General features: G+C 44.5%; 3 protein-coding genes across 9 annotated transcripts; all 3 read left to right on the forward strand.

Moving 5' to 3' along the window:
• The first annotated feature begins 16,959 nt into the window (after positions 1–16,959).
• On the forward strand, positions 16,960–19,215 carry LOC127049576 (uncharacterized). The gene is made up of 2 exons (XM_050950489.1): positions 16,960–17,573; positions 18,722–19,215. The coding sequence occupies exons 1-2, from the start codon at positions 17,018–17,020 to the stop codon at positions 19,213–19,215; spliced, it is 1,050 nt and encodes a 349-aa protein (XP_050806446.1). The 5' UTR covers positions 16,960–17,017.
• Positions 19,216–23,299: 4,084 nt separating this feature from the next.
• ACYP2 (acylphosphatase 2) lies at positions 23,300–162,003 on the forward strand. 6 transcript variants are annotated; one of them, XM_050951969.1, is made up of 5 exons: positions 23,826–24,363; positions 32,640–32,656; positions 35,439–35,548; positions 95,824–95,903; positions 120,776–120,812. In XM_050951969.1, the coding sequence occupies exons 1-5, from the start codon at positions 24,294–24,296 to the stop codon at positions 120,796–120,798; spliced, it is 300 nt and encodes a 99-aa protein (XP_050807926.1). In that variant the 5' UTR covers positions 23,826–24,293; the 3' UTR covers positions 120,799–120,812. The 6 variants fall into 6 exon arrangements, with proteins under 6 accessions (XP_050807929.1, XP_050807926.1, XP_050807927.1 ...); XM_050951970.1 differs by lacking the exon at positions 120,776–120,812 and adding an exon at positions 161,338–161,439 and having other exon boundaries at positions 23,827–24,363; XM_050951972.1 differs by lacking the exons at positions 23,826–24,363; positions 95,824–95,903; positions 120,776–120,812 and adding exons at positions 23,300–23,727; positions 161,338–162,003.
• A 30,572-nt stretch (positions 162,004–192,575) lies between these two features.
• On the forward strand, positions 192,576–226,350 carry C4H2orf73 (chromosome 4 C2orf73 homolog). 2 transcript variants are annotated; one of them, XM_050951923.1, is made up of 6 exons: positions 192,576–192,640; positions 194,816–194,879; positions 200,500–200,731; positions 202,461–202,614; positions 223,813–223,928; positions 224,993–226,350. In XM_050951923.1, exons 2-6 carry the CDS (start codon positions 194,821–194,823, stop codon positions 225,392–225,394), a joined length of 963 nt encoding a protein of 320 aa, XP_050807880.1. In that variant the 5' UTR covers positions 192,576–192,640; positions 194,816–194,820; the 3' UTR covers positions 225,395–226,350. The 2 variants fall into 2 exon arrangements, with proteins under 2 accessions (XP_050807880.1, XP_050807879.1); XM_050951922.1 differs by lacking the exon at positions 192,576–192,640 and having other exon boundaries at positions 194,428–194,879.
• The last annotated feature ends 53,642 nt before the right edge of the window (positions 226,351–279,992 follow it).

Genomic DNA, 279,992 nt, shown 5'->3' on the forward strand with positions numbered 1-279,992 from the left:
GAGGCACTGGTGAGGGAAAGAGTTTACTTTCCTTGTGTTAAGATCCAGGGGTTCTGGGTCTTGGGGGTCCCCAGGGAAGGTTTTGGGGGGACCAGAGTGTATCAGGCACTCCAAGTCCTGATTGGTGGCAGCTATCAGATCTAAGCTGGTAATTAAGCTTAGGGGAATTCATGCTGGTACCCCATCTTTGGGACTCTAAGGTTCAGATTGGGGATAGAATACCATGACATTGGTGCAGAATTCCCTCAGGAGTAGTAGGTGAGGCAACTCATCAGGGTTAGTAGCCCTGTGCCAGGTGTGGCAAGGCAGGCTCAGCATGGCAGGATCCAAGTGTATGGGGGCTTAATGTGGAAGGATCCAGGTGTGGGGTGAGAGGTTCTAGGGGGAGGGGCAATCTGGGTGCAGGCAGCTCAGTGGGAGGACTCTGCATGCACAGGAGCTCATTGGGGGTGGGGTTCTGGCCTGGGTGCAGGGGTAATGGGGCACTGCAGAGAGGTCCAGATGAAGGTGGTTGGGGCTTGGGGGGAGGTGTCTGGGTGTGGGAGGATGGGGCTTGGTAGGGGAGTCTGGGTGGCTCAGCGAGTGGGTCTGGGTGTGGGAGAGTGGGGCTTGGAAGGTGGGGGTCCAGGTGCCACTGTTTGGGGCTCAGTGAGGTGGGGGACGGGGTGGGGAGCTCTTGGGGTGGTCCAGGTACATATGTGGTGAGGCCTATCAGGATGGGGGTTCAAGCATGGGGGCTCAGCAGAGGGTGATCTGGGTGGAGAGGTGGAGCAGTTAGGGTCTGGATGCAGAGCATGGAGCTCGGAGGGAGTGGCCTGGGCATTGGGGGGGTCCAAATGCACAGGGGTTGGCCAGATGGGGGAGCAGCTCCCTGCACAGTGACCACCGCCCCTGTGGCTGAGGAGCAATGGGGGAACGAAGCAAGGGGGAGGGTGCAGAGCTGGGGGAGGTTTCTGGGAGTGGGTCTGACCTGGATCCAGCCCCGGCTGCTCCATGCAAGAGAAGTGTACTTTCCCCCCACCCCCAGCCCAGTTGGGACTAGCCCCTGAGCCTGGCCTAGGGTAGGAGCCACCAACCAGGGTGAGACTGGGGAGGGCCGGAGGTGGGGGCGAGGTGGGACTCAGTGGGGTGTCTAGAGGTGGGAGTGCTCGAGATGCAGGGGGTGAGGCTCAGCAGGGTTGGGGTTCAGGTGCAGGGAGCCTGGTGAAGTGGATTCTGGGGTGTGAAGCTCGGTGGGGGATCCAATGCATGGGGGTTGGGTGGACAGGGGGTGGGGAGGGTCGGACCCAGCACTGGCTGGGGTGTCCCCACCCCCACCCTGCCACAGTGATTTACCTCTCTGCCAGCTGCTCCAAGCCCCTGAAAATGACATGCTCACACTGCTGGGGAGGGGTGTGTGACCACTCTTGTGGCTTCCCTTTGCTTCCCTGTCAAAATCTATGCAGGACGTTAATTCTGCACGTGCACAGTGGTGCAGAATCCCCTTGGGAGCAGTATATTTCTATGAGTCTGAAAAGCCTTAAAACACTGCAGCACTTCAGTGAAGATGCTGCTTACGCTGACGGGAGGGGTTCTCCCATTGGCACAGGAAGGTAATCTACCTCTTGAGAGGCAGTAGCGAAGTCGACAGGAGAATTTTCCCATTGACCAAGCACTCTCTACCCTGGAGGTTAGGTCAGTTTAACAGCATCGCTCAGGTGTGTGGATTTTTCACACTCCTGGCTGACGCAGTTATACCGACCTAATTTCTTAGACCAGGCCTAAGTAGCTTTGGAGGAGGAGATGGATGTGGTACTATGCCCCCATATTCTTCATAGAGATATGGGTATGATATGATTATGGCATAACTAAGATGTATTTTATGCAAGATGGGTCATGTGAGAGATCATTTGAAAGGTTATGAATATGATTATCCTATTTATATGCATGTATCATTTTTGTATCTGAAGTTAGGAATATTGTTTATGCATATATTACAAATGTGTTTACACCTGGGGAATGCCCACTAGACAGATGCAATCAGTCTGGATGGCCAATTAGGAAGGGCATTAGGGAAAACAATAGGTCTTTGAAAATGCTAATCTCCCACCAGGAAGTCTTTCTGAGCCTCTGAGTTATGGCTACAGGGTCATGTGACCAAGTCAACTGGTACTGGACTCCATGATAATACTCATATTTTTCCACTAACTGGGGGTGGGAATCACACTGGGGGACAAAGGATTCCCACCATATCCCAAACTATTTAAGGCAGGGGAATGACATTGTGGTTGGTTCTTCATTGACTCCCTGCCCAAGAAAGAGGACAGCTGGAAACACCTGAGAACTAAAAGACTGAACTAGAGAAGGACTGAGTCCAGGCTAGAAGGTTGTCTAGCCTGTGAATGGAATATCTGAAGTTTTAAGTTGCAAGCAAAGGCAGCTTTCTTTCAAGAATCTCTGCAATCTGCCTAAAATAACATTTAGGGTGACAATTTGCTACTTAGTATATTAAGAATATTTAATTACTAAATTATACTTTAGTATATTAAGCTTAGATTGTCTGTCTGTTTTATTTGCTAGGTAACCTGCTTTGATCTGTTTGCTATCCCTTATAATTAAGGCTACGTTTTAGTCCTGGGTATTTTTAGTAAAAAGTCATGGACAGGTCACAGGCAGTAAACAAAAATTCATGGCATGTGACATGTCCATAACTTACTAAAACTTGGGCGGTGGGCCATGGGTGCTTTGGGGAGGGGAGTGGTTGGGGATGCCGTAGGTGCTGGTTGGGGATGCTGCAGTGGCCCAAGACCCTGCTGGTGCTGGGGGGGGAGGGCGGATCCAGGCTCTGGTGCATGGCCTGGGACCCCTGCTGGTGCTGGTGAGATGAAGGCTGGTGAGGCTGGCAGGGGCTCCCTACCCAGCTACACATCCCTGCAGCTCTTAGGCGGCATAGGGGCCAGGGGACTCGTCTGTGTGTTGCTCCCATCCCACTACAAGCACCGGCTGCGCAGCTCCCATTGGCCAGGAACTGCAGCCAATGGGAGTTGCGGGGGCGAGGCCTCCACTCCTGGCCCTACTGACGCCTAGGAGCTGCAGGGCCATGCTGGGGCCACTCCCCAACCTGAGATAAGCATCCCCACGCACCTTCGAATCCCCATGCCCCTAGCCCCCTTCAACACACCCAAACTTCTGCTGCTGGACCAGGGACAGCCCCTGGGCCAGCACCAGCCACTGCAGAAGTCACAGAGATCATGGAAAGTCATGGAATCCGTGACTTCTGTGACAGACTCACAGCCTTACTTATGATAACTTAAAATCTTTTGTAGTTTATAAACTTGTTTCATTTTGTCTAAAACCAGTCTGTGAGGAAATCATAACTTGGGGCAGAAAGATGTGTATATCCCTCTTCACACTGAGGAAGGTGGCGAATTTCATGAGCTTATGCTGTACAGTTCTCTGTGCAGTGCAGGGCAGTGCAATTTGGGGTTTTCCCTCTAGAGGGGGGTGTGCAATTGAGTACTGGGCAATTCCTTTGCTGAGCCATCCCATGCAAGCTGATCTCAGCATCTGTGTGTATAGCTGCAGCTGGATGTGTCCCTACTGTATGTGTGCTGGTAAAGTTCAATCTGAAGCCAGAAGGAGGGCTTGGCTGGCCTGCGTCAGCAATCGAGTGTAAAGGGGGCCCAGGCTGGTACATCAGGCAGGCTCAGTGATAGCCCGGTTCCAAGTGGTACCCTGAAGGGAGAGGGGACCCATCACAATGGAACTGACTGCTGGTGTACAGAGGAAGAAAACTTTATTGTGGAGCCACAGTAGCAGCTCCAAGATTAAAACAGTTCTATTCTGAAAACAGAGTATCTCAAAATGGTACGTTCTTAACAGATGGGATCCTCATGTATGCAGAGTCATAGCTGATTACAGCAGTGACAAAAATAGGTTCTTTGAGGTGGCCACTTGGAGAATGTGACCTCCACAGCCTGCAATTCTGCTGAGCTTTGGAAATGTCTGTGTCCATTGGCACCATGTGCATGCCCTCTCACTCTCATAGCACCAAAAACTGGGAACCGTAGTTATAAGAGGCCATGCAGTCTCCTCAATCCCTTTTGTTCCATGGGTAACTGTATGTGTGTGTATGATTGTTCACCCCATTCACAGAGATTGTCTTGTGTTTTTTTTTATACTAGATTTCTTGTTTGCTTGTTATAGTTCTAGTTTTTGATAGTGTGGATAGTTTAAACAATTCAAGTAATTTTCAGTAGTCTATGCACACTGCACCAGAAGATGGACCTGCAGCGTTGATCCCCAGTAAGTGTAGACATACTCTTAGTGTAGTAAGGCCCTAAAGTAAAGGTAAAGATAGCTCAAAACAGGTACCACAGGAGGAGCACAATTGTCCTTGTTGTGTACCAAAAGGGGCATGGCCTGAATAAGTGGGCATGACTAAGTGATTTGTAAATTTCACTATGCGGAGATACTTCAGAGCTGTAAAATTAGTATAGGGTAATCTGCTCTCTCAAATTGAAGTTGGTCTTAGGCTGCTTTAAATTTTCCATAAATCAGACACATAGGTGGTATACCAGGAGAGTGATACCCTGGCAGCTGTTCTTTGGTTCTTGCTTGCTGAAACAGTAACAAATCAGGTACATATTGCTTAAAAAAAAGAAAAAAGAATGTAGTCATTTCAAAACACCCTCCAAATTGCCTAAAGTTATTGCTATAAGGAATGCTGTCTTCATAAGACAGATGGTTCAGAGAATGACCTGACAATGGTTTGAAGAGAGGGGCTGTAAATTTTTGTGAGAACAACATTAATGTCTCATGATGGAGATGTTCAGGCACCAGAGGAAACACATGGAACACTGTAGTGAGGCGGTGTGGCTCCCTTCCTCCTCAGGAGGGTCGAGCCCCGCCAGGGTCGGGGCCACAGGGCACTGGACCCGCCCCTCAGAGGATCAGGATGCGACCCGGGAGCATAAAAGCTGGCCGGCGGCGCTCAGTTGGAGCCCAGCTGCTGTCAGGAGCAGATCTGCCAGAAGGTGCTTGTGATTGGGAGGCTGCTGAGGCCCAGGGCAGTTGCCCTGACTGGCTGGAGCTTCCCCGTGCCCGCTACGACGAGGAGCTGCCGGAGCTTCCCCGCGCCCGCTACAACAAGGAGCTGCCGGAGCTTCCCCATGTCCACTACGAGGAGGGACTGCCGGAGTTGCCCCGTCCCTGCTGTTACCCCAAGGAACCCCCAGAGCAAGCCTGGCCAGACTTCCCAGAGGTACTGCCGGATCTACCACCCAGCCCCAACCGGGAGGGGCCCATGCTACTGGACTTCCCAGGGCCTGACACCACAGAGCAGGTAGACCCAGAGGGGGAGATTGGAAGTAGCCCGGGGGCAGCCGACCCCAGTCAGACTGCAAGTGTACTTGAATCCATGTCAGTGTGTTGCGGTCAGGAACCCCACTGACCGTTAGCGGTGATAGCCGCTACTAGGGCCCCGGGCTGGAACGCAGTGGAGTGGGTGGGCCTGCGTTCCCCCTGCCACCCATACCCGGGTGGCAGAATCCCCCTCTCCCCGGCCTAAGAAGGCCATCAAGTCTAGTGATTGACTGCTCAACACTGAGCCACGAAGGTCTGAGCCTTTGTAACGGTGTGTTTGGTGCCCCGCCCGAACCAAGGGCTGGGCCCCTTCAACTGTGCCACTGCTCGGTCCTGCCCCAAAGGGATCAAGCTGCCAGAACTATTGACTGCTCAACCCTGAGCCACGAGGGTCTGAGCCTTTGTAACGGTGTGTTTGGTGCCCCGCCCGCACCAAGGGCTGGGCCCCTTCAACTGTGCCACTGCTCGGTCCTGCCCCAAAGGGCTTGAGCTGCCTGAACTATTGTTGCTCAGCCCTGAGCCAGGAGGATCTGAGCCTCTATAACCTTGTGTTTGTTGCCCCACCCTATAGCAGAAGGCCAGGGCCCCAGGTGACTGCAGCGTTGCTCAGCCCTGAAGAAAGGGGCTGACGTAGACGACGTGTATCGAGGCCTGTGTGGCTCCCCTCCTCCTCAGGAAGGGTCGAGCCCCGGCCGTGCACCTTTACAAACACACCTTTCATAAACTTCCTACAGTAGACTAAGTGAAGAGTGTCAATCCATGCGTTGCATGAAGGAAAGCTGATGAGGCCAATGGAGCTTAAAAGAAGTCAGACATTTTGACCAAAGTGTAGGAGATAATTCTAGATAAAGGTGAAGAATGACCATCTACTCCCTTTTGAGCTTCCCACCTGGAAAATACCTCCCACTTCATTAAACATTTATCTAGTTGAAGGCTTTCTGCTTTCTAATAGGATATTTGACTTCAACATAATGCTTGCTCTGGTGTTCCCAGCAAATCAGAATCAAAGCCATCAGCCTAAAAGACTTTGAATCTGGAGAAGATGAGAATGGAGCATGTGTTTCCAGCTAATCAGCCAGATCTCACACATTCTCTTCTGTTACTGACTCCCCTCGGATAGAGATGATAGCAGTGGGGAAGCCAAGGTGATAGCAGTAGGTAGGAGGACAGTAGTCCACAAAGTCTCCATGAATCAGGAAGGCTTCAGGAACAATGCATGAATGGAATAGATGCTGGGTCAGTGGAAGAAGTAGTCAAAAGAGCAGGAGAAGGCGGCCTTACTGAGTCAGGTTACCAAGAAAACGCTACACAGGCATCAAGATCCATCCTGAAAAGAACAAGACTGTTACAGCTGGCACCAGGGTCCTTGGGCTCTGAGGTCTAACTTTACTCAGAGGGTGATTTGGTACCAAAGCCTGGGACACAGTACTTCAGCTTCTATTTAATGTATTCATACAGTTGTTCTAAAACTATCTCTATCCTGTCTTGCACTGAATTGTTGGTAGATGGCAGCAAATGACTGAGATTTTCGAACTGTGCTGTATCAGGCTCTCCTTTTATATGACTGCAGAGTCTTTGGTTCTCAAAACAAAATGGTGCTACCCTTGCATTAGCAAGAGATCTGAAATTGTAAATGGTAAGGTTTCAAATATGAAATACAACTCTTTAAATGTTTTATTCTTCTAGTGATTGCTCATGTGTGTTCCACAACAGGTGTGTGTGCTCGTCACATGCACTTGTGCCGGAAGTTTTCCCTAGCAGTATCCGTTGGGGAATGCTCCAGCAACCCCTGGAGAGGTGCCTCCGTGGTGCGGTATAAGGAGCGCTGCGTGCTCCCCCCAGCCTCAGTTCCTTCTTACCACTAGTGAAGGTGCTTCGGAACTGCTCTACTCCAGCTTTGCTGTAGCTGGTCACTGAAACTGCTTGTTCATTCAGTCTATGGCACCAGTAGTTAGTTAGTTAGTTAGTTTAGTTTAGCTAGAGCGCCCGGGCCATGGCATGCCCCACGTCCCCAGTTTTAAGTCATGCGACACTTGTAGGTGATCTATGCCACTGAGTGATCCGCACACGGACTGTCTATGCTGTTTGGGGGAAACCATCTCAGCAATCACTGCAAGAATTGCAAGTTGTTTAAGCCTTGGACCAAGAGAGAAAGGGACATTAGGCTCCGGGATATCCTGAAGGAGTCGGTGCTGACCCTGGCTCCAGCGCGCTGCTCTGAGTTGGCACTGGGCACCGTGGTGTCGGTGCGTGGCGACCCTCCGACGCCACTGACTGTCAGCACTGCTCCACCGGGCACACCAAGGCGGCTAGGAAGAGGCCTTCTTTGCCGCGACACCAGAGTAAACCTGAGACAGAGACTAGACCCGCGTCGAGCAGTCCTCGATCCCCACCAGCCTCTAGGCCTCTGACTCAAGTCGAGCGGAGTAGCCTGGCCCATTCGGAGCAGGCCTCCCCAGATGTCCCGATGCCCTCCACATCGGAGGCCCTACAGGCGGCCCAGGATGTTATGTCCATGCTGATACCAGGAGCACCACTGATGTCAGCCCTGCACTCCAGAGGCAAGCCGCTGCTGGGATCTCTGCAGTCGACTCCGGCTCGGTACTGGTCTCAGTCAAGGGAATGTTCCCGACGCCGTTCACTGCCCAGTGACCTTTCAGGGCAAAGTCCATGTGGATCGCCCTCAACGCCCACCAGGCTGTCTAGTTGGGTTCCATCTGACTGAGACTCTCGGCACCGCTCTGCCTTGAGGAGCGAACACCAATGGGACCAAGGCAGACATCGCCAAAGGTCCTTGTCTCAGAGGGGCTATCACAGCTGGTCACGGCATGGACGTCGATGTCGTCCCTGTTCAGTGTCCCACTCCGAGACCCCGCCATGGCACTGCCTCCACTGCCCCGGGCATTGATCGCCGGCATCTTCCCATCGCAAGTCCACCCGCTGGAGCTGATGTGGACTGACGGTACCAGTTCTCCACATCGGGATCACGGTCCCATGGTTGGCATCACTCCCGGCGCCACCGCTTCTCCCGGTCCAGGGACAGCGGCAGGTTGTATGTCAGCCAGGACTCCCTTCATAGTTGTCTATCAATGGGCCAGGCCAGCCAGGCCAAACCGCCAGCTCCGCTGGTGCCACAGCAGGTGCAGTATCAATGGGCCCTGTGGCTGGCCCAGTGGTACCAGTGGGCACCATGGCCCCCAACGCAGCCCCCGGAGTGGGCTTACTCAGTGTCTGGAACCTCAGAAGGACCATCGGCCTCCCTCTCCAGACCTCCAAGGAAGGAGTCAGTGGGACATACATCCTTGGCACCGTGCCTGGAGACCGACCAGCTGGTGGACCCTCCAATGCTGGTGGACACCCAAAGTACCACACTGGCCTCCTCACCCTCCCTGGATGAGATGATTATGGCCCCTCCTCCCTCCGTCTCACAGGAGGACTTTATGGCCCACCAAGAACTCTTAAAAAGGGTGGCATCAAGCCTCAACCTCGAAGCAGAGGAGATGGAGGAGCCCTCAGACTCCGTTTAATGTGCTATCCTCTGCGACACCGGGCAGGGTGGCCTTGCCTCTCCATGAAGGGGCGGCAAAAATTTCAAATGCCCTGTAGTAAACCCCGGCCTCATTGGCCCCCATCTCTAAGAGAGCAGAATGCAAGTGTTTTGTGCATGAATACTTATACACCCACCCTGCTCCTAACTCCCTGGTGGTCGAGTCGGTCAATCACAGGGAACGGCAGGGCCAGCCAGCCCCACCCCGAAAAATAAAGATTCAAGGAGGCTGGACCCTTTTGGAAGGAAAATCTATTCATCCTCGAGCTTCCAGTTATGGGTGGCAAACCACCAGGCTCTTCTGGGCTGGTATGAGTTTAATCTGTGGGGCTCCCTGCCCAAGTTCAAGGACTTTCTTCAGGAGTGTGACAGCAAGGATTTCAAGCTGGTGGAAGTGGGTACAGTGGCTGCAAGGGCAACCCTGCAGGCAACTTCAGATGTAGCTCAGACAGCCACGCAGTACCTGGTCTCTGCAGTGTCCCTGAGAAGGGTGTCGTGGCTCTTGCTCTCTGGGCTGTCCAGCAAGGTGCAGACCTCTCTGCAGTACCTCCCTTTTGACGGCAAAGCTCTGTTTGCAGAACAAACAGGTACAAAGCTGCATGGCCTGAAAGACTCCAGCACGACTCTCCAGACTCTGGGTCTCTATGTTCCTGCTCCAGCTAAACCTAAGTTCAAGCCGCAGCAGACTCCCACTCAGGCCACCTACCCAAAATACGAGACCGCTTATAAGAAATCGTGGGACTATACGAGGGGCCCACAGAGGCAGTCTCGGCCAGCCCCTCAGCCTGGGTCCTCCAAGGGCAAGCAAGCGGGGAAAAGGGGGTTTTGATGGGATACCCAGGGGCGCCCTGCCAGTTCTCATCAAGATCAACCCTCAATAAAGCTTCCTTTCTCCAATCAGTTGCGTGCTTTCCTCCCGGAGTGGTCACGGCTGACCTCGGACCGATGGGTCCTCAAACCATCTCCCGGGGCTACAACCTACAGTTTACTTCCTCCACGCCCAATCACCCCCCGTCCTTCCTGGGGGACCCCTCACATAAGGCTCTGCTCAAGCAGGAGGTGGAGCAGCTCCTGGGCCTAGGAGTGGTGGAAGCAGTACCTGGGGAGTTCAAGCGCAAGGGGTACTACTCCCGCTATTTCCTTATCCCAAGGGCCTGAGCCCCACTTTGGCCTATCTTGAACCTGCAAGGCCTCAACCAATACATGGTGAAGCTCAAGTTCCGCATGGTCTCCGTGGTCTCCATCATCCCCTCCCTGGATCCCAGGGATTGGTACGCTGCCCTCGATCTGCAGGACACATACTTCCATATTCATATATTCAAGGGGCACAGACACATCCTCTGTTTCATGGTGGGGTAGGAACACTACCAATTTACGGTCTTCCTATTTGGCCTGTCCACTGCCCCCAGGGTATTCATGAAATGTATGTCGCTGGTGGCGGCCTACCTCAGTCACCAAGGGGTCCAGATCTTCCCCTATCCGGATGACTGGTTGGTCAAGGGCAGCTCCGGGTCGCAGGTGCAGGAGATCTTGTGGCACTCCTTCTCTCCACATGCACCACTTTGGGTCTGTTGATAAACAACACCAAGTCCACATTAGTCCCAGTTCAATGCATCGAGTTTATCAAAGCACTCTTGGACACCTCGTCGGCCAGAGCCTCCCTCCTACCGGACAGGTCTGAGACCCTGAAGAGGCTCATTGACACGGTCACAAGGTTTCCAGTGACAACAACCAGAGTGTATCTCCAGCTCTTGGGTTACATGTTGGCGTGCACATATGTGGTCTGTCACCCCAGACTCAGGATGAGGCCCCTCCAGCTCTAGTTGGCCTCGGAGCTCTCCCAGGCCAGGGACAGGATGGACAAAGTCGTCATGGTACCTGAGCCAGTGATCACCTCCCTACGGTGGTGGTCCTCTCTGAGAAACATGCTCCAAGGGGTCCCATTCGGGGCAGGGTCCCGTTGCTGGAGCTGGTGTCTGACGCATTGGACCTGGGATGGGGGACCCATGTGGGGAATGTTCAGACCAAAGGTCTGTGGTCGGCTCAGAATCTGACCCTCCACATAAACGTCAAATAGCTCAGGGCAGTATGGCTGGTGTGCATGGCCTTCCGCTTGCACCTGGAGGGCCAGGTGGTCAGGGTCCTCATGGACAACATGGCCTTGATGTTCTACATCAACAGGCAAGGCGGATCCTCTGCCCTCTGCCGCAAAGCCCTCAGGCTGTGGGATTTTTGTATAGCCCACGACATCTGCCTGCAGACCTTTCATCTGCCCGGCATCCGGAATGCGCGGGTGGATTGCTTGAGCAGGGACTTCTCCTCTTAGTACGAGTGGTCTCTCCACCCAGGGGTGGTGCACAGACTTTTCCAAGTGTAGGGAACTCTCCAGGAGGACCTGTTCGAGACTTGACAGAACCTGGTTCTGCCCTGGGGCGCTTGGACGGGGCTCTATCTCCAATGCCTTTCTCCTGACCTGGTCAGGCTGGTTTCTCTATGCCTTTCCCCCATTCCCACTAATTGGCAAGGTCCTGGAAAAGATAAAGATGGACAAGGCCCGGGTCCTTCTGATTGCCCCGGCATGGCCCAGGCAGCAGTGGTATGGGACCCTCATGGGCCTGGCGGTTGCCCAACCATGGCCATTGCCATCCTGCCCAGACCTGCTCTCCCAAAACCACGGCTGCCTTCTCCGCCCCAACCTAGCGGGACTCCACCTCACGGTGTGGCTGCTCAATGGTTAAGTCAGAAGAAAAGGATGTGCTTAGAAGGGGTTCAGCACATCCTCCTAGAAAGCAGGTGGCCTTCCACGTGCTGAGCCTACTTGGCAAAGTGGTCTCGGCTTTCCAGATGGGCGGACAAGCAGGGCGTTTTCCCGGTGGCCGCCTTGATCCAGTTTATTCTGGACTACCTCCTTCAATTTAGAGTCCAGAGCCTTGCAACTCGTCAGTCAAGGTGCACCTGGCAGCCATATCGGCTTTCCATTCACCAGTGCAGGGCCATACGGTATTCTCCCATGCTATGACTGGCCGATTCCTTAAGAGGTTGGATTGTCTCTTCCCATAGGTTAGGCCCCTTGTTCCAGAGTGCGACCTAAACCTGGTGTTGGCACGTCTCACAGGGCCCCCGTTTGAGCCGCTAGCCACGTGCTCCTGGTCACACCTCTCGTGGAAGGTGGCCTTCCTGGCTGCAATCACGTCAGTTAGGCTGGTCTCAGAGCTCAGGGCCCTGATCTCTGTGCCCCCATACACAGTGTTTCATAAAGATAAGGTCCAGCACTGCCCACACCCTTCGTTTTTCCCGAAGGTGATCTCTGCCTATCATATGGGTCAGGACATTTTTCTGCCGGTCCTCTGCCCCAAGACCCATGCGTTCAGTGAGGAGCGCCGCCTCCACACGCTGGATGTGAGACTGGCTCTGGCTTTCTACTTGGAGCAGACTATGCCATTTAGAAAGGCCTCTCAACTGTTCATCGCCTCGTCCGAGCGCATAAAGAGTTGGCTGATCTCCATTCAGCAGTTCTCCAACTGGATCACCTCATGCATCTGTACCTGTTATGACCTGGCGGGAATCCTCCGCCACCAATTGTGAAGGCGCACTTGACTTGGGCGCAGGTCTTGTCAGTTGCCTTTTTGGCTCATGTCCCCATTCAGGACATTTGTAGCGCTGCCACATAGTCTTCAGTTCACATGTTCACCTCGCACTATGCGATTGTCTCCCAGACAAGGGATGATGCTGGGTTCAGCAGGGCTGTGCTCCGTCCTGAGAATTTGTGAACTCCTACATAACTGCAACAGATATAGCTTGGAATCACCTATTGTGGAATACACATGAGCATCACTCGAAGAAGAAAAGAGAGTTACCTTTTCTGTAACTGGTGTTCTTCGAGATGTGTTGCTCATGTCTATTCCACATCCTGCCCTCCTTTCTGTCTGTTGGAGTTGTCTGGCAAGAAGGAACTGAGGGTGGGAGGAGTACGCAGCACCCCTTATACCGCACCATGGAGGCGCCACTCCAGGGGTCGCTGGGGTGCTCCCCCATGGGTACTGCTAAGGGAAAAACTTCTGGCACCAGTGTACGTGGCAAGCATGCACACCTATTTGGAACAGACATGAGCAACACATCTCAAAGAACACCAGTTACAGAAAAGGTAACTCTCTTTTCTTCACGAATTTTAAGTAGCCACTCCTGGCTCTTCCCAACAAACTGCTTGACTAGGGCTGGATTTGTGGTAATGCTGGTGGTTTAGGAACAGCTACACCAGCTCTCCATCAGCTGATAATTCTCCAACACTAGTGGAATTCTCAGAGGACCAGATCTGGCTGCTTTCCAACCACTTCCTGATACCAGAGTGATACTAAATTATTGGAACACAGGAGAATCTGACCTATAGGATGTATAGTTATACACTTATTGAACAATGAGTATCGTTCACAATCATGTTACTTACAAAAATTGTTGCACAGTCAGGGAAAACAATAATTTTTACTATAACACAATGGTATATAAGGCACAAATAAAAACGTAGGCAAATTGATTGCATGGGTATCTAGAAGGATTGGCAGAAAGTAATCAAACTTCACTCTGTTAAGGTGGGATTCACCATCTGGTACGATTACATACAGTCTTAAGAATATATTTTTTATCATGCAATCAACATACAGTCTTTAAAGAAGTTCTTGTATTGTTATTAGTTTTGTGATATACTGTTTTTTGGGGGGAGCTATGGCAAATAGCAAGGGAATTTGCTCTCTGCTTTAATCTCTCTAAATGTTACACCAATAGAATAAAAACCAGCAGATCTTATTAAGAGGGTAAGGCAAAGATGCCACATTTATTGTAAATATAATAATAAATCAAAAGATAAAAGTAAACAATGTTGTTTAACTATTTATTCCTATCACTACTTATTCCTTATGGACACACACAATATATATATAAGTTGCTCATGCCAAGTTACTGTCCATGTATCTTGGTCATGAGGATGGAGCCGAGTCTGTGTCAGATGCACCTGATGCTCCTGGAGGCAGGGCCAGCTCTAGCCATTTTGCTGCCCCAAGCACGGTGGCACGCCGCGGGGGGCACTCTGCTGCTCGCCGGTCCCGCAGCTCTGGTGGACCTCCGGCAGACGTGCCTGCGGAAGCTCCACCGGAGCCGCGGAACGAGCGGACCCTCCGCAGGGACGCCTGCGGGAGGTCCACCGGAGCCGCCTGCCGCCCTCCCGGCAACCAGCAGAGCGCCCCCCGCAGCATGCCGCCCCAAGCACGCGCTTAGCGCGCTGGGGCCTGGAGCCAGTCCTGCCTGGAGGTTAGCAGCAGAACCAGAGACTCAAAGTCCTCAGTCTTTAGAGTCCATTCTCATGGGAATTAATTCCTATGTTAGTCTATGGGAACTGTTTCATCTTGCTGTTGCTGACTCAGTCAGCAGATGGCACATTCCTGGTGGCTCCACACTGTCCAAAGTTTGTGTTTCTCATCCTTCCAGATGTTGGGGTGGATCCCAGTTTGCCGTCCGGGGGTTGTCTGGTGGTCCACTTGACACATTCTTTCATCGACGGATACTCCCTTTCTAGGCTGGCACCTCCCTAACCATTCATGTACATCAAGCATTCATCAACATATAATCCATATCTTAACCATATTTTAATTTACTGTCTCCATCACTTTTGGAGTATGTGCTAATTCATTTGAGACTCCTGGCCCTTTAATCACAGAGTGTGGGGGTCTGTTCCTAGGAGCCGTTGCTGTTACAATGAAGTGAAAGTCACTTAACCGCTTATAGCATTTGTTTACATTGTATCAATTACAGCTTAACGCTCACAGCATTCACTTCAAGAACAAAGTCAATTAACTTGTTTGTAAGTTTTACATAGTAATAGAGTATCTTTCACAGAATAGATACAATCAATGGTTTCTGCAGACAGTAGCTTACAAGTTTTAACAGAAGACCGAAGAGATTTTTGTACTTGGTGAAACTGTTGGATTTTTAAAGTGTGGGGGACAAATTATGGGGGGTCACTTTCACTTGGGGGAATCACTGTTAGTACCTTCTTTAATATCCCTACCTAACTCACTGATGAGCAACTTGAGGCCCGCGGGCGGCCCATCAGGGTATCTGATTGCGGGCCATGAGACCTTTCGCTGACGTTGACCGTCTGCAGGCATGGCCCCCCACAGCTCCCAGTGGCTGCAGTTCACTGTTCCCAGCCAATGGGAGCTGTGGGAAGCGGCAGCCAGTACATCTCTGCAGCCCACCGCTTCCCGCAACTTCCATTGGCTGAGAATGGTGAACTGCGGCCACTGGGAGCTGTGGAGGAACGTGCCTGCGGACAGTCAACGTCAGCAAAATGTCTTGTGGCCCGCAATCAGATTATCCTGATAGGCCACATGTGGCCTGTGGGCTGCAGGTTGCCACCACTGCTCTAACTAGAGTCACTTCTTGAGGGAGAGAAACCAGCCGGTTGTGTTTGAACTGAGCTCCATGAAAGAGGGGAGTGTATGCAAGCAGTTTGTGACTAATTCTGTTCAAGGGCTGCTGTATATAGTGTAAAATAAGGAAGCTGCACTAAGAATATGCCTAGACAGCACATCACTGATTTCTCCTCCCACAACAGGGCCCTGACATCTAGTGCTACATCGTAGAGATGTAACAATACTGTGGCCTGTGGATCTCTGGGGTTCTGTAGAGAGATGGTTATTCATAAGGTGCTAGCTCTTCTTTCTACCTGCTAAATTGCATTAAAGAGAAAAGGTGGGTGAAGTAACATCTATTATTGTACTAACTTATGTTGGTGAATGAGACAAGCTTTCTGTGTAAACTCAAAAGTTTGTCTCACTCACTGGCAGAAGTTGGTCCAATACAAGATATTACCACATCCACCTTGTCTCTCTAATATCCTGGGACTGACACACAACTACATCAACATTGCATATAAATTGCATTACAGATAGATATAAATACAGTAGAACCTCAATTATGAACACATTGGAAATGGACGTTCGTAACTCTGAAATGTTCATAATTCTGAACAAAATGTTATGGTTGTTGTTTCAAAAGTTTACAACTGAACAGTGACTTAATACAGCTTTTAAACTTTACTATGCAGAAGAAAAATGCTGCTTTTAACCATCTTAATTTAAATGAAACAAGCACAGAAAGTTTCCTTACCTCGTCAAATTAAAAAAAAAATTTTTTTAGTAGTGTACATTTAACACAGTACTGTACTGTACTTGCCTCTTTCTTTTTTTGGTCTCTGATGCTACCTGATTGCATACTTCCGGTTCCAAATGAGGCGTGTAGTTGACTGGTCAGTAGGGCTGTCAATTAATTGCAGTTAACTCACGCAATTAACTAGAAAAATTAATGGTGATTAAAAATTAATCGCAATTAATCACACTTATAACAATAGAATACTACTAATTGAAATTTATTAAATATTTTTGGATGTTTTTCTCCATTTTCAATATTGAATCCAATTACAACACAAAATACAAAGTGCACAGTGCTCACTTTATATTATTATTTTTATTACAAATATATGCACTGTAAAAACGATAAACAGAAGAAATAGTATTTTTCAAATCACCTCATACAAATACTGAATTGTTACTGTGAAAGTGTAACTTACAAATGCAGATTAATTTTTTTTGGTTACATAACTACACTCAAAAACAAAACTGTGTAAAACTTTAGTGTCTACAAGTCCACTCAGTCCTACTTCTTATTCTGCTAATCACTAAGGCCTCGTCCAGACTAGGGGAGGAAAATCGATCTTAGGCCAGGTCCAGACTAGAGCTTTAAATCGATTTTAAGAGCTCTAAATCGATTTAAAGCTGTAACCGTCCACACTACAGAGTGCATAAAATCGATTTTAAGGGTCCCTAAAATCGATTTTGGAACTTCATCAAAACGAGAGGAGTAACCCCAAAATCGATTTTTTAAAATCGATTTTATGATAGTGTGGACGGCCATCGACGTTAATGGCCTCCGGGACGTATCCCACAGTGCTCTAGTGGCCGCTCTGGACAGGTAAAGGTACTCTTCTGCTGGCCAGGTAAACAGGAAAAGCCCCGGGAAGTTTGAAATTCCATTTCCTGCTTGCACAGCGTGGAGCTCTCAGCAGCAGAGAGAAGAATGCAGTCTCCTGAAAATAGGAAAAGAGCTCCAGCATGGAGCACACAGGAGTTACTCGATCTGATAGCTGTATGGGGAGAAGAGTCAGTGCTTTCAGAACTGCACTCCAGCAGACGAAATGAGAAAACCTTTGAAAAAATTTCTAATGCCATGCGGGAGAGGGGACATACCAGGGACTCGTTACAGTGCCGAGTGAAAGTGAAAGAGCTCAGACAGGCGTATCAGAAGACCAAAGCAGCAAAGGGCAGGTCAGGCTCTGCCCCCAAAACATGCCGGTTCTACGACGAGCTTAACGCAATATTGGGGAACAGCGCAACGACGAACCGCCCCTTGTCTGTTGATTCAGAGGTGGGCGTCGTGATTCCTGCAACTACGGAAGATTTATTTGATGGCGATGATCAGTATGATGAGGACCAAGAGGAGGAGGCTCCAGCAGAGAGGACAGAGCATTTTATCCCCCCAAACAGCCAGGATCTTTTCCTCACCCTTACTGAGGTTCCCTGCCAGCCATCTCAAGGCAGTACTCCAGAAAATGAAGCTGAGGGACCGTCCTCTGGTGAGTGTAATTTTTTTTACTAAAAGCTTCGGTTTAATGTAAGCCTTTTTTACTGGGTGCTTCAAATCACTACCTGTACTTAGAGTCACTGACCAAGTAGATTAAAAACCTTTCCTAAAACAGTGACCCATGAGGTGGTTTTTAGAAAAGTCTCCATTGTAACAGGGCGGATTCATCCTGCTTGTTGGGGGAACGCGAGAGCAAACCGGGGAAAGGAGACCAGCTTCGCCGCGGTTTGCTCTCGCGTTCCCCGAACCACCCAGCAAACCGCAGGGAAGGAGACCTGCTTGTTGGGGGAACGCGAGAGCAAACCGGGGAAGGAGAGTAGCTTTGCCGCGGTTTGCTCTCGCGTTCCCTGAACCACCCAGCAAACCGCAGGGAAGGAGACCTGCTTGTTGGGGGAACGCGAGAGCAAACCGGGGAAGGAGAGTAGCTTCCCCGCGGTTTGCTCTCGCATTCCCCGAACCACCCAGCAAACCGCAGGGAAGGAGACCTGCTTGTTGGGGGAACGCGAGAGCAAACCGGGGAAGGAGAGTAGCTTCGCCGCGGTTTGCTCTCGCGTTCCCCGAACCACCCAGCAAACCGTAGGGAAGGAGACCTGCTTGTTCGGGGAACGCGAGAGCAAACCGGGGAAAGGAGACCAGCTTCGCCGCGGTTTGCTCTCGCGTTCCCCGAACCACCCAGCAAACCGTAGGGAAGGAGACCTGCTTGTTCGGGGAACGCGAGAGCAAACCGGGGAAAGGAGACCAGCTTCGCCGCGGTTTGCTCTCGCGTTCCCCGAACCACCCAGCAAACCGCAGGGAAGGAGACCTGCTTGTTGGGGGAACGCGAGAGCAAACCAGGGAAGGAGACTAGCTTGATTACCAGTACAATCTACTACAGGGATTACTAGCCATTATTAACTTACCATTTTCTCCGGACACGGTCTGTGTGCTCCCCTGACCTGCGTCTGAGCAGAACTCTCTGTCCTCTGCCACAAGCAATAAGTATTAAAGGAATCCTAAGGCGACCTTGTGGTAAAGTAACATGTTCAAGGTTCGGTAACAGGCACAGGTCAGTGAGGAGAAAGACTGTATGCATTGTTGTGTGAAATGTGTCTCTTATGATTCTTTTATCATTCTTTCCAATCCCCACCCCCCCACACACAGCTGCACATTTCTCCAGCCTCCCTCTCGCTTCTCCTCTACGTGGGGGGGGTATCATAAGAAGACTGAGGAAAAGGAGGACGCGTGAGGACATGTTCACCGAAATTATGGCAGTAACCCGTACAGAGAGAGCTCAGCAGGGGGACTGGAAACAATTGGTCGCAAAGTACAGGGAGGCTGCCAGTCAACGCGAAGACAGGAGGGACCAACGCGAAGACAGGAGGGATGCCAAAAATGATGTCAGGTGGCAGGAAGATCAGCGCTGGCGAGCAGCAACTCTGGATCTTCTTCGTGATCAGACTGACATCCTCCGCGATATGCTGCAAGAGCTCCGTGGTTTCAGAATGCCCCTACAGCCCGTGTATAACCTCCCTCAGTACTCACCCTGTCCCACACCTTCCAGAACCAGGCGTGTAAGAACGCGTGGGGGAAGGCTCTCTGCACCAGCCCCCTCCACCGCTGTGGACACTCCAAGCAGAAGGCTTTCATTAAATTGAAAAGCCCTTTGTGTCCTGTTTTTTTCCCTCCTCTAATGATCCAAACTTCTCCCATGGCACCTTTGCCTATTTTTACTCTCAGGTCATGCTATTAAGGCAGTGTGACTGTAGTTTGGTAATGAAGTAAAGCAAGCAGCTTTGGAAAGCTGCACGGAAGCTAGTTATCAGCATCAGGATTTGACAATTGGGGATATGGGTAATAAAGGGAAAACAAAGAAAGCAGCCATACCGTAACCTGGTCCATGAGAATTCTTGCTCTGTCTTCTCTGATGCACTTTCTTCTTTCAAACCTCCCTCCCCCTTCCTCCAAACCTCCCTCGCTCCGTCCCCCATAGAACGCTGAGTTATGAAATTTCATGCACAGTATTGTAACAACAAGCATGATGCTTGATTGATGAAAGGGTCTGATTTTAAATAAAGAACACAATTCTTGTAACAAATAGTAGTAACTTTATTTTCAATAAAAAAGCAGTTAAGGAAGGTTGCAGGTACTGTGCCTAGCAGCAGACGGAAGCAGCTAATGGTGGAGGTAGGTAATAATTGGGAAATACAGAATTATATGTTTTCCAATGGACAGTTCTCGCAAGTAACCTAAGCAAGCAATTGAGGAATGCTGCAGGCAAAGTATCTTGCAGCAGCAACACCGCATAGACGGGGAGGGCAGCAATAAATTGAAAGGAAAATCAGCATTCAAACTGTACCCTGGCCCATGAGGAAGCTACTTTTCAGTGCTTCTCTGATGCGCACAGCATCCTGGTGAGATCTTCTAATTGCCCTGGTGTCTGGCTGTGCATAATCAGTGGCCAGGTGGTTTACCTCAGTCTCCCACCCCGCTATAAAGGCCTCCCCCTTGCTCTCACAGAGATTGTGGAGCACACAGCAAGCAGCAATGACAAAGGGGATATTGGTTTGGCTAAGATCTGAGCGAGTAAGAAGCGTTCGCCATCTCGCCTTAAGCCTGCCAAATGCACATTCTACCACCATTCTGCACTTGCTCAGCCTGTAATTAAACAACTCCTGAGCACTGTCAAGGCTGCCTGTGTATGGCTTCATTAGCCAGGGCATCAAGGGGTAGGCTGGGTCCCCAAGGATAACTATAGGCATTTGGACATCTCCAACTGTTATTCTCTGATCAGGGAAGTAGGTCCCTTGCTGCAGCCGTTTAAACAGTGTAGTGCTCCTGAAGACACGTGCGTCGTGAACCCTTCCTGGCCATCCCACGTGGATGTTGGTGAAACGTCCCTTGTGATCCACCAGGGCTTGCAGAACCATCGAAAAGTACCCCTTGCGGTTTATGTACTGGGCACCCTGGTGTTCCGGTGCCAAAATAGGGATATGGGTTCCATCTATGGCCCCCCCACAGTTAGGGAATCCCATTGCAGCAAAGCCATCCACAATGGCCTGCACGTTTCCCAGAGTCACAACCTTTCGAAGCAGCAGCTTAATGATTGCTTTGGATACTTCCAGCACAGCAGCCCCCACAGTAGATTTGCCCACTCCAAATTGATTACCGACTGACCGGTAGCTGTCTGGCGTTGCAAGCTTCCATATGGCTATTGCCACTCGCTTTTCCACTGTGAGGGCTGGTCTCATCCTGGTATTATGCCGCTTCAGGACAGGAGAAAGCGAGTCACAAAGTTCAAAGAAAGTGCTCTTACGCATGCGAAAGTTCCGCAGCCACTGCGAATCGTCCCACACCTGCAGGACTATGCGGTCCCACCAGTCAGTGCTTGTTTCCCGTGCCCAAAAGCGGCACGGAACGGGTAGAACCTCACCCATAACCGTCAGGAGCTCCAACGTGCAGGGGCCCGGGGTGTCAGAAAACTCGTTCTCCAGTTCGTCATCGCTGTCGTCCCCGCATTCAAGCATTCTCTCTTGCATTTCTGCATCATGGGTCAGCAGTGATAGAACGAGAATGCGTGAATTATTTACAGTATTCGCGATCAAGGACAAGAGCAGACCTGGATCCATGCTTGCTGCAAAATGGCGTTTCCCTCACTGCAGCCAGTAAAAACAGCGCGAACTGACTGTGTGCCTTTTACAGGAAGGGGGGGGGGAGCTGTACCCAGAACCACCCAGGACGGGGACTTTGATCCCATCATGCACTGGGCTAGTAACCCATAATTCCAAAGGGCAGGGACCCGTGCAGGAACTGTGGGATAGGTACCCAGAGTGCAACGCTCAAGCAAAAGATGGACGCCAGGGAAAATGGACGCTCAACATCGATGTAAGTACCTCTAGTGTGGATGCACAAAATCGATTTTATAAAACCTGCTTTATAAAATCGATTTTAAGTACATCGATTTTAGGCTGTAGTCTGGACGTGGGCTTAGATACGCAACTTCAGCTACGTGAATAACGTAGCTGAAGTCGAATATCTAAGATCGAATTACTCACCCGTCCAGACGGCGCGGGATCGATGTCCGCGGCTCTCCGTGTCGATTCCGGAACTCCGTTCGGGTTGATGGAGTTCCGGAATCGATGTAAGCGCGCTCAGGGATCGATATATCGCGTCCAGACTAGACGCGATATATCGATCCCCGAGCAATCGATTTTAACCCGCCGATATGGCGGGGTAGTCTGGACGTGGGCTAAGACAAACAAGTTTGTTTATATTGACGGGAGATACTGCTGTCTGCTTCTTATTTACAGTGTCACCTAAAAGTGAGAACAGGTGTTTGCATGGCACTTTTGTAGCCGGCACTGCAAGGTATTTACATGCGAGATATGTTAAACATTCATACGCCTCTTCCATGCTTTGGCTACCATTCCAGAGGACATGCTTCCATGCTGATGATGCCCATTAAAAAAATGTGTCAAATATATTTGTGACTGTACTCCTTGGGGGGAGAACTGTATGTCTCCTGCTCTGTTTTACCTGCATTCTGCACTCATTTCATGTTACAGCAGTTTGGGATGATGACTCAGCACATGTTCCTTTTAAGGCTTTCACAGCAGATTTGACAAAATGCAAAGAAGGTACTAATGTAAGATTTCTAAAAATAGCTACAGCACTAGACCCTAGGTTTAAGAATCTGAAGTGCTATCCAAAATCTGAGAGGGACAAGGTGTGGAGCATGCTTTTAGAAGCCTTAAAAGAGCAACAGTCTGATGCAGAAACTGCAGAACCCAAACCACCATAAATGAAAATCAACCATCTGCTGGTGGCATCTGACTCAGATGATGAAATATAGTATGTGTCAGTCCCCACTGCTTTGGATTGTTATCAAGCAGAACCCATCATCAGCATGGAAGCATGTCCTCTGGAATAGTGGTTGAAGCATGGACATAAGAATCTTTAGAGCATCTGGCACGTAAATATCTTGCAACGCCAGCTACAACAGTGCCATGCGAACATCTGTTTTCACTTTCAGGTCACATTGTAAACACGAATCAGGCAGCATTATCTCCTGCAAATTGTAACCAACCTTGTTTGTCTGAGTGATGGCTGACCAAGAAGTAGGACTGAGTGGACTTGTAGTCTCTAAAGTTTTACACAGTTTTATTTTTGAATGAAGTTTTTGTGTGTGTACATAATTGTACATTTGTAAGTTCAACTTTCATTATAAAGAGATTATAGTACAGCACTTGTATGAGGTGAACTGAAATTTGTTTTTTTTTACAGTACAAATATTTGTAAGAAAGTGAGCATTATACACTTTGTATTGTGTTGTAATTGAAATTAATATATTTGAAAATGTAGTAAACATCCAAAAATATTTACAATAAATGGTATTCTATTGTTAACGGCACAATTATTCACGATTAATTTTTTTAATCGCTTGACAGCCCTACTAACAGGTCAGTTAGTAGCTCTGGTGTTCATAATGCTCTCTAAGGTTCTGCTGTACCTTAAATACCTTCCTAAAGTTATTTTTCAATGTTAGCACTTGACACGTTACCTGATCACAAATGGAAAAGGACATGTCCCGCATGATTAGGAAGGTGATCCATGAGACTCTATAAAGGTGTGGTCCATCCAATGAGGAACAGTTGAAGAGGCTGCCCCAAGTCTCCTTATTCATTGGAGAAGTTGGAAGGGGTCTTTGCCCCAAGCGCCCTTGCTTCCTGGAGAGGCCAGGAAAGGGAGAGACTCTTCTATACAGGCCCTAGTCCAAATCCCCTAACACAGGGCGTGCCCCGACACTCCTCACTTTTTGCAGGTGGTGACAAGTTCTTCAGTGGGGGTGGGGGTTAACACTATGTCATGTTGGGGGAGGGGACTTCCTGGGAGGGTCAGTGGGTCTCTCCCACTCCTGGAGGCAGGCCGGGGGGCAGCAAGTGGGGCAATTTGCCCCAGACCCCGCAGGGGCCCCATAAGCCCTGGCTAAAGGCACCCTTTTAACTTTTACTCACCCGGCAGCAGTCCGGGTCGTCAGCAGGCCCTTCACTCGCTCTGGGTCTTCAGCGGGGGGTCCTTCAGTGCCACCGAAGACACGGAGCGAGTGAGGGACGCCCCGCTGTGGAGCGAGTGAGGGACTCGCCACCCCTGCAGACTCAGAAGGCTGCCCGGTGAGTACAAGTGCCACAGCGGGTGGCACCTTTTTTCATGTCTGCTCCCCTGCTTTGCCCCAGGCCCCCTGAATCCTCTGGGCGGCTCTGCCTGGAGGTCCTTATGGGGGCCTCTCTCCCCCACTGGGGGCTGTCTCTGGGTTCAGCAGCCGGGGAGAGGCCCTCAGGCCGGTGTGGGGGAGGGCTCAATATTTGGAGCTCTCGCCCCTGCCTGGGGGTCCCAGCAGTTAGGCGCCTCCCCCAGGCCGGTGAGCGGTCCAGCCGCCCTCCCCGGGGGTCTCAGTGGGCCCCAGTAGGCGGTCAGGAGCGGGCGGCCGGGGCGCTGTGCGGCAGGTGCCGCGAGACCGTTCTCACAGCTCCCACCAGCGGGCCTGGGCAGGGCGCTTCGGGCCCGACACAGGTTCAGCCTGGCGGGCGGCCGCTTTTCCAAGAAACTTGAGCCCCGCGCGCTGCCGTCCCGGCCCCTCCAAACGAGCCCAGGCGGCTCTCGCGGCGCGCCCGGCTCCGTAGGTCCCGGGCATTCCCGCGGCGGATCCTCGAGCAGGCCGGCGCCTGCACCCCCCACCATGTCCGCCCTCGCCAAGGCCTCCGGCGTCCTCAAATCAGTGGACTATGAAGTGTTTGGCCGGGTGCAGGGTAAGTGCGGGGCGGACCGGGTGCGTGACGCGGTGGGTGCGCATGCGCGGAGCTGCAAGTTCGTTCCCTGCGCGAAAGCTGGTAGAGGGCTGCGGCCTCAGGGCCCTGCAGCGGCGAGTTCCGCGCCCGGGGACCAGGGGCTGGGTAGGGGACCCCACTCTCCCCGCCCTTCTCCGTGAGGGAGCTGGAGGGTAGGCCCCTAGTCTTTTCCTTATGACTTGCAGGACTGGCCTCAGCTGGGCAAACGTGTTAAAGTTCAGCATGTATCTGAGGTCTGGCTGCGGTCAATGTGTACAATAAAGGGCTTGTAGAGGTCCTGTTAGTGCCCGTCAAATGTAATCTTGCCCCTCCCATCCATATAATTTTTCCAGAGGGTTGCATAAATGGGAAGTGACTGCCTGCGCAGGAGTACTGCCGAAAGGGATCTGCGGCTCGTAGTGGCCCACAAGCTAAATATGAGTCAAGAGTGTAACATTCTTGTGAAAAAAAGCAAACATCATTCAGGGATGTATTAGCAGGAGTGTTGTAAGCAAGACACGAGAAGTAATTCTTCTCTACTGCACTGATTAGGTGTCCACTGGAGTACTGTGTCCAGTTCTGGGTGCCACATTTCAGGAAAAATATGGACAAATTGGAGAAAGGCCAGAGAAGAGCAACAAAAATGATTAAAGGTCTAGAAAACATGATCTATGAGGGAAGATTGAAAAAAACTGGGTTTGTTTAGTCTGGAGAAGAGAAGACTGAGGGGGACATGATAACACTTTTCAAGCGTGTGAAAGGTTGTTATAAGGAGGAGGGAGAAAAATTGTTTTTCTTAATCTCTGAGGATAGGACAAAAGCAATGGGCTTCAATTGCAGCAAGGGAGGTTTAGGTTGGACATTAGGAAAAACTTCCTAGTTGTCAGGATGGTTAAGCACTGGAATAAATTGCCTAGGGAGGTTATGGAATCTCCATCATTGGAGATTTTTAAGAGCAGCTTAAACAAACACCTCTCAGGAGTGTCTAGATCAGGGGTTCTCAAACTGAGGGTTGGGGCCCCTCAGGGGGTCATGAGGTTATTACGTGAGGGGTTGTGAGCTGTCAGATTCCACCACAAACCCTGCTTTACTCCAACATTTATAGTGGTGTTAAATATATAAAAAAGTGTTTTTAATTTATGCGGGGGGGTCGCACTCAGAGGCTTGCTATGTGGAAGGGGTCACCAGTACAAAAGTTTGAGAACCACCGGTCTAGATAATATTTAGTCCTGCTGTGAGTGCAGGGGACTGGACTAGATGGGGTCCCTCCAGTTCTATGATTCTATAAAAGCTTCAAACTCTCTCCGAGCTATAACTTTAAAATATGAGTGCTTGAGTTTCACAGCCATATGCTGCTGAATGAGGAGGCTGGATTGTGTGTGAAGAACAGAAGCTTTCCCAGAGATGTGCAATAATAGTATCTCTTTACAATGAACTTGGAGGCAGTGAAATTTCATGTGTAATGATGCACCTTGTAAGCCTCTTATTGATCGAAGCACCTTTTGCAAATTATTGCTCCACCAATGGAGTAACGTTGTTTGAGGGGGAGGAGCGAGGAGGCTTTATACTAAAAGAGGTCCACAGCATTAGTAATTAGGTGAACCGGCATAATAAACAGAAAAGTTTAAAGATGTTAAAAATTGATAATTAGAAGCGCACCAGGCCCTCCTTAACGGGTGGGTGAAAACTTAAAGCTCCAGGTTGAGGAGGATGCAGAGGAAGCTGATGACCTCTTTGGCGTCATTTCAGCTGCTTCCCCTGCTCGGATCGCAGTGTCCCTCCAACTGGGGGGGTCCTTAAAATTGCCAAGTCACTGTGGCAAACCCCCTCTTCATTTCCACGACCCCTAAGAAGATGGAAAAGAAATACTATATCCCTGCAAGGGGGTTTGAATATCTCTATAAACATCCCCCTGCAGAATCACTGGTCGTGTCTGCAGTGAACAAAAGGCACAGACAAAGTCAAGTTAGCAGCACACCGAAGAACAAAGAGGCCAAAAGACTTGATTTGTTTGGCAGAAAAGTTTATTCAATGAGTAGCCTACAATTCAAGGTCTCTAGTCACCAGGCCTTCTGGGATGCTATCGTTTCAATCTGTGGGATTTCCTGAATAAATTCAAAGAGACCCTCCCCCAAGATCATGTCCAGGAGTTTGCTGCGCTGCTGGACAAAGGCACGTCAGTCACCAGGGGTGGTCCTCCAAATGGCCTGGGATGCTGCTGACTCAGTGGCCAGGGTGGTCACATCTGTGGTGGCCATGAGATGCAGCAGTCCTTTGGGTTGTCCCAAGAGATGCAAGCCACGATCCAAGACCTCCCTTTCGAGGGTACTCTGAGCTCACGGAATCAAGGCTCCATCACCTTAAAGACTCCTGAGCCACCCTCCGTTCCCTGGGCCTTCATACCCCGCAACAGTCCAGGAAGCCTTTCTGTCCTCTGCCTCCTCCCCCTCAGCAGTCCAGGTCCTGGGGAACTCCCAGAGCAGGCTCCTACAGGAGAAAGGATAAAGACAAAGGGCATAAATGGCGATATCTGTCGTCTTCCTGCCTGGCTTCACAACCTGACCATCCCTGAGGCCAGGGAGGCTAAAAACAGTTGTTTTGAGGATGCTCCTGAGCCAATCTGTAGGATCCATCCTTCTCCTTCCTTGACTGCCTCCACCCTTTCTGGTCGGCCTGGTCCTGTATCACCTTGGGTGCTCAATACAGTTTAGTTAGGCTATACCCTTTATAGGTTTATCTCAATCCATCCCTTCCACCCCTCTTCCCTGTCCCTCTTCAGGGACCCTTCTCACAAGGAGCTCCTCGTTCAGGAGGTCGACAGCCTCCTGCATCTGGGGGCAGTGGAGAAGGTCCCTCAGAACATGGAAGGAAAGGGGTTCTACTCCTGTAACTTCCTAATTCCGAAGGCAAAAGATGGCCGCAGACCCATTTTGGGCCTATGTTGCCTCAACAGTTCTCTCAAGAAGTTAAAGTTTCACATGGTCTCCCTGGCCTCTGTCATCCCCTCCCTGGTATATCACCCTCGATTTAAAGGATGTTTACTTCCATATTTCCATTTTTCTGGGGGCACCAGCACTTCCCCCATTTCGTGCTAGGCCACTGTCATTTCCAGTTCATGGTGATGTCCTTTTGCCTCTGTTCAGCTCCAAGGGTGTTCACAAAGTGCATAGCGATGGTGGCCACTTACCTGCAACATTGGGGATTTCAAATGTATCCGTACCTCAACAACTGCCTAATAAGGGGCCAGTCCTGAAACTAAGTGTGGAGGCATCTTGGACTGGTCTGTACCACCTGTTGTGACCTGGGGCTGATAATAAATAAAGAAAAAGTCAACCTTAACTCCAGCAGTGCAATGCATAGAATTCATTGGAGTGGTTCTCAACTCCATTCGGGCCAGGGCCTTCCTCCCTGAGACTCCGTTCCAAGCCAAGGTGGACTTCATCTTGTGTATGCGAGCCCATCCGCTCACTACCACCCACACGTCCCTGATACTGTTGAGACACATGGCAGCCTGCACATACATGGTCTGGTATGCGCGGCTTCGCCTCAGGCCCCTACAGGCTTATGGATTATGTCCCCAAGCAGCACAGCCTGGATCGGGTGGTCAGGATTCCGGACAGTGTACTGTCATCTCTCACCTGTGGCAAGATTCGACGCCACTATTGAAAGAAGTCCCCTTTGTGGCTCCTGCCACATTGATGACCCTCATCTCCGATGCTTCAGATCTGGGGTGGGGAGCCCATCTGGGTGATTTCAGAACGCAAGGTTGTTGGTCCAGTTATGATTGCTACTTGCACATCAATGCCAGGGAACTCAGGGCAGTTTGCTTAGCCTGCCATGCCTTCCCACCTCATATCCAGGGCAAAGTGGTTCAGGTACTTACGGACAATACGGCAACCATGTTCTATGTCGACAAGCAAGGCAGAGCCACGTCAACGGCCTTCTGTCAAGAAGCCCTCAGACTCTGAGACCTCTGTCTGCAGTACGGTAACATCTCATTGCAGCGCACCTTCCAGGGGCCAAGAACACCTTGGCAGATCGCCTCAGCAAGACCTTCTTGTCTCACCACAAGTGGTCCCTCCATCCAGAGGTGGTGAGTTTCATCTTCTGCAAGTGGGAAACTCCCCAGTTAGACCTGTTTGCATCCAGACAGAACAGGAAATGCCACATCTTTTGCTCAATGAGAGGCTTGAACAGGGGGTCCCTGTCAGATGCTTTTCTACTCCCGTGGTTGAGGGCTCTGATATACACCTTTCCTCCAGTGCCGTTACTCCCCAGGGTCCTCGCAAAAATAAGGCAGGACAGATCAAGGGCGATCCTCATAGCACCGGCCTGGCTGCACCAGCACTGGTACAGCATGCTGCTGGACCTTTTCTCTCAGGCCAGACTTCTGTCCCAAAACCATGGCAGTCTTCTGCACCCTAATCTGGCGGCACTGCACCTGACAGGTTGGCTGCTGCATGGTTGAACAAGCAGGAGCAGCAGTGCTCAGCAAATGTTCAGCAGATCTTGTTGGGAAGTAGAAAGCCCTCTACCAGTGCAACCTACCTGGCCAAGTGGACGTCACTTGTTGAACGTCGGAGAAAGGTGTCTAGTCTGAACAGGCCTTGTTGCAGCTCATTCTGGAATACCTTCTGCATCTCAAGCTCCAGGGTTTGTCCCTTTCATTGATCAAGGTCCACCTGGTGGCCATCTCAGCACTCCATCTGCCACTTGAGGGCAGGTCGGTCTTCACCCAGGACATTCTTCTAGGGCCTTGAGCACTTTTACCCACATGTAAAGGATCCTGTTTCTCTGTGGGACTTGAAGCTGGTGCTGTTGTGGCTCACAGGTCCCCTTTTGAGCCTTTGGCTTCCTGTTCTCTCCTTCTCTTGTCCTGTAAGGTTGCGTTCCTAGTCGCGGTGACTTTGGCCTGTCAGGTCTTGGAAATTTGGATGCTCACCTCGGAGCCACTTTATACAGTTTTCGACAAGGTACAGCTGAGACCTCACCTGGCTTTTCTGCCCAAGGTGGGCTCTCAGTTTCATTCAAGCGAGGACATTTACTTACCTTCTTTCCTAAGCTGCATAAGTCAGAGGAGGAGTGTAGACTGCATGCCTTGAACATTAGAAGGGCTCTAGTCTTCTACATTGACATGACCAAGCCATTCCCTAAGTCTACGCAATTGTTCGTCACTGTGGCTGACAAGATGAAAGGGCACCCTGTATCCTCCCAAAGAAGTGCCTCTTGAATCACCACCTGCATTCGCTTCTGCTGTGATCAAGTGAAGGTGCTGCCCCCTGCGATTGTCACTGCCCACTCAACCAGAGTGCAGGTCTCTTTGGCAGCTTTTCTGTTCCAGGTGCCTATCCAGGACATCTGCAGGGTGACCACCAGGGTCATGCATCCATATGTTTACGTCCCACTACCCGTTGACTCAGCAGGCCCGGGATGATGCCGGCTTTGCTCGGGCAGTACTGCAAGCATGAAACTGTGAACTCCAAGCCTACCTCCGTAGATACTGCTTATGAGTCATGTAGAATGGAATTGACATGAGGAAGCACTCAAAGAAAAAAATGTTACTTTGCATAATAGTTCTTCTTTGAGATGTGTTGCTATGTCCATTCCATTACCCGCCCTCCTACCCCTCTGTTAGAGTTGCAGGCAAGAAGGAACTGAGAGGGCGGAAAGTCGGCAGTGCCTAATATACCGATGCATGAGCATGGCACTCAAGGGGGTGCCACAGCCAACCTTATGGATACAGTTAAGGCAAAAGTTTCCGACAACTGTGCACATGGGCATGCCCATATCTACAAAGGAATGGACATGAGCAACACATCTTGAACAACAGTTACGAAAGGTAACTGTTTTTCTACATAATTTAACTAAGACAGTTTGAATAGAGAGGAATGTTGGCAATAATACAAGGCAAACAACAAGGGCATTGTTTAAATTACATGAATATCTTTGGACAGAGAAGATGGGTGAGGTAATATATTTTAGTTGACCAACTTCTGTTGGTGAACAAGATAAGCTTTCAAGCTTACACAGATCTCTTCTTCAGGTCTGGGAAAGGTACTCAGAATGCCACAGTTCAATTGATCCAATAAAAGATATTACCTCATCCACCTTGTACCTCTTAATACCTTGGGACAAACATGGCTATAGCAACACAGCAAACATGAGTATCTTTTGTAAGTTATCTGACAAGTGCAGGTCTTCTGTTTGGTTCTGTTATATTGTAACTACATTTAAAGTACATTGTTGTTAGCTGAAAGTATTGACAACTTGCTCAGAGTGTCAGAATATGCATCACAGATAAATCAGCAATAAAGGATCAGCAAAACATTATTTAGTTCTGTGTTTAAATTTAAATTATAAAAATCACAAACCATATTATCTGGCAGCTGATGGATCAAATTTACCATGGTAAAAAATGGGTATAGCACCACTTACTTTGATGGAATATGCCAGTGCTAAAGTTAGCCTGATATCTCTTTTGATCATGCTTGAGTGGATGGTGTGAAGGGAGGCTATGGATCATATAGGTGTAAACAGGAATAAAAATACAAACCTCATAAACTGAATGAGAGAGAGCCATGTTACTACTTGTTTATACAATGTCTAGCTCAATGGGGGCTGATATTGGCAGGGGCATTAAACACTACTGTAATGTAAGTACATAATAATGGAATTCTTGTTTTTGTTTGTTTAATGCATCATGTGACTTTTATCTATCCTTCATAACTAAGGACTCAGTACTTTCTCCATGAAGGTATAAACTGTCTCTCTTCAGATAGTATTGTGTAGTTTTCTAAAAACAAATGCATGAAAGATTATATATATATTCTACTTATATATATATTCTCATACATAAATTTAGCAACCTTAATTTTTTGGTGGGAGTAGTCCACCAATTGGGTAACTAAAAGCTTGGAAATATGTTTTTATAATATAACATTTATTTCGTACTTGGAGACTGTTGACATTCTGCATTCTTTAAAGATACTATCTGTGCAGGATATTGACTACAGGTCTTATCTCCTTAGCAGAAGATGATGGAATTCTCCTAGTTTGTGAGTCTTGAGGGCAGCAGTAGTGGGATAGAGTGCAAGACATATCCCCTACTTGTCCTTGTGAGCCTTCTGAACATTCCACTCAGTTTCTTAATTGCATGGTAGGCAAAGTTCCCAGAAAGAAAGTGCCAGTTCTGGATGTTCAACATGAAGTGTTTAAAAAAAAAAAAAAGGGGGGGGGTGCTCCTGGGATGCCTGCAGAAAAATTTAAGTACATGATGCAAGAATCAAGGGGGCCTGGCTTATCTTCTACCTTCCTATGGTTGTTCTCAAGGATTAAAACCTGAAGCTCTAGGAATGTTCTTTCGCTGTATTGCTAAGAAGTTAAGGCTAGGGACAGAGAATCCTTCAAAAGGATATATTCAGAGAAGCAAAATTACAAGTAAGATATTTTCTCTGTCATTATTTGTCCTAAGGAAGACCATAATAAGTAAGGCCGTACCAAATTCATGGCCATGAAGAATGTGTCATGGACCATGAAATCTGGTCTTATGTGTGCTTTTACCTTGTACTCTACAAATTTCATGGGGGAGACCAGTGTTTCTCAAATTGGGGGTCCAGACCCAAAAGAGAGTTGCAGGGGGGTTACAAGGTTATTTTAGGGGCATCACGGTATTGCCACCCTTACTTCTGTGCTACCTTCAGAGCTGTGTGGCAGAGAGCAGTGGCTGCTGGCCAGGAGCCCAGCTCTGAAAGCAGTGCCCCGCCAGCAGCAGCACAGAAGTAAGGGTGTCAGTATCCTACAACGCCATCCTTACTTCAGCAGCGCAGAAGTAAGGGTAGCAGTAACTCAGCCTCCCTCTACAATAACCTTGCAACAACCCCCCCACCCCGAACTCCTTTTTGGGTCAGGACCTCTACAATTACAACTCTGAAATTTCAGCTTTAAATAGCTGAAATAATGAAATTTACAATTTTTAAAATCCTATGACCTTGAAATTGACTAAAATGTACCATGATTTTGGTAGGGCCCTAATAACGTCAAAACATATGTATGTATGTATAAACCTGACTCCTAAGTAGCTATCCATATTTTAGAAGTGTGATGAATAGATATAACTGTTCTTTAAAGTTTCATAGAAAATGACTAGAACAAACCTCTAGTACTTAGTTTAGTTTACAGAGACAAAAATTAGGTAAAATTGTTAGCAATAGCATTAATTCTGTCAAATTAATCTCTCTTTTCTTTTCCTTTTTTTCTAGGTGTTTGTTTCAGAATGGTAAGGCAGCATGCATTATGCCCATTTTACATTACAACAGTTTTATATTTCCAATGCTAAAAATATTGTAGGAGGCCTATAGTAGAGTATAAAGGCATTCAGCTGACGTTTTCAGTCCTTAGCTGGACAGTTAAGTATTTTGTGTTTTTGTTGTTTTTTTTAATCTTGGGTTCTTTTTATAGTAGATACATGGATTAGAATAATCCTACTGTTAAAACAGAATTTCTTTTAAGAGTTTATTCATATTGATGTTATTTAATTTGTTTGTATCATAGTAATATCCAGAAGCTTCAATCACTGAAGGCCTAACAATGTGTTGAATGGAAAATGTTAGTTTTAATCTACTGAAGCAATGTGTATTCTCTTTTTATTTTTCTTCATGAAAATGAAAGTGCAGTGCTAATTCTTCAGAGAATTAAAGAAATTAATCTACAGTGCTTATAATTTTTTTTCTGACAGATGATATCTAATAATCACATGATGTGAAAGTTTGGTCTCTGCAGCTCAGAACCCAGCCAAGCTTCTCCACCAGTTCTGAACCTGCAGCAGGAGCATTACAATTCAAAAGAAAGGCAGAAGCTCAGAAAACAAGAGGACACAAGTTGCACAGAGTCGAAATAGCTAGGATACTGTATTTTCTGAAAATATTGACTGTTTACTATTAAATATAAAGCTTTTTCAGTATATGGTTATACACTTTTGCCCCGATATAACACTGTCCTTGGGAACCAAAATATCTTACTGCGTTATAGGTGGAACCGCGTTATATAGAACTTACTTTGATCCACTGAGGTGCGCAGCCCCGCCCCCCAGAGCACTGTTTTACCACATTATATCCGACTTCGTGTTATATCGGGTTGTGTTATATCGAGGTAGAGGTGTACTTGTGAAACAGCTGAAAAATGAAATTGCTGAAGGACTTAGGGTATAACATATGTCTTGAATTTAGTGACATCATTCATTCTACTCAGTCAGCTCAGGTCTATCCCAGGTACTTAGGGCTCCTATGCTGAGTTGCCGCTCTATCAGATATGTGGTTCATTGTTTTGTGCTAAGTTACTGTTAACTTGGAAGTGCGAATCTATGTCTGTGTGTGATTGAAAGTCATGACATCATCCCATGCCTGCTTTATATTTAAGTGGAGGGACGTGAGCATTGAGTGTTTTGTGTGAGGAAACAACGAGCCTATGCCTCTCTTATATTTTGATGCCTTATCAGCAGGCAAATGTAACCAAATAAACAATTTAAAAATTCTCTTTGTTGCTGCTTAACAGATGCAACAGAAGACCGTAAAACACTGAAATTGTGCTGATAGTGTCTAAACAGGAACAGTTCTCTAGTGAACTAATCAATAATGACTATTCATTAATAGCAGCCTAGGCCAACCCAGTTGAGTGTATGTGAAGTATACTAAAATGTAGTCCCCAGAGGCTGTTAGCCAAATCTGAGTGCAGTATATGCAGCTGGATAAAGATAGATAGATAGATATAAAAGAGAGAGTCTCTGTGCATACTCTGGTATATTATTGTATTATTGAGCAAAATTTGAAACAGAGAGTGGAAAACTCCCAACTGTATCTTTGAACTGCATTAAAGTTTACAATTGTGGTGAGTCTGATTGTACTCTGCAGTGCAGCATATAAACATGAGATGCATGCTTGCACACAGATTGTTTTGTCTTGATTGAGTTAGAAAAGATGTAGATAGTTAAAATACCTGTGACATCTATATTTATGTAACTGATGTATGAGAAGTAGAAGAACATGTGTTGACTAATATTAATTGACTTACTCTTTGTTCTTTGGGTGGAATAATTCTTTGCTGGATTTCTGAGAGATAGACTTCCTATTCTGTGCAGTTTTGTGATTTTAAAACATGTATATTAAAGATACACATATGTTACTTAGGTATGAGAAAGACAGATAATATAGAATGGCAAAACTTAAAAAAAGGTGGAGATAAACTGAGGTGGCTGAAGTCAGTTCAGGAAGTGAGTAAGTGAAATCAGCATAAGTTCACAATAATAATATATTGCAAAAAGAGCCATATTAACAACCCAAACATTTAACTGGACTTCAATCTTTATTGCTAACCCCAATTCCCTCTTCTTCAAGTGTTTTGTTCTTCTTCATTTACTTCTCAAGGAAAGTTGCTAATTATTTTGACAGTTTGCTTGAAGATGGGATATCATAGCTCCTTAAGGAAGTATAGCAAATTCAGAAGTGCTTCAACAAAAGATCAAGTTTTTACAGCCTTCTGTTTTTTGCTATCAGTGTTATTTCTTCGAAGTGGCAGTTGTGGGGTGATGTGGAAGACGCTTGACCTCTGCACAAGAAGATAAGATATATGTTGAAAATTCTTAAAATGGAGAGTGTCGATTTTTTGTCTTCTCCCTCAAATGGAACCATCAGTAGGTTCTGACATATCATGAGAAAACTGTCCCAAAGAAGCTATACTGCTACTTGCTTATTGCCTGCAGTGTAACTTGAAAGTGGAGCCAAGGGATGATGTTATGATAAACACTGATAAGCACAAGTAGGATAAGGCTTACTTTCTTGTTGAAAAATTGGCTGCTTCTGCTGCAAGTCCAGAACCGGCAGGAAAAATCCAGGTGTTTGGGTAGGTGCTTTAATATCTACAGATACTTTTTAGGAAGAGTAGATTTTAAGAAAGTTGTGGAAATGTAACTGTGGCTTTAAGATTACTGACGCACAATCTGTGTGTGTCATAACTGCTGGTACTGAATATATTGTATGTATTTTTTGTTTTATTTTCCAAATCAGTACACAGAAGATGAAGCTAGGAAAATGGGAGTAGTTGGCTGGGTTAAAAATACCAGACAAGGGACTGTTACTGGCCAAGTTCAGGGCCCAGAAGATAAAGTAAATGCGATGTAAGTACTTTTGTGTCAATGTGTGTTAGCCTCATTGACCTGTCAATTTTGTTAAAATGATTCTGAAGAGAATGTAAAATTAGATTTAGAGATCAGTGACTTACTGTAACAATAACAAATCAAGGTTGTAAGAAACATGCCATCTTGACTCCTGAGCAATAGTTATTCTTCTGGTGTATCGGAGAGCTGGGAAGAGGAGCCAAAAGGAATATTGAAAACCAAAAAAACGAAAAAGAGACTGTTAAGTGAAAAAACACAAAATTAGGAGGAGGAAAACAGAATAGACAAATTAATAGGATTAGAAAGAAGGAAATGGACAATATAAAGAAAAGACCATCAATTGTGCCAGGACATAGGATAAGGGAAAATGTGTGGTGATGGGAGGAATGTGTGTGCCTGCCTGTCCACTGTAAATAGGGGCTTCCCCTCCAACAAGAACAAAAAAGACTTGGAACCACTGCTGCAATGTAATAGTATTTTCCATTGGTCTTCTGTGAGCTGGTACCCTAAATGATACAGTTTTTACCAAGATGTCTGCCTATAGCATTAAGCTTTGAGATACTATTTTAAATTTAAAACTTTAAAAAAAAATTAGAACTGTTTGTTCTTGGTGACAAGTGCTAATCCTGTCAGCTTTTATACTGCTTGGCTGAGTAAAATAGACTTACTTTTCCTTTGATTCTTAAATCATAAATTATTATGAACAGAGTAGTAGATACCCTTATATGGAGGTTGCCTAATCTCAGTATACAAACGTTTCTGACCTGTTTTTCAAGGGCTCTAGCGTCTCTGTAAGTTGTAGCAGAACTTCAAGATTTTGCAGGATAGTCCTCGTGTCAGAGACTTGCCTTTTATTGTCCACGTGGAAATCCATTCAGATCTGATTGAATTATAAAATGTCAGATTTGCCATTTCCAATCTGTATTATGCCCAGCAGAGGTTGCTGGAGGCTCTCTGCTAAAACTTTTCAAGATACCACATATACTGGGCATGCTCCCCAGTGTCTCTTTTTAGCATGGCACATATGTATCTCCTGATGGGAATCAGACAAAGTAGATCCTCCTCCTTGTCCCACTTGCCCTATCAAAATACACGTTGGGCTAGGGGCATTTGCACCAGACTAGGATCAATGAGGCCTTACACTCATGTTTTCTAACTGCTGTTGGTAATTCAGTTCCTTTCACAATATTTGTTACTGAGCAAGGCCTCATACCACCCTGAGAAGCAACAGAAGCTGGAAATAGAATATGGCAAACAAAAGTCTTATTTCATTAGCCACACTGCCTCTTTTTAAGAACCTCCCAAATCTATGTGTCTGATTATACTGTAGGTAAAATGAGGCTACTCATACATATGTAATCGTTGTTTCTGTATGTTGTGCATTCCTTAATAGGTAGTCCACAAATGATTACAGCCTACTCCTGCTGCCCATTACTGGAGTTACTCTTTTCACTGTAGTGAGTGCCGACTATGCTGCAGTGCTGGAGGTCCAAAGTTCAAACCCTGATGATGATGCATTATGGGTGGATGAGTTACAGTTGCACATAGTAGAATTTGCTTACCTCACCCAGTTAAGTGACACTATTATATTTTGGTATTACAATAGTACTTACTGCCCTCCACTGCGATTGGGTTCCTGTTGTGATGGGCACTCTACAAAAACATAATAAGAGAGATTCCCTATCCAGAAGAGTTTACAATCAAAATAAGACAGACAGATGAAGTAACTTGCCTAAGATCTTATAGCAGATAAGTGACAAAATCCAGATCTTCTGAGTCCTGCACCCTATCTCCTGGACCACACTAACATTGCAACAGTTTTGTGGGGTTTTGGAGTGTTTTCACTTTTATGTACGTGTCAAATGTGAGACGTGACAGATGATACTGGTGTTGAGTTTAGTGATGGAAGACAAACCAAAAGAAGTTGTAGGTAGGTAGGGGTGTGTATGTGTGTGAGAGAGAGAGACAGATGGCAGTTGCTTGGTATAAAGAAAAAGGAAAGGTGTGTTAGGCAAGGACAATGAGTTAACAAAAGGCACAATCGTGAATGGGATAAAAAAGACTGTTCAGAAACTTGTTCATTATTGATGTTCAAAATTTTCTCAGGATGTTCTGGCATTTAAAACTAAACTGAAGAACACGTGTTTGCTGCAGCTCAGCAGAAATGACTTGCTCTCAACTCCTGTGTGGCAGGGCAATGTCTCGCTGGCACAGCACCTCCTGCTGGTTGTCTCAGGAACTAGCTCTCCAGCATCCAATGTGCCCTCTGCACACCAGTGTTGCGCCTGCCGCTGGCCCCGTGTCCCTCCTGGACCTCAGTGCCCCTCTACATCAGGGTTCTGTCCCGGGCAGTAACCCACAATCTGGGTCTCCCTACCCTGGGGAACCCCCCACCCTCTATCCCCACCTTGCCTCAGTGGCTACTGCCAGTCACCATCTAGCCCCCACTCCCTGGGGCAGACTGCAGTCTATAAACCACTCCTCATCAGCAAGGGGGTTTGGACCAGCTGCCTCTGCCTGTTCCTGGGCTACACTTCTGCAATCATAGTATCTGCTTGTGGGCCCTTAACTTGGCCTGCAGCCTGGGGCTTTGCTAGGCTGGAGCTCCCCAGCTCCCTCTGCCCTTCCCCAGCACAGCTCCACTTCAGATACCTTCCTTAGCTTCCCAGGGAGCCAGGTCCTTCTCTCTCAGGAGCGGGAGAGAGAATGTCTGTCTTAGCCTCTGGCCCTCAGCCCTCTTATAGGGCCAGCTGTGGCCTGATTGGGGCGTGGCTGCTTACCCTAATTACCCTGGTTTTTCCCCACTGCAGCCCTCCCTTAGAGCTGTTTTATGCCCTCCAGGGCAGCAGCGGGGTAATCACCCCACTACACCCTGGTTTAGGCAAGATCTAAAGGAACAGGATTTTAAAAAGAAAGATAATTTCTGTGGCAAAAAAGCTGTCTCTTCTGTCATATGTTCTTTTTAATTCAGACACACCCTTGCTTCTCAAACAAGATTACCTTCCCCAAAGAGAAGCAGGTGATAACTCTGAAATTGAAAGATAAGGAAACTGGACAAAGTGACTCCAAAAAGTGTTTGCTAGCTTACTGCAGAGTACTACCTACTGTAGATGTGTTTCATAGGAAACAATCAGGTGGGTGGCAAGCTTCACATTTTCCAGGTCTGTGTGACAGTATGTCACAAAATATTGCTAGTCCATCGCATATTTTGGATAGGCAATTTCCATTCCAGTGTTTTAACTCATACTTGCTATTGTGAAACATTTAAAAGAAAACTGCCTATTTTGCTCATTCCAGAAATGTGAAGTTCTTAAAGATTTAGCCAAATTATTTGTCATAGTTATTACTTAATTTATTCCACTTTCAGAGGCTTTCCTGACATACATAGTCAACATCTACTTTCTGATATCTGTCCCTTTATGCAAGACAGTGTCATGCCAGTGGAGCTGAAATTTTGTGTGGAAACTGCTATAATATACTTAACAACAATGATATGATGCAGCTCTGACTGTGTCATAAGAGCTTCCGAGGTAAAGCTTATTACAGTAACTGTAGTTTGATTTAGTTGTGAGGCATTACAAAAGTCTAATAGCAGTATATGATTGTACATACTTTATTTGCTGTAGCGCCAAATCAACATAGGCAAAGTTGAAGACATAGAGCTTGCCTACACACAAAAGTTGTACCACATAGAGGGAGAATAAGCTATACTAATGTAAGTCACCTTTATGTTGTTAAAACTGCATCCAGACTAGAGATTTTACTGGTATAATTTCAGTAAAAAAATCTCACACACACACACACACACACACACACACACACACACACACACACACACACACACACACACACACACACTAGCTAGCTATGGCTGAAAAACTGTGTAGGTCTGGCCATAGCTTGAATCATAATTGTACAGAAGCACAGACATTTCAAATTTAGGTTTTATGTGCATTTCATTGTTAGTAGTATTTTTTAATGGCAGGAGTATCACAACCCAAAAAGTAGATACTTCCATAAATCATGGACTGTTGTGGGTTTTAGTAGATTGTGATTGTGCGCTTTAGGAAATATTTTGCATGGCTTTATGACACTATAGCGTAGAACAACCATTTTTTCATTGGAAAGATTTGTGTAAAGATTTGTGTAAGATAGTGTACTCTAGCTTGGGTGCATTATAGTGTAATGTTACTTATTAGGTAATTTGTAAAAAAGTAACTATACTGTATATATGCAGTAGTAGTTCTATCTGGTACTTATATTTTTAAGTACTTTAATTAAATTAGGAGTATGTAGTGTAAGTAAATTTTATATATATATATATATATATATATATATATATATATATATATATATATATATATATATATACTAACATATTACATAGCCATATTGGACTTGGTATTTAAGTCACAGATGTATACAAGGAACTTTGCCCTTTTGTTGTTTTTTAAACGACTGTATCTTGACCTTATTTTCCTTTGATTAATTATTCAAATTACTAGTCAATGTTATGGAATAACAAGGTTACATTTCTTGTTTTATCTTGGACCTTTTTGAGGTACAAAGATAAAAAAACATTTTTTATTTGGTAAGCTGATAGTTGTGGAGGTGTGTTCACTTCCTATAATTTAAAACCTTTGTACTTTTCCTAAACTTTAAAAAAAATAACGTATAGGCTCAGCCTATATCAATTTTTAGCCTAAAGCAATTGGTTAAAATTTTATATGTCCGTGATATTTTAAAAATGAAACATTGGCAAACCCTAATCTGTTGTAAATGTATTTTTTAATTCTTGTCAAATAGTTCTGTGAAGAAATTGGCTGAGGAACTTTTTAGGTTGCTTTTTGAACTCATATTTTTTAAAAATGGTTTTCATACAATATATATGATAAGAAATCGAAACGTATAAATCTAGATTTCAAAAAAGGCCTGCAACCTCCACCATCAGGAAATGAAAACTTCAAATGCTGCAATGTCTTTAAAAACATGGGTGTGGTTTTCCTTAAAGTTATGGAAATCTGGAATACAGCAGTGGCCGTCATCGTTAGGAGGGCTGCCTGGAAGCACAGAAGTCCATTTCAGTTGTTCCCAGGCCGGCTTTCAGGGTAATTTTGCATGTGGGTTGGGTCTTCTTTTTCTCCTTCATTGCCTCATTCTTGTAATAAGGATGATTGACGGTGAAAGCTTTCTTTTGCAACTTTCGTTACATGTAGCCAATTTAGAATGCAGTTTCTGACATTTTCTTTTATATGAATAGTTTCAGAACTATTGTTTTGTTAAAGTTAAATCTACTTTTTGCAAAGTAAAAGAAAATGGAAAAAAAATGTTGCATTTCCCGATAAACCATTTAAAAGTTGAATCTTTAGGGATTTATGTGTGATTAACTAATATGACTGCATTATGCACAGTAACTGTGGTCTTTGTCTTGGTGATTTAATGTCAAGTTGATTTTTTGGGGTTGCAAGATAAATTAACAAAACCAGACAGGAATTGTCCACACCCATATTAGAAATCTGACAGACAAACTTTGTGCTTATTTTCAGATAAACTGATGTAAACTTGGAGTATCTCCGCTGAAGTCAGTAGAAATTTACACACTGGTGTAACTGCAAGCGTAATTTGCCCCTTGATTATCATCTATCCTATCAGCTGCTAGTGGTCCTGGGAATGCAGTTGGGAGAGAGAATGCTCTGTGTCACCTAATGTCATCGTGCCTCAGTAGGTTACAGTTGAGAATACCAGATTCAGGACAAACTGCTGAGAAATAGGGCAGATTCACCTCCAAACTGGTGGTTATTCTAACATCAGATATACCAAGCCAGTAACAAAAGTAAACTTCTGTCTCAATACATGGTTAACAAGAAATTAAAAATGCAGTTATTCCAGCCTTCGTTTCATCACTCAGACACTAGACTCTATGATGAGTGGTTATTGAAAACCAATTTCATCACTTATAGGGTCCTCTAATCCCAAGAGATCAGACACATAGCCAGGTCAATATATAACTCAGATCATACCCAATAATCATGCTGTTGTCCATTCTTTAGTATCTCAGGGCACGTGTACACTTGCAAAGTTACAGTGTCGCTCAGAGAGTGCAGAAGGGAAACTGCTGTTGTGTGTTCACACTGACAGCTGCCTGCACAATAGCATGTTCAGACTTCCGGCACTTGCAGCGCTATACAGAGTGGTATACTCTGGGCAGCTATCCAACAGAGCACCTCTTTCTCTTTTGCCGCCAAGGCTTGTGAGAAGGCGGAGGGGGTTGCAGGGCATTCTGGGTCCAGTCCCAATGTCCCATGATGCATTGCTTTGCATCCCAGCAATCCCTGTAGTTCCATCTGCATTTGGCGCCATGTTTCAACAGTTTGTGTACTGCGCGCCGTGCCTCTTTCGGGCTGCAGGAATGGATCCCGAACTGTTAACTAGTATGCTGCTCGCTCTGACCAACACATCACGAGTGGCAATGGAGTTATTCCTTAAATTACAAAGGCAAGAAGAGTGCGGCATTGATCTCACCATGCGTAGTAGCTACGATACGAAATTGCTTGTGGCGTTCACGGAGGTGGAACCACAGTAGAATGCCGCTTTTGGGCTCAGGAAACAAGCACTGAGCAGTGGGATCACATCGTGATGTACGTCTAGGATGACAAACAATGGCTGCAGAACTTTCGCATGAGGAAAGCCAGATTCATGGGACTGTGTGATGAGCTCGCTCCAGCCCTGCAGGGCAAGGACACGAGAATGAGAGCTGCCCTGTGTCACGGCATCCCCGGGCAATGCTCTGGAACTGCTCCCCACACAGCCAGTCAGGATTCTGGGGAGCCTCCTCTTCCTTGGAGCAGAGTTTTTCAGGGCAAGAAGCTCACATGTCTTCACCTCCTGGGTCTCTCCTTGGAGAATTCAGCATCCTCTGCCCCTCCGTGCGCTTCCCAGAGCGAGCCCGCCGCAGCGGGGTCCTGGGGAAGCCACAGGGTCCTGCACCCCCACTTCACAGTCAGACGTGACTCTCAGCCAGCCAGTAAAACAGAGGTTTATTTGATGACAGGAACACGGTCTAAAACAGAGCTTGTAGGTCCCATGAACCAGATCCCTCGGCTGGGTCCATTTTGGGGGGCAGTGAGCCAGACCCCCAGATCTGCACTTCACTCCTCATCCCCAGCCAGCTCCAGACTGAAAACCCCTCCAGCTCCTCCTCCTCTGCTCTGTTCCTTTCCCGGGCCAGAAGGTCACCTGACCTCTTTGTCTCCAACACCTTCAGCTGGCACCTTTGCAGAGAAGGGGCCCAGGCCATAAGTTGCTAGGAGACAGAGTGCCAGGCATTTGTGTGCACTGGCCCTTTGCTCTGCAGCAATCAGACACCCTGATCCCACCACCTAGATACTTAAGAACTGCATAGGGGACACTGAAGCCCCCCCCCACAGTATTCAGAGAAAGCATTAAGAACATTCCCAGTTTGCCACACCTTGTCACTGGAGAAGTGCATGGCAATAGCACTGTGGAAGCTGGCTACTCCAGACTGCTATTGATCGTTCGCTAACCAGTTCAGAGTGGGAAAGTTGATCTTTGGAGTCGTGTTGATGGAACTGTGCAGGGCCATTAATCGCATCCTGCTTCGAAAGACCGTGACTCTGGGCAACGTGCTTGACATTGTGAATGGCTTTGCACAAATGGGCTTCCCTAACTGTGGAGGGGCGATAGATGGCACGCACATTCCAATTCTGGCACCAGGCCACCTAGCCACCGAGTATATTAATTGCAAAGAGTGTTTCTCAGTGGTTCTTCAGGCACTTGTGGATCATCATGGGCATTTTATAGACATTAACGCAGGATGGTCTGGAAAGGTGCATGATGCACACATCTTTCGGAACACTGGTCTGTTCAGGAAGCTGCAATCAGGGACTTTCTTCCCGGACCAGAAGATCACCATAGGGGAAGTCGAAATGCCCATTGTGATCCTGGGAGACCCTGCCTGCCCCTTAATGCCGTGGCTCATGAAGCTATACGTGGGACAACTTGACAGCAGCAAGTAGGGATTCAACAACAGGCTGAGCAAGTGCAGAATGACTGTGGAGTGTGCATCTGGCCATTTAAAAGCCCACTGGCGCTGCCTCTGTGGGAAGCTGGAGCTTGCCGATGACAATATTCCTATGCTTATGTATGCTCCGTAATATTTGTAAAGGGAAGGGTGAAAGCTTCACTCAGGGCTGGACTGAAGAGGCTCAGCGTCTGGAGGCTGACTTTGAACAGCCAGAGATTAGGGCTATTAGAGAGGCACAGCGCAGGGCCATAAAGATCAGGCAGCAATTTAAAGCTGAAAGCCACTAATACTTGTTGCTATGCTCGGAATTGCAGTGCTAGGAGGTGATTGGTGCACATGATGCAAGAGGGTCCTTAACATTATTGTATGTTGCTTTGCAGTGCTCTTTTTACTTTCACTTAATAGAATAAAGATTGCTTCCAAACAAACACAATTCTTTTATTAAAAGACAACAACCGGAGGAGAGAGTCAAACGAAAAAATTCATCAGCAGGGAGGGGGAGGAGATATGGGGGAAAGGAAGTTCTCAAGAGGAGATCAGCTACAGATTTGTGTATGTCCAGGGATCATACCCAACCTTCTCCTTTGGAGTATAATGTAGCGGGTGCTGTACTTCAGCAGGGCCAAACTGCAGATGGATGGGTGTTGAGTGTAGTGGGAAGTGAGAGTCCACATTGCTGGACTCTGGGGAGGGAGGAGTGGAGTGCTGCGAGTAGAGAGTGGAGCCAACAGTTTGATAACAGTGTGTTGGCAGTGTATGTGGGGTGCATGGGAAAGAGTTTTGCGACAGTGGCTGCAGGGGAGGGTGGCCACGGAGCTGCTCAGTTTGAAGAGCTAGTATCACCTGAAGGGTGTCCACTTGGCGCTCCATAACTGTTAGGAGCTGCTCCGTGGCTTCATTCTGGCATGCTGCGTTCTCCTTTTGGTCCTTCTTCTAGCTGTCCCACCACTCCTTCAATTCCTGTTTCTTAGCGGCCGTTTCTTAGCCTTCAATTCCTGTTTCTCAGCAGAAAGTCCTCCTTAGTTCTTCTTGGATGCTTGCTAATTCTGCACAGCTATTCTGCAGCCAATAAGGGAGGCTGGCTTCCCAAGGTCATCTCTGTGAAGTTTAAATGCAACATTTTACAGAAGCAGTATTGTTTGCAACACTGACAACAATGATTCAGTGCTTTAAAACACAGCCAGTACTCACATGCCTGTCACTAACTGGTTGACCCCAGGCAAGCATACATGAGCCACAAGATCCCCAAAATGGTGAGTAGCCACAGGGGCAGGGTAAATCACTCTTCCCGGACCCTGCTGTACACTTGGCACGTGGTTCTTTGGGAGAGCTAGCACTGCAGGGTGGGCCTGATAATTTCTGTCCCCACACTGCCCACAGGAGGTGATCATTATGGAAGGTATCTCGCTGCTGAGAGTGAGCAGGGAATCAAAGGAGGGTCTTCTCCAGCCCTGCAGCTTCCACCCTAACGCCTTTGCAGCTAGCCTGTGTGCAGCAGTGGTGTCCCCCCTTCCCCTGTCACTGCAAAATGGCGTGGGAAAGTTACCGTTAATGGGGCAAGAAACAAAGCAGCTCTGCCGAGGAACCTGCAGCAGCAGATTGCCCAGTATCTCCATGAGAGTTCCTGGAGATCTCTGAGGGAGATTTTTGTGAAGTGAGGGAATCTATCAACAGCTTGTTCCGCTGCTCAGACTAGACATGCGGTGGGAGACAAGCCTGCTTCCTGCAACCCTCCTGCCCCTAGCCACACCCATGCCACTCTAGAACTTGAACCTAGTATTATGCTGCCTCACTGGGCCTCTGTTCGAACCCTTAGCGACATGTTCTCTGACACACCTATCAATGAAGGTAGCATTCTTAATGGCAATCACATCAGCCTGTCATGTGGTTGAGCTAGGGGCCCTCATGGCACACCCACCCTATACCAACTTTTTCAAGGACAAGGTCACCTAAAACCTCATCCAAAATTCCGACCTAAAATATCTCTTCCTTCCACATAAATCAGCCAATCCATCTCCCCTCATTCTTTCCCAAACTACACAAGAGTACACAAGATTCAGTACTACGCATTCTTGACGTCAGGCGCGCTAGCATTTTACCTCTCTGAGGCTTTTCATTTCCACTGCAGAACATTCTAAAGGCTCCACTATCTCCACACAAAGACTATCAAAATGGATCTCTGGGTGCATTCACCTCTGCTATCAACAAAAGAACGTAAAACCCTCATTGGGGATCAGAACTCACTCTACCTGATCCTTTTCAACTTCAGGTTTCAGAGTAGCAGCTGTGTTAGTCTCTATCCGCAAAAAGAACAGGAGTACTTGTGGCACCTTAGAGACTAACAAATTTATTTGAGCATAAGCTTTCGTGGGCTACAGCCCCACTTCATTGGATGCATGTAGTGGAAAATACAGTAGGAAGATATATACACAGAGAACATGAAACAATGGGCGTTACCATGCACACTATAAGGAAAGTGATGAGTTAAGGTGAGCTATTATCAGCTGGAGAGAAAAAGAACTGTTTGTAGTGATAATGAAAATGGCCCATTTCCAGCAATTGACAAGGAGATATAAGGAACTGAGGGGGAGGGGGCTGGGGGGGGGATAAGCATGGGGAAATAGTTTTACTTTGTGTAATGGGCCAATCACTCCCAGTCTTTATTCAAGCCTAGTTTGATGGTGTCCAATTTGCAAATTAAATTGAATTAAATTGAATTAATTTGCAAATTAGACACCATCAAACTAGGCTTGAATAAAGACTGGAGTGGATGGGTCATTACACAAAGTAAAACTATTTCCCCATGCTTATCTCCCCCACCCCCAGTTCCTTACATCTCCTTGTCAATTGCTGGAAATGGGCCATTTTCATTACCATCACTGAAGTGGAGCACCCAAAGGGACATCACTTGAAGAAGAAGAGGTTACTCACCCTGTGCAATAACTGAGTTTCTTAGAGATATGTGTCCCTGTGGGTGCTCCACTATCCACCCTCCTCCTCCCTACATGGAGTTCAATTTTCAGACTCTCCAGTAGAGAAGGAACTGGGGGGAGGGGTCAGGTTGTGCATGCTGAATAAGGTCCCAGTGGTGCCGCGAGACAGGGAGAGCATATGCATGACCCAAACGGACACTGCTGCTAAAATTCTCAGATCAAAGGTGTAGGGTAGCACCATCAACTGAAGTGGAGCACCCAGGGGAACGCACATCTCGAAGAACCTCAGTTACTGCACAGGGTGAGGAACCTTCTTTTCTGCAGTGGTTAGTGCATGTGGTAGATCAAACGTAAACACAATATTTCTATAGTAAGGACACTAAATAATGGAAATAGGAGTAATTCCAGCAACAGATTATTCATGAAACTTGAATAATTTAGTAATTTTTCAGTTCTATATTTAGTATTTTCAGAGTGCTGTATGTTTACTTGACACTTCCTCAAAATTCATAAAAAGAGAAGGTCTTTGTGCTCAGAAATTATAATATACTTCAAAGAGAATATATTGGTTAATATAATAGCAAGAAGGCGCAAAAGAGGCATTTTAAAGCAGTCTACCTAATTGGTGGTATTATGGTCCACATTTACGTACTTCATAGATTGAAAAAATGTATAGTCTCATTATAAACCTTTTCATAATTCTTAGTTCTATTACCTCAGCCCAACATTTTAAAACATAGGTGCTTAAAGTTATGTTTTGGCTCTTAAATAAGTGGCCTGATTTTTTCAGAGGTGCAGCACCTGTAGCTTTCATTCCATAAAATTTTTCAGACTTAAAATTGGTGAAATATTTGCTTTACTATTTCTTGTTTGTTTGTCTGGTTTTGCTGCTACTGTGTTTTCTCCCAACTTCTTACTGTTTCTGTCTCTTATATTTTGCAACTCTGAGGGTTTGTGCCTCAGTCTTTCAGGGGTATAATTAAAGGTTTCAAAAGAGCGCCACTGAGCCACCAGTAGGACTGCTGAGCATACTTCATTACAAGTGACCTTGTAAGGTGAGGCAAACTGATAGGGCTGGATCACAGAGGCTTGTGGGCCAACTAGAACACTGTGCTCAACATATGCCCTGTGGCTTAGATCAGCTTGCTAGGAGAAACATTGGCTAGATTCTGTGTCAGTGACTGGCCCTCACAGCTGCCCTGCTTTCACTTTCTTCTTAGAGCAGTGGTTAAGTGCATTTGAATAGCCATATTTGCTCTTGGTTGGCTGTCAGAGAACTGAAAGTTCTAAAAATATGTGTGGTGTACAATATTTGTGCTCACTTACAGATTTCACTTAAACAACTACCTCTATGCTTTGATCATGCCATCTTCCTACAGTGTCCTTCGCACACTCTTTTCTCCCTCCTCTGTTTTAACTATTGCTTAGCTAATTGTAGAAATAGATGATTGCTCATATGATGAGCACTCAGTTCTCGGCACTGTGTGAATGTCTCCTTGTACAAATGCTGGCAAACACTTTCTCCATGCTTCTTTCAGCAATGTTCAACAGCGTTCAGGATTGAGTCTTTGCTGCCTAGTATAAATAATTGTCAGTTTTGTGGATCACAGTATTTCAAAGAGCATAAACTGTCTTGCTACATTTTATTGGAAAAGTTTTGTTTCAGGGCATTCTCTGTCTCCTCCCTGTTAAACAGTCTTTACAGCATTGCATTTCCCCTTTTCCTTGGCAAAAGGAGGCAGACCAGATCTTTGCTCTGAGCCTGGGTTTAGCCCCACCCTCCTCAGTAAGGCCTCTTCAGAATTCTCTGCCTCAAATTCTGTGCAGATGGAAGATTCTGCATGTCCCTTTTTAATGGAGCCTTTCACTAAATTTTTTTTCTAATGTTCTTCATTGGCTTTAAGGTTTTTTTCTTCTAATTCCTGTTACCTTCAGAAACTTTTTTTTGGATTTCTGAAGAAGGTACATGGTGCAGTACCCTCTTTCCCCCTCTTTCTCTTCAGAAATGGCAGGCAGAGACAGCCTGAAGTGGAAAGGCAAGAAATATGTCCTCTTCCTCCCCATCAGCCGTTCCTGACTGTCATATAAACAAAGTTTACATCAGGATGGCTGAGCAGGCTGCAGAGATGCTCCCCTCAGCAAGGCCAGGTTGAGAAATACTAGGGTAACCCGACAGCAAATGTGAAAAATTGGGACAGGGAGTGGGGGATAATAGGAGCCTATATAAGAAAAAGACCCAAAAATCAGGACTGTCCTTATAAAATTGGGACATCTGGTCACCCTAAGAAATACTAGCATGGCTCCTCTGCCATTTTATCCCCACAAGGCTTTTGACCCAAAATACTGAATCTGCATTTCTTGCCTATTATACAAATGTCATACATTTGCTTTCTGATTTAATCACTTTTTGCTTTAAACATTATGTTAATCTTTAGCCCAATGTTTATCCTTCAATATTGACCCTTATTGATCCAGTAGAGTTAACTCTTTAAATAAGTGTCTTTTATAACTGCTATAATTTTTTTTATTAGATATAGTTTAAGGTCATGATCCAAAGCCCATGGAGGTCAAAGGAAATATTCCCATTGACTTCAGTGGGCTTTGGATCAGGCCCAAAATCTTTAATTCCTCCATACAGTAATACAGGAGGAGGAATGTAATTACTTACACAGTCACTTTTATAGATAATGACCTTCTGTGTAGTTCATTCAGCCTAATATAAGTAGACTTATTTTTTCCTTGTTTTATTTTGTTATACTGTTCATTACTTTCCCATAGAGACTCAAGTGAATTACAATGACTAGATTGTACCATCAGTATGAGTCCTAGTAGAATGAGTTTTTTGTGATTTCCCTCTGAATATGAAATTTAATATTTTTGGAACTCTGTTCTCCAATATACTATCTTCCATTTAATTCATATGTCGATCTAGGACAGGAAGTGAAGGAAATTGCTGTTGACTGATGAAACTTTATTAAATTTTACAAGGAGCTCTGGTTTCTGATTTCCCCAGGAGAATGAGATAGGAGTGCTCCACAAGCCTTATGCTCAGTCCTTGTAGGGATGGAGCATCTTGCAGTTCTCTTTAGCTTTCTCTGGTGAAATTTAGGTTGTGTCTCTGAATATTTCATTTCAGCCTCCCAACCTGGAAAAAATTATTAGGTTTTTTAGAACTCTACAGGCCCCCAGAGGATCTAGTCATAGGAATAAATCTTTCTTTATGCACATCCTCCCTCAATCATAGTTACAGTTAATTGTAGTTCAGCAGAGATGTATACATCTAAGAAAAACATTAAAATGCAAACATCAGTAAGTAGAAAGGTATGACAGTATATGGCACAAGGAGGAGGTTTGGGAGTTGTCATAAGTGTTAGAATCTTTATTCCAGTCTGTTGCTGCGAATGAAGTAGACAGAATGCTGAGTAACATTGCTTTGGGAAATGAAGTACAATAAATTAAACAAAGTATAATTGCTGTTGTACAAGACTGATCAGAAACACAATTCTTTGGTAAAAAGGTTAGATTTCTACCAAATCCATTTAAATTATGTAATATTTTTATATAAATTATGATCCATCTCTTATAAATCCTAATCTCTGAAACAATCTGTTTTTGGGGTGTTAGTCTCTTCCTTTAAGTGCTCTGCTCTCTTTGAAGCATATGAGCAGAATAGGTAAGAGAACCAGCAGCATAAGCAATGTTCCTAACCCGTAGTGCAGAGGATGAAATTGTGATAACAGAGAGAAAGGAAAATGAAGGGAAGGCACCTCAGAGAAATCTCTTTATGTGAGTGAAGACTAAGCAGAAAAGAAAGGGAGAATAGTAGGAACACAGTGTGTTGAGGAAATAATTGATGGTCAGACAGCAAAAGGCAGAAAGAAATGAGAAGAGGAGACTGAATAAGAAGACAGGGAGTCAGGAGGAAAATGTGGCACATGAAAAAGAAGATAGAGAAAGCAAGATGAAATGAGTGAAAAGAGAAGAGAATGGGATGAGAGCTCAGACAAGAGACCAAGTGAAAGAAGATAAACAGGGAAGAAAGCAAAAAGGGCCCGAGGTGAGGGAGTTCAACCAGGCAAGCCGAGAACTTGACAATTAGGGCTAGTCTACACTGGCAACACTAAAGCGCTGCCGCCGCAGCGCTTTAACATGGCTTGTGTGGGCATGGCACAGCTCTCCCAGCACTCTAAAAAAACAGAACAGGAAAGTTCATATAAAGAAACAAACTTTGAGACCAATGTGACAAATGGTTGCTCCTGCACAATGGCACTTCTCTTGGGTGTAACTGCTTGCAGGATCAGGCCCTTTAATAGAATTAAGTGAAAATAATTAACTGGTTTTTTAGGTCCCCATTACTACAAATACTTATGCATGTGCTTAATTTTAAGCATGTGAGAAGACCCAGGGTATTCAGTTGGACTATTCATTTGCTTAAAGTTTAATATGTGTGTAAATCTTAGCAGGATTAGGGCTTTAGGGCTAAAATCCTCCCTGTTTTATACCCTGTGGGTGAAATCCTGGCCTTATTGAAATCAGTGGTGAAATTCCCAGGATTTTGCCCTGCATATCTTCGCTGAAATCTGTAGGATTAGCAGGGTGTGAATGAGAGCAGGATTTTACCCTTCATGCATTATTGTAGTCTAATCATCTGTGTTTATTTTCTGAGAATTAAGTTTTAAAAAATTCTCAGAAGAAAAGGATTAAGTAATTTCTATATTGCAGAGTAGTCTTTAAAAATGTATGTATTTTTAAAATATATTTTAATTTAAGTGGAAAATCTTATGAACCATTTCCAGATGGTAATATACCAAAACGTTATATCATTGGGTTAAATATTTGTGCAAAGTATCCTTGAAAATAAATATTTTTATTGATACTTATTATTAGATAACAGCATTTGGTATTATATAAAAGGCATCTTTGTTAACACTAGCATTTATTGTAGCTATAAGTGCATTGGCAGTTTTACAGGAGTCTTGTACATAAGACCCTGCTAATAGTATGTTGTTCTTTTATTTAATAAGGCCTACTTTTTAAACTCTAGGTGGAGCTGTTTGTTTTGTAGATATTTGTACTTTTCAACTGTTCATGCCTCATATGAAATCATGTAAGGCTATTTTTAGACTATTCTGTAGAATCCCTTCCATTAGTTAGGGGCTTTTTCCTCCACGGTATTTTATAATCCTATTTCCCCATGTTATTACATGTGCATATGGACAGCATACCATTACCCTTAGTCACAAAAAGCTTGATTTCACAGTTTTCACCTGTCATTGAGCCTGTGAATCAAGCATAGTAAGGTCACTTTCAAAGCCAAGTTAGACCTATAGCAGTGAATAACTGAGACATAATGTTACGCAGTTTTAAAATAGATTGAAGGATTTCCTACCAGTCCAAAATATGTTATTTTAAAAAATGAAATAAAAACGTCTATTGTTCCCTTTGCATAAAAGAGAACTGTATAAACACAATATGTTTTCTTACAGTATCTTGTGATCTTTCTCCTTTATTCATAAAATGAAGCTAAAATCTTTATAGACATTGTAGTTGTTGCCATAGCAACTTACAGCGACAGAATAGTTATTCTTTTTCTTAGTGGATATTTTCAGGTTTGAATTATAACATTACTCATTTGCAATTATTAATTTACAAAAAGGAGTAAAGATAAGCGTATGTGGATGGCTAAACTTAGAATTTATTAAAAATTATGATGCCTTGTTAAAATAGGTTAAAAGAATTGACATACTCCTAAGAAATAATAGCTGATGTACATTGTTAAATAGCAACTACCATTAGTAAATAAGAATGGTATTTACATATTTTTCCTTCTTTTGGAGAGGGGAGAGTGTTGTATTTAGTATAATATTCCCTGTCCTGGAACAATTGATTTTTTTAATAGATAAAAATGGTGTAAACTGAATTCACAATTATTTTTAATATTTGAAGTTTTCGGTAAAAATACCAATGACTACTAAGAAGAGAGAAAATCGGGTATACACATAGTACAAACAACACCAGAGCTACTTAGGTAAAATTTCAGTATGTGCCCTTATCAAGAGTGTCTAGATTTTTTTACTTTTCAATAACAAAAATGGGGAAGGAGGGTTCAGGGGAAGATAAGTATGTTTGTTCCCATTCTGCCTGTATTTAGCGAGATATGAGTTAGTCAACTTAGATGTCAGATGTTTGGAGTTCAGGGAAGTATTGGAATGTTGACAGTATTCCATAGATCCATTCCACAGATGCCAGGTAACAAAGTGCTATTCATCATTTTGTCATTTAGAGTAAATCCTTTCTTCCAAAAAATAACGGACTTTTGATATCCTGAAAACCATACCTTGAAAAGTAGGCGTGTTTTTACTGTATTAACATTTTGAATACATTCCCAAACAATAGCCAGAGTAGTCTGAAATAGATCTGACTGTTGGTTGAAAGCCATTGGTTATGGTTTTTATTAAGTGCCATATTTAAGCCATGAATGAGTTCCATCACCGTGTGCAAAATATTGAGTAAATGGTTGAAATCTAATCTCCAAATTTATGTAATATTAATTTTCCTAAGTAAGAAAAGATCTCTGGTATTAATTCAGACTCCTATTCCTCATTTGTTTTAATTGGAGGTGTGAAATAAAGTGAATGGAAATTCCAATTTATATTTTGAGGACATTTAGGGCATGGCTACACTTGCAGATGTAGAGTGCTTTGAGATAAACTAGCCTTCAGAGAGCGCAGTAGGGAAAGTGCTGCAGTCTGTCCACACTGACAGCTGCAAGCGCACTGGCGTGGCCACATTTGTGGCACTTGCAATGGCATTGGGAGCGGTGCATTTTGCGCAGCTATCCCACAGAGCACCTCTTTCCATTCTGGCTCTGTGGCTTGTGGGAAGGGGGCAAGGGGTGCAGGGCATTCTGGGTCCTGTCCCAATGGTCCGTGATGCATCGGTTCACATGCCAGCACTCCCTGTGCTTCCGTCCATATTTGGCGCCATCTTTCAATGTTTTTTGTACTGTGCGTTCTGTCTTCCCTTTCGCTCTGCAGGAATGGAACCCGAACTGCTGAGGAATAGGCTGACAGATCTCGCCAGCACATCATGTTTGGCAGTCGAGTTACTCCTTAAGATCCAAACTGACAGTGAGGACTCCAATGACGATATCAACTCAAGTAACGCATACGACACGAGATTGCTTGTGGCATTCACAGACATGCTTACCACCATGGAAAGCTGCTTTTGGGCTCAGGAAACAAGCACTAAGTGGTGGGATCACAGAGCTGCAGAACTTTCGGATGAAAAAAGCCACTTTCATGGGACTGTGTGATGAGTTCGCCCCCACCCTGTGGCATAAGGACATGAGATTGAGAGCTGCCCTGATGGTGGAGAAGTGGGTGGCTATTGCAGTCTGAAAGCTGGCAACTCCAGACAGCTACCGATCAGTCGCTAACCAATTTGGAGTAGGAAAGTCAACTGTTGGATTCGTGTTGGTACAAGTTTGCAGGGCCATTAATCGCATCCTACTCAGAAGAATTGTGACTCTGGGTAACATGCATGATATTGTGGCTGGCTTTGCACAAATGGGTTTCCCTAACTGCGGAGGGGAGATAGATGGGATGCATATTCCAATTCTGGAACTAGCCCACTTAGCCTCCGAGTACATTAATTGGAAAGGGTATTTCTCTGTGGTTCTCCAGGCGCTTGTGGATCACCGTGGACATTTCATTGACATTAACGCAGGCTGGCCCAGAAAGGTGCATGATGTATGCATCTTTTAGAACACTGGCCTGTTCAGAAAGCTGCAAGCTGGGACTTTTTTCCCAGACCAGAAGATCACCGTAGGGGAAGTCAAAATTCCCATTGTGATCCTTGGAGACCCTGCCTACCCCTTAATGCCATGGCTTATGAAACTTTACACAGGGAGCCTTGACAGCAGCAAGGAGCAGTTTAAGAACAGACTGAGCTGGTGCAGAATGACTGTGGAGTGTGCTTTTGGCTGTTTAAAGGGCCGCTGATGCTCTCTGTATGGGAAGCTGGACCTGGCCAATGACAGCATCCCTGCAGTTATATCCATGTGCTGTAACCTCTATAACATTTGTGAAGTGAAGGGTGAAAGATTCACTCAGGCATGGAACTCAGAGTTTCAACACCTGGAGGCTGAACTTTAACAGCCAGAGAGCAGGACTATTAGAGGGGCCCAGCACAGGGCTGCAAGGATTAGGGATACCTTGTGGGAGCAATTTGAGGCTGAAAGCCACCAGTAATGTTTGGTGCCCTGCACAGGAGTGTAATGCAGTGGTTCCAGTGTTAGTAGAAATCTGTGTTTTCTATGCTGACTTGCAGTGCCTGTTGCTTTCCTTTTACTTTATGCAATAATAAAGAATGTTTTCAAAGCCAAAAATCCATTTATTGAAAAGAAAATTCATTTATTGGCAAGAAACACAACTGCTTGGGAAACAGAAAGGGCAAGGGGGTGGTGTGGGGAACGGTACAATCACAGAGTTGTGTATCATACTCAGCCTTCCTGTCTGGAGTGCTGTGCAATGAGTGCTTCACTTCAGGATGGCTATACTGCATAGCGATGGGGGTTGAGTGCAGTGAATAAGGGTCATAGTTTTCAGGGCTGAGTGGTGAAGCTACAGGTGTTGGAGGCAGCTGGTGGCAATAAGAACCCGGATGCTGGGGAAAGCGGGTTGGAGGTGACATGGGGCACAAGGGAAAGAGTTTTGGGTCAAGGGCTGTAGGATGGGGCAGGCGTGGTAGTTCTCCACCTGAATGGCTATGAGCACCTGGACTGAGTCCGCTTGGCACTCCATGATGCTCATCAGCCGATCCGTGCTTTGCTACCAGAGCTCTGCGCTTTTGTTCCGGCACTCCTCGTTCTGCTGGTGGATCCTCCTTTCACTCTCCCTCCACTCCTGCGCTTTTAGATTCTCATTAAGTGACTGCTGCATTACTCATGTAGCATGTTTTCTTTGTTTCTAAATGTTCTTTTCCTAATTCTTTGCAGTCTTTCGGCTGGTGATAACACGACAAGGTTGCATCTGTAAAGGCAAAATGCAACACTTAACAGAGGCAACATTGTTCACACCAGACAAAGCAATGATTCCCCCGTACTTAAGGGCAAGCATAGTCTACACAATAGTATAATTTGCCCATCCCAAAGCGAGTGCACATAACCCAGAGGAGCCCCAAAATGATGAGTAGGCACAGGGTCAAGGGGGACTGATTGTTTCATGGCTGTATTGTCCTCTGGGTTTGGAGGAGACCCTTGTGGAGAACCAACAGCTGCAGGGGGCCCCTATACTGAACACTGTCCCCACATTTTCTACAGGAGTTTGTCCTGGAAGATATCTCGCTGCTGAGGGTGACCTGGGAAGCAAGGGAGGGTCTTCTACTACAATGATACTTCCGCCCTGGCCCATATGCAGCTTGCCTGTGTGCAGCAGTGGCCCCCCGCCCCTCATGGCACAGTGGCATGGACATGTTAGCCTGATTCGGACAAGGACCACAGTGGCTCTCCCACTGCAGAAGCACATTGCCCAAGTTCTGGATGAGACCTTTGAAGAGATCACTGAGGCTGATTATCGCAATGTGAGAGAGCACATCAGTGCCTTGTTCTGCATCTAGGCATGCATACAGCCCTAACCCTCCTCACCCCAAGAGCCCACACCAAATAACTTTCTTCCCAAAATAAAAGCCGTTTACTGGGCACCTCCTCTGGTGTTTGTCCTTCCCCAAGCACCGGCCGCCGTGACTGGAAGTACTGACTTGAGAACAGCTCCTGGCTGCATGCATGTAGGGATGTTAGAGTGTCTTCTTCGTCCTCAGCCCCCTCACTCCCACTTTCCTCCTCCTCCTCCTCCTCCTCCTGCCTTGTTGAACTGGGCTCTGAAGTGTCCATGGTGGTACTTGGAGCGGAGGTGGGGTCATCCCCAAGTATCAAGTCCAGCTCTTTGTAGAAATGGCAGGTTGCGGGCAGGGACAGCACCAGAGCGGCAGTTTGCCTCACGGGCTTTGTGGTAAGCAATCCGAAGCTCCTTCACTTTACCCTTACACTGCAGTGCATCCCAGTCATGGCCCCTTTCCATCACGTCCCTTGATATCTGCCCGAAAGTATCATAATTCCTATGACTGGAGTGCAGCTCCTGGACAGCTTCCTCCCCCCAAACACTGATGAGGTTCAGCACCTCACCATTGCTCCATACTGGGGATTGCCTGGCACGTGGAGCATGATCACTGGGAAAGATTCACTGAGTGCACTCCACGCCTGGCTGAGCAAACAGGAAGGGGATTTTCAAAATTCCCAGAGAATTTAAAGCACGGGTCTGACGGTTGGTCACCTGAGGGCAGGGCAGTACAGTTCAAAGTGATGACCAGAGTGGCTAGAACAGGCATTGTAGGACACTTCTGGAGGCCGATCAGAGCGCGTTAACAGACCAGGGCATCCACACTGGCACCGCGGTGCTCCAGCGGGGGCGCATCAAATGTTATTCCACTTGCTGAGGTGGAATACTAGGAGCGCTCTAGCCGCAGAGTCTCTGCGTGCCTTGCCAGTGTGGATGCATCATGAGTTAGAGCACACGGAGCTGCTTTATTGCACTCTAACTCGCAAGTGTAGCCATGTCCTTAGACATTTTTTCTTCGTTTTAGAATGGCTATTTTTATCTTGAGCTCAGTTTAAGAACAGATAGATTATGGGAAGAGGACCAGTACTAAGGTATTTTATACACATCAGTTAAGTTTGCTATAGGCCTGAAGGCAGAAATGGGACTTTAAGAGTAATTTGTGTGGACAGGGGAGATACTGAGATGAGTATAGGAAGGTTGTATCTTACATAGAGGAGGACATGAAAGAAAACTCAGAGGTGATTGTTGAAAAGCTGACAAAAGAGTGAATGAAGGTGGGAATGTAAATAGAATAGAGGGAGAATGAGGGCCAGGGGTGCAAAGCAATTTGGGCTTGACTAGGGAGGATAAATAGGGCAATGTGATAATGGATGGAAAACTACTGGATTCAAAGAGGGGAGTGAGTGACACAATCAAAACAACAGGCAAGGTAGAAGATTTTAGTGGCTATAATTTGTGTGGACTGAAGGGGTGCAAATGTGTGTTTCTAGAAGGTAAGAAAGGAGGCTATTTCAGTAAAGATGTGATATAGAAAGGAACAGAGTGATAGATTTGGTTCTGAGGTTGGAAAGAAAAGGGTGGATTTTGAAAATGTTGAGGAAGAGAATCAGGGTCTGGAAATAGCCTGGCTATGTGGGCAAAGGAGGAGAGGGAAGGAGTAAAAATAATTTCCCAATTGTGAGCTTGAATGACAAGGAAGACAGCAGTGGTATCAACAGAGATGACAGAAAAAGGAGGAGTGGCGGTGATGGAGGAGGAGGAGATGTTGCAGAAAGAGATGTTCAAGGAATGGTTGGAGAGACAGGAGAATTGGGAGGGGAGATATCTCATAAGCTCAGCGAGGATAACCTGTCAAAAAGGAAAGGATGATCTATAGTGTCAAATGTAGCAAAGAGGCTTTGGCAAGGAAAAGATTATATCGTCTTTGTGTAAGTACTTTTAAAGGACATTTTCAAGCAGATTGTGAGAAGCAATCTTATAGTTTTGCAAAACTATATGTAATTGTCTTTAAAATAGCCTTAGAGTTTACAGGTGTGTGTATCGTTTATCAAAATTATACTTTAAAAAATTGGAAAAATACACCACAAATGATTTATTGAACACCTGTGCGGTTTACTATACCCCACTATACCCTGTGAACCTGCAAACAAGTGAGCATCTTTCTCCTGTATTTTATACCCAAGTCAGAAAGGAATGGACTGAGATGAAAATAGGAGATATCTGTAGTTGAGTGCAGAAGCATACAGGCATGAAAGAGAAGTTGCAAGTTATACTTGGTTTTCAGTTAAAATAATTCCCATATTAATGTCTGCTGTTTATCACATGAAGTATAGGGAATGTGTTCATTGCATTTACCATTGATACTGAAAACTCATCTTGTTTTTACAGATTTTACAGGGTAATAAATATTTCCTGTACACACATTTTCCATAATGTTATCATAGTTTATTTACGAGCTTGTAGTGCACTGGACTATTATTTCATTATGTTTCAACTATATCTGGCTTGATAAGGAGTCACATTCTCAGGGCCATCTTGCGCCCCCCCGCTAACTCCACCCCCCGCGGCAGCTAACCGAGCCCCCGACCTGGGGACCCCACCCCGCCCCCGCCTGGGGAGCCCCCCCCCGCAGCAGCTACCCCCCCCGCAGCTAACCCCACCGGGGGAGACCCCCCCCGCAGAAGCTAACCCCACCCAGGGAGCCCGCCTCCACGGCAGCTAACCCCACCTGGGGAGCCCTCCTCTGCAGCAGCTAACCCTGCCTGGGGAGACCTCCCCCCCCTGCAGCAGTTAACCCCACCTGGGGAGACCCTCCCCTGCGGCAGCTAACCTCGCCTGGGGAGCCCGCCCCAGCTCACCTCGGCTCCGCCTCCTCCACTGAGCACGCTGGCGTTGCTCTAATTCTCCTCCCCTCCCAGGCTTGCGGCGCTGATTGGAGGAGACTTAGAGCGGGGGCTGTGTTCTCAGCAGAGGAGGCAGAGTGGAGGTGATCTGGGGTGGGGAGCGGTTCCCCTGTGCCCTCCCCCACCTGTTACTGCGGGCAGCCCTCCCCATGCCTCCCCCACCCCAGCTGACCTCCACTCCACCTCCTCGCCTGAGGGGACTTTTAGGTGCCCCCAACCACTAGGCGCCCTAGGCGGCCACCTGGTTTGCCTAAATGGTTGCACCAGCCCTGCACATTCTATAGTAGCATACAACAGATCTTGTTCCAGAATAACTTGGAAATACTCATTATATGGGCTGAAGGAAGTGATGTTTTGGAAGGAAAAGGAAGGTGGAGGTTGAATGCATAGTCTTCAAGCTTTCTTCATTTTGGCCCACACACCCCTTTCACGCAGGAAATTTGGGGGCCCCCACATGAGTGCTGGAATCTGGTTAGCAGTGGGAGGTCCACTGGCACCAGAACTGTGGCCATGCTCCTCCTCTTCCCCCTGGGGCCCTGCCCTCTGGCCAGGCCAAAAGCCAGAGCTAGGCGTGGTAAGAGCTGCCCAGGGAGACTGGGCTGCTGTGGGGAGCCCCAGACCCTCCACCTGCCCAGGGTGGAGGCTAGGGTGCCCAAGATCAGCTCCCATGCTGTATTCCCATCCCCCAGGGCATGCCACTGCTGGTGGGACCTATGGGTAGAGGCTCTGGTTCGGACTCCTGTACTCTCCCTGGGGCCTGCAGAAATGCTCTGCAGGGAGAGGAGGCCCTGGGAGGAATTTGGGAGCCCCGGGAAGGTCACAGGCCACGAAGAGCCAAGAAGGAAGGGCTCCTCCCGTGCTTACTGGCCCATCCTCAGTGGCTGCCGCACTCCACCTAGGCTCACTCAGTGCCTAGTTCTGGCTCCTGCTACCAGGCTGCCCTGCTGGGTCTCACTGTTGCCAGGCTGCCCCTGCAGAAACCATGTGAGACACTGTTCCTCCTGTCACCTTTGGCTTGAGACTTGCAGTTGGGAGGGGGCCACAACGCCCTCCAACTCCCAAACTACACCCATACCGCTGCTGTTCTGCCCAAGGCTACTATGCCCATGTTAAAAAGTAAGCAGGCATGACCCTCCCTGCCCTCCCCCCCCTGGTTCTGGCCCCCCTGGGCTCCGAGGGTGTCGAGGACCCAAATATTCTTTGTGCCCAGGGCACCAATAAATCTTAATCCGCCTCTGCTGTCATGCCCCACATAAGGACCAGCATTTTCCAGCTGAGGATCACAAAGCATTTTGCAACAAACAATCTAAATCCGGGTTCTGTTCCAAGCTCTACAAGACTTTGGTTCTGTGGTCTTGGGCAAGTCATTTAGCCTTTGTGCTTCAGTTTGAATGGAGTTAAAATGGAGATAATACTTACCTTATAGGGATGTTGCAAGAGTTAATTAATTTTGTAAAGTGGTCCTCAGCTGAGAATGCTTTAGAATTGTGAACTATTATTTTTTAGTAGTAGTTACCAGCTGAACAAATAACATTTAGACCACCCCATTTCTATTTCAGAGGTAAAAACAATTTGTACTGTAAGGCTGAATCAGACTGTCTTGTAAACAGTAGATAACACAGCTGTTCATCTGGAAACTGGATTTAGAAAATTTCTTAGCTAACTAGAAGGGGTAAATATTTTTTCTTTAACCCACGTTGAACATCTTAAGATACTAATTTCAACAGTTAATAAATCTCTAACCCCCATTAACTAGTTTAAAGTTGAGAACTCCCTTACATTTTGAGAATGAAGTATTTATATAAAGCTTTTGCTGAACTTTCCAGTGGCAAATTTATAAGGCACAAATGTCAATCAGGCTTCTAACTTCCACTGAAAGCCATTTGTGCATTTGAAAAATCTTCCTTACAGTTGATGCGTTGCTGGGACCCAATGTAATGCTTCTGGGTCATGTTTTCAAAATATTCTGGAAGCAGTCTGAAGATGTTCTGTTAGCACTCATACAGTAGAATGTAGACCAGTTCAAGGCCCTTACTGCTGCTGCTTGCAGGACAAAGATTGTCTCTGAAATATTTTGTGCAACAGATACACTCCTTGCATAAGTAGTAGTGAGCAACAGTTCAGTCTAAAATGTTGTTTATAAAGGAGTGATTCTTAACCAAATTTCTTACGCAATAGTTGGATTCTGACAGTAGTTAGGATAGTTCTACCGTTGGAAAAAGAGTAGGACTGAGAAGTGTAAGTTACCTGCTTGGAACATGCTATAGATCCTGTCTTTGACCAAGCTGCATGGGCATATAAAGTACCACATAAATAGAGTAGCTTTTAATGTGAACATTCTAAATATGTTTGATCAAATGTGCATTACTTAATTGTCTAGATCACTGAGTTACTTGCTGAGAAACCTGTTACACTGACTGAGACATAGGTATGAATAAGGTTAAGCACTCACTATATATATCAAAACCAAATATATGGAAACCCCCTCCACAGCCTGCCTGGATCAATCTGCAAAGTTTAAAAACCAGAACAATAAAAAGCAATTAAGTTGTGCTGCTCTTGCAGTGTTTCAGAAATATACCTACTTTCCATGTTGCTTTTGTGGTATAAGCTTAATGTTTTCTTTCTGAAGTCTGTAGGGTTTCTCCCCAAAGGTGCAGATTTAGGGATTCTTTGATTTTACCATAACTGCTTGAAGTTAGTCTAGAGCTAGAAACATAGGAAGATTGTGATAGCGATACTGGTTCACTATTTGGAGTTCAGCCTAGGAAGACACATCAAAACGAGAGTTTGGGGTCTCTGACTCATTGACAATGATAAATGATACAGAAAAGAAAGCAGACAAGGATTCCCACATTCAGGTTGGAGTTTCTAGCCAATCCTTGTCTCTGAAGGGCATAAAGAATGAGAATTAGCAAATGCTCCAATGTGCTAGAGAGAGAACCAGTGGCAATTTCCTGAGGCAACCATGTCCAGATGAAAATTTGATGGTAAAATGTCTACTTAGATGTAGGTGTAACTAAGTAGTACTGTTAACTTTAAGCTGTTAGGTTATACGCACTTGTGTATACTGTATTATGTTATTGTTTGACTGTGTTCTGCTCTTGTTTTATAATCCTCCCATGTTTCTTGTACATAACTCATGAATAATCGACCTAATTTTTTTGGTGTTCATATCCCCTTTCTTGGTATCTGTTGTTTTATGTTTTTTTAGGACCAGTAATTAAATAGGGAGGGAACATGTCTCTGATGACCACTTCTGAATTCTGATCCTTAGCCAGGGATCAGACAATATTAAGATGGAGTTAAAGTTGAGTAACATAAGGAGAAAATTCCCAAGAATGTTATCATTATTCCAAAAACAAGCTGTATGAACTCAGGAAATTCAGAATTAAGGTTAAATTGGTATAATTGATACTGGAGTCCATGCATCTTGTATGAGACCAGGTGGAAACTTCTATCATTCAAAGTTGTTATATTTATTATGGATATAGTGACATAGATATGCATTTGTCTTTCTAGAAATACAGAGATCTTACAATTAAAATAAACAACATACAGAAAAAGGGCGAGAGGGAGGAAGGTATATCACTTAACATGAGACCTTGTTGTATTTGTTCCTGTTTGCATGGATGTATTTAGTCATTTAACCCTTAGACTTTTTATAGATTTGAGACATTAGCTCCAGCAGAGGGGGCATTATATCCCTTCTCTGCAGAGGAGTTACAGCACCTCCTAGGGCTAACAACGGTCAATTTCTTTCTGATACAATCTGTGTTTAATGCTAAGACATTCAGTTTTACTGGGCAATTTTTGATTATCTCACTCTTGACAGACTTGGTTATTTTTATATTCCCCCCCATAACTCCAGCCAGATCAAGAATTCTGACTGGCAGTTGCATAAAGTTCAGAGATCCTGGAATACTAGAGATGGAAACATCAATGCTTTAATACACACAATCCATTGTAAAGGGGAAAAAACCCTCTGAATCAGTCCATCAAGACTTAGGTACGAATGCAAGAATTTTATGTTATGTGTCTGAGAAAACATCAATAAATGCAAAAAAGTAAATATTAAATGACTATCCCAGTTTGGAGCTTTTGTTCAGACTGAAGTGCTAGTCCACAAGGCTTACACGTTTCCACATTTTTGTTGTACTGAGAAGTGGATCTCTCATGAGACTAGAAGATTTGTCTAGAAGAGCGGGAGGAAGCCCACCCCAGAAAAGTGTGTGGCTCCAAACAGCTTTTTGTTGCAGAGAACAAACTAGAATCTTTAAAATCTTGGTAGCTGTGTTGTCATAGGAAAGCCTGCTGATAAAGATTATTTGTAAGGCTTAAAAGATAAAATAAATATAATTCAGAACAGTATATTCCACAACATTTACTTTAAAAAATAAATAAAGCTTGATGTTTAAAAGTGTAAAAATGTATTTTCTAATGTAAAGAAGTCAGGCAGAATCACAGAGTCACAGGCATTATTATTTGCCAGAAGAGTAGCATGGAATTCCTTAACCTTTTATATATATAGCCTTTTGATTGATTAATACTTATGGAGGAATATAAGAAAATGATAAATATTTATTTTATGATTTCTACAGAGATCTGTAGTTTTCTAATAGCTGCAAGATGTAACATATTTCATCTGCTCTTAAGAATGTTTGTTGGATTGCTGGTTAACATTACCCACTCATGAGGAGTAACATATGGTACTATGATTCTTAGTGTTTGTCGATATTTTTACCTGAATGAAAATCATTGTTCTTAATTTGAGAGAATTTGCCTCCAAAAAGAAGCTTTGTTTTTTTTCTAAATTATATTAGTGGCATCTTTTCCAGGATCACAAAGCTGGTCTTGGTTATGTATTTTATATAAAACTTATTGTATGTTGCCAAATCATAGAATGCTTTTTAAACAAAATGACTATAAAGTGATAAAGTATGTTTCCATACCAAAGAGTTACAGTATGTTAAAAATACCTAACTAGTCAATATTTAATTTTCATTTAAAAAGCAAAAAAGGCAACAATTGTGAAGATGTACTGGTCAAGGTAGTAGCATGAGAATCAAACTCCTATAGTCAATCACATATTTATTGCAAGATTTACCTTATACAACTTTATGGATTTTGACTCTTCTGGAAGTATGTTTCCATAGACATAATGGAAATGTCACCCTCCCAAAACCTCTTAAAAAACAAGCAAGCAAACAAATAAAACCCAAGTACACTCAAAGAAATCTCGTTTCACAGCAAGAGTTTAATGAAGACGGGGACTAATATCTGCAACTCCTCTCTGCTAAAGAGCTATCTTTAATTAAAGCACTCTGAGTCTAATCCAAAGCCCACTGAAGTCACTGGAAAGACACTAGTTGTCTTCAGCAGGCTTTGGATCGGGCCCTGTGGGCCTGCTCTAAACCTCCATCAGCTGATAACGGTTTCCAAGGGACTGTCTGTCAGCTAGGGATTGCTAGAGCACAGCACATTCCTGCCATGCCCTCTGTCCCTGGTACAGTCCCTAACTGGGTTTGAAGGCAGAGGAAAATGTGGCAGAGGAGCCAGTTATACTGGTCCACATCCAAGTGAAACAAAGGGAGCAGAACAGGCCAAAGAATCTGAATCTTTTACCTTTTTTCACCAGTGCACAATTACTATATTGTTAAAACTGTCAGGCTGGAAATCATATATATTGTTTAAAAATATATTCTTATCTGTGCTACAAATACCTCCTTAAGCATATTAAACTTGAAGGATGGTAAAAATCTTACTTGCTGTTCCACATTTATGATATTTGTTTTTATATTTAATTCAGCTTCACCAATAGAAACATGCCAGCCATTTTCACTTATTTTTCTTGGTTTCACTTTCTACTTTATTTTCATGCATTAGCACTGTGCTGCAGGTGAGTATCTAAATCATGACATAGAAACAAAACATAGGACTGTTTAATTTAGAGAGGAAATGAATAAACAGGAATACAATAGAGGTATATAAAATTATGAATGGTGTTCTCAGGGAAAATAAATCAGATGTTCTCAGTTTACCCTTTCTCATAATACAGGACTGTGGGAATAGTCAATCGGATTGAAAGGCAACAAAATAAGTGATAGAAGGAAATTTCACACAATTTTTCACACTATGTTTAATTAATCTGTGGAAATAAGGGCCACCAGGTATTTTTGAAGCCAAGAGTTTAACAGGATTCAAAACAAAGATTAGACATTTATATGGATAATAAGAGCATCACAGTTACATAAGATAGGATAAAAATGTTCAATTATGACAACTATTTATGCTTTAGGTTGTAAGCAAACCACTGTCTGTCTGGTGTTAGGAAGGAACGTCTATGGTTGATCTATGGAGATTTTCTCTAGTATCTAGGCCTGGCCACTGTCAGAGAGAGGATTCTGGACTAGATGAAACTCTATTCTTAGCTGATATGGCAATTTCTGTGTTTTTAAATCTTAACAATAGTTTTCATTGGAAGAAAGAGCATTTCATGTATTGCTTAGTTGTGTAAAAAAAAATTAAATACAAAAGTTAAATTTTGTGTGAAAGATTTTCCTTCTCTCTTTAACGTATTTCTCAGTTCTCTTCAGTTTGGGCCCAGTCCTGCAAGGTACTGAGCTGAGCCATTGGGAGCTAAGGGTCCTTCACAGAGATGGACCCTTAATACTGAATCTTGTGACATATTACTAGGATTCATTCCTGATTACCATTTACCACCCAGTTAGCATTTCTCAGAGAGAAGTGCTTTCTAAATCCTGGTGCCTTAATCTCTTAATATTAGGACACCATTCTTTTCATATATATTAACTGAAGAAAGCTTTGATTATCTAAATTCTATCCTCTATCAGAGAAATACAGTTCTTCCAGATGGAAAACTCCATTTTTATAGGACTAATAATACTCCTTTCATATCCAACAGAAAGGACTGTTGTTTGCTGGGATTTATGAACAGCTGTAATGTGCAAGAGCAAAAGCTGGATTGCCTTAAGGAGGCACTACTGAAAGGAATGTGATGGATGACAGCACTTTTCGGAACTTGGGGTAAAATGAAAGCTGCTTGGCCTGTGAAAGTTGTCATCAAATTCACTTCCTCTCTGGAAATGAAACTCTTTATGCTGTTTTATCAACCGCCATCCATCCGCACCTCCACCCTCACCCTACTCATACTAGGAATAGAGAGGTTTTTTTATCCTGCTGTTGAGGGAAGCTCCACCATCCATGCCACTCCTTAATCAGCCAGAGGGATAGCTCCCGAGCAATGCTGTTAAACTTCAGAGATAGCAAAACACATGCTCACTGTTTCCTATTGTTTGTCCCAGACAGGCGTTCATGTGTTAAGTCTGTTTATCATAAAACCCGTTGTCTAAACTAGATATGTTCAGTTTTTTAAAGAACTGTATGCAAATAGGGTTCCAGTGAGCCTGTGCAACAAACTGCATTACAGTTGGCTGCTTTTCCAGATCTCTCTCTTATAGTATGACTTGTCATATTATCATATTATCCCAATGCCCTCAGAAAATCTCAGTAGTAATCCTCACAACATGTTGTGGGAGCAAAGCTGATCAAATGCAGTAGTCCCAGTGATGAACTCTGCTAACTCAGTCATTATTATTCCAGTCGTTGTTTCCAGTAGCTTTAATGAACTGTTTCTCCCTCTCACCTAGGAAAAAGACTGAATATTGGCATGAGTGAAATGAGGAAACTCACTGCTCAATATTAAGAGCAAAGCAGTTAGCATGCTAAGAGTGTCAGGTCATGAATTAAGGTCCTCTTAGTCTATTCGTCTACCTCCTACCCCAGCACATTTTCTTTGTTTAAAGTGCCTTTGTGATCATTAGCAAAGTGTCACAGAATGGAAGTCTGGATTCTGCCCTTTAAGGCTAGAAAAATGTATATTTTAAAAGAATAATACATATTCCTACTAAATAATAAACACAGATTTGCTTGGCTGGTTATAAAGACAGAGTTCACTTGCCTTCCATATGGTTTTTCTGCAGGATTTGACAGAAGAGACATGAAGGAAACAGAAATTGAAGAACAGTTGTAAGTCTGTAGTTCTTCAAGCTTGATTAAACTCTCTGATGTAGCTGTTTTGGATTTGTGGAAGAACAGAGTGCAGACCCATCATATGTAGTGGTCTCTGGCAGATTAATAATTAAATTAATTGTCTGTCTCTCCTGCCCTTTAGATCACATAATTAATAAATGCTTTAGAGGAATCAGTAGAGGAAAGAGGAAGGGAATTTAAAAGGGAAAAATGATAGCACAAAATTAAAAATTATTACTAAAAACAAAGTGTAGCTTAAATCTATGTCCCCACTCAAAGAGTGTAGGAGAGAGATGCCTTTCTGAGTAAGTTGAGTGATAAAATGGTTTATTTCAAATTCCTTTAGAGGAATTTGATTAACTGGTATAAGTGGCTCTTGTAGCTATATCAAGTGAGTGACCCTATAAGGATAGCTCCTCTGGTGTATGCTGACTGCTGGTTTAAACTATTACTGACTGGAATCTAATCTTGCAAACCCTTTTTATGTGGGTGGAGTTTTTTAAGTAATTTCAGAATTCAAATGCTGTATCCAAACTTTCCTTAAATGCACTAGCAGTATTACTGGAAAATCATTCATAAAAACATGATGAACTGTATTTTATGATCCAGGTTCTGCAAGCTGACCCATGCATGTGATCTCTTACCCAGGCATATTACCCATTTTCTAGACGGAGAAACTGAGACACAGAGGGGTTCATTATTTGAATTGCTAATATGACACAGCAGATTTGGGGCAGGAGTAGAACAAGGAACTCCTGACTTCCAATCCCATGCTCTAATCACTAAACCACAACTCCTTCCTTAGCTACAGAGCCGGCTCCAGACACCAGCTTATCAAGCAGGTGCTTGGGGCAGCAACCGGGAGCGGGGCGGCACTTTCAGGTATTCGGCGGCAACTCGGCGGAGGGTCCCTCACTCCCGCTGGGAGCGAAGGACCTCCCGCTGAATTGCTGCAGATTGTGATCGTGGCTTCTTTTTTTTTTTTTTTTTTTTGGCTTCTTGGGGTGGCAAAACCCCTGGAACCGGCCCTGCTTAGCTACTTCATAGGGTTGTGAGGATTGGTAAGCTAATGTTGGTAAAACACTTTGAAAATTAAAAAAAATCTCTAGAAGTCCTAAATATTACTACTACTATTAAAAATATATTGATTTAAGTTACAGGATAGGACAACGTGTTTACTCATCTGAAGCTTTCAGTAGTACATTTGCGTATCTGTATCAAATTAAATGATCATCTTTGCATTATTATATTAGCAGTGTATTGTCTGGGTTATTTTGAGTAATGATAAGTTTGGTGTTTTGGTACATTTGGTACAAGTAAGAAAACTGTTTAGCAAAATACTATTTTCATGTGAAAGTGGGGGAGATAGACATGCGTGTGCTCTAGTTCAGATATACCAGAATGCCCCAACACTATTAGTTTCTCATAGTCCTCGTGATATGTCTTATTAATTTGTATTACATTTAGTGCTTAAAGGCCCAACCAAAATCAGGGTATCATAATGCTAGGCACTGTACGAACTCATAAGAGACAGCCCCTGCCTCAAAAAGATTATAATCTAAATAGACAAGACAGACAAGGAGTGGGAGGTATAAGTCTCATTTTACAGAGGGGGAACTGAAGCACAGAGAGATGAAATTAGTTGGTCAAGGTCACATAACAAGTCTGTTGCATGCATGTGAACTCAACCCATATCTCTTGAATCCCAGTCCAGTTCCTTAACCAGAGGATCATCCTTCCTCTCTTTGCACCTTTCCTCAATTATAGTAGAAAATATAAGCATTTATCTGTATTTGAATATCTATCCCCAAATAACTGAATGCCTTTTTAATGATCTTACATTTATAGTAAGTAACAGATATAAAGCAGTTATGAACTGTATTAAGGGGGACTTGTGGCACCTGAGAGACTAACAAATTTATCTGAGCATAAGCTTTCGTGGGCTACAGCCCACTTCTTCGGATGCAGCCTACGAAAGCTTATGGTCAAATAAATGTGTTAGTCTCTAAGGTGCCACAAGTACTCCTGTTGTTTTTGCGGATACAGACTAACATGGCTGCTACTCTGAAATCTGTATAAAGGGGTTATTTTTTATGTATGCCAGCTGGCAAATTTTCTGTTTTCCTTGTTATCAAACACTAACCATTCATAATAACAAATCTGATATTTGCATAGAGAATTTCATTTGGCTGATAGTGATGTGGACAGTATAGGAAGTAAATTCTGAACCACAGCCATTTAGAATGGCACATATGAGCAATTAATCATTTCAGTGAGCACTTGTAAACAGGGTCAGCTCAGCAGGCATTCAGGAGATCTCTTATGAAATGTGATAGTGTCTTCATTATCCTTTTTAAAGGGTCTTGGTGTAGAACCCACACAGCAGACAGGATTTATCTCTGCTGTGCTGTTGTCTGTACAGCAGTTTTCTCACCATTGGAAATCCCTATATAATCAGGGCCAGCCCTAGGCACCAGCAAACCAAGCACTTTTTTTCCCCCCCTTCGGGTGGCAAAAGCCTAGAGCCAGCCCTGGCAGTAGCAGCGCATTGTGCGCAGGGGGCACCCTGGAGCCACTGCGGTTTGGGGAGCAGCGCCTGCACCTTGTGGCTGGGCCGGGCAGGCTCCAAGCGAGGGACACTCGGGCTGGGGCTGCCCCGCAGGGCACGCAGAGCCTCCTTCAGGTGCCGCAGGGTGGCCGCCCCCCCAGCACCCCAGCCGGGATTGAGCGAAGCGACCCGAGCCTCCCAGGGACTGCAGCAGGGAGGCCAGAGGCAGCAGCAGCAGCGGGGTCATAGAAGGTGGGGCTCTGCCATGCGGGGCCCATGTCCCGCCCTCTGGGGTTCTGCTCCCTCTGGGGCTACCCTGCCCCGGCTCTTCAACCCCCTGCTGGGGCAGTCCCATGGATCTGCCCTTCCACGTCCTGGCCAGTCCTGGAGGCAGGAGCCCTGGCTGGAGGGACCCTGGGTTGAGGCGCAGTCCGGCAGCCCCTCCGAACCAGCTGGAGGTGAGGAGGGAGCAGGCAGAGTCAGCACTGGTCATGGGGGGGATCCCAGAGCAGGGGCCATACGGGGTGCAGGTGGGGGATGGCACTGGTGGGGGGGGGGTGAGAGCCCAGGGCTGGGGTGAGGGGCAGCCAAAAAAATTTTTGCTTGGGGCATCAAAAAGCCTAGAGCCGGCCCTGCCTATATAAGTTACCAACATTTAAAAAAAACAAAACTCTGATCCTTTCCTGGCATTTTGAATGATGCCTTATACTCTTATCAGTTATCCTTGTGCCTGAATTTAGGGTCAGCTTTTCACCATATTTATGTTAATGAAAAGTCTGTTAAAATAATATTCAAGTGCATTTTCAGATGGAGTTTAGCTATTGGCCCTAGTCAAGTAGACCCCAAGAGAAGGATCAGGCCCTAAATGATGAATCATACAGGTTTTGAAAAGCTGAAAGTACGTCACAGGCTTTGCCTCTTCCTTTAGGGGTGTGCTATGTAGATAAAGTTACACATTATCTATCACTTAAAATTTTTTCCAGCTGTCAGGGATGAATACCATGCCTGCTGGACCCAGCTTGACATCATGAAGCAGGGCATACTGTACTCCTCCTATGGTAATCATGCTGCTATTGGTTGCCTCTCCATGCCTGTAGACCCCTGTTCCATATGGGATAGAAGGTGTGGAGGCATTAGTGATTTTAGAGTGAAGTCCTGCATGGAAATGTGTCTGGTCCACAGGGGAACACTCCACAGAGAACATCTACTTCCTGCAGAAAGCTGTAAAAGAGGGGCAATGCTACAGCAGGGTTTAAAAACAGATCTTACTACAATGGTTTAAATACTGTTTCCTGGCTAATATGGATACTGCATACTATGACCCTAATCCTGCAATGAGATCTGCATGGGTGGATCCTTACACCAGTGTGACATCGAGTTAACTTCAGTGAGATTCAGCACAGGCAAAAGGGCCCCATCCATGTGATACCTGTTGTAAGATCAGAGCATTTGTTTTCATGAACCATTGTAAAACTGTATACATAAAAACTGAAGATATTTGCCTTAATCTGTTCATACTTGCTGTTCAAACCCAGTGCCATGGGAATGGAGAGATGTGTGGTGTGGGATATTGTACCTAAGACAAACTTTCCCATTCTTTATGGTCATTCTGTGTGATGGACCATCTGACCCAATTAAAAGAAATGAAACAGAATTCTCGGAACACAGAAGACAAGAAATACCAACTCGCTGTGATTAATGTGAGCCAGTGTTTCAAAGGCTGCGAGCAGTTGCACAGAGTATTATTTGTTTGCAGCAGCAATTTCCCCTGGTAGGCAGCCAGTTGGTGGTTGTTTCTGGCCCCAGGAATAGGCTGAAAGGACAGAGTCAGGAAGGACAGAGAATTAGTAGTGCTTTCAGTAATGCACTGATGTCAATAAAATAGTTTAGCCATATCTGATAGGAAGCAAGTGTTAATTTTAAACAGCTGCCTTTAGGTGGTAATAAGTTCTCTCATCTGCAGCGCCTAAAATGCAATCCAGAATAGTTATGTTCAGCAGGTCACAAGATTAGTTTAGGCAAATCCTCAAGTGAAACTTAGGAACAGTGAAATAAACACGAATAAAGGTGACAGAGCCTAGCCTGGGGGTGGAACACACAGTCCTTTCCAAGTTCAGGTTAATGCTGGTCATTTAAAGCATAGTGGTCAGTACCCCTTACCCCCTCTCTCAACCACTCCTTTTCTCTCAAAGTGAATCAATACTAACGTATCAGTAGCTTTTGGAATCAGTCTCAAGGTCACATCTAAATGCAAGACTCCAAAATGGCAGGGCTATCTACCATCTATTCCCAGTGATCAGGGGAGGCACTGTATACCATGGTTCAAGTTTATGGAATAATGTTTCCATTTTAACACCCTTAGCCGTAGGGCCAATAACAGCATGTTGCTCTTGCCACATATTTCAAGAGAGCCAAGAGATATGCCTGGCAAGGTAATTTGTGACTCTTACCTGGGTTTAAAATGCGTAAATTTAATACTCCTGAGGGCATTTTGCACCAAAAAAGTTAAAAATTCTGCATATCGTATTTTAAAATTCTGCAAATGTTATTTGTCAAATAAATGTGGAGGCTCCAGCATGGCATTGGGGAGCATAGGCCACTGACTGCACAGGGGTGGGAGATCACTGTGCAGCTTCCTCCCCCGCCCCAGGACATAGATTCAGTGGTGAGGCTGCACCCAACCCTGACACAGCACAAGAACTGGGTCTGCCCCCGAAACTCTGCCCCTCCATGCCAGCTGCACCAGATGTGGACAGGCAGGTTCAGCAAGACAGGATCCAAGTGTGAAGCACCTTAGTGTGGGGGATCCAGGTGTGGGTTGAGAGGGTTCTGCGTGGGGCAATCTGGGTGTGGATGGCTCAGTGGGGGATCTTGGTGTTGGGGGGATCTGCATGCAGAGGGGCTTGTTAAGGGGTTCTGGGTGCAATGGTAATGGGACTCTGCAGTGGGGTCCAGGTGAAGGTGGTTGGGGTGCAGCGGGGGAGGTGTCTTGGTGTGTGTGTGGGGCAGGGGATGTTGCTCAGTAGGGGGGTCATCATCATCCAAAAGATTCTTCTATGCAGAGGAAATCCTTCCATGGCAAATGAGGCCAGGATTATGTCTGCTTTATGCCACCAGAATGGGACCAGATGACCAGAGGCCACTAGGAAATCAGGCTGTATGAATTCAAACTATTTAGGCATGTACTGTATCTTTTAAAATAATTATAGCAAATTAATAGTTTTCCAATCAGCATAATCTCATTAAAAGTGTTTGTTTTAGAAGAGACAGAAAGGGACATAAAAAAACAATTTGTATCAGTTCCTGTTTTTTATTCCCCACAATGTTGTAGAATAAGGTGTGTGCCAGTATTCTGAGTGCCTGCCAGTGTGTGGGGGATACACGTAAGAGCAGAATCTAACCCAGGGATAGGCAACCTAATGCAAGTGTGCTGACGGTGGCACGCAAGCTGATTTTCAGTGGCACTCACACTGCCTGGGTCCTGGCCACCAGTCTGAGGGCTCTGCATTTTAATTTAATTTCAAATGAAGCTTCTTAAACATTTTTAAAACCTTATTTACTTCACATACAATAGTTTAGTTATATATTATAGACTTGGAGAAAGAGACTGTCCAAAAACATTAAGATGTACTACCGGCACATGAAACCTTAAATTAGAGTGAATAAATAAAGACTCAGCACACCACTTCTGAAAGGTTGCCGACCCCTGATCTAACCTTTCATTTTTTTAAAAAATCAAGTTTCCAGCCATCATGGTTGCAAAAATCACCATCCAAATATGGACCAAGGCAGTGCTGTCTTCATAAGTCTGCGGAGAGCATGAAACAGTAACTCTGAGAGGCATTTACTCTTCTACCCGCATCTAATCTAATTGGGATGTTTAGTCTAAAGTGTGCTGGTGACATTTTAAATATCAGGACTATTTTAAAGTGCCTTGGGCTTCAGTGAGTTAAAGCTGCTAAAGAAATATCAGATATGATTAATAGTAATAAATGCAGCAAAATTATAACTACACTAAATGTCTGCATAATAAGAAGCAAAATACCAACATTTGTAATTTGATTAGTAAACTGTTCCATTTATTACTTATCATTTTGCAGAAAGACTGGTCTCTGGCCAGAACAGCTAACACTATAGATATGAGTTGATGGGTGAGGCTAATAACAATAGAGAGGGGAGAAAATGTCATGGGTACCAATAGGCATGTGCATGTCTTTGTGTACTTACTCTCTCTCTCTCTCTCTCTCTCTCTCTCTGTGTATAATTTATATCATAATTATTGACTCATTTGGGACCATTGCAGAAGATGTGAGTGCAAAGAAAGGACTTGGATGAAGAGAGGATAGTAGCTTGATAGAACATCATTGGGAGTGTGTTCTAGGAGTTAGGAGGCAGTCTGGAAAAAAAGCACAGAGATGGTTTTAGGAGGCAAATGACCTCAATTATTCCATTTCCCCTCTTATTCTCAAGGGGTGTGTGGGGGCTGAGGGGGAATACGGGTGGGCATGGGATCAGAAGGAAATAGAGAAGTATATTTATCTCTGGAGTGAGAGGGGCATAACTGAAGAAATAGTATGTGTAATAGTGTACTGGAGCCAGATTGTGTAGTTCTGCTTTGAGTGCTTGCTAATGTTGATTTCATTCTAGGTGTTTGTGCATCCATGTGCACAGATGTCAGTATTTTTTGCCTTAGTTGTATCTGTAGGACCAGCTATGGCACCCTCTGGAGTACTGCGCTTGTGTGCTGGTATATGAGCCGCTGCCGGCCCTATGCCCTCTCAGTTCCTTCTTACTGCCCATAATGGTGTGTCAGATCACCTTCCCCTTGCCTTAAAAATGGATAGCGGTTTTTCCAGCACCTATTGACTTATTTTTGTACATAGTTGCTGATAGTAGTTAATTAGCAATTAGGTGCTGAGTTGTTAGTGTTAGTTTAGCACGCTAGAGCTCCTGAGTTTCAAGCCTTGGTCAGCTTGCAACAGTCCTATGCCTGTCAGGACCTCCCATAGCAGCTGTTTAAAGTGCTTGGAAGAGTTGCACGTAAAAGATGTGTCAAATTTGTGAAAACTTTCGTCCCAGGACTCAAAAGGAGCGGGACGTTTGTTTAAGGGCCCTCCTCATGGAGGCTGCACTTTGTCTGGCTTTGGAGCCTTCCCACTCCAGTTCTACGCCTAGCACCTCAGGGTTGGTCAGAAGCCCACCGCTGGCACCAAGCTCTTGCCGGCACCGCTCCCCTTCACCAGTGCCTAAGATGCGCCTGAAAAAGTGGTGTTCTCTGGCACCAACAGGTGTTGGGCGAAGGACCCAGTTTGGGCCACTCGCCCACCCTGGAGGTTCAAGGGGTTACCTCTCCAGCTGGCCACCACAGCTCCCCCAGGGATCTGACTCTGACTCCTGGGAGGGGTAGGAGACCGCAGCACCTAGTTGTGCCTTTGACACCCAAGCCCCTCCAGGCGGCTAGGGACCTGAGAGCCCTTCCAGTACCATCAGCACCATGTACAGTGCTTGTTACAACTAAGGTGCCCCAGCCAAAGGCAAGGCAGCCAGAGGACCACCTCAGATAGCGGTGAAATGCCATTGGTCCCGTTAGCAGAGGCATTGTTCTCTGACTCTGCAACTGAGATCCCCGACTCAACAACCCTGGTCTCTGGCTAGACAGCCCAGGACGCCGGCACCGTGCTGTTGGTCTCCATCAACGTGGTGCAGGTCACCTGCGGCGAGGCACCAATTTCCATACACCTGGCACCGATCCTCTGTAATAACCTTAGTCCCAGATTTGGACCTTAGCGTCCAAAATATGGGGGTTAGCATGAAAACCTCCAAGCTTAGCTACCAGCTTGGACCTGGTACCTGCTGCCACCACCCAAAAAATTAGAGTGTTTTGGGGCACTCTGGTCCCTCTGAAAAACCTTCCCTGGGGACCCCAAGACCCAAATCCCTTGAGTCTCACAACAAAGGGAAATAATCCTTTTTCCCTTCCCCCCTCCAGGTGCTCCTGGAGAGATACACAGACACAAGCTCTGTGAATCCAAACAGAGTGAATCTCCCTCTCTGTTCCCAATCCTGGAAACAAAAAGTACTTTCCTATTCCCCCAGAGGGAATGCAACATCAGGCTAGCAATCCAACACACAGATCTCCCCTTGATTTCTTCCTCCCACCAATTCCCTGGTGAGTACAGACTCAATTTCCCTGAAGTAAAGAAAAACTCCAACAGGTCTTAAAAGAAAGCTTTATATAAAAAGAAAGAAAAATAAGTACAAATGTTCTCTCTGTATTAAGATGATACAACACAGGGTCAATTGCTTAAAAGAATATTGAATAAACAGCCTTATTCCAAAAGAATACAAATCAAAGCACTCCAGCACTTATATTCATGCAAATACCAAAGAAAAGAAACCATATAACTTACTATCTGATCTCTTTGTCCTTACACTTGGAAACAGAAGACTAGAAAGTAGAACTACTTCTCCAAAGCTCAGAGAAAGCAGGCAGGCAGAAAACAAAAGACCTTAGACACTCAATTCCCTCCACCCAAAGTTGAAAAAATCCGGTTTCCTGATTGGTCCTCTGGTCAGGTGCTTCAGGTGAAAGAGACATTAACCCTTAGCTATCTGTTTATGACACGCCCCCCAAATTGCAGACAGTGGGGAAGCTCACTGGCGGCGATTTCCTTCTAGAACTTGAAAATAAACAGATTAATACAACACATACACCTTTACATATACTCCTAAGTATATAACTAACAGACTTCTACATTTTAAGAACACTTTTTAACTACTGAATTCTGGGAAACTCTCACGGGAGAGTGCATCAGCAACTTTATTAGAAGCTCCTGTGATGTGTTGAATTTCAAAATCAAAATCTTGGAGAGCTAAACTCCAACGAAGAAGTTTCTTGTTGTTCCCCTTGGCAGTATGAAGCCACTTTAGTGCAGCATGGTCAGTTTGTAGTTGGAACCGCCGTCCCCAAACATATGGGCGTAGCTTTTTCAGGGCGTACACAATGGCATAGCATTTCTTTTCACTGACTGACCAGTGACTTTCCCTCTCAGACAGTTTCTTGCTGAGAAACACGACAGGATGGAAGTTGTGATCTGTTGCTTCCTGCATGAGCACTGCTCCTATACCACGCTCAGATGCATCTGTGGTTACTAGGAATGGCTTGTCAAAATCCGGGGCCCTGAGCACAGGGTCAGACATGAGCGTTGCCTTAAGTTGGGTAAAGGCCTTTTGACACTCATCAGTCCACTTAACTGCATTTGGCTGGGTCTTTTTGGTCAGGTCGGTCAGTGGGGCAGCGATTTGGCTGTAGTGTGGTACAAATCGCCTGTAGTATCCGGCCAAGCCTAAGAAGGATTGGACCTGTTTCTTTGACCTTGGGACAGGCCACTTTTGGATAGCATCCACCTTGGCCTGTAGGGGGTTTATGGTTCCTCGACCCACCTGGTGCCCCAGGTAAGTCACTCTGTTTTGGCCTATTTGACACTTTTTGGCCTTAACAGTTAGTCCGGCCTGCCTGATGCGCTCAAAGACCTTTTCCAGGTGTAGTAGGTGTTCGGGCCAGGAGTCTGAAAAAATGGCCACATCATCGAGGTAGGCAACTGCAAATTCTCCCAGTCCAGCTAGTAGACCATCTACCAGCCTCTGGAAGGTGGCGGGTGCATTTCGAAGGCCGAAAGGAAGGACATTGAATTCATACACCCCCGCATGGGTGACGAATGCTGACCTCTCCTTGGCAGGTTCATCTAGCGGTACTTGCCAGTACCCCTTGGTTAAGTCTATTGTAGAGATGAACTGGGCACGTCCCAACTTTTTCAATAGCTCATCGGTACGTGGCATTGGATAGTTGTCCGGACGAGTTACAGCATTTAGCTTACGGTAGTCCACGCAAAAGCGTATTTCCCCATCTGGTTTGGGTACCAGAACCACTGGAGATGCCCATGCACTGGTAGATGAGCGGATTATACCCATCTGTAGCATGTTTTGGATCTCCCGTTCTATAGCAGCTTGGGCATGAGGAGACACTCGGTAGGGTGGGGTTCTGATTGGGTGAGCATTACCTGTATCAATGGAGTGGTATGCCCGTTCAGTCCGTCCTGGGGTGGCTGAGAACAATGGGGCGAAGCTAGTGCACAGCTCCTTGATTTGTTGCCGCTGCAGACGTTCCAGGGTGGTTGAGAGGTTCACCTCTTCCACGCCACCGTCTTTTTTCCCGTCGTAGTAGACACCGTCAGGCCACTCAGCATCCTCTCCCTGGACTGTAAACTGACAAACCTGTAAGTCTCTGGAATAGAAAGGCTTGAGAGAATTAACATGGTACACTTTAGGCTTTAGTGAGGAATTGGGAAATGCTATGAGGTAGTTTACAGCTCCCAGGCGCTCTTGGACCGTGAATGGCCCTTCCCATGATGCTTCCATCTTATGGGCCTGTTGCGCCTTCAAGACCATAACCTGGTCTCCTACCTTGAAGGACCGATCTCTGGCATGTCTGTCATACCAGGCCTTTTGCTCTTTTTGAGCATCCTTTAGGTTCTCTCTAGCAAGGGCTAAAGAGTGTCGGAGGGTGCTTTGTAGGTTGCTTACAAAGTCCAGAATGTTAGTTCCTGGAGAAGGCGTAAACCCCTCCCATTGCTGCTTTACCAACTGTAATGGCCCCTTAACCTCGTGACCATACACAAGTTCAAATGGTGAAAACCCTAAACTGGGATGTGGTACAGCCCTGTAGGCAAACAGCAACTGCTGCAACACTAGATCCCAATTATTGGAGAATTCGTTGATGAATTTTCGTATCATGGCCCCCAAAGTTCCATTGAACCTTTCCACCAGGCCATTGGTTTGATGGTGGTACGGGGTGGCAACCAAGTGATTCACCCCATGAGTTTCCCACAGTTTTTCCATGGTCCCTGCCAGGAAATTAGACCCTGAATCTGTAAGGATGTCGCAGGGCCAACCTACCCTGGCAAAGATGTCTGTTAGGGCCAGGCACACAGTGTTAGCCCTGGTGTTGCCTAGAGCGACTGCTTCTGGCCATCGGGTAGCAAAGTCCACTAAAGTCAGTACGTACTGCTTTTCTTTGGGCGTCTTTTTTGGGAAAGGGCCCAGAATATCCACAGCTACTCGCTGAAATGGGACCTCAATTATGGGGAGTGGCTGGAGAGGGGCCTTGACCTGGTCTTGAGGCTTACCCACTCTTTGGCATACCTCACAAGACCGGACATACTTGGCAACGTCCTTGCCCATCCCCTCCCAGTGGAAGGACTTCCCCAACCGGTCCTTGGTTCTGTTTACCCCAGCATGGCCACTGGGATGATCATGGGCTAAGCTTAAGAGCTTCCCCCGGTACTTAGTTGGAACCACCAACTGTTTTTGCGGCTGCCATTCTTCCCGGTGTCCACCAGAAAGAATTTCCTTGTACAAAAGTCCTTGGTCTATAACAAACCGGGATCGATTAGAAGAGCTGAGAGGCGGTGGGGTGCTCCGTGCCGCCGCCCAAGCTTTTTGAAGGCTGTCATCCGCTTCCTGCTCAGCCTGGAACTGTTCCCTTGAGGCTGGGGTCACCAGTTCTTCCTCAGACTGTGGACTTGGGCTTGGTCCCTCTGGAAGCGATGTAGGTGATGGGGTTGTTTCCGTTGCTGGTGAACCGCTCTCCGCTGGTGCACCTGAGGGTATTTCAGGCTCTGGCTGAGCCTTTTGGGTATGGCTGTCTGTTGCTTCTGCCAGTTTTGGCTCGCTGGCGCCCTCTGGCGTTGAGTTTGAAGATGTAGTTGCACTTGCTGGTGCTGGTTGCTGTTCCAGTTCCGGGCCTGGGACTGGAGATGCTGTGGCTGTTTCAGTGGTAGGCATGGAATCCGGGTCCTCTACCTCTGTCTGGGTCTCTGGTAACACAGACGGGGCCTCTGTGGACGGTTCAGGAACAGGAATGGGTCTGGAAGCTTGCCTGGTTTGGCTACGTGTAACCATTCCCACTCTCTTGGCCCGCCTCACCTGGTTGGCTAAGTCTTCCCCCAGTAGCATGGGGATAGGATAATTGTCATAGACTGCAAAAGTCCACATTCCTGACCAGCCTTTGTACTGGACAGGCAGTTGAGCTGTAGGCAAGTCTACAGCTTGTGACATGAAGGGGTAAATTGTAACTTTGGCCTTTGGGTTGATGAATTTGGGGTCAACGAAGGATTGGTGGATAGCTGACACTTGTGCCCCCGTGTCTCTCCACGCAGTAACCTTTTTTCCGCCCACTCTCAAATTTTCCCTTCGCTCCAAGGGTATTTGAGAGGCATCCGGGCCTGGGGATCTTTGGTGTGATGGTGGTGTAATGAATTGCACTCGCATGGTGTTCTTGGGACACTTGGCCTTGATATGTCCCAGTTCATTACACTTAAAGCATCTTCCATCTGATGGGTCACTGGGCCGAGGTGAGTTACTGGAGACTGGTGAGGTTGAAGGGTAGGGTATCTGTGGCTTTACTTGGGTGGTATGTGGGGTCTTTGGCTGTCCTCGGTTGTAGGGTTTATGGTCTGTGTGCCCCCTGGGGTAATCGTTCCCCTTGACAGTAGCTTTCTTGCTTTCTGCCAGTTCCATCCATTTGGCTCCAATCTCCCCCGCCTCAGCGATATTCTTGGGGTTTCCATCTTGTATGTACCGCGTGATGTCTTCAGGAACACCATCCAAGAACTGCTCCATTTGTATGAGGAGGTTCAGTTCTTCCAAGGTTTGAATGTTGTTTCCTGTTAGCCAGGCCTCATAGTTTTTTGCAATGTAGTAGGCGTGTTTGGGAAATGACACCTCTGGTTTCCACTTTTGGGTTCTGAAGCGCCGACGGGCATGATCTGGGGTTATCCCCATCCTGTATCTGGCCTTGGTTAGAAAAAGTTTATAGTCATTCATTTGGTGCTTAGGCATTTCAGCTGCCACCTCTGCTAAAGGTCCACTGAGCTGTGACCTCAATTCTACCATGTACTGGTCTTCGGGAATGCTGTACCCAAGACAGGCTCTTTCAAAATTTTCCAAGAAGGCCTCGGTGTCATCACCTGCCTTGTAGGTGGGAAATTTCCTGTGCTGTGGAGCAATAATTGGCGCCGGGTTGTTAGGGTTGGCTGGCACAGGCAGCCCAGCTTTTGCCAACTCCAGTTCATGTTTTCTCTGTTTTTCCTTCTCTTCATTCTCTTTTGTTGTTTTTCCATTTCTCGGTGGTGGGCCGCCTCCTCTTCTTCTTGCTTCCTTCTGTGGGCCAACTCATCTTCTGCTTGTTTCCTTCGGTAGGCCATCTCTTCTTCTTCTAGTTTTCTTTTGTGTGCTGCCTCTTTGATCTGTTCTTCTCTTTCTTTCATCTCCATCTCTTTTTGTTTTATTTCCAGTTGTCGCCTGTGTTCAGCTTCTTTGATTTGTTCTTCGGCCTCAATTTTTGCCTTAGAAGTCATGGTTCCTGTTTTCTTGTGTTGGGGTGCCCTCCGGTGTTTATCTTCTGAACTGCAGGTTCTCTGTTGCCTCCTGAAGTCTGCCTAGCAACAGTGCCTTTAGTTAATTTTCCTTTTCTCTCTCTAGCTAATGTTCAATGAAGGGAAACCAGAAAAACCACTTTATTTGCATGCATATAAGTGCCGGTACTTGCCTCCTAATGGGAGGGCTATTGCATGACAAAAGACCCTTAACATGCAAGCCACAAACTGCGAGAGAGAGCAGAAAAAAAAATTCTCTCTGGTTCCCTTTTAAAACCAACTGCTTCTCTCTGCTAAAAAGCCCTTAGCAGAGAAAAGAAAAATATAATATTTCTACTGGCTTCTGGGTTCTGTCTATCTCCCACCAGCTGCCACTCATGTAATAACCTTAGTCCCAGATTTGGACCTTAGCGTCCAAAATATGGGGGTTAGCATGAAAACCTCCAAGCTTAGCTACCAGCTTGGACCTGGTACCTGCTGCCACCACCCAAAAAATTAGAGTGTTTTGGGGCACTCTGGTCCCTCTGAAAAACCTTCCCTGGGGACCCCAAGACCCAAATCCCTTGAGTCTCACAACAAAGGGAAATAATCCTTTTTCCCTTCCCCCCTCCAGGTGCTCCTGGAGAGATACACAGACACAAGCTCTGTGAATCCAAACAGAGTGAATCTCCCTCTCTGTTCCCAATCCTGGAAACAAAAAGTACTTTCCTATTCCCCCAGAGGGAATGCAACATCAGGCTAGCAATCCAACACACAGATCTCCCCTTGATTTCTTCCTCCCACCAATTCCCTGGTGAGTACAGACTCAATTTCCCTGAAGTAAAGAAAAACTCCAACAGGTCTTAAAAGAAAGCTTTATATAAAAAGAAAGAAAAATAAGTACAAATGTTCTCTCTGTATTAAGATGATACAACACAGGGTCAATTGCTTAAAAGAATATTGAATAAACAGCCTTATTCCAAAAGAATACAAATCAAAGCACTCCAGCACTTATATTCATGCAAATACCAAAGAAAAGAAACCATATAACTTACTATCTGATCTCTTTGTCCTTACACTTGGAAACAGAAGACTAGAAAGTAGAACTACTTCTCCAAAGCTCAGAGAAAGCAGGCAGGCAGAAAACAAAAGACCTTAGACACTCAATTCCCTCCACCCAAAGTTGAAAAAATCCGGTTTCCTGATTGGTCCTCTGGTCAGGTGCTTCAGGTGAAAGAGACATTAACCCTTAGCTATCTGTTTATGACACCCTGGTCTCTGGCTAGACAGCCCAGGACGCCGGCACCGTGCTGTTGGTCTCCATCAACGTGGTGCAGGTCACCTGCGGCGAGGCACCAATTTCCATACACCTGGCACCGATCCTCCTCTTTCCAGCTGACCCCCGGAGACAGGTTTCCATCAGTGCATAGATCCCAGCTGGTGCAGGACTGCTTTCCACCACGGTACCGATCCCCACGTCCCTGGCACCAGTCTACGGAGAGGCATCCATCTCCACACTCAAGGCACCGGTCCCTCGCACCTAGGGTCATCCGCCAGATGCAAGTGTCCATGACCCCACTTTGGTCACCGGAAAAGGAGTCATTGGGTTTGGAACAGGAGTTTAGCTCCTCGCCCTGGCAGCAGTAAACATCATGGGCACCAGAGTCGGGCTCAGCTCCTGTGCTGGCTGCATGGCAGCAGAGCCAGTAGCCAGCCCAGTGACCCTATTGGAATGCATGGGGCATGCCAATGATGCCATTGCCCTTCTTGCACCATTTCTGCCAGGTCACTTTGGAGAAGCAACCCCCAGACCATTGGCTCTGGACTCACTGCACATCACAGACTCTGACACTGGGGTAGAGGTGTGGGTACCCACTCCGAGGGAGCCCTCCCCTGTGGGGGACAGTGCCCCATGTCCCACCCCCCGTGGTGCAGTCCTCATTTTCATGGCCTGAAGAGGTGGTAGTGGTACCCTCACATGCCAGCCCGCCTGATGACTTTAAGGAGCACCAAGCCCTGCTTAGAAGGGTGGCATCTAACTTGAGCTTGGAGGTGGAGGAACTGGCAGAACAGTTGGACAACCAGTTCGACGTCCTAACTGCAGCAACCCCATCACATGTGGTGCTGCCTGTCCCTGAGGGGGTATTAAAAATAGCCAAAGCCCTGTGGCAAACTCCTTCCTCTATTCCTCCCACCTCTAAACGGCCAGAGTCACTAGTCATGGCGGTGGCAAATGAGAGGGACAGGCAAGGGCAAGTAAGTTGCACACCAAAGAACAAAAATGCTGGGAAGCTGGATCTTTTTGGACGTAAAATTTATTTGACAGCCAGCCTTCAGTTTCAAGTACTGAACAAAATAGCCTTGTTAGGGAGATACAATTTTAATGTGTGGAACTCCCTTAAAAAATTTAAGGACTCCTTGCCTCCGGACATGTGCCAGGAGTTCACTACCATCCTGGAGGAGGGCACTACTGTAGCAAGGGGCTCTCTCCGGATGGCCTGGGACGCAGCCGATTCTGTGGCTAGGGTTGTCACCTTGGCCGTAGTAATGAGAAGCATCCTGGCTCCAGTCCTTGGGTCTGTTCCAAGAAATGCAGTCCTCCATCCAGGATCTTCTGTTCGAGGATAATGGGCTCTTTTTTGAACAGACGGATGCGAGGCTGCACGGAATCAAGGATTCTTGAGCAACACTCTGCTTTCAGAGCCTTCATATGCTGCAGACAGCGAGGAAACAGTTCCGGCCACCCCCGGCTCCTAGTTTTTGGCCTTCTTGGAAAGGCTCCTTTAGGAGAAAAGATAGAGACAGAGCAGTATTGCAAGCCCCATGAATGTGAACTGCAAGTTCACCTCCAGGGATACTACTTGTGAATCACCTAGAATGGAATCAACATGAGCAAACACGTGAAGAAGAAAAAATGGTTATCTACCTTTTCACAGCTGTTGTTCTTCTAGATGTGTTGCTCATGTTCATTCTATTACCCACCTTCCTACCCCTCTGTTGGAGTTGCCGGCAAGAAGGAACTGAGAGGGCATAGAGGCGGTGGCGCCTAATATACCAGCGCATGAGTGTGGCACTCCAGAGGGTGCCACAGCCAGCCCTATGGATACCATTAAGGCAAAAAAATTCTGACAACTTTGCACATGGACACACGCACGCCTAGAATGGAATGAGTATGAGCTACACATCTCAAAGAACAGTTACAAAAAGGTAGGTAACCATTTTTATGACGCTTTATAGCTGGGGAATATCTAGAAAGTAAATAGAAAGATGTACCAGGGTGTGGTCTGCTCCTGCCTTCTAGCACCACAGAAACTGGCCTAGACTGCATTGGCTATGTATCCACTGTGCCATTTATTTGAATTTTGTCCACTAACAGCCTTACAGTCCCCTGCAATAGAACTATTTGCAACATCCTTTATACTTCTGGTCCTCTGCTAAGGGCCTGAGAGGCCCAGAGATTTTCCTTCCCTGTGGGCTCTAAGAGACTGAGTTCAGCCAACCCTGTTCCTCTATCCTGTGGCACTTGCTTCCCGAGCTGCTTTATCAGCCTTGAGCTAATGGGCTAATTTGCTTATCCAGCCCAACATCCTGGTTAGCTAATTACCTGTAATTACCTCAGGCAGCTTTCTGTGGGGGAACTAAAGAGTGTCAGAGTGATCAGAGTGCAGGCTTACCTGTTAACTCCCTGCACTCTGCAATAAAAGGGAATTTACTTTTAGGTGAGTAATTATAAGGACGTAATTGATTAAAAAATCTGCTGGTGTCATAAGGATCCTTAATGGCCACTCTTCAGACATTTTTGCATTTTTATTGATCTGATATCTCTATTTCAAACACATTCCAGAAATTGTATACAATTTGTATATTTCTTCCCCAAACACCAAAACATAAAATGTTTTTTATTATTTCTATTTGTTTGATATTTTTTATAAAGAGCTCCTCTTTATGCTAGTTATTTGTACAAAAGGTAAAACAACAATGAAAGTAGAAAATGTTGGGCTCAGATTAGAAGGCCAGATTCTCATGTCTCTACTTGTGTTGAATAGTACTTTTTTTTTTAACTCAATGGGTAGAATAAGGGGCTACTCAGTAAGAGTAAGTGTACTGGAATCTGGCTCTTAGTGAATAATAATACACATGGTATATTTGACTTAACAGGACTGTACTGTATCACCTACCCATTTTAAATCAAGCTGAATGCATTTTTATGTGCTGGTAAGACATGCAATAAACAATACATCATATAGGGTTTTCCTTTTAGATGTAAATTAATATTTGCAACTAAAGGTCTGCCAGATAGAAAGCAAACTTTGTAGTACAAATTAAATCTGTTTAAATCCAATTAAATATTTCTCACAGGGGTCCTGGTTTCCATGTCAGCCCACCCACTGGGCTCCTATTTCAACTACTATATACAGTATTGTAGCCAAGTTGATCCCAGCGTATCAGAGAGACAAGGTGGAGGTGGTAATATATTTTATTGGGCCAGCTTCGGTTAGTGAGAGGGACAAACTTTCAAGCTACATAGAGCTCTGAAGAAGACGACAGCCCATAAAAGATATTATCTCACCCATGTTGTCTCACATTACTACTCGTCAATTTCTCATTTCAGTGTGGACTTTCTGTGGGTGGCATAAGAAATAAATAGCCTTTTAAAACTTCACAGCCAGTTCCTGTAAACCTTACCCAAGCAAAACTACTAGTGAAATCAGACTATTTCTAGTGTGGGTCCTTAGAATATTAATTTAATTTTTTTTGCTGGCCATTAATAAAAATAAAGCTTAAATCCAAGTCCATAGTTTGTAATTTGCTTGACCATATTCATTCTTTTCAACTAGTTGTGAAACAAGATCCTTAGTATCCTTGTAGAGGGGAAAATACCAAAAAACCTGATCACAGTAACATTTAATTTTAAAAAAAGGAACTACACAAGAATGAGAACGTTAGATGGAAATTAAAAAGAGCAGTCACAAGGGTAAAATATCTATAAGTAGCATGGAGATTTCTTAAAAACACCATAATATAGGTTCTATACCCGAACTCAAAAAAGACAAAGAGGACCAAAAGAATGCCACTATGGCTAAATAGCAGAGCGATGGAGGCTGTTAGAGGCAAAAAGGCAGCCTTTAAAATTTGGAAGTCAAATCCTAAAACTTCCACCCAACATGCAGCAGAAATTCAAAAGGCTAACAGTATGTAAGGGACTATTAGAAAAGTGATAGAAAATAGAAAAGAAAATATTATAATTCCATTATATTAATCTATTCTGTGGCCAGTTCTGGTCACCCCATCTAAAAAAGGATATAGTAGAAGTAGAAAAGGTTCAGAGAAGGGCAACTAAGATGATCCAGAGTATGGAATGGCTGCCATAAGAGGAGAGACTATAAAGATTAGGGCAGTTCAACTCAGAAGAGAGATGACTACAGGGGATATGATAGAGGGCTATAAAATTATAAATGGTTTGGAAATAGCAAATAGAGAAGAACCAGGTGTCACCTGATGAAATAATAGGCAGCAGGTTTAATACAAAGAACAGGAAGTCCTTTGTCACACAATGCACATCTAACCTGTGGAATACATTTCCAGTGGATGTTGTGATGGCCAAAAGTATACTTGGATTGAAAAAAAAACTGGATAAATTCATGGAGGATAGGTCCATCAGTGACCACTAGCCAAGATGGTCAGGGATGCAACCCCATGCTCAAAGTGACCCTAAACCTCTGACTACTGGAAGCTCAGAGTGGAAGACAGCAGTGTATCCCTCCATAATTGCTTTGTTCCCTACGCTTTGCCTGAAACTCTGGTAAGAACCACTGTTGGAGACAGGATATTGGGTAGAGTGGACCATGGTCTGACCCAACATGGCAGGTCTTATATTTTTATGTTAATTTTTTTTGGAATCAGGAAATATCTTTTCATGCATAAAAATAAAAATAATTTCCATCACTTTCAATAGGCATTCAAGTAATCTCTGTATTATTTATTAGTATGTTTTTTAAAAAAATTGTGGCTACAAAGTAGGCAGTTTATTAACTGTGTATCCATTACTGGTTTTGTGGATTGTGTGTGGGCTTTTTAGGCATATACTATCAGCCTTTAATTTGGTGAAAAGCATCTGCTTTCTGATTTTCCCAACGAATCTCGAATCTAAAAATTCTAATTGTGTTTACATAGTGTTCAGTCACACTGCAGAAAATATCAGCCAAACAGGGCTCTCAGACATGAGTGGGGACTCAAATAAAGGAGTAGTCAGCCGTCCTTTCAGAAAGTCAGTATACTTAATCCAAACTGGCTTTAGGAGAAAATGTAAAGGCTACAGAGCCAAATCTTAGTATTAAAACTGTTAAAAAGACATCACATGAATCATAAGCAGGTTGAGAGTTGTAATACTACTGCACCTTGGTCAGTTAGCCATTAAAAGAAATCCTAAGACTTTGGGAATTATTTCCTGTGAAAATTACTCACGTCTAATTGAATCTCCCCTCAGTGTGCTTGAGTTAACTTCCAAATAGACAGGAATTCGTTATAATATCATTATTCCTCAACTTGCAGTTTAAAAAGTCCCAGACTACATATAAAGTGCTAAATGAGAGTAGCAAGTGTTCAGCACCTTTCAACATTTGGGCCAGCTTTGCATTGATATAGTAAAATCCTTCATCCCAAGTATATGCAAAGAAACTGTAATTATACTGAAAGACCCCCTCCAAATCATAGTTTTTAATATTTAGTGCAGATAAAACAAAGACAAAACTATTAGAAAATCCACAGTCCTTGAGGACATTGAAAGTTCTAAGAGTAAAACTTCTGGAAGTTTTTCCAGTTTTCTGATTATATTTGCAGTTTTATTCTGCCAATTACTGAGGACTCCTCACCCCGCGGTTTATTAAATTATTTGGCAGACATTTGATTCTGTTTTGACAATGTTGTTAACAGCCTTATTCATTCTAGGATGTATACATCCTGGATACAAAAGTGTAAAATGCACTACGTTTAATTTCTCTAAGAAAGGCCATTCACAGAATTTTACTCTTTTGACCAGGTTGTTGCTAAGATGTGGTCAAAGATCTGTCATGAGAGCTGAAATTTAGTTACTAAATTGTATGCTACTGTCAATAAAAAGAAACAATGGGAAAAATAAGTATAATTAAGCTGTATTTAAATGCTAAAAAAGATAAAGATAGTGAGTCATTAACGTATTACCCTTTTGTTTCATCTGCTTTAATCCATAATCACAAAATAGAGTAAAACAGCCAAAAACTCATTACTGGGCCTTAAATCAAGGTTAGTAATTCTTCAGATCACAGTAGTCAACACTAATCACAAATCACCTTTCATGTGCTCTGACAGTTTAGGCCCAAAACATTGATAGTTTTCTCCTCCTCTCTCAGCAAAAAACACAACTACTATTTTTTGTGTGTGACGGTCCTAGAGTTATGCACACAGGCATACTCCTTTCCAAAGCCTCAGATCTAGTATTCCTGAATCCAAAGTTGAGGTTTTAAAAGCTCAGTTTATAAGATGTCATTGATTTAATGGGGGAACAGCACTGTCAAAAATACCTCAGAATTGTTTTATTGCCCTTGGTAGCTATATAACTACTAGTTCCAAATAGGGTGACCAGATGTCCCAATTTTATAGGGACAGTCCCAATTTTTGGGTCTTTTTCTTATATAGGCTCCTATTACTCCCCTACCCCCTGTCCTGATTTTTCACACTTGCTTTCTGGTCACCCTAGTTCCAAACAATCATACCTGCTGTGCTTGTCATATCCTTTCTGCTAAGTGCCCATTTGCAAGTACAGTTCCTTTTGAGTGCACATATGTGGGATATGTGAGTACATCTGTTGAGCACATTTTTTGGAAATTTGTCCCTTATCTGTCTGGGACTCAAAATGACTGTAAAGTGAGTTTTTTACATGATGTCATTGAAGGAGTAGTCAGACCTGCTGAGCATGCTGCTTCTCTGTCCTTTTTACCACTTATATCCTAAATGTGATGAAATGCTTGCAAATCAAATGTATCAGTGCTTAACAAGGAAAAATACTTCTTTCTGACGTGACTGAAAACAAATGGAAAATTCAGGAAAAAATCAGAGGGGGGGTGTGGGGGAAGAAAGAAAGAAACCAGTTCTGCAAACTTTCACACACACAGGTGGGAAAATCAGAATCAAAAGTATCAGAATCAAGAATCAAGATGGCCAGGAAAATCTCTGCCAGATTGACAATAGTGTTGGACATTATACTGGAAAAAATGGAAAGTAGTATTGAAAAAATGGGTGAGAAATTGTCAGTTTATTAATGAAAGACATTGCAGTCATGGAATAAAGTGTCTCAGACTTAAAGCATGTGTCAAACTGAAGTTATAAAATGGTGTCAAAATTACACATCTGTTTTACTGTTAGTTTACAAAAGCAAAAAAATAGGAATGATTAAATCTATACAATGAAAAATACCGAGAGAGACAATTTTGTCATGGAAGTTTCTAAGATATAAACAGGAGGAAAGACTTACGGACTGATATAGAAGAGGAAAACATACAACAGCTGTGTAGATTGTAGTATCACAGAGATTGGATTTAAAAAAAAATCAAGGACTCATTACTCAGAGGAACAGGAGTACTTGTGCTATATGGAGCTTTGGATCTGTAATAAGAAACCTCTAATCATCCCACAAAGCAAAGAAAAATCCAGGCACTCTTCCAAGAGACTAACTTGTCTCCACAAGTAAACATCTAATTACAAAATTACAAAAAACTCTTTCAATGGGAAAAAAGCCCAGTGATGCAGATGTGATCCACAGTGGTTTAAAAGGGCAAGTTAACAAAATACTACTAACTCCTTGGAGAAACGTAGAGAGGAAAATAGCAGTTACAAAATACGCACCAAAGGACATTGAAAGTAAACCCTGTGTTCACTTATCCTTGCATAGATAGCCTCCTTCAATCATGGGGATATGTGTGCTGAGGAGCATACGAGCTGTGTGCAGGGATTTCTTATAGCTTCTCAGATCCCTTTCCCACACATAAACCAAATGAACTCAAGATTCTTAGTATTGGTAAATAATTCAGATAAAAATAATAGAGACCCTCTGTCCTGAGAGGAATCCTGCAAGTGGCACAGAAGTGTCAGTATGGTGAAAAGAAAGGAAAATACACAAGTTGTTAGTAACAGGTTACTAATTATTAATTATAATAGAAGTGCCAACAGTGTGCTTGACACTGTAGAAGGCACAAAATAAAACATGATTCCTGCCCTGAGAGAGATTTTGCCTGGCTCCTGTGCATATGGGGAAAAAAGGGAACAGTATCCTCTTCTCTCTTTGTATCCCCTGTACACTGGCTTGGTACATGGGCAGTCTTTGCCACATATGAAGGCTGTGCAGATTTAGCTCTCTGGTTATCACTCGTCTCTGTAAAATGGGTGGGAAGTAGGAAAGATATGGCCAAGCTCTTCCCTTCTCCATTGGCTATGAAATGGATGGATGTGGAGGGCAGTATACACTGTACCTTCTGGAGCTCTGGGATGCAGAGTGCCTCTCCAAAGCAGGGTCGATGGTATCATATACATCAGTGAGGGGTTAGGATGTAAGAACCTGTATTCTGGAGCTCACTCTGGGGCATAGGAGCTCTTGGCCAACCACAGAATTGTGCTTAATATCACAACTTAGGGCTAAGTTATAAAAGGAGTTTTCTGTCTAAATCAGTGTCTCATCTGTGAACATAAAACAATACAAATACAGTATATTATTATTGCTGCGCTGCTGTAATGCTAAATTGTCATAATCCACAACTTAAAACTGAGGCCTATACAACAGAGACAATGCTACATACATATATAATTTCGAATTTTGTTAGAATATAATTGTAAGCCTGCGTAGTCATCCCTTCGCATCCACGCTTTCTCGCAGTCTGGTCTGCTGGAATACTCTCAAAAACAAAGAAAGAGGGAATTAGGGGATGAGCCCAGCAGATATGAGCACCAAGCACAGTCTAAGGGGCTAGGTTTGCCAACTTTCTAATTGCAGAAAACCGAACACCCTTGCCCTGCCCCTCCCCTGTTCTGAGGCCCCACCCCTGCCCTGCTCCTTCTCCAAGGCCCTGCTCTCACTCACTCAATCCCCGCTCCCTCTGTTGCTCGCTCTCCCCCACCCTCACTCACTTTCACCAGACTGGGACAAGGGGTTGGGATGCAGGAGGGGGTGAGGGCTCCAGCTGGGGGAGCAGGCTCTGGGGTGGAGCTGAGGGATTTAGGGTGCAGGAGAGGGCTCTGGGCTGTGGTCAAGAGCTTCAGAGTGTGGGAGGGGACTCAGGGCTGGGGCAGGCGGTTGGGGTGCAGGAGAGGGTGTGGAGTGCAGGCTCTGGTCGGCACTTACCTGAGGCGGCTCCCAGAAACAGCTGGCCAGCCAATGGGAGCTACAGAGCCAGTACTCAGGGTGGGGGCAGTGCGCAGAGGTCCCATGGTCACCCCTGTACCTAGGAGCCAGACATGCTGGCTACTTCCAGGAGCCACGTGGAACCAGGGCAGACGGAGCCTGCCTTAGCCCCGCTGCGCCATCGACTAGACTTTTAGCAGCCCAGTCAGCAATGCTGACCGGAGCTACCAGGGTCCCTGTTCAACTGGACATTCCGGTTGAAAACCAGATGCCTGGCAACCCTATATGGGGCTCCGGCAGGGGTGCCTGAGGAGCACAGGCCTCCTGGCCTAAGTAGGGGGAGTACTGCCACCCTTGAGGGAGTGGCAGGGGTAGGGAGATGTGGACCCACCCAACTCCACCACATCCCAGCCCATGGTCCTAACACCCGAGGGGGAGTTGTCCTCAGTCTTTCATCCTCAGTCTCTCTGGGATACACTGCCAAGGGTAGCAGTAGCAGCTCCTCAGCATCGGGAGTGGCAGGGCTCTCTGGAACCTCATGCAGGTCCTCGGGGCAGCAGCAGTTTTCCTTGGTGTCCTACTCAAGCAGCAGGGAAGAAGCATCTGTCTCCTTCGGCAGGTCCCTCTCAACTGAGCGGCTGGGATGACTGGTGTACTTCCTCTTCCTGTCCTGCCCCTCTGCTTCTGGCATGCAGGTCATGGCCCTCCTAGTTCCACCCACAAAGCGGCTTGCAGCATTCTCTCTGCATCCGCCTCTGAGAAATACCACACCTCCTCTCTACGCTCCCTAACAGTACCTCATTTTATATGCAAATGGCTGTGGGTAAAAGCCTGGCCCCATTAAAGTTAATTGAAAAACTCTGACTGACTACAGTGGATTCGGGATTTCACCTTGTGCACACAAATTAGGCAGTGTGAAAGTGTAACATTTGGCTTATACTAAAATTGTGTGTGTAAAATTACAGATGACTCCTGTGTTTAAAAAAACAACAAAACAAAACCAAAAAAATGCTAAAAGTGTTAAGCAATGGAGTTGTATATTTACATTCCTTGGTCTTGATGTAAGTAACGATTGTTGTATTTGAGGGGTGGCCAACCCCCTCCAGAGCCACATGCGGCTCTTCAGAAGTTAATATGCAGCTTCTTGTATAGGCACCGACTCCAGGGCTGGAACTATAGACACCAACTTTCCAATAGGCCAGGGGGTGCTCACTGCTCAACCCCTGGCTCTGCCGCTGGCCCTTCCCACACTCCACCCCTTTGTCTGAGCCTGCCATGCCCTCGCTCCTCCCACTCCTCCCCTGCCAGAGCCTCCTGCACGCCACGGAACAGCTGATCCAGGCGAGTTACAAAAGACTAGTGATATTTGTGTGTGTTGCTACGTGGTAAGTCATTATTGTAGCTTTGCTAGAGAGAGATTCTCTGCAAAATATGCCAGACACTTAAAAAAAAAAACAGAAGGAAGGGGAGGAAACACACAAATACAGTTGATTTAAAACTGCATATTATCAAATCTACTATCCTGAATTTTGTCTTAATTTTACAGATGTGAAAGATTTCTTTTAAACATTTTCAGCACGTGAGATGTATGGTATCAACAGACAATTCAATAAATATAGTGTGGTGGCATATGTGAACATATGTTGGATGATGTAATTATATATGACAGAATCAGGCATAACATGACAGAAACCTAGTAAAAGTTCTGAGAGGACTACTTGATGCTAATGTATTAATCAGCTAGGATAGTTATCAATTTGATGCAATTGTGAGCATATGAACCGTTGCGTGCACTTGGAGTAATGTTGATTTTTATAGTCATTATAGTCACTAATATTTTCACCAGCTGCTTGCAGATTCTCTGAATATCTGTTCGATATCCCAACTGAACATCACGCCAAATAGTTTGTGTACAGGCAAGGTAGCCATTTTCCCATTTTAAGGAAGTATATAAGACTCTGACTCATCTCTGCTGCATGGGGACTTAAGTAAGAATCTTCTTGGCCATAATATTTAGGGTTCCTTGTAATCATTTCTAAAAAAACAGAGTTGAAACATGGGGGAATGTCTCTCTTTATCTATGTTTTAAAGGGCTATAATTTTTAAACTAATGTTGTAATCATCCTACTTTGTTTGCTGTATAGAATGCACAGTTCTCTGTTTTCACACTAGATGTCAATCTGCTTGCTTATGTAGCAGGTAATGTATATATATTTTGTGCATTCTGGATTTTTCTTTCACCCAGTGAACTTTCTGCTATTTCCACCCTAATTTGGAAAGGGATTTAGATCACTATACAGAGCAAGGGCTGAATCAGAGTTTCAAATATGCATCATTTGTGGCTAATATTGAATATGATGTCACTTTTTAGCAAGATAGCTGTCACCAGCAGTTGATTCAGAATTGCCAAATGTAATTAAAGTACTTTCAGTAAAGTTGGTTGGAGAATTCTGATTGAAAAATAAATTTCAGCATCAAATGGAACTTACATTTTGAAATTTTTTTAGTGAATTTATTTTTCCATTTTCTGACCAGCTGTAATTTTCAATTTCATGTTGAAATCTGTTCCTAATAACCTCTTCTTGCTATGTGAACATAAAGAATGATAAACTGAGCAAAATGGATAAATCTCTATTAACAGTGTATTATTAGTCTCAGAAAATCTTGGGTTTTTAAGAACAAATTCCAGATTCTCATAAGAAAGTAAGACTGGCCATGCTGGGTCAGACCAATGGTCCATCTAACCCAGTATCCATCTTCCAATAGTGGCCAGTGCCAGGTGCTTCAGAAGGAATGAACAGAATGGGCAATTATCAAGTGATCCATTCCCCATTGTTCAATCCCAGCTTCTGGCAGTCAGAGGTTTAGGGACACCCAGAACATGGGGTTGCATTCCTGACCATCTTGGCTAATACCATTGATGGACTTATTCTCCATGAACTTATCTAATTCTTTTTTTAACCCAGTTATACTTTTGGTTTTTCACAACATAATCTGGCAATGAGTTCCACAGTTTGACTGTGCATTGTGTAAAGAAGCGTTTCCTTATGTTTGTTTTAAACCTGCTACCTATTGATTTCATTTGTGACTTCTGGTCATCTACACACAAAAAATAAGGTTTAGTATTTGTTACAAGACTGCAGTGCAATTCAAATCGATATAGTGCATTGGTAACCAAACTTTTGAGGGTCGCACCCCCACTTACCCTTGTCCATGCCCTTCTGCCCCCCAGGAGCCACGGCCAGGATCAGGGCCACGACTTGGGAGGTGGATGCTGATGGGGTAAAGGGGATGAGACTGGGATACAGCTGGGGGTGGGACTGGGGCCAGGAGCAGAACCGAGGCTGGGGGCGGGGAGAGGGGAGCAGAGCCACAGCTGGGCTCGCAGCAGGTGCAGCTCTGCCCTTGGCCTTGCCCCAGCCTCAGCCCTGGGCCAAGGCTGGGGGGTGGCGTGGGGCCGGGAGTGGAGCCACACTGAGGCTGGGGACCAGGCCAGGCTTGGGGCTGGCAGCCGGGGACGCAGCTGGGGGTGGGACCAGAGCAGCACTGGGGGCAGGGAGGGACTGGGCAGCACTCCCTCCCTGTCCCATGGGAGCTGGCCTGAGCCCCACTGTGCCGCCCAGATGTTCCTCCACGCCCCCCTAGAGGATTGAGCCCCACACTTTGAGGACCTCTGATATAGTACCTTTCATTTCAACACTGGCAAATGTCTACCAAGAGCATTTTAAATTAGCAAAACAAGTCAAAACATTAACCAGTAAAATTAATGAATTTACTGTAAGAATGGCATGGCATGGTGTATTCCCACCTTCACTTCTGCGCTGCTGCTGGTGGTGCAGCTGTCAGGAGCACCCGGAGAGTGCGGCTGCACCCAGCTCCTGACCCAGAGACTGCCTCTAGCCCCCCCCCCCAGCCTGCCTTCCCAGCCAGGAAATGCCCCCAGCCATGACCTAACCCCCTGAGACTGTTCCCCAGGCACTGGCTGCATCCCCGCCCCCATGCCCCAGTCCCCTGTACCTCCCTTCCTGCGCCTGCTGGTCTTCTACCTTGCCTGTATGTAGCTCAGCCATGCAGCCTGCCCTGTCTGCCAGCCACTGCAATCCTAGAGCTGGGGAGCCTGCTCCAGCCAGGGTTACTGGATGGACCTGCAATCCTGTGCGGTGAAGGAGATGCTAAGCACCCTGGCCTACCCCTGATGCTGCTGGGCCCAATCCTGCTGGTGCTTGGGACAGCCAATGGAGAGGGGCGGCATGTCTGGCTCTTTGGTGGCAATTTGGCGGCGGGTCCCTCACTCCCTCTTGGAGCGAAGGACCAGTTGCCTAATTACTGCCAAAGACTGAAGTGGTGCTGGTAGAGCTGATCGCAATCGCATTTTTTTCTTTCTGCTTGGGGCAGCAAAAACCCTAGAGCCGGCGCTGGAAGGAGGGAAGATAAAGGGAGAGGAAAAGAGAAGAATAAAACTCAAGGGATGTACAGTTAGTTCTTTAAATTATTTTATAGGAAATATATGTAACATGATGAAGCTTTAAGCTCCTTTGCACCAATTTTTGGAAAAAATTCTAAGTATTTTCTGGGGGAGCATTTGCCCAATTACCTTAAAATTCATGATTTTTCAAATTCTTCTTTGAATAGTCTTGCATATTCCACTGTGTATTAGGGTACCTACCTACCCATTGGCTGATGTCACAAACTTCCATTGCCATGGTTCATTGCTAGCTGAAGTCTACTCCTTCCCCCGGCTCCAAAACAAAAATAATAGATGAAGTCCAACCTGTGTATTTCAAAAAGGACACCAGGGATTTAAAGTCTTGAAACAGCATTGTTTATCTAGTCATTAATATGCAAAACCTTTATTGCCGTTACCAGAGCTATGACAATCAGTGTTCAGACACCCCAAGGGGAGAACAGGCACTTTAACCCCCAAAAAATAAACCGTTAAAGCAACTGATTGCAAACTGTATTATCATACTGTAAAAGTATATTGAGTAAGGTCTTTTATTAAAGTTCATAATATTCTGAACTCAATGGTCTTTATGAGATAAGTACACAGACAGTGGTTATGAATTTATGTATTTGTGTATACAGAATGCTTATAATTTGTGGTACAGTCAGGCAGGGTGGGGCTGCCTCCCCAAAGAGATGAGCCTAGCTCCAACCACCTAGCCATCTACAACCCAGGAAAAGACGAATGATGAGCCATTAGAGTTAATGGGAAGACACTGAGACACCCTAGCTAGAATTTTCCCACCCTGAATAACCATGAGTCACCAGTCCAGAAGTGGGATGCGGGGGGAAGAAAAGGAAAAAGCCCTTTTAAAAATGAGACTTGAAACTGAAATCTGCATTCAGAAACTGAGGGACAGTTACTTGGTGAGTGCTGTCCGTGACATGCTGGATCCTTGCTATGGCTAGGGGTACGCTGGGAAACTGCAAAGGAAATAGGTAACTTTTGTTAGAAAAGGGATTTTATCTAATGTGGAAGAGTAAAGCCTGCGTCTTTGTTTATTTTCTGTCTAACTTGTATATGTTTGCTTTCCCTGCTCATTCATGTTTGAACCTGTGGTTTTTCTATGAAATAAACCTGTTGTTTATTTTTACCCCAAGTGGTCTCTGTTGTGCAAATTCTGTGGAGTGTAGGTTCCAAAGTGAGTTGGTAACCAGGGGCTGGTTTCATGCCTCTGACGATGATGAACCAGAGGAGAATGGTCAGAGTGTCTGATATTTAAGAATTCAGGGAGGACAGATTTGGTGAGACTCTGTTGGTGTCACCCTGCATGGAGTAAGTAGGCTGGTGTAAGTAGGTGAGAGCATGTGCTTGTGGGCAGGTTTCTGGTGTCCGGGATCCAAGCCAGAGCGACACAGCATTAAGGCACCCCAAGGTTGCAGGGCAGGCAGTGACAGAACCCTTTACTGATCTGGGTGATCCCCAAAATGTCACAATAGCTACTCAACCTGGCAAAGCAAATGAACAGAGTAACTTTCAAAAGACTGTAAAGCATCTCAACACATAAAGGAAAAGGAAGTTGTCATTATGTAACATTTCTGTTGCAATAACATCCAGAAGCTCCAATGAGGACTTGGGCCGCTTGTGCTAGGCACTGTACAAACATATGCAAAGATCCTCTCCCAAGAAGCTTACAGTATTTAAAACATGCACACACAATGTCTGCCCCATAGGTTTCAATATAAATATTATTAAATTGTGATTTGCAAACAAAATTTTCAGGCACTTCAAAGTGATTAAGCATCACAAAGTTTGTGGACCTGATTCTTATTTACACTAAGTCCCCTTTACCCATCTCTGGCAGTGCAAAGGGACCTTAAACTGACTGCATAGTACATTTGCAATCACTTTTAAGGCCTCTTCAGAGTGTCAGTGTACGAAGTTACCTTAGTTCAGTTGGGCCCTATATAGCTAAAAGATAGATATAAATATATACAGGTAACCAAACTGTCAAAGGCCATGTTCTCCCACTCTTACTTACCTTTTGTATTCCCTCCATGAATAGTTTCTTTGAAATCAGTGGAACTATTTAAGGGGTAAGATACTGTTCAGTGCAAGTTATAGTTTCAGTTTCTGGTCCAACATTAATAATGGTGATCTTATTAATGTGACTCTTGTCCTTCCTCACTCTTCATTCCCTCCTTTTTGTTTGGTACCCTCATTTATTGTGTCGTGTCTAAAATTAGTTTGCAAGCTCCCTTGGGCATCTGCTTGTTTGGAATAGCACCTGAAGTACTTTTGAGCACTGTAAAAAAAGATAGTTTAGTGGGCTAATAGTTTACCTAATTCTTTTGACACAAATAAATATAGCACGGTAGGGAACTACTGTTAATATCATATGCAAAAAGTTGTTGGCTCAAGCTGGCCTGGTAAGCTAGTACTGTAGTACTGCACAACAGTTACAGGCCAGATTTTCAGAAAAACTCAGCTCTATTTGGGCACCAGAATAAGCACAGTAAAAGCTTTGTTATCCGGCATGTTGGGGAAATGGGGTCAAAAGTTCTGGTTAACTAAGAGTGGTACTTACCAATGGAATACCAATTTTCAAAGAATTACAATATAATAAAATGAATAAAGTATAAAATAGTATATAGGTACTCACCAATCCAGTGGCAGTACTGCACTGCAGAGTGGTTGGTTTCTTGAAGCACTTAGGTGTATACAAGTAAAGTTTTCTATAAAGTAGGCTATCTTATGACACTACATATCACTATGGGCACATATGGCATACACCCAGATCACTAAAAATATGCTTAACACTAAAACTAGACTGAACACAATTTAATCTTTGTTTGATGATTCAGAAGGCACTTCAGGGCCTTGAGTGCCTCAGGGTCATCATTATCAACATCAATTATCATTGTAGATGTAGAAGGTGTAGGTAGGGTTGTCAAGTGTCCAGTTTTCTACCAGAACGCCCGGTCAAAAAGTGAGCCTGGTGGCTCTGGTCTGCACCGCTGACCAGACCATTAAAAGTCCAGTTGGTGGCGCAATGGGACTAAGGCAGGCTCCCTGCCATGGCTTCGTGTGGCTCCCAGAAGTGGCGTCATGTCCTCCCTCTGGCTCCTAGGCATACGAGCAGCCAGAGGACTCTGCACGCTGCCCCCACCCTAAGCACCAGCTCTGCAACTCCCACTGGTCATGGTTCTCGGCCAATGGGAGCTGCGGGGTCGTCACCTGCGGATGGGGTAGCACGCAGAGCCACTTCTGGCCATGCCTCCACATAGGAGCCAAAGGGGCACATGCTGCTGCTTCCGGGAGCTGCCTGAGGTAAGTGCCACCCGGAACCTGCACCCGTGACCCCTACCCTGCTCCAACCCCCTTCCCCAGCCCTGATCCCCCTCACACATTTGGAACCTCTCAATCCCAGTGTTGCACCCGCCTGCACCCAAAACCCCTCATCCCCAGCCCCACCCCAGAGCCTGCACCCCCAGCCAGAGCCCTCACCCCCCCGCACCCCAACTCCCTGCCCCAACCCTGATCCCCCTCCCATCCTCCAAACCCCTGGGTCCCAGCCCAGAGCACCCTCCTGCACCCCAAACCCCTCATACTCAGCCCCAACCCAGAGCCCGCACCACCAGATGGAGACCTCACACTCCCATGCCCCAATCCCTTGCCCCAGCCCTGATCCCCTCCTGCCCTCTGAACTCCTCAGTTCCTGCCCAGGACACCCTCCTACACCTCAAACACCTCATCCCTGGCCCCACCCCAGAGCCCACACCTCCAGCCGGAGCCCTCACCCCCTCCCACACCCCAGGTCTTGAGCTAGCCTGGTGAAAAAGAGCGAGTGAGTGAGGGTGGGGAGAGCAAGCAACAGAGAGAGGGGAGGGATTGCTCAGGAGGTTAAGCATTGGCCTGCTAAACCTAGGGTTGTGAGCTCAATCCTTGAGGGGGCATTAGGGTTCTAGGGCAAAAATCTGTCTGGGGATTGGTCCTGCTTTGAGCAGCAGGTTGAACTAGATGACCTCCTGAGGTCCCTTTCATCCCTGATATTCTGTGAGATGGACTTAGGAGGCCAGGGCAAGGGTGTTCAGTTTTGTGCAAGTAGAAAGTTGGTACCCTAGGTGTAGGAGATTGGGCTGAACCTGTAATGCCCCTATGACACATCCTGAAAGGTGCTTTTTTGAATAAATCCTGGATATCAGCTTCCTTACTTGTCTTCTGGCTCTTTTGCATAAAAGTACCATGAAGAATGTGCAATGCATAACCTCCTGGTCAGAATACTAGTCCCAGTTACTAGATTGAAGATTTGTACTGAGAGATATCAAGAATGCCAGTTAATAGAGCTTTCTGGCTGATAAAGTGCCAGATAACATGGCTTTTACTGTAGTGAGATTTTTCACAAGAACTGGGGTGAGATTCTGTGCTGTGTCATTAACACAACACAGAACTCACAGTGTAGGAGCCGGGGGGTACTAAAGTAACTCTAAGCTATCATTTGTGCCCTCATGACCCTGGGTAGCTGAAGGCTGTGAAAGTTTGGATATGGGTACTTACTTATTCAGACTCTGCACCTTGAGCCTATCTCTGCTGTGACCCAACGCTCACTGCCAGAATGACGGTGGCTGCACTGCATGTTAAATCTGGTACAGAGGCTATATATCAGAGTAAAATGGAGTAATCTACAGGCCTCTCACAGAGATGCATAGACTCTAATTCTTGGAAGGGGAAAAAAAGAAGAATGTAAATGTCATTTAAGCATTATCATTTTTCTCTCTTGTCTGAGAGTGACAGATTAGTCCTTCCTACAAATGCACTATTTAGTATCTTAACAGGATGGTAGATTGCACATCCTAAAATGGATTGAACTATTCTCAGAGCTTTTCATTCACTACCTCCACCAGAGAGTGTGTGTGCGCTTATTAGAGAAGAGAAGCAAGAGTCAGAATTCATTAAAGAAAGATGATACTACTCAAAATCCTGCTTACAAAGTTCATTTTCTCACCAAGAATTTTTAAACCTTTATTTTTTGCCAAATGCTGATTGTAATAGGTTAGCTTTCGTTAAAAGGTTAAGGAGTGTGGCATCTGAGAAGATCTTTGGAAGTAACAAAACAGTCATTTGTGTCAAGGTTTCAGTAAAAACATTGCATTTTCCAGTGTATTTTGTTTAAATGAGGCAGTAAGTTTCTTGTACAAGTTTGGAGATTCAGATGTAATCTAAATAACAATATTTGCTTGTCTGTCTGACTTAAGCCACTAAGCCTTTTGAGGTTTGCTCATTAGTGTGTCTCCACAATAAAAAATGTAGAATTACATTTCAGTGTCAGGACTTTAAAAACTGTTCATTATTCCAGCTTGCATCTGAAATTCAGTCTCTGCTCTCACCTGTAAATAGTATTTATCATGAAATTAGCAATAAAAGTGACATCAAATCCCACTATGAAAATTCAGTACCTTATAATTATGCTTTAATTATGTACATTTGAGGTACACAAACAACCTTAACTTTGCCCTGTAGTGAGGCCATATTATGATTTAAATATGATTTAACCATATAATAATTAAGGCATTTTAGTGCTGTTGTTTCAGGATAGACACAACTAATTTTGAAGACACAATAGATTTTGTTCTTTTTTTTATGCCTTTCCATATCTCAATATATTTTAATTTCTTTTAAATGTAATCTTGACTCTGAATTTCCTGGTGTACAAGGGTTGGCCAGGGCTCGACCCTCTCCGGAGTGGTGGGGAGCCACACCGGCTCACTACCCACAGTTGATCCCGAGGAATTAGTCCGACCATGGGGTCTCCCTTGGTAGTCCTTGCTGTAGCCGGCAGAAACCCGGTCAGCCCGGCCCTGGCTCAGGGTGGGACAACAATGCTAAGTCAGGGTCCTGGCCCTCAGTCAGGGTGGAGCAATAGTAGTATACCAGTATTAAGCCCAGGTCCTAGATCAGGGTGAGGCAACAAACGCTGAGTCAGGAACTCAGGCCCTCAGGCAGGACTAAGCAATAACAAGGCTCAGCTCCTCAGGCCAGGGAGAGGGGGAGTCTGCCACCCAGGAGTTGGGTGGCAGGGGGGACGCAGGCCCTCCCACTCCACTGCATCCCAGCCTGGGGCCCTAGCAGCAGCGGAAGACCTGCTGCTTAGTCAGTGGGATCCTGGCCGCAACACACCGACATGAGCTCTGGCAGTGCTCCAGCCAGACTAGGGTCAGCTGCCCCCGGGTTACTTCCTCACTCCCCCTTGGGCCATACTTGGGCCCTGGTGTTGGCCTCTGGGGGATCCAGGACCATGGGTTCTTCGGGGCAGGGGTTGATCGGCAGGCCCGGCAAGTCCTCCGGATTTTGGGCACAGAGCAGGTCCGGCAACTCCTCCAGATAGCGGGCGCAGGGCAGGTCCGGCAACTCCTCCAGATAGCGGCTGCAGGGCAGGTCCGGCAACTCCTCCGGATAGCGGGCGCAGGGCAGGCCCAGCCAGTCAGGGCGGCCACCTTGGGCCGCAGGGGTTTCCCAGTCACAGGCTCGGCTAGAGACGTCTGTTCTCTCCGGTGGCTGGGCTCCTACTGAGCTCTGAGGGCCAGCCTTTATAGTTCTGGGTCACCGCCTTACCCTCTGAGGGATGGGCTCAGAGCTCCCTAGCTCCGCCCATTCTGGCCTCCAGACGGGTTCTTCTCCCTCCAGGGTGGCAGGGAGCCACACCGCCTCACTACACCTGGGTTTATAATGATTAGATTTGGATTTATTACAACATCCTTGTAATATATTTATTCTTAAATTACTATTTACCCTCAGCCTTATCAGTATCTTAATATAACTTTTTGTCTAAGAATTTCCTTGGCTTTTTAATAGTTATTAAAAATGCCACATATATCTATTGATTTGAAGATATGTTGTATCAACCTTAAATAAGGTAAACAGATTTTTTACAAGCAAATTTACTGGTATACCACAGCAGTTCAAAGCAAGCAGAGTGTACTGGTGAATGTGACTCTTAACTTCAAATTTACTTATTGGTTTAGTGGATTGTGTAATAGAAATTGGCACTATGTAAAGGCTTATGTCTCTGCACTTTAAGGGCTCCTACTTAACTATGCTCCCATCTCAGCTCCCCTGGCAATGCTACCTCAGTGCACAGCAGAGCCTAGGCAGTGTGACATTGGATTCCTTCCAGCCACTGATGCCCAAGTTAATGTGCACACAGAATATTTAAAGTGCAGTGACATAGGCCAATTATTCTACCAGTAAGAACTTTTGTCAAATGTGTCCAGTCTCTCTCATAACACTAGCTCATTACCGTGGATGGGATAGTTGCATGCAAATAAGCTGTAGAAAAAGGTTGATGATTGTAACCTCAGAGATTAGGACCAATGTCCTTAATTACTTGAGCTGCTGATCTGACACTATCTGTCGCCTCTATAATCATAACACTTAGATACAACAACAGTTAATAACTTAACTTGATTATGACCTACATTCTTCAACTATAACCTGTGCACAAGATTTCAAAGAATTATAACTCTGTAGAAAGCTTGAAGAGTCTGTGTTACTCAATTATTAAAATAATTCGAGATTAAAGAAAGACCAACATGGATACTAAATTTCTTAAAGAATTCCATTTTAAATAACTTTAACTCATCAACTTATTAATGGATTTGCTTGTAAATGCTCAGAAAATTCATTCTATGCTCAGAGAGAAAGTGCTTTAAATTTGGAAAGGATATATTATTATTTTTCATACATAACAGAGGTTTAATTCCCACTTTAAATGTAAAGTGGAACTCAGCTATGGAGTACCCCTTGCAAGCACCTGTTGAGTGTTCCACTCTATTGGGAAACAATTGTGTTTATATTTTGAGGAAATTACTGTTTGTATAATGGCTAATATGTCGGGTTTGTTGGGCCCCAGTCCTGCAGCCTCTAGCTCAGGGGCGGCAGCCGCTGCCAATGATTGGGCAGAAGCATTGGGGCATATATTGGAAAAGATTATGTGGGCCTATGCTACGTCAAACGCTTGTCGTAAGTTAAGATTATTTCTTGGGGAAGAGGAGTTTGAACCCTGGTTGGAGCATACCACTGAAATGCTGCGGGAGTGGGCCGTACCTGATGTAGAAAAGCGAAGATGTCTAATAGAGAGCCTTAGTGGCCCAGCATTAGATGTAATTCGCACCCTGAAGCTCAGTGTGAAGGACTGCCTACAGGCCCTTGATAATACCTTTGGGAGCGTGGAGGGCCCTGAAGACAGTTACTGTAAATTCCTTAATTCCCGACAGCAAAGTGGTGAGAAAATTTCAGCCTATATACAGAGGCTGGAGAAACTGCTTTAGAGAGCTGTTATGAGGGGAGCAGTGACTGCTGAGGAGATGGATCAGACCAGACTGGCTCAAGTTGTAAGAGGGACTCAGTATCAGAACCCGATCCTACTTCATCTCCGACTAAGAGAACGGCAGGAACATCCCCCAAGTTACTCCCAGCTGATAAAGGCTTCCAGCAAGTGTTGAGAAACCCAAACATTGGAACCAGCCAGCACAACGCCACTGCAAATGGCCAGTGTACTGATGGTGAGCACCACAGAGGAACTTGCCCAGCAGATGCAGGTCCTGACGGAATGGATAGCTGAGCTGCCAAGCACCATTGACCGAGCTAAGATTTCCAGAAATAAGGCGCCTCAGACTGTGACAATGGAGAAGTCTGTATCTAGAGTCACCGTCCCACCCCAGCAAAGGGAGAAAGGACAATTCTTTTGCTACCGGTGTGGTCAGGATGGGCACAGTGCTGCTAACTGCCATAAGGAAGAGAACCCCTCCTTAGTGTATGAAAAGCTGAGGATCAGTTGGGAGAGATCCTGTAGCTGCCAGAAGGTCTGGAGACGGAGACCACCTAGGCCTACAGGATTTGGAGATTCCCCCGGAAGATATCGTCCAGCTGGGATCCCTGCAGGATTGATAGGGCCTCGAGCAGAGGTCATGGTGAGGATTGAAGTGGAGGAGTGTAAAGCCATGCTTGACACTGGATCTCAAGTGACTATTATATTTCAATCATTTTACCAACAGATGCTTAGGCACCTGCCTATACAACTACTGACTGGCATTGGTCTGTGTGGCCTCAGCATGGATGAATACCCCTATCAAGAGTATATCATAGTGCACCTGGAATTCCCAGAGTAGGTTGCTGGGGTAAGGGAAGAGGTAGACATAGCTGCCTTAATATGCCCTGACCCTAAAGGGACCTCTGATGTGTCTGTGCTGATAGGGACCAACTCCAGTCTCTTCAAGGTGCTCGCGGATTACTGCAAACGACGGGCTGGGGACCAGTACCTGAGTACCCTGATGATCCATATGCTTTGTGCTGAAGCCTACAGGAAGATTGAGAATAAGGGGTCTTCCATGCGAGACACTATGGCCCCTTCAAACCCTTTGGGCCACGGTGGGATGAGAGATGTGAAAGGGCTTTTCGAGAAATCATTACTTGCCCAACTCATGCCCCAGTCCTAGTCTTTGCTGACCCAAGCAAGCCATTTATCCTGCATACTGATGCCAGTTTGGAGAGTCTGGGAGCAGTACTGTACCAGGAGGTGGAAGGCAAGCGTAAACCTGTAGCCTTTGCCAGCCGAGGACTGTCTGATAGTGAAACCCCCTATCCCACCCACAAGCTGGAGTTCTTGGCCTTGAAATGGGCCATCACTGAGAAATTTTGAGACTACTTGTAAGGGGCTCAGTTCCAGGTGTGGACAGACAACAACCCACTGACTTATGTGTTAACAAGTGCTAAGCTGGATGCTACAGGGCAAAGATGGATGGCCGCTTTGGCTAGCTATGACTTCAGCGTTCAATACCAATCAGGGGGAAGCGATGTAGATGCAGATGCATTGTCCAGGCGTCCACAGGCACCCGGAGTTGCTGTGATACCCACGGATGGTGTGAGAGCTATTTGTAGCATTAGTCGCTGAGAGTCAGATGCTCATGAGAGCCTTCATGGATGTGTTGCTGAAGCTTTGGGCCTGCCCCCTGAATGCGTGCCTTCTGCTTCAGTGAACTATATCACTTTGGACCAATCTCCCTTGCCCATGCTCAATGCAGCTGACTGGCAGGAATCCCAGCTGCAAGATATTGACATTCGTGATACACTACTTGCCAAAAGGGAGGGGCGAAGCCCAGCTGCGGTCGTCCCACTTTACCCGGAGGGTAAACTACCATTGAGGGAATGGACCAAACTAAAACTGATTCAGGGAGTGCTACACCGCACGACCACAGACCCTCTACAACAGCAACAGAACCAACTAGTGCTGCCGAAAGAGTACAGGGCCCTGGCCATGAGGGCCCTGCATGGTGACTTTGGACATTTAGGGATGGAGAGGACCCTGGAACTTATTCGCAGTAGGTTCTATTGGCCCCGGATGGCTGAAGATGTTCGCAGGAAATGAGAGACCTGCGCTCCATGTGTTCAAAGGAAAACTCTGCCCACAAGGGCTGCATATCTGAAGAACATCACCGGCAACAAACCTCTGGAGCTGGTTTGCATTGATTTCTTGTCTTTAGAAATAGACAAGAGGAATATTGGGAACATTCTAGCCGTGACCGACCATTATACGCAATATGCGCAGGCACATCCCACATGTGATCAGAGGGCCACCACTTCGCTCAAGTACTGTGGGAAAAATATTTCTCAATTTATGGATTCCCAGCCCAGATACACTCGAATCAGGGACGAGACTTTAAGAGTCACCTTCTGAAGGAGGTGCTGAGGATAGCAGGAATTAAAAAGTTGAGGACAACACCTTATCACCTGCAAGGTGACCCTCAGCCAGAGAGGTTCAACCGAACCCTATTAGATATGTTAGGGACTTTGCAGCCAGAGAAGAAGGCAACCTGGAGCCAACATGTTGCATTTCTGGTGCACGCTTACAACTCCACAAAGAACAATGCTATGGGAGTCACCCCATATCTCTTGATGTTTGGGCAAGAACCAAGATTACCCATAGACCTGTGCTTTGGTGTATCAGAGGATGGCGATAGCTATGGAACCCCTCAGCAATATGTATCCCGACTACGAGAAAAGCTGCGAGATGCTTATCACTTAGCTACATCCGCAGCTCAGAAGAACGCAGACCGCAACAAACATCAATATGATGCTAGGGTACGTCTGCAAGAGCCCCAACCAGGGGACAGAGTCCTGCTGTGAAATTTGGGTATCGCTGGCAAAGACAAGATAGCTGACAGATGGAAGGCAATACCTTACTTGGTGATAGAAAAGCTAGGAGACCTGCCGGTCTACAAGATCAAACTTGAAGACTGTCCAGGGCAGACAAAGACCGTGCATAGAAACCTTTTGCTCCCTGTGGGGGAATTGGTAGGCACCCCTTATGAGATGGGCCGCAACAGGGCAACTGGGCAGAATGAAGGTGCTGTACCAAAGCCGCCTTCCAACATGGACAGCTGGCCTCCTGCAACTAACCTACCCCTACTCAGCACATCTGAGAGTGAGTCTGAGGAGGAAGACACAACCATGGTGTATCCTGGGATGAAGATAAGATTTCAGTCTCGATCAGCTGAATCAAAAGAGAGCACCTCCTCTTCCGCCCTAAACCCTATGGCAGAAGTATTTAGGCCCATTCCTGACACTCCTGAGCCACTGGTGGGAACCCCGTGTAATGACATACACAGGTTATTGGACAGTGGCGACATACAGATGGAGGATGACCTGAGCACCTTCGACCCTCCACTGTTAGAACTAGAAATGCAGGGGCCTATGCCAGTATCCGAGGGGAACTCACAGGAAACCTCCCCATCCGTCACTCAAGAGGATGTCCCCCCTACCACAGCGACAGAGACTCTCAACAGGTGAGACAGGGTAATAAGACCAGTGAAACGGTTAACTTACGATGCACCTGGGGTGACTGGTAAGGAGCCAATACATTTAGCACACAGGTTTGTGGAAGCTAAAGTGGGCTATCTGAGGCCCTTTGGAGGAGACCAGTGAGTTGGTATAGTAGGGAATGTGATTTGTCGGACGACAAATTCTTGGCTGGGGGGAGGATGTAAGCAGAGTCAGGATGAGCTCTACCCTGACATTTGGTGGTGAATTATGGGAGTGTGGAAAGGAATTTTAGGTATTTGCATTTGCACACCTACCCCACCTAGCATAGCCCATAGCAGCCTGGGATGGTTATTTTGACAGCTCTGGGATCCCCAATTTCTTTGTTACTGGGGGCAGGAGGAATCAAGTGTTGTCACCCTGATTATGTGAATGAGGAATTATGAGACTACTTTATGACAGAGATGTCTCAATATCAATTAAGTAGCACTTGCTAGACAAGGGACATGGGTGCCAAAACCCATTGAAATGAGAGAGGTTGGGGACTGGTGTGTGTCCCTGATGGTATGAGCCCCTTGTGAGGGCCTGGAACACCAATTGCACATCCTCCTGTCTCCACTGTTGAAGAGTAGAGCTAATTTTGATTCAATTAGAGTATCTAGAGGCTGCTGAGCTGAATTCACATTGGGCCAATGGTGCACCAGCACCGGGGCTCCCCTACCACGAGCTGAAATCACTAAAAAGAGCTAAGCTTACTGAGCTGAGATCACTGAGTGCTGTGTTAACTAGTGGGGGAGCCTAAAGATCTATCACTAAGCGGCTGGCAGAGCGGAGCAGTTTGCAGCATGTTGGAGCAGTCCATGGAACAGTGAGCAGAGTGGAGCGGTTTGCGGGGATGGCTGGAGTGGCTCACGGGTCGGCTGGAGGAGCGGCACAGCTGGTGTAGTGGGGCTGGTCGTGGTGAAGACTGCAGCAGAATTCCACGGAGAGGTAGAGCAGTTGGCCCTGGCCCACGTAAGGTGCCCCTTAACACCCTGTGTGTGCCCCCGCTCATTTCCACCCAGGCTGGGGGGGTAAAACTCTGCAGATAAACTTTTGAACTCTGGGGTGGCACTGACCAGAGACTTTCGGGTTGTTGGACTTTGGGATGATTGGTCTTAAGACCCTAAGGGGGAAAGGACATTGCCAAACGTACTTGAAGGTGGGTTTTTGCTTATGGTTTGTGTGGTGTTTCTCCAACGTGATGCCACATTGTTTCCCTCCTTTATTAAAAGGATTTTGCTACACTCAGACTCTGTGCTTGCGAGTGGGGAAGTATTGCCTCCTAGAGGCGCCGGGGGGGGTGGTATGTAATTGTCCCAGGTCTCTGGGTGGGGGCTCGAGCCGATTTTGCATTGTGTTATTGAAACGGAATCCCTGGATACTGAACCTGGCCCTTGATGCCAACTCATAGGGGCAGAAGGGTTACATATATATATATGTATATATATGATATATATATATGATATATATATCATTTTAACTAGTTCATTTCCTTGCAGAAGTTCCATAACTTCATGACTTTCATGACCTCATACTCATAGTAGTAACCATTATGCTCAGTAGTAAGTTTTGCAGAATTGTGCCCTAAATTACACTAACCAAAAGAGTTACAAGATATAATATGCTGCACTGTTGGATAATGGTTGAATATCAAAGCTATGCAGTTTTTTAATTTAAATTATATTTCTTGTGTTTTATTTTATCTGTGGAGTTTAAATTTCTACCTATGTTATTACTGTAGAATTTATGATCTTACACTAGCTGTTTCTTGGAATATCTTTATATAATATCTTGGTGCGACTAGTTCAGGGACCAATAACTCTTATCAAAGTGATGCCTTCTGATTACTTAACAGGTTCGAACTACAAAGCTGAATACTTAAAATACTCTTGAGGCACCATTCTGGCAGCATTAGAGGTGCCCTGAACTAACCTCACAGAGGTATAAAAGAAACCAGATGTGAATATAAAATGTCTGGAAAGAAAAATTAAACTTTCCTCTTGATAGTTTAAGGCTAAAGAACACAGTAGTTATTGTGGATTTTTGTTTTGTTTTAGCAGCAATCCCTGGTACCCACGAATACTAATCAGAATAACAGCAGATTGAAACCATTGTATTGAGATATCCTTTTGAAAAAGGGAGACTTTTAGGATCTCAGTCCTCATAATGCCAGCTCATCAGTGTTTCTGGAATTACTACCACATTTCCAGAGGTACCTGAACATTTCAGAAATGCTTCTATTCACCACCTAGCACAATCCCTCCTGTGTACTTACTGCTCATGATATGTTGAGGGTTTATGTAATCTTCTGCTATAAGAAGGTTTGACCTGGAGCAGAGATCCCTATGTTAAAACATTTAAATAAAATGTATTTAAGGCCAAATCACACTTGGAGTTGCAGCTAGCAAGGGATGTTAAGAGTAACAAGAAGAGTTTCTACAGGTATGTTAGCAACAAGAAGAAAGTAAGGGAAAGTGTGAGACCGTTACTGAATGGGGGAGGCAACCTAGTGACAGAGCATGTGGAAAAAGCTAATGTACTCGACGCTTTTTTTGCCTCTGTCTTCACGAACAGGGTCAGCTCCCAGACTACTGCACTGGGAAGCACAGTATGGGGAGGAGGTGACTAGCCCTCTGTGGAGGAAGAAGTGGTTGAGGACTATTTAGAAAAGCTGGACAAGCACCAGCTGCATCCGAGGGTGCTAAAGGAATTGCCTGGTGTGGTTACAGCAGGGACGGTGCAACCATTTAGGCGACCTAGGCGGCCGCCTAGGGCGCTAGGATTTAGAGCGGGGGGGGGCGCCATTTTCTTTGGCAGCGACCGCAGCTGATTGGCACCACAAGCCTGGGAGTTGGGAGAAGTGAAGCAGCCACGATGTGCTCAGGGAAGAGGCAGACCAGGGGTGAGCTGGGGTGGGGTGGGGGGGCCTAAGGGCAGAGGGTAGGGTGGGGAGATGCCACAAGGGGGCGCCTCAGAGGGGAGGGAGGAGCTGCTGTGGGGGGGGCCTCAGGGCGGGGGCGCAGCAGGAGAGGGCACAAGGTGGAAGTTTCGCTTAGGGTGCGAAACATCCTTGCACCGGCCCTGGATTACAGAGCCATTGGCCATTATCTTTGTAAACTCATGGCGATCAGGAGAAATCCCATCTGACTGGAAAAAGGCTAATATAGTGTCCATCTTTAAAAAAGAGAAGAAGGAGGATTCAGGGAACTACAGGCCTGTTAGCCTGAGCTTAGTCCCTGGAAAAATCATGGAGCAGGTCCTCAAGGAATCAATTCTGAAGCACTTAGAGGAGAAGAAAGTGATCAGGAACAGTCAGCATGGATTCACCAAGGGCAAGTCATGCCTAACTAACCTAATTGCCTTCTATGACAAGATAACTGGCTCTGTGACTGAGGGGGAAAGCAGTGGACGTGTTATTCCTTGACTTTAGCAAAGCTCTTGATATGGGCTCCCACAGTATTCTTGCCAGCAAGTTAAAGAAGTATGGGCTGGATGAATGGACTATAAGGTGGATAGACAGCGGGCTAGATCATCGAGCTCAACGGGTAGTGATCAATCGCTCTACGTCTATTTGGAAGCCGGTATCAAGTGGAGTGTCCCAAGGGTCAATTCTGGGGCCAGTTTTGTTCAATATCTTCATTAATGATCTGGAGGATGGCATGGACTGCACCCTCAGCAAGTTTGCAATGACACTAAACTGTGAGGAGTGGTAGATATGCTGGAAGGTAGGGATGGGATACAGAAGGACCTAGACAAATTAGAGGATTGAGCCAAAAGAAATCTGATGAGGTTCAACAGGGACAAGTGTAGAGTCCTGCACTTAGGACGGAAGAATCCCATTCACTGCTACAGACTAGGGACCGAGTGGCTAGGCAGCAGTTCTGCAGAAAAGGACCTAGGGATTACAGTGGACGATAAGCTGAATATGAGGCAACAGTGTGCCCTTGTTGCCAAGAAGGCTAATGGCATTTTGGGCTGTATAAGTAGGAGCATTGCCAGCAGATGGAGGGACGTGATCATTCCCCTCTATTCAGTATTGGTGAGGCCTCATCTGGAGTACTGTGTCCAGTTTTGGGCCCCACACTACAAGAAGGATGTGGAAAAATTGGAAAGAGTCCAGCGGAGGGCAACAAAAATGATTAGGAGGCTGGAGCACATGACTTATGAGGAGAAGCTGAGGGAACTGGGATTATTTAGTTTGCAGAAGAGAAGAGTGACGGGGGACTTGATAACAGCCTTCCACTACCTGAAAGGGAGTTCCAAAGAGGATGGATCTAGACTGTTCTCAGTGGTACCGGATGACAGAACAAGGAGTAATGGTCTCAAGTTGCAGTGGGGGAGGTTTAAGTTGGATATTAGGAAAAACTTTTTCACTCAGAGAGTGGTGAAGCACTGGAATGGGTTACCTAGGGAGGTGGTGGAATCTCCTTCCTTAGAGGTTTTTAAGGCCCGGCTTGACAAAGCCCTGGCTGGGAGGATTTAGTTGGGGATTCGTCCTGCTTTGACCAGGGGGTTGGACTAGATGATTTTCTGAGGTCCCTTCCAACTCTGATAGTCTATGATTCTATTAAATTGGGAGAAAATTCTACCACTGATGAATTCACTGGCAAAAATTCCCATTGACTTCAGTGTGCCCAGAACTTCATCCATTTGATTAGTAAGTGTGGGAAGAAGACAGTGAAAGTAAAAGTAGCTTCCATATCAAACATTTACCATTTGATCCTTGTTTGTGAGATTCCTAGAAAAACTATATGCAAACATTTTAAAGCGATGTAATAAATAAATTTTAAAAGTTTAGCAATTTTGGGCCCAATGCTACGAACACTTAGATATGTGAGTAACACTTTATTAATGTTACTAGACCTATTGAGCACAATGAATAACTCGTGCATGAGTATTTGGAGGACTGAGCCCGTAGGCCCTGATTCATCAAGGTACTTAAGCATTTGCCTAACTTCAAGCATGTCAGTAATCCCATTGATTTAGACACTAGATATGAACTGAATGCTGCAAAGTCTCCTGCAGAGCCCTTTCTCATTCACTGCCTGCCTTACAAGATATGCCTGATAAGGTTTTAGAAAAGAAGTGATAATGTATTGTATTATGTGACAAATAATATGTGAGCTTATACTTAAAGGGCTTGATCCACATCTTTTGGGAGTCTTTCTGTCGATTTCAGTAGGCTTTGAATCTGATCTAAAGACTGCATCATAATGCAGATGCAACAGGGGGAAACGTAAGGTTGCATATGCATTGTTCGCATATTCTAACTTTTTCTAACTTTTGAGTGCTGAACAGTACCTTTAATGTTCCCTCAAAATAGAAATTCTTAGTTTTTTATAAAGAAATTCCACCTCTGTAGCTATTTTGCTAGCCACCCCTAAAATGTCTGGTTCTGTAGAAGTTGCTCCTTCACAGCTCTGCCTCATTCATTATTAATGTTACTCTCTGAGGCACTTCACACCCTTTCAGATCACCCCTCCAGGTAAGGATCACCAGTGTTTCTTTTTGGTTGACCAAAGGGAATGTAGTAGGAAGAGAGCCTGAGACATAGGCCTTTGTATCAGAAGCCTGGTATGAGGCAGGACCTGCTCACAGAATTTGGCAAGAATAGGGCTGAAATTGCAAAAATACACATTTCTAAGAAGTGCTTGTCACAAAGTACTCTCGCAAACACATCCCGATATTAAGTGGTACCAGAACATTACGATATCAAGGATGGTACAAAAACATTCCCTAGGGATAACAGGAACACACTGAGCCCTCCTAAAAGATAAGGTCAGGGTAACAGCACGTAATAGAGATGTTTTAATTTAACCAACATGTACAAGGTGGTGGATAATAACTAGCCACATCAGGGGGCAGTAACTAACTATGTCAGAGGGGCAGTACTAACTTGATTATATTGGGGTATAAAGATCTATCTTAGAGGAAGTATTTTTGTCTTGCCTAGGGAGGAACAGAAAGTCCCACCGTTTACTGAGCTGGTCCGTTGTTATGGGTTTACATGTATTAGTAGCCTGTTCGAGTCTGTGGGATATTAGTACCATGCTTTGTCAACAATAAACCTGGCTGGGTGCCTTCATCCTTAATGGATCTTGTGGTCATTGGGAGGTTTGCTCAAGGTCTGCCATGCCAGCTGTCTGCACAGGACTGGAGCAACACACAGCCAAACATGCAGCACATGCAGCCAAATATCTATCAACATCTAACCACAGGGGAACGCTACTGAATGATCTGTGGTGGTGCCTCTGCTGTTCTGTCAGCTTCTTCTAGCCTAGAGGGTGAGTGTAAAAATCATGTTGGCCACATTCCATGGATGCCTACCTCAAAAATCTCTTTTGAACACATGATTCATCTAAAATAAATTTGTCAAAAAATACCAAATATTAAAAAATCCAAGCTGTACATAAAGCTATTCATGCAAATAGGGATTTTTTTTTTTAAAAACGACATTTCCACTTTCAAAAACTGAAATAGTTTTATCCCATAGCAGACAGCACAGTGCAGTTTCATCATTACTTGAAAAGATTCTGTCAGGAGTTAAGAGTTTTGTGTTCACAAGCAAACAGGGGTGCTTTTGAAATTCACTGGTATGTCTGTTAATAACATGTAATTTCTTTTCATTTGGAATTCTTCAATTTACTGATTGGTTAAAATGTTTAATATACTTTTTGAACCTCTCCAGGTATTTAGATCTCTTTAACCAGCAGAGTGTTGCTAGATACTTCTTCATCAGGAATTGCATCATGGATCCGCACTCTTTGGAGCATTTCACTTGGTGTCATGATCTTGGAACCACCTAGAAATCAATTACTATTAGAGCTACATGAATGACCCTACTTAGATCCAAGAAGACCCAGCAGATGCCACATAATCCATTATAGAAAGTGTTTGTTTCTCTCTCACAGTGCTGATCTAAGTGTTCTTAGTTTTGACTGTGAGCTTGGAGAATCAGCAATCAAAGCACCATTCTCTACCGCAGACCTTCATTGCTGGTCTCAGTTTCATCTATGATTGGGTCTGAGTCTCATCCTGGAGGGTCTCAGATTCATGAGTCCACTCTTGAGCCTATGGATGACTCCTAAAGAAGGGCTCATTCATCATCACCTGACACTTAAGCTATAGATTCTCCAGATTACCCTGGGGATGTTTTGCCTTACAGTTCGGCCATTATGGGGTTCCACTGCAAGTCTGTTATCCTTATGAGATTTATACACTGTTTTCTTATATTTAACCATCTAGGGACCACTCAGTTGCGAGATTACCTGTAAAGTCACCTAGATCTCCACCTCAAATGTTTGAGGAAGAGGTCCTCTTTTTAAGGGATTCATATCCACCATTGCTCATGTAGATTATGATCCCTCTCAAAGAGACAGTGAAGAGGAAAGAGATGATGAGGGAAGATGCTAATGACTGTCAGGGTGTCCCTGTAAATTTGTTCCCTCTTTCTTCAGTTTTGCTCTTACTAGGTTCATCAGCCCTATTTGTCCTTTCTTATTCACTCTCATTTATGTGACCCTTGGCAGCTCTTTGCCACATTTGATTCTGTTTAAAAACACTTCCTCTTGTGTTCCCTTCTTTCCTCTCTGCCCAGGATCTATTCCCTCTTCTGGCCTCTAAAACTGTGGACAAGCCTGGCCTGGGGAAAAGAGAAGTATGGCTGGTGAATCTTTACAACACAGTGATTCTTGACTGCCAAAATTGCCCCTTGGGTCCGCTGGCAGTCATTGTAAATTAGATCAGCCTTCATGCTGCTCTAAATTGCATTGTGGTGCAGATTAGGGCCAAGATCAGTGAGAGGCCACCTTTGTACACCTACTTCTGACTTGTGACAAATGTTTCTTAGGTGCAGCTTGGGATGTAGGTCAATATGTGCGTCTGTTTACCCAACCAAACTCCTATGAGAACAGTCACTGTCCTTCACTTTAAACCTAGTGACTTTGTGCACTGTATATGGCTTATATTAAGGCAACGTAATGATTCACACCTCTCAGATCTCTCTTGCTCACAGTAGAAGTGATTTGTGCTGAGATGGTGCATAGCGTACAATGCTAGAATTGGCAAGTTACATATTTGTATGCATGAGGTCTACTCCCCTTGTCCCAATTATCTCTCTCCACCATGCTTGTTTCTGAAACCCTAAAGAATCTCTACATGTGTTTCAGAGACAGAATTAAGTTGGCTATCTTCCACCAAGCACCCTGCTGCTGCATGGCTTTGTCTTCATGTTTTCTATTTGGCACACACATGTACTACCACTACCATCAATAATTCAACTCTTTATTTGGTAGAAATGCACAACATACTTTTTCTGATCAAAGTACGTGCTTTTGAATTCTGTGAGAGGAGATAAAACCTGTGGTTCCCATATTCAATTATCAAATACAGTTGACCTTTTGGTACATATAGGCAGTACCGGATTTACCATGGCATCACTGGCGCCATGGCACCAGGCCCGTGGTCCAAAGAGGCCTCAACCCAGCCTGCTCTTCTCCACCCCCAGCCCCCACTCTCTCCTGTGAGGGCAGAAGCTTGATGCTATCAGCTCCTGGGGCTCCTGCTGCAGCAGGGCAGGCTCTGCCAGCAGCCAAGCTCCTCCCCCACCTCTTCCCCCAGCATGCTACATTCCCTCCCCTCCCGCTCTCCCTGCTGCCGATCAGCTGTTTGCCAGCAGGAGGGAGGGGGAAGAGCAGAGCCTCAGCACACTCGCCACTCTGGGGAGGAGAAGAGGCAGGGGCGGGGCCTTGGGGAAGGGGCTGGAGCTGGGGCATACTCCCTCCAGCCTCCTGCCATGAGCACCCCTATGACTCCAGCCCACACTCCCAGCCTTCTGCCCACCCTGACCACTGCACCTCTTCACACTCCCCCAGCCCCCTGCCTTGACCCCTGCGCCCCCATCACACACCCCCATCACCCTGTCCTGACTCCTGCACTCCCTCTCATTACCCCCCCAGTCCCCTGCCCTGACTTCTGCACCCCCCCAAACCTCCCCAGCCTCCTGCCCTGACTCCTGCATCCCCACACACACACCCATCCCCCTGCCCTGACTCCTGCACCCCCTTCACACCCCCATCCCCCTGCCCTGACCCCTGCACCCCCATCAGATATCCCCAGCCCCCAGCCCTGACTTCTGCACCCCCCCACATACCCAGCCTCCCTCACCCCCCCCCACATCCTCATCCCCATCCTGAGCACCAAACAGGAGCTCCTGCACCCTCCCCTATTCCCACCTGTGCCCCTTGGACCAAACAGGAGCTGCCCCAGGTAAGCGCTCCACATCCCAACCTCCTGCCCCAACCCTGAGACCCCTCCCTCACCCTATCTCCTGGGCAGACCCTGCACCTCAATGTTTTTTTATAATATTTGAAAAGATCATTAAGTGGTCTGTCGAGACCCTCCACGATTTTCAAGTAGTCTGTGGAAAAATAAGTTACACTACAAGAACAATCAAGGTATCTCACTTTATTTTCATTTACTTGCTATTACTTATGGGAGGAGGATGAAGAAAAAAAATGAAAAACAGGTGCAGGGGGAGATAAGAGAGAATGTTCTTTTTCTTGGTTGGGTCCCAAGGAGAGGCCCCAAAAATGAAGCTAAGCACAGGGCTAGGGGGAGGGGCCCACTAACTCTAAATCCACCACTGGCTGTCACATCACCTGGGCTGGGGATACTGTGTCAGCTGATGCCCACAGTCTCCAACCTATCTGGGCAGTGCAGCAGACATGGCCCTGCTCACTAGCTCCTCTCCACTCCCTAGCCCACCCACCACTTGCTTCCCCCTCACTTAAGGCTTAGCCCTCTCACTTTTAAAAATGATTGATTGCCCCTCTCCCCACCCCCAGGCTTTTCTGGCAGCCCTGTTGCCAGGTATCCAGTTTTAGACTAGAAACTCCAGTAGAAAACGGGACCTGAGTGTTCGGTTAGCAGTGCTGACTGGAAACTAAATGTCCAGTTATAGGAGTAACCACATTAGCCTCCGCTCCTCCCACTCCCAACACCCACCCCAGAGGGCTGGAAGAGACCCTGTCCTGCTGCTGCGAGAGGAAGGGCAGCTCAGTGCAGAGAGAGACAAAGAGAATGGGCTAGAGTCAGGCAGGTACCCGCTCTATGTGGTCAGGGGCAGGGGGGGTCCTGTTTCCCTCCTCCCCAGCCCTGCTGCACTTGCAGTTTATCCCTGGCCCTTCCCTTGCTCCAGGGACCAACCCTAGCTCCCGGCCCACTGTGCTTTTGCCCCCAGCCCTTTTTACAATCATTCCCTGGGGGGGCCACAAATATATTTGGCACCGGGCCCACAAAAAGTTAATCCAGCCCTGCATATAGAACATATTTGCTACTATTGGAGTCAAACAGAACCAGTCTTAGCATTTTGGGTTGTCCTCCCGGTCCTCAAACATAACCTGTACAGAGCAGACCTAAGGATTAGCAACATGATAAATTGAAGACTAAACTGGCTGCTTTACAATCAGTGTATAAGTGGGGGAATCTTTAGGTTCCCCTCAGCTTCCTGCTGCATTTTGTTCATTAAAAAAATTGTTTTACTACTGCTGAAGCAAAGTAGTAGATATTAATATTTAATTGACTTAGGCCCTGCCAAGTCCCAGCTGTGATCATATAATTTGCCTTTGTCTAGATTAAAAAGGGCGTTTCCTCTTTATGTCTATGTTTGATTTCTTTGTCTAAGTAGCTACATCCAAACTTGCACATCTGTTTACTTAAGGCACTTACTATGTGAATCAAGTATACCATAAATATCCTACCAGCAGCATAGATACTTTTGTAATGAATCAGACTCTAGAATTAAGTCCTATAAATTAAAATCTGAAGAGGACATTAGTTAAGTGGATTCTAACCCTTCCTAACTATGTTCCATATATGTTACTTGAACTCATCATCCTTAAAAGATTTAACAGATGATGCACTGTTAACAGTAATCACTAGAATGGAAATGGGAACTTGCAGTATTTATTCATTTCTGGCTTTGTTTTATAAGCTTAAGAATTTTACATCATGAATAAAAGCATAAAATTATAATACTATTGTCACATTCTGGGTGCAGTCCAGACTAGTGAGGGGTTGTGTCACCGCCTGCTCTGTAACCTGAATACCTTGACCGCACTGCTGCTATGGCTCACAACTTGGACATCAGCAGTCAGCCTACGAGCCTGCAGTGCATGTGCACAGTACATCCCTGGATTAGCAACACTGACTCCAGCAGTCTGCCTCAGCACACTAGCCCCTCCCTGGCTTCCACCTGTCTTGGTTACTACTTGCAGGTTGACCCCAATACATTTCCAGTCCTGAATTTTCCCAAAACTGTGGGCCCTGAGGAGTCCAGCCATCTCCTGGAATACTCAGAGAAATATTAAGGTTTGTTTGCTACTTTAAAGAGACAAAAACAAATTACAGCTTCTTTACTTAATGGGTAAATATACCCTTCCCTTCAAGCACAGCACTGAGTTGATTTATTGTAAAAATAAAACAAGTTTATTAACAAAAGGACATATGCTAAGGGATAGCAAGTAGAAGGTATAAAATTAGAAAGGGTTACAAACAAAAGTAAAAATATGCTTTCTAATGGCTAAGACCTAATTTAACAAACTACAGTCTTTGCTTAAGGTAGTTCCCTTAGTAATCTTCCATTCCCAGAGACTTCAGGCCCTTCGTTGAAGACTCATTTTTCTCAGCTTGCAAGAGCTCTGGCCCCTCGTGCCTGTCTAGTGATGGAGAACTTACAAGTTCTCTGTCCTTGTTTATACAGCATCTTCCAAAGTTCAATTACCTTGTTTCAAGAGGAAGGATGACCTCATGCTGTTCCTCCCTTCCTGTGGTCTTTGCGTCCCTCTGCTGATTTTTATATAAATGGGGCTCTCATTGTTTCTGGCCACACCTTGCTTAATTTCACTGGAGACAGGAAGATAGCCTCTTCCCTCCTATCTGGGAGGCAATCTCTTTCTCCCTGTGTTTGGTTACAGACTTTAAAGCATAATATCATTAAATATCCATATTTCCTTATGTAGTGTTAATACATATATTTCACAGTGATATGAATCATCAGGGTGTCATTAGCTTTCAGAAAAGACCTTATTGGATACACTTTTATAATACAGTAATATTGTATATAATCAGTTGATTCCATTACTTATCATTTGAGGTTCAGACCCCCTGTCTTTATAGCCCAGATAAAGTTTCTCTCTTCTCCTGGGATATAGACACCATTCTGTGTCATCCCCCACTTATTAGCTTGATAGCTGTGTTTACCTTATATGTAAATAGACTTTCATTGTTTCTGCCTGAAAACCAGGGTGGTCAGAAAAGCGGATACACATTCCTTTGTTTGCTTTAGACTGTGCTTATGCATTGCTTGCCAAGCACATGTTAAGAATATAATTCTAGCTCATATTCATAACAGGACAGCTCTAAATTGCACCATCTAGATACATATTCATAACACCCTGTGCATGCATCATACAAGAATGTTGATGATCAGTGAGTTATTAGTTTTCCAATATCATCTTACATGCTCCTTTTTAGATATAGATTATGACAACAGTGTGATAGGTATAGTGAGTATGTCAGGCTTGATGACTCAGAGTAGTGAACCACAAATGGACCTCTGTGTCACAACTATGAAAACAAAAGAAAAGTTATGGGAATAAACACCTTCAAGATAGAACGGAAATATCTAAAAGCCATTCCTGCTCTGCTTTGCAAAAAGAAAAAAATAAGAGCATTTAAGCAGTAATGGACTCAGGACGGAGTCAGATTATATTTCTTTTATGATACAATATCTGCATGAAGAGGCAACCTAACATAAATAAATAAAGGCTGTTCTTCCAGTAGGAATACAAAGGAAAATGATGTAATCAGAGCAGAACATTTTTACCACAATAGTAAATCACTTGCATTGGAATCTTACTTATAGAGGTTTGTAACTGAGCCACAAAATATTTTTGCTGGATTATAACTTCCTGTACTAGATTTTAAGACAGAAAAGATTTATTTTTTAAATTAAATGAGAATTCTTTTTGCCATTTTGGATTATAGGGGGGAATATTATGATCCCATAACACAAAAATGGATGGAGATTTTTAAAGGTATATTTTTCAGGCAACTTGTTCATAGTATAGATTATTCTCTTACTTTAGATGTTATATTTGTGCTGCAAAACAAGGGAACAATAGGGCAGAATTTAAAATGTCCTGGCAACCAGTTTAGAATGTCGTTGCTTTTATTAGTTTATATTTCAGCTTTATTATTTTAAGATTGTTGTACAGTATACATAGTTGAGATTTTTTTTACAGTAGTGCAAGGCAGTTGTATATTTTACTTAAATTTTAATGGAAGATGTGTAGCTAAATCACCTGCATTTTATGAAAATATACATTTATAAATATAGTACACAGTTATATACTAAATAGTTTATATCATTATGTAGGTATAAAATAATGCCTATTAACAGAATCTGCATTATTCAGACCCACTAGCTAATGAACTGCCAGCACAAGTTCCTGTAGACTGGTTCCTCTTGCCTATTAACTTCTGATAATCAGGACTTCCAATTTTCCTGCTACACATCGTGTGGCGCACACAGTTCCAATATTTGGGTATATACTCTGTGAGTCAGAAAAAAAGGATGGTCATGTGACTAGGGAATGGACTGGGACTCAAGTTCTGGGTTCATTTGTTGGCTTTGTCACAGACCTCCTGTGTGACCTTAAGCAAGTCCCTCAATGTCTGTGCCTCATTTTCCCATCTGTAAATTGGGTTTAGTAATCCTTCCTTTCTCCTATGCTGTGTCTGTCTTGTCTTGTAAGATGTTCAGGACAGTGACTGCCTTCTTATATGCATTTGTTTTGCTTTGCACAATGGAGTCTAATCTCAGATGGGGCTTCTAGATGCTACTGCAATACAAATAATAGATCATAGTCTTCATGTCTGACCCTTCTGCCTCACATGACAGGAGGGTGAAAAGGATGCGTTGAGCCACTTTCACACATCCTCTGTTCTGGGGCAGCTCAGGGCCCTCAGGGCAGCTCTAAATTGCACCAACTAACTACAACTTAGAACTTGAACAGATGACTAGAGAGGAGTATAAAAATATTGCTCGAGCATGCAGGGCTGTAATCAGGAAGGCCAAGGCACCATTGGAGTTGCAGCTAGCAAGGGATGTGAAGGGTAACGAGAAGGGTTTCTACAAGTATGTTAGCAACAAGAAAAAGGTCAGGAAAATATGGGACCCGTACTCAGTAGGGGGCAGGAGGTAAACTAGTGACAGATGATGTGGAAAAAACTGAAGTACTCAATGCTTTTTTTTGCCTTGGTCTTCACAGACAAGGTCAGCTCCCAGACTGCTGCACTGGGCAGCACAGTATGGAGAGGAGGTGAACAGCCCTCATTGGTGAAAGAAGAGTTTAAGGACTATTTAGAAAAGCTGGACATGCACAAGTCCATGGGGCCGGATGCAATGCATCCAAGGGTGCTGAGAGAGCTGGCTGATGTGATTGCAGAGCCATTGGCCATTATCTCTGAAAACTCGTGGTGATCAGGGGAGGTCCCGGACGATTGGAAAAAGGCAAATATAGTAACCAACTTTAAAAAAGGGAAGAAGGAGAATCCACAGAACTACAGACTGGCCAGCCTCACCTCTGTCCCCAGAAAAATCATGGAGCAGGTCCTCAAGGAATCCATTTTGAAGCACTCGGGGTTGGAGGAGAGGAAGGTGATCAGGAACAGTCAACATGGATTCACCAAGGGCAAGTCATGCCTGACCAACCTGATTGCCTTCTATGATGAGATAACTGGCTCTGTGGATATGGGGAAACCGGTGGACATGATATACCTTGACTTTAGATATGGTCTCCCACAGTATTCTTGCCAGCAAGTTAAAGAAGTATGGATTGGATAAATGGACTATAAGGTGGACAGAAAGCTGGCTAGATCATCGAACTCAGGGGGTAGTGATCAACAGCTGGATGTCTAGTTAGCAGCCAGTATCAAGTGGAGTGTCCCAAGCGTCAGTCCTGGGGCAAGTTTTGTTCAACATCTTCATTAATGATCTGGATCAGTGGTCCCCAACCTTTTTCGTCTGGCAGTCGCCAGATGACAAGCCATGGAGGACCGCGGCGGTGGACGCATCTGCCGAAATGCCGCCAACAAGCGGCATCATCCAGAGGCGTCGCCACTGAAATTCAGTGGCATTTTGGTGGATGCTGGTCTGCCGGCCAGTACGTGGGCACACTTAGACGCCCTGGCAGGCACCATGACACCCACGGGCACTGCTTTGAGGACCCCTTATCTGGATGATGGGATGGATTGCACCCTCAGCAAGTTCGCGGATGATACTAAGCTGGGCGGAGAGGTAGATACGCTGGAGGGTAGGGATAGAGTCCAGAGGGACCTAGACAAATTGGAGGTTTGGGCCAAAAGAAATCTGATAAGGTTCAACAAGGACAAGTGCAGAGTCCTGCACTTAGGATGGAAGAATCCCATGCACCGCTACAGGCTGGGGACTGACTGGCTAAGCAACAGTTCTGCAGAAAACGACCTGGGGATTACAGTGGATGATAAGCTGGATATGAGTCAACAGTGTGTCTTTATTGCCAAGGAAAGCTAATGGCATATTAGGCTGCATTGGTAGGAGCATTGCCAGCAGATCAAGGGAAGTTATTATTCTCCTATATTTGGCACTGGTGAGGCCACATCTGGAGGATTACATCCAGTTTTGGGTCCCCCACTACAGAAAGGATGTGGACAAATTGGAGAGAGTCCAGCGGAGGGCAACGAAAGTGATCAGGGGGCTGGGGCACATGACTTACAAGGAGATGCTGAGAGAACTGGGGTTATTTAGTCTGCAGAAGAGAAGAGTGAGGGGGGATTTGATAGCAGCCTTCAACTACTCATAGACTCATAGACTCTAGGACTGGAAGGGACCTCGAGAGGTCATCGAGTCCAGTCCCCTGCCCTCATGGCAGGACCAAATACTGTCTAGACCATCCCTAATAGACATTTATCTAACCTACTCTTAAATATCTCCAGAGATGGAGATTCCACAACTTCCCTAGGCAATCTATTCCAGTGTTTAACTACCCTGACAGTTAGGAACTTTTTCCTAATGTCCAACCTAAATCTCCCTTGCTGCAGTTTAAGCCCATTGCTTCTTGTTCTATCATTGGAGGCTAAGGTGAACAAGTTTTCTCCCTCCTCCTGATGACACCCTTTTAGATACCTGAAAACTGCTATCATGCCCCATCTCAGTCTTCTCTTTTCCAAATGAAACAAACCCAATTCCTTCAGCCTTCCTTCATAGGTCATGTTCTCAAGACCTTTAATCATTCTTGTTGCTCTTCTCTGGACCCTCTCCAATTTCTCCACATCTTTCTTGAAATGTGGTGCCCAGAACTGGACACAATACTCCAGTTGAGGCCTAACCAGCGCAGAGTAAAGTGGAAGAATGACTTCTCGTGTCTTGTTTACAACACACCTGTTAATGCATCCCAGAATCATGTTTGCTTTTTTTGCAACAGTATCACACTGTTGACTCATATTAAGCTTGTGGTCCACTATGACCCTTAGATCTCTTTCTGCCATACTCCTTCCTAGACAGTCTCTTCCCATTCTGTATGTGTGAAACTGATTGTTCCTTCCTAAGTGGAGCACTTTGCATTTATCTTTATTGAACTTCATCCTGTTTACCTCAGACCATTTCTCCAATTTGTCCAGATCATTTTGAACCTGAAAGGGGGTTCCAAAGAGGATGGATATAGACTGTTCTCAGTGGTAGCGGATGACAAAACAAGGAGTAATGGTCTCAAGTTGCGGTTTAGGCTGGATATTAGGAAAAGCTTTTTCACTAGGAGAGTGGTGAAGCACTGGAATGGATTACCTAGGGAGGTGATGGAATCTCCATCCTTAGAGGTTTTTAAGGCCCAGCTTGAACAAAGCCTTGGCTGGGATGATTTAGTTGTGGTTGGTCCTGCTTTGAGCAGGGGGTTGGACTAGATAACCTCCTGAGGTCTCTTCCAACCCTAATCTGCTATGATTCTCTGAACTCCCAAGGGATTACAGCAACCTGGGATCAACTGGCAGTAGCAGCTCCCCAGACCCACCCCCTATTCTGGGAACTTGGTAAGAGGTAGTGTAGGAGTTGTGTAGAGTGAATCCATGGGCAGCTGAATAAATTGGCTTTGTGATGTTTTGCACCAGCAATGTGGGGGCCAGGATTTAGCAATGTATGTATGTATATACCCCTGCATATAATGTATATGACACTGTTTTATAACCCTATATATATCCTATGTATAATGTGTCTATCCCAGTGGAGTCCTGCAGAGAGCTATGGCTAGGCCTAAATTAATTATATTGAGATAAGGTAGTAAACTAGTATTGATATGGGGGATGAGGTGCAGCTGACTATTTTATAGCTATGGGGCCTAAATGAATTATATTGGGATGGAGGGGCAGGTGGGCAACCTGATTAATTTTGGTGAGGGCAGCCTGGAAGAGATCGCCCCTCCCTTCTCAAACCTTTTTATCCCTGCTGCCTGATGAGTAGCTTAGGCAGGGATGCTCTCTGCAAACGCCCAGGCATGCAGATCCTTGTAGAATCTCCCTCTCCCTCCCCTTCTTGTACCCAATCTCAGAACTGGTGTATTTTATTCAAGCAGTATGGAAACATCCTTAAAAACAGGTTGTATAATAAAAACACTGTGAATGATTATCTGTAAACTGGTAAATGGTGCCAAACAAAACAAGACTTTCATGCATTTGTCACTCTCATTTCAATGACTTGTGTTGAAGATTAAGAAGTATGAGCCCTAAAGCTGCGGTAACGGCCACAGGGAAACCTAAAGGGGACAGGATTCTGTCCCCTCAACTCCTGTGAATCTCCCAAGTACACAGTCTAGTGGCAGCTTGAGTAGGAAAGCAAATAGTTTAATTAGTAGAGTTTTTCTTGTTTTGTTTATTTTGATATTCAAACTAATTCTTGCAGCCTCCTAATGTTTTGGCTGTAGGCAGTGCAGCTAAGGATGCCTATAGTTAAAGGTGCCCAGCACTTCCCATTATAAGAGCATGTTTTCAGTTGCCTGTCTGTAACGGTTTGGGCTGAACTTTTCTTTTTTTAATTTCAGTAAAATGAGATTAGGTAAAAATATGTTGTGTTGCTCATGTTAAAAAATCTGGCAATTGTTTCATTGAGAAGCTTTAGTACAGAGATTTTCAAACTGGGGATCGTGACCCCTCAGGGAGTCGAGAGGTTATGGGAGAGGGGGGTCATGAGCCATCAGCATCCACCCCCAAGCCAAACACTTCACCTCCAGCATTTATAATAGTGTTAAATATATTTTAAAAAGTGTTTTTAATTTAAAAGGGTGGGTCACACTCAGAGATTTGCTGTGTGAAAGGGGTCACCAGTGCAAAAGTTTGAGAACCACTGCTTTAGTAGTTACGTGCTTTGGAGCAAGGACTTGGAATTTAGCAGAGACGTCACCTTGGTGTCAGGGATTGCAGGCCCCATGAAAATCCACTTAAATTCAGCCAATTTATGAGCCTCTGGAAAACTCGGTTTGCACATGAGCACTCTCCATCCGCTCACAGCTCCTACATGCTAACTGGACTGTGCATGCACTATCCCCACAAGGCAATGGGAGATGCTCTAGCCCAGCAGTTCTCAAACTTTAGCAACCTGAGGAGACCCATTTTGATTAAAAATTTATCGTGGACCCCCTAAGCTGGCTTCTAATTTTCCCCAGGGGCTCTAAACCTCTGCTCAGCCCCAGGCCCCACGCCCACTCCACGCCTTCCTCCAAGGCCCCACTCCTATCCCACCTCTTCCCAGCCCCAGTCCACCTGTGCCCCTCCTCTCCCCACCTCTTTCCACCCCTTCTTCCAAGCATGCCCCATCCCTGCTCCTCCTGCTCCCTCCCAGTGCCTCCTGCATGCTGCTGAACAACTGTTCCACGGTGTGCAGGAGACACTGGGAGGGAGCGGGAGGAGTTAATCATCAGGAGGGTTGGTGGACCGGACATGAGTCGTGGACCCCCTGGATCTGTGGACCCCAGTCTGAGAACCGCTGCTCTACCCCATGGCTACAGGGATTGAGCAGGACTCCTGCAGTTGTTTCTCTCAGCAGCCAGGGGCCACTGTGGCTCAGGACTCAGGAACAGGACAGAGTGACTGTCCTTTCTCTGTTCTCAGTGGTCCCCCTGCAGGACCCAGGCTGCATGTTAGAAGGAGGCAGAAACAAGTTACTATACTACCTCCACGTTCCATCCTCAACCCCCAATATTCCTTATTTCATCGCTCTACTAAAATAAACTGCACTGCAACAGTGTTCCATTTTAATGGGAACAATGTTTTTTGTTAGGCTTCAGCATTAATATTCCCATTAGATTGATGCGGGGGGGGGAGCAGTTCACATTTCTCTTTCTGATATTTCAGGCTGCTGTAGACTCAGAAAGTCAAAAAATCATTGATTTACAATAGGCTCATGCTTGGAAGGTTCTATCATCACAACCATAAGGGCGTCCAACCAAATTAAAGATATCATAAAGCCCAAACTGTAACATATAAAATGTGTAATAACAAAGAGAGAGACAAGCATGGTGAAAACAACAACAACAAAATACTTCCTAAGATGTACATAAACATTCAATGGAGAACTGGCAGGAAATCTTATAAAAAAGGAATAGACCATAAAGTTTTTTAAAAGTATGTTCCCCTTCTGTTCCAAGATCTATGCCTATGCAAACTTTCATGAAAATAAGACTAAATTTATTGTATTTTTAAACTTTTTTGTTGGAAAAAGTAAGTTGAACAATGAGAATTTACCTACATTCTTGTTATAAAATTTTCCAGATATAAGGCTCCTATAAACATGATTTTTGGCATGGGATGTTAACATGACAGGTCTGTATGAAACCAAAAGAACAAAGTTCTGATGTTCAATATTGTCATGGAAATAATCAGATTCACCATTACATGCAGTGCTGCATATATAGTAAAGGGCATGGCTCTTTTTCTGACTTGGTGATTCTTAATACGTAATTCAGAGACAAGAAGAACATATCTACTAAAAGGGAATTCCTTGGTGTTGTCTTTTGGTTCTTACTTTTGTTAAGAATATTTCTATCTTAAAATAAAAAAGTATGATTAACTGAAAAAACATTAGAAAATATTTTTAATGCAGGACTTCTACACCTTCCACAGAAAATTATTAGAATAAAATCTTTGGAGTATATTTTCCTTTCAACATGCAAATATTTGTTTGTGTAATTCCCCATGCATCAAGATGAGAACATTACTCTTTTACAATATTCCCTAGACTGCTAGTAAGGTATATTAGTGTTGCCGTTTGCACAGTACAGTATTATTGACCAACTGATCTCAAACGTAATTTTAGCAACCATATCCCTTTAGGAGTTTGCTCTCATTGTCTGCCTATGTGACTAGAGGGACAGATTTAGGACACTCATGAAAGGGAAAGCAAAACATTTAAAAGATACATTTCCTACATTTGTCTAGGAGAAAGTAGTTTTTATTTTCACATATCCATTCATACACAACTAGACTGATGCTGACTGTTGCGCTATTTATCCAAAACACTGTTTGATCTAGTATCTGGAAAGTTGCTTATATATATACACACAGTAATTAAGGGCAGTTTAAAACAAGCAATCAAAAATCTGGAATATACAGAAGACTATAAATCGGAGGGACTTAATCTTGTGCTGTAGTGGGGACTAATCCCACATTTAAAATATTACGCATAGTTCTGGTTACTTGCCATATCAACCATATTTGTTTTTAAGCAAATGTACAGCAAAGAGTCGCCAGAATGACACAAGGACTTGAAATTCTTTGACAAAGAAAATCTTTATTCTTTTGTTCATTGTCATTTGAAATCTATTCTTTAATTCTTCAGTTCAACATACAAAAATGCTTCTATCATGAATGAGGACCTGAGACAGGATATTTTATGACACACAAAACATTGTTTGACTTGCAACTGACTTTATTTTAATAAGTTTGTTATTAGTAATGGTATAGCTATTTAGTCCTTGCCATGCCAAATTAAAATTCTATTTCCAAACCAGCTAACGTATCGAGGACTCATTGCAGGATCCAAAACCACTGTCAAGACAATGAGGCCCTGATCCCTATTAAGTCTCTCTGCTACACTCTTTGTTCCAGCTATCATTTAATGGGCCCTCCCCCAGGGAACATAGTCCTCTGTACCGATTGGTAAAATGAACCACAGAGAGTTTCTGCAAACTTGGTGAGAATAAAGTGTTACTTACCAGCTCTGCATTCTTGGGGAACCAGGGCTCAGTATCTGTCTGACTCACAAAAGACCTCCCCCACCCAACCTCTGCTTGAACCAAAGCCAACCAGAAGAAAGACTTACAGAAAGCAATGAAAAGGCAGTGGGAGACACACCTAAATCCCTTTGGACAAGGGTGACGGGATTAAGGAAATTTCCCTAGCCTCATTTGCATCAAAGATGGGACAGGGAGGCATCTCTATTAGCATAGAGAATGTAGAACAGAAATTCCAAGGCAAGAACTGCACGGAACGCTGCATCAGTTTTAGTGGGACTTCATCTTCTCCTGACTGATCGTGCTGGGGGCTCTGCCTGTCTCCAGCACTCCAGACCCTCAGCTACCACCACCATGTGGGAACCCTGATTGATTCAAGCTTCTCGGAGTGGTGAGAACCCAGCTCACTCGCTCTTTCTAGATATAGCCTTCGTCCCTGATTTGTGTGCTCAATTATAGTTTTCTAAGCCTGACTTTTATTATCAAGTTTAAGTTAGATTTAATACTGTAACTGTTTTGTTTGTTTGGCTCCCCTTGTATGGTTATTACCTGGCACTAAATAACTTTCATGGTTAAGCTGGTTGCTTCTCTCTCTCTCTCTCCTCTCCCGCCATTGGTGTTTTTTGGCTTCCCCATTTGCTCTGCAGCAACGTTCCTCGTACCTAAGCTAAAGATCCCTGCAGCACCCAAAAATCCTGTGGGGTTTGCTTATCAAGTGGGTTACTTCCAGAACAATTGTAATATGAAAGTGGGGTTAGGGACGGGCTGAACCTGGGACATACGAGGGTGGCAGATTGTAAGTGCTGCTCAACCCAGCCTGCTCAGGCGTGCTCTATTCCGGTGCTGTACTCATGACATATGCAGGTAACAGCTTGGAGGTGCTGGTCGACCCAGCCCACTTGAGTCCAGGGACATATAAGCTTGGGAGTGCTGATTAACTCGGTCCTCTCAGATGCACTCTGTTAAAGTGTGTGTGTTTGTCTGATTCTGGGGCTGGAAGAACCCAGCCCTGGGGAACCTAGGTCCTACAGGATAGCTCCATTGGGAGGGAACTTGCAGCAGGGAGAAGTAGAGCTCTGTATGAGAACACAAGTGACACAACGAGTACATTGATAGAATTACAGAAGCCCCCTGCCGCCCCCAGAAGAGTAACCCTAATAATTGAGCATACCTCAAAGTAAGAGGCAAATCTGGTAACAAGCAGATGGGTGTCTTACACATTACAATCTCACCTCAGTGAAACCAGCTTTATCCCTAATCATACCCAGGGTTGCAATGGCAGGCCAGAGATGCTGCATATCCCTGTACAGTGTGCGCCCTTGTCTCTGTAGCTGGGGTTGTATCCTCTTTCTCTCATTCTCCACCTCCCACCCCCCGCAGCTTCTGGGGCAAGAGCCCAGAGTGGCGCAAACTGGGCCATGGAGGGATGGGCCAGGGTGACCCGCCTCACCAGCAGGCCCCAGCTGCAGGGTTCCTGTACTTGGTGGGGGTAGCCAGTTCCAGGCCAGGTGGCCCTTTCCCTCCCAGCTGCAGAGCGTCCTCCGAGTCAGTCCGTGTCGAGTCTGTGCTGGGGGCTCTTGATGGCAGATCTGTGTGGTGGGAGCTGGGGACACTGCAGCTGGGACAGGCAGGGTAGCACAGGGGCCATTGCTGTCAGGAGCCCAGGAAGGAGCCAGAGATGGGTGATATTAAAAGCAGGGTGAGAGCAGCTGGACAGTATGGGCCCCCTGCCCAGGGAGAACAGGTAGAGGAGGTGGGCACGGGACAGGCTCTGTGGGCTGTTACCCTTCTCCCAAATCTCCCCATTACACCCCAGCTCCCGCTTTCCCCCCACCGTGCTGGTTCTCAGCTGCCCCCGGGCTCCTCATCTCCCCCTACATCTTTTGTAGTGACCTCTGCTGCTTGGTGGGTAACCTGGCTTGGCTTACCTGCCAAGTAACAGCGGTCATTACAAAAGGTGTATGTGGAGCTTAGCCCCCTTCTTAGGACAATTTTAGCTGCATCCCTGATCAGACCTTCTCTAACATATTTTGCCAAACTGTGTAGACAAACCCACTGTCTCACCTCAGTGAAACCAACTTTGTCCCTAAGATATATAGATAGAGATACAGTTGTGTGCATAGTATCAGAGGGGTAGCCATGTTAGTCTGGATCTATAAAAGCAGCAAAGAATACTGTGGCACCTTATAGACTAACAGATGTTTTGGTGCATGAGCTTTCGTGGGTGAATACCCACTTCGTTGGATGCATGCATAGGCGCCTACTCTGTTGTGTGCATAGGCGTCTACTCTGTGGGTGCTGCAGGGCTGGAGCACCGATGGGGAAAAATTAGCGGGTGCTCTGCACCCACCGGCAGCCAAGCTCACCCTTCCTCACTCCTTTCCCTCCCCAAGCGTGCCGCATCCCTGCTCCTCCCCGTCCCTCCCACCCCTTCCCACCCCCACCCACCACCTAACAGCTGCTTGGTGGCACTTAGGACTTTCTGGGAGGGAGAGGGAGGAGTGGGGATGTGGCATGCTCGAGGGAGGAAGTGGAGAAGAGGCGGGGCGGAGTCCTGGAGGAAGGGGGTGGAATGGGGGTGAGAAGGGGGTAGGGACTTTGGGGAAGAGGTGGAATGGGGCAGGGTGAGGGCAGTGCAGGGGCGGGAAGAGGCGGTGCAGGGGTGGGACCAGGGGCGGGAGCAGGTTCGAGCACCCAAGGGGCAGAGGGGAAGTCAGCCCCTATGGTTGTATGCAGTGGTGTAGTGGACCTGGAATGTGCCAGAACACTGTCCTTCACTTTTGCGAGGTCATGCTGTGCAGAGGATGCCATTTTGCCCTATAAAATGGCATTCTCCTTGTAGTGTGAGATCAAACTGGCAGGGGCAGGGTCATATTGTTCCAGTAGTACCAGTACTTGCAAATTCAGGACTACACCACTGGCTGTGTGGATGGAAGCCGTAGCAGAGCCAGGTTTTGAGCAGTGGTGGTAAGGGGTGATGGGTCATTGATGGTGCCACCTTCAGTTATATCTGTTGGCTTGAAAAGGCCCTATGCGTACACCTAAAGTCTGCTGAGGCGGGAAGTCAACCCCTGCTCCCCCCGGCATTGGTTTCATCACTGGGATTGAATTATCAGGTAGAAAATCTACTATAATCATTCTCTCTAAAGACTGTGGTGAACAGATATCATCTATCTTAATATAGGTTTGGCAGAATTAGAATTTTTGTATAACTTCTGTGGATAATATTGGATTATTTTAAAGATTCTTTAATCTATTTAAATTTTCACAGCTGTGCAAAGTAATGGGTTTTAAACTTTTTTATTTTTATTGATTTAAATTTTCACAGTTGCAAGAAATTTAAATTTTCACAGTTGCAGACAATGGGAGGGTCAGACAATTATTTAATGACAGTAGATGTAGAGATTCAAAAAGTTAAAGCTCTATAATTGTTAAAATATAATTTGTCAATATCACAGGTTAAAATATAAAACGTAAATATCCTTAAATCAAACTGTAGTTCTCAAGCAGCATTCTTCTTACTTTGCCTACCTGTGAATTTTGATTATTATCGATGGAAAAAAATTTTCTTCAGTTTGTCTGTGTATGGTCATATTGATGTTTACTGACATTTACTGATAAAAATCTAACCCATTTATGCCTAAGCATAAAGTTATTCAAAATATCTGTTCAACTACCTGATGTTCTCCCACTTGAGGGGTCTGGTTTTTTACTTCAGGGTTAATTATGTCATCTGCTCTGCTGGTTACATATAAGAAAATCAGTTGGCCTGGTACATAACTGCATTAAAAAAAACTTATTATAGGCAAGGATGGTAGCACACAAGGTTGCCCAACAGTTCCCTTTATAAAACGTTGCAAATGTAAATGGTTTGGGTTGAAATTTTCCATGTCAGTTGCCTATCCCATGCTGAATTATTTTAGAAAATTTCAGCAAAAATGGTTCAACGAGGCTAGGGAAAAAAATCATTGTTTTGCCCCTGTTATAATAAATCTGGTAACCTTTTTTCAAAATATTCTAGTGCCCCACTCTGTGAAGCAAGGATTTGAAATTTTGCAATAGGGTGAGTATTGTGTCCGGGATTTGCCTTTTGCCATTCCAGTGAAAATCTGTTGAAATTTGACCAAGTTATAAACCTCTGGAAAAAAAACAGCCACATATTGCATGTGCTCAGTAGAGGCTTCTTTGATTTTAGCTGCTAAAATCTTTGAATATTCCATCCTCACTGAGCATCCCTGAGCCTCTCCTAGCTCCTAGTGCTGATTAGACTGTGCATGTGCCAACCTCATAGAATGTCTGAGCATGCTCTGTGGGCAAGGAGAGGGTGGGGAAGGGCAGCTGGAACTGGTCAGGTAAGGAGACTGGGACTGGGAGATGGGAGAGAGTAAACTAGGACAAGGGAAATAGTGGGAAGGGGAAGGGGGGTGAGGAGCCAGTTGACTGAGGGTGGGACTGCAAATGGATGAGGAAGTTGGTGAGGGTGGGACTAGCTGGAACTAGAAACCAGTGGGGAGATAACAATGGTGGTGGGAAGATGAGACAGATACGATAATAAATTGAGGTGTGGATGGAGAACTGGGGCTGGGACTTGCACAAAGACCCAAGAAGAGTGGGAAGAATGGGATAATGAGGTGGGAGACTGAGGGAGGGGAGAAAGAGATCGGACTAGGAGCCAGGAGGAGGAAACTGGAACTGGCTAGACAAGGAGAGTGCAACTGAGTGTAGGGAGGGGGCTAGAATGGGATGGGAAGAGACTAGGACTCGGACAGTGAGCCCAGAGGACAAGACTAGAACTGGCTGGCCAGAGTCTGGGATTAGGATGAGAAATTTGAGGAGTGGAGGCTGGGATTGGATAGGCAAGGAGAATGAGAATGGGACTTGGATGGGTTGGAGGGGATGGGGCAGAAGGAGTCAATTTGGGGGTAAACCTCAGGAATCTGTGTCCACTATAACACATGTCCCTCCAAAGCCTGGAATGGAACCTAAAATCCTTGAGTCTTACCATTCTATCAGCAAATATTTGTCAAACCATGTCAAGGCTGATTCCCCACTCTGGCACGTTGAATGCAGAAGGTGGGACCCACAAGGATTCTAAAAATTAATACTGTCCACTCCAGGCTTGTATTAAACTCCCAACATTACAGCTTTTCTCTGACCTTGGATGCGTAGATGCTGCAACCACCTAAGTGCAAAAGAAACCCTTTTAGAACCCAGGAAGGCGCACTTGGGAATTCCTCCCTGTGGGGTACCCTCAAGTCCTTTCACCTCTCCTCTGGGGAAAAGCTGAGAGAGTAAACAAAGAAAATCAGCTGTTGCCACCAGCTAATTAAACAACATGTGCACAAACCTCTTAGGGACACAAAAATCCAATTCTGTTCTTATAAAAAGATAAATTTTATTAAAAACAAAAAGAAAGAAAATACATCTGGAACTTGGGCTTTTTACTAGATTTAAAAAAACAATTGCAGGGATTAAATATCAAGATAGCTGTTTGAGGCCCAGCTTAAAGATTACAAGCGAAACAAAAGGACCTGGGGTTAGCACAGAGGAGTCCACAAGCCATAAAGAAATAATAGAGATAAGCCTAATCACGTCTTCCTATAAATTTTCTGATCTACTTACATATCTGGGGTTTCAAATGAGTGCTTTCTAAGTATGATTTGATGATTTTCATACCTGGTACAAGCTTTTACAGCATAGTTCCAGCTCTGTCCCTGCTCTCCCGACAAAGGGAAAGTTTTTTTCCCAATTTTAAAAAGCTCTAGCCTTCCCATTGGCTCTTCTGGTCAGGTGCCCACTCCCTTCCTTTTACCTGTGGACTTTTTAACCCTTTACAAGTAAAGCAAGTAGAGAACAGCTACTAACAGGATTTTATAGATAACTGACTGGCTGGCAGTGGATGGGTGTTCATAAAAAGGAGCCCCCCCACTTCATTTATCACAAACTCACCAGCAAAGTATGTGCCTCATCCCCCTTTAGTGCTGGTCCATATAAGACAGGGGTGGGCAAACTATAGCCCAAGGGCCACAACCAGCCCTCCAGATGTTTTAATCTGGCCCTCGAGCTCCTGCCAGGAAGTGGGGTCCAGGGCTTCTCCTGCTCTGGTGCTCCAGCCGAGGAGCAGAGTGGGGTCTTGCCCCATGCTGCATGGCTCCCAGAAGCAGGGGCATGTCCCCCCTACACTCCTCAGCATAGGGGCAGTCAGGCAGCTCCGCATGCTGCCCCTGCCCCAAGTGCCGCGCCCACAGCTCGCATTGGCCGGGAACCACAGCCAATGGGAGCTGTAGGGGCAGCACATGCGGACAGGGCAGTACGCAGTGCCGCCAGGCCGCACCGCCGGGTAGCAGCTGGAGTGGGGACATGCCATTTTTTCTGTGAGGTGTTTGAGGTAAGTGCTGCCCAGAAACTGTCCCCCTGACCTCTTTTCATGACCCAACTCCCTGCCCCAGCTCTGATCTCCCTCCCACCCTCTGAACCCCTCAGTCCCAGCCTGGAGCATCCTCCTGAACCCCCAACCCCTCATCCCCAGCCCCACCCCAGAGCCCGCACCCCCAGCTGGAACCTTCCTGTCCTCCTGCAACCCAACCCCCAATTTCATGAGCATTCATGGCCCACCATACAATTTCCATACCCATATATGGCCCTCAGGCCAAAAAGTTTGCCCACCCCTCATGTAAGAGGATGACAACTGACTACTACTATCTGTTACCCCATTAGCTCAAGTGGCAGAGGTCTGTAAGGTGGATCTAAAGGTTCCAAACCTGCTCATGAACCATGTGGTGTCAATATGATGACACATGATGGAATTTTGTTTTTTCAGTTTTCTTTTTTAAAAACCTAGGATATTATGCACAGAAAACTATGTTAAAAGAACATTATTAAGGTTGTAAAGTCAAGCATTCAAAGTTTAGGCAACTTTAATTGTGATATTTCGTAACGTTTGGACACTTGACTTTACAACCTTAATAATGTTCTTTTAACATAGTTTTCTGTCTGTAATATGAATATATAAATTGAGAAGGTGCCTATGTTAAACTGTTTCTCGGCTACCAGAAGGGACAATGCTGGGAGCAGTTTGATAAACAAAAGTACAGTATTTGGTTCCTGGCCTGTTTTGACTCAAGAGTTGTGTTTATCATTATTTCATATTCCTCTCAATGTAATTTCTTAACTATGACTTCTTTTAAAGTAAAAGGTCAAAATCATATTTTGCGTAGAAAGTTAAAGTCATGATGGTGTCACGGAAAACAATGGAGCTCCAATACTCTTTGCTTTTTTCCCCTAACTCCACTTTTTTTCTGAGAGGTGAACACTCTTTATTTGCTGTAAATTATACTGTATGATCCTGAATTTCATTGCAACTGCTGTAATTTAAAATTCATATTTAACTGACAGAGCTGACTTAAATGGTTCTGAATACATACATTTTATGTTTTACTTATTGAAAATGATTAGGATGTAGCATACGTTAGGTTATGTACAATGTGTGATAGCACAGAATAGCCTTGACTAAGTGTTTCAAGTTGGTCTAGAACTGTTCTCATCAAAACATATTCCTCTGATGGTTATGAGATGTCATAACTTTTCCCCAAAATGATTGGTTTTATTTTATTCTCCTGATTTCTATTTTTTTCAAAAAGAAAAAAATATTTTGTATTCTCTATGTATATATACTCTAGAAAACAGACAAGCAAAATCTTTCCACCAGAGTATATTACAGTACATCTTCCTGAGAGGCTTTATTCCATAAAATCCCATCAATCTTAAATACTTGCTTTCAGAATAATAACAATGGAACTCTTGGTGATGGCCGCACTAAGTAACTGAAAATGTAGTTTGAAATTAGCTATTCCAAACAGTCTTATTCTTTTAGTTCCTTGAGAAACTGGTAACTTTGTGGGTATGTTTCAAATTTCATCTCAAGATAAATGCCGGCCGAGTTGAAAATCATATTATAGCAAAGACTAGCCACAGAGAGCCAAATTCTGCACATAGCCACATTCCTCCCTCCCCAACCCCCCACAAAAACAGCATTGCATGCATGGAAGGATCTAAATACAGCAGACCTGCTGTGATTCAGCTATGCAGGAAGGGCAGGCAGCACAAGGGGCATTCACAGGCCAGAGCTGTTACTTCATGTCAGCACAAAAGTGGTGGAGTGCAGCTCTGGGGACCCGACCAGCTGCTCTATGGCTATGCAAATTTGCTAGCCAAAAAAAAAATAAAAAAAATACTGAATGAAGCAGGCCCAGCTCTTGGAGCAGAGTGTTTCTGTTGGTTCTCCATGACATGTCCTGGGGAGATGGGGAATGATTCCAGCTCCCTGACTTACACCTTGGTGAAGGCCCATTTACCCACGTTTTCTGAAAAGATCCAAATTTTGTCTCAAAATACCAAGCCAACCAAGAGCTCTGCTCCACAACTTGTAATCCTCAGGAGTTTATGAACTAACACAGTGAGCCACGATACTGGTCCGTGTTTGTATTTATTAATGTGGCACTGGTAGATTAGGCCCAGAATGTAGGTTTTGTAAAACATTTTATTACAAATGTTTATTCATAACTTTAAAAAAAATCAGTGAAAACAGCTTTTTAAAAAAATGAAATGATTCCTAGCATTGTTTGTAAGTCCAGGGCACTTACGTAGTGCTTTACATTTTCAGTTCAAAGTCAGTACAAAAATTAACTACTTAATCACGGCAGCAGTGTGAAGCTGGTTAGAAACTGATTTTACTGACCAAGATGAGTGAAATTTGGAAAAGGAAACAAATGGCATAAGTTATGAAATACAATGAGATATTTGGCAGACAAGTGAAGCTTCAGGGAAGGGGAATAGTTAAGGCCAAAATGTGTGTAAAATGTGTGGGTATTGGTATAAGTTTATATTTACTTCACCAGTAATAGTACTTCTAAAAAAAATCAAGGATTTACTACTAAATAGCCATAAAAACTAGAAGCCTATACAGTAAGAAAAAAAAAAGATAGTTATACTTTTCACTTACTGTAGTAGTAGTAGTAGCCATTATCACTGAAATACATAAATTATACTTGGCAAGTTAGCATTACTTGAGCAATTTTCCACAGGAAAAACTAACAGTTTATAAATGTTTAATTACACACATAAGCAATGGAGAAAACTGATTTCACCTGATTTTTACGGCTTATTTTAAAAATTTGTCTCTAAGTAATATTTTACTAGAAGATTGGAGCCTAAATTGTTAGGGCCTTATTCATGCTTCTGCCAAAAATGAAGTGGAAACCAACCAAAAGAAATTATTTAGATTAGTAAACCTTGTGAGAAATTCAGGTTCTGCTTACCAACAGTTTACACAGGTAGTTCAAGCCCTCTGCAAGACAGGTAGCTTCACAGTCAGTGTACTGGAACCTTGAAACAGCATATTCAAATCCCAACAGTATGAATGGAACCCTCTGTCCTACTGAAGTAGATGAATTGTATACCATGCAGTTTAATGTGTGTGTGTGTTTTTTATGTTTTTGGATAAGGCCATAAAAACAGAAGCTTTTGTGGACGTAAAAGATTCCATGGTATTTCTTTTAAGAGTAGGCGTTTTCCCTACTCTTAAAAGAACAGTTACCATCACGAAAGTCCCAGAGGCTGCTGTAGGAATAAGTCATAACTTGAAAAATTAATAACTTCTGGGAATTAAGGGGGAGATTTCCTGCTCTGGACTTGGAGAATACAGAATGGTTGGGGCCTTTTTTCAGTTTGCCTTGGGAATCACTACTTGCTCATATACAGAGATCTCTGATCCTCACATGTCTCTCCATTGACTTAAAGAGTTTGTTTCATACAGCAGTGACTTCTGGATATTAACCCCATCAGTCCCAACAAACACAGTCTAGCTTCTCTGAGCAAAACTCAAACAGAAAAAAACTTGTAAGCCTGCCTGTATCGAGCAGAAATCAGAGCTTTTGTTGCTTCCTGTTGGGAAGGTGGACCAGTGTTTTAGTCCATCCCTAAACCTAACGCAGAATAGCCTAGGAGAGAATGGTGCCCAGTTCTGGGACCAGCACGTTATTAGTTTGGTTCAATGTTACAACCACTTGTTGACTGCAAACATTAATGTGCTGGCTCCTAAACACCCTTCCTCCACATCACTTCACAGACCATCGTGGCTCACTGATGAGCTATGTCAGATGAAGTGTGAAGGCAAGAGATTAAAATGCCACTGGTACAAGACATGATAGACTCAGTAATACAAATAGGTGATACTATAAATATACAATATGAATCATGTAAAAAACAGTAGTGGGCCACTCGGGACTTTCTAGCGGCTGTTGACTTACTGACCATGGGGGATCAGTGCTAATGAGGCCAATTCAATCAAGGTGACCCCCCTATTTGGTAAGGCAACTCCCATCTTTTCATGTGCTGTAATATATATACTGCTTATTGTATTTTTCAGTCCATGCATCTGATGAAATGGGTTTTAGCCCACAAAAGCTTATGCCCAGATACATTTGTTAGTCTCCAAGGTGCCACAAGGACTCCTCTTTGTTTGTGCTGATACAGACTAACACGGCTACCACTCTGAAACCATTCAAGATGAAGTGGCCAGTTAACACCTCTCCAGTTATAGAAGGAAAAGGAGGGGGAAAACAAATGAGGGGTGGTGGTTAGTGGGTTACAGATTGTTATAATAAATCATTAATCTGGTGTCTCTGTTCAGTCCATGATTTTTAGTTTCTGGCAAAATTTTGAATTTAAGCTGCCAGGCTCAGCCTTTGAAGGTTTTTGTGTTTGGGGATGGTTTCTGTGAGTCCCAATATTCCTTCAGTGAGAGTGCTGTGTCCAGATATGATGGGTCTGCCTGGGTTCCCTTGTTTGTATATCTTGGGAAGCATATAGAAGGTCCCTGGGGTGGGTTTGTGGGGAATGAAGTTATAGAGTTTCTCTTGGAGTTGTTTGGGGAAGGATTTGATGATATCCTTGTATTCCTGGGGAAATTGTGGTGTGGGGTGTTCTTTGAGTTCTTCACAGTAGATGATGTCAGAAATTTGTTGGTCAGCCTCATTAATGGAGTCATCATGGTTGAGTACTGCGAAGGCACCTTCCTTGTCTGTTGGTTTGCTCACTGTGTGGTGGTTGGATTTCAGGGACTGTATAGCTGACCTCTTGGAGGTGGAGAGATTATGGTGGATGCAATGTTTGTTAAGTATTTCACAGTAAATTTTTTTCCTGAAGCAATCAATGTGATGATCAAGAGTGTGGGGTGTCCAGTCAGATGATTTATTTTTCTATGTGAGTGGGGACATGATAAATGTGGGTGGTGTCATCATCGGTGTGAAAGAATTCTTTCAGGCTTGAATCTCAATCCTTGATACAAATCTAATCAGATCTAAGGACTGTTATATAGAATATAACAGTCAAATGCACCTTCCTTGTATAGACACACAACTGTAATTCACTTCAGTGGAGTTAGTGGCTACATGAGAAATGCACAATTCTTACAATAAAGAGAAGAGGAGGATAGGTATAATGTATGCGTATCATGACCTTAGTCCCAGATTTGGACCTTAGCGTCCAAAATATGGGGGTTAGCATGAAAACCTCCAAGCTTAGTTACCAGCTTGGACCTGGTACTTGCTGCCACCACCCAAAAAATTAGAGTGTTTTGGGGCACTCTGGTCCCCCTGAAAAACCTTCCCTGGGGACCCCAAGACCCAAATCCCTTGAGTCTCACAACAAAGGGAAATAATCCTTTTTCCCTTCCCCCCTCCAGGTGCTCCTGGAGAGATACACAGACACAAGCTCTGTGAATCCAAACAGAGTGACTCCCCCTCTCCGTTCCCAGTCCTGGAAACAAAAGCACTTTCCTCTTCACCCAGAGGGAATGCAAAATCAGGCTAGCAAATCCAACACACACAGATCTCCCCCTGATTTCTTCCTCCCACCAATTCCCTGGTGAGTACAGACTCAATTTCCCTGATGTAAAGAAAAACTCCAACAGGTTTTAAAAAGAAAGCTTTATATAAAAAGAAAGAAAAAATACATACAAATGGTCTCTCTGTATTAAGGTGACAAAATACAGGGTTAATTGCTTAAAAGAAATATGAATAAACAGCCTTATTCAAAAAGAATACAAATCAAAGCACTCCAGCACTTATATTCATGCAAATACCAAAGAAAAGAAACCATATAACTTACTATCTGATCTCTTTGTCCTTACACTTAGAAACAGAAGATTAGAAAACAGAAACTACTTCTCCAAAGCTCAGAGAAAGCAGGCAGACAGACAAAGACTCAGACACAAACTTCCCTCCACCCAGAGTTGAAAAAATCCGTTTTCCTGATTGGTCCTCTGGTCAGGTGCTTCAGGTGAAAGAGACATTAACCCTTAGCTATCTGTTTATGACAATGCGCACATTAGTTCTTTGCTGCCTCAGTGTTGTAACTGTATTTAAAGAAATATTATATAGCTCAGTATTACTTCTGACAATGCTAAGGGGTTTTTTTAATCATGTAAAATTCATTTAGGAGTTTGCTGGGGCTGCTTTCCAATGACATCTACTGTGGTGTGCTTTTGTAATAAGTATTTTTCTGAACAGCTACATCCTCTAATGGAGTATCAATTATTAAAATGTATCCTCTGTGTCAGTTGCTTTAAAAAATGGTAAAGGTTGAAGGTTAAACATATAGGTCTTGCTTGGCCAGCGTTTAATCTTTTAATTTAAATGGTAAATCATGTAATGCAAGAGTCAATCAATGGTACATGAAGAAGCCAAACTACAGAAAATGAATTTGTTGCTTATTAAGTGGAAACATTTTGAAAGAACAATTGCCACAGCTTCTGTTTTCTCTTTTTCTCACTTTGTTGTTGATATTCTGATATAGCAAATTCTATGAGTCTGTTTATCTGTAATGTATCCCTGGTCATAGTACCTAGGCACCACAATGTAGTTATCTTTTCTTTAAAGACGCCTTGTAAAAACTAATGTGAATTAATCAGTTTGCCAAGTGATGAGAAAATAACTTAAAAGAATCAAAATATCCAGAGTAAACATTTCAGCATACATTAGCACACGTGTTTTTTTCTGCACAATGTCTGTGCATTGCTTTGTATATGTATACCTTTGCATGTGCAAATTAAGTAGTTGGACTGCCAGCTACCTAACCAGCGCTCTCACATGTGGATGCACAGATAGTGTAATTTGACAGGACAGAATTCGTGCATAAGTTTTTGCAGGCACAAAATTGGAGGCTAGTTAGAAGTCTGCTGAAATTTTGGTCAATGCAATATTCAAAACCAGAGGGGTGGTGAGGGAAATTTAAAGCATATAAAATCATTGCAAGATTTTTGAGTACTAAAAGCTCTCATTCAGTCGTGAATTTAAACTGATTCCTACATACAGCTTTGGATTTTTTTCCCTTCAAAAGTCTTTATTTTACTTTTTATAAGATATTTAGTGCTGTCAGCTGAAAAACAGCCAGGAAAGTAATTGAAGTGGCTGCAAACTTACCCTTTGGTCTCTACTACTTTTCTTGCGTTTCAGCTCGCCACACTTCACTTGTAATGAAGGGTGACTTTTAAAGAAAAAATATTAAGAATTCCTGGTGCTGTTTATAGAATTCACTACATTTCAGTCAGAAATGGTTTTTACTTCTTGTATCACAAATGAATCTGTACTTTTCTGTAGAAGTCAGACTTGTGGGAATGACATTGGGGATGTGCTGAGCATGCAAATACAGGGCTGGTCCTCCCTTTGCTGACTAATTCAAAAGGTTCATGTAGCTCAAAGAGTCTCATTCCCAAACAAGGAGAAACATAGTCCTTCAGGATGAAAAATTCCTGACCTATAGTGACTGTAGGGGAAGTGAGCTTCCTGTTTTGATCAGGAAGACTTTCCACAACATCAGTATTGGGGTGGTAGCCTAAACCAGTGGTTTTCAAACCTTTTTTTCTGGGGATTCTTGATGCCCACGACCCAACGAAGCAGGGGATGAGGGATTTGGGGTGTGGGAGGGGCTCAGGGCTGGGGCAGAGAGTTGGGATGTGGGGATGAGATCTGTGGGCTGAGGCTGGGAATAGGGGTTCAGGGTGTGGGAGGGATTTCTGGGCTAGGGCAGGGAGTTGGGATGCAGGAGGGGGTCAGGGCTCTGGGCTGGGAGTGCAGGCTCTGGGCTGGGAGTGCAGGCTCTGGGCTGGGGCTAGGGATGAGGGGTTTGGGGTGCAGGATGGACTTCAGGTTTGGGGGGGCTCAGGGCTGGGGCAGGGGGTTGGGATGTGGGAGGGGGTCAGGGCTCTGGGCTGGGGGTGCAGGCTCTGGGGTTGGGCCAGGGATGAGGGGTTTAGGGTGCAGGATGGGCTCCGGGTTTGGGAGGGGCTCAGGGATGGGCAGGGGATTGGGGCACATGGTTGAGGTACAGACTTACCTCCGATGGCTCCTGGTCAGCAGTGCAGCTAGGGTGCAGAGGCAGGAGTCCCGCCTGTCCTGGTACCATGGACCGTGCTGTGTCCTGAAAGCGGCCAGCAGCAAGTCTGGTTCCTAGGTGGAGGTGCACAAGCGGCTCCGTGTGGCTTTTGCCCACAGGCACCGCTCCCTCCCCTGCCCCCATTGACTCCCTCAGGGCGGGGGCAGCACGCGGAGCCTCATGGCCCCTCTGCCTAGAAGCTGGACCTGCTGCTGGCCGCTTCCGGGGCGCAGCATGGTGTCGGAACAGGTAGGCACACTAGCCTGTCTTAGCTGGCCAGCACCACCAATGGGACTTTTAAGGTCCCTTCCAGTCCTATGCTTCTTTCCTTCCCCCGTCCCCAGAGGGGGTTGTGCATGGGCACATAGCTTTAATCCACCCATAAGATGGTAGTAACTCCAACTGGGCCACATTGCACTAGCAGGTTTGGAGCGGAACCAGCAAAGAGAGCTGCAGTGTTGGGGAGGGAGGCAGCTCATTTACTGGGGTGTGGCACCACAAATGCCTGTTGCTGAGCTTTTTAGTGTGTACTTCTTGGCCTTGTGTAATTGATCAACTACTCCCCTAGAGAGATCATCTCGTTGTGCAACTAGTATATTGAGCCTCCCTGGCCTGGAAGACAGTGGCTAATTTCATCTGGCTAAATCCCTAAGAGACAAATCTTGCAGGCACACAAGCTTCCAGTGAAGTATAAATTCCATATCTACTGCACTGGCACAAGGACAAACAACATAACAGGAGAAATCCTCATCCTTGCTGCTATTCATAAATGCCACATCAAAGGGCTGGAGCAGCATAAAGGGGCCATAAAAGCCCTGGTTCTGGCTGGGGAGAATTCTCGCTGCTGTGGAGGACTCCTCCTAAGCCAAATGTGTCAGGGGTGGGGCACAGCAGACAATGCTGAGGGAATTCTGGCCAGTGCTGCAGCTCATAGGACAGCCCTAGGAAGGTGCTATAATGTAGACAGGCCCACAGGGCAGTCTGAGTTTCATAGGGGGCCTCTCTAGCCACAAGAGCAGCTCAGTATCAGGAGAGTGGAAATGCGGCTTAGCCCCTGCCACTCCCTGGGCTGTGAGTTCTTTGCTGATCTTCTATATTAAGTAACTATGCCAGCTACACATTTTGCCACCTGATTGTTCATCTCTTTTTCCATACTACTGATAAATATATTAGCCCAAGTCCTAGTACAGAACATTTGGACACCACACAATTAACCTCTTACAATGCTGAAAATAGACTATTAATTCCTATTGTTGTATATACAGTATAGTTGTAGCCATGTCAGTCCCAGACAGACAAGGTGGGTGACATAATATTTTTTATTGGACCAACTTCAGTTGGTGAGAGCGACATGTTTTCAAGCTGCACAGAGCTCTTCTTCAGAGCTGTGCTGGTTTGTTCCTTATTGTACCACATTTACCTAGGTGCTTTAAAGTTCTATTTTTAACTATCATTTCAACAAGTCTGTCTGAGAGTGAAGTAAGGCGCACAGATTGGTAGTTGCTGGGACCAATCTTACAGTATTTCCTGCCTAGAAAGTAGTTGATTTACTTTCTTGGTGCCATTTGATATTCATTTTAAGCAGAATTCCCCATCTGAATCAGTGAATAATTGATAGTTCAGAATGGCCCTCCACATGGATGGTTTTGAAAATGCCTACAATGGGGGATTTGACTAACTTATTTTTCCATGACTAAATTAGTCATAGGGATCTTAATTATGTGATTGTTGGTTAGAAATAATTGCACTTCACTCTTTGCACAAGCTCTGTAATATGCATAACTATGCACATTACATTTGCTTTAAACACACCCACTTTTTAATGTTCTTTGACATGTGCTAATCAACCAGCATCCAGATGTCAGAGCTCTCTTTTCTTTTCCTACAGTTTGGATTGGTACAGTAGCTAATGGCATAAAAACTCCTCATTCAAACATCGTTCTGTCTTTTGTGATTGAATGGCTCAATGTGAAAAATAATTTTTAATCAGACTTCATGAAATGACAATATAGCCTGTGATAAAGTCTCGCTGGACAGCGTAAGTGGGTGGCAGGCCTCTTATTAGCCCTAGAATGATAAAACCCCTTTTCCCTCGAAGCTAAGAAGGGGCTACTTGGGGTCAGCTAGGGACACTTGAGTCCAGTTAAGGGCTGCCTGAGATCTTTCAAAACTGCTCCTCTGGTGAGAGGGAGGAGAGACAAGCTGCTGCAGGGTTAGTGGCAGCAGGCAGAAAGGCTGCCCTAGGGTGAATGGCGCTCTCCTCCCTACAGGCAGGGCCGGTTCCAGATACCAGCACAGCAAGCAGGTGCTTGGGGCAGCCAACGGAGAGGGGCAGCACATCCGGCTCTTCAACGGTAATTCGGCGGCGGGTCCCTCGCTCTCTCTCGGAGCAAAGGACCTGCCACCGAATTGCTGCCGAAGAATGAAGCGGCAGCGGTAGATTGCGGCTTTTTTTTTTTTTTTTTTTTTTGCTGCTTGGGGCAGCAAAAACCCTGGAACCGGCCCTGCCTACAGGGAAAGCTACATAAACTAGCTGCTTGAGTAGGGTAAGGACTGACACCCCAGGACCAATAACAAAGCCAAACACCCTCAGAGTGTGTGTGTGTGGTGGGGTGGAGGGGGAGGTATTCCTCTTTGTTTTGTGTTGGAACTAGTTCCTTTTTCTGTTTGGCGGAGGGGCACTCCTTGGGCCTGCCCAGAAATTATTGGGAAATAAACCCCCAAGTGGGAGAATAAACACTGTCCAGAGTGGGGCTGACTTATTCCAGGTCCCCAGCATCAGAGGGGAAAAGCCAACCCCCTTTTTCAGTTGCACTATGGGCCTAAGTCTTACCTTGATTTAGCAAATGTGCTAGAAGGGGAGGGGGCACAGGAAGTAGGGAGACTAGGTGTCCGTTTTTTGACCAGAACACCCAGTTGAAAAAGGTCCCTGACGGCTCCAGTGAGCACCGCCGACTGGGCCATTTAAAGTCCTGTTGCCGGTGCTGTGGTGCTAAGGCAGGCTAGTCCCTACCTGTCCTGGCACTGTGCTTCGCCAGCAGGTCTGCGTCCTAGAGGGGGGGCTACGGACTCCATGCACTTTCCCCACTCCAAGCACCAGCCAATGGAAGGTGCGGGGGGACAGTACCTGCAGGTGAGAGCGGCATGTGGAGCCTCCTGGCCCCCACACCTAGGACCCAGACCTGCTGGCTATTTCTAGGGTGCACGCAGTGCATTGCCAGGACAGGCAGGCAGCCTGCCTTAGTCCCCCTGCTGTGCCGCTAACCGGGAACCACCCGAATTAAGCCCATGCCCCAACCCCGTGTGCCAACCCCCTGTCCTATCCTTGTGCCCCCCCTCCAAACCTGGAACCCTCTCTTGAACCTCAAACCCCTCATTCCCAGCCCCAGCAAAGAGCCGTTACCCCCCTGCACCCAACACCCTGCCCCAGCCCAGAGCCCCTCCCACATCCAGAACCTATCATCCCCAGCCCAGAGCCCTCAGCCCCCCAACTCCCTGCCTCAAGTCACAGCCCCCTCCCACATTCCAAATCTCTCATCCCCAGCCCCCAGCCTCAAGCCCCCTTGTGCACCCCAAACCCCTCATCCACAGCCCAGAGTCAGCACCCCCACCCCAGAGCCCTCAACCCCTCCCACACCCCAACCCCCTGCATCAACCCACAGCCCCCTCCTGCACTCTGAATCCCTTGGCCCCATTCCCTAGCCTGCAGCCCCATCCTGCACCCCAAACCCCTTATCCCCCGCCCCACCCCAGAGCCCACACCTCCAGCTGGAGCCCTCACCCCTTCCCACACCCCAACCCCCTGCCCCAGCCCAGTGAAAGTGAGTGAGGGTGGGGGAAAGCAAGCCACTGAGGGAGAGAGAATGTAATGAGTGGGGGGCAAGGCCTCAGGGAAGGGGTGGGGCTAGGGTGTTCAGTTTTGTGTGACTAGAAAGTTGGAAACCTTAATAGGAACCCTCTTTCTCCTGATAGCCCCGGTAGTGTACCATTACAGCAGGAGGGCATGAAGCACTACTAGGGTCTGATTCTCGGTTGCCTGATGCCTCATGTAGTCATTTAGACCAGAGCAACATGGGACACTACCATTCTCAATGAACGCTTGTGGTAATGAGTTTCACAGATTGACTATGCGTTGTGTGAAAACATGACTTTAACACTACCTAATTTTCTGCAAATGTAACTTGCTTTTTAAGATCTCAGTGAGATCTGTCAAAGAAGACAAATTTGAAGTTTGTTGCTGAAGCTATTTAAGCGGAGCAAAATCTCTAACGAGAACATATGGGGAAAATGCTTTTTTCTGCTCACATATCAAAAACAGGTCAACCAATTTTGCTCAAACTTTTCAAAAATAAATTTAGGCAGCATGTGAAACAGAGATCTGCTGTGGGTATCAGAACAGAGCAAGTTGTTCTTAGGTTTAAAGTTCCTTCTAGCTGAGAAATTGCTCCCTTTTGATTGAGAATTAACAATAGGTATGGTCTTTCAATATGGGTCAAATGTGTCTAATGAAGCAGGTTTCTAATTATATGTCTACACTACCCGCCGGATCGGCAGGCAGTGATCGATCCAGCAGGGATTGATTTATCGCGTGTAGTCTAGACGCAATAAATCAACCCCTGAGCCCTCTCCTGTCAACACCTGTATTCCAGCGCCACGAGAGGTGCAGGAGGAGTTGATGGGGGAGCGGCAGCAGTCGACTCACTGCAGTAAGTCGATCAAAGTACGTTGACTTCAGCTATGTTATTCACATAGATGAAGTTGCGTAACTTAGATCGATCCCCCCACAGTGTAGACCGGGGCTAAGGAATGTGTACGTAGTAGACTACTGATGTGAATGGATGCAGCTCCTTTGAAACTAACAAAGCTATGCTAATTTACACCAGTAGAAAATTTGGCTCAGTATTCGTAATGTATACAGTATGTGATGAGCACATAGAAGTCATTTTTCTCATAACATTATAAATAGATATGTGACATCTAAATAGATATGTATAATCTTGCTGTTTATTCAGTACTCTCAGGATGTCACACCTAATTTATATCCTTTCCATGTCAAAGACTCTGCTCATTTGCCCTTGTTGTTGACATTACTTTCAAATAGTACCTCAAAGAAATTCCTCACTGGATAGTCTATAGAGATGTGCCAACCATAACTGCAGTAGGATCTGACTGAACCCCTCACCCCATCTCCCGATGAGAGCATACTTCAGTTTCCACGCCCACCCAGTTCTTGGCCTCTCTCCTTGGACTGTCAATTGGTCCAAGTTGTGGTTGTATTTTTTGTTTTCCTTTCACTCACTAAGGTGACCTAGTCCCAGACTTGTGACTCTGCTTTGTAGTGGTGGCTAATGTGGTCATCCTGATCAAATGTGTCAAAATTGTATTTCACCTTCAGGGAGTAATGCACTTTCTATCACTTTCTCTCTCTCTCTCTGCCGCTTCCCCCTCCCTTTTCAATATATATAATATAATGTGCTATATGTATCGATAGATATACACATACACACTTACATAATGCCCTTTGATCCTGACCTAGCATTTTCTGTTTGTAACAATTTTTTTTTTTTTTTACCATACAGTAGGCATGGTAATTTAAAATTATCCTGACCCACTTTCATTGATCGGATGCATCAGTTTCCATGGCAGCAGCAGTAGAGGGAACTTTAGTTTCAAAGGCTCTGTAAACAGATGCATTCTGCTTCAACAGGCTTCAGGTCCACGCAGTTTAGAGCACAGTTTTGTAAATCACTTTATAAGATTGCTAGGCTCAGTGTATTTTGGAGATCCTTGAACCCTGTTCTGCATGCTCTCCTCCCAGGGCCAGGGCCAGGATTCTTGCCGCCCCAAACTGCAAAAATAAAACCAAAAACAACCGTGATCTACCGCCGCCGCTTCATTCTTCGGCGGCAATTCAGCGGCAGGTCCTTCACTCTGAGAGGGAGTGAGGGACCTGCCACCAAATTACTGCTGAAGAGCCGGACGTGCCGCCCCTCTCCGTTGGCTGCCCCAAGCAGCTGCTTGCTGCGCTAGTGCCTGGAGCCGGCCCTGTTTCCTCCTCAAGCAATTAATAATTCTCCTCAAGCTTTTCTCTTGTGACCCCTCAGCCATTCCAGATTTCGCTAATGCTTTGCATCTGAGAGCCTGTCTTCCCCAGCTTACTGCCCATGAGATGTCCCTGACTGCTTCACTCCCTCCTGCTACTTTCTTCACACCAACACTGGATCCTCTCAGCTTTGTCCCCAGATTCCTCTTTTCTTAGCAGACTCAATATCCTGTGCCCCTGAGCCAGGGGAAGGGGGAGGCAGAGGATTGCGCTGAGGCATAGCTTTTGGGGCAGTTTATGTGGGACTTATACGTCATTTCCCATCCTTAACCCACCAACACTGCTGACCCAGCTGGTATGTGTTATTTGCACTGCGCCTGCCTCTTCTGCTCCGTTTTATATAAAACCTGAAGAATCTATGGAGGAGGCAGAGGAAGGAATGCATGCCAGCTGGCTCAGCAGCATCTTTGCTGTAGTAACAACTCAGCCTTCAGCCGTCTTGCCGCATTCAGCATAGGCAATGACTAAAATTTGAGGATGTCTAGGCCCATGAGAAGCACTGCTCTTCTGGCCAGGAAATCGAAATTAGTGCCTTGCGGGCATGGGCAGCAGGTGGAGCCCCCCCTTTCGGGCAGGTGGAGCCCCCAGATTCGATCCTTCTGCCTGCACTCCCCTGGGCCAGAGCCCCGAGTGCTCTCCCCTCAGCCAGAGGAGCCCCGAACCCTCCCCCACAACTGCCTGGGGATCCCTTGGCCATCTTCAGCCATACCGCGCCTCCCTTCTCCACCTCTCCCCAGACCCCAAGCCACTTGGGAAAACCTGCAGCATGACAGCCTCTCTTCCTGAAGAAGAACCTGAGCTTTTGATATACTCCATGCAGATTCTGAGGCAGCTGAGCAGGCAGTATGTGTTACTCAGCTTCCTGGGTCCATCAGTAATCTCTCTGGAGTCCAGGGAGATTACTGATGAATTTAGGAAGCTGAATAGCACATACCGCCTCCTCAGCTGCCCCGGAACCTGCATGGAGCATAATACAGCAAAAACTTCCCCCACCAAACCTGTAACCGAGCGTCCGGCAGCAAGTACCAGGGGAGGCAGAGCCTCTCCTGGCCTATTATGCCCGTTGCCCATGCTTGCAGGCAAGAATTGTATTTAAAAACTTGATCCTCTCTGACCAAGTTTGAATTGTAGTATAGATGGGGTCAACATCTGTAGCATGTTAACTTTATCAAAAGCTGTTATGCAGATATTTTTGTAAATATTAATGCTCAATTTATGTGAAGGTTTCATAACATCTTTTGGTCCTTCCTTATTTTGTGTGTGTGTGTGTTTGTGCGTGCACATGCACACATAATGTTCATTTAAAAAAAAAAAACAAGCTTATCATAGTGTTAACTCTCACTGCTTTATTGTTAGAGTTCCAAAAAAAATTTCTTTTAAACCCAAGTTCCTGGGGACTATTGATGAAATGCGAATCTCCACTCTTATTTAAAATAAAAGTAAGTTTCTAGCCCTCAGGAGTGTTGGGAAGAGCCTGCAAACATGAACCAAATGCATCCTAAAGACTCAGAAAGCAAAGAAAAAGAACCCCACATTTATTATTTGTAAAGTCTCATTATTTAAAACCAGTCTCATGATTTGGGGGCCTGAGTCATGAATTTTGAAAGCTTGAGGTTGGCAATAGTGTTTTCTATTAAGACAACACTATGGGAGTACTGAAATATTTGAAATGTTGGTTTTCTCTCTCACTCACTTAAAAATACAATCTTCAACATGCAATCTCAAATATTCTATCCTTGCTAATTGGAAACAGAGTAAAGTTTAACAGTTTAGTGTTCCCTTTTCCAGATTCTATTTCTCATTCTATAAAAAGTGCATATCTACCTCTTGTTACACTGTTGTGCTAGTAAACACCACTGTAGTTAACATACATGGGCAGCGGGTACAGTAGGTCAGGGAAGGCTAAGCCACGAACCCACCTCTGGACGCCTGGGCTGCATTGGTTCTGCCCCTTCCCCGAGGCCCCCACTGCCTGCTGCTGCTGCCATTGCTCGCCGCATTCCTCCGTGGGGGCGGGGAGTGAGGAGGGAACGTGGCGAGCCAGCAGTGAATGGGAGGGTCTGGCGGGGGAGTTAGGCGGCTCAGCTGGGCGCCGGGGCTGGCCCAGCAGCTCAGGGGAGCTGGCGGCTTGGCCCGGTGGCTTGGGGTTGTGATGGTGGTGGCTCAGCCCGGTGTGGCTGGGACTGAATTGGCACTTAGGGGCTGGGGGGGGTGTTCCCGTCATGACTGGGGTCGGCGGGCCGGGGCTCTTCCAGTCACCGGGGAGTCCTCAGGGCTCCTCCTGTTACGGGGGAAGCATGGTTCTGGGCTCCGGCATGCGGGAGCGGGGCCTCAGGTGGAAGGGGCGTGTCCAGCAGGCTAGTGTACTCAAAGCGGGGGTTCACCTGCCACCCATGTTACCATGAAAGAGGCAATCACACTTATGTAGCCCTTTCTAAAGCTTGGAGTCCCCAACCCTTTGTGCTTAGATCACCTTCAAAACCTGGTTCCATTTCATTTCACTGGGGTGACCATATTTCCATACTGAATATGGGACACCTGGTAAAATTACTCATATTCAAGTGAATTCAACAGCAATCCATCAGAACTATGCGGTACAAATGTTCAAATTAACATCAGGTTGGCTGAGCCCCTGTTAAAAAGAAATACTGCATAGTTGGATTATTTTTATTTACCTTCTTATCTTTAAGGTTCACATGGAGAGAGGTCACGCACAGACACACACACGCCTGTACACCTCTCTCACATCAGGAGTGGTGATCGACTGACCCGACTCTCCCTGCCCAGTGCTCTCCACCTTCCATGCCTGGCTGGGCCACCTGCCTTTCCTGGTACCTGGTGCTGTGTCTTCCCAAGGCAACACATGGCAGGGGTGGGGGGCTACGTAGGGTCACATGGCCCCCTCCCTAGATTTCTGTCAGGGTTCACACTAGAATGTGGCCAGCAGCAGCCTTTTGGCACTGTGCGGGAGGGAGGGGACAGGAGTTGCTTCCAGCCAAAGGGGCGGAGGAGTGCGGGGGGAGGGATGACCTGGCCTGTGTTTTTGCAGAGCTCATCTCTTCTCCCCCCAACTCCCATGGCTAGAAGCAGCTTTTTCCTTCGCTCTGTTGAGCCCACAGGGTCAGGGCGCAAACAGGCTGGGAATCATTTCCCCACCGTCACTCCAGAGCTTAGCTGAGGGGAGGAGAGGCTTCCCCGTGCCAGCGCTGTGCGGGGCTTTGGCACATGCAGGGCTTGGCTCCTCCTGGCCAGCGCCCCAGGCCAGAGGGTCTTGAGCTTTCCTGGGTCGTTGGCCCAGCCAGAGGCAGTGGGGGAAGGAAGGAGCCTGCCAGCCTGGCTGTTGATGAGCTGAATGCTCCAACCAGGGGCTGGTTCTCTGCACAGCACTGGGAGTGGGATGCGTCCCGCCAGGGGGATATGGAGGAACAGTGGGACGAAGGGGCAAAGCAGGAGAGGACAGCAAGAGGGGGAGCCCGTAAAGGGCCAGTGAGTGGGCTTGCAGTGTGCAGCCAGTGCTGGCTGGAAATGAGACGGGGCCCTGCTTGGCATGCAGCAGGGGCTGCGCTGATGGACCAGCAAGGGGAGCAGCTGGCTTCGCGTGCTGCACCTTCGCCCCACTATCAGCCTTGCACACCCAGTCCCTCACTGGCCACTGGACCCCACACACACACACACTCACCGCTGATGGGTAGGTGCCTGGCAAGCAGGGATCCGTCCAGCAGCAGGAACCGCCAGTACTGATGGGGGTGGAGACAAACACTGTACAGGACAATTTGCCTGTTTTTAAGAAAAAGTCAGGATACTTGCAGGAGGGTTTAAACATAGGACTGTCCCTTTAAAAATGGGACATCTGGTCACTCTACATTCCACAAACTTTTAAATTAGTACTTAGGTGGCTTAGGATTCTCTCCACAACCTCACGATGAAAATGAGCTGGGCTCTTTTTAATAGTCAATGATTAAATACTGTAAAAATCAGTCTGGGTATGGAAATGCCTCCATGCTTGTTTCATCATGGGACAAATGCACTATGTATATATCTAAAATTTGATCTGTCCACAACCTCTTCCACATTTGAAAGATTCATTTTCTTTTTAATTGTAAGTGACCATAAGATTCCTGAAAGATGCTAGGCTGCAAGGCCTGGAGAAGCCCTGTGTCCCTGAAGAAGTACAACACATGCCGCTGAAATTTAAGTGTTCCTCCCTCCTGCAGTGTTCATTGATCACTCAGTGTTTAAAGTGCTTGCAAGAGCTTTGCTTTATTCTATCTCTGGTTCCAATTGGCTGGGCATGACAGTAAGAGGTTCATAGCATGCTGCCCAGACTCTGTGTCTGGGATACACAGCCCTTATAGGCAGTCCCCAATATCACAGCTCCTACCACTCCATAAGCATTTCCAGAAGGGCCATCTAAAGGCATAAGAGGGAAGTTTGACCTCCATGCTGTATGCCTCTGAGTCCACCAGTTGTGTTCTTCTTTTATTATGTGGACACCACCAACTCCTCTCACATGGGCCATGGATGAGCCATCAGTCCTTACTGATCTGACCTGGACTTGAACCAGAGACCTAGAGATAAAAGGTTACATAACCCATTGCCATACCCTGGAGATATTGCCTTTTGGATCAGTGTTCTAGTACAAACTGAGTTCTAAAGACACTCTAATAACATACATCAATTCCATTATCTTATTGCAAATCATGATTTTGTGCATTAACCACATGCCAGGGCAGATGTCTAAAGTTTCACTCCATTGCTATCTTGAAAAGTTTTGTATTGTCTGCAAACTTTGCTCCTTCACTATTCATCATAACATAAGAACAGCCATACTGGGTCAGACCAAAGGTCCATCTAGCCCAGTATCGTGTCTTCTGATAGTGGCCAAGGCCCGGTGCCCCAGAGGGAATGAAGGGAACAGGTGATCATCAAGTGATCCATCCCCTATTGCCCATTCCCAGATTCTGGCAAACAGAGGCTAGGGACACCATTCCTGCCCATCCTGGCTAATAGCAATTGATGGACTTATCCTCCTTGAATTTATCTAGTTCTTTTTTGTACCCTGTTATAGTCTTGGCCTTCACAACATGGAGTTCCACAGGTTGACAAGGAGTTCCACAGGTTGACTGTGCATTGTGTGAAGAAATACTTCCTTCTGTTTTGTTTTAAACCTTACAAATTACAGTTAGTAGTTCTGCAATTTCACATTTGAGTTCCTTCAGAACTCTTGAGTAGATACCATCAGGTCTCGGTAACTTATTACTGTTTAGTTTATCAATTTGTTCCAAAATCTCCTCTAATGACACCTCAATCTGGGACAGTTCCTCAGATTTGTCACCTAAAAAGAATGGCTCTAGTGAACCTCCCTCACATCCTCAGCCGTGAAGACCAATGCAAAGAATTCATTTAGTTTCTCCGCAATGACCTTATTATCCTTGAGTGCTTCCATGAGCAGTGGGTGTCATAAACTCGGGGAGGCTGTGCCTCTCTAAACAGCCAGGTGTGGCCCGTCCATGCTCTGCCCCCATGTGCCCCCCCATCCTGCTTCCACTCGGTGCAGCTCCAGTCTCCCAGGGTGGCCTGAGCTTGGGCCGCTCTGCCCATCCTCCCTGCAGTCCAGGGCTGAGGAGACTGAGGCAATTCTGTGTGCTCTGAGGTTGCGGGAGAAGAGGCTGGGGGGTGCTCTGGAGCTGGGGGCACTAGCCTGGGGCAGGGGCTGGCCGCTGCGGTGGGACCTCTAGGCTCAGGTGGGGGCGCGGAAGGGACAGGGTCTCTGGACAAAGGGGTGGGGCTGGGAGCTAACTCCCCCAGCCGGCGATGCATGCACTGGCCATAAGTGCTCCTTTAGTATCTCAATCATCCAGGGACCCCACTGGTTGTTTAGCAGGCTTCCTGCTTCTGGTGTACTTAAAAAAAAATTGCTATTATTTTTTCAGTCTTTGGCTAGCTGTTTTTCAAATTCTTTTTGGCCTTTCTCATTCTATTTTTGCACTTCACTTGCCAGAGTTTATGCTCCTTTCTATTTTCCTCGCTAGGATTTAACTTCCATCCTCTTTTCCAGATCACTAATAAATATGTTGAACAGCATAGGCCCCAATACAGAACCCCACTGTTCTCCTGTCTCTATTGTGAAAACTCACCATTTATTCCTAATCTTTGTTTCCTATGTTTCAATCAGTTACTGATCCATGAGAGTACCTTCCCTCTTATCCCATGGCTACTTAGTTTCCTTAAGAGTCTGTGGTGATGGACCTTATCAAAGGCTTTCTGAAAATCCAAGTACCAGTCAATACAGTGATCACTCTTACCCACATGTTTGTTGACTCCCTCAAAGAATATGAATAGGTTAATGAGGTATGATCTCTCATGATAAAAGCTGTGTTGAGTCTTCCCCATCAAATCATGATTATCTATATTTCTGATAATTCTGTTCCTTACTACAATTTCAACCAATGTCTCCAATACTGAAGTTAGTCTCATTTTTAAAATTACGTTAACTGCCTTCCAGTCATCTGGTACAGAGGCTGATTTCAGTGATGGTAATATGTAACCTAAAAGTAATTCTGCAATTTTATATTTGAGTTCCTTCAGAACTCTTGGGTGAATACCATCGGGTCCTTGTGACTTATTACTGCTCAGTTTATCAATTTGTTCTAAAACCTCTTCTAGGGACATCAGTTTGGGACATAATGCATGGTATTTGTACATAAATTTCACAATGATACTAATAACTAGTGTGACACTGGCTTTCATTTGAGGCCTCATATGACATTCTTTGGTGAACCGAGTACATAACACAATCTGGATATTCCTGTAACCCTCCTGACAATGGTCATTAAGAGGTTTTTGGGTCACAATGTTCATAATTGGTGATCTTACTGGAATCCACATTGATGACCACATGATCACTGGCTATGTAGCAGTATTCCTTGGTAAACACATTTTAATTCATTGGTCTTCCATCCTACTACATGTGATGTGTCCATATCAAGAAAGTTGCTAAAACCAAAGCAGGGTTGATGGAGATGGTTAGCAGGTTTAGCTATGACCAACCTCATTGTGAATCTTGTCCTGTCACTTAATATGGAGCAGCTGACAAAGATGATGAGAATTGTAAACACCAAGTGGCCACTTCTCAGCCTTCCTCAGCATTCCTGAATAAAGGTGATGTAACCATGGCTCACAGGTCTGCAGCTTCAAAGCAAGCTTGATGTTATAACGTGCCACAAAGGCCACCAAAGGGCCTAAAGTCTGACAGCAGCTGCTGCTACACAAGTGTCCACATCTTTAAAGCATCCTCCAGCACTCGTCTGTGATGCTGCCATAGTATTTGACAGTTGCCATCTGCTCACTATTCCATCTGGATAGGTTAATACTGAGCTGGTTGTAATCTGGAGCTGGAGACTGTGATAGTAATGACTAGGGACTTAGTTTTATCTGCATTAATAACCAGACTCATGCACGCTGCTTCTTGTCCAGTCAGACTGGCCATGAGCTCCAGCAATTCACCAAACTAGCCAATATACATGTTATCATTTCTCTTTCCATTTTTAAAGTCCCTTTGAAAATACCCCCCCATCTTATTCTATTATTCTTATTACACATTTGCATTACTGTGGGTCTTTCTACAAAGCACTTTGATACTAGTCAAAAGTGTTTTACAAATGAATGCATGATATTATAGTTACATATAAAGGGTTTGAAGGAGGTCTTAAAAAAATCAAAGATTCTGTACACTTCATATGTCTGACAATTGTAGGGATTCCCAGGGTCTGCTCCCTAGATTATGGTGAATTTTAATTAAAGATAGGTGGCTAGGCAAAGGGCTGAAAGAACAAACAGTTATTTTATAAAAAATAACGAAAGATACCACTGGATTTTGAAATGAAGCATAGCAGATAGGAAGGTCCTACAGAGTCCTCCTCTGGGCACCAAAACCTATGCGTTACAAGCACTGGTTCAAAGTAAATTTTTCAAGGCTTATGCAGGGTGGCAGTGTAAACACGTTGTGACCACAGTGGAGTCACACAACTAACAACCCACATAGCTCCTTGGGAGCAACTCTTTTGGGTCTAAATGTGTGTAAACATTTAGTAGAAATTGGATGTTAATTTGATCTACAATAAACAGTTATAGACCAAATCAAGGCTTTTGCCCTCACAGCCAGTTCCTTCTGAACACACATTCTCCTCCCTAGTTCTGTATGGTATTTTGTAAGGGATCTTTCCCTTTCCACTTAGCCTCGCTTGAGCCTTCCTATAAGGATGCTTCTATCTTGGATGCATGCTTCACTAACCCACCAAGTGCATTCTTACAGCTCCTACAGTTATATCCCAAAACACTTGAGGTCTAGGCACATAGTTGCTTTCATAACTAAACTTTAGAAATAGAGATTCCTAACTAACCAGGAATCTGTACACTTGCCCTCAAGGATAACGTTTATTTATCCAGAGCCGGGCCATTAATACAAGCATTGATGTAACCATTTTGGTGGCAACACTGAAGTGTTTCTACAGCTGTAATATAAGTAATGGAAAACTCGTTTCTTGCTCCATACAGCCACCAAAGGTCTCTGAGGCACTTTCAGCTATTACATTGGATTGTCAGAAATTCAACATAAAAAGATCTCCTATCAGCACTTTTCCCAGGTTCTTGATAGGGCTATAATAAAACGTGGCCTATGTGCCAGGTGTATTTCATGTGTTGGTTCAAGGTCTAAAGCCTCCATGAATTTGTGGTTCTCATGGTGGAGATATCAAGAAAAGTCTCAGTGCAAGAATATTTTATTTGTGTAATGCTGAGTGTAACTTTCAGTAAAACTAATCAACAATTTAATTGCTTTAACTGTTCAAAATTCATATCGAATTGAATAAAATCTTATATTTTAACTGCATTGTTAAGTGAACAATTACTTAATTAAGACAGTCTTAGTCATGGATAAAAATGTATGTAAAATGTATTCCTCTTTAGAAGCAGTACACAGAAAATGAATTCTACTTTGTTATTGCATTTGCTTTAGTGCATTCTATTATGATCTAGAATCTTGAGAAATAATTTGATTCTTAAGTACATTTTTGTAGAGCCATTCTAGCAGTAAAACCCAAAGTGATTATTAAATCTCACATCAGTTATTTGCATTATTTTCATGTCTGTAAGTTCCTAAAAAACAGTCAATCATCTATCTTTATATTTTGTCAGTGTGCACATAGGATGTACTGTACTTTGTGGAGCAGAGGTATTCATTTTTAGACAAAAAGCACAATACTATACAATGTGTGGCCTGAAGCTCTGGCTAAAGTCAGCTTACACTTTACAGCAGTTTGCTGTAACAGGTCCTGTGACAGGTTTCTGCCCCTCCACCCCCGGGGTGCCATCTGGAACTGGGGTACCACTGAGCCCTGTGACCCACCAGCCTGGGCTCCCCCTCACCAGGGCCGGCTCGAGGCACCAGCTTAGCAAGCCGGTGCTTGGGACCGCCACTCCGGAGCGGGGCGGCATGTTCAGGTATTTGGTGGCAATTGGGCAGAGGGTCTCTCACTCCCGCTCTGAGCGAACGACCTCCCGCTGAATTGCCGCAGATCACGATCCCGTCTTTTTTTTTTTTTTTTTTGGCTGCTTGGGGCGGCAAAACCCCTGGAGCAAAACCCCTGCCTCTCACTGCTGAATAAACCTGCTGACCAACAATAGAGAGGCTACAGCCAAGATAACCCAGGTACGCAGCCCCCCACTGGAGTATAAACCCAAATTATACCATCTTGCACTGCACAGGAAACTGTACAGTATGAGCTCATAGAGTTCATCTCTCCCTCAATGTGGAGATGAAATGCAACAGGCCACAAGCTAAGATTCCCAAGCACTTCACTCCAAACTTACTGGTTTAGATTAAAGCATAAAATAAGTTTATTAATTCCAAGAAGATAGATTTTAAGTGATTATAAGTGATATCAAACAGCTCAAAGCAGATTACTTAGCAAATAAACAAAAAAACGGAAACTAAACTTAACATACTAGATAGATTGGATGTGAATTAGCAATTTCTCACCCTGACTGCTGGGGTACAAGCAGACTTGCAGATTCTTAAGGGACAAGCTGCACTTGCTTTACAGCTTAGAATCACCAGGTTTTTCATATGCAAGCTAGAAATCCCTTTAGTTTGGGTCCAGCACTTCCCCTAGTTCAGTCTTTATTCCTCACGTGTTTCCAGGAGTCTTCTTGTGTGGGGAGTAAAGAGCAGCAGATGACGTCACTCCCTGCCTTACATAGCTTTAGCATATGCCGGGAATCCTTTGTCCCAAACTCAGTTTGTGGAAAAACACTGACACCCCAAAATGAAGTCCAGAGTCATGTGGCCTGGTCACATGACCCTGTGGAGTCATAGCAGCCATTACTTACAGGCTGTCTGGAGTACTCTCAGGAAGGCTTACCAGGTGGGGAATAAGCTTTTCCTAAGGCCTATTGTTTTCCCTAATGGCTCATTACCCTGAATACACCATTCCCAACCAGCTAGCTAGACTGAAAACATCTTGCCTAGTGAGCATTACCCAAGTGTAACTACATTTGAAATACAGATACATAGTCAATATTCATAACTTCAGATAGAAAAAAGATACATGCATACAAACAGGATAAAAATATTCTGCGAATAACAACATTTTCAATGACATCTCATGTGACCTGTCTTGCATAAAATGCATCATAATTATGCTATAATCATATTATAAAAATATCATTATGAAGAATATGGGGTGCAGTGTCACAGGTATGTGATAGCAAGGTTTAAAAAATAAACAAACAAATAAAAATACTTTAACATATTTTATTCTCTTAAATAAATAAGAGAAATTAAACCCTTAGGAAATTTAAGTGTTGATAAATCATTGCAGATCCATTTACCGTGAGTGATGCTGAGGATGATAAGTTAGAAAACTTTTCTGCACCATATTTGTACAGTGTATTGTGAAAATAGCAAATTGGAAAGGTATGTTAATTCTTATCTGGAACAAAGTATTAACTAAAGGCCAGATTCTGCCACTCTTACTCACACTGAGTAGTGCCTTGCTCCAGGAGTAGTCCTATTAATTTCAGTGTCATGTGAAGGAAAAACAATGTGTTTATGTAATTAAAGACTGTTCATTATGCACATGCATGCAAGGGCAGAATTAATGTTGCACAGACAGCCTAAATTCTGGCATTTCCTAACTTTTTAATACTTGACTTTGCAACTCTATAACGTTCTCTTAATGTAGTTTGTATGCTGTTTAATTTAAGGTTTCTCTGACCCCCTCAAACATTCCAGGGTATTATAATCCTTTCTTGTTGCTTTTTTTTTATTGTATGTAGTGCTCTGGTGCTTGCAATGAGTACTCTATTAACTTTGTAAACACATACTATTATAATGAATGACATAATTAAAGTAGGTAAAACTGAGTACTCGTTTTAATAATGCACCCTTAAGAAGCCTACTTCAGCTAAAATTTTGTTCAGAGTCCAGATTTAATTCTATGTAATATTCTACAATATATTTTGAAACACTGACAATTTTATTTACTATTTAAATAATTTTATCTTGCTTGTAAAGAGAAAAGGGGAAAAACTGCTGAGGGAGATAACATAGTTGGAAACTATTTATCAGGACTAATTTCCTCATTGAAAAGCTGAGCTTCATAAGCCCTTTAAATAGAAAGCATGACAGAAGAGCAAATGCCACACATACAGTTCATTTTATTCTAACATGCTTTTATTTTTATTTTATTTTTCAGGAAGGCCTGGCTGAGTAAAGTTGGAAGTCCCAGTTCTCGCATAGACCGAACCAACTTTTTTAATGAAAAGGAGATCTCTAAGCTTGATTTCTCAGGATTTAGCACTAGGTACTAATGGAGGAAGAAATCTTTAAGCACAAAATTATAATGCTTCAGCTGCATAGTAATTTATGTGTCTCCAAAAAATAACACGACAGCACTTTTTTTGATGTCTGCTTCATACTAAAGTATAAAAATGCCCCTTTTACATAATGCAGGACTGTCAGTTACTGTATTAGAAATTTCACAATGTAAATCTTTACCAACATTGCCAATTTATATGTAATTTACTTAGAAGTATAAAAAAAATCAATAAAAACATACAACTGCAAAATCAGCAAATATTAATGCACAGTGAAATTTGTAAGACATGATCATACAGAACCTAGTCTTTGCCCAATAAAATATTTGGTTTATATATATTAAAAAACAAACAAATAAAAAACAACTTCAATTTCACTGTGACATAATTAAAAATTTTTAAATACTTTAAGTAATCTTTAAACAGGATCACAGCAACATTCAGTAGTAAATCCTATATGCTATGAATCGTAAAGTTCTCTTGTATTATTTGTAATAATTAGTTAATGCTGTAGCAAATGTTCTAAAATAAATGTGTTTTGCCCTATAAAACGTATCCAGTCAAGTCTGATTAAAAACTTTCCATAATAATGTCTGGGTAGTTCAGGATATGGGATATAGAGATATGTAGTCTTTCATAGATCTTTTGTCCAATCCCAGCCAGGATCAATATTGACTAAGTTACTTCCATCTGATTTCTTTATGGTGACCTATATGATATTAGTTGATGGCTTTAGTTTCATAGCTAATGGCCAAGCATTTGCATCACAAAAATCACCACTAACTAGGGTTATCACTTAAGACCTGATCCTGCAAAGACTTAGCCAAGTATGTCATATTGAGCATCGATAGTCCCACTGAAGTTAATGCTCATATGCTTAAAGTTAAGCACTTGAAGAAGTCTTTGTAGGACTGATGCCTAAATCTCATCTTTTTTGGTATTTAAGGCAAAGAGGCCAAGAAATACATTGTTACAGAGGCTGAACTCTCCTCAATCCTAGATATGGTCCTTCTAAATCAAGAGTAAAACATACTGGCAGGCTTTGTGTGGAAATTTACATTCCATCTCCACTGGCTGATCCATACATGTTCTAGAGATATATAGAGTCAGTCCTGATGGCATTGATACACCACCATCTTCAAGCATTAAATTCATTTTTTTATTTCATAACACAGCATGTTTGAGATTGTCTGTCACGTGAACCACAAGATGTATATAGAACTTAGTATTTCTGCTGACAACTAGATTTATTTTCACTGGGTCTTTTGTACATAAGCCTCTGAAGATTTCATTCTAGTGTTGCAAGAGTTATTTATAGATTATTGTAGTTCAAACTACACACGGCTTTTGTGATTATCCACAAGCACTCTTTGTTGAAGTCATCATGAATAATCCTTGTTCAATTCAAACTGTAAATGGCAAAGTCCAAGTGTAATATCAGTTCAACAACTGATACATCCTATGTCTGATGAGTATATCTTGCATTTCCAAGACCTAATAGATTTACAACTTCTGTGACAATACCTATTACACTTATACACCACACAGGTCAAAGCATTTTCAGCTGGATTGCTTTATTATTGTGTTGAGCAAAGTTATGGAGAGAAGGGCGGAGAGCAGAAAGGACAGTAGATACCTGTGGAAATGAGCCACAGTTGAAATTAAGGTCCTGAGCCTGCAATTGCATCTGTCAAGGCTAATTCCCCACCCTGGTACGCTGAGGGCAGAAGGTGAGTGTCCGCCAGGACTTGAAAAATTAATACTGGCCACTCCAGGCTTGTATTAAACTTCCAAGGTTACAGCTTTTCTCTGATCTTAGATTAGTAGATGCTGCCACCACCCAAGTACAAAACCCTTTTGAGAGCTTAGGAAGGCACACTTGGTAATTCCTTCTTGTGGGGTCCCCCCAAGCCTTTTCACACACACACACACACTCCACCTCCAGGGAAGAGCTGAGAAGAAAAACAAAGGAAATCAGCTGTTGCCACCAGCTAATTAAACAACATGTGCACAAACCTCTTAGGCCACAAAAATCCAGTTCTGTTCTTTAAAAAAAAGGTAAATTTTATTTAAAAAAAAACAAAAGAAAGAAAATACATCTGGGAACTTAGGCTACTGCTAGATTTAAAAAGAGCAAATACAAGGATTAAGCATCAAGAATAGTTTCTTGAGGTCCAGTTTAAAGGTTAAAGCAAAACAAAAGCACCTGGGGTTAGCACAGAGGAGTCCACAAGCCATAAAAAAATAAAAGGAGATAAACCTGATCTCCACTTCCTGATCTACTTACATATCTGGGGTTTCAAATGAATAGTTTCTAGGTATAATACCGATGATTTTTCATACCTGGCCCCAAGCTTCTTACAGCATAGTTGGAGCCCTGTCTGCCTCCTCCGAGAACAACAACAGACAGACAAAAGGGGAGTCTTGGTTCAATTTCAAAAAGTTCTAGCCTTCCCATTGGCTCTTTTGGCCAGGTGCCCATTCACTTCCTTTTACCTATGCATAGCAGTAACTACCCTTTACAGGTAAAGCAAGTAGAGAACAGCTACTATGAGGGATTTTATAGCTAACTGGCTGGTTGGGTCCATAAAAGGGAGCTACCTCCACCCCTTTCATTTATCACAGCATCCATGTGGTGGGCAGACCTCTGTGCTCATAAAGAGTCCCACTGATTTCAGTGTGGCTGTGTGCCAAAGCAAGGGTCCACCCATATAAAAGGTCCTTCAAAGTCAATGCAGCTTTATGTGTCTCAGGAGTCTGCCCACAGACATAGATCCAGTTGCAGGATGTGGGTCTAAGATGGTGGGGATAATAATAATGTAACAAAAGAAACCAGCACTTACTACTGCTCAAAAACCAGACAATTGGAGCAAAATATAAAGAGAACTCTGGAATCATGAGACTGGAAGCGACCTTGAGAGGTCATCTAGTCCAGTCCCCTGTGCTCATGGCAGAACTAAGTATTATCTAGACCATTCCTGACAGGGGTTTGTATAACCTGCTCTTAAAAATCTCCAATGATGAAGATTCCACAACCTCCCTAGGCAATTTATTCCAGTGCTTAATCATCCTGACAGGAAGTTTTTCCTAATGTCCAACCTAAGCCTCCCTTGCTGCAATTTAAGCCCATTGCTTCTTGTCCTATCTTCAGAGGTTAATGAGAACAATTTTTCTCCCTCCTCCTTGTAATAACATTTTATGTACTTGAAAACTGTTATCATGTTCCCTCAGTCCTCTCTTATCCAGATTAAACAAACCCAATTTTTTCAACCTTCCCTCATAGGTCATGTTTTCTAGACCTTTAATCATTTTTGTTGCTTTTCTCTGGACTTTCTCCAATTTGTCCTCATCTTTACTGAAATGTGGTCCCCAGAACTGGACACAATACTTTAGTTGAGGCCTAATCAGCATGGAGTACAGCGGAAGAATTACTTCTCGTGTCTTGTTTCCAACATTCCTGCTAATGCACCCCAGAATGATGTTCACTTTTTTTGCAACAGTGTTACATTGTTGACTCATATTTAGCTTGTGAACCCCTATGACTCCCAGATCCATTTCCACAGTACTCCGTCCTAGGCAGTCATTTCCCATTTCGTATGTGTGCAACTGACTGTTCCCCTCCCAGCTTTGTATTGTCTGCAAACTTTTTAAGTGTATGCTCTATGCCATTATCTAAATCATTGATGAAGATATTGAACAGAACCAGACCCAGAACTGATCCCTGCGGGACCCCACTCATTATGCCCTTCCAGCATGACTGTGAACCATTAATAACGATTCTCTGGGAATGGTTTTCCATCCAGTTTTGCATTCAACTTATAGTAGTCCATGTAGGCTGCATTTCCCTAGTTTGTTTATGAGAAGGTCATGTAAGACAGTGTAGTGAGGCAGCCTGGCTCCCCGCCACCCCAGAGGAGGAAGAGCCCAGCCGGAGGCCGGACTGGGCGGAGCTAAAGAGCTCTGAGCCCACCCTGCAAAGAGTCAGGCGCCGACCTGGAACTATAAAGGCCGGCCCTCAGAGCTCAGTTAAGCCCCAGCAGCCGGAGCGAGCAGATGTCCCTCAGGGAGCTCGGGACTGGAAGACTCCTGCAACCCAGGGTAGCCGCCCAGAGTGGCCCGAGCTCCCCGGCACCCGCTACCTGGAGGAGCTGCCGGAGCTCCCCCGTGCCTGCTACCCGGAGGAGCTGCCAGAGCTTCTCCACGCCTGGTACCCGGAGGAGCCGCCGGAGCTACCCTGGGCCGACTTTCTGGAGGCATTGCCGGACCTACCGCCCAGCCCCAGCTAGGATGAACCCATGCACCTGGATCCTGCGGAGGACGACCCCAGGATCCAGGTAGGCCCCAAGGGGGAGTCTGGAAGTAGCCCGGGGGCAGCCGACCCTAGTCTGGCTGCAGCACACCCAGAGCCAATGTCAGTGTGTTGCGGCCAGGATCCCCACTGACACAGCAGCAGGCTGCCTGCCGCTGTTAGGGCCCTGGGCTGGGACGCAGAGGAGTGGGCGGGCCTGTGTCCCCCCTGCCACCCCACTGACGGGTGGCAGTCTCCCCCTTGCCCGACGCTCAGGCCCAGGAGCCTGGCCTACCCTACTGAACTGCTTGCTCAGCCCCTGCCTGAGGGTCTGAGCCCTGCACTATTGTTTGTAGCCCCGCCCTGACCTAAGGCCTGGGCTTAACAGACTGAACTGCTTGCTCAGCCCCTGCCTGAGGGTCTGAGCCCTGAACTGTTGTTTGTTGCCCAGCCCTGACGCAGGGCCCGGGCTTAATATACTGAACTGGTTGCTCAGCCCCTGTCTGAGGGTCTGAGCCTGGAACTGTCGTTTGCTGTGGCGTGTGGTGAGGAGGCCTGGCTCCCCGCTGCCCCAGAGAGGGACGAACCCCAACAGCGGACATCTACAGACAGTATCAAAAGCTTTACTAAAGTCAAGATATACCACATCTACCACTCCTCACTTATTCACAAGGCTTGTTACCCTGTCAAAGAAAACTATCAGGTTGGTTTGACACAATTTGTTCTTGAAAAAATCCATGCTGACTGTTACTTATCACCTTATTATCTTCTAGATGTTTGCAAATTGATTGCTTAATTATTTCTTCCATCATCTTTCCAGATACAGAAGTTAAGCTGACAGGTCTGTATTTCCCTGGGTTGTCCTTATTTCCCTTTTTATAGATTGGCACTATATTTGCCCTTTTCCAGTCTTCTGGAATCTCTCCCATCTTCCATGACTTTTCAAAGATAATCGCTAATGGCTCAGATATCTCTTCAGTCAGCTCCTTGAGTATTCTAGGATGCATTTCATCAGGCCTTGGTGACTTGAAGCCATCTAACTTATCTAAGTAATTTTTAACTTTTTCTTTCCCTATTTTAGCCTCTGATCTTACTATATTTTCACTGGCATTCACTATGTTAGGTGTCCAATCACCACCAACCTTCTTGGTGAAAACTGAAACAAAAAAATCATTAAGCACCTCTGCCATTTCCACATTGTCTGTTATTGTCCCCGTCCGTCTGTCCCTCACTGAGTATGAAGTCTAGTCCTTGGTCTTCCTCTTGCTTCTAATGTACTTGTAGAATGTTTTCTTGTTACCCTACATGTCTCTAGCTAGTTTGATCTCGTTTTGTGCCTTGACCTTTCTAATTTTGTCCCTACATACTTGTGTTAGTTGTTTTTATACAGCCTTTGTAATTTGACCTAGTTTCCACTTTTTGTAGGACTCTTAATTTTTAGATCAATGAAGAGCTCCTGGGTAAGCCAGGGTGGCCTCTTGCTATATTCCTGTCTTTCTCATGCAGTGGGATAGTTTGCTCTTGTGCCCTTACTAATGTCTCTTTGAAAAATTGCCAACTGTCTTCAATTGTTTTTCCCCTTAGACTTGCTTCCCATGGGATCTTACCTACCAACTGCCTGAGTTTGCTGAAGCGTGCCTTCTTTAAATCTATTATCTTTATTTTACTTTCCCTCCTTTCATTCCTTAGAATCATGAACTCTACCATTTCATGATCACTTTCTGCCTTCCACTTTCAAATTCTCAACCAGTTCCTCCATATTTGTCAAAATCAAATCTAGAACAGACTCTCCTCTAGTAACTGTCTTCACCTTCTGAAATAAAAAATTGTCTCCAATACATTCCAAGAAATTGTCGAATAATCTGTGCCTTGCTGTGTTATTTTCCAACAGATGTCTGAGTAGTTAAAGTCCCCCATCACCACCAAGTCCTGTGTTTGGATGATTTTGTTAGTTGTTTAAAAAAAAAAAAAGAATGAGTTGGGTGTAAAGTTAACAAAAGGAGCAGTCTGGAGGGAGTGGGAAAAATCCAGTGGATCCCCCTTGTCCATGTGCTTGTTGACCCCCTTAAAGAATACTGCTAGATTGGTGAGGCATGATTTCCCTTTACAAAAACCATGTTGACTCTTCTCCAACAAATTATGTTCATCTATGCGTCTGACAATTTTGTCCTTTATTATAGTGTCAACCAGTTTGCCCAGTACTGAAGTCAGGCTTACTGGCTGATCACCTCTGGAGCCCTTTTTAAAAATTGGCATCACATTAGCTATCCTCCAGTCATTTGGTACAGAAGCTGATTTAAATGGTTGGTTACAAACCACAGTTATTAGTTCTGCAGTTTCACATTTGAGTTCCTTCAGAACTCTTGGGTAGATACATCTGGTCCTGGTGACTTATTACTGTTTAGTTTATCAGTTTGTTCCAAAACCTCCTCTAATGACACCTCAATCTGGGACAGTTCCTCAGATTTGTCACCTAAAAAAAATGGCTCTGGTCTGGGAATCTCCCTCACATCCTCAGCCGTGAAGATTGATGCAAAGAATTCATTTAGTTTCTCCACAATAGCATTTTTGTCATTGAGTGCTCCTTTAGCATCTTGATAGTCCAGTGGCCCCACTGTTTGTTTAGCAGAATTCCTGCTTCTGATGTACTTAAAAAATATTTGCTATTACTTTTTCAGTCTTTGGATAGTGGTTCTTGAATTTCTTTTTAGGCCTTCCTAATTATATTTTTACACTTCATTGCCAGAGTTTATGCTCCTTTCTATTCTCCTCAACAGGATTTAACATGCTCTTTTTAAAAGATGCCTTTTTGTCTCTCACTGCTTTTTTAATTTGTTGTTTAGCCAAGGTGGCACTTTTTTTTTTTAATTTGAGGTATACATTTAAGTTGAACCTCTATTCTGGTATCTAAAAAGTTTCCATAGAGCTTGCAAGGATTTCACTTTTGGCACTGTACCTTTTAATTTCTATTTAACTAACTTCCTCATATTTGTGCACACTGATAATGACACATATACGGTAGGTAAGCACAAACACAAGCATGTGGAACTTTGAAAATCTAGCCCAAGATATCAGATATCAGAGTTAACAGACAGACAGGATTCAGTTCTAACATCCATGGGAATGTCTGCACACAAATGGAGTCTAGTGCTGTTTGGATGCAGGCAGATGAACATGTTGAAGGTTATGTGCAGCAGTTAAACATAAAAAAATGGATGATGTGGAAAAGAGATTGTATAACTTTTTGTTATTACGGGACCCTGAAAAGCTTGGAGAAGAGGGCTGCCATTTGGTTTTTTAATTAGGTGGTTGACCTTTTCCATGATAGCTACCCAAAGACTGTTAAAATAACTACTGTTCCGTGACTTCTAGTCAGAAATATCTTTCAAAACTGGGCTGTTTAAGATATGAGTCAATAGTTAAAACAGGTGCAGACTTAACAGCAGGCTTGAGGCAAGGCAGCAAGATGGTGGCAATTTCTGCCCACTAGCTTCCTGCAAAGTTTGGCTGGGCTGGCACATGGGATATTAAGTTCAAGGACTCTAGCGATGGAAGAAGAGCTTGTGGATCACCAGCTAAATATGAGTCAACAGTGTAACACTGTTGCAAACAAAGCAAACATCATTCTGGGATGTATTAGCAGGAGTGTTGTAAGCAAGCCACAAGAAGCAATTCTTTTGCTGTACTCCATACTGATTAGGCATCAAATGGAGTATTGTGTCCAGTTCTGAGTGCCAGATTTCAGGAAAGATGTGGACAAATTGGAGAGAGTCCAGAGAAGAGGAACAAAAATGATTAAAGGTCTGGAAAACATGATCTATGAGGGAAGATTGAAAAAAAAGAGTTTGTTTAGTCTGGAAAAGAGAAGACTGAGGAGGGACCCGATAACAGTTTTCAAGTGCTGTGACTGTGGCCGCACTGAGATTGCTCAAAATCTGGGCAAACTGCAAAGAATGTGGCAGATGTTCCCCAACACAGGTGTTTATTCAAATAATTAGATTCACTAGACCAGCAACAAAACAGCTTCTACAATACCTTCCTGGTTACCCAGAAACCAGAAATACAGTTCCCTTTAAGCAACCCAGCTCTGGGCTCCGACCCAGACAGCCAACTCAAATATGATGAGGATTACTGAAAATCTTGCTCATCATATAAAAAATTCTACCAATCCCAAAGGATTGGACACATTACCTACCAAGTTAATGAATATTTCAGATCTTACCCAAATACACACTTATAGCCAATTCTTATTAACTAAACTAAGATGTACTTAAAAAGAAAGAGTATGGTTAAAAGATCATTATACATACAGACATGAATACCATTCTTAGGTCAGTTTCATAGTAGCGATGGTGAGCTTTAGAATTGCAAAGAGTCCTTTCCAGCATCAGTTCATCAAGTTATAGTCCAATGGCCAATATCAGGATGATACAGAATGGAACTGGAAGCTCAGTCTTGTGACTCGAACTTCCCCTGATGAAGTTTAAGCAGATCTGAGATAACAGGATCAGGGCCCAATGGTTCTTTTTATAGTTCTATGGCAGCCTTTTGACAGCGTGCTGTCCTTGGGTGAACAATAGGCAATCATCGTGGCTTGAAGTAAGACCTGCTTCCTAAACACCACCCGTAATTAGCTACATGGATTGGCTTGAGGCTACTGCCCATCTCCCACCATTTACAGGTAATTTATTACATACTTTGAAGAGCAATGAAGACAATGCTATTACTACATTCACAGTTCATCTAAATGTCAATATTTCCTTTTGATCTTTGAATCACTAGAACATAGTGACAGACAGGAACTGTCTGGTTACATTATTAACCTCTAACAAGATATAGGTATACATAGACTACTACAATCACTACCTTCTTCCAATTCTTTAACAATACAAGTTTACATTGCAAAGCTCTAGTCTATCTAACATGGCTTTGCTAGCTATTTCTAAGGAATTGCCCTAATTACTATTTATATACTTTCCTAATATGTCTTAAAGGGTAAAATTTGGGTCATTTAGCCTGCAAGTTGCTTAACCCTTTCTGGCCCTGTGTCACTAGTACATAAAAGGTTCTTACAAGGAGGAGGGAGAAAAATTGTTCTTTTTAACCACTGAGGATAGAATAAGAAGCAATGGGCTTAAATTGCAGCAAGGGCGGTTTATGTTGGACATTAGGAAAAACTTCCTAACTGTCAGGGTAGTTAAGATCTAGAATAAATTGTCTAGAAAGGTTGTGGAATCTCCGTCATTTAATATTTTTAAGAGCAGGTTAGGCAAACACCTGTCAGGGATGGTCTAGATAATACTTAGTCCTGCCTTGAGTGCAGGGGACTGGACTAGAAAACCTCTCGAGGTCTCGTCTAGTCCTATGATTCTAAGATCCATTCAAGGGGCTGGAAAAGTCTGGAAAAGTGGCCTCCAAATTTTGGTGGATCTGGGCCCTGCTTAGCACACCCTGATGCTAACAAAATATTTGCATAATCTGTGAAAAACATTAAAATTAACAGCACTGTGCAAAAAGTTGCCTAATAAATATAGTTCACAACTCTCACATTCCCTGTCACCCTTACTTACCTTGCCCTATGAGAAAGGAAGAAAGCTACTGCTACTGTAACAATTACAGACTACTGGATTACTTTTTGTAGTAGTCTATGCAGCCAAACTGAGTGGAATGGGTCACACAAACCTTGTGATTCCACATGTCAGTTAACCAACATCTTCAGGTATCCGAAGTGCAGTCACAGCCCCCAATGTCCATATATAGTTCCTATAGATCTCAGTATCAAATCCCTGAATTGTCTGAATATTTCAGATGTCCTCCAAAACCTTCAGAATATATGAACTATACAGTGTGTATAATACCAGAGAAGGCTTGCATTGTATTAATCAGAGGGTTACTGAAAACAGCAGTAATCTTGAGAACCAAAGAAATCAGAGACAGCGAGAACTCCAGAAAATCAAGGACAATTGCTAATTAGTGAATCAAATGCTGAATGGAGGCCTATGTATGACTTGCATGGACCTAGGATCACACTCAGTTAAAATTACAAATGCTTATTGTTATACAGTTTGTTTGATAAAGATGCTGTATGTGGCAACAAGAAATTTGACATATATTTAAGACAGATTCTCAGCAGATGTGAGTATAGTTCCGTTAAAGTCAATAGAGCTACATCTGTTTATGCCAGATGAAGAACTGGGCCTACCAAAGAACAATTTTTCAAAAATTCTCTGTCTTTGTTAACATGGCATATTATTAAGGCTAAGATTTTGTCATGGTTATTTTTAGTATAGGCCACAGACAGGTCATGGACAATAAACAAAAATTCACAGAAGTCGTGACAAGTCTATGACTTTTGCTGCTGCTGCTGCTCCATGGTTTCTCCTGCCACCCTGGTAGCTAACAGCTGTGGGGTTCCCTTCTCCCCCTTGTGAGGCTGTGGCCCATCACTGGAACCCTGAGGAGGGCCCCCTGAGGCAGGGCCAGCTCCAGGGTTTTTGCCACCCCAAGCGGCAGAAAAAAAAAAAAGCTGCGATCGCAATCGGCGGCAGATCCACTGCGCCGCATTCTTCTTCGGCAGCAGGTCCTTCCCTCTGAAAGGGACCAAGGCACCCGCTGCCAAATTGCCACCGAAGAGCCTGATGTGCTGCCCCTTCCCTTGGCTGCCACAAGCACCTGCTTGCTGAGCTGGTGCCTGGAGCCTGCCCTGCCCTGAGGAGGTGGTTGCCTGTCGCTGGAAGTCTGCCAGGGCTCCGTTTGGGTAGGATTTTTCAAGTGTTCAGCATTGGCCTAACTCTGCTCCCATGGACTTCAGTGGCAATTTTATCTTTGACTTTAGTGGGAGCAGTTAGGCCAACATTGAGTGCTTTTGAAAATCGCAGCCTACATGTATGTTGGAAACTGTGGATTTTAATGACTTCACTATTGTTACTCGATTTTATAAATTGCTCAGGTGCTGCAGTGATGGGCAGTGATATAAAACACAGATTAGATTAGATTAGATTAGATGCTTAGAGTTCAAGAGCCTACCCCAATTTTCCTCACTGTTATAAAGGCTTGATTTTTAGAGCACCCAAAAACTCCATCACTGGCCATGTGAGCCATGGGTTCTCTCAGCAGCTCTGAAAATCCAGAAAGTAGATAGTGGCTGAGTACATATACATATAACTTAAAAAAATATCCATACCCTGGAAATTGGTACTATTTAAATGGTGTTAGAACTGTTTTAAAGTCTGCCCTCCCTATTTACAATTTATAGCAAAGTTCTCTGCAAAGTGTTAATTTTCTTCACATAATTCTGGCTCTAGCTCTATTTGTGTTCCTTCATAATGGATTAATGTATGTACCAAGGGTAAGGACTAAACTAAAAAATAAATTATGAGCCCTGTGCTAATGAAAATGGGAGCATCCTGCTAAATAGCCAGAACACACATGCAAACATATATATATGCAGAGAGATTTTTGTATGCACAATTTAGCTCAGGGAGTATTCTCATTACCAAAGTATAAACGCTTGAAAAAAGAGGGTGACAAATAGAAATATCAACCAGTCATGTTAGCCAGACCTGTGCAAATGGCACTATTAATACTTCCAATATGGAGATAATGTTGATATACAGGATTAGGGAATGACAAACACCATTGAGCTCTGGACTCAAAGTGAGAAAGCATTTTAGCGGATGGAAGATGGAGTAATCTTCTATTATGCTGCTTATTGTCAGTCCTTACTGTGTACTATTATCAGAGATAATATGAATATTATGTTGCACCTAATCAGTCTTCAGCCATGTTACACAGAAAGCATGATGGTATTCACTGTCATACTTTCTCTTATGTGACACCAATCTGTCACTTGTTATTTTCCTGATGTCCTTTCGAGCTGCCTTTCCCAGCATTCTTTATTCTTAGAATACTGTATGCATGTTTGCTGGTAGAATCTTCTTACTAGTCAGAGAGAACCAGATCAGTCAAAACAGCTTACTGCTTAATACATAGTTGCACACTACTACAAGCTGAAAAGTACTGTGGATACTGATTTGAGAGGGACATTGGCATGTACTGAAAGAAAAGAGGAAACAGCTCTAAAGGGGCCATAATTAAAAAACTACTGCATGCTGTACAGAATAGCAATACAGTACTTAGCATTTCTTTAGCACTGGGCATATTCAAAGCACTACATAAACATTATTAACTAATTAATCCTCACCGCACCCTTGTGTGGGACGTATCTAACACTAGCATTTACTTCAGGACTCAGAAGTGATTCTATTATTCCTACCTCAGAATTAGAATATATTGCACAGATGCAAACATAACTGAATAAGGTTTACCATGCAACGTCATGGTAGAAGAAAGCTATTTTGGCTAAAATAGCAATTCTCAAAGGATGATGAAGTAGCTGGTTTTCTGGACTATGGGATCTCGCTAGTTTTTAAAATCATGTGAATATCCAAGTCTGGCAAGAATGAACTCCTGGATGCTTGTGAACATGTTAACGGTTTGCTTCCACAATTAGGGAGGCTGCTTCTACTACCAATATTTTATATTTATATATATAGTGCCTTGTATTCCAAATCAATAAACTACACACCAGCTCTGAAATGCACCCACCTCTAGAACGGAGAATAGCAGCCATCTGGTTTGCCAACCATAGAAAATCCCATGGTGCTTTTTTAAAGAGTTGGTATTTTCCTCAGTGTCCTTGGCCACAATTTCCCATTCTCCTCACACTAGACGATATTTATGAATGGGAATAGGAAATGTTGTCTAATGACATGGGCAAATACCTGCTCTTTAAAAAGCACATTGGGATCTTCTCAGTGGCGGATTAACAAATTTGCCAGCCCTAGGCCTTCAAAAAATTGCCGCCCCACCCCCAGCTCACCTTCGCTCCCCCGCGGCAAGCCTGGGGGTGGGGAGGAGAAGGGGAGTTGTGGCACACTCAGGGGATAGTGGAGGTGGAGTGATGGTGAGCTGGGGCAGGGAGCAGCAGGTCACCTCCGCTATCCCCTGAGCACGCCACTACTCGCTTCTCCCTCCCACCCTTCCAGCACTTTCACGCAGCAAGGGGGGAGGGACGGGGGGAAGGGGAGTTGCGGCGCACTCGGGAGATGGCAGTGGTAGAGCGGAGGTGAGCTGGTTTCCAGCCCCCCCAGGTGACTCCCCGCGCCTGCAGGCTCCAGCTCACCTCTATGTCGTCTCCTCCGAGTGCCGCTACTTGCTTCTCCCTCCCTCCCAGCTCTTTCATGCAGCAAGCCTGGGAGGGAGGTGGAAGGAGGGAAGCGCAGCGTGCCTGGGGGAGGAGGTGGGCCAGAGATTTGGGGAAGGGGTGGAGTTGGGGGAGGGGGTGTGATCAAATTTGCCGCCCCTGCAAATTTGCCGCCCTAGGCCTTGGCCTTGTTGGCCTAGGCGATAATATGCCACTGGATCTTCCATGATGGTGCACATTGGGATCTTCCATGACAAGTATCAGTTGAAAGACTCCCATGTGTAAGCTGTATGGTACATGATTCATTTTCCACTGAAGGATGGAGACCTTGTTGACATTTTCATCTATGTTTGGTGAGAAGAATTCAGTCATTTCTCTTGGTTGTGTACCTTGCCACAATTACTGATGTCTTTTTGACACTTGATTGGATTCTTGTACTTGCTCAGAAATAGAATTGGCTGGGGAACAACAATTCCATTGTGTGACTTCTTTTTTGTTTCTACATTTGTTTTTTGTTCCACACTGGAATGAACATTTTCATGAAATAGAATTGTGTCAACCTGTCCATTTTTGGATAGAAATGATCAGGTTTTTTATTCTTCTCTCTCTCTCTCATCAGAGGCAATCACCTATTCCATCCTACATCTCAGAAACCTTCCCATTGAAGATTCTGCTGAAATCAATAAGTCTCCACAAAATGTTTCAGCTTTGCCAGAACAGCATTTTTGATAAAAATATATTTAGTCAAAATTTTCCAACCAGCTGTACTCAGAAGCTATAGCTGTTGTGGCTTGTATTGGCCAGAATGCTTAGTAGAGTTGAGAGTATGTTACACCAATGCTCAATAGACTTTCCTGTTTGCTTTCAGGTGTAATTCAAGCTGGCAGCATTAAGGTTTAGCTCCCTAAAACCACTTTTACACCTGTGACAGTGGCACTGACATTGGCTGATATGCTCTTAGTAACATTACTAAGATTCAATACTTCAGGGCCATTTTCAGTGGAAGGCTCTCAAACGCTGGAATCTGTTCCTTCTTTGCTCCAACAGAGCAGGAGTGTGTTAACCTTCAGGGCACGGTGCAAAGCCCAGCTTTTTATTCAGAATTTTACCTGTGGGATGAAGGGGGAGTTATATTTATTCCAATATTTGTTATGGGGTGAGTTTGTATTAAGCAACATTAAACTATGTTCCTTATCAGAGCTATTACAGATTACTACGACTATTAGTCTCTGTGCATGCTCAAGGCAGTATTTTTAAAATGAAAATAAATAAATAGAAACACTAGGGTTAAAAAAAAGGCAACTAAGCATTTAAAATGTGTCTTTTCTCCTGTGTGTTTTCCTTTGCTTTAATGACCAGCTGTGCACACATTTGGTGCACACTTAACCTGACTGCACTGCCAACTGTACAAATGTCATATAAATAGAGCATAAAGGCAACCAGTAAGTAATCTTTCTGTTTGCCCTTTCTAACTTTTCTTTCTAGTTACTCTGGTGAAAAGGATAAAATGTGTGTGACTAATTGTCATAAACAGATAGTTAAGGGTTAATGTCTCTCTTACCTGTAAAGGGTTAACAAACAGGGACCCCAAACACCTGACCAGAGGACCAATCAGAATACAAGATACTTTCAAATCTCATGGGAGGGAAGCCTTAGTTTGTGTTTTTTGGGTTTGGCTTTATTCTCTCTGGGTCCTGGATGGGGCTAGAGGTGCAACCAGGTTTCTGCCAATTTCCCTGCTACAGTCTCTTGTCTGTTCAGAATTGTGAGTAAGAAAAGGCGGTCATAGTCTTTTAATTTGTTTTTTTTTTCATGTACATATGTGTACTTGCTGGAAGTAGCTTAAATTGTGTTTCTGCTGGAGAAAGTTTCTTTCTATTGTTTATAGTTGAAAGACCCTGTAACTATTTACCATCTAAAGTGCCGAGATAAACCTTTTACTCTTTCTTTCTTTCTTATTAAAAGTTTTGCTTTTAAGACATGTGTGATTTTTTTCTCCTAGTTAAGGTTCAAGGGAATTGGTGGGGAGAAGGGAAGGATAAATTTTCTCTTTGTGTTATATTCACGCAGCTTGTACTGTCTCTGGGTGAGGGGGAAGGTAACACTCCTCTCGGTGTGGTGATTCAAAAAGTTGAATCAGGCGATCTCCTAGTGTTCCCAGGGCGGGAAGGAGCTGGGAGGAAGAAGGGAGGGGGGAGGGAATGGCTTATTTCCCTTTGTTGTGAGACTCAAGGAATCTGGGTCTTGGGGTCTCCTGGGAAGGTTTTGGGGGGACCAGAGGGTATCAGGCCCTAAAAAGTCCTGATTGGTGGCAGCCTATCAGATCTAAGCTGGTAATTAAGCTTAGGGGAATTCATGCTAGTACCCATATTTTGGACGCTAAGGTCCAGAATTGGGAATTATACTTGACACTAATCAACAGGAGTAAGTGGTTTAGGGAATAGAGCACACCACCAACTAGAAACTGAAGGCAGAAGACTACATTCTGCCCTGCTGCACTGAGGTCAATGGGGTTGCACCGATATAAATGACAACAGAATTTTCTCCACTGTGTTTAACCTGATGCTGTTTGTGCAGCTGTAATACAACAAAGATTAATTGGCCTTTGTGTCAAGCACTGAAATAGTTCATACTTTAGAACAATCAGAAAGGTTCAAAGCTCCTAGCCTCCCTTTACACATGGTGGCCAATCTTGCAAGCAGTCCCTGCACCTTCATAGAGCCCTGATGACTTCAAGTGTCTTGTCCAAAAGAAAGCGCAGTGAAACCAAACACTTTACTGGTCTGGTTCATCTAGTAGAGTATTAGAAAGCAGGACCAGACTTGTCCTGCAGTCCCTAGTTGAGCAAAATCACTGTGAGTTTTGCCTCAGTAAGGAATGCAGAATCAAAGTCAGTGCTCTCAACCTGCAGCTCCATGAGCACACAGCTGGGGCCCATGTGGTAGCCTCAGGGCCATATATAGGGCAGGACAGGCAGGGTATCTGTCCCAGGCACAGAGCCAGGGGAGAGGGGAAATGGGGTGGTGCAGGATCAGGTCCAGTATTAGCCCCCAGCAGGCTTGGGCCCATCAGTGTCAGCCCCATCCCCCAGCAGTGTCGGCAGGAGATCAGAGTGCTCAGACCTCACTCCCAACGGGTTTGTGGTGACCTTGGCTGAAGCAGGCTCCCCAGCATTGGTATCGCAGGGCAGGGTGCATGGCTGAGCTACCTGCAGCCAAGGTGGGAGACCAGCAGGCACTGGGAGGAGGGTGCAGGTGGCTGGGGCATGGGGATGAAGATGCAATTGGTGCATGGGAGACAGACTCTAGGTGGGGTACTGGTGGCTGGGGGCAGTCCCTGGATGGAGGGGGCTCCATACTGGGGCACAATCCCCAGATGAGGGCAGTCTTTAAGGGGGTTGGGTTCTGAACTGGGGGGCAGTCCCTAGGTGGGGGACTGGGTGCTAGAGAGGGCAGTTCCTGGGAGGCTGTTCTGTCCTGGACAGGGCATCCTGTCTATGCAGGGCAGACGTGTGCTAGCCCAGTGTTGGGAGGTCTGAATGCTGGGAGAACAGTCCCAGGAGAGTTGTGTGACGGGGGCATTCCCTGGCCGGGGGCAGTTTGGGGAGATGCTGAGTGCATGGGAGGCAGCCCTTGGCTGGAGGCCTGGGTGCATGGGGGAGGGGCTGGGGACAGTCCCTGGCTGGGGGGCAGCCTCTGGCTGGGAGGCTAGGTACATGTGGGGGGCAACCCCTGGCTGAGGGTTTATCCTGCACCAGGCAGGGCTCCCCATCTTTGCAGGCAGGCTCTGTAGCTGTGCTCTCTGGGCACTCAGCCCAGCTGCACTGCCAACAGCAGCATGGAAGTGAGGGTGGCAATATGCCATGCCATGCCATGCCATCCTTAGAGTAAATTAATTAATTTTAACAGTTAATGTTTTGACTTATTTTGCTAATTTAAAATGCTCTGGTAGACATTTACCACTGTTGAATTGAAAGGTACTATATCAATTTGAATGGCAGTGCTGTCATATAACAAATACTAAACTTTTTTTGTAGCCACCAGGGTCCCAGTCGAAAAGGGACTTTAGTCTGCACTGCTGGCTGGGCTGTTAAACATCCAGGCAGTGGTGTGGCGGGGCTAAGGCAGGTTCCCTGACTGCCCTGGCTCTGCATGGTTCCTGAGAGCAGCCGGCATATCCGGCTCCTAGGCACAGAGGCAACCATGGGGCTCTGCGCACTGCCTCTGCCCTGAGTGCAGGCTCTGCAGCTCCCATTGGCCAGGAATCACAGCCAATGGGAACTGAAGGCGTGGGCAGTGTGCAGAGCCCACTGGCCGCACCTGTGCCTAGCAACTGCAGGGACATGCCGGCTGGCTGGAGCCTGCACCCCGAACTCCCTCCTACACCCTAACTCCCTCCCAGAGCCTTCACCCCCTCCTCCACCCCAACCCCCCCACACATCACAACTCCCTGAGCCCCCTCCTGCACCCCCTCCCACACCCCAACTCTTCTGCCCCAGCCCAGAGTCCTCTCCTGCACCCCAAACCCCTCATCCCTGCCCCCACCTCAGAGTCCACACCCCCAGCCAGAGTTCTCATCCCCTACCATACACCAGCCCCCTGCTCCAGCCTGATGAAAGTTAGTGACGGTAGGGGAGAGCAAGTGACTGAGGGAGGGCGGATGAAGTGAGTGGGGGTGGTGCCTTGGAGAAGGTGCAGGGCAGGAGGGGGGCCTTGGGGAAGGGGCCTGGCAAGGGTGTTCAGTTTTGTGTGATTAGAAAGTTGGCAACCCTAATTTTATTTATATATTGTGTGGATGCAGCCCATATAACACAGAGCTGCATATGAAGCCTACAATGCTAAATAGGCTGAGAACGATGGATCAAACCCTTTTCAGGCTCCAGTGCTGCAAGTGGCTCTATACTGGTGGACCTCTAAAATCTAGACATTATTTAAGGAATTAAGGTTGACAGTGGGCCTTGTGAAGAAGTGTAGTACCCCTTTAAGGGACATGCTGGAGCCTACAACCAAAACAGCCTGGGTGTAATCAAGGAAACCCCTCTCCTACCCTAAGCAAGGTCTATCTAAACAGGAAATGGAAGTGGATTAAGAGAGGATGTTAATGGCTATGTAGGTTGCCTAGTCTGCTTGTGTTCTCCAGTGGGACTAGCCTGGGTGAGCCCAGAGACTTTTGCTTGCTGCCTCTCAGTTTAGGAGCTCTGAACTAGGGCTCTGAGGTCAGGACCTTATGAATGCTAAGATTGCTCCTTCTCTGAGACCCGCTTAAAGGGGACATTGTTTTGTTTTGGCTTCTCCTTTACATGCCTTTAAGCAGAAGATGTGTTTTTAAAGTGTCTTTGTTCTTAGCTAAGAAACTTGCAAGCTCTGATTTTTTTTTATTTTTTTTTAATTTTCTTGCCTGGCTGACTTCCTTTTCCTAAAATCTTCATTTGTCTAAAACAACTACTTTATAAAAAGAAAAGAGCAAAGGGGCTTGCTGGTGCAGTTCCCTTTCCCCCTGTCATGATGCCATGCAAGTTTAAGCTAAAGTGGTCTATCGAATGTCTTATACATAAAAACATCATGTGTAAGTGAAGAGAGTCTTAGGCCTGAGCATTATAAATACCATGGAAATGGAACTATTACCTCCACAGAAAAATACTCTCTCCAGGCCCAGGCTGGGGTTGCTAGAAGGGAAGCAAACAGTGCATGCCTTGCGCATACCTAGGCTGTGGAGACTGGGCTTATATTTATTCATGCCTTACATTTCCATGGTGACTTTTTTGTTTCTACTGTTTCCAAACATACAGTGGTTCAACCAAGGGACAAGAATGGGGACACCTAGGTTCTGTTCCAGTCCTCTCTCTGACTTATGCCCACATTCTGCAGAGGGAGCCACCATGTTATGCCTGAGCACAGTCCCATCTACTTCAGCAGAACTCAGCATGGTTTTATAGATCCCTTTGCATGGCTGGTCTGTGACTGTGGTGAGGCATTTTACCTCTCTGCTGTGACTTCCACATGTATAAAGTAGGGATATAACAATGCTTATCCACGCTCATACACCATTTTGATTCTAAGATAAAAGACACTATAACTGTAAAGTGCTTAATTATTAGCATCATGGCACTAGGAAAGGCAGATTTGGTGTGTCATCTGTAACTGAAAGCAGTGGATGCTCAGAAGGATATCTGAAAACTACACTCATTTCTGGGTCGCGAGAATTTCATTCAACACCATGACATGCCATTACTCTGTTGAAAGAGGGGAGGTTGACATTGGGCCAAAAGCTGAGCCTTTTATCACTTTAGCCAAGTGGCAAATAAAATCAGTTTAATGAACCTCAGTTGAGATGAATAATATATAATTACAAACAAATGTAGGTAATCTATCTGGGCAATTAGAAAAAGTGTGATCTTGTAAATCACTCTGCCTGAAACTCAGTTTAAAATGATAGAATAAGTGTCTTCCTCCTCACAGACATATTACTGACTGCTAGATTATACTGTCTGCATAATAAATTTAAGTAATCAGCATTATGGTATTCACGCTATGGCTTTACTGTGTTAAATAGTGCCTAAAGTCCTATTGATCTTACTATATCACTCATTGTTTTGAGTACACATTACTATTTAGTCATCATTTTGTTTTGAAAGTGTCAGCAACCTTAGATAACTGCACAGGTTTTTTCTCTTTGAGTTACACAGTGGCTCATTATTGGATTTTAACTGCATCTGCAGAATTTTTCGTCTGCATATTTCCTAGCTAATGTGCATGCAGATATTTCTCATAGGTAAAAGAAAGATGCTACAATTATAATACCTTTTTAATCTAGAGATGTGCCATAGAATCAACACACTGTATTTTCCTCCTGAATAACTGACGTAGTTAAACTGTCCTATCATGCATAAGTTGTACAGTTAAGCGCCGTTTTCCCTGGGAATGTTATGACTAGTTGTGTCTGAATTGGAAGGAAAAAGCCACTACAAAATACCAGTGATAAATGATAGCACATTACAAGGACCTTATAATAAGCCCTAAGTGTTCACTGAGTATAATATGCCCAGAACACTGAGAGGCCTGTATCTCTTATTAGTTTCTTTCATTAATTTTGTATGCTGTAATGCTCCCCCTGCCTACTCTAACCATATATCCAGTGCCTTTGCTCCTGGGAATATCTTCTCCAGCTCAAAAATGCCTTGAAGACACTCTTACTAAGATCTTCTCAAGCTAGCCCTCTTACCATGTTTTGTTCCTGCTGCTCACCCTTTCAACCAAGAGCCTAATTTTGAATAGTGTTGATCACCCATAGATCCCATTGATGTCAGGTAGAATTGTGGACGTTCAGTACTTCTGAAAATCCTGCCCCACCTGTCTTATTGCTCTATCCACCCCACCTGTGCATCACCTAACATTGTTTTGCCTCCTTCCCCTGAACGCTTCCTAACAGTGTCTACTTACAGGTACACAATCCCAGATCTCTGCTCCCACTGCTTAACTAAACAACTCCATAACCTACACCTATTGGTTGATGAACACACTTTAAGATAGCACCTGTTCACCGGTTTGTTTACAATGGGTTGCATGATAGGCCAGGTGGGCCTCCGCAGTTAACTTGTGCTATGACAAATGTTATACATGACTGGAATCGTAGTGATAGCTTTCTAGAGTACAAGATAAAGACACTGCATGTCAGTTTTTACTCTAACTTCTGTGATGGTGTCTATTTACTTGTGCACTTCTTGCTTTGTGGAGTCATCTCAGTTCTGGAGGCAATACAAATGCAGAACTGTCCCTGCCCTGAACTTGCTTTTCCCTCTGAAGTAAATGCCAAAACACCAATTAAATTCAATGGAACATAAGAGTTGCCTTCAGGGAAGGCACTCTTCTGCATTTGTATTGCAGACTCTTTGCTGAGGGGTAACTGAGGTCAAGGCCTTGCAGGTTACCTTCCCCTTGGAGGAGAAATCTTTTACATGGATTTTGAATATATTCTTAGTACAGCTTGTTTGTTTTACATTACATACACCAGTTCTTGAACAGAGATGGTTAGATGCAGCCTGCAGGCAATCCCTTCTTTTGGCAATCTCAGCCAAAATACCAACATCTGGTTCTCAGGGATCAAGTCTCCCTCAATAACTTTAATTAGATAGGCTGTAGTGTAGACATAGCTTTAGTCTATGTTAGCAAAATTTATGTCCCTCGGGCGGGGGGGGGGGAGTGAATAATCCATCCCTCTGAGTGACATAAATTACACCAACATAAGCATTCGTGTGCACACTGCTATGTTGGTGGGAGAGCTTCTCCTGCCAATGTAGCATATGCTGCTTGCAGAGGAGGGGTTTTTTTTATGCCAACAGGAGAACTCTCTGGCTTCAGCATACATCATCTTCACCAGATGTGTATTGGTACAGTTGCACCGCTGGACATATAGACATACCTGTGGCAGAGTGTAAACTCCCTCGCTGCTTGTCAGAGCTGCCCCAAAGAAACAAGCATCAGAAAACCAACAACATACTTTTTAGTCTAAGACTGAAAACTTGCTTGCACAGCAAGAAAAGAAGCTTGAGGTTTTAATTGTTTTCTGGAACAGGCATCAAAGTAACAAATCAGTAACAAGTAAATGCCATCAAAGAAATTAGTAGCATAGCAGAAAAATACCCATCAGACAAAACAATGCTGTCTAAATGTAATTAAAATAGAAATTTTAAGTCTAGATTCAAAAGAACTGGAAGAATTAGTTGTACAGATGTCCTACAGGACATGTCTTATTGTTATTTGCTTCTCAAAGCTGGTCTTCTGCTTGTTCATGGAAAGCCCCTGGCGGTCTGGGCTGGTTTATTTACCTGCCGCGTCCACAGGTTCGGACAATCGCGGCTCCCACTGGCCGCGGTTCGCTGCTCCACACCAATGGGGGCTGTGGGAAGTGGCGCAGGCTGAGGGATGTGCTGGCCGCCCTTCCTGCAGCCCCGATAGGCCTGGAGCGGCGAACTGCGGTCAGTGGGACCTGCGATTGGCCAAACCTGCGGATGCTGCAGGTAAACAAACCGGCCAGGACCACCAGGGGCTTTCCCTGAACAAGCGGTGGCCTGACTTTGAGAAGCACTGATTTAAAGCACGCAGCATGTTTTTCTTTTCTCATAGTAATAAGAAAAGAATTCTAATAAATTGGTCCCAAGTGAGCAGTAGAACAATGTAATGAAAGGGCCCATGGAATCTGGGGAGAAGTAACATCAGGTGGGCTTTTCCAAATGTGAGTTAGCAGCATAAGCTAGGAATTTTAAATGAGCCTAAAGAGCTAGATGCCCAAATACCATTGAAACTTAATGACATTTGGGTGCCTAACTCTCTTAGGCTCATTTGACCCCACAAACTCTCAGTGGAACTTGTATACCTAAATCACTTGTGTGTCTGAAAATCCCACACTTAATCTTTGTGCTTCAGTGTCACTATCTGCCCAAAGGGGCTGATACTTTTTATTTACATCATACATTTACTCTGAGGCTTAATTTATTTGTAAAGTTCATTGAGATCCCCGAATGGAGGTAATACCAAAAAGCAAAATTTCATCAAAACATGAACTTGAAAGCTGGATTTCTGATTAATTCAGCAAGAAAAAATTGCAAGATCTGGCAGTTGAGCTGATAAGAGATGTAAATAATAGTTTTCATCCTGCATCACAGTTTAGGAAACTAGGAATCAGAGCTGAGAGTAAATTACTGAAACAGCCACACAAAAAAAATCAATTGTATGCATATTTAGACTCTGAAAGCTCTGATATATCCAGCTAGCTAGATCTAAGGGCAAATAGCCTCAGAGAAGGTCAACAAAAAAGAATGCATAAGTGATAGTCAAAAAGCATATGACTTAATTAAGGCAGCGAACATAAACAAAATAACAGATCCAGGACCTAGAGCTATCTGACAAGTTACTTGGGATAAAGTCCTGCTAATAAATAACCTGACACAACCAATTAAAAGAATTCAAACAAATATTAACAAAGACAAAAAAAATCTTATTACTGCCTGGTGAAAAAATAGGTGAGCAATTCTAATGTGAACTGCTGTCCTGATGTTTCCAAATTACTCTACTGTCATATCTATTATGCTTTAGGATAACTATATATATATTTGGACATCTGATGCTAGATAGACGACTAATTTATATGTACATTATTTTAATACGCAGATGGCGTTTATATCCCTGGGATAAACTGCATTTGTCTTTCTGCTTTGCCTGCTTCATCTGCACTTTGCCCACTAATTCATCTCTGCTGGAGCTACTTCATATTTCAAACCTTTGAACTCCTTTCAGACAATCTGCCACTAAAACTTTTATTTCCACACCAGTGTGGAATTTCAGTTATGATCTTAGTTATCATTTTTCTCCACTCAAACCCTACACTGTTGGGCTCATGATACTATGACAACTTGGAATTTCAAGTGGAGTGATATGAAAAATAGTATTAATAGACATCTTAAAGCATTTCTAAGACTGTTTCCTTCAAAAATGTGGTTAAATCAAAATACAGAATGGTGGGGTGTGAGGAGTTGATTGGCATTTGTTTCAGTTGAGCTGTTTGGTGTAATAAGGTCATCTCAAACACAAGTCGTAAATCCTTTATATCAAATATACAGGACTTAGCAGTTGCACAACACTTTTCACCTGTAACCATTTTACAAAAGAGAGTAGAATTATTATCCCCATTTTATAGATAAGAAACTGAGGCACAGAGAATTCATTAGCTGAGTCAGTGACAGTGCTGGAAACAGAAGGTAGGTGTTCCATCTCTCAATCCAATGCCCCAATCACTGGATACCTGCTCATCTCTTCTCTCACCCTTCCCCCCCCCCCCACTTCCCCCAGCTGGTAGTCTATCTATGGATAGATATGATTGGTGAGGTATCCCTCTTCCCCTTCCTCTGCTGCAATTCAATGAAAAGTGTGTTGGTGAGAACTGAGGTAGATTCTTTCCCCCCCGGCCCGCCCGCTCCATCTCATTCCTTTTTCTTCTCTCTCCTTCTGGGATCCCCATCCTCCTCAGTAAGATTGAGACATCAAAGGAAAGTCAGCCAGTCAGCCTTTCTCCCTGGCTCTGGCCTGGCTTAACTAGTGGCTGTTGTTAGGGTTGCCAACCCTCCCAGTTTCACCAGGAGTCTCCTGGAATCAGGATCTATCTCCCGAAGGCTACAAAAGCCAAACCAGGAGATTTTTAGGCCACAGCAGAGCTAAGGCAGGCTCCCTACCTGTCCCGGCTCTGTGCCGCTTCCAGAAGCAGCCGGCACATCTCTGTGGCCTCGGGAGGGAGGGCAAGAGCAAGAGTGGCTCCACATGCTGCCCCCACCCTGAGTGCTGACTCTGCAGCTACCATTGGCCAGGAACTGCAGCTCTCTCCCAGGGGCCGCAGGGACATGTCAGCTGTTTCCGGGAGTGGCACGGGGCCAGGCCAGGCAGGGAGCCTTCCTTAGCCCTGCTGTGCCACCACCCAGGGGAGGCCAGACTCCTCACCACTCCCATACCCCAACCCCCCACCCCAGCCCCCTTCGGAAGCCAGCACCCCAAACCTCCTACTGCATGCTGAACCCCCTCCCATACCTTACCTCTGCCCCAGCCCTGAGCTCCCTCTTGCACCCAAACACTCTCCCAGAGCTTTTACCCCACATCCCCTCCTGAACACCAACCTCCTGCCCCAGGCTCAGCCCAGAGCCCCCTCCCATGCTCCAAACCCCTTGGCTCCAGCCCTGAGCTTGCAACCCCTCCTACACCCCAGCCCCCTGCCTCAGTCTGGTGAAAGCGAGTGAGAGTGGGGAGAGTGAGTGACAGAGGGAGAGAGGATGGAGTGAGCAGGGTGGGGCCTCAGAGGAGGGACAGGGCGGGGGCAGGGTTTGTGTGATCGACAGTTGGTAACCCTAGTAAACTGTAATTCTTTGCATTTATGGGAAGTTGCTTCTGCAAAGTGTTGTGAAAGCATACATTTATGTATTTAATAGAGACCCCTTCCCCACTGGCTTGTAGGTATCCTTCTTCCCCTTCCAGCTCTATGACAGTCCATTCCTGATTATCTGCACTAGCCACCTCTGAAAGGGGGGAGGCAGGGAGGAGGTGGGCCCATGGACTTCTCTCCACCTTACATCTGCCAGAAGAGTTAGCCCAGTGCATGGTGGGGAATAGGCTGCAGCACCCTAAGGGCTGGTGCAGAAGATACTCCTCCAGTTTCCTTTAAGATCCATGGAGGCACAATCCCCACTGGAGCTTCCACTATGTGGTACAACTCCACTCCCCCCTGCCTCACCTCTGCCCCACAACATATGGCTGGACTTAAACTTCAGTTGAGCCCAAGACCAGTAATGCCTAAACCATACAGAGGCAAGTGATAGCTTGCCACCCAGAAACTTGGTTCTGGATTCTGACTCAGAGACAGGATTTTACCTGGCCACACCACATCTTATATAAAGGGGTAGGCTGTACTTCTGCAGCACCTACTTTTCTTTCTACTGGTATAATTTACATATGTCTGACTCAACATATTCCAAAAAATGACTGGTCCTTTGGGATGGGGAGTAACCTGAATATTGTTATGATTTTTGGTTTAAAATGACAATCTATCATACTGCCCAGCTTGCCTGGTTGGCAAGACAGACTGGTGTGCTCAAGGGGACGGTCTGTGACTCCATGGTAAGACTGTTATAGTGCTTTAGGTATTTACACCTGTTACTGGGTTGGTGAAATCTAATTGTAGACCATAGAACCAGTTTGGAGTTTCTGCCCTGCTTTTTGACTTTCTACCTCGAGGTTGGCACTCATGGCTGTGAGCCACACCAGAGAGCGCGACAGAGCTTGGGTGTGGGGGATTAGAGAGTCCTGAAATCAGATGGGAGTTCTCAGACCCTTGTAGCTTATTACACATAATGGAAATGTGGATAACTACAACATATCATTCTAAAAGACAGAATGTTCAGCACCCTCAGGCTTCTTTCAGCTCTTTGGCACTTCTTCCCCCTCCCCACGTAAGGTTTAGCCACCCAGCTGCCTGTGCCAAGGCCTTTCTCTTCCCGCCAACTTTCTCTCAAGTCCCTTGAGTCTGAGGTCAGCCAGAGTTTTAGTCTGCAAATGCCCAAAAGCCCTTGCAGCTCTCTCCTTTCCTGCTGGGATTTGCCTCTGAATTTTCATTTAAGCTTCACAGCTGATCAGGATGCAGCTTCTCTTATAATGCTGCTCTAGGCACAGCTTCTGGGGTTTTTTGGGTTATTTGTTTTGGCTTTTTTCCGCTCCTTCCTCTTTTCTAGCTGTTCAGCTGTAGCTGGTAGCAACAGTGGATGGCTTTGGCATCTCACTATAATGTAGTCAGGGCTTCTTTATGGAGTTCCTGCTTTTACTGCTACAATCTAGTGTAAAGCCAGTACCGGGCTTAAGCAGACTAAGCAATTGCTTAATGCTCCTAGCAGCTCAAAGGGGGCCCCTATTCACTTTGTATTGTGTTGAGGCAGGGGGGAACATTCTTGCTTAGGGCCCCCAAGGGGCTAGCACTGCCACTGATCCAGAAGGTGAAGTATGTTCTCTGACAGTGTAAGGCCCTAGGGGATTCTCTTAACCAGGCATGCAGAAAAGAGAAAGTGTTGTAAAATACCAGTTGAAGGTGGAGATAGAGTTAACTTCACTGATCCTAAAGTGCTGTTTTCCCTTCACGTTAAAGTCCTTTCCTGCATAGGAATATTTAAAACATTCTTTATTTCCACATTGGTCTTGTAGCTTTAGCTGACAGCTACAGGAAAATGCTGGGATATAACAGCCCTAGTTGTACCAGTGCTTCTCCTTCCCACATTCAGTGGCATAGAGCACATTCTCCTTCTTCCAGCCTGAGACCTTGTGGAGCAAGTTCTATCCAGAGGCAAATTGTAAGGGACAAATTATAAATCCTTTAAACAGCAAGTTTATAGGGAAAGTGATGACATGGCCATCACTATAGCAGCACATGTGCCACAACCATAATTATGTAAATATTAGGAGAAGTGCTGGGTAATAAGTCTGCAAGTGCTGAGTTGAGTGAGCACTGTTTGCAATGGCACATGAGGAAGAGTCAGCCTTTCCAGCTATTTGAAATTAGTGATGTTAGCGTTTATTGACTAGAGGTAGTTCACTTCCATATGGAAGTCTTTGAGTAAAAGTTTGTTTGATTTTTTTTCCCTAGAGGCAGATAATGATTTTTAATAGATCAGATAATTCCTCTCACTATAAATATTTAACATTAGGATTTAAAAAAAAATGTTTTACACACATGGAAGGGAAAAATGAAGCTTTTGAATTGACCAATCAGATTAAACTGGTTTAAGGACACAGGCTGGTTGATTTAGGAGATCTGTAGTCTACTTTTCTTGGATTAAATTTAACTCAACTTTATCCCTTTCTTAAGCCACTTTGTGGTAACTAAATGCAATGTTACCTGTTACCTAATTTAGTTTCAGGGAGATCTCTAAACTTAAAATAATGAAAAATCCTTCTCTAGATAACTCCTAAAATCCAATTGTTCTTGAAAGGATTTATAGTAAACAATTGGAAAACCAAGTGTCCCACCTCATTACTATCATCCTTTGACTTTAAGAAGTAATCTCTGTATCAGTCTAACCAGAATATCCAAAACCTTTCATCAAACAATCGTAAAAAGTTCTTAATTTAATTTTAACTCATGGTTAAAAACCACAGTTAAAATAAATGTCTCTTCTCCATCGGTCAAGTTACTGAATTCATACAATGTGCAGATTTACAATTTCCAGAATTTACATTTTTAATTTTCGGAGAGGAAGGCAGACAAACTTGAATGCCCTTGTTTTAAAAAGGGCAAATAATTCAAAAAGTACTGTAGATGTTGTGTTGTTGTCACTCACCCATGACAGGCACTTGAACGGCTTTGGAAAATGGTTTTCAGCTCTGGGCTCCCTTAAACTGGTGTTGAAATAAGTTAGTTTGGAGCCCTTTTCAATTGCAGCTCTTGCGAGGTATTATAAAACCAAGCGAGGATTATTAGCGGGAATGGAATGGAAAAACATTTTGTTTATACTGTTTTTTAAACAGTTTTCAATACCAGCTCAGGGAACCTGCTCAGCTTCTGAACGTAGCCAGGACCTACTTATGCTGTGGCCCACCCAGCGCTTTCTGGTTTTTGCAGGTCTGATCTGACTGGGGCTTTGGGTACGTCTACACTACAGGATTATTCCGATTTTACACAGACTGGTTTTGTAAAACAGATTGTATAAAGTTGAGTGCACACGGCCACACAAAGCACAATAATTCGGCGGTGTGCATCCATGTACCGAGGCTAGCATCGATTTCTGGAGCGTTGCACTGTGGGTAGCTATCTCGTAGCTATCCCATAGTTCCTGCAGTCTCCCCCGCCCATTGGAATTCTGGGTTGAGATCACAATGCATGATGGTGCAAAAACAGCGTCGCGGGTGATTCTGGGTAAATGTCGTCACTCATTCCTTCCTCCGTGAAAGCAACGGCAGACAATCATTTCACGCCCTTTTTCCCTGGATTGCCCTGGCAGACGCCATAGCATGGCAACCATGGAGCCCGTTTTGCCTTTTGTCATTGTGACCATATGTGTACTGGATGCTGCTGACAGAGGCAGTACTGCAGTGCTACATAGCAGCATTCATTTGCCTTTGCAAGGTAGCAGAGATGGTTACCAGTTGTTCTGTACCGTCTGCTGTGCCATTGTAAATTGGTGATGAGATGACGGTTATCAGTCGTTCTGTACCATCTGCTGCTGTCATGGGTGCTCCTGGCTGGCCTTTGCTGAGGTCGGCTGGGGGCGCAAAGATAAAAGTGGGAATGACTCCCCGGGTCATTCCCTCCTTTATGTTTTATCTAAAAATAGAGTCAGTCCTGCCTAGAATATGGGGCAAGTGTACTAGAGAGGCAGTGTATCAGAGAACCAGAGAGCACAGCTGCTCCGTGTCAGATCCTGCAGAAATGATGAGCTGCATGCCATTCTAGGGGGGTGCAACAACCCCTCCTGTTGCTTCCCTTCTCCCCAAACCCTCCTGGGCTACTGTGGCAGTGTCCCCTCATTTGTGTGATGAAGTAATAAAGAATGCAGGAATAAGAAACACTGAATTTTTAGTGAGATAAAATGGGAGGGAGGCAGCCTCCAGCTGCTATGATAGTCCAGGCAGGACATTAAATGGTGGGAGGGAGAGGAGCCCAGCATCCCGCTGCTATGATAGTCCAGGCAGTACAGAATCTTTTCTTTAGACATGAAATGGGGGGGCTGATGGAGCTCAGCCCCCAGTTGCTATGATGAGGATGGTTACCAGCTGTTCTGTACCATCTGCCGGGAATAACTGGGAGTCATTCCTATTTTTACCCAGGTGCCCCTGGCCGACCTCACCTGAGGCCAGCCAGGAGCACTCACGGGACGATGACGAGAACGGCTTTCAGTCCTTTTGTATTGTACCGTCTGCCACTGGGGAGGGGAGAGGATGCTGCTGTTCAGTGCCGCAGCACCGCGTCTACCAGCAGCATGCAGGAGTCATAGGGTGACATTGAGAAAAGTCAAGAAATGATTTTTTTCCCTTTTCTTTCATGGAGAGGGGCGGGGGGGTAAATTGACGAGATATACCCTGAACCACCCCGGACTATGTGTTTGACCCTACAGGCATTGGGAGCTCAGCCAAGAATGCAAATACTTTTCGGAGACTGCGGGGACTGTGGGATAGCTGGAGTCTTCAGTTCCCCCTCCCTCCATGAGCGTCCATTTGAGTTTTTGACTTTCCGTTACGCTTGTTACACAGCACTGTGCTGTGAACTCTGTATCATAGCCTGGAGATTTTTTTCAAATGCTTTGTCATTTCGTCTTCTGTAACAGAGCTCTGATAGAACAGATTTGTCTCCTCATACAGCGATCAGATCCAGTATCTCCTGTACGGACCATGTTGGAGCTCTTTTTGGATTTGGGACTGCATTGCCACTCGTGCTGATCAGAGCTCCACGCTAGGCAAACAGGAAATGCAATTCAAAAGTTCACAGGGCTTTTCCTGTCTACCTGACCAGTGCATCCGAGTTCAGATTTCTGTCCAGAGCGGTCACAATGGTTCACTGTGGGACACCACCTGGAGGCCAGTAGCGTCCATTTGCAGCTCCACTAACCCTAATCCGACATGGCAATACCGATTTCAGCGCTACTCCTCTCTGGGAGGAGTACAAAAACTGGTTTAAAGAGCCCTTTATATCGATATTAAGGGCTCGTTGTGTGGATGGGTGCAGGGTTAAATTGGCTTAACGCTGCTAAATTCGGTTTAAACATGTAGTTTAGACCAGGTCTTTGTCTACACTGCAGAAATCGACAAAGCGATTCCCTGGCTGCACTGGGAGCCTGGGTGTGATTCCCATTGCAAACCAGGCTGCAGCACCTGGCGGTTGGGGGCGGGGGAGTGCAGGCCCGCTGAGAGCACCGCCAACAACGGGGCTGGGGCCAGATCCTGGGCGAGATGGGCTCGGCCGGCGCCCGCGAGAGGAGCCAGCGGGGAGCCGGGGGAGGGGAGGAGCGAGGGGCCCAGACGGGGCCGCGGGGCGGAAGAAGGCTCAAGAGCCGCCGCTGCCCTCGTGTCCCCGCCCGCGTCTCCTAGCAACCACGCAGCAACAGAAGAGCCGAGGTGGGGCAGCGCTGCTGCCGCCTTCGGAACGTCCCTCGCGCGCCCGCTGCCTCTGCTCGGTGCGTCCCCGCCCCTCAGGCTGCTCCCCGCGTGGCCCCTGCGCTTGCCTGCTGCGCCCTGGTCCCTCCCGCTGCGCCCTGCACACCTCCTGCGTCCGCCTGTTTCACCCCGCCCCCTCCCGCTGCGCCTCGTGCGTCGGCCTGTTTCACCCCCGCCCCCTCCCGCTGCGCCCCGCGCACCCCCTGCGTCTGCCTGTTTCACCCCCGCCCCCTCCCGCTGCGCCCCGCGCACCCCCTGCGTCTGCCTGTTTCACCCCCGCCCCTTCCCGCTGCGCCCCGCGCACCCCCTGTGTCTGCCTGTTTCACCCCCCCCTCCTGCTGCGCCCTGCTCCCTCCCACTGCGCCCTGCGCACCCCCTGTGTCTGCCTGTTTCACCCCCGCCCCCTCCCGCTGCGCCCCGCGCACCCCCTGCGTCTGCCTGTTTCACCCCCGCCCCCTCCCGCTGCGCCTCGTGCGTCGGCCTGTTTCACCCCCCGCTCCTGCTGCGCCCCGCGCATCCCCTGCGTCTGCCTGTTTCACCCCCGCCCCTCCCGCTGCGCCCCGCGCACCCCCTGTGTCTGCCTGTTTCACCCCCCTCTCCTGCTGCGCCCCGCGCACCCCCTGCGTCTGCCTGTTTCACCCCCGCCCCTCCCGCTGCGCCCCGCGCACCCCCTGTGTCTGCCTGTTTCACCCCCCTCTCCTGCTGCGCCCCGCGCACCCCCTGTGTCTGCCTGTTTCACCCCCCTCTCCTGCTGCGCCCCGCGCACCCCCTGCGTCTGCCTGTTTCAACCCCGCCCCCTCCTGCTGCGCCCCGCGCACCCCCTGCGTCTGCCTGTTTCACCCCCGCCCCCTCCTGCTGCGCCCTGCGCAGCCCCTGCGTCGGGCTGTTTCACCCCCGCCCCCTCCTGCTGCGCCCCGCGCACCCCCTGTGTCGGGCTGTTTCACCCCCGCCCCCTCCTGCTGCGCCCCGCGCACCCCCTGCGTCGGGCTGTTTCACCCCCGCCCCCTCCTGCTGCGCCCCGCGCACCCCCTGCGTCGGGCTGTTTCACCCCCGCCCCCTCCTGCTGCGCCCCGCGCACCCCCTGCGTCGGGCTGTTTCACCCCCACCCCTCCTGCTGCGCCCCGCGCACCCCCTGCGTCGGGCTGTTTCACCCCCACCCCTCCTGCTGCTCCCCGCGCACCCCCTGTGCCTGCCTGTTTCCGCCCCACGCACTCCCTGCGTCGGGCTGTTTCACTCCCCCCTCCTGCTGCGCCCCGCGCACCCTCTGTGTCGGGCTGTTTCACCCCCACCCCTCCTGCTGTGCCCCGCGCACCCCCTGTGTCTGCCTGTTTCACCCCCGCCCCCTCCTGCTGCGCTCCGCGCACGCCCTGCGTCGGGCTGTTTCACCCCCACCCCTCCTGCTGCGCTCCGCGCACGCCCTGCGTCGGGCTGTTTCACCCCCACCCCCTCCTGCTGCGCCCCGCGCACCCCCTGCGTCGGGCTGTTTCACCCCCACCCCCTCCTGCTGCGCCCCGCGCACCCCCTGCGTCGGGCTGTTTCACCCCCACCCCCTCCTGCTGCGCCCCGCGCACCCCCTGCGTCGGGCTGTTTCACCCCCACCCCCTCCTGCTGCGCCCCGCGCACCCCCTGCGTCGGGCTGTTTCACCCCCGCCCCCTCCTGCTGCGCCCCGCGCACCCTCTGTGTTGGGCTGTTTCACCCCCACCCCTCCTGCTGCGCCCCGCGCACCCCCTGTGTTGGGCTGTTTCACCCCCACCCCTCCTTCTGCGCCCCGCGCACCCCCTGCCGTGCCTCCTCCCGCTGGCTCTGAGTACCCGCTGCCCCAGCCCCTCCGGCTGCGCCCCTGCCTGCTGCCCTAGTTCCCTCTCGCTGTCTCCCCCGCACCCGCTGCCCCAGCCTGCTTCACCCCAGCCCTTCTCGCTGTGCCCCTGCCTGCTGGCCCCCCCTGCGCACACTCCTCCTGGCTCCCCACCCCATCTTCCTTCCCCTCTGCCCCACACACACTCTCAAGTGCTTCTGCCCTCCCCCACATGTACCCTCTGCCCCCAGGTGGACCCTCTGTTTGTGCTCTGCCCTGTGTTTCTGCCCCCACGTGCATCCCCTTTACCCCACATGCACCCGCTAGATGCCCTCAGCCCGCTCCCCACGCACACCCCCTCTGTACCCTCTCACTTCCCCATTCCCCCTCTTCCCCTAGGCACCATGCGCCAGACTCCACAGGACAGCATGCACTGCAGGAAAAAGGCGCCCCCGCACCAGCTGTAAGTGCTGCCTTTGCTATGGGCTCTCTGGATGTGCAAGGCCCAAGTTCTGACCCTTTCAAGTTCAGGAGGCCAGCCCTGAGGGACAGTCCCTGCAGAAACTTGGCCTTGAATGGGTGCTGGAGGGGGTAGCACCTGGTCCTGTGCTATTGGGTGTTGTCCTGCCATGAGCTCAGGGCCCTGGGGACTGAGCCCTTAATGACCTTCTGTCCCTAGGGCCTGATTCTGCCAGCCTTCGCTCACCTGAATAGCCACCATTCGTGCAGTCTTCTGATTGGGAGCCAAGTATTCCTCAAATAAGTAAATACTTGCAGGAATGGGACCCAAGTGTTTAGCTGAACTGCTTGATCATTCTGTCTCACTGCACCCTGTGCTATGTGCCCACAATCATGTGTGCACCTTAGGAGGCTGTAGACACATAATGCCACACTGGATCAGACCAATGGTCCATCTGGCCCAGTATCCTTCAGAAGAAATGAAGAGATCATGATCCATCCTATGTCATCCAGTCCCAGCTTCTGGCAGTCAGAGACACCCATACCATAGGGTTGTGTCCCTGACCATCTTGGCTAACAGCCATTGGTAGACCTATCCTTCATGAACTTACCCAGTTCTTTTTTTAACCTAGTTATATTTTTGGCCTTCACAACAACCCCAGATGATGAATTTCACTGGTTAACTGTGTGTGTGTGAAGAACTAGTATCTCATGTTTGTTTTAAACCTGTTGCCTATTGACTTCATTGGGTGACCCCTGGTTTTTGTGTTATGTGAAAGAGTAAACAACACTTCCCTATTCACTTTCTCCACACCGTTCATGATTTTATAGTTCTTTATCATATCTCTCCTTAGTCATTTATTTTCCAAGTAAACAGTCCCAGTCTTTTTAATCTCTCCTTACATGGAAGCTGTTCCATAACCTTAAATCATTTTTGTTGCCCCTCTCTGTACTTTTTCCAATTCTAATACATCTTTTTTAAGATGATGCAACCAGAACTGCACAGAATTTTCAAGGTGTTTAGATTTATACTGTGGCATTATACTTTCTGGCTTATTATCTCTCCCTCTCCTAATGGTCCCTAACATTTTGTTCACTTTTTTTGACTGCCGCTGCACATTGAGCGGATGTTTTCAGGGAACTATCCACAATGACTCCAAGATCTTTCTTGAGTGGTAACAGCTAATTTAGACACCATTATTTTATATGCAAAATTGGGATTATGTTTTCCAATGTACATTACATTGCATTTATCATCATTGAATTTCATCTGCCATTTTGTTGTCCAGTCTCCCAGTTCTGTGAAATCTATTAGTTACATCCTAAGATGTCTGAAGAGTTACAATCTTGAGTAATTTAGTTTCATCTGCAAACTTTACCACTATCCCCCATTTTCCAGATCATTTATGAATATGTTGAATAGTACTGGTCCCATTACAGATCCTTGCAGGAACCTGCTATTTACCTCTTCCTGTTGTGAAAACTGACCATTTATTCTTGCCCTTAGTTTCCTATCTTTTAACCAGTTACTGATCCATGAAAGGACCTTACCTCACAACAGCTTACTTTGCTTAAGAGCTTTTGGTGTGGGATCTTGTCAAAGGCTTTCTGAAAGTCCAAGTACGCTATATTCACTGGATCGCTTTGTCCACATTTGTTGACACACTCCGAGAATTCTAACAGATTGGTGACGCATAATGTCTCCTTACAAAATTATGTTGACTCTTCCTAAACATACTGCATTTATCTATGTCTGATAATTCTAATTACAACTAATTTGCCTGGTACTGAAGTTAGCCTTACCAGCCTGTAATTGCCAAGATTGCCACTGGAGCCTTATTTAAAAATCAGTGTTACATTAGCTATCCTCTAGTCATCTGATACAGAGATTGATTTTAACCAGTAAGTTACATACCACAGTTCTGCAATTTCTTCAGAACTCTTGGGTCAGTGCTATCTGGTACTGGTGTCTTATGGCTGTTTAATTTATCAGTTTGTTCCAAAACATCCTGTATTGGTGCCTCTGTCTGGTTCAGTTCCTCAGATTCTCTGCAACAGCTTGTCTTCCTTGAGTGCTCCTTTACCTCTTTGATTGTCTCATAGCCCCACTGATTGTTGGCAGGCTCCCTGTTGCTGATGTCCTTATTAAAATGGTTTTGCTGTTAGTTTTTGTCTTTTGCTAGTTGCTCTTTACTTCCTTTTTTGGACGACCTAATTATGCTTTTACACTTCCTTACGTCTTATGGTCTGAAGAATTATGTTTTCTTTTTATTTCCCTCAGTAGGATTTTACTACAATTTTAAAAGGATGTCTTTTTGTCTCTAAACACCTCTTTTATTCTGCTGCTTAGGTATGGTGGCTTTTTTTTGGTTGCTTGTTTGGTTAAATTTTTCGGGAGTATACATTTCATTTGAGCCACTATTATGATATTTTTAAATAATTTCCATGCAGTTTGCAGCATTTCACCCTTGTGATTGTTCCATTTAATTTCTGTTGTTGTATGCAGTGTTGTAGCTGTGTTGGTCCCAGGATATTAGAGAGACAAGGTAGGTGAGGTAATGTCTTGTTCACCAACAGAATTTGGTCCAATAAAAGATAAGCTTTGAAGCTACACTGAGATCTTTAGGTCTGCAAAAGGTATTCTGGGCCCTGGTGTACTCTACAGAGCTGGGGCTAGTCTACACTGGCAACGTTAAAGCACTGTGTGGCAATGCTTTAACATGGCTTGTGTGGTCATGGCCAATGGGAGCTGCAGGGGCGGCGCCTGCGGACAAGGCAGCATGCAGAGCCGCCTGGCTTCGCCTGCACGTAGGAGCTGGAGACGGGACATGCTGCTGCTTCTGGAGCTTGAGGTAAGCGCTGCCTGGAATCTGCTCCAGGCTGGGACGGAGGGGGTTAGAGGTGCAATCTCCTGCACCCCCAATGCTTCACCCCCAGCTGGAGCCCTCTCCACCCCTGCACCCCAACCCCCAGCCCCTGAACTGCTCATTTCTGGCCCCACTCAAGAGCCTGCACCCCAACCCCCAATTTTGTGAGCATTCATGGCCCACCATACAATTTCCAAACCGAGATGTGGCCCTCAGGCCAAAAAGTTTGCCCATCCCTGAGTTAGACTGACATCAACTGTTGCTGGCTTTCAGAAGCTGTCCCATAGTGCCCGACACTGACAGTTCTGTTGGTGGAAGTGCTCCTTGTGAGGACACGCACTGCCAACACAAGGAGCAAAGTGTAGACACGCACAAGTAATGTAACTATTGCAGCAACTGTATGCTGGCATAAATTAGGTTGGTTTAATTTTGTAGTGTAGACATGCCCTGAGCCTCGCAGCTAAATACAGCGTGGAACAGATTGATTAGCATAGGTAGTTAGTACATATTCCAAGGGACCATTCAAGGTGGAGTTAATAGGCCACTCCTCTTTGAATGGTTCCTTAGACTACGTGCTATCTGCCTATGCTAAACAATCTGTTCCACCTTGTATTTAACTATGATGCTCACCATTCCCAGACCAGAAAAAGAGCTCTGTATGGCTCAAAATCTTCTCTGACCAATAAAATATATTACCTCACCTACCTTGTCTCTCTAATATCCTGGGATATCCTGCCAAGTGCTGCTACAGGTAAAAGTTACCTTTTCTTTGGTAACTTTTCCAGTCCAACAAAATATCTTGAAATAAAGACTATTGTATTAGTAAACAGAAATGATGTTTAGCATAAAATGAAGTTGTAAACTCCTCAGAGAGCTGAGCCATTTCAACTGAAGTCAATGGAAAGATTGTCATTTGTGTCTTTCTACTGTGTATTTGTACAGCTTCCCCACAATAGAGTCCTTATCCTGATCAGGCCTCTAGGCATTACTATCATGCTAATAAAGTTGTTATTAATCTTTGCATACAAAAGTGTCTTGTCAGAGCCAAGGCTCCTCAATGACTCCTTATTTAATTGCTCTGAATCCAGCAATTATTAGTATGAGATAAGTGATTGATATCCATTGGTAGTATTATGTGGTGGTTTATTTCCTGTTCATGACTTGAAGCTATTGCATAAATAAGAAATTTCTTCCTATATGCCAGGGGCATGTTGGGTTCTGAGGAAGATGCTTTTTGTTGAAACACTAGCTATATCTTTTATGTTAATTATCAGTTCTATTTATTATTTATTTTTCTAATAAAATATTTATTCACTTTATTCATTATTCACATAGAAATACTTCTGAGGTAGTCTGGGTTTTTTGAATTGGGGTGTTTTCTTTGTAACTGGAATAGTCAACTACTTATTCCATTTCATGGAAATGGAGACAAGCCTGAATGAGAGATTGCAGGAAAAAAAGAAGGAAAGGAGACATTTTGAGTGTCATTAATGTGCAAATGATGATATTGTCAACTGTGATCAGAGATAATGTAGGCAAAGTATAAAGACAGGAGGTGACTAAGAACAGATGCCTTGGGGACACCAGCTGAGAGAGGATGAAGGAAAAAAAGATTATCCTAGTATGATGTGAAAGCTTTATTAGATAAGTTGGAAGAAACACATTGGAGATCCAGTCAGAAAAACCATATGTGCCAAGGTGATAGAGATGTGAGGGATTCACAGTGCCAAAAGGAGCTAATAAGTCAAGGAAGATCAGAAAAGAAGTGAGAATTCGGAAATTTGATTCTAGTAAGTCATTAATAATTCTAGGGAGGATTGTGTTGGTAGAATGTCCATGGCAAAAACTGGATTATGAAGGATCAGGAATAGAATGCTAGACATTGTCAGGAAGAATTTGAAAATAGGCATCCCAGCCCAAGAATTTAGAGTGTGAAATGGTCTTGAGCTCTCAATTATCAAGTAAAATACATCCATCTAAGTCTGATACAAGTTTATTGAAAGGGGATCAGAGTCCTGCATGGAGAAATAGGTTTTACTTTGTGTAATGACCCATCCACTCCCAGTCGTTATTCAAGCCTAATTTGGAATGGATGGGTCATTACGCAAAGTAAAACCTATTTCCCCATTTCCCCATGCTATTTTTTTCCCCTACTGTTACTCATACCTTCTTGTCAACTGTTGGAAATGGGCCATCCTGATTATCACCACATAGGTTTTTTTTCTCCTGCCGATAATAGCCCACCTTAATTGATTACTCTTGTTATAGTTAATATGGCAACACCCATTTTTTCATTTCCTCTGTGTGTGTCTTCCTATTGTGTTTTTCACTGCATGCATCCGATGAAGTGGGTTTTATCCCATGAAAGCTTATGATCAAATAAATGTGTTAGTCTCTAAGGTGCCACAAGTGTTCCTCGTTCTTTTTATTTGTACAGCCTCATCCTGATTTCACCTACATAGGTATTTATCATGAGTAACACCATTGAAGGTAGTAGATACACTAGTGAGAGTGATCCTAATCAGGACTTAGGGTTACGCTCTGCTGTCCTTTATGACCATCTGAGTTTAGAATAACTCCATTGAAATCAGTTTTATTCTGGATTTGGAAAGTAGTGAGTGAAATCAGAATCAGGCCTACTAAGTTCTTAGCAAGTATTTTATTATCCTCTTCTATGTGATATAACATTATACTATCAATAAATATTGGTATATATGCATGGAAATAATCAACTCTTTTTCATGTTATGTCTTTCAGCCCAAATACTTACAGAATATTTAATACTGATATACCAGAAGTAAACATGAGAATAGAAAAGGTCAACGGTGAATATATACCTAAAAAGAATAAACAGTCTTTCCAGCACTCGTATTTACCAGAGTGGCGCAATAATCCCCAACCACGTTATGCAAAATTAATTAACACCAATGTAAGGTTCTTAAATGAACCAATATACTATATGGAAACAGAAGGCACAGTGGCTAAAAAGGTAGGACCATTTTGCATTATCTTTCAAATTAAGGTAACATTCTAAATAATATGTACATGTATGTTGTATAAAAGAACTAAATTAACTAATCTTAAGGATCTGAATGAACCCCTCACTAGTAAGGAAATAGAGTATTACGCCTTAAAATCTCTGCTTAACTTACTCTGTTGTGCCTAGGTATTGCAGCATATATGCCATGTAAAATCATTCACTGGGTGAGGATACTTGTATTAGCCAGGCACAATGTGGCAAGTTGCTAAACTCTGACTGTCCTTGCTTTTGTAAGTTTAAGTCAATTCTTGGATTTACTTTAGCACACTGTAGTTTGTAATTTAATTTGATTCTCTTTGTGTACTAGTATTACAAGAGAACAGTGATTCTTAAAAAGGGTGTTTGTATATCTCGTTTCTGTGGCTACACCTACACTTGTGGCGGCATGCAGAGTGCAGACACTGCATGCCCAGCTGTAGCAGGTATAAATAGCAGTGTAGACAGTGAGACATAGCTTAGAGCAATGGTTCTCAAGACATATTTTGGTAGCCTCAGAGTGTGGCCACTAATCCTTGTTGGTGGCTGCTCTAACACTTTTTCCTAAAATACTTAATTAGCTTTAGGGAAAAACAAATAAATTTGCACATAATACATGTCCAAATCATTGTAATTTATTTATTGCTAGCTAGTAAGTCTGTTGTGAAAAGTGATATTAACAAACATAGAAATATCACTTTTCACAGCATGCTTGCTCAGCCCTGACAAGCCTGGGGACAAATTAAGCCTGGGATGGGGGGCCAGGGGAGGCAGCGGTGGGCTGGAGCCTGAAGCCCCACAGCCAGAGCTCGAAGCCTGGCAGTCAGGGGACAGGGCCTCGGGACGGAGCATGAAGTTGTGCGGACAGAGCCTGGCGCCTCACCAACCCAGGGCTGAAGCCCAAAGCCTGAGCCCAACTGCCCCTGGGAAGGTAGGGAACTCACTGCCTGCCTGCTCCTACAGCATTGTCCCCCAGGTGTTTCTGGGGGGGACAGGGCACAACCCTTGATGGCGGCCCCAGCAATCAATACCAAGGCAGTGCATCCAGGAGCAACAGAGAGGGGGAGGGGCCGCTACTCCCCTTCCCCCCCCCCCAACACAGCCCAGGAGGCTGTGGCCACAAGAAAAGCCCCTAGTGGCCACATGTGACCACAGTGGCTGCATTTGAGAAATGCTGGCTTAGAGTACAGTGCTCTACAGACCTGAACCCCCAGGGCGTAGATATACATAGCTCTCAACACACCCAAGTAGTGCCTCCCATGTCCACACGGCTATTTTTAGCAGTGTAATGTCCCACTGCTGGAGCCTTTCTCCGCAGTAATAAAAGGCTCCAGCAGCAAGTAAAGGCTGCAGCAGGGGGAGACTCCCTGCTGACAGAGCCTTTCTCCGTTGCCTCCTCCTTGCCGGAGCCTTTGCTTGACACAGTAAGCGGGGAGAGAAGAATTTCAGTGCAGGACAGAAGAAGGGGGAATAAAAATGCTGGATGTCAGTGGGGTCATGTTAATCAAACTTCAGACGAGGCTGATTTTGCTCCTATTCAGGAGTCAGAATGTGCTAAGCAATAGTGAGAGTAAATTGAGGGGGAGGGGGAGTTGAGAACTTGTGGAGGACAGAGAGAGAGTTGGAGAAGCATTCTATCAGTACTTACTTTATACCTAAGTGTTTAGATAGACATACATTTTTCTTCCCTTTGACTTTAAAGCATCATTGGTGGCCAAGTGGGGAACCATGTGTATATCATTATACTCCACCTTACGACAGACAGAGCACTCAAAGAAATGATTTCCAGAAGCCAACCTGTACATTGTCTTCTCCAACTAAATACAGCAGTAAACTACAGCCTTCCTGTGGAATAGGTAAGAACCTGTAAGGAAGCTCTTTTTTCCCCCTCCCCCTTCTTCTCCCCCCCATACACCAAGGCAGATGTAGGTTTTTTTCTCTCTATTCAGAATAAACAATAACTGGTAATTCAGGTACTTTTGTATGGGATCTTTTGCTGTCTGACTTTGGATCAAGTTTTGATCTCAGTTGCACCAGTGTACATTTGGAGTAACTCCATTAAAGTCAGTTGAGTTAGTTGCATTGTTGTAAATCCAGACTAAGAGCTGAGTCTCTAGCTAACTATCCATCCATCTTTCTTGCACTTATCATTATGATGTCTGAACACTTGGTAAATGTTGTCTGTTTAATAACAACCACTGTATAGAATACATACAAATAATTCCTATTGGCTCCCCCTCTTCTGCAGTTTGCAAATAAATTCAGATTATACAAATTATGGAAATGTCTAATTTTTAAATATAGCTGAAGAGTGAATTGCAAACAATCCTTGAACTATTTCCATCAGTTGCAAATGTATTTGGTATTCATAATTGTTCTGCAGATATTTTGGGTGAATGCTTTTTATCAAAAAGAAGCTGTTTGCTCTGACTGTTCTCCCTTTGTTTTGTGGTTCGTCACCTAAGTGGCGGTGTTTCTACTCATTGATTGTTCTTTTGTTAAAAAGGTTCAGTCAGGTAAAGAATGAATAAGATTGAAAATCCTCTGAGCTGTGCCCCAAAACAGGTGTAAAGTAACCCCCTTACCTTTCCCCCAGCTGTGTTGTAGAACAAAGTAACAAAAATGAGCCTTTACCAAATTTGTTAAAACTGCCCAAGTGGGAGCTGAACCTCCATCATGCAATGTTATAATAGTCACTGGAACTTTAACCTGGCAACAGGACTTCTTAGGATTCTTACCCTCCATAAAATCATATAGAGAGGCATGAGGCAACCAGCAGTGTGCATATGTGTGGGAGGGGCCTGGAGTGAGCTAACTAGCCATATCATCTGCATTACTGATAGTCTCATGCCTGGATCTCTCTACATTCTCTCTCGAACTGTGGTACCAGCAAGCAGGGCTGTCCTCATGCTACTGTGATAATTCATTCAATAGCAGCTGCCATGCTGCATTTTCTGATTCCATACATATTTCTTCTAAGGGGGCAACTGGTCCTCAGACCAACACCCTTGTTGGATATGCCAGGATTGTTACTTACCACTTTATGGTATCCAATACAGCAATGACAAGAACTCAGCAGCAGTCATGAAGAATAGTATTGTCAGCGTACTACTTGTGAGTTGCATGGTTCTCCACCAAAAAATGGTGTGTCACTATAGTGACTATTTAAATGTCAGAAAACATGACCGAATGCAACAAAGTATTTTCTATTTAACAGCCCAGCATTTTTCTTCTACTATCATTGGTACAGTTAGTGAAATGATATCACTGAAATAAAAATATATTGGCCCAGATGCTCTGCTGTACTGAGTTCCCACAAGCCAACAGCGAGCCTGGACATGGACAGTTTTTTTAAAATGTGGCAAGGGGACTACCCAGTTGGAGAGTTTAACTAGTTCCTGTTCTCTATGGAGCCTGAGTAGCACAAAGATAGTGGAACAGGCCAGAGACTCTTAGGTTTATGTAATGCTGAAAAACTCCAAAGCATTGTAGCTATTGTATGCATAGGTGTCACTTCTCTACCTGGCATTAAAAATGGGAACGGGGCAAGCACAGCTCGCCTTCTCTGTTAAGAGCAGAGTTAAAATTCACTGTCTTTGGTTTAGCTTGAGACAGTGCTGCACGCTTGGGGCTCTCTCCTCTTTAGTTGGTGAGGGGGACACACTCAGCAAGAGAACCTGAAGTCAGAGCAGTAGAAGCTAGTAGTTGGCTGGGCAGAATGTGGTGCTCACAATCTTTCTAGCAGTCCGTGTAGTAGCAACAGCACCTGAGAGGAAAAAGGTGTTCCATTTCCCTATATATTTCCTCTCCTCTGCAACAAGATCTATGCCCCTGCTGACTTTTCTCCTTCAAAGGTGAGAGGGGAAAGACACCTGCAACTGCTGGCTTTCTTCCGCCTCTGGGGAAACAGAGAAGTAGCACATAATACATATATTCAAAATCTTTTAAATCCTGCAACTTTCAACCTACAGGAAATTGCATCGGGTATTGCAAAATGTTGGAGGCAAGAAGCTGCCAAACCTCCAACTTCTGTTTAGTTTTTGGTACACATTCTCTATCCTTGTCTAGTCTAAACTCTTGCATCTGTTGGAATAGGGGTAGGAGGAAAATGGAGGTGCTGCTGTGTGTCATGCTTGCAAACACACGCACGCACATTCTTTTTGGCTGGCTATGTACCTGCTTGGGATGTGAATTCCTTTGGGATACATTTCTTGTCTCCATTCTCTTCTCTTCTCTTCGCTGCGTTGCATCCCCAAGTGTCATAAAAACCCATGATGGCATCCACCAGAAGTGATGAGTTTCTCTAACTAGTTTGAACTACTTTAACCCCTGTTCCCAACCATTGTAGTGCATTCAACTTCGGTGTGGAACAGTAGCTATATTACAAAGCACAGCAATGTAATATAACCTTTCAGGACTGGAAATGAGAATAGATAATATATCCAACTGAAACTGCAAAGGCACTCTAATTTAGATAGGCATATTGTTATTACCGCATTAGAATTTGACCACGAAATGCCCCTGTTATTGCAAAAAAGCACTATGGGTGTTTTGTTGACTACAGATGCTCAGGACCTCAGTTTTAGTGTCCACCCAAAAGAGACAATCTCCTCCTAGCCTTGTGTTGGGACTGTGGTATCCCCAACGCTGTGGCTGTTCCTGGAGTTGTTCTAGCCAAATACTGTCCGCTTGACCATACTTAGCTTATAAGAGCTAAGATCACAGCCCAAGATGGTATGACTGAAGGTAATACAATTGGTCAAGTGCTCTTGGATACTTTTAAATTATAGACTTAATTTAATACCATGATGTTTAAGTTGTCAGATAGCTCCTATCATTGACAGCTTCAGGTTTTTGATGGTGTAGACAGCTTTGCACTGAATACAAACCCCAAAGTAAATCATAAAAGGATTTATTTATTTTAAAAATCTTTTAAAGGTTACTGTGTATAGTTTAACTTCTGTGATGGAATATCTGAGAAAAGAGTCTCTGCTGCATACAGCTTCTGCTGAGAGAACTTGTCAGGGAGCTCTTTAGAGCTCTTCCCAGCACAAGTTAGAAGCAGCTTGGGGAGCTGCTCAAATTTATACCAGCCAACTATAATTCCCCATAACTAGCTGGGGACTGCCGGAGCTTCCTAGCCCAAGGCCTGGAATTTGTGGGAATTTTCTGCTCCCAGGTGGTGCAAAGGGACCAGATCAGGACAGAGAATCTGCCCCACTGCATTAGCAAAACACTAAAACAACGTGCACTTTCTTCAGTTCCAAGTGGTAGTGTCCAAACGTAAATATTAAATGAAAAATGAAGGTGTTATTTTATTATTAAGATACTCAACTCTTATGTGTAAAAGACAATAAACAACTAAAGGCAACAGAGCTTAGATTAAATGTTGGATCGTGGGCTCTGCTTCATCTGCTCTTTGTTGCTCCAAAGTGGCGCTAAGGTTGGTGGGTCTGGTCCTTGGAAAATCTCCCCTCTGAAGTTCATTGGGTGAGGCAGAGCTGCTGCAGCTGCTTCAACCATCCAGAAAATATGTTATACCAATGGTAAGCTATGATGTTTTTCTGTAGTGGCAATTCTTAACATGTCCCCATTTGCGTGTATAATATGAATGGTCCAGTTTTCCACATTTTTTTTACTAGGAACTATGTTACCTTTTTACCTTTTAACAGATGATTGGTAACTGTTTGCCATTCAATGCTAAGATTGATAGAGAACTCAACTAAATCAGTGCTTACAGTAAGCTGAGATTCTTTTGGTGTTGTTGTTGTTGTGGCAAATAGTAAATGTGATTATTGGTAAACACAGTACTTACATTACATTTACATTTGTCTTCTGGTAAGTTGCTAACACTTTTTAAACACTTTTCCCCAAGAATTAACACATACACATAGTCCATTATACAGTACTTTGGATTATCTGAAAGACAAAAAGAACATTTTTCTACCCCTTTTGGGGTGGCATTGATTATTGCTTAAAGATTCCATTCTTTTACAAATACCCTTCCTGACTGCAGGCAAAACAGAGGAATTACCCCCTTATTTTCTTGTGGTTTTTTTTTGTTCTATAGGCAGGCCAGGTTGTAATGGGTTCTACTTTTTAAGGGTTATGCGGAAGTTATTCCACTGTTTAGTTATTAAATTCATGAGGTGGTGTACCTCAAGTTTTTCCTCTTATATAGCAGACCAAGTTTTTAATGTTTTTCCTGCTGTGTTAAGCTTTAAGTTTATTCACAGGTAATAGCTGAGAAGCATCATTACCATATTACTTTAAAGGATCTTTCCAAAAATCATACACACTACAAGTTGTTACAGGGGTACTTACTAACATTAAAGTTATTTTAATGTTTAATATTAACAATAACATTAGCATCCAATCTATTAAAGGTATCTTGTTATACCATGCCTTTTATGTAGGCAATTTGTTTGCTGACCAGGTATGTTCTTTATTTGCAGCTGCTTTTGTGCTGGCAGTTCTCACCTTTGTTTATCAGTTAGGTAATTTGCATCAACACAGGCTTGGCTTTTGGATTCAAAGCCATCAGCAGAGCTCAGAGACTCTGTCTTAACACACAGGGATCTGAAAAAGAAAACACAGCCTACTGTGGCTCTTTTTGGAGCCCTAATAGGATTTTAATTCAGCAGCACGTTTCATTTGCATTTTTTTTTACATCCCTTTCTACAATATACACTGCACATGTCCTAGGGAAAATGCACATTCTTTCTATACTATAACTTTTCAAAAACATTAGCCATATCAATTTTTACATAAGGTGTAACTGTTTCTTTTGTTCTTACAGAGTTTTCATGTATCCTTATCAAAGTGACAGTCTGATTACACAGAGCCATTTTAAGGCTCAGTGTTTTTAACATTGCTTCTTTTTTTTTTTTTTTTTGTGCACCTCACCTCTGCTGTTGCTTCAGAGGGTCACTGTTAATTTCTTATTCTGTCATTACAGCTCTTATCTACTATTGTTACAAAAAAAAAAACCAAACAAACAAAAAGACTCCAGAATCTCTACCTATTCTCCTGATTTTGACTGCCCTATTGCAGCCATGACTTGGTCTTTATTTAAAAACATTTTAATTTTTGTAAAGAATCAAGTTACCCCTTAAGGGTTAAATGCTAAATCCCAAAGCCAAACAACACTAATTACCTGTGTCTTGCAAAAAGGTCTGTCAGTTTTGCAACTTTGAATTAGAGTCAAATGAATTTGTAGTGGCATTAAAAACAAAAAAAACCAAAATCAATTTATCATATCTACAAAACAGGAGTTTTACAAACCAGATGTGCTGGTTTAGATTCTTAGAACTTTACATATTTTCACAGACATAGATACATACACATTTTCTTTTCCTTAACATTCCTTTACACTGTTTTGTTTTTACATAGCTGTATATATATATGGATTATTTACAGGCACTCTTCTGGAAAAGGGCCCATTTCCCTTCAGAATGGCTGCAAAGAAACCAAGAATTCTCTCTCTTTAACATGGTCCTTTTTTAACATTTTCACAAAGTTTAACTGCTTAATTCTCTCCAGCCTCTGTAGAGTTAACTTTTCACTTTCTTTACTTAAATCACTTGTTTATGTCCCAAAATGACACCTTTATCACCTCAGATTTCACCATTTTAGGGATTGTTCCAGGGGTTCATGCCTGCACTTACTGCTTTTCTTACTTCTAACACTATTCCCTTAGGGCTTTCAACCTGTTTTTCAGTTTCTTTATCTGTTGCTTGCCTGCTTTTCTGGGCCCGATCCTGCTTTTTTTTTTTTTTTTTTTTTTTTTTTTTTCCCCTCCAATGAACCGTTTGTGAGTGCTATTGTGGTCACTTCACAATTTTGAAAGAAGTGTTCAAGGAAAGGGACCAGGAAGGGTGGGGGCTAGTTGAGGAGCCCACCCTCCTTGCTGAATTGGTAGTGGAACACTAAAGAATCAGTTTTTGAGGCAGACAACAAAGGGGAACAGAACAAGGGGCTTTTTGTCCTTTTTACAATGAGATGGGAGTATGAAGCGGGTTGGATCGATCCGGGGTTTGGAGAACGGGGTAAAGGGGAGCGCTCGGTCTAGTGGTGGGAGAGGAGGCTTTTAATAAAGCTTTTAACTTATTATTTGAATAATTGAGAGAGGCCAGGTTTGATTTTGTCCACCTATGATTTGCCTCTTCCCACCACTGCATGAAACAATTAACCTCTCCTTTAGCCAATTTAGTTTTAGGTTGGCCGAGTTTGTCCTTTAAGACGTCCATTCAGTCTTTGTTCCAAGATTTTAACAGTGGCCACTGAGTTTTGGGATCCCCCTGAGTTAGCCTAGACCATTTTCCCAGAAATTTACAGGAGTCTGGACCCTTTTTACAGGAGTCTGGACCCATCCTAAATACATAAAATGAGCCGGCGTTCATTTAGGGAACTGTCCCGACTTAGACGTCTGGTTACCAGTACAGGAGGACTTTCACACACCAATCACACAAGAAGGAAATTCAGGTTCGTCAGAGCGATGCCTGCTGCAACACACAAAAGGAGCCCACAGGCTACTGCCTCAATTGCCCTTGCTTTCACACTAAGGGTTTTACCCAAGGTGTGGTGCGGCTGCAATTGTGCAGATTTCACTCACTCAGACCGCGGGGACAGGAACCCCTTGGTCGGCCGATCCCCAGACAGAGACGGCACCCAGACTCAAACACTCCACAAGAGGACAGATAGACACAGAGACAGGACAGTCCTCAGTCCGGACAAAACACAGAAATAATTACCTGACCAGATTCCTGATGTCAGATCCCGGGATCCCTACCAGAACAGAGTGGGAACCAACAGGTTCGATGGCGTAGACCTCACTGTGGCTGTGCGCGTTTCCGCTCTAGTGGGGGACCGCTTGGGCCAAATGCCCAGGTGCCGGCTGCCACGGTCATCCCACAAAAACAGTCAGGAATCACACAGCCCCAGTGAAGACGGTTGCCATCTCGGTGGAACCTCCAAATTGTCAAAGTTAGAATCAAGACTCACAATTTGTCAGACCACTCTGTTTATTAGCGCAGCGCTTCGCCAATAACATTCAGAATATGTGAGTGGCCATGCAAGGCCAAAACAGTCTTATTTATACAGATAAAAGAGCGGGAATCAGACAAAGGAACAAAGAAAGCAAAACTGTAAAATTCACCTGGGGCACAGCATGAATATCCTACTTCCTTACTAACTCTTTATGGATCTGAGGCTAATACTTCACCAATTGCCCTTAAATGGTGCAATTGTTCTATGTGAATGTCTGTATTCCTGACACCTGGATTGCAGCATTCCAACAGTTTTTCTTAAAGGTACAGACAGCATTTCTTTAATCCTTTCTATTTTCACAATATAATTCATTCTACTTTCACAGGTTGGTGGGTCTGGTCCTTGGAAAATCTCCCCTCTGAAGTTCATTGGGTGAGGCAGAGCTGCTGCAGCTGCTTCTGTGTAACTCTCTCATCCCCAGCTGCCAATGGGGGGAGGGGGCATAACTAGAGCAAAATAATGTGACTGGAGTTCCCCTGTGTTCTGGTTGTAACAGCTCCTTGGGGCCATTGGGAGCTGGCACAAGTTAGAGTAGCCTGAGTCTACAATAAGCTGTGCCAAGGGCCCAGTCTGATGTATGGCAGTCCCAAGATCAAAGGAGTGCAAAGGGCACCACTGTGCCCCTCTGTCCCTTCAGTTGCACTGAGTATTGCTCAGCTGCGACTGAGGGTCTGGTCCTCAGAGACAGATACAATAACCAGTCTATAAGAATGTTCATACCAATTAAATCTTATCTAATCATTTGTTCATCAACCCACTTAAATAGCCATGGACTCTGGTATTTCAGCTATGCCATGCCATGCCATGTCAAGAATGAAAGTGTTCTTTGTGTATGTCACCCAACAACTGTCTGCCTGCTATCCGCTGTAAAATCAACAAATATTTCTCATGCAGCAGAGCTGTATCTACTGGAAAATAATTATTGACGTCTGGTTTTTTATACCAAGGTGAGTTAAAAGCCATATTCTTTTCATCCTGTGCAGTTAGCATTTGATATATCATATGCAAGTTGGCTTCTCAGCTCTCTTGCAGGTTTCATTTGACTCATATACACAGAGAAATCACATTTGCTAGAATGTGGTTTGGTAATATAATCACTGTTAAAAGGTAGATTTGTAAGATTGAAAATTATGTATTTTAATAGCATAAATGAAATAGTACAGTAAATTGGAGGTAGTGATGAGTCAGATCTGCAAACCACATCTCGTGGTATAAATGGACCTGGCTCCGTTGGTTTTAATTGATCTGCAGTAATTTACATCGGCTCTGGATCTGGCCCTCTAATTTAATATAAAATACAAGAACACAACCAAAACCAAGGAATATGCTGAGATAATCATGCTTTGTTTTTACCAGCAAAGTGCCTCATTTTGCAACCCCTACTCTCATTGGGTAGGAATTTCTTGCTCACTTCAGTGGTGGTCGTCTTATGAGTAAGTGCTGGCCAACATGAATAAGGTTTGCAGAATCTAGCCTGGAAATGGTTATTGACAAGTTTATTTTAAGCAGTGGCTTCTGTAGTATAGGGCAGATAAACTGTATGGATCCCACTGAAGCAAAGAGCCCTTTTGCCACTGTGAAAACAGTCATCCATGGCTGGACATCAGCTTAGGCAGTATACATATTAGAAACTTTTCTGTGTTATCAGAGTTACCAGAAAATAGATTCAAAGCATTTGTCAGACATGACAGGGCACTCTGCCTATTTTGGTCATGCAGCACATTCTTTCCTATTACTGTTCTGGGGGCTTAATCCTGCACTTAGATGTGTGCTCACAACTCCCATTTACTTACATGGAAGTTTTGGGTGTGTGACAGAGAGAAGAATCTGATTTTGTAGTTTGATTACAGTAGCGCCTAGAGACCCCAACTAATCTTTGGGCTCTATTGTGCTAAGTGCTGTACAGACAAATAGTAAGAAACCGCCCCTGCCTTAAAAGAGTTTGCAGTCTAAATAGATAAGACAAAGGAAGTACTATTGTTCCTATTTTACTGATTGGGAACTGAAACGAGAGATTAAGGGACAGATTTACAAAGATATTTAGGTGCACAAAGATCCATATAGATGCCTAGTGGGATTTACAAAAGCACATAAGCAGGGTAGGGCCTAACTCCTATTGAAAGACGTAGGATGAGGGACCTAACCTGCTAAGATACACTTTATTTATTTATTTATTTATTTTTTAATGCCACTAGGTGCATATCTGTTTCATTAGGACCAGATTTAAAAAAGTATTTAGGCACCTAAGTGACTTGCCCGTGGTCTCACAGGAAGTCTCTGGCAGAGCTGGGAATGGAAGCAAGGTCTCCTGAATCCCAGTCCAGCCTTGTTGGTGTTCTTGCCATTGTTTCAGTTAGTGCTATGTGTTCCCCCTCCTTCTCCCCTCATTATTTTCTACTTTTCAGAATTTTAGAAAGAGCAAAAATGAGTTCAGTAGTTGTGTGTTAGACCTTGTCTACACTACCAAGTTTTGTCGACAAAGGTTATGTCAACACTCAAAAATCGGCCTAATGAAAATTGGAATATCATGTTCACACTTGCTCCCTCTGTCAGCAGAGGGCGTCCACAGTTTGGGCACTATCATTGATAGTGTGAGCAATGCACTGTGGGTACCTATCCCACATCCTGGGACCGGGCTCAATGTGCTATGATGCATTGCTTTCTGTCCCAGTGCTCCATGGGCTCCCAGCATTTTGCAGCATTTTTCAATGGCCCTTCTTTGCTGTGCACCCCGGCATCTTTGTGAGAAGGGATGGATCCCGCACTGCTCTTCTGTGTTCTGTTAATTGTCGTGAAGACTTGTGGATGGCAGTGCAGTTAATTACAAAGTTCCTAACTGAAAAAGACTCCCAGTCGCCTGACATGCTGTGTGATATGGATAGGAGCAACTTTAAATTGCTTTTGGTATTCACAGAAGAGCTGCATAGGGTAGACTGTTGCTTTTGGGCTCAGGAAACAAGCACTGAATGGTGGGATCATATCGTCATGCAGGTGTGGCATGATGAGCAGTGGCTACAGAACTTTTGGATGCAGAAAGATACCTGCCTGGATCTGTGTGCAGAGCTCGCCCCAGCACTGCAGCGCAAGGACACCATAATGAGAGTTCCGTTCTGTCGGTAGAGAAGTGTATGGCGATCGCTGTATGGAAGCTAGTGACTCCAAACTGCTACTGATCAGTTGAGAATCAATTTGGAGTCAGGAAGTCGACCGTTGGGGCTGTGTTAATGCATAATGCAGGGCAATAAATCACATCCTGCTATGAAGGACTGTGACTGTGGGAAATGTGTGTGAAATAGTGAATGGGTTTGCAGAAAAGGATTTCCCTAACTGTGGATGGGCAATAGATGGCACACACATTCCAATTTTGGCACCAGACCACCTTGCAACAGAGTACATCAATAGGAAGGGGTACTTGTGGATCACTGTGGACATTTCACTAACGTCAGCGTGGGGTGGTGCATGATGCATGGATCTTCGTGAACACTGGCCTCTATAGAAAGCTACAAGGGGGGACTTTTTCTCTAAACCAGAAGATTACAGTGTGGGATATTGAAATGCCCACAGTGATCCTGGGAGACCTGGCGTACCCTTCACAGCCGTGGCTCATGAAACCTTACACGGGACACTTGGACAGCAGTAAGGAGCGGTTCAGCAACAGGCTGAGTAGATGCCTGATGACAGTTGAATGTTTCTTTGGCAGATTAAAGGTGCACTGGCGATGCCTTTATGTCAGGTTACTCCTTAATAAGGATAATATTCTGATGGTCATAGTTGCATGTTTTATGTTGTATAATCTCTGTGAAGCAAAGGGTAAAGGGGCTATCAGAGGAGCCCAGAGGGGGGACAATTCAAATCAGGGAGGCTTTTAGGCAACATTTTTTGAAAATGAGAAGCAGTAACGTATATCTCTGTGTTTGGTGCTGCAGTGTTACATTACATGTTTTCCTAGGAAGTAATGGTGACAGTTGGGCCTTACAGTCCAGCAAGCACAAGAATAAACTGCCTGAGTATGTAGTGCCTGCTATCTCAATTTGTAGAAAACAAATAAAGATGAGTTACCATTCAAAAACTTTGCTTTTATTGCACAAAAACCAGTACACACAAAGATGCTTGGTGGGAAAGGAGAATCCAGGGAAGGGCAGACTTTCAGAGCTGTGTGTAGATCCAGCTATCATTGTGAAAGTTGTCCGAGTGGGTGGAGTGAAGGGGAAACCGAGAAGTTCTGGAAAGTGGAAAGGAATGTGCGGGCAGAGTTGGTAGGATGGGGGAGGAATGGCATGGAAAAGAGTTCTGAATGTGCTGCAGGGGAGGGCGAGCTCAGATCTGCTCAGTCTGCACCATTATTAAGGACTTCAGCATCTGCGTTTGCTCCTCCATTACTTTAATCATCCTCTCGGTAGCATCCTTAACAAACTCCTGATTCTCTTTTCTGTCCTGCCATTCGGTTTCCTAGCACTTCTTGCATTCCCTTTTCTCTGCATTGGAGCAGTTCAGTACCTCCTGGAACATGTTGTCTTTGCTGCATCTTGGGCACTTTCTTATCTGGCGGCGATGCTCGGCTGGGGTGTGTGTGTGTGTGGGAGGGGTGTTCCTGAAGGCCACATCTGCTGAAGCACAAGGGACAATGCACAGAAGCAGGATTGTTAAATTTGCACATAGCTTTGAAACATTTCAGTTAAATACACCTTTCAGTTAAATACACCTTCAGTTAAAATCACATTCTCACTGACCCTTGGCAAGCACAAATCTCTGCAAACACCCAAAGCATGGTGAGTGGTGGGGGTGGAGGGTGGGGCGCTCCACGTGGGGAAAAGAACATGCACTCTGCAAGGATTGTGGTACAGCTGATTAAGGGAAAAAAGTTAAGATTTCCCACACTTTTCCACAGGTGGGGGTCATTCTAGCAGATATCTCACTGCTGAAATAAGCTGGGAAACCAGAGTACATCTACTCCCTGCTTGTGGCTTCCACCCTGCTCCCTATGCTGCTTCCTTGTGTGACTCTTTGGTCCCTGCAGAAGTGATTGCCGAATGGCACAGGAAAGTTTTGTACAATGGGGGAAGGAACAAAGCTGCTCTGCCATGGAACCTGCGGCAGAGGATTACCAAGTACCTCCAGGAAACTTTCTTGGAGATCCCTCTGGAGGATTCCTGTGAAATCTTGGAATGCATCAACACCGCATTCTGACGTACTGATTAGCTACACAGAGAAATGTCCCGCTCACAGAAATGCATCCAGCGTCCCACATTTCTATGCCCTGAACCTACCTCCGCACTACACAAGCCACAGCCACTTACTAGGAGTCTCATCTCCTGTTTCTTGCTTGCCGGAGAGCAACTGCTGAGACTGGCTGGACACCTCTGGAGTGGAGAACAGTTCCTGGCTGCCTGACCCACTGGCATCTAACTCCACCTCTTCATCAGTTACTTCGTCCTCCGGGTTAGGTCCTCTCCACCGCCTCCAGGCCCACCGAAGTATCTACAGGGCTCTCGGCGGTGGAGGTGGGGTCACCACCGGGGATAGTGTCCAGCTCCTTATGGAACTGGCAGGTCTTAGCAGGAATGACGGTTTGCCTCCCTTACCTTATGATATGCCTGCCTCAACTCCTTTATCTTCGCTGTGCACTGTAGTGTGTCCAGATCATAGCCCTTCTCGCACAAGCCTCAGAAATGTACCTGTGGGTATCCCAAATCCTATGGCTCAAGTGCAGGTATGACTGCACAGCCTCCTCTCCATATACTGAGCAGATCCAACAGCTCCATAGTGGTCCAAGCAGGAGAGCATTTGCTGCTATAACCTGCCATGGTCATGTGGGAAGATGTGATGAGACCTCTCCATGCAGAGCCAGCAGGAAATGGAATTTCAAAAATCCCTGGTGCTTCTAAGGGGGAGGGGTGGATGGTCGTTTACTTGGCTGCAGGGCAGCAGAGTTCAAATCGCTGACCAGAGCGGTCACAGTGGATATTGTGGAACACCTCGTGGAAGCTAATTAAAGGGATGAAATCAAGCGTGGTGTTTACACTGGTACTTTGTTGACAAAAATTTAGAGGAAAAAGATTTGTCTCTTGTTGGGGTGGTTGTATTTTGTCGCCGAAACAGGGTATTTTTGCTGACAAAAGTCACATCGTAGGGTTTACACATTCAATGTTTTGTCGACAAAAGGCAGCTGTTGTCCACAAAACTTTGTAGTGTAGACAAGGCCTTAGTGAGTGAATATAGCACAGACTCTTGAGGTAGTAGACTTTGGGTAACTAACTTTTTCAGAAGCGCCTAAAAGTGACTGAAGAGCCTAAGTCCTACTGAAAGTCATCCTTCATCACATGACTGTTTGTTCCTCTGTCTGCCATACATTACTGCCGGACTATGGTTCTACCTTGTCTTAATTCAAATGGAAAAACTCACTTCTGTGAAGCCCACAAGAAATGAATTTAGAATTTGAAACACAACAAAATACTGAGCCATCCCCACAATTGGATTTCACAGTACTTCCTGAGTGAAAACCCAGCCCGATTGAAATAAATGGAAAAACATTCCTTGACCTCAGTAGAGTCAGGCTTTCATCCCTTATCCTGTGTGGGTCGAGTTCTGAGCTCACACCACTGTTGATCAAGAATAACTCCATTGAATGCAACAGAGTTACTACTGGTGTGAATGGGTTCAGAACCAGGCACTGCAAGTTTTCCCTTTTATACTGTAAACTTTTTAGGGCAAAGGCTGCCTTTTGTTTCTTGTACTGTAGTGCTAAACATCCTGTTTGAGTTAAACAATTTAAAAAAATGAGATTTCCCTGTCTTTTTATCATAAGGCTTTGTCCTTGCATTAGCAGTTTCTGCTCCCTTTTATATACAGACAAAGCACAAGGATGCCCGTATTAGCAGTGCTTTAACAATAGAAGGTTACACAGGTTTTATATCAATGTAAATTCATTAAAGCCAATGGAGTAACATTGCCATCACACCGGTATCACAGAGTGGGGGCTTGGCCCCATTATTTATTATTGAACCCTCTCTCCTACCCCCTTCACTTGCCAAGATGCTTGATATGTAGGGGCTCCCTTTAGTCCCAACTTTGAGAAGCAGCTGGCAGAACCTCACTGTGTAAGCCTCAAAGAGCAGGGTGAGAAGCCAACACTTCAGCCACTTTCAATACTGAGGTTGTATTAAACAGTAGAGCAGCATTGGAGTGGTGCATGGAATGCAATCTTCTGCTAGGTCAGGTGAGGTAGGGTATTTAATGTGGCCTGAAGAGCTGTTATACCAATATAATAAAACCCAGCAGGATCTTATTAAGAGGGATAAGGCAAAGATGCCACATTTATTGTAAATGTAATAATAAAGCAAAAGATAAAAGTAAACAATGTTGTTTGACTACTTATTTTTTACTACTACTTATTTTTTACACATTCACACATTTATTTAAGTTCTCTATAGGTGTTATAGTTACCAGCCTAGAAGTTGCTCATGCCAAGTTACTGGCCAGGTATCTTGGTCATAAGGATGGAGCTGAGTCTGTGTCAGATGCACCTGATGCTCCTGGAGGTTGGCAGCAAATAACGCTTGTGTTAAAATTGTAGGTAAACTGGTGTCCCCACAAAAGCAATATTGATATCCAAGGAAAGCAAAGACACAGGTCATCCAAATCATTCTGGACCTGGAAGAGCAGAGAGTGATTAAAAAAACTAACTCCCCTTTTAACTCCCCTGTCTGGCCAGTCATGAAGGCAGAGGGGCAATCCTGAAGACTAACCATTAATTATAGGAAAATCAACAAAAAAAAGTATACTCATGGCCCCCATCGTGGAAGATATGACACAAGTCATCCAAAAGGTACAAGCCACCTCCAGGTATTTTTCAGTTATAGATCTGGCTAACTGTTTCTTTGCCTTATCCCTCTTAATAAGATCCTGCTGGTTTTTATTATATTGGTATAACAGAGCCAGTGCTGGCAGAAACCTCTCTCCTTCCTGGGGAGTGCCAGTACCTCTGCTTCTCCCCACAGGTGGATCTAGAGTTCTGCCTTTGGAATACTCCTCCTGTATATTTAAATACAAATAATGAAGCAGTTTATTTTGGATGATTGATTGTGGGGATATTGCTCACAAACCCAGATTATCTAATTTCACATCATGCCATTCCATAATAAGGAAAGTGATGGTTTCTGTGTGTTGGCATGTTTGCCATTTTGAGGTTGAGCCAGTTGTCTTTTGGCATTAGGCTTCTGTAAGTGATGGAAGATTATGCCTTGGAATTGGTGTGTTAAATGGCTCAATTCCTTAAAAGGTTATAAATGCCAAGATATTCTCTGGGAAAGAATGTATGGTTCCTTTCTGTTTGACTTTACAGAGATAAAAAATGGGGGCGGGATTTTTATTTGTACCTTAGTTTTGCCACGTAAAAGAGAAATAATAAAAAAGCTAGTGTATTCCTATATGCTACATAACTGCACTAACTGTTGCCTGTTGAACCGTGTAAGGATCCTCCTCCTGACACTGTCTTCTACAGCCATTTCAGCAGCTAAGGTAGTTGACAACAGTGATTTTTGGCTATAATTTATAACTTTAGAGCTAATTTGTCCTATTTGTGAGTTTTATTTGTGTATACCTATTTACACTCGCTGGGAATCTGACTCAAAGACTCCATCAAATGACTGTCAGGCATGCTATATTCGGATAGCTCACAAATCCAGAGAAGTAGATGGTTTAGTATTCTAAAACTTTGTCTAGGCATTTTACCATGGCAGTCTCTGAGCACTTACAGAAATACTCCTGGTCATCATCATCATGGCCCTTATCCCGCAGAACTCTCGCACACATACAACGGAACTACTCACCTGCTTAAAGTTAAGCATGTCTGTGTTTGTGGGATCAGATCACATGTTGCTGAATTACAAGTGAGTCTTAAAGTTGGTTCTCTTCTCTTCTGTCAAATGAAGGAAAAAATTGGGATTATTATTATTGAGTTTTCTACTGGAATATTATATAATCTATTATGAGTGTGCTTCTGTTATCTAATATTCCAGTAGAAAACTCATGAACTAATATCACTTTATTGAATTTATTGATAGACTATTATGCTGAACCAAATTATTTGTGAATAATTCATCAATTTAGAGAAATAATTTGTGAATATTTGACAAACATTATTGATCACCTATAGAGGTGATCACATACTGAGAAAAATGATCACTCATTTATTTGAGGATTGACAAGAAAAAAAAATCAGTGGAGATATTCATTTGAATTATTTGGCCAATTCAAATTCTACGTTATCACTAGAAAATGCCACTGTTCAGAGTTCCAAGAAAAATATACCATCCATATTTAATTGACCAGAAATTAAACATTGAGAGAATCTTTTTTTTTTTTCTTTGCAAGAAATTCTATAGGGAATTCGTATAACCTTTGCTCAGTTGTAACAAGAACACAATCTACAGAATTTAAAATGTTGTTATTCACAACTTCTAGCACATTTTGTATGAATGTGCTGCTATTTTATATTCCAGTAAAAAACTCATGAAGTAATATAATTCTTTATATAAGTTTATTTTTCAGACTTACAATAAAATCTCCATTCATAGAATTCCCAGATCCAGTTATGAAGTACTGAAAGTGGAAGCTAGATATGCAGTTCATACCTATATTCTTTACCTCAACAGATTGCTGGTGCATTACACAGAAAATAGCATAGCTGATTATAGTGTGTCCTAGTCAATCTTAAAATCTTGGGATCGGAGGATAGCTACAGATGTATTTGTGGTGCATTGTGGCTTCCCTCTGACCCAGAAGGGGAGGAATCATCCTCTGTGCCCAGGTGGGTGGAGTCAGACCAGCCTCATCCCTCGCACTGAAAGTGGATAGGTGGGACAAATAAAAGACAGAGCCACTAACTCAGTTGGGTCTGGAACAGTGAGGGAGATAGATGCATCCTGCTTGCTCCTGACTGACTTTGCTGCCAAGCCCAGAGATGCCCTCCTTGCAGAGGAACCTATGTCTGCAGGTCAGCTGCTGGGACTGCCGCTGGCCACTTACCCTGGGAAGATGGAGGACACCCCTTTGATCCAGATACATCCCCAAGGAAGGGGAGGAAGTGGCCCAGGGGCAGCCAACTCCATTCTGGCTGTAGTGCTGCCTGAAACAGTCACTGAATTGTGGCTGGATTCCCCACTGATCACTCTGCCACTGTTAGGGCCCTAGAGTGGGACCCGGTGGAGTCTGGTGGGCCTGGGTCCCCCTAACCCTTGCCACCCCACCCTTAGGGTGGGAACCTCCCCACTGTAGGTCAGGTGGCTGGGGTTCCCCTACCATCTGCCAGAACTCGGATGACAAGCTACTTGCTAGCTCTACCCTGTTTGAGGGCTGGAGCTTATAGACTGTTAGTGTTTTCTCTGCTCCTGCCTAAGGACCCGGAGCCTATAGACTATTTGGGGTTCAGCCTCCCTAGACCGGTCAGGATGCTAACGCCTGGTCTGCTAATTTCCACTGATACTAGACAGCAATCATAACTATGTAGTGAGGTGATGTGGCCTCCCTGTGACCCAGAAGTGGGAGACAACTGCAACACTACTACATGCCCTACAAATATATTACAGACACGTCAATGCATATTTTTGCAATTGTCCTAAAGTAACATGTTTCCAGGCTTTTTAAGTGAAATGTATCAGAAAAATAATAGCAATATTTCTATAGCTCTTTTTACTCAAACCCTCAGTGCACCTTACAACCACAATGACAATTCACAAACTTCACAACATTTCTGTGGGGAAGGTAGGTAGCATTACTCCCCCTTTGTGGATAGGGAAACTGAGGCACAAGAGGTTATATATCCTAAACAAAGTCACACAGCAAAGCAGCAACCAAGCAAGACTCCCAATCCCAAGTTTTAATCACTGGAAACTGCTTCCTCAAATAGTGCAATTGATTCCTCTTCAGAATCTTTTGAGTGCTAACTTGCCACTTTTAACACATCAGCAAAATGTAATACTGACAGCTTGTGCCAGAACAATATACTGCTAAATGCTAGCCAGATCCTAAACCTCCAGTAACTAAAAACTAGTTGAAAGAGTTTTCAACTTTCAAAAAGAGTGGAAGATTAATTTTACAAAGTGGTCTGCCTATTGATCTGAACTTGATATATCTGGCATCAAAGCACTTAAACATAGACTCAAAATCCACCTTATGCTGATCTTCCAGAATACAGTATTGACCTCTGTTTCCATGTCTACTCAGTGATGTATTTTGTTTCCTTGAATATGATTCTACCAAAACTCAGTAGGTTATCATCTTTGTGCCTGATTTGCCCTTTGCCTCTGTATGGTGCCTGTGAACACTGTTGGTACACTGTGCTCATGTATTCTGAGTTAGGCCTGGTCTACACTAGAGGGGGGGATTGATTGAAGTTACGCAACTTCAGCTACATGAATAACATAGCTGAAGTCGACGTACTTAGATCTACTTACCGCGGTGTCTTCACTGCGTAAGTCGACGTCTGAAGCTCTCCCGTCGACTCCACCTCGCCCTGGTAGAGTACTGGAGTCGACGGGAGAGCACTTGGCAATCAATTTATTGCATCTAGACTAGACATGATAAATCGACCCCTGCTGGATCGATCGTTGCCCATCAATCCAGCAGGTAATGTAGACAAGCCCTCATGGTGAATGTATTGATGTATTCATTGGTGTACTGACATTTTTGGGTACAATTTCCTCAGTGTATTTATGTGAATTTTAATGCTCATGACCAGTGCCCTGCTGACAGCACTGGAGATTCAATTTCTCTGTTTATCCCCAGAACAGACACAGCATGGGCAATATTAGCATAAACTTGTTCACACTTTCCTGCTAGTGTGCCTGGGCAATGATGAGAAGGGACCATCTCTAGGGCGGAGAGGATAGTTCAGCCCCCATTGGCCCCTTTATTACTTTTAATGATTAAAGGCCCAATCCAGCTCCCTCCAAAGTCCACGGGAGTCTTTCCATTGATGTTAGAAGAAGCTGATCAGGTCCTTTATTGTTGTGAAACTTGTGTATCATTCTGTTTTATCAGATAGTTATATGGAGGATATTTTAAAGATATTTTAAATTATGTGTTGTGTTCTCTTATGAGTATATACAAGTAAAAACTGGATGAAATAGAAGATGGAACATTAGCAACTTCAAACATCTTGGCACAATGGAAAAATATTGGGTTCTGTTCCCAGCTCTCCACTGACGTGATATGCAACAAAGATCCTAGCCAGCTCACTACTGTGCCTCAATTTCCTCATCTGTAAAATGTTGATATTTGAGATCATTAAACAAAAAGTGCTATATAAGAGCTAAATGTTGTTATCAATAGGTAGGGCCAATTAACCAATTGTCTTTAAATTTTTCTTAACACGAAGAATAAAATGATTTTTAACTTATACTCTTTAAGAATAATTGAATTTCCACCAAATTTAGGCCTTGATCCTGTAGCGTATAGCATGAAGTCCATATCTGCCCATATGGTACAAGTCGCATGATAAGGGTCTTTGCTGTAAACATAAGATTTCAGCTCTGATCCCATATTTAGTGTTTATTTTCAAAATATCAGAGGGGTAGCCATGTTAGTCTGGATCTGTAAAAAGTTACAAAAAGAGTCTTGTGGCACCTTATAGACTAACAGATGTATTGGAGAAAGCTTATGCTCCAATACGTCTGTTAGTCTATAAGGTGCCACAGGACTCTTTGTCACTATTTTCAAAATGTGTGTCCTAACTGCTGCAGCTATTTAGATTTGTTAACACTGTGCAAATGAATGTACGTATGGTCTGTATTTTTCAAAGGTGACTAGTGGTTTTGGGTGCCCAATTTGGGATACCTTTAAGGAGCCTGATTTGCACAAAGTATGAAGCATTTGTTCTCACAAAATCAGGCCCCTTTAAATTTTATCAAGTTGGGCACTCAAAATCTGTAGTCCTATTTGAAAATTTAGGGTATGTTTAATTGAATTATGCTTTAAAATTATGCATTTATACTGTACACATGCAGCATATTTCAGTATAGCATTTTAGTCTGTGTCATGAAGTAATAACTGCAAAATTTATTCCAGTTAGCTTGGACAGAATCCTGTCATCTGGACTGAAAACTGGCAAAAAGATTTTCAATAAAGAGTAAAATTAAATGATAATATATCTAATTGTGGGCAAGTGTCTAAACAGGTACCCTGAGATCTTTGTGATATCTGGTCTTGGTACTCTGGTGCATAGGAGGAGTTTACAGTATGCACCATTATTTTTTTTTTAAGGTCCTAACTGCTTCCTGGATGTGCCAGGCCCACTCTGTGTTTCAGTGTGAAGAGGGGCAGGTCCATTTTTTCCCCCTTGTGGGGACTCACCAGGGGAGGAAGGCTTCTTTGCATTCCCTCCTGACATCCACCCACAGGCAGGCCAGTTGCAATCTGTGCCCAAGATTGTTCTTGTGGTACAGAATTATAACTTCACTTGGGACTTTTTAATATTAAGCACGAGGAACTGTATTGTCAGGAACAGTCCTGTACGTACTAGGTGATCTAACAAGTGTTTTCTATATCTCACTTTGATAATTCTTATACTCAGAATGCCCTTCCAATTTCTATTTGTCTGGCATCCATTGTCACCTCATCCAAATCACTCATTTAAAAACAAAACAAAACACTTATGCAGCATTGCCTATGAAAAATGAGTTCGTTTCCATTCCAAAAAGCCTTGAATCAACATGATGGATGTATGCATGTAAAATGGAGTGTCCATACAGTCATGTAACTAAGTCATGCCCCTCTTTGCCTCTGCCTTTCCAGATATATGTTACATCTTCACTTGTCTGTCAAGTCCATCATTTATTTTTTAAGCAATTCAGGACAGGCATCTGTCTATTTTTTTTTCTTTTGTGTTTCTGTGCAACATCTAGTACATTTGTGAGTGCTGTTAAACAGTGATTCTGTGCTGTCCAACATGAGGCCACGCCATACATCATTGCCCTGACTTTACAACGGTATTGTTTTTTTCCCCCCAGTTCCACTTGCAATGCCTAGAACATCAACAAGCCTTCCAAAAATTTTACAGGAGCGGACCTCCTTTATTCATCAGTACAATGCCAGAAAATCTCCTAATGAACCCATCCGAGGAAAGGTAAGACAATGTGCATCCTGTATGATGAATAGCGTGCAGGAAGCTGGAGGAGTAAGTTTATTCCCAAACTTCCGACTGTTTTAAAATTAAGAAATACTGTCACATGCTTTAGAATTGCCAGGTTTTATTAAAAAGTGTCATTAATATTATAACATAAACATGTCATTTTATGTTTATGTGCATCATAACACTGTGGTTTCCGGCACCTATAATAATAATAATAAATGCCCAAATGATATATGACACAGTTTGGATTTCCAGTAGGTCTGTGTTCGCTCTCACTTACATCTGAGGTCAGTGGAGTAAAAATGATGTGCCTCCGGAACCAGGCCCAATGTGTATTTTGAAGCCATTCCATAAGTAAATGTCCAAAAGTTTTGTCAGTCTTTGTTGCTACAAGTTTTTTGTGTGTGTGTTTCTTACAAATCAATAATTAACTGTGTAGGGGCCTGATCCAAAAGCAACTGAAATCAATGGAAAGACTTCCAGTGACTCCAGTAGGCTTTGAATCAGGCCCAAAATGCAGAATTCCATTGTTGGAAACATTTTGAAGAGTACAGCCTATTGTTTGTTCCCACTTCTGTTTATAAAAAAGAGAACCTTTCTGTGCGACCTTAATGGACAAAGTCCTTTGGGTTCCAATCATAAATCTCCTGGCCTACAAAAGCAGCAGTTTAGAATTGTATCCATAGCAACCCATGTAGCAAGAAATGAAATCTGATCTGATTAGACTTGCACAGGAGAGCTATATGCAAGTCACACACTCAGAGTGACAGAATGGTTGTGAACCAGAGAAAATAAGATGCATTTTTTCTTTTATTTGTTGTTTCTCTCCAAGTTTTCCTGCTGTGCCCCATTTCATGAATAAAAAAGGCTAACAGGCCAGTCACTATTCCATTGCCTGCAGTTATTGGGAGGGGACCTAGGCTGATGGTCAGTAGAGAGACCAAGAAATAGGTGGATGTTTTGCCAGCAGTTGAGCTAATAAATGAACTCAGATCACAGCTGTTTTTACTAACTGCTTATGCTCCCCTGGTTAACGTCAACCTTGTTTCCCTTTCCAGCGACATGGAGCTTTTGTGTGGACAGAGATAAAACCAGTGAGTGGGCCAATAGTTCCTCAGGGAACAGAAGTTTTCCTGAGTGCTAGAGGGTCAGGCTCACTGGAACAGCCGAAAACAGAGAAAGGAAACTCAATGGAAAGCCAAATGACCTCACCCAGTCTCTGCCTGCAGAATTCCCAGGAGACATTAGGCTGTGAAACTCACTTATCAAAACCAGAGGTCAGAGAAGCAGCCAAGGCATACCCCAGAATCCCTGTGAGAGCACAGAAGAGCTCAGACATTTCTCAAGCAACTGAAGTAGATGTTATCCGTCCTGCTGGGGAAGAGTCTTTATGTCCAGCAATGAAAGGTCCTCTAGATAAGTCTCTGGATAAGTTACCTCCCGCACATAAAAACATATGAATCACTGATACCACCATCAGTCACTAAAATTAAGAGAGCCTAGAATCACTGTGCAAGCTAATGCATTTTCTTGGTCTAATATCAATAATACTAAACACAAGCTAACAATTCACTGGTGTCAGCGGGAACACAGTACTCCTTTGACAACACAACAGCTGCACTGTACTTTGATGTTTGTAGAAAACTATATGCCTATAAGAATTATGGGTTGGTTTTTTAAGGTGGAATTGATTTTCTTGTTAGGCTGAACACAATCAGCTTGATCATATATATTCTGTATTAAGTCTGAGTTTGAATTAATTAACACTTTTGGGTGTGGAAGTGATTATGATTCTTGAAAATGTACTTTTTTTTCAATAATAGAAACACTGGTTACAATATTTGGTTTTATTGCTGTTATTTTAACATATATAGTTGTGACATGCATTATCTCCTTGGATGCTGCAGTGCGGGGTATGATTTCACACACCATATGGTGTCAGCTTGTGATAAATGGAAACCATTGTGCTTCCATAGGAAACAATGGCAGTCAAGAGAGAGAATTTGCTGTAGCCCACAGGAATGCAAAAATAACGTGTATTGCCACTCTAAACAGTTAACAAGGACAATTTTGGAGTAAACTCTTTCTTTCTTTTTGGGAGCAAAGAGGACAGGCATTTTCTTACAGACTTGTGCTGCTGTTCGTGTCTGACAGTGTGTCACACGTCAAAAATGCAAAAGAGATCTGAATTACTGTACGCTTTTCTCCAATACTAGAGAAGATCCATTAATCCAGAGACTGATGGGTAAACTTTTACTGACTGGACTATTTCCCAATTTTTTTTCATGCTGCATTGTCTTATGATTCCCAGTAAGAATTCTCCCAGTTACAGTCTTAGGGAAACACAGAAAGTTTAGGCTTGAGTTATAACTTACAGTTATTCATCAAAACAGTGAAGCAAGTTATTACCTGTAGTTCTTAAACAGCTCCTCTTGTATACCAGAGAGGTTAATGTATGCATTTTACTTCAGTGAGAGCAATAGAAGTTTAATTTCCAGCTTTCTACTCTGAGAAGATAGTATAACAATGTTATATGTTCTATATTCACAAAGAATAATAGCAAAAAAACCTGGGGAAATATTCTTTGGAACTTATTTTGAAACAGTATTTACCAAGGATTGGGCAGATCCCATATATTATAGCTAAAAGTTAAAATGAACTATATGTATAGTGCTGATTAGTTGTTTTTGCTTGAGCTGACACTTTAGGGACCAAATTTGATCTTCAGATGTGCATACACAACTTCTGCTGGTGTTAGTGGCAGCTGTATAGCACATCAGAGGCAGAGTCTGGCTCTTTAATGTACATGCTAGTTATAGTAGTTACATGTAATTCAGAACCTACAATCATTACTATATTAATAACATACTGACATTTGTGGACATAGGTATTGGTCACCACTGTATCATAATGTAATTATATTATAATTTTGTTTGTCTTCTATTCATTACAACTTTTGATTTGCTTATACGATGAACTGTCCATTTGTAGTGAAGTGACAAACAAAGTGTGGGTGTAGGAAATTAGTTAGAAATGAACAAATGGGGTAAAACTGAAACATTTTCTAAAAATGCTAATACAGAAGGGTCAGCTGCTGGACTGCAGTACAGCTCGGTTTTTAGCTGTAAAGGAAGCATGGCCAGCACCAGAAGGATCACCCCAGTATAAGACATATGTTCCAGTAGAGTGCAGCCAGCATTGAAACTCCTTAAATCATTTCCCTTCTTGTTACTGACATGGGGAATGGGGCTAGAGGGGAGAAAATCATGGCCAGGATACCCCTACACTGCATTACCGTTGGCTGCTATTTCAACCTCTTCAGGCCACTAGTAAGCAAAGCAGATTAGAGCCAGCAGGTAGCTAGTTAAACAATCAGAGCTACTTTGTGAAGTGTTTTGAGATCTACTGACAGAAAATATTATGTAAGTTAGGTATTTATTTATTTATTAATTATTATTCTGGGGGAAAAGACTTTGCATACCTGACACAGAAAGCTCTAACCAATGCTCAGGCTTCTTCTGGACAGCAGACAGTTTTTCACATGAAGCATCAGAACCTCCAAATCACACATGCATATGTGAGTACGCAGCTACACCATTAAACAGAAAACTCTTAGTGACCAGCACCCAAACCAGCTTATTTTTGCCACTTCACAAGCCCTTGTACTTAAAAGCTTGAATTCCTTAAAAAATTGTATCCAAAACATCAATGATACTTTACAACCAATGTCTAGCTGCATCTATTTCTATCAAAGTTTCTGTAACCTCCATCAATTGCAGTCTGAATAAATTCCATGTACCCTTAAGTAGGTAAATAATCATTAGCGGCAAAGATGTTCTTGCATCATAGGATAAAACAGTTCCCATTATATTAAAATAGAACTGTTTGTGTCAAAACAAACCGTCAAACTTGATACACAGAACAAATAGTGTTTTTGTGTATATTGATATATTAAATTATCCAAATGTATAATACTAAAATGGTGAAGGATATAGTCAAAGGAAAGACCATCATTAACTGAAGTAGTTAACAGTTCTGAATTCACACACTACAGTGGACCTAGAAATACATAATTTTGTATCTATATAGGTCACTAACACCTGAGTACCTGTATTTTATATTCTTTCTGATGAATTCTTCTATCTGAGAGCTATCTTTTGAATATATTAAACTCGTTCTAAGTCTTTTTTGTGGATTTGTTATAGCTATTTTGCTCCTTTGACCATGTACATTCTGCTGTGCAATTTGGGACTTCTACCATCTGTGCACACTTTATCACCTGTGTATTGAACACTTGTTGCTTCAACAAATTTCTTTCACATTAATGATACTTTTTATTTGTCTCAAGCATTAGTGAAAACATTTTACTAGCTAATATACATATGGAAAAGCATATTGTTTTGTTTAACTGGAAATTGTCTTTAAATGTATTTTATAAATACTTTGAAAACAACTCTTCTTCCCAGCAAAGTTACCCATTGCCATTCATATGAGAGATTAATAGATAAACATGCCAAAAGGAAAATGTAATTACCTTGTTAAGCCATCTTAACAAACCAGCTCACAATTAAAGTAAGCTCCCAGGCCTTCTGTAAGGGGAGAGAGTAAATTATATCCATATAGAGATGTAAATCTCATTAAAAATCTGTTTATGTTAACTGAGTACAAGAAATGTCAAAAGTCTGACTTTGAATATGTCCACACTACCCGCCAGATCGGTAGGTAGCGATCGATCTATTGGGAATCGATTTATTGCGTCTCGTCTAGACACGATAAATCGATCCCCGAACGCACTCCTGTTGACTTCGGAACTCCACCAGGGTGAGAGGCGGAAGCGGAGTCAACGGGGGGCCTGCAGCCATCGATCCCACGCCGTGAGGACCGGAGGTAGGTCGATCTAAGATACGTCGGCTTCAGCTATGCTATTCTCGTAGCTGAAGTTGCATATCTTAGATTGATTCCCACCTGCCCCCCCCCGGTGTAGACCAGCCCCAAGCTTGGTTTCTTCCTTGATGCACAGATGGTATCTCAATGTACAACAATTGGTAGGTGCCCTCAAACACCAATTTAAAAGAGCAATAACTGGATCTATGGCATCAGGACAATAGGTTGGTCTGAAAAAGATGGGAACCATCTATTTGCTAAATTATCTACTGCAACAGATCAGAGCTGTGATATGGGACAATTTTACTTAGTGCACTGAGCTTGTTCCCATTTTAGCCAATGGCAAAACTTCCATTGACTTCAAAAGGTACCACACTGGGCCATAGGAAGCCAGTTCTTAACTATCAACACTAGTATAAAATGTAGAAAGGGGCTGGGTTGGGGTGAGTTTCATACTAGCCCTCTAAAAGCTGGGTTGGCCGGGTGGGCCCATTCAGCTAATTAGGCTGCAAGCAGGAGAGTTTTAGGCCAGAGGCAGCTGGTTGGAACAAGGCTCACTTGCGCAAGAATAGGTGGGACCTAGAAAGCCAGGTACTGGACCTACAGCTTAGGCGGCTGGGAAAGGTAACAGAAAGGCAGGCAACAGTCACTCTGGGAGGAGGGAGAAACGTTTTGGAGCTGGTACACCCAGAGAGAGAAGGGGAACCAACATGGTAGGAAGCAGTGCAGGGAAGGAGCGGGGGCGGGGAGGGCAGAGATGCAGCCCAGTACTGCTGCGCTGAGGGTCCCTGAACTGGAACCCATAGAAGAGGATTGGTTCCCCTGCCAGCTACCAAGCGTGTGGCATAGAACTGAAGCAGTGAATGGGAAGACCGCCTAGGATTACTGATGGACTGTACCTTGGAAGGGGGCATGCTGAGTGACCTAACCGGAGGGCTAAGTCACAAAGGAGACATTGCAGGTCCTGGAGCAAGAGGAGGTGCAGACCAAAGTCAGAGTAATGGCATGCTAACCACAGATGGGGGTATCTACCTTTGAAGTTAATCCCCAGAGTAACTAGGAGGAGGCAGTGGCCAGCGGTGAGTGTAGCACACTGTGACAACTGGATGGAGAATTTGGGCATTCGGTTGTCCCTGAGGGAAGGTACTGTGAAGGACTGCATAATACGATCAGCCCTGATACAAGGGCATTGAAGACAGAGATGCCTACAGTACAGATTTTCTTTATTGAGGGAAAATGTCCCCTACTAGGGTGGATGCCAGAGTTGCTGCTCCCACAGAGTAAAGCACAGGGATGAGTCCATGCTATGTGGGGACAGATATTAGAGAACCAGCAGAGACTCTGGGAAGCCCAAGTGTATTTGCAAGACTGTATGGTGTGGGTGTCTGCTCAACAGCAGCAGCTGTACAGAATCTTGCAGGAAAGAAGCAGGAAGAGACGTAAGGACCAGGAATGGGAAAGGTACTCAGGACTAGGAGGCCAGAGGCCCAACCCCGAAGGTGCTATGGCTTAGGGAGTCGGGGTGGGGGGTGAGGACGGGACATGAAGAGGGAGTGCCCTTATTTAGAGGGAACGAAAGAAGCTTACCAGAAAGCAAGCACTAAGACAAGGGCCCAGAGAGTCCCATCCAATATGCAATTGGGTCGGAGGAGGACCTGCTTTTGGTGTGGGGAAAAGGGCCATATAAAGAGGCATTGCCTCCACAGGGAAAAGAAAGAGAGCCAGGAAAAGCATAGAGGCCCAGAAGAATAGTGGAGAAGTCCAAGAGGGAGATAAAGATGTGAGGTGAAACTGGGAGGAGGATTTTATAGGTCTTAATCGTATCTCTCCTTAGTTATCTCTTTTCCAAGTGAATAGTCCCAGTCTTTTAAATCTCTCCTTATGTGGAAGCTGTTCCATAACCCTAATCATTTTTGTTGCCCCTCTCTGTACTTTTTCCAATTCTAATACATCCTTTTTAAAATGATGGAACCAGAACTGCACACAGTTTTCAAGGTGTTTAGATTTATATTGTGGCATTATGGTATCTTCTGGCTTATTCTCTTTCCCTCTCCTAATGGTGGTTAACATTCTGTTCACTTTTTTGACTGCCGCTGCACACTGAGTTGACGTTTTCAGGAAACTATCCACAATGACTCCAAGATCTTTCTTGAGTTGTAACAACTAATTTAGACTCCATTATTTTATGTGCATAGTTGGAATTATGTTTTCCAATGTGCATTACTTTGCGTTTATCAACATTGAATTTCATCTGCCATTTTGTTGCCCAGACATCCTGTTCTGTGAAATCTGTTTGTAACTCTTCACAGTCAGTTTAGGATATAACAATCTTCAGTAATTTAGTATCATCTGCAAACTTTACCACCTCATTGTTAATAACCCCTTTTCCAGATCATGTATGAATATGTTGAATATGTCTGGCCCCATTACAGACCCTTGCAAGTCCCTGCTATTTACCTCTTTCCATTGTGAAAACTGATCAGCCTGCTCTGCTTCCCACAACTCCTGTTGGCTGGGAATGGAGAACTGCAGCCACTGGGAGCTGTGGGTGGCTGTGCCTGTGGACGGTCAATATAAACAAACTGTCTTGTAGCCCACCAGTGTATTACCCTGACATGCTGCATGTGGCCCACGGGCCGCAGGTTGCCCACCACTGCTCTGGACCCTATCCCTACCCTCCAGCATATCTACCTCTTCCCCCAGTTTAGTGTCATCTGCGAACTTGCGGAGGGTGCAATCTATCCCATCATCCAGATCATTAACGAAGATGTTGAACAAAACCAGCCCCAGGACTGACTCCTGGGGTACTCCGCTTGATACCAGCTGCCAACTAGACATCGAGCTTTTGATCACTACCCATTGCGCCTGACTATCTAGCCAGCTTTCAATCCACCTTATAGTCCATTCATCCAATCCATACTTCTTTAACTTGCTGGCAAGAATACTGTGGGAGACCATATCAAAAGCTTTGTTAAAATCAAGGTGTAGAAGTGCTATAGAGGAACAGGACAGTCTGCAGCGCATGATAAGCAACTTGAGGCAAGTGAGGGATGACCTGAGAGCCCATCTGCCGCAGGTGTAGGGTAAGTGATTCAGAATGGGAGAATACCTGCTCACCTCTGGACTGCAGTCTTGCAGAGGAGGTGTGTGAGGAGGTGAACTCTCCACACTGGCCCTACAAGAGCTGGGTTGGGCAGGCAGGCCCTTTCAGCTAATTAAGCTGCAAACAGGGCAGCTTTAGGCCAGAGGCAGCTGGTTGGAACAAGGCTCACCTGTGCAGGAACAGGTGGGACCTAGAAAGCCAGGTAGTGGACCTACAGGCTAGGTGGCTGGGAAAGGTAACAGGAAGGTACACAGCAGGGAAGAGGGAGGAGGATTTTGGAGCTGGTACACCCAGAGAGAGAAGGGGAACCAGAAGGTAGGAATCAATCAGGGAAGAAACAGTGAGGGCAGAAAGGAAGCACGGAACTGCTAAACTGAGGGTCCTTGGACTGGAACCCAGGGAAGAGTGTGGGTCCAGGTTCTCCTACCAGCCACTGAGAGTGTGGCATAGACTAGAGGCAGTGAATGGGAGACTGCCTAGGGCTACTGATGGACTGTACCGTGGAAGGGGGAACGCTGAGTGACCTAGCTAGGGGGCTAAGTCATGAAGGAAATGCTGCGAGTCCTGGAGTGAGAGGAGCTACAGACCAGAGTCAGAGTGATGGCATGCCAACCACGGATGAGGGCGTCTATCTTAGAAGGGACCAGGAGGAGGTGCCAGACCAGTGGTGAGTGTAGCACCCCTTGACAGGGATAGTTTCTTAAAAGGTATAACAATCTGGTTAGTGCTGAAAAGTATTTCTGTTCTGTTCAAACTACTGTAGTACCCAGTGTGGCTCTGCATGAGTGCTAAGTAATCTCTCTACTACATACTCTCTTCCGCACACATGTATATTGCAGTTAACATCTGTGATCCCACTTCATGCCTATTCCTTATCCTTAAGGCTACATTTTAGTCATGGGTATTTTTAGTAAAAGTCATGGACAGGTCATGAGCAGTAAACAAAAATTCACGGCCTGTGGCCTGTCCATGACTTTTACTATATGCCCCTGACTAAAACTTGGGTGGGGGGCATGAGTGATCTTAGGTGGCAATCTGGGGACACTACAGGTGCTGGGATGGGTGGTCTGGCTGCATCACATGGCCCAGGACCCCTGCTGGCTCAGGGAGGGAGTGCAGGGCAGGGCCAGGTGCTGGCAGAGAGGGTTGGTAGGGCTGGCAGGTGCCCTACCTGGCTCCATGTGTCCCTGCAGCTCCTAGGGGAGGGCTGGATGGGGGAGGTCCATGTGCTGTTCCTGCCTCAAGCACCAGCTCCACAGCTCCCATTGGCCGGGAACCTCAGCCAGTGGGAGCTGCAGGGCTGGCACTTGTGGGCACAGGCAGCACGTGGAGCCACCTGGCCCCTCCGCCTAGGAGCTGCAGGGACGTGCCTGTGGGAGCCAGGGAGCCCCCCACCACAAGGTAAGTACCACCCTGCACCCCAACCCCCTGCCCCTAGCCCTGAGCCCCCTCCCACACCCAAACTGCTGCTGCTGTTCCAGGGGCTGCCTGAGGTCAGCCTGAGCCAGCACCAGCAGCTGCAGAAATCACTGAGGTCATGGAATCGTGACTTTCCGTGATCTCCATGATAGACATGCAGCTTTACTTATGCTTATTGTGAGGCCCAAATCCTCCCATCCAGCACAGAGCTCAAATGCTGGGGATCCCCAGTGGCAGGTGGCAGGGAAGGAATCCTCCCCAAATAGAGTGGCTGCAAAGTCACTCCATGGCTGCCACTACAACAGTGGCCCCTGTGGCGTGGCTCTAACACACCCTATCACAAGTAGACTTCTCCTACCCTGCCCCTTCCCTGTGTGCTGGTATTCTGGAAGCTTCCAAAGAGCAGAGCTGTGCACCATGCAGAGGTCATACACCACCTGTAGAGCTTCCATTAAATCCTATCTCCCCTAATGCAAATAAACTAAAGGGAATAGGATTTGCTCCTATATGAAATGTCTCATGATAGCTAAAATAGCATTTGACCAAAAACCCCTGACAGTGGTGACCCAGCTCTGGTGAGACCAGATCTGCAGCTGGGAAATTAATCATATATGAAAAATCAAATTGTTTTGAAATTACATGTTTGAAAATAACTGTATTACAAGCTAGTGAACACATGAAACTGGATACTAGCTGAAACCTCCCTGTTACAGGACAGAAAAAACAAAATGATGATAAGCACCCGGGACAAATCTTCCTCCTCTTCCTGCCTGTCCCCTCACTTCTCAAATGTAAACTTTTTTTTTTCCTGTGGCACCTTATAGAATAACAGACGTTTTGGGGCATGAGCTTTTGTGGGTGAATACCCACTTCGTCAGATGCACCAAATGTAGTCTCTTTTGTACATCCGTGAGCAGTGTTGTTAGAATGACAACTTAAATTAAACATTCCCTCAAATTATTATTTGTGTGACTGTATCACCTAGGAGTCCAAGTCATGCGGTAGGCACTGAACAAACACTGAACAAAAAGACTGTCCTTGCCCCAAGAAGTTACTATCTAAGAGTACATCTACATCACAGCTGGGAGGTGTGATTCCCAGCCTGGTAAACATACACACGCTAGCTCTGCTTGACCAAGTATGCTAAAAATGGCAAGGTGGCCATGACTGACAGGTGGTAGCTTGGACAAATGACCCAAGTACAATCTCGTCCGCTCCCTTGGGTACGTACTCGGGTAGCTAGCCTCAGCTGCTGCCCTGGCCACCACAGCTATTTTTAGCACATTAGCTTGAGTGGAGCTAGTGTATGTGTGTTTCCCCAAGGTGGGAATCAGACAAGATACAGCAGTTGGACGATGTAAGACAAGATTGCATAAAAATCAGCACAAAAGCTTTGGTGTATTGGCTAAGATATGTGAACTATAGAATTTCCCCCCCCTTCTCTGCATGGCATAGAAGCAAGTCAGACTGTCATAAACAGATAGCTAAGGGTTAATGTCTCTTTCACCTATAAAGGGTTAACAAACAGTGACCTGCAAACACCTGACCAGAGGACCAATCAGGAGACAAAATACTTCCAAATCTCGTCGAGGGAAGCCTTTGTTTGTGGGTTTTGGGTTTGGCTTTGTTCTCTCTGGGTCCTGGATGGGACTAGAGGTGCAACCAGGTTTCTGCCAATCTCCCTGCTACAGTCTCTTATCTATTCAGAATTGTAAGTAAGAAAAGGCGGTCATAGTCTTTTAATTTGTTTTTTGTTTCATTTGCATATGTGTACTTGCTGGAAGTAGCTTAAATTGTGTTTCTGCTGGAGAAAGTTTCTTTCTATTGTTTATAGTTAAAAGACCCTGTAACTTTTTACCATCTAAAGTGCAGAGATAAACCTTTTACTTTTCTTTCTTTTTTTGCTTTTAAGACATGTGTGATTTTTTTCTCCTAGTTAAGGTTCAAGGGAATTGGTGGGGAGAAGGGAAGGATAAATTTTCTCTTTGTGTTAGACTCACACAGCTTGAATCTGTACGGCCTCTGGGTGAGGGGGAAGGTAACACTCCTCTCGGTGTGGTGATTCAAGAAGTTGAATCAGGCGATTTCCTAGTGTTCCCAGGGCGGGAAGGAGCTGGGAGGAAGAAGGGAGGGGGAAGGGAATGGTTTGTTTCCCTTTGTTGTGAGACTCAAGGAATTTGGGTCTTGGGACCCCCAGGGAAGGTTTTTGGGGGAGACCAGAGTGTATCAGGCGCTCTACTCTAAGTCCTGATTGGTGGCAGCCTATCAGATCTAAGCTGGTAATTAAGCTTAGGGGAATTCATGCTAGTACCCATATTTTGGATGCTAAGGTCCAGAATTGGGAATTATACTATGACACAGACTCACTCAAATCTGTTCCAAGATTTGCTGATGGGAGCTGTCAAGGTTCCTCCTCCACTCTGAACTTAGGGTACAGATGTGGGGACCTGCATGGACACTTCTAAGCTTAATTACTAGCTTAGATCTGGTAACACTGCCACCATCCAAAGATTACTGTCTGGAGCACTCCCTGTCCCCCCAAAACTTTCCCCTCCCTGGGTTGCCTTGAGGGACTTCACCAATTCCCTGGTGAACACAGATTCAAACCCCTTGGATCTAAAAACAAGGAAAAATCAATCAGGTATTAAGAAAAAAAGGCTTTTAATTAAAGAAAAGAGAGGTAAAAATCATCTCTGTAAAACCTAGCCTTAGGTTCAAAGTTACAGCAAAACAGAGGTAAAATCCTCTCAGCAAAAAGGGACATTTACAAGTTGAGAAAACAAAGATAAAACTACTCCGCCTTGCCTGGCTGTTACTTACAATTTTGAAACATAAGAGACTGATTCAGAAAGATTTGGAGAGCCTGGAGTGACATCTGGTCCCTCTCAGTCCCAAGAGTGAACAACCCCCAAAACAAAGACTTCCCTCCACCAAGATTTGAAAGTATCTTGTCCTCCCAATTGGTCCCCTGGTCAGGTGTCAGCCAGGTTTACTGATCTTCTTAACCCTTAACTATCTGTTTATGACAGGAGCCATTCTTTTGTTACAGTTCTCCTGTGTGCACTCTTGATGCTTCATCTAAACCTGTGTTCTACACTGAGGTCCCCAAGTTTGTACCCACAGCAAGCATCTCACCTTGTCAACTCTCTCATACTCTTCCAGCCTCCCTTCCACCCCCCCTCTCATTCAGTCACTCACAGAATATCAGGGTTAGAAGGGACCTCAGGAGATCATCTAGTCCAATCCCCTGCTCAGGGCCAGACCAATCCCCAGACAGATTTTTGCCCCAGATCCCTAAATGGCCTCCTCAAGGACTGAGCTCACAACCCTGGGCTTAGCAGGCAAATGCTCAAACCACTGAGCTATCCCTCCCTCCCAGGGGAGATGCTGTGGGAGGGATAGCTGGAAACTCCCCCTGGTTTCCATCCTTCTGAATCCAAGTAGGCTGTTTTCTGTATCCTGATGAAGTCCTAACTTGACCCCATGCCTCACTTTATTGTCCCATCACATTTTTCCCCCTTTACCCCCAAGTTCTTTGAATAGGCTGGATATGCTCAAGGCTCCAATTTCCTCTCCTTCAACTCCTTCCTAGATTCACTCCACTCTGGATTCCACCATCTCTCTGCCACTGCAACTGCGCTCACAAACTCACTAATGACGCCTTCCTTCGTAACTCTAAGGCTGTCTGTTCCATAGTCCTCCTCATTAATCTGTCTCCTTTTGACACTGTCAGATGATGTCTGATTCTTTTTTAAATCAGATGCTTCGTGAGGAGCCATAGACTCCAAAATATGAAGAAAATTCTTTATAGTATGTGCTGACATGTTGGGAGATACGCACAATGAATACTAAACCACAGAAGTTCCTAGTGCTGCTGCCCAGAATCTGCACTTGAGTCTCCAATATGTGCAGTGATTTTTGGAGGCTTTGTAAAGAGCTCTAGCATGAGGAATTACCACAGAAGCTCTTGTTACAATCTATCTGGGTCACTGATCAGTGAACTAAAAATTCTTCCAGGCAGCAGAGAGAAGACAAAAGGAGCCACAATGTTCTCACAGGTCAACAGCACAAGCTTGAATTAATTGAATCACCCATGCTGGTGTAGTGGAGGGTCGGGTGCAAATTACCCCTTACGTTAGCAGGAAAGGCTGCATCTGGGGTGGGAGCAGGACTGACTCAGGAATCAGGCAGTGTTTACATCCCCACCTCTTCATGGCTCAAACAGAGTAAGGCAGCATTAGACTGAGTCTGGCCTTGACTCATTCTGCTTTAGCAAGAGAGAACAAATTAAAAAAAACACAAATGAACAAGTGTCAGCTCATGACTCCAACTTTAACTGTACTAGTCTCTAATTTTGTGTTTTCCAGGTCTCTGCTGTCACCTTAAGGGTCTGTGTGCAGAGTTCTTGAAGCTGTGTTAGTCCCAGGATATTCGAGAGACAAGCTTGTCTCTTTCACCAACAGAAGTTGGTCCAATAAAAGAGATTACCTCAGGAGGGGCTGCTTGTTTATGCAATTAAATAAATCTCTTTGTGTCAGGTAAAGTGTGACTTTGTAACCTGCTGGGACTCTCTGGAGACTTTTAAAATACTGGATATTAGAGAATCAAGGACTGTTTTGAGGTCCAGTTACTACCTCCACACTTCTCCCTGCCTGAGTCCCAGCAGAAGCTTCTTCAATAGACCACTGGGGATGCAGGTAGATTCACTCTTCCTGGTGCAGAAAGGTGCAAATTCCACTTCCCAGTGCCAGGTGGGCCTGCTCTTCTCTGGAGGATTAACCCTTAGAGGGGAAAGCAAGTGATGTGTCCAGTGGCCCTGTTAGTGGAGCTACAGTGTTGCTGCACTGAATGAGTACTGCCCCTAGTCACTGGTCAGACTTCCATCCCTGATATCATCACTCACTGTTAGGGTTGCACTCACAGCCTGCAGGACCCAGCTAGAAGGACAGTGCACTGACACCAACCTCTCCCAGGGCAGAGTTCTAGCAGCAGGAGCCCTGTGCCTTGGTTTAGTTGGTGGAAGACTGCATAAACCTGCAGAGAACTTAGCCCGCAATAAGTATGGTCCAGCCTCAAAATGGGAGGGATGGAGACTTGGCTATGGCTTTTTTAAGTGTCTGGCTGCCATGAACATTCACTGGAAAATTCAGTGATGATTCTGTAGGCTCACTTGCTTTCTTTCCTCCTCCACTCTCAGAAGGCAAAAAGAGGCGGTTACCAACTAGGTTTTTAATTCTTGGGGGAGAGGGGTTGCACACTTTTTGTAATCTTCAATTTTTGGAAGAGTGTTGCAGGAGACAGGATGACACAGGGATATGGGAGCCTTTCACTTGTACGTCTCTGGTTCAAACGTGTCTTAGGATGATAGCTAGTGGAGTCATTGCCATCTGAAGAGTGTGTTTGCATCTCTGTGAAATGTAAATGGCTTAATCTAGTTCCTGATGGACAAGCATCCACACATTAAGAGCACTGCTCTTGTTGGCATTTTCAGCAGGGAGGCAGAGGAATGGATGAGCTGTAGAAATTGAAATACCACCTCAGGGTTTGAGGTCATCCCTGCACGAGGTAAGGAAAATATCAAACCATCTCAGTGCCTTGTTAATGTTTAACAGAGTGTGTGACATTAAATATATTTTCTTGAACTACTATATCTCAGGATTTCCCATTTTAATCAAAACCACGAATCTCAATAGATCAGAATATCACTGAACAGCTTAAAGTTTATTCTGCTGAACACAACTGAGAAGTCATTCATGGTGATGGCAGATGTTTTTCTCCTTCCCTAAAACAAATACCAAAACAGCTGAAACCCATAAACTCATGGCTTATTACCAAGAATGATGAGTTGATCCAGCTAATTAGCAGCGATGTGAATGGTACCCTGCCCCAGCCTTTGTTTTGCAAAACCACTGCACTGGGCCAAGCAAGACCGGTCACTACACATATGGAGCAGGTAATGCTTTACCTCTCTCCCTAGGCATGGTCACTTGCGAAGAGCTATGAAGCAGCCCTTGATGTCAGTATCCAAGAGTTACATCTGGTAGTCATTTTGTGTGCTCACTTAAGCTGCAATATCCTTGTATTTCTGTAATATATGGAGTGATGTTATCAGTGTGTGTTGGGTGACGGATGGTAGAAATTTTTAATAAAACCACAGTTATTAGTATGAACAGAAGACACTGGAGTAGAAGTCAAAATATTCTGTAATGAATCTTTTTCAATAGGTCTTTAATTATGAGCTAGCTCCAATTCCCATTAAAATCCATGGAGAAGCTCTAGTTTACTTTAGTGGGACTTGGCCCAGGCCCTATAACAGTATCACATGCTCTGACCACCCCTCAGGATTCTGGTTTTTAATCTGATCTCATGTTAGCTTCATGGTGAAGTGAGTGGTTACGGTATAGGGAAAACCCTGAGGAATGTAGTCTCAGCTCAACACAGAGACGTAGCTCAATACAGAGATGTCAGGCTAAAACTCCAATCTTTGAATTAAGAATATAGCCCTGTAAGGATGTATGTTTGGTGCAGGGTGATGGCCCTGAAACAATGATCCATGGAGATTCCTAATATAGCTTTCCAATGTCTGTAATTGCTGCTGTTGTGAACAGGAGGGGAAGAGGTTTGTGAATAGGAGTAGGGAAATCTGAGACATCCTCTCTATTAAGCTCTGGTCTTGATTGTGGAAAAAGTTTGGGATGTTCTAATGTAGAGTACTGGAAATACATTAATTCACCTGTTAAAATATATTAGAGCCCAACTCTGCTACCCTTACTCAAGAAAATAGTTTCATTTAGTTCAAATCCTCTCAAAATCCTGCTTAATACATCTGGCTTCTGTTAAGCCACATTTATTTACCCTAATGCAGAATGTACCAGGATATTTTCCCGTAATTCAGAAACCTGTTGCATCATTGTTGAAGATTGTGCCTAGTACAAGCAGAAGCAATATTATTTTTAATCTTTATTGATTTACTAAAAAAATAAAGCAAATATACTTTAATCTCAGAATCGTTGAGGCAGTGCAGTCTAGAGTTTAGGGAACTGGACTGGGACGCAAGTGCCCAAGGCTCTATTCCTAGCTCTGGCACTGACCTTCACCTTCTCCTCTCTGTGCTTCCTTTTTCCTTCCCAGCCTTTGTCTGGGCCATCTGTTAGAGCTCTGCGGCAGGGAGAGACTATATCTTCTTATGGGTGTGTCTAATACAGTGAGGCCCTGATCTCAGCTGGAGCCGCTAGGCACTATCCTCATACAAAGCATAAATAATATTAGAAATCAGTAGAAGGATTGCTCAGTACAAAAGAGCTATAAGAGTCAATAAAATATTAGCTAAATAGCAACAACACAGGCAGTTCAAAAAATACGTATCCTATGGGCGAGTGAACCTCTGAATAACAAAAGTGTCTCAGTCTTTTCATTTCCTTAACTGCCAAAACTCCTCAGAATTTAATGTGTGCCTCTGCAGAGTACTAGTAATGCACATAAATGCCCAGAAAGTGTCTCTCAGGATCATAGTTTCTCGCCATGATCAACAATGAATATTAAGCTGAAGTGAATAAATTTGGCCTGAGACACATGGATTAGTCCTGTCTAACTAATTGGCTGATATAACCATGTCTGTTATTAGTGAAGTCGCTCGATTTGATCCTGTTTTGTATCCTATTCAGGAATTTTATTGTGCAGACAGATAAGTTACTTTCAAAAGTTTATTCATGTGTTGTCTGGGTTCGTTAGCATCTTTGAAATAAATTCTACCTTATAGAACAAAAGCTAATCTCTAAAAATAAAGGTCCAAATTTGCAATCTTTCCCATGATATTACTTAAAGAAAACCCATTAAAAACCCAACACTTCCTAGACATTTCTATTCATGTGTGCTTGAATTGAAAACACAAATAATTTGTCCACTTCCCCATAGGGGTATAATATAGGAGCATTTGCCTAGGGCTCCTATGTATGTCAGAGTAAAATATAAGCATGAGTACATGGTGTGGCTTATTCTAAGGAGTGTGTGTGTGTGTGTATATATGTATATATGTGTGTGTGTGTGTGCTCAAGAGGAATTGGTTCATCACCTTGAATTTTATAAACAGCAGGGCACTCCTATTTTGTTAAAAAAACACTGAGGCTGAAAGCAAAAGCCCAGTATCCAGCCTGAATAGCTGGGCAATGTGCTGGATGAGATGGATCTCCCCAACTTCCTGTTTCTGGGAGGCTTCTCCAGTGCACATGAAGATACACCTGGCAGTGGATCTCCCTCCCCTGGTTCATCCTAATCCAGAACATTCCTCTATCCTCTCCCTCTCCTCTACCCCACATCCAGTCCCTCCCTTGAGAAATGGGGCCACACTGGTGCTGCAGCTCAGGTGCCCTCTGTGTCCATGGAGGAGGAAGTGAGATGTCCCCCAGGGTGCCCAAAATGGCAGAATAAAGGAGCATGGGCCCACCAAAGACTGGAATCTGCCTACTTTGGTATTTAGCCAAGGGTTTTTCATGGCAGTCAAATGGAAATGATTTATGATCAGTTCCAGCCACTTGGATTCGGTTCCCCACTGCGCTATAAGAGCAAATACTTGACAGGACACCCAGTTGAGGTTAACATCAATCGTTGCCTATGATTTTGACTTCACTTTCACTAAAGATGCAAACTCCCTGGCCTTTGAAATACCATTAAGAATTTGGCTATAGGAACAAATCTGTGGCCACAGAAGACTTAATGGTGTTTTTTTTATTGTGTATATCATGGTCATGTTGGTCTTAACTGCAGCAGGGGTGATCATAATATGCAGGTCCTCTGGCTCCAAAAGGAGAACGTTTTGGCTGAAGGAGAACCTCCATAGGGCATAGGGCACATCATTGAGCCATTCTAATTCTATCCAATAGAGGGCAGTGGGATACACACACACTAGCCAGTTCATTGGCCAGCACTTTATGGGATGATTTAATTGTTTCCACTTCTTCCTGGATCCTAACAAGAAATTTTCCAAAACGTCAGCCCCATTCTTCAGGGAGAGGACATTAAAAAAAACAAAACAGCATCTTCCTAGCAATGAGGTTTTCTTACCACTGGAGTTGCTTCCCCACTCAGTGATTAACAATAAGGACTCGATCACTCTGCTCCTATAGAAATCTAGGGCAGTCTTATTTCACTGAGAAGCTAGGCTCAAACACCTAGTTTTATCTTCACAGATTTATAAATTCATACCTTATCCTTCAAGGCTCTCTTCAGGTATAATCTGCTGTCACTCTGCCATAGAGAGACCTTTCTCCCTGGAGTGAGGATCACTAGGGTTCCTGACCATGTTGAATGAAATATGCAGGTGGGATCAAAGTGACCCACTACATATGCTATAGGTCACTGTGCATGGAAAGCAAGTCTTGGGCTCTAAGCAAAAGTCAGTGTGCTTCTGAAGTGACCAGTCATTGCTGTTTTAAATATGCTGTGTGTGGTGCACTCTCTCGAAATGTCAGACTGATGGCCTTGGAGATTGCAGTCCCCAGTTCAGGAAGCTTTTACAGGCAGGGACTCTGCCTTCACTGACTATTGGAGGCACAATGTGGCCACAAGTGGAGAATAATAATAATGAGAACATCAGTTCCCATCCATTGAAGTCACTATGCAGTAATTGCAGTTAAGCAATCTGTGGGACAGGGTGGTTTGCCTGTTTTCTAGGAACTCTGTAATCAAAATAGCAACATATTGTAATAGCTATTTTCAAATACAATGAAGAAAAAAAATCCTAGAAAGTAAGGCTTCTCTTTTCTCTTGCACAGAACAACTCTACCTTGTAGCACCATAGTGGTGTTGTCTTCTCAGGCGAACAGGAGCCCTTAGCACCCTGGCCTCTGGTTCACAGATCCTTGTCTGCATTCAACCTTGCTTTACTTTGGGCTTTCTACCAGCAAAAGCCACTGAAGGAAGATTCTGTTGGTGCAAGCCAGCCTCCGCCAGGAGCTTTCAGGGGCCCCAGCAAAGCCTGACAAATGACCAGTAGGTAGTATAGCCAAGGATGTGCTGATTCAGCATGTTGCTACCACTGGCGAGTTATCTATAAACATCTCCGCATGGACAAAAACTGCTTCCTTCAGTGTAAGCCCAACTGTCCTTTGCATCCTGTTGGCTGAACCTATCCTTTCCCTCCCTAAACATAGCAGACCCTACTAGGGCAGGGTATGGAATCTAGCACTATGTTTATTGAAGAAAGGCTTGTGTTGAACTAGGAAAAGAGAAGAGTATGGACAGTAATATAAAGTAATGGCACTGTGTGGTAGAACATTTTGCTCAGCTGAAGTTTTTAATTGTGAAACAAGCGTACTACCATTTTTACTACAGATGTAGTGTTTGCTTTTTTTAACCCATTGTCAACATAGCTCCAGCCATATAGAATTACAGAAATAAACAGGAATTTTAATTAACTAAGTAAAATTAATTGATTAAATCATTCACTGTTATAATGGATTTATATAATGCTGTTTGGAAACCTCTGAGTGCTTTACACAGTTATACACTATATGCATACAAATTTATACAACTGAAATTGTCAATAGTCTTTTCTTACATGATTTATTACATATTAATGTAGTGAAGTCAGGATGCCCTGACAACATCATCATAATAAGTTACCCCGGGTTCATTGCCCTCTCTGACCATTGGAGAAGAATAGTTTTGTGGACATTGGTTCAACCAGGCTTCCGGTTAAACCAAAATCTTCTTTGCAGAGAGGAAGGCTGGTCTTCTGGCTGGGTAAGGCACTCAACTGGGACTCAAAAAATGTGGTTTAACACCTGGCTCTGAGCAGCAGCCTTCCTGTTTGACCTTGGGCCAGTCATTTTAATTTATCTGTGCCTCAGCAACCCATCTGTAAAACAGGGATAACACTTCCCTTGCTCACAGGTTGTCGTGAGGATAAATTTATCTATGTTGTAAGGCACTCAGATACTATGGTAACGGGGGCAACATTAGTAATACATAGAAAGATTGTGCAAGATACATACCTAGCTTTCACTGGTTATGCTGCAAATCTGCTGATATTTTAGTGTGTTAAATAGAGCCAATGGGTTAAAAAATGTCTCTGAATCTTCTAAAAAAGCTGCCTTCTGATCTCCTAGGTTACAGAATGAGCTTATGTCACTAATTGGTCAAACAGTGTGCAGCGCTACAAGTGACGTGAATGAGTCTGGAGCATATGCAATTATAGATCATGAGATTTGCAAAGACGGCAGCAAGAATGAAGGGGTGTTCATGCTGCTCCAGTCTATCAAGGATCACTGTGTCTAATCAAGATGTTGGTAGAAAGGGGAGACTTGGACCAGTTGTGGAATTGCTTTGGAGACTGTATAATGTAAATCATTGTTTTGATCAGGCCTTTGCTATGACTAATACTGAAGAAAAATCCCCAGGAAAAAGCCAGTTTTGCTTCATAGACACATACTGCTGTATTCCTCCTTTGCCCTGAGGAGTTTTAGCAGACGTCCTTGGATCACTATTATGCCTTCTTGGTAATGAATAAAAATAAGGAGTCAGTCAATTAAGCCTGGATGACCGTGTAAATCGTATTGCAGCACATAAAGCAGCTTCACTATTCATTTTCCTTTCGACATCCCTGGCTCATGCACTGTTCACCAAAGCAAAGAAAAAGGTACATGTTTGTAAGCACCCTGAATAATAAATTTAAAGAATTATGGAGAACTGTTGATCACAATAGACAAACCAGTGCAGTGTGTTTTTTTGCAGCTTCTGTAAGAGAAGTTTCCATTTTGTTTACTAGCAAAAAACCAAATGCTCGCACTTGGTCAAATACTCCATACAAAGCGCCTTTGGTATGTGTGTTTGTTCAAACAGCTGTTTGAATCTGAGCACATTTATGCCCCTTTTTTATTCAGCCTTTGCAAATATTTGCATATATGGGATTATATCACCCAAATGATCAGGGACTGGCTGTTCTCCATATCCATACCTGTGTTTGAAAACACAGTGATATGGGAAAGATGCCTGTGATGGGGTTTATATATCCTCTCCTCCTCCACAAGGAGTGAGAAGGGTCATTGCACTTCCTTTTGCAGGAGGAAAAACACTCGCCTCACCGCAGAGGGACAGTATGAGCTGGCAGTAGGAGCCATGAAGGAAACAGGTTTTTTGAACAAAGTGCCCAAATAATGGGAGAAGATCTTATCTTGCCTGAACCTAGTGGACCTCTGCCAATAGGCACAGAGGGTCTGCTTTGGACTGCCGGGACTATTGTTCTAGGGCCCCTGGAGAAACAAGGAGTTTGGGAGTTCAATGTAATGGGGTAACTTGCCCTGTGGGCTGCAGAGCCAGGGGGCTAAGCCAACCCTGATTAAAAGATGAGCCCCACCTGAGATGTATCAGGTGGTCCCTGTATAAAAGGAGCCTTCAGGGAACAAGAAGGCACCTGGCTGAAGAGGCAGGAGGAGGCTGCTGGGCTACAGGACTAGGAGGGAAGATAAATAGAGATGGCAGATTTAATGGATGATACTGAAGCTAGTTTAGAAAATGATGATAGGGATAGCAGGAAGACTAGTTACAGGTTAGGAAAAATAAAAGGGTGGCTCTGCCTGACTCAGAAGAAGGAGTAACAAGTAGGAGCACAGGAATGAGCAGTGGGGAAAACTTTATAATTGTGAAATCACTGGCAAAAGATATGAAGACAGGGGATATTAATCCTCTGGGAGTAGCAGAGTGGATCAGAAAATGTGCTGATGATACAGCAAGAGCTAGGAAATTACAAGGTGGCGATTTATTAGTGGAATGTACAAACAAAGAACAAATGGGGAAACTACTTATGGCCTAAGGTTGTAGGAAAACTGAAGGTAAGCTCTCAGCTGCCCAAATTTCTGATGGAAACGAGGGAAGTAGATGATGGAGTCCTGCCTGAAATGACTAAGGTGAAATAAAACAAGGCATAGGCTATAAAGTGACTTATGCTAAGTAGCTAACTGGCAGAGAGGAGGTGAAAGAAAGCCCTCAACAACGGTCCCAGTCACATGTAAAGGAGAGTGTGTGACAATCAGGTACCACACTTGCTGGATAAACTTTATCTTCATCCCCCTTTGAGATGCTACAGATGCCAAAGCTTTGGACATGATTCAAGTAGTTATAAAGGGAAAATTAGGTGCAGGAAGTGTGCAGACAGCATTCCTATGACAACTGTGTGGAAGAGGCAACATTCAAGTGTAGCAACTGGGGAAGACAACATAGTTCAGCATATGGGGGAATGTACCTTAGCAAAGCAGCCTAGGGAAATACAAAAGAACCCCTAACATCGTTACTGACATATGCAGATACTGTTAGGGGACATTAAATTAAAAAGGAGGAAGAAAGGAAGCCCAAAAAGAAATAACGTCCTTTCCATTATTTTGTTGCTTTATCAGTGATATGGGTGATAACAAAGTGATAGCAGAGATGAAATGCTGCTTATGGAGAAAGAGGTTAATAGCATTTATGACTGAAGCAATAAAACGCACATCTCAGACAGAAAAGAGAAAGTTTCAATTACACCAGCTGAAAAATATTTCCATGTTAGCAGCCTATCAGTAGAATGATTCCAGGCTTTCGTGAATAAAGGAAATGTTGATGGGTAATTGAATAATGGTGACAATTTTAGGGTGGAATGTGCACAGCCTAATAGCTCATGGGCAGGAATCAAGGAAAAATATTGTTTATGAAAACTAATCCTGACATATGCATTCAAGAGACATGGCTAGACTATAGAATCCCTGGTGGATATGGTGGATATAGGCTGGATAGAGAAGTAGGAAGGAGTGTATCTTCATTAAGGAGACTCTAAATTATTTTGAAGTAGAGGTGAAAAGGTTTAATATTGAGTATAATATTATTGAGATGCCAATGCAAAAAAAAAAAACAACTAAGAATATATAACAACATGTACAATCCATGCAGAAAACTAGTGTCCAAGGAACTGAAAGAAATAATTGCAGGGACCACAAGCCGGCATATAATATGTGGGGCTCTAAACAGCCATAACAGATTGTGGGGTGGTAGGAAAATAAATAATAAGGAAAAATGTCCAGAACAAGTCATTGATTAAAAATAACTTAGTAATTCTGAATGATGGAGCACCTAACAGATTTAATGCAGCTGATGGAAGTTTCTCCTGTCTAGACCTGAGAATAGTAAGCAAATGTAGCTGGGAAATCTCTAAAGAGGAGGGAATGGGAATTGACCACTTCCCAGTGCTCATTCTATGTCAAGGAAAGGGTAATACTGAAGAAGTCAATTGTCTCCCTACCTGGGATCTAAAAAAAAACCTGTTTGGGAACTCTTTACAAACAAAAAGTTTGGAATATGTAAATGAGCGGTGTATAAGTGAGGTCACTGAGGAGTTCAACAGTAATATCACAAAGGGAATTCTAAAGGCAGCAAGCCTAGCTATACCTAGAATACGGACTTAACCTAAAGATAGGAGATGTGTACCATGGTGTAAAATGGCAGCTAAGGAAAGGAATAAGGCATATAAGCAAGCAAAAAATATGATGAATAATGAGGACTTAGTGGAATATAAAAGTAGTAAGGCAGTTGGCCAATGGACTATAAAAAGGGCAAAAATAAAAAGCTGGAGAAAATACTGTGGAAGAATTAATGGAGATTGGAGGTGTATAGGTGACTAGGAAAACGAATGACATATGGTGTAAGAGTTTCATCATGGAAGGCCATGGAGGAAGATGCTCCAATGTAAGAGAAGATGAAACCCTGGCAGAAATGTCTGAGAGTTAATAATGATGAGAATCAGAGTATAGAGATCCGTGAGAGGAAAAGAAAATTCAGTGAAGAAAAGTGAGATATGGGAGAGGTGGGAGGATGATAGGGAAACTATTTTAAATGAAAACGTTGGTATGAGGGAACTTCACAAAGCTATAATAAAGAGTAAAAATTTGGCTCCAGGCAAGTGTGGTGTAAGCTTTGAAATGCTTTAATTCCTAGCCAAAGGGAGGCTGAGGGTGGTTCTAATATTGTACAACAGCATATAGTGAAAAAGGTAAGATGACAACGGACTGGAAGCATGTGGTTATTGTTCCAGTAAGAAATCCAAGCAAGCTGTGATCAACAATTGATGCATATAGGCCAATTGCCCTTATAACACGTGTGATAAATGAAAGGTGGAGGGATAGCTCCCTGGAAACCCAGTCAGACAGCTATAAAATTCCTCTTGGTAGCTATTCTCTACTTGCTTTACTGGTAAAGGGTTAAAAAGTCTCACTGCTATGCATAGGTAAAAGGAAGTGAGTGGGCACCTGGCCAAAAGAGCCAATGGGAAGGCTAGAACTCTTTCAAATGGAAACAAGACTCCCCTTTTGTCTCTTTGTGGTGGTTCTCTTTGGAGAGGAAACAGAGCAGCAATGCTGCAAGAAGCTTGTGCCAGGTATCAAATCATACCTAGAAACTACTCATTTGAAACTCCAGATATGTAAGCCCACGTCCAGACTAACCCGCTGTATCGGCGGGTTAAAATCGATTGCTCGGGGATCGATACATCGCGTCTAGTCTGGACGCGATGTATCGATCCCCGAGCGTGCTTACATCGATTCCGGAACTCCATCAACCCGAACGGAGTTCCGGAATCGACACGGAGAGCCGCGGATATCGATCCCGCGCCATCTGGACGGGTGAGTAACTCGATCTTAGAAATTCGACTTCAGCTACGTTATTCACGTAGCTGAAGTTGCGTATCTAAGATCGATTTTCCTCCCCTAGTCTGGACGTGGCCTAAGTAGATCTGTCTAAGAAGACCTGATTATGTTTATCTCTCTTATTTCTGTAAGGCTTGTGGACTCCTCTGTGCTAACCCCGGGTGCTTTTGTTTTGCTTGTAACCTTTAAGCTGGACCTCAAGAAAGTTATTTTGATGCTTAATCCTTATAAGTCGTTCTTTTTTAAATCTAGCAATAGTCTGAGTTTTTGGATGTAATTTCTTTCTTTTTGTTTTTAATAAAATTTACCTTTTTTTTTTAAGAACAGGATTGGATTTTTGTGTCCTAAGAGGTTTGTGCACATATTGTTTAATTAGCAGGTGGCGACAGCTGATTTACTTTGTTTCTTTCTCAGCTCGGTGAAGGGGCTTGAGGGTACCCCACAGGAAGGAATTCCCCAAGTGCTCCTTCCTGGGTTCTCAAAGGGGAGTATTTTGCACTTAGGTGGTGGCAGCATCTATGCATCCAAGGTCAGAGAAAAGCTCAGAGAAAAATCCTTGGAAGTTTAATACATGCCTGCAGTGGCCAGTATTAATTTTTAGAATCCTTGCGGGCCCCCACCTTCTGCACTCGAAGTACCAAAGTGGGGAATCAGCCTTGACAGCATGTGTGATAAAGTCATGGGAAAATGGTAACTGAGAGATGGGTTTCATACTTACAGAATTAGATTTAGCACACAGAGTAGGTTTGGAGGAGGAGGAGTGTGATCATATTATAAAGATAGAAATGGAAGCACAAAAAAAATATGAAAGTAACTTTTCTGGATATTCAAAAGCTTATGTATGATCTGAAGAGAGGGCTTGGGGATAAAAGGAAGAATGTGTAGGTGGATAAGGAATTCCTTAAGTAAAAGAATTATGCAGGTCAGAATAGGGAAAGCCTACAACAGTGTATATATACACTTTTATAAATGGCACTCCATAGGAGAGTGTCTTCAGTACTACCTTATTCAAAATCTTGATTGATGATTTTCCAAAGGATGATGAGTGCAGGAATGGGCATCACTTTATTTGCGGATGACTGTGTCATATGGGCCAAAACAAAAACGCTGAAATAGCTGCAAAAAGAGTATTATAGAATATTAGGGTTGGAAGAGACCTCAGAAGGTCATCTAGTCCAATGACCTGCTCAAAGCAGGACCAGCACCAACTAAATCATCCCAACTAGGGCTTTGTCAAGCCAGGCCTTAAAAACCTCCTAGGATGGAGATTCCACCACCTCCCTAGGTAACCCATTCCAGTGCTTCACCACCTTCCTAGTGAAGTAGTGTTTCCTAATATCCAACCTAGACCTCTCCCACTGCAACTTAAGACCATTGCTTCTTGTTCTGTCTTCTGCCACCACTGAGAACAGCCAAGCTCCATCCTCTTTGGAACCTCCTTTCAGGTAGTTGAAGGCTGCTATCAAATCCCCCCTCATTCTTCTTTTCTGCAGACTAAATAACCCCAGTTCCCTCAGCCTCTCTTCATAAGTCATGTGCTCCAGCTCCCTAATCATTTTTGTTGCCCTGCACTGGACTCTCTCCAATTTTTCCACATCCCTTCTGTAGTGGGGGAACCAAAACTGGACTCAATACTCTAGGTGTGATCTCCCCAGTGCCGAATAGAGGGGAATAATCACTTCCCTCGATCTGCTGGCAATGCTCCTACTAATACAGCCCAATATGCCATTGGCTGTCTTGGCAACAAGGGCACACCATTGACTCATATCCAGCTTCTTGTCCATTGTAATCCCCAGGTCCTTTTCTGCAGAACTGCTGCTTAGCCAGTCGGTCTCCAGCCTGTAGCGGTGCACGGGATTCTTCCTTCCTAAGTGCAGGACTCTGCACTTGTCCTTGTTGAACTTCATCAGATTTCTTTTGGCCCAATCCTCCAATTTGCCTAGGTCACTTTGGACCCTATCCCTACCCTCCAGAGTATCTACCTCTCCCCCCATCTTAGTGCCATCTGTGAACTTGCTGAGGGTGCAATCCATCCCATCATCCAGATCATAGGGGCCAACTTTCTCCAGCGCCGATGGGTGCTCGTGCCCCACCCCAACTCCACCCTTTACCCGTCCCTGGTCCCGCCCTTATTCCAATCCCTTCCCCAAATCCCCACCCCAGTCCCACCTCTTCCCCCAGCGCACCTCATTCCCTTCCTCCCCACTCCCTCCCTGGCCTGCGAAACAGCTGTTTTGTGGCACAAGTGTTGGGAGGGATTGGGGAGAAGCGGGACGTGGTGGCAGGCTCACAGAGAAGGCAGAGGTGAGCTGGAGCGGGGGGCAGGGCAGGAGCGGTGCCGGAGTTTCTGGTGCCCTAGGCAGAATTCGGGGGGCGGCATTTTGTGCGCTCCCCAGGGGTCGCACGGGAGCTTCCAGTTCCATTCCCATCACGTCACTGAAGAAAGACCCTCCGTCGAAATGCTGCAGGCAACAGCAGCAGTCATTGAGCTGCTCAACTGCCTGCTGCTGTTTTCTGTGGCACATCAGCAGAAGGTCCTTCTTCGGCAGCGCGACGGAAGCGGAACCGGAAGCTCCCGCACGCCCCATGGGGAGCGCACAAAATGCTCCCCCCGCAATCCTGGCATCCTAAGCGACCGCCTAGGGTTGCCTAATGGAACCACTGGCCCTGGGGCAGGGTGGGGCCATGAGGAGCTGCCAGTGGGTGCTCAGCATCCACTAATTTTTCTCCATGGGTGCTTCAGCCCCGGAGCACCCACAGAGTTGGTGCCTATGATCCAATCATTAATAAAGATGTTGAACAAAACCAGCCCCAGAACTGACCCCAGGTGCACGTCGCTTGATACCAGCTGCCAACTAGACATGGAGCCATTGATCACTACCCATTAAGCCTGACAGTCTAGCCAGCTTTCTATCTATCTTATAGTAGATAGATTCCTCCAGCCCATACTTCTTTAACTTGCTGGCAAGAATACTGTGAAGCTCTAAGGAACGTGTGGAATAAGGAAAATTAGGGGCTTTAAAGTCTCAATTGACAAAACTAAGGGAATGATGTTCACAAAAAAGAAAATTTAAAAAAATTATATTGTGTCCAAATGGACAGCAAATAAGTATAGTTAAAAGCTTCAAATGTTTAGGAGTTTGATATTTGGTAGGATCATACTGAAAATTTTAGAGAAAAGAAAAGGCAAAATGAACTTACTTTAACAGTATTTCTAGAACTCCTTGGGGTATGGCTACGACAGCAGTGATAATGCTATGCAGAACATTAATAAGACCAATTGTTGAGGATGGTTGCCAGGCTTTCAGTTTGCAATCAAAAACAAATTTGAGAAAGCTTGACTTAATCCACTCTCAGGTGTTGTGAACTGGATGTGGTGCCTTCATCATAATACTGCTGTGTGTACTACAGATAGCTGCAGGTTAAATGCCTATTACTTGTAGACTTAAACTTTTGGGCTAAAGACATTGGAAACAGTGAAGATAGAAATACGAAGCTAATATATGATGAATGCTGGGAATTAAGTGGTCAACATGTAGCACAAAAACTCAAAATGTCTCATGTAAGGAGGGTTAAACATGGACAACGGATCTTTGTGGGGGGAAAAACCTAAGAGATTAAAACGCATACCTTTAGGAAAATGCATCATAATTGGAAAAATACACCTTCTGAGATAGATATGGAGTTATATAAAGAAATTAAAAGAGGAAAAGGAGTATTTAAAAATGCAAGATAAACATATTGATTTGCTATATGATAAGTGGGAATGCTACTGGCAAATGTATACTGACAGCTCCAAAGATGTAAGAACAGGAAGAGTGGGAACATCATTCTGTGTTCCTTCACCTGGAATCAAGAAAGTTGTAAGGCTAACAAATGTTGTAGCCATTTTGATGGCTGAACTGGCAAGGATAATGTTGGCATTAAATTGAGTGACAGATGTGCACCCAGCCGCCATGGCCATCCTGTTTGATTCCTTATCAGGACTACTTGCAATCAGAAATGGCACTTCAGATAAAAGACATGATATACTCAATGAAATATTACCTTTAACAGAATTGATGCAGCTGGTCATAATCATAGCAATAACACGGATCCCATTGTACGTAGGAGTAATAGGCAATGAGTTGGGAGATAAAGTGGCAAAAAATGTTGTGAAAGCAAGTTGATCTAGAAACCCCTTCAAGTAAACTATCTTAAAAATCTAATTAAAAATAAGTTAAGAGGAATGGCGGGAACTATGGGCAAAAGAAATGAAGGGGAAAAGATTCCATGAAATTGCTGATATACTCCACACCCTCAGCGAGAGAGTGAAGTGGCTCTGTTTAGAATTTTAACTGCCCACGGTGGCTTAAATAGTAATTTGTTTCTAATAAACATAAAAGTGGGTTATGTGAGACATGCAAGGTCCAAGAAACAGTTAATCATCTCCTGTAGGAGTGTAAAGAGTGTACCTTTTAAAGGGGATATTTATGAAAAAAAAATTGTCCACTGCAACACCTAGTAAGAGCACCAGGACAATGGGATACTGGGGGAGCGAGGGGAAATACTGCAATTCTTTCAGAATACTGGGAGAGGGAAAAGACTTAATTCTTGAATTAGCTGTGGCGGCCAGTGCTTGGTGGGCATAGACTCATCAAGTGAGTCCGTTTCTCCATAAAACTCAAAAAGAAGAAGGCAGCTCCTGCAGGGTTCCCAAGTCAGCAGGGAAGAAGCTTAGAACAGGAAAAGAAACTTCAGAGAACACAGTAAGCAAGAAAAGCTTTCCAGGTAGGAAGGCCTGGGAAAGACCCTGGCTATGTAGGGGAGGGTTGGGAGAGGAAGTTGAGAAGAGAGGTAGGAAGTGGCCTGGCACACGGAAAGCCACAGCACAGGCAGAAGAGCAGACCTAGCTGTTCAGTACAGGGCCCTGGGCTGGAATCCAGAATAGACGGTGAGACTGGGTTCCCCTACCATCCCCAGGGAAGGGGGATTATAAGCCCATTGTAAAGGTTGTCTAGCCCAGAAAGGGGACAGCAGACTGACCCAAAGGCTGGCTGAGGAAGAGCCTCAGAGAGGACAGAAAGATTTTTGTTTCTTTCAAAGAAATTTTTGGACTACTAGTTTGGGACACTGGGAGTAAAGATGGTGATCCAGCCAGTGGGCTAGTTATCAAGCAGATAACTGCCACAGCGCCAGAGCAGCTGTCAGCATGGGGTGTTAGCCCATCAAAAGAGCTGCAATGCCACACCTGGCCATGAGGGAGCACCAAGCAGATAGTGACCTCACATATAGACTTCAACAAAATTCTTTAGTACCTACAACTGTTTCATGCCTTTGCTGTGTAAACCCTGGAGTTCACTGGACCCCAGTGATCCCACACTCTGCTTCTATGAGGCAACACTGAGCTTCAATATAACCTTAAAAACAGAATAGGCAAAGTTAGATTGTAGTATGGAATTAACAACTCATTCCACAGTATGAGGTTTCCTGGATGCTGTCACTCCAGCAACCTTACTGTTTGGACATTCCTAATGGCTCTCTAGCTATAATCCTCCAGCAGGGATGGTTCATAACAGCTCCATTAAAGCCCACAGTTTTCATTGCCATATCATTCTAGGGCATACTACTGAAATATAGAGTTAAACATGTCAGTACTTTGTACAGCATTAGCAATTTTTCATGATTTGTATGTCATTATTTAGACTTACGGCTCACTTTCAATAAGTCTCTCCATACATAGTTTATGTAATAACTTAATTTTAGATATCATATTTGCCTTCATGAATTAGGGGACCCCTCATTTGTCAATCTCTGTGTCATGAGGACACACGTTGGGATTTTTGAAAGCATCTAAATGACTTAGAAGCACCAATTCTATTGAAAGGCAATGGGACTTGTGCTCTTAAGTCATAGGTATTTTTGAAAAATCTCAGCCACAATCTAACACATGAAAACTGATGCTGTATTGAAAACTAGTCTGTGATGTTTCCTTAAGTCAAACTCCAATCCTATAGGCCAGATCCTCAACCCAGCTAAATCTGCTTTGTGATGCTCCAATGTCACAAGCAGACTTAATAGTGGTGTAAGGATCCAGCAGAGGATTTCCCCTTCAGCTGAGAGAAAAGATCTATGTCTAGGAACCCAACAATGATCCCTGCATGGCAATTCAACACTGCCACAATCAACATTATTATCATCACTGTATCCCAGAGTGTACTAGCTGCAAATATATGGAAGAGGCCAGTGCCATATAGAACTTACAATCTAAATAGACAACATATACCCAGAAGAGTAGGGGGAGATGGGAGGTAATGCAAGGTACATTTTTAGGCATGTCGACCTGTTTAATTTACTCTTCTTTGCTCTGCCTGTTCAGCCAACAATCGCACAGAAGCTCCTTTTGATCTCTCTTACTGCTCTTGACTGCTTGTCTGGTGTGAGCATTGCTGCAGCTTTCCTTTGCTTTTCATCTGCGGCCAAGCCATTTTGAACTCGCAGTCATTACTGCACTGGCTTTAACTTCTCATGTGTTGATTTTTTTCAATAACAAAGGAAAAGTTAAAAGTCCTGCAGTTGTGCTTAACATGGATTATTGCCAAGAATTTCATGTTCTAGATGGCCATAAGAGTCCCTTTTGGCCTTAAAATCTATGAATCTAAAAGCACCTTTGATCAGGAAAACTGGTAACTCCATCCTTCCCCATCTATTTCTTTTTTCAAAGGTCAAAAGACAAGGAGCAATTGAAGGTGATTCCCTACTGTTGTTCTAACCATGTTAAAAATGAAGTGAAAGCTTCCAAGAATCACAGCCCTTCATTAGGCCACAAAAAACAGAGCAAAGTACAGCAGGAGATATAGTAGCAGGGAGTTCATTCAGACCCTATAATTAAACCCAGAGATACAGGAGATCAAAGGAGAGTTGGGTAAATTAAAAAAAAACAAAATACCGCACACATGGAATGGATTCATCTCTTGAGCTGCTTTCTGTGGATTAGAATGGCAGTCAGATTAAAGATGAATATGGTTTTGGGTGGCTCTGTGCAGGGGGTACATGGCCTCTCACCTCTGGTTTGAATTCAGCCAATGTCAGTAAAGACTGGAAGTAGTTGCAATCTGACCTCTGGTTGGTGAAATGAGTTGGTGGCTTCAATCCTGTTTCTTTCCTAGGGCCTGATCCAATGCCCATTGAAGTAAATTCACAAGTAGACCACAGGTGCTGCCACTTACACAGCACTTCAGCCCCTAACTTCTAGGCACCTTGCTGCCTAGCAGAATTTGGAATGCTAAGTGTGGGACACAGGCTCCCTGCACAATGTAGGGGAAATTTAGGTGCCCAAAAATGAGATTCACCAAAGCCAGCATGCTGAGCAGGGAGCCACCTAAGCTAGCCAATACAAAATGCTGAGGAGAGGGGTGTGACCTAAGCTCCCCCCACCAAGGAGTTAGATATCTAAATCCAGCCCAGAGGGAGTCACCTATCTCCACCTGGGATTCACAGCAGAGAACCCTCTCCTGGAGTTAGGTGCCTAAGACCCATCAGCCCTTTACTCCAGAAAAACCAAGGAGGAGGAACAGTCTCCCATATCCAGGGTGAATGCTCCAATTGCTGAGCCATTGGCTATAAAGGGGATGGTGGTACCACCACTACCAGTGTTTGGGCAGGGCCCAGTCTGGTAGGCATGCTGTTAGGCAGTCTCTGAGCAGGCCAACCAGCCCATGCCTTACAGGTGAGATGGGTGATGGAATGCAGAGTTTGTGAATCCACTGAGGCTTGGGTGTTGAACTACGTACTAAGCTGGTCAGCACTGTTAGGACTTAGGTGGCCAAAACTGGCCTCATATTTAGAGTGAGATACATTGCAAGGCATGGTGAGAGCTGGTCTCCCCCAGAGCTTACATGCCACATCTAGAAGTCTCATATTCCAATGTTTGGGATTCCCCAAAAATGCTAATTCAGTTAGAGGCATTTCAGCAGCAGCCATAACATACCAATGTAGGAGATAACAACATGAGGCAAGTAAACAGAGTTCAGAGGAAAATGCATACTAAGCTAGGTTGCTGTAAATCTTTCTGCATCCTTACTCTACAATACAAGTTGCTAAATCATCCAGATGAGTTCACAGAGTAGCCATATGCCCATAGTAATTGCATGGTTATGCCTAGACTTGTTAAGCTCTGTGCCAGTTCAAGAGTCAGTGGTGGCAGCCATGGATCCTGTAGCAAAGTGAGATGATTATTTACATATCAATATCCCGGATGCCCTTCAGTTCACAGTTCTTTCATAGGCAGTGCTGATCAACAAAGGGAAAGATCTAAACATGTATGTCTATACACTGAGCTTTTTTTTGAGCCAATTAAAAAAAATCATAGCCCTTTGAATTACCCATAGCACTTGGAAGCCACATCGCCACAGCTGTAGAAGCTTCAGATGCACTGAACCCTCTGAAGACCTTGCTGCCTCATCACTTTCTTCCCAGCCTCTACATACAATGTGCCCCTTTTCTTCTTTAAAGCAAGAAAAGTAAAAACATAAATATGATCAACAGTGGTACAAAGTTCTCTCAGCGATATGGCTTCTGTCTCCACACAAAGCTTTTCTGTCTCACTTGATCTGAGTACAATTACTCTGTGTGCTTAAAATTCAGGAGCATGCTGCATATCAAACTATATTAGTAGCTAGCAGAGACACCCATGTAAGTAATGAGAATGTTAAGAATGGGAAAATATTATGAAATTAATATCATGGGTCAATTGCAAAACATTGCAGATCTAAGGAAATTAACTTCAAAATGACATTTGGCATGACCTTCAATTCCTAATGGTTTAGGAGGCCCTCCTGTCTGACCGATCATACTAACATTCAGAGCCCTCAGATTATATAGGATAGTGTTATTCAGCCTTTAAAAGCTAGACAGGCACTTCACTTCACTAATGAACAGAGTTGCAGAGAGCCCCAAAATAATCATTCTGCAATGTCCTGAAACTATTTAGTAGGTCAGTGATGTGCCATTGCATAAGCACGACTCACGGTCTTCACATATTGATGCAGTATCACAATGCAATAGCAGGACAGTTCATTGGGATTATTTTGGAGAGCTCTACCACTTCTGTCTCCTTCCTGGCTGCTTGGAGCCACTATAATCCCCCTCAGTACCTCCACTCAGATTTCTTAGCACTTTCTACATGCTCATGGCTATGGGGTGTATGCTCCTGCACCATCTAGTCTGCTTAAGGCTAGGTAGAATGTAAAGAGCCTGGACCAGACCTATGAATTCCACAACAGCAGCATACGGGGCCCTGAAGAACCACATACAACTCTACATCCATATTGAGAAACTCACTCTTAAAGGATGTTCAACATTGCCTTTGCACACAAGACACTACTTCTAACTTGTGAATGGACTGCCCTACTCTAAGTCTTTGGGTAATTCCTATACTAACCATGAAACCATATATATGTCAGTTCCTAGAGAGACCATAATTATCTCAGCTGGTGATCCTGGGTTATGTCATTTTACAGTCTTTTGTTTCTATTATAACTTAAAGAATAATTCACGCTTTCCCATTAGATAACTCTTAACCGTAAACTGCTGGTTTATTAAATTGCTTAGAATTGTTCATTGTTTGCACAGCTGAGCTATGTATCTTAAGAGAAGAAAAATAAATACTCTTCCTAGGTAAAGTCAGGGACAGCCTTTTAGCCCTAGTGATCAGTTTGCTTTGGTTTGTATCATTTTAACACTTTCAAGGTTGTTTTCACAAGAAGGGCTAGGCACTTGCTCTTTAAAAGGGAAGCTGAGGTTATTCTTTATATTTCTAAGTTATTCAATTCAAGGGTGCCAGTGCTGTCTCTAAATGCCATGTAAGAGAAATGGAGATCAACAGAAATCAGGGGCTTGTTTTGTTTTTTGTACATAAAAATTTATGACACAAAGGATGCAGTAAACTAAAGCAGCTGGAAAACGTTTAATCTACAGGGAGGGCATGTTAATGAATGAGACCCACAAACAGTTTCAGTTGCTAAAAAATTATATTCTAGGTAGTGCAGATAACTACACCTGTAGTTAAGGTTGCCCACTGTTTTCCATTATAAATCCCTCTTTTTAATTGCTTATAACATTCCCAAAGTTTTAACTGTTCACACTGAAATGTCCCATGCTGGCTTGCTGCCTGAGGCTGAATTATTTTTTATTTATTCTTAAATACGTTCGGCTAAACCAGTTCAGCCAATTTTCAGAACGAACACAGTGAAAAAATAAGTTTTTGTTAAAAAATCCTTACACACATTTCATACAGAAGCTCCAGCCTCTCTATGCTTTGGAACAGGGACTTGGAATTTTCCAGGGGGGCTGACCTGATATCATAGATGTGATTTTTGCCATCTCACGGTAAATCCATCCAAATTTGGCCCTGATAAGCCTCCGAAAATTGCAGTTCAAACTTGCTCAATAGAAACTTGTTAGAGTTTGGCAACTAAATTCTCCAGAGATTCTTTGTGCCCTGAATGTGCCTCAGTCCAGGCTGCAGGGGCTAAGCAGAGTCTTCCCTGCAATTGCTGCCAGAGCTGCTATGGAGATAAGCACAGGAACTCAGAGCAGAAAGACCATCTCTCTCATACTCTTAATGCTCCCTCTGCTGGCACCCAAGCAGTGAGGAGGAAAAGGAGAAAGCAGCCTAATTTGAAAGCACAGGGGTGATAAACTGGGCCTGACGATGGAGATAATGAAGGGAATAGGGCCAGCCCTAGATCAAATTGCACCCAGGTGAGAAGCATCTTCGGTGCCTCCTCTGTTTGTTAAACTTTTGAATACCTTATTTTTTATTACATTTGGAGCCCATTTCACTAATTTCGTGCACGATTTTCAAGCATGATTTATCCCTGTCATATAAAACAATAAATTTTCATGCTAGGATCTGTAAATCAGTATTTATTCATGCTATAGATAAACAAATACAATTTTTTTGTTTCTGCTAAGCTTATACAAACTTTTAAATTTTAAGAATAACTGAAATGTACTAACATAAAGAAATTGAACTGTGCACCAATTTATCCGATGAGCCCCAGAAAGCCAAATTATTCTTTGCAAGGAAGAGGGTAATTGAGATCAGATGCTCAAGCATGTTCCTCCAGTGCTGGTTTCTACATTAATAATGAGCTGGTTTTCTGCATCTATGCATTTATTCAGCTTGAGCCTGGACTTGACCTCCATCCATTTGGGTAGGCAGTAAAATGGCTATGTGATTTTTTTTTTATGTTGCAGAGCATCAGCTAAGTTATGCCAGTAACTGTACCCAGAAAGCGCAAGCAATGATTTGGCATTCTTGTAAAATATTTTGCAACAAAACCAGAACACTTTATTGGTTGATTTCAAGTAAACTAGCCAAAGCCAATTCAGTTTCTCGCCATCCTCAAGCACTCTTTCATAGTGTGACTTTGAGAAGTATTGTTTCTGCTCATTTACCGGAAACGTCATATCCTCAATTTTGTCCAGCGAATTCAAAATTGTATGATCAATATTGGCAGAGTTTAGGATCACCAGCCATAAAGCAAGATCTGATGTATTGATTTATGGTGTGCAATTTTTCTCACTGTTATTTCTGTCATCATGTGAGGCTGATTTTTCTTTATCATTTCTCTCCTTTTCACGTAAACCAGATTTTTCTTTGTCAATACTCTCCTTTTCATGTGACTCACATTCTTCTTTATCATCACTCTCCTTTACACTACTAGGAAAACTGGACGATTCTCCATCACTTTCCTCACATTTCCATTCCTTGTCTTCAGGTAAATCTGCTAATTCCTTAGTAGTAGGATTTCCATCATTTACATGCTGATCCTCAATTTCTTCTGCACTGGGACAATTGCTATTGTCGAAAGCCCGGTCTGTGTTATGCTGTTTCAGATATTTTCCCATCAAATTTTCCCCTTACTGAAAACTAGATTGCTATTGAGCTTTTTGCTTCCTATCCTGAGCTACTGAAAGCTTCTTTGGGGGCATCTTTTATTTTCTAAGGGGGGAAACAGACAGTATTAGGGTGAGAAAAAGTCTATGTTCTGCAGTTTTAGAAAGTCGTCAAACATTACATGTTAAGCATGGCAAAAGAATTAACAGTATTTATTTTATGTTGTGTAGATAGGGGTTCAATAGATATCTCTGGTGTCTCATTAAAGATGTCCTTTGTTAGTCGCTACTTACACTCTTTGGGTCTTAAAACACAAGTACACTTTCACAAGCACACAATAAAACAAGGTTCATGATATCACAGCTGGGCTCTCACTTCATTTCACTTTGTTCTTATAGCTCATTGACTGACTGGCAATGCACTGCCCCTTATATACCCATGAGGGTATGACTGACAATATTCTAGGAGGTTCAAGGAAAATGTAGTGCTCAGAAAAAATCTGGAAAGTTCCACAAGATTCTACAAAAGTCCAGAACATCCTAGGAGGTTAGTGAAAAAAGAATCCACGTACATAATACCTGAAACATTTTATTTTCCCTTTTGACGCTAACAACAAAAACAGCTCCCCAAGCCTGGCACCGCAGGTGGTCGCCTGCCCCTAACTCAGCCCTGGAAGGGAAGACTGTGTCCAGGACCTAGGTAGGACTGGAGGATAGTGATATGAGACCAAGCTGGGGATGAAGGTGGGGAATTGGGATGTGGATCCAAGGGGATGCTGGGCTGGGGAGCTGAAGGGGTGTGGATGGGAGAGCCTGTGACTGGAATGAGGACCCAAGTAAGGGTGAGGGGACAAGGCTGGGTAGAAGGATCAGGCTTGGCTGTGGCAGGAACAGAAGAGTTTGTAAGCACTAGATACACAGCCCTCAGAACCTGATATAGAATCCAGGATTCCTGAGTTTCAACATTGATCTGCTGGCATCAAACTACTGTGAAATCCATTGGAAAATGTGTGCCTCGTTCCCTTCCTTCCCATGCCCCCCACTTCCCCCGTCTAGTGGCTGATCCACACAGAGGATAACAGACCACTACTGCTATCAATTACTCTGTTACCACAGGTGGCCACTACTTGTATATTTCCACAAGTCCTGAGCACTCACAACTGCAACTGAAATCAATTGGAGCTGTGCTTTGAACATAAAACATGCTATCAAAGTGCTAAGTACTCTGAAAAATCAGGCCTTGGGAATCTCAGGTTGGGCACTTGAGATTAATGGACATCTTTGACAATTTTTACCTTAATGGCGCTGGACCTCAGTTCTCATCTGTAAAATGGTGATAATACCATCACCTAATCTCACAGGGTTGTCGTGAAGAGAAAGTAGCTAATGTCTGTGATGCACTCAGATACGATAAGAACACCAGAAACACCCAGGAGGAAATTAATAATATTGCTTTATTCAGTGCAGGGTTTGGATGGTATGCAATAAATCGACCTAGGGCTACACACTGAATGAGGACAATAAAAAGAAATATTGAATAACTACCAATTCACTGAATGAGGCTGGGATCCTGAATGAGGCTGGGGAAAAAACTCGTCCCCCTGCCCCAGCTGCTACCCAGCTCTCTCTCTTGTCCCCTCTGCAGTCAAATCTCCACACTGCCTGTGCCCAATAGGGGATCACAGAGAGCATAGGAGAAAGTAAATAAAAGCAGGCTCCTGAATGTAAATAGCAATATAACAAAAGGAGAAGCTCTTAGCAAGACAGGTGTGTGTCTGAGAGAGTGGGAGAAAAGCTTCTAAAGTGGAGCCATGAATAGGAGAAAACGTAGATGAAATAATTTAAAATGAGATTGGGAAAGCCCTGGAAAATATGCTGTAAGAGCCAATACATTGGCAGGGAGAGGAGCTGCACAACTGGACATATTAGACCAGGGGTCGGCAACCTTTCAGAAGTTCTGTGCCGAGTCTTCGTTTATTCACTCTAACTTAAGGTTTCACGTGCCAGCAATACATTTTAATGTTTGTAGAAGGTCTTTCTATAAGTCTATAATATATAACTAAACTATTGTTATATGCAAAGTAAATAAGGTTTTTAAAATGTTTAAGAAACTTCATTTAAAATTAAATTAAAATGCAGAGCCCTCTGGACTGGTGGCCAGGACCCAGGCAGTGTGAGTGCCGCTGAAAATCAGCTCGTGTGTCGCCTTTGGCACGCATGCCATATGTTGCCTACCCCTTTAGCAGACAAACATTTCAGCAGGCATCTCCAAATGCAGTGGCAAAATGTGTAGGTGCTTCCATTTGCCTATGCTTTGTGCTTGCAAATGTAGGTTTTTGGATGTGCAGATTGTGACAACTGTAATTTTGTGGCAAAAATAATTTTGCAGACATATTTGCTGACCCCTACTAAAAATTTCCTGTTCGGTTCTTGTCCAGTGCTTCTCCAGCATCTCTGGACTACTGATGTTATTCTATAATCCTCATCAGATGCTTTCTAAAAAAGGTTTATATCATTCAGAGACACACAGGTCCCAGTTCTGCTCTCAGTTACATTGGTGTAGTTAAATCTTGTTATGCCAGGTTGACAGCAGTATAAAATGAGATCAGACTCTGTCCTGAACAGTAACCAACTTCTGCTCCCATCCCCACAAAATGAGCCACCTCCCACTGCAGTCAGGCAACAGGGGGATCGTCCTGGGATTCTAATCCAGATGGTGATCTCTAACCTGGCTCTTGATGCATTGCGCAGAGGAAGAACTGTTCCATTTATAAAAACTGTAAATGCATTTTTCCAAAAGGAGCCCCTCCTTTTATCTTTTCATCTCTTTCTCAGTCAGTGCTACACCAAGACCTCCTCCCAATGAAGCAGAGAAACTGCTCCTGAGAAAAGAAAGGATCCTCCCCTCTGCTTACAGCTGCTGCCCCCTGAATGACATGCACCTTCTGTTCTGAAAGCTGCAAGAAGCCAGGGGCCCAGGCTAGTGCACAGAGGCGCCTGGCAGCTGAAAACCAAGTCCCTCCCTGTCTCCGTCATCCTCCTTTTGGTTATGGCTTGTGGAGGGGGCAGGGAAGAGCGGGCAGGAGATGAGGGAAGGTACATTTCTTCCAGTTCACATCCTCTTCTGGGACTTTAGTTCATAAAACCAGATGATGTATTTGTTTTGGAAAAACGTCAGCTATTTACAGCTCATGTTCCATTTGGGGTGGAGGCTCAAAGCCCCACAGGAACTGCAGACATGCAGACAGACAGTGATCTGGAGGCAGATTTAGTGTCCCCTCGTTACAATCAAGCCTACTGTATTCTAGTGTCAGAGAGTCCTGTGAAAAAGCTGTGCGCCTGCAGTCACGTTCAGCTATCATGTTCTGCTTACTCCCTGTGCACACAGGGACCTGCAGTCTCCTGTTTTGAAAACAGGCCTTGTAACACTTTCAGATCTATCCCATAAGAATCTCTGTAAAAATCAGGATCTCTTTTTGAGCCTTTGCCAACATAAACTGGAATATTTTTCTGGCCCCTAAAGCAAAATTTCAACAGGATTCTCCTCATAAAAATACATTGACTAGAACAGAGGCTTTACGATTACAAGTTAGGCTCAGGAAGTGGTGAATTTTATGAGCAGCATTAAAACAAAAAAGGCATATTAGCCACCTCTTGAACAAATGTTTTGACACCCAAGAAATAGAACCTGGGGGGGTTGGTTTGCATAGATTAGAATAAAGATCCAATACAATTTTGTTTTGTTTTTAAAGTAAAACTCTAGCAGTCTAAAAGGAATAGACAATATCACTATTTAAACAAAAAACTGGATGGATATTCTCAATAGGCCTGAACCTCTACTGCCTGTCAAATGCGGTAGCCATGTATGGGCCTGTCTAGCAGAGTGGTTACCCTGCTCCTGCCCGGAAGAGCTTAAAACAGCCCTGGGGGAAGGTTGTGGCTGGGAGCTGCTAAACTGGGCTGATTGGGAAGTGACTGCAGCTGGGCCATGCCCCAATCAGGCCACAGCTGCAGCCACTTCAGCTAAACAGTCTCTCTCTTCCTGTAGATGGAGATGAGTTTAGCTGCAGGGAGCTGGAGACAGGGTACCTGAGTGAAGCAGGGCTGGGGAAAGGCAGAGGAGCTGGGGAGGCTCCAGCCTAGAAAGTCCAGGCTGTGGCCTAGCAGAAGGCCAAGGGGTACTGGGGGTTGTAGAGGGCAGCCCAGGGGTAAGCCAAGGCAGCAGATCCAAACCTAACCTTGCCAGTGATGAGTAGGCTGATACTGCAGTCTGCCCTAGAGTGTGGGACTAGATAATGACTGGCAGTAGCCTGATACTGAGGTGAGGTAGGACTAGTGGGTGGGGGTTCCCCAGGGAGGGGAGACCCTAAGACTGAGTGGATTACTGCTAGGGAGCAACACCCAAGGTACAAGGGCACTGGGTCTGGGAGGGACATGGGGGGCCAGAGGACAGGTGGATCACCAGCCTGCAGAGGGTGCTCCAGAACTGGAATGAGCTAATTCCCAGAAGTCACCAGCAGGAGGTGCCACAGGGGTGAGTCTGCTTGCCTACAGCCTCAGTATTCACTCATGTAAATCAGCATAACCTCACTGACTTCAATGGAGCTCTGCCAGTTTATACCAGCTGAGGATCTGGCCCTTATATATTTGCACATTGGTTATAAATGCCATTGTTCTGATTTGGTGGTGTACTATACCCACTTTGCATTGTGCATGGATGTAAGTAACTTTACAAGAAGCAGGGCAGTGGAGAATCAGGTCCACTATGTTTATATAAATAAATAACAATTTTCTGGACAGGCTTACAAGAGGTCAGCTAATGAAAAGTCACTGAAAGACGGAATTCTTCTCCTTTTTAAGCTACTTCTGAACCCAGATCTATCAGTTATTTCTATGTATGTAGTTTTTTTTTCTCTTTCACCCCAGTAAACTCAATGAATTTACTAGATTCAAGCTGTATGGACTGTGTTTTCAATTTGAAGTTGTAGTTCTTTGAGGATAATTTCTATGACATAAGTGCAAAGCTAACCAAGTACACAGTTCTTAAAAAAATATATAATCTGTAATATCAACTTTCATCAACTCCCCATGGACCATACCTAGCACTACAAAAATAACATTCCTTTTCAGTTATGAATAAAGTGTTAATATTCTTGGCTGAGTGGAAACCCAGCAAATACCTTTGATATCTACATTGGCTGAGTTTCTTGTTGGATTTGCCAAGCATTCTTCATATGTCAAGATCCCGGATTTATATGCTGGGAAACTCACAATATTTTGAGGTTGTAGAATTAACCAGTTTTGCACAAAGTGCACTAGTTACATAATGGTAATTTTTCAGTGAATTTAGTGCTATGGAAAATGCTAATGACAGCACTGGAAATTGAATGCCTCTGTTTATCTGTAGAATTTGTACAGAGCAGTACAGGGTGTGCAAGGCAAGCTTCCCCACCCTAATGTGATACTGTGCTTCAACCCTGACCTGGAGGGCTCAGCTGGAAGTTGAATGGCTAATTGGATTTTTGTGTCTACTTTGCTAACAAATGTGTCAAGCATTTGTGGTGGTGGATTTCTTTGGATTTTTTCCCCATATTAGATGCTTGGTTAAAAATGTGGTTTTTCAAAAGCATTAAACAATTAAACAGCACAAAACTTATACTAGAACACTCCCCACTTCTATTCCCTTGATCAACTCAAAGAAAAATTCCATTTTAGTAACCTAACTCAGGGTGGGGACTTGTGACATGGCCATGTGACTACCCAGAACTACACTAACAGCACCAGTGCAACGTTGCCAACCCCAAATGTTAAATCCCCTAAAAAGAGACTGACTTAGATATGGGATTTAAAAAAACAACAACAAAAACTTGCAGGGAGGGGCTCTCTTTAATTGCCTTTTAGTTTTTGAGTCTCCAGAGAGCACTTGGGACACATTTTCAAGCATTGCTCTGCAACCATGAAGGATAGAACCTAAAAACAAACACAAGCTGAGAGTCTTGCATAATCACAGTTCTCCTGTAGCTGGAGTTTTAAGAAAAATGTTAATCTCAAAACACAAGTAGTGCTGTCTGGGAAGGATGGGTAGATGGCCTTAACTGCCTCATTACCTGTTAGGTTCACTCCCTCTGGGGCACCTGGAATTGGCCACTGTCAGTAGACAGGATACTGGGCTGGATGGACCTTTGATCTGACCCAGTATGGCTGTTCTTATGTTACATTCCTGGAAAATGACTGAGGGCTCATGCTTTACGCATAGCAAAATGTTCCCTACTGGTGTGGAGGTAGTCAACACCAACCAGGAGTGGCAGTTGGGGTTGGTTTGTCTTTTTTGGTTGGTTGGGGATTTTTTTGGGGGAGGGATTACTAATATAATCCCTCAAAGTGTTAGTGTGAATTTTTTAAAAATTAGACAGATGGAAACTTTAATTATGATAACAAGCTCAGGAAATTATATTTTGTTGGAAAACTACAGTGCAAGGCCAACAGCATATTGGGCTGCATTATAGGAGCATTGCCAGCAGATTGAGGGAAGTGATTATTTCTCTCTATTCAGCACTGGTGAGACCACATCTGAAGTATTGTGTCCAGTTTTGGTCCCCTCACTACAAAAGGATGTGGACAAATTGGAGAGAGCCCAGTGGAGGGCAATGAAAATGATTAGGGGCTGGGACACATGATTTATGAGCAGAGGCTGAGGGAACTGGAGTTATTTAGTCTGCAGAAGAGAAGAGTGAGGGGGAATTTTATAACAGCCTTCAACTACCTGAAGTGAGGGTTCCAAAAAGGATGGAACTAGGCTGTTATTAGTGGTGGCAGATGACAGAACAAGGAGCAATGGTCTCAAGTTGCAGTGAGAGAGGTCTAGGTTGGATATTAGGGAACCCTACTTCACTAGGAGGGTGGTGAAGCACTGGAATGGGTTACCTAGGGAGATGGTGGACAAAGCCCTGGCTGGGATGATTTAGTTGGTGTTTGGTCTAGATGACCTCCTGAGGTCTCTTCCAACCCTAATATTCTATGAGTCTTTGATATTGATAGGGTCCCATTCATTCTAGTATAAATTCTCCTGTGGCAGGCTTCAGGAAACAGTCCGCATGAAAGTGAGCAGTGCAGACCCAGTTGCAGATGCTGTGGCTTGAGGAAGATGTGAGCCTTTTTCAGGAATGCAATTATTTCAGAAAACATCTTCCAAGAAGTCCAGAGATTTAGAGTTTTCAAAACATTGCTCATATCAGGGGAAAAAGACAGCATTTCGTCACCTGACATTCCCCAGGGATCTTTCGTATCCTGCTGCAGTGGGGCTTTCATACAAAGTATGAAATTCATGAAAATACATATTTAGATCATAGAAAATAACACAAACATACACATATCAGTCCTGTATCTGTTTGGAGAGGAGCCCTGAGGTTTATTCTGCTAATAGATATCCAGGCATTCTTTCAAACACTGCAATCTTTACGCACACATAAATACTCATTTTGGAATGGGTGCCCTGTGCACAGTTATGTCTGACCTCTGAGAGCAAACAAGTGTGGGAGGGCTTGAGAAGACTGCCTTCCTATTGTTCTTCCCTGTCACAAAGATAGCTCTCTACTAATGACAACACCCCCTGGGTCACAACCAGGGCTTTGAACTTGGGACCTTCTGCACCAAAAGCACAGGCCTCAACCAAAAGAGCTAAGGGAGTGACCACTACTAGCAGGCAGCAGTTCTGTGTTGCTCTCTGTAGACTGGCTACAAGAGGAAAATATGACATATTTTTGTCTAGTGTGTTGTAATAGTGTCCTCTAGGCATTAGGCACCCTAAAGTGGGTAAGGAGTATGGGAGAAGAAAGAGGACTTTAACCTTGTCCCTGTTCTGTATTGCTAGCATCCAACAGGACGGTGTGCTTTCCCTGCCCTTTGGGGGCACTCCAGATGTCATTGTGTCTCCCAGAGCACTCTGTGTCTCTAAATGTCTCTCAATATAGGCTGTGCCTTAAAAGGCATGCTAGCCCTTAATGTGCACAGGAGCTACTAATGCTGATCAACAATCATGCCATGCAGAGAGCTTCCAATGAAGCCAAGGAGAATTTGGCATGAGACAGGAATGAGTAGGAATAGCGTGTAAATAGCCTTAGGAAATTTTATATTTTTTGAGTGGTTGCTATGTGACTACTTTTCAAAGTGAACTGTCTCAGCTTTTTATAGTCCTCCCCTTCCCATCTAGCAAAGAATGCCATTGTGAGCTAATCTCTCATATCTGTAAGACAAACATGATTCTTTTTTAATTTCTGGAAGAAAAAACCCCACTGAAAATATGCCAAGATTCAGACGAGTGGGATTTTTTTTAAATAGCTGTTATAAACCTCTTAAAATAGGGGTTTATGGTGGACCAGACAGATCCTTAGTGGCATTGCCAGTTGTCACTAAAGTGTATTTAAGACAAAGGGGAGAATTTTTCTGACCTTTTAATTTTTCTGTGTTTATGAAGAACAGCTTATTCTCTGACAGCAGCTGGGGGAGTTGAAATGGAGAGAACCATTCTTGTCATACACTTCTCTGAATTGGGCTGAAGATCTGACTGCAGTCGTTGAAGTGGAATTTAAAAACACAATGTACTAATACATCCCTACCTTGAAAAAACAGAATTGAAATATTACTAGACAGTTTCCAAAGAGGAAAGTCTCCATTTTTAGCTGGATGTGGCCCCACCCTGTATGTATCATTGTTTATTTGTAAGCTTGTTTCCTTTTTTCTTATCAGAATCTTTCAGCTGTAAATTAAAATAAAGACCCAAGCTCTGACGCAGTTACAGGGCTCTTGACTAGGTGATGTGAGGAGTTCTTCACACAGAGCTTTGAAGCAGGTTTCATCAGATTAATAGTGGATAATTTAGTGTGGGGGGGGAGACAAAAGATGTCTGTCTGGTTTTGCGGGCTAGTTTAATCTCAGTGTAATTCCACTGTCTTCAGTGCAGTTAGACCAAGGATGAAGTAGGCCCAGTTTACAGTAAATTTTTATATATTGCATTGCTATAGCACCCTTTGTGCTCTGGACACAAAAGTGATGTACAAATGATGATCACTCCCATGCTCACCTTGAGCAGAGATGATTCTGTACTCATGGTTTGTGGCTGGGATGCAGGTAGGCATCAGGATTGCTTCCTTTCCCCTAACCCCATAGACCCCCTGGATTCACCAAAGGAGGATGTCTAAGATCTACAGATACGGAGGTAGCGGGGAGGGCCAAGACCACGGGCAGGAGGGTGCAAGCTGGGAGCTCGGCTAAGCTCTGCTAGATCTCACAGCCGAGCATATGGGCCTAAGAAGAGTCCATTACGCTGGTCTACAATTTTTGAGAAGTCATCTGCTTCAGAGATAAAATGTGATATTTATTATGTATTTTGATGTGCTGAATTCAAATATGACAATTAAAACAACTGGCTACTGTTTCTAAGATATTTAAGTTTTTACATTTTATGTCTACGTATATTGTGTAGATAGTAGAGTTTTAATCATAAATTGTAAACCTAGGTCTTTTCATGTGTTTATGGTTGCTTTACATGATATTTCACCTGTCCTGTTTATGTAACACTTTAAAAATCAGCAAAAGAGTCATATAAATAAAATTTATTATGAAACAAAAGGCAAACTATTCTGTACATAGTTTAGTCCTATTCAGTGTCTACTCGGCGCTTCTTGGCTTGTCTCTTGTATTAATTAAATGGAGCATCTCTTGTCACTGTCCAGCAATAGTCTGCAAGCATTGATGGGCTCCATTTGCCCTGATAGCCTGCCAGGAGATTCCACTGCCGTAGTCTGGAGCCTAACAGCTCTGCCTTACTCTTGAGTAGTTCCAAATCCCTGACGAGGTCATTCAGTTCACCTTGTGTTATGAGGTGTGGTTCAGAGGAGGAGGATGGGAGAAAATGTGGGTCCTGTGACACTGATGGTTCAGGACCAGAAGTTTCTTCCTCTTCCTCTTCCTCGTCTGACTCAAGTGAGAATGATTCTGGTGCATCAGGAACTGGCAGTCCTTCTCCGTGGGGTACTGGGTGTATAGCTGATGGAATGTTTGGATAATGCACAGTCCGCTTTTTCTTCTTTGACACACCTTTCCCAACTGGAGGCACCATGCAGAAGTAACAATTGCTGGTATGATCTGTTGGCTCTCTCCAAATCATTGGCACTGCAAAAGGCATAGATTTCCTTTTCCTGTTCAACCACTGGCAAAGATTTGTTGCACAAGTGTTGTGGGGTCCACCTCTTGTCCTGATCTCCAATTTTGCAGCCAAAATAAAGGTGAGAGGCTTTCTGCACTTTTGTGATGCAAAAGACACTTCACCACAAACATAGCAGAAGTTATCTGCACTGTTCACACAAGTACGAGGCATCTCTGCTCACTTTGGCTAAACAGAAATGTGTCCCTTTGCAAAATCAAACATTGACAAATAAGAGCAGGACACTGTATGATTTCTAGAGCTGATATAGGGCAATTTGTTCAGCAGAGTGATGTAAGCTTCGTTATGATTGCATCATCCATGACTTCTAGGAATAACATGATGCAATTCATATCATGTATGATGCAATACCAGCTTCAGATTGCATCATTCATTGTTTTGCCTCAAAAGCAAGTACTGTCCAAACCCAGTCATAGATTTATTCATAGATCCAGTCAAAGATGTATTTTAGTTATTTCTGGTTTAAATTGAGATCCCTTCCCTTTATAGCTCACTTATCCTCCGCCATTCCCAAGTCAAGGGTCGTCTATACTGACCCAATAGCATATCTTGAAAACTAGAGCCAATCAACAATTTTAAGCATCATTTTCATTCTCAGTGACCCAGAATTAGTAAAGTTGGACTACATTTATTTCAGAAGTATTTTGGCTGTAGAGCAGTGTTATTGAAGTCTACCGTTTGTGCCCTCTGGGGTTTGTAACTCTCCTACACCCACCAAGCTAATCAATGGGTTGAGAAGGATTCTGAGGCTAACCAGCTCTGGGGAGCCATAATCGGTCTGGCTCCAGCAGAATCTGTGCTGTGCAGGGTAGTACAAGTGAGCGTCTGGCTGGCAAAAGAGCTTCCACTGTGAAACCTGTCTTGCAGCTAGTCTCCTGGCATATGTATGGTTCTTGGGGCTCTGTACATTTGAAGTTTGGAACCTTCAGCTTCTGTGAGTGGGATCAAACTCCTGCACCTGACAGGAGACTTTGCAGTCTACAGCTCAGTGAGTGCCCACTCCCTGATGTGGGCTGTGTAACAGGCTGACAGTGTATGCCTGATACATTGCACTTTGGTAGCAGGTATTCAAAGGGATAAATAGCTTCTGCTTACTCACTGAAGCAGTGGCCTGATTACTCCACTTGGATATATGGTAAGTGGGCGTGACATGTGGGGGCAGAGAGGATCTAGGGTGTGGGCAGAGCAATTCTGAGCAAGGTACTCTATGAGCAGCCAAGTGTGGAAGAGAAGATTAGAGCTACACTTTATCTTATTGTTGAATTCTTGATTAATAAAAGCAAACCCCAGTAAAGGGTCAAGTTTGTATTTATCTAGTGCACAGAAATCTGCTTACAATATAGCACAATGGAAACACAACCACCTCTGTGAGGGAGGCTGGCAATCAACCTATGCCCAATAGTGCAGGAGAGGAAACTTGGACTGAAGACACTGGGGTCAACCATTAGACTTACTGAAAATGCCATAATGGGATCTTTCAACCCTTCTTTTTTGAAAAGTAACCTCACTCAGACTCAGTGATCACAGATGAAGCTGGAATCGTTTGAAGGAATCATAGGACTGGAAGGGACCTCAAGATGTCATCTAGTCTAGTCTCCTGCACTCATGGCAGGACTAAGTATTATCTAGACCATCCCTGACAGGTGTTTGTCTAACCTACTCTTAAATATCTGCAATGATGGAGATTCCAAAACCTCCCTACATAACTTATTCCAGTGCTTAACCACCCTGACAGTTAGGATGTTTTTCCTAATGTCCAACCTAAACTTCCCTTGCTGCAATTTATGCCCATTGCTTCTTGTCCTATCCTCAGAGGTTAAGAAGAACAATGTCTCTCCCTCCTCCTTGTAACAACCTTTTATGTACTTAAACTGTTATCATGTCCTCTCTGTCTTCTCTTTTCCAGACTAAATGGTAAGCATTCGCTCAAGATACCTGACAACTTGGCCAACACAAGCAAAGTGTTAGCAGATACACAAGTTGACAATAATTCACAAATTGATCCTGTTATTGACCATGAAATTAAAAACTCTGTTACAGACAACCCAGAGGGTTTGCAATATAGCAGATCAGGAAAATTGCTGAAATGCCCTAAGAGACTGATTGAGATGTATTATGGTTGTATTTGAGCAATGTGAAGGGTTGTTAGGTCAGTTATTGTATTTGTAATAGTTTTGTTTAATGTGTTTTAGTTTAGTCAGGAAATTTAGAAAGGGATCTAGAAAAGGGAAGTTCTAACACAGACTAAGTCCTCCAGGAAGTATAGAGATGCCAAATTTCCTGAACACTCCAGGTGCAAACTCTGGTTTCAGGTGACACACTTCCTGCTGAGCCAGAAACAAAGAAGCCCAGGACAGTTGCAGGCTGCAGCTACACAGAGGAGTAGTAAGTTTTTGTTAACTCATTTCTGTGCATAGCTCCTGTTTGTGATAAAGGATTTATCATGACACCTATTTGATCATCCGTAAGATACTGCAAGGGTCATCCCCACAGAGCTCTGTGCCTCCAGACTGGCTGCCAAAAATGTGCAGCCTCTTCTGGCCATCCATCAGAATAAGTCCTACACAGGCTGTACCATTGACCTCTCTTCATATGAGGTTAGCTGATAGCAATGAGATGATAAACTATTAATGTATCCCAAAAAATTCCAGGAGATTATTACAGAGGACAATGCCACAGCTGCAGAATTTAAAGAAGCACTGCAGTCCTGTGACTAAGAGAATCTGGTGCACCATTAGAATCATGCATCAGAATATGTCAGTATTCACACAAAGCAAAGAGGACCTCAGCTTTGAAAGGATCATACAACGATCCAATTACAGTGAACAGCTTGGAATTCCATCGCTCTACTTGGCGAATATAAAGGGCTGAGTCAGTGCAGTAAGGACGTGAATCTATGGTTCCTGGGACTCTAGACTGAATGACCATGAAGGTGTTTCATATATTTTAAGGCAAGAAGAAACCATTATGATCATCTAGTCTGGACTCCTGCATAACATAGGCCATACAACCTCATCCAGTAATTTCTGCATCAATTCTGTAACTTCTGTTTGAGCTATAATGTATCTTTAAATCAAAACTGAATGTTTTTCTAAAAGACTTCAGGAGATGGAGCATCTACCACATCCCTAACTAGGTTGTTCTAATGGTTAATTACCTCACTATTAAAAATTTGCACCTTATTTCTAGTCTGAATTTATTTAGCTTCAGCTTCCCAACACTGGATCGCATTAGGCCTTTTTGTGATAGATTTAAAGTGTCTTCTACTATCTTCCTTCTATAGACTGGAGCAAGTCACCTCTTTACCTTCCCTTAGATAAATGAAATAGATTGAGCTTCTTACGCCTCTCACAGTAAGGCATGCTTTCCAGACCTCAAAATCACTTTTGTAAGCCTTTTCAGAACCTTTTGCAACATTCTTTTTGAAATGTGGACACCAGAACTGGATACAGTATTCCAATAATAGTCTCATTCGTGTCATATACAGAAATAACACCATCTCTTTATACTGATAAAAATGTGGAGAGTGAGGGATGGAACTGACCCCAGTTCTTTCCTTTGTTAAGCTGTAAGTGCTGATAAGGTAGGAAAATCAGTCTTTTCACAAACCTAAAATAATGGGGACAAATTCACTGCTGTATTAGGGCAGCACTGCTCCATTGATTCCACTGCTTATGGCCATGATTATTTAGGCCCAGGGGCAGTGTTCCCTCTAATTTTTCCCACCCATGTGCAGAATGAATTTTGTTATGTACCAATATGGAGGTGACGTGACACATCACCTCCATATTGGCAGACATAACAAAATTCATGTGGCGGGGTGGGGTCGAGGGGTTCAGAGTGTGGGAGGGGGCTCAGGGCTGGGACAGATGGTTGGGGTGCAGGGGTGAGGGCTCCAGCTGGAGGTCAGGCTCTGGGGTGGTGCTGGGGATGAATGGCACACGGGTGGGGCAGAGGATTTGTGTGTGTGCAGGAGTGAGGGCTCTGGCTGGGGGTAAGGGGCTTGGGGTGCAGTGAGGCTCCCCAGGGCTACAGTGGGGAGAGAGGACTCCCTGCAGCGCTCTCTCCCCACAGCAGCACCTGGGCTCAGGGGGAGAGGCACCTCTCCCCTGGCCACAGCAGGTCCCGGTTGGGCTGGGTCAGGGCTGGGGGAGGGGCACTGTCATGCTAAGGAATGGTTCATAGGTGGCCTTTGTTATGTGCTAACATTCTGCAAGTCAGGCCTCATGTGTCAATAGACACAACAGTTTTTTCCCCTTGTTGATTTTATACCAATTAATACCCATCACATTTTGCGCACTCACAGCTTTACATGCATGGATTCACGTTAGCCATCGTTTGCATACCAGGAAATGAATTGGATGCACCATAATTAGAGAAATCTGCTATCACTTCAAGAATATCACAGTTTCTGAAGTTTATTCCAATTGCTTTGCTAGCACTGGCTCTCATAAAACAGTTTATTCCAGTCAGGGAAGCATCTAATGTGGCTTCATAAGCCAATTTGTTCAAGGTAGTGAGCGAATAATATCAGACGTACACTTTGCTCATCTTTGGGAAGAACAGGCAAGCTCACTGTAAACAGGGCACACACAGTCTGACCAAATCACAAACCATCATCTTCCCTGTGGGTAACTGAGGGATTTGAAGGGTTTGAGTTATTGACATCACTAGCACTGTCGTCCTAGCTTCCTAACAGTATAGCCTAGTGATGATGTGAATCATGAGCCATGGAAAATGGCAGCAGTGAGGCACTTCTAGCTACACAAAGGAAACTTTTATTATTCCAGCTGGATCTGGTCCTCACTATGGAATTGCTTTTCCTAGCAATCACTGGGCTAGCTTGTGGCTTGGCATGTGTGACCACAGGAAGGAGTTAAGGAGCTATAAAGCTACCCCTTACTCTGTTGTGCAAGCTATCCAGATTGTAAGTAGCAGGGTCATGAGTAAAGCAGCTTCTGTGAGGCTGCTGCATTCCCCCAGTGTTCAATAGGAAGGGAGAGGACAGGATGGGGTGAGTGGGCAGAGCCCTCTTTTCTTCATCTTTCCCCCCGCCACCCCCCCCAAAAAAAAGTGCTAGCTAATGTAGCTCTGGGGGAAGTATGCTGCACCAGTGCAGACCAGGTATAAACCTGGTGCAGACTTCTTCCCCCTAGAAGGGGGACCTTGAAGAAAACAGAATCACAGTCTGCCTTCTGATGTGCTCCTGGTCACTACAACAATGTGCTGCCACTTGCTCAGGGCTCATGGCAAAATTGAGCCCATAGTGAGTGCAAAGGGATCTAATTCCAGCTATCCAGGTTGCTGTTGAAAACTACCCATTTTGAGGAGCTAACCACTGACTGGCATTGGTTAGAGCCGCACATTGCATTTGTTTTAGCATTTTGGCTAAAATATACCCTTTCTAACTGGACAGAGTGTTGCAGGTAGTTACTTCATTAGCAGAAGCACCAAGAGCCCTGAAAAATTGTAATGGTGGAGTGCAAACGCATGAGGCTGAAACCTCTTTTGCCTGAGTTTTGATTATAAACCCTCATGTGCTCCATGCTAGTTTCCCCTCCTTTTTAAGAAATGGAAATGAGTGAATATAATGCTGGTTAAAGATGCTGGCCTGACAGCTTTGGAGGCTGAAGTTCAGAATATGCTGTGGCAGTCCAAACTTCCCCTCTCCTTCGCCAACATGCCTCAGTCCTACTCTGAAGGGAGCACTCTAGGCAGGGGTGAAAGGAACTTAAAGGACTTACCGGTACGCTGGAGTCCTGAGCGGGGCGTGGCCTCAACTGGAAGAGGCGAGGCCTTTAAAGATTTAAAAGTCATGGGGCTCCGGCTGTGGCTGGGAGCCCCATGGCCTTTAAATCACCCTGGAGCTACCAGCTGCAGAGGCGACTGGGAGCCCCCGGGCTGTGGGGAAAAGTAAAGGGCATGGGGCTCCGGCCACCATGGGGCTCCGGGCCCTTTAAAGCACTGCCTGAGCCTGGCAGCTGGGCTCCAGCGGTGATTTAAAGGGTCTGGGGCTCCCCGCAGCGGCAGGAGCCCCGGGCCTTTTAAATCTCCATCCGAGCCCGGCTGCTGGGCTCGGGTGGGGATTTAAAGGGCCAGAGGCTGTGGCTGCTGTGGGGAGCCCCGGGGCCTTTAAAGCGCTGCCCAAGCCCCGCTGCCGGAGCTCCGGCAGTGGCACTTTAAAGGGTCTTGGGCTTCCTGCAGTGGCTGGAGCTCCAGGCCCTTTAAATCCCCACCCAAGCCTGGCTGCCGGAGCTCCAGCGGTGATTTAAGGGCCAGGGCTTCCTGCAGCAGCTGAAGCCCTGGGCCCCTTAAATCACCGCCAGGGAAACTGGTCCAGTCCGGCATGGCGTACCAGCTCTTGCCGGTACGCCATACCATACCGGCTTACTTTCACCTCTGACTCTAGGAGCAAGAGACTAGCTCAGTCACTGGTCTCCCTGCTCAGACTGCCTATAATGCTACTAATTAATGCCAATAGTGATGGTGCGCATTGTGACATGTACACCTGGGTGCTAGGAATTGGTCTGTGGCCATCAGCCTAGTTTACACAAACCACCAACTAGTAACAGCTTCCAACTACTTCTCACTTAAGCCAGGTTACAATCTTTTTCCTAGAGGTGAAGGGCTTTGGAGCCCATTACCAATCTCCTGAGCCTTCTAATTGCTGAAACATAACAGTGATCTCAGTGTAAGGCCCTTGCAAGCAAAAGAAATACAGAATACACAATAGTACTTATCCTGAGCTTATTCAAGTATATTTTGATTGTTGGCTTACACTGCACTCATAAGAGTAACAAATATAAGGCATCTGCCTGCCCAAAAGCACAATGTACAGCTATGCATCAGGTAGTTACCATTCCTATTATTCACTAATTTACTTTTTCCTTTTGGGTCACATCTGGAATAAGGTAAGACTAGTGCATTTTCAAGTGATAATAAATAAATACAGAAATATACAGAACAAAAAAGAACAACAAATCCTGAGGACAAATTCCACCAAACAACGTTCTCAAGGGACTTCCCTTTGTCACCTTTTTTGACATTTAGGGTCTTGTACTGTTCCATTTTATACTGCAGTGCCTGTATGTATGTTTTCCCCTTGACTGTGCAGCTGTATATTCCAAAAAAGAAGACCATGCTGAATAAGATTCCTGAGATTTAACCGGAAAGGCATAGATCACTTTCCCTATTATCACTGTGAGCCTAATCCAAAGCCCAGTGAAGTCAATGGGAATCTTTTAATAGATTTTAGATCAGGCCCTATGTGCCATACATATGAGAACTGATTTGCGTGTGGTGGGAACACAGAAAATTCTATTCCATTATTGTCCTCTTTTAAAAGAGGATACGGTCTGTACCAGCTTCCTTTTTTAAATTGTTTTTACAAAGTATATCCTAAGTACAATTTCCTCTGCTGTACACATAGCTGGTGTTTGTTTCCATATTCTTTTAACAATGTTTATAATGCTGGGGGCAGAGCCATAATATGTTCCTATGAACTCTTTCTTTTACTCTTTTCAGAAATTTTGGGCCAGATTCTGATTTCAGATACTTTTGGAGTAACACCACTGAAGTGAAGTTGATAGATTTACTTCAGATTTGCATGGGTGTAACTGAGTTAAGAATCTGGCCCCTAAAAGTCACTAGTCTCCATCGAGAGGACAAGGTTGAAATGTCTACATGATCTTGTATTAGATTGTTATAAGGTGTGTTTGCATACATATAAATATTTAGTCATTCCTTTAATTCTAACTGCATATTTTACATTTCCCCACATTGGGAAACATCTTTTACTTAAGCCAGTCTTTTGGTTTTACTCAATATTGGATCAAACCCCTAGATTTAATCACCCCCAATCTATAGGAAACGTCTGTGAACAGAGCCCATCACAAAAGCAATATATATTTTAAATAACCACGTGAAATCTCCAATGAGTTTCAGACACTTGATGTACAAGTGAAATCCACAAATGCTCCCTCACCATCCCGCACACCTGATTTCCCATCTTGAAATACTGGCGTCAGATTCTTTCATCACGTACAAATGGCACTTTTCTATTCTAAGCTTCCATTTACTGGAGATAATTGAACCACTCTAATGCATTGATCTGTAAAGTGCTTTGCAATATCTTCAGTATGAAAGGAGACAAAACCAAATTCTGGTCTATAAGCTACTAAAAAGGTTCATCTCTTTGGCGAGAGAATCATTATTCTCTAATCTTGGTTTTCTTGCCAGTGTCTTCCATATAGTAACGCATGGGGGCTGGAAGGATTTTTGGAACTGGAAAAAAACAGCAGAGACTAAGCTGGCTGAGAACCCCCAATTGACAAGATATCCTTTCCCACCAATCATATCTCCTTTTAAATATTTCCTGAAAAACATCTTGATCCATTCCTGAGAGCAGATGCCTTTAAAAAAATGGATTATATTGCCTGCAAAGTGAGGATGGCTTCTGTGGTTTATTATAAAACCCAAACTCTTGTGCATTGCTTTTACCAGAGGTTTCCTGATGGCTTTGGAACTGATCCTTGCAGAGACCTAGCATACAGCATAGTATTAGCCAGACAAATAAGGGCACAGATGCTGCTAGCTCTCCCACCAGCAGTTACGGGTTAGAGAAATTTCATAAGAAAACATGTAACATATGTCATGCAGGTGAGATGTCAGAATCTGGCTTGCTGGAGGATTTTCCATTGGCCATTGTTATTATGGACCCTGAGAGGCAAGGTTATGGACTGATTCACTGCTTCATTACACAAGTTTTACACAAGTAAGACACCACTGATTTCAACAGGTATAATGCAGGAGTGGGCAAACTACAGCCCAGGGGCCACATCTGACCCTCCATACATTTTAATCCGGCCCTCAAGCTCCTGCTG

The sequence above is a fragment of the Gopherus flavomarginatus genome, chromosome 4, assembly GCF_025201925.1.
Source record: "Gopherus flavomarginatus isolate rGopFla2 chromosome 4, rGopFla2.mat.asm, whole genome shotgun sequence".
NCBI lineage: Eukaryota > Metazoa > Chordata > Testudines > Testudinidae > Gopherus > Gopherus flavomarginatus.

Coding starts and splice junctions, on each gene's coding strand:
- LOC127049576 (XM_050950489.1), top strand. CDS start 17,018: ATGCAGTCTCCTGAAAATAGGAAAAGAGCTCCAGCATGGAGCACACAG. Junction 17,574..18,721: donor AGCTGAGGGACCGTCCTCTG/GTGAGTGTAATT, acceptor CCCCACACACAG/CTGCACATTTCTCCAGCCTC.
- ACYP2 (XM_050951968.1), top strand. CDS start 24,294: ATGTCCGCCCTCGCCAAGGCCTCCGGCGTCCTCAAATCAGTGGACTAT. Junction 35,549..161,337: donor GAAGATAAAGTAAATGCGAT/GTAAGTACTTTT, acceptor TTTATTTTTCAG/GAAGGCCTGGCTGAGTAAAG.
- C4H2orf73 (XM_050951922.1), top strand. CDS start 194,731: ATGCACCCGCTAGATGCCCTCAGCCCGCTCCCCACGCACACCCCCTCT. Junction 200,732..202,460: donor AAGGCACAGTGGCTAAAAAG/GTAGGACCATTT, acceptor TTGACTTTAAAG/CATCATTGGTGGCCAAGTGG. Junction 223,929..224,992: donor ATGAACCCATCCGAGGAAAG/GTAAGACAATGT, acceptor TTCCCTTTCCAG/CGACATGGAGCTTTTGTGTG.